We start from the raw sequence: 218,666 nt of genomic DNA, 5'->3' as shown, positions 1-218,666 counted from the left end.
CACACCTTTTTCTAATGTACCACTTGACCCCTCCCTTCTCACTCTTTGTATTTCCAGAAATAGCAGATTTTGAATCATTCAATAGTAGAAAAAGAGGCATATTTCCATTACTTGACAATGTGGGATAGGTGCAATTTATTCCATTGTCACTAAGGTAGAAAAAGCAATCCCATAGGTACCATAACCTCTTTTAGGTACCACAAGGTGTCTTTTTACACAGCTCATTTGAATACAGATGTTCGGAGAGGGGTTTTCTATTTTAAAAATAACCATATCAAAATAAATGTGCCTTATTTTTTTATAAGTCTTGTTAAATATTTTGGTGTCCATATGACTGAGAAAGGGGGAGAGGGCGGGGGTGGGGAGGAGGTGGGTACTTTCTATGACACGTAAAGTGTTATCGGTTTTGCCTGACAATGCTGGCCACATTCTGATCTGTTTCATTAAATTTGTGGTGATGTTATTCTAAACATTTTGACTATTTGAATGTACTGAGATGTCAGAAAACAAAACAAGGAAGAAAAAGTACTGTTCATTAAAATCCGCTGCTGCCAAGAAGATGGCAGCTTGAAGCAAGGATTTTGTGACATGCAAAATCCATACACTGTTTCCATTTCACAGGAGGTAACTCTATGAAAGAATGCTTTAAAAGGGACCCTGTTTTGAAATCCACTTATAGGTAGCTCATCCTGATTTCTTTTATTAAAGAACATGTGTGTTGAGTGAATTCCAAACTTTTATACGTGCTAACCTCAAAGCGAAGTTCCAAGCCTATGTGCCATTACAGTACTTTTGATAAAATTTATTTGGGATCATGATTAACATGACATTAACACTGAAGCAACATTAGAAACATTTAGAATATTCAGTTTTAGGATAGAAAGGATTCACTGAGTATGTACACTTTTGAAAATTCTCTTTGTGTTACCTAATAAATTTAGTATTCTCTGACTTTAAACTTCCTTTTACCTCCTGCCATTCCAGCATCTTTATAGAGAAGTTGAAACCTAATTTCTGTTTCACCAGGTAGTCTGATGATCATCCTTTTTTTTTTTTTTTTTTTTTTTTTTTTTTTACCAAGATGCAGCTCCTACAATTATTGCTAAGTTATGTTAAGTTCATAAATTTTTTTCGCCTTTAATAATTAAGGAAACAATACTGGTGTTGATGAAGATATTATAAGGGAGTAATGTCATGCAATAAACATGTACTGTAAGTTTCCTTCCTCATTTTGGGGGATAAACAACTAAAAGAAAAAAAAAAAACAACACTTCCTTTTTGTGGACATCTACAGATGTTAAGATTGCCAGAAGCAAATCCCAGGAATAAGATCAGTATTTTCATTGCATCTTAAATGTAAAACCTTCCTTTGGGAGTTCACTGTGTTCTGTGGTTAAGTGGGTGTGCTTAATCATTGTGGAAATTCTGATCAGTTGAAATAAAAAATCTTGATGCAATAACAGTGGTTTTGCCACTTCTGGTTGTTTGAGATGGATCTGTCCCATGTCAGTCGGGGTCTTAGTGTGTGTTGCCACCGTTCACAGGTAAAGCAGAAATTCTCTTTAAACCAGCAAATTTCTGCTTTTTATTTTTAGAATAAATCATCAGGGAAATGAGGAGAGGATGCTTTTGCTTTGGGTTGTGGTCACGAACTGATTAATTTAGTGTCTCTGGCACACCTAAAAACCATACATTTCAGTTGTGATCTCGGTGGCATATTTGTTTGCTTGGGTTTAATTACATTTGTTACCGCAGATGTTCAGTTGAGCGAGTAGGTCATTCCTGTGATTTTTTTTTTTTTTTTTTGGGTAATTTGAGCTTTTACCTGCAGTGTTTGAGAACTCGGCATTCTTGTTTTCTTCAAATACTGATTAAAATAAAATGCTATAAAATGTGTTGTGAAACATTTTAATTACCTTCCCATGTCTTTGTTGTACTTGTGTCGAAATGTTTTCACATTCCTTTGGAAGAAAATCTTTGCTTTCATTTTGATTATGTTGCTTATCTTGGAATCAAATAGGTTTTGATATTTTTCTCTTGGAAGGTTTTATATCTTTTTGGGAATATGTAATATAAGATCTCTAATAAAAGATAAATCTTACCATGTACGTAGTCCTCCAGAGTGCTGCTTAAGTCTTATTTTGTAAACAACAAGAATTAGTACATTTTGAGGGGTAGGGTGGAAGAGTGCGGGTCTGTTCTTTGTTCCTTCAAGAATGAATCACTCCACCTTCTGCCCAGTGCTGGTTGGGAAATACAGTTTTAGAGAGCAAGTGGCAGGCGGGGGTGGTGATGAGTTCGTCTGGGTTTGTGGCCACCTTTGAGTTTGGGGTGTGGGAACCTTCTGGACAGTGGTAGCTGTGGGGCCTTCTGAGCCAATTGGAGGAGCAGGGTCTGGTCAGATTCCGTATATTACAGGACAGTAGTGAGAGGAAGACGACACAGGAAGCCAAGAAGTTTCCCGTGAGCTGATCAGGAGGGCGAGTGGGATCTGGAGGCACCCCGCCGGCCCCACCCAGCGCCCAGGGCGGTGGCTTTCAGAGACGTCCTTCAAAGCCGGGAGGTGGGGCGGCTGAAGGACAAATACGCCGGAGGATCCTGTGGGTTAGCCGGGCAAGTGAGAACGTGCTAACTGGGGAGTTTGGGCTTGTTTTGGGTGATGTAGTACAGAGGCTAGTCAATTTGTAGTATGCATGTGCCAAGCTAAAAACTTGGGAGAGAACTCTCCATAAGCATCTCATTAGCATATAAGGAAAATCGTGTTTGGCTCCATCACATTTGATTATCAACACGTCAAAATAATTTGGCTATCAAGACTTGTAAAGAAACACGTAGTTTCGGTAGGTATCTGCTCGCGGACTCCCGCGAACCTGTGAGCGGCAACCAAGGGAGCGCGAGCGCGACTGGCCGGCTGAACGGGCGGCTGGACGGGGGGTGGCCGAGCGTCAGCAAGGCCCCGGCTGAAGCTGAACGAGGAGATGGATTGTTCCCGGTAAGGAACGGTCCAGGGTCGAAGGAGCTCCAGAGACAGGCAGAGCCAAGCACGAGACGACGTCGTCCAGGATCTGTCTTCATCTCCTGGGTGCCCCGCTGAGAGAGCGCCCTTAATTATTCAGCCAATGTCCTGGCACTGACGTCACTGGCTTCCTCTGGCTCATGTGCTAATGACCGTGGCCCCCTGGCTGAAGCGGAACGAGGAGATCGATTGTTCCCGGTAAGGAACGGTTGAGGGTCGAAGGAGCTCCAGAGACAGGCAGAGCCAAGCACGAGATGACGTCGTCCAGGATCTGTCTTCGTCTCCTGGGTGCCCCGCTGAGAGAGCGCCTTCAATTATTCAGCCAATGTCCTGGCACTGATGTCGCTTCCTCTGGCTCATGTGCTAATGACCGTGGTGAGGGCGGCGTTCGGCTCGCATGAATCCCACAGAATCGCGTGAGCGAGAAATAGTCCTCCCCCCCGCAACGTGCACACCCATAGAAGATGGGGTTCTACAACCAGAGAAAAGGGCTGGGGACCTTGAATACGAGGTGGACAAAATACAGTAGAAACACATCGCGGAGAAAAACCAAATACGCAGATCGGAAGGAAGCAGCTCACCCAGTTTCAGTTCCAGGAAGCTCCGTAGAAGACACAGATTTGAGACAGTTCTTAAAAGATGCATTTGATTCGAACAGAGACAACACGTGCGTTCCTTGGAAAAGACAGAATAAGGAAAGATGGTAACAGGAGGCGTAGAGAACTAGAGATAGTTTCCTCTGCCTGGAGCAGCGCCACCCAGTAAAACTTTCTTTAATAAGGGCAAGTTCGTCATCCATGGGCTGTCCCATAGAGCAGCCACTAGCCACCTGTGGCTTTGAGCATTTGAGATGTAGTAGTGCAACTAAGGAACTGAATGTCTTATTTTAGCTTAATTAAATTTAGCAACATGTAGCCACTGTTTCAGTACCGGTCTGTACATGGTATGCACAGGACAGTAGTAGGAAATACAACTAAATATGTAAGTTAAGGTCACTTGTGCTAGAATCCTGCTACTGAGTGTGGTTCTCAGACCAGAAGCTGTGACATCACCTGGAAACTGGTTAGACAAGCAGAATCCCAGGCCCCACCTCAGACCTCCCGAGTCACAATCTGCACTTTACAAAGATCCCTAGAGGATTCACATGCACACTAAAGCACTGGCCTAGAACATTCCCAGGGAGTAATTTCTCTCTGCTCTTACCGAACTTTTCCAAGTAGCTCTTGACCGTAACTCCTATACCTCACAGTCTCTAGGAAGCATCCCATAATACCTGTCTACTTGTCCCACTGCCACCCAATTCCAAGTCACCTTCGTGCACCTGGGACTCTGCCTTACAAAAGAGTTGTAAGAGGGCTCCTGCCCCTTATGTCTCTTTTTTTTCACACAGAAGCCAGAAAATAAAAGAAAGTAAAATTTGAAAAATATCTTCCCTCTTGAAAACTGTGTGTTTCCCGTTACACCTGGAATAACATACAACCTTTCACCATGGCCAGAAGCCGTGCCTGGCTTGGTCCGTGTCCTTCTCCTTCATCTCAACTCTGAGAAGGGGGCGAGGGTGTTTAAGAAATCCTTTCCCGACCCAAATCAGCTTTATCTCCCACCACGCCCCCTTCTGACTGTTGTCTAGGATCCTTATGGGTCTCTAACATGCCAAGATTATCCCTCTTGGGGGCTTTGTACTTGTTCCTTCTGCTTCAAACTTGCTCTCAAATCCTCCCCTGGCAGGCACCTTATTATTCTGGTTTAATTCAAGCATCATCTTCTCAAGAATCTTCCTTGACCAGCCAATTTAAACCAGTCCCACCTCCACTCCCTCACTGAGTATTTTTATTACACTGCTTCCTTTCTGCTTAAACAGAGTCAAATTTGAAATGATGTAGTTTGCCTTCCCCACCAGAATATAAGCTCTCCTGAAGGCAAGAACCCCAGCATTTATTCAGCACTGCATCCTCACACTTGGAACAGCAGGCGTTCGGAAGATATTTGTTCAATAAATGAATGAAAATATGTGTACCACCAGTAAATGTTGTGAAACAAGAATTATAATTTTCAGAATTACAATTTTTCCAAATCCCTTACATCTTAATCTGCTCATGTTATTTTCCTGCTCAAAAGCCTTCAGGAAGTTCCCATTACCAGAAATTAAAGTATAGAGGTTTCAAACTGCATTCCTAATCTCCCTGAAGTATGTGACCTCCTTATGGAAGATACTGTCGTTGCTTAATGACCAGTCATTGCCCCTCTGCCTTCCATGCTAATAAACCCTGATTTTATTCATAATCAGATACCCAGGAGCTTCAGGATGTGAATTGTTCTTGATCTAAATTAGTCATGAGAATTTTCTTCTCCAGGCTGGATGATGAATTTAGGAATTGGCATGTGACACAATTTTGGCCAATGGGAAGTCAGTTGGGGACTCATGGGGGAGGCCTCCTTCCTCTTCAGAAGGAGGGAGCATCTTACCCTCAGAGCGCAATGTTTAAAGGTAGTATTGGTGTAAGTGTTGATGCTTGGGCTGCCGCAGCCACTTTTGCAACCTTGCAGTGGCAAGCCTGAGGACAAAAGTCAACTAGACGACCAAGTCAAAAATGAGTAGAGCCTGGGTCCCTGATGATATTGAGCAGCTGAATGAACCAACTCCAACCTTCTCGTTATGTGAAATAATGCCACCTTGCTAAATGTTTAAGCCATTTGAGCTTAGTGTTTTGTTAGAAAGAGCTAAAAACACTTAAACTGGTGGTTCTCACCACTGCCCCAGTGCTGTGCTTTCTCCGTTAGGTACTTTCCTGGACGGGGGCGTGTGTACTTGCACAACTAAGACTCGGTCGTAGTAGGTTCCTCAGAACACATCCTCTTACATTGTCCCTGCTGCTCCCACCACCTTGCATATTTTGCTCAATATGTTTAATAAAATTGTGTTTAATTAATTATATCGTGAAGGAATTTTTTTCAAATGTAAGGAAGAAGAAGGTTTTAAAAAAATGATAAGTGAGTTAAGGATGTGTGTACTAGCAACTTGCCCAAAGATTGCAAAGTTCCTTTGGCACAGAGTCAGATTCACTTCAAGTGTGGGATTGGGGCTGGCTCCTGTGTACCGAGATGAACCTTCCAAATGTCAAACAAAATCTGGAAGGCAGAGGAGAAAAGGACCAAGGGGTTGGGGTGGGAACAACGAGTCAATGGGACTAGCTCCTTTGAAGTACGCCAGCTAACGCTTTAAATATTTTAATATTTTTTTCCCAATAAATGTCTATCATTGAAAGATTATAAGTGAATTTCTGAATCTCCGAACAGGCAAAGGAGGGAAATTGGAAGAGTGCTGTTTAAAAGGGCATATTTTAAGGGCTTTGGATGGAGCCTAGTGTTCTTGGTTCCCATGCTCCATATAGCTTCCCAATTTTTTTATTCACAGGCTTAGCCTTGGGGCTCATTTTCTGGTCCCAAATCTGAGTAGCGTTGCTACCAAGCAGGATGTGTCTCTAGGGTCTGGATGTATAAAACTCTTCACTAAACCAAAGGTAGCCTTCGTTGGTTGGCTTTCAAAGCATGATCTGAAGTTTCAGCAAGGTCTTTGTTTTGGTCCAAAACTCCCCTCTGGAGCGAAAGATCAGAGCACTTGCTTTTCTTGAGACAGATTTCCTTGCCACACACAGGACTGAAATCATTCTGGGCTGCCTGTATGGAAGTGAGTTTTCAAGGAAAAAATTTGACTCATTCATTTGTCTTCCTAAATGGATTTTTTAAGTGCAGTTAATAAGATTACTTTGAAGTTAAAATCTATTTTCTTAGGTAAAAACTACAAATTAATCCCATTTAATTTATGGGGCTCCCCTTAATAGAGCCTGAAAGTAATCTGTTTTAGATTTTGCACTGAGCTTTCAATAAACATTAACTGAAGTTGTCATTTGGGCAGGGTACCTGTGCTAGGCTCCGAGGGAAAAGGATTTTAATAATCTTACCCTGTGGTCTAGTAAAGGAGAGAAGAAATCCTGTATGGAGTCAAGAAGCCATACGATCAGAGAGCAAGGGAGTCACCTCAGCGCTGACTGCACGGGTGATGGATATTTGGATACAGGGGAAGGAGAGTTGGCTTCTGCCCCGAGTGATGCAGAGGGACAGCAGGGAGGTGGGAGGCTCTGAGCTGAGCCCGGAAGGATGGACGCATATCACCTACCAGGTGTGGGAGAGGAGGTGGCAAGGCACGAACGGCACCAAAAGTAGTTATCTCAAATCTGGCGGAAGTTTCATGAAGGGAAATCACTGGAAGTTAGACTGGAAGTGTCTTTGCTGAATTTAAAGACCCTCTGTAATGTGTATCTAAGCTTTGGACCCCACCGAAGAGGACGGATATGTGGTAGTGTGCCCATGAAGGTTGATCTGTTGGCACATTGAAGAAAGTGAAAGGAAAGAAACACGTGTGTCATTTTCAGGAAACTTTAATGCAATGTCACATAGTTGCCAAAATTGTGAAGAAAAGGACACCTGTATCTCTGATTTTGTGATACTTTTTTTTTTAAGATTTTATTTATTTATTTGACAGAGAGAGACAGAGCAAGAGAGGGAACACAAGCAGGGGGAGTGGGAGAGGGAGAAGCAGGCTCCCCGCAGAGCAGGGAGCCCGATGCGGGACTCGATCCCAGGACCCTGGGATCATGACCTGAGTTGAAGGCAGTCGCTTAACCAACTGAGCCACCCAGGCGCCCTGATTTTGTGATACTTTTATTGGAGCCATGCGCTGGTGCATTAAGGCAATTATGAAATGGATATTTCTTATATATGAACGTGTTGACTTCAGAGCTCCGTGGCAATGATACGGTGAAGACTTCCAGTGTCGAATCCAAGCTTGGACAGAACAATTTTACAGGGTATTTCATTAGTTTACAGTCAATCTACTTCAGGACTGTCTCTAGGGTTTAATTTGTCAACCATAAATTCAGGAATATTTGTCACCTAGATAAGAGGTTAAAGAATTAATGAGACACATTATTAAATACTTTCAGCTTTAAAAGGGTTTAGTATTTTAAAGTTTAGTAGAACCTTGTCATAATGCAATCTCTGGGGCCTGTGTCATTGAAATGTAATAATGATGAAGTTTTATAATTCAGTAAAAACTACAGCAGGTGAAAGATAGCCCACCTTATCCTGAATCCCACCCTATTTGCATGAGGAGAGATGAGTAAGGTTTCAACAAAGCTGAAGCCCCAGTTCCTGTAGCTTTCACAAGCACTGGAAAGATGGAGCTCTGTGAAGTACAAAATCTCGAATGAGAAGGGAACAGAAGGGGCAGGGTGGCACCAGCAAAAACGACTGGTCTTTGAAACTATGCACCTGGCTTCATTAAAATCTCTAGAAATAAACAGTGAAAGTGAAAGCTGTTCAATATTTTAAAAGAAACTACCTATTTGAGCACCTGGTGTCAGGGAGCCAGGAGGCTGTTGGAGCTCAGAACTTACCAGGGTTCCAAATAGAAGACACACTGTCTATCTGAGGCATACGGAGCCCTGGGAGCTCAGAGTGTGATGTTACCATCTGTGTGATTGTGATGATCAGCTACCCAATAATGTCCATGAAGCAGTGGGGGGCTCATGGCAGTGGGCACGTTTTGGTTTGTCTGGGTCAAGGGAAAAAGAAAGATCACTAAATGTTGATTCCTTTGTTTTTCTTCCTTTTTTGGAAGGTATGGTAAAAAGTAAACTAGTGGTAAAATAATAATAAAAAATAATAATAGGGGTGAATGGGTGAAATAGGTGAAAGAGATTGAGTATACTTATCATGATGAGCACTGAGTAATGTATACAATTGTTGAGTTACTATACTGTATACCTGAAATTAATATAACAGTATGTTAACTGTAGTGAAATTAAAAAAAAATAAAAGGGGCACCTGGGTGGCTCAGTTGGTTAAGTGTCTTCATCTCAGGTCATGATCTTGGGGTTCTGGGATTGAGCCCCATGTTGGGCTCCCTACTCAGCAGGGAGTCTGCTTCTCCCTCTCCCTCTGCCCCCCAATCCCCCCACTCAAGCTCTCTCTCTCTCTCTCAAATAGATAAATAAAGTCTTTAAATAATAATAATACTAATAATAATTGCCAACATTTATTGAGTGTTATGTGCCAGGTGCTATAAACAGATGACCTACTCACATCATTGAAGCCTTACAACCAACCTATACAGCTATACTGATTATTATACCCTTTTTACAGAACAGGAAAGTGAGGGTTAATGAAACTGGACTCCAACCTTAGTCTATATAGGGGCCTGAGAACTACAGTCCACAGGCCAAAGCTAGCCCACTGCCTGTTTTTGTAATTAAAGTATTATTGGAACATAGTGATGCCGTTTGTTTACATATTTTCCATGGCTGCTGTACGGCTACACAGACAGAGTTGAACAGTTGTAACAGAGACCATATGGCCCCCAAAGCTGAAAATATTTACTAATGGTCCTTTAGAGAAAGCATAGAGTCCACTTGGTGTAGAATCCCTAGAGCTGTCACTCCAAGGAGTATTTTAGTTACAAGAGAATGGATGGGGTGCCTGGGTGGCTCAGTCGGTTGAGTGAGAGACTCTTGGTTTTGACTCAGGTCATGATCTCAGGGTCGTGGGATCAAGCCCCACGTTGGGCTCCGCAATCAGTGTGGAGTCTGCTCAAGATTCTCTCGCCTTCTCCCTCGCCCCACTTGTGTGCATGCTCTCTCTCTCTCTCAAATAAATAAATAAGTAAAATATTTTTTTTTAAAAAGAGGGAGAATGGAAAATGTATCAGTAGTGGAAAGAGCACTAGACTGGGAGCCTGTAAAAAGTGGCCATGGGACCTTGGAAAAGTCACTCCACCTCCTAAGAAATCTTTTTTCTGATCTACTAATTAAAGCCACACTGCCAAGTTTCCAAATTAGAAGGTGTCCTAAACACTTCTTTCTGGTTTGCAAAAAGCTATTTTAGCAGAGGGAGAGAGAAAGAGAGAGAGCAAGCTCAAGCAGGGGGAACAGCAGGCAGGGGAGAAGCAGGCTCCCTGCTGAGCAAGGACCCCGAAGCGGGGCTGGATCCCAGGACCCTGGGATCACGACCTGAGCCGAAGGCAGACGCTTAACCGACTGAGCCACCCAGGCGTCCCTTTTATTTTGATAGTTTTACATTTTAAATTTATCTACAGTTTTGAATGAATTTTGCTGTAAGTTGTAAAGCCTGTGTCTGCATTTCACTTAATTCCGTATGGTTTCTAATTAATTGTTTCTATTTCTGGAGAAGTCGGGGACAATTGGACTCCATTTCAGTTCGAATTTCCGAAATGTAATGGATTCAGCTGGACCCCAGGACAGGTGCCTCCGCTGAACTGAGGGCACCGCATCCTGCACTGCCCCCGCCTCCCGCAGGGGGCGCCCGAGTCCCGCTCCGAGACCCTGCGGGGCATGCGCGCTCAGCCCTTCTCCTCGGGGCGCGGACCGGCGTTCCAAAGCCTCCGAACCCACTGTGCTGACGCCCAGGCTTCGGGAGGACGTGGGGCCGCGTCCACGCTGACGGCAGCCGGGCCTCCTCAGGACCCGCTGTGGAGACTCCGGGAGGACGTGGGTCCGCGTCCACGCTGACAGGAGTCCCGCCTCGTCAAGACCCGCTGTGGAGACTCCGGGAGGACGTGGGGCCGCGTCCACGCTGACGGGAGTCCCGCCTCGTCAAGACCCGCTGTGGAGACTCCGGGAGGACGTGGGGCCGCGTCCACGCTGACAGGAGTCTGGCCTCGTCAGGACCCGCTGTGGGGACTTCGGGAGGATGTGGGTCCGCGTCCACACTGACAGGAGTCTGGCCTCGTCAGGACCCGCTGTGGGGACTCCGGGAGGACGTGGGGCCGCATCCACGCTGATAGGAGCCGGGTCTCCTCCGGACCCACTGTGGAGACTTCGGGAGGACGTGGGGCCGCGTCCAAGCTGACAGGAGTCCGGCCTCATCAGGACCTGCTGTGGGGACTTCGGGAGGACGTGGGTTCGCGTCCACGCTGACGGCAGCCGGGTCTCCTCAGGACCCGCTGTGGGGACTCCGGGAGGACGTGGGGCCGCGTCCACGCTGACGGCAGCCGGGCCTCCTCAGGACCCGCTGTGGAGACTCCGGGAGGACGTGGGGCCGCGTCCACGCTGACAGGAGTCCGGCCTCGTCAGGACCCGCTGTGGAGACTCCGGGAGGACGTGGGGCCACGTCCACGCTGATAGGAGCCGGGTCTCCTCCGGACCCGCTGTGGAGACTTCGGGAGGACGTGGGTCCGCGTCCACGCTGACAGGAGTCCGGCCTCCTCAGGACCCGCTGTGGGGACTACGGGAGGACGTGGGGCCGTGTCCACGCTGACGGCAGCCGGGCCTCCTCCGGACCCGCTGTGGAGACTCCGGGAGGACGTGGGGCCGCGTCCACGCTGATGGGAGTCTGGCAGCGTTAGGACCCCGGGGAGGAGAAGGTGAGGAGAAGCCGCCTGAGCGGGGACTGGCGGGGGGGGGGGTGCGAGCTCCCGGGACCCCGCTGGGGAAGGGCGCGCTGTGTAGATGCGGGGCTTTGTGTGCGCTGACGTGGGGTCCCGCGCGGGGCCGGGCGCGGGGCTGGCGGGTCTCCCCTTCCTGAGCTCGGATCCGCTCCGAGGTCCCGGGGTCTGTGTTTATGGGCCACTCGGATTCGGTTCCTGGGGCTGCTCAGACAGTCTGCAGGCAGGGAGGGGACACCCGCCGCGGGGCTCGTGCTCCTTCCCGCGTCCACGCGGTCAGGATCTGGGTGGGGCTCCGGCTCCGTCACGGAGGTTGGCATCTCTGCTTCTCTGGGAGGTGCTGACGTGGGTGTTCGGAAGAGTCACCGACTGCGGCGAGCCTGTCCCAGCGGCACAAACGCTCGGTCTCCGCACTCAGGCCCCCAGCTGTCGTTGGCTCAGCACATTTCCCACCTCACACGGGGCGCTTGGGTGCCTTGGACCCCGAACAGGGACGCCGTCCCGCGGAACCGGCACAGGACCCTAAGTGCGGAGATCATCCGGTGTCCACACTGCAACCCAGCCCGCAGGCCCGCTTCCACGGTCACCACCTGCCCCACTGTCTGAAGCGTCCTTTTCCACTCGCGTCCGGTTTTCTTCCTCTGGAACTGCTCCTGACACGTTGCCTTCTGCGGGTAACCTTGGCGGATGTAAAGAGCAAGCTGGTTGCAATCTGGCCTTTCCTGTCTGGCTTCTGTCCCTGCGGCTGTTTTCAGTGTCCACCCACGCTGTGACCTGCCTCAGTCCCTCATTCATCTTTTCACTGTGACTAAACATAATAATATCGACCACTTACAACATTGCAGGTGCACAGTTCTCTGGCCTCAGCCGAGTTGCGCGGTTGTCCCTCATCCTCCAGCACTCTTTCCTTCTCCGCGAGGGGGACTCTGTGCCTGAGACGCCAGCTCCCCATTGCCCTTCCCCTCAGCCCCTGCAGCCACATTCTACTTCGTGTCTCAGGATACTTCCTGTAAGTGGGATCACACAGTATCTGTCCTCCTGTGACTGGCTGATTTCAGTCAGCGAAACGACTTCCAGGGTCAGTCCGTGTTGTAGCCTGTGTCAGAACTCCCTTCGTTTTTAAGGCCGAATCGAGTTCCACACTGTATATGCCACATTTTGTTTATCCATTCATCCGTCAGTGGGCACTTGGGTTGCTTCCACCTTTTGGCTGTTGTGAAAATTGCTGCTCTGAATACGGGTACTTGTACTTTCAGTTTTGGGGGGCATATAGGCTGCAGTGGAATTCTGCGTTCAATATTTTGAGGAGACACCCTATTTTTTTCTACAAATGAACCATTTTTCTTCATTCCTTCATAGGGCAGAACAAGATTGCCAGTTATGGATCTACCTCATTTTGTTTATCCTTTCCCCATTGATGGACATTTGCATAGTTTCTGGGTTTTGCCTATTGTGAACACTGCTGCTACGAATATTTCTGTACATTTTTGTTTGTATCAGTGTTTTCAATTTTGGGGATATACATCTAGGAGTGTAATTGTTGAACCATATGGTAATTCTACTTTGATCTATTTGAGTAAATGCCAAAATATTTTATACGTAGACTCACCATTTTTTACAAGCAAGGTGTAAGGATTTCAGTTTCTCAACATCCTTTCCAAAATCTGTTATTTTAGTTTTCTTGATTATAGCGATTCTATCGTGTGTAAAAGGACATCTAACTGGTTTAAATCTTCATTTCCATAAAGACTAAGGATGCTTAACATCTATTCATGTGCTATTCACCATTTGTATGATTTCTTTGGAGGAAGGTCTATCCAAGTCCTTTGTCTATTTTAAAAAATGGGTTGTCTTTTTGCTGAGGAGTTGTAAAAGCTCTTTACATATTCTGGGCAACAGACTCTTATTAGATAGATAATGTACAAATATTTTCTTCCATTCTGGGGGCTTTCTTTTCACTTTCCAGATAGTATCTTATGATGTACAGATTTTTATTTTTTTTTACATTTCTTTTTTAAGAGTGAGTGAGAGAGAGTGTGCGAGTGGTCAGGGGCAGAGGGAGAAGGAGAGAGAATCTTAAGCAGGCCCCACACTCAGTGTGGAGCCTGACGTGGGCTCGATCTCATGACCCTGAGATCATGATCTGAGCCAAAATTAAGAGTCAGATGCTTAACCAACTGAGCCACCCAGGCACCCAGAACAGATTTTTAATTTTGAGGATATTATTTTATCTATTTTCTCCTTTCCTTTCTTATGCTTTGGTGTCAGATCTAAAAGCATTGCTAGATCCAAGCTTATGAAGATTTATCCCCATTTATTTCTTCTAGAGTTTATAGTTTTACCTCTCACATTTAAGCCTTTAATTTATTTTGAGTTAATGTTTATATGTGGTGTGAGGTAAGGGTCCAATTTCATCTCTCTGTACATGGATAGTCAATTGTCTAGCACCCTTTGTTGAAAAGACCATTCTCTCCCCCAGTGTAATGTTGCCACCCTTGTCAAAATTCAGTGGACCACAGATGAAGGGGTTTATTTCTGGGCTGTCAGTTAAATCCCACTGATCTGTATGCATATCTTTTTAAAAAAAACTATTTTATTTATTTATTTTAAAAAAATGTTTTAAATTTAAATTCAACTAATTAACGTATAATGTATTATTTGTTTCAGGGTGAATGCTACCTTTATGACAGTATCACAATGTTTTATTTACTGTTGCTTTGTATTAATATTTGAACTTTGGAAGTATGACCTTTCACCTTTGATTTTCTTTTTCAAGATTGTTTTGGCTATTTTGTGGTCCCTTGAAATTCCATATGACTGTTAGGATTAGCTTGTGCGTTTCTTTCCAAAGGCCTTTGTGAATTTCCTCGGGAACACATTGAATTTCCACATTGCATTGTGTACTATTGCCATCTTATCAATAGTATGTCTTTTCATCACCATGGGGTCCTCAGATTTATTTAGGTTTCCCTTTCTTTCAGCAATGTTTTGTAATTTTCAGTGTACAAGCCTTGCACCTTGATTACATCTATTCCTGAGTATTTTGTCAATGTTAATGTTCCCTAAAATGGAATTGTTTTCTTAAATTATTTTTTGGATGATTCATGGCTAATGTATACAAATAAGAGAGATTTTTGTGTGTTGATATTAACTGGCTGTAATCATTTTTTGTTGATTGTTTAGGAAGCTCTCTATATAAGATGATGTCATCTCTGGTCTCTGAATAGACGTAGTTCTACTGTTTTCTTTCACATGTGGATTTCTTGCCTTATCATTCTGGGTAGAACTTCCAGTACGATACTGAGCAATGAGTGAAAGCCAGCATGATGGACTTGTTTGTGATTTCAGAGTAGAGCTGTCAGTCCTCTAAATTGAGCATGATGTTTGATTAGAGTTAGGGTGGGGTTAGGGGTTAGGGTTAGGGTTAAGGGTTCGGGTAGGTGACCCTGTGACCCATGCAGCCCCACAGTCAGCATGTTGGAGCCAGGAACACTCCCCCTGTGCTGAGCTCCTGGGCAAACCCTGCAGGTCCCCTCCCCTGGTTGACCCCCTGAAGGTTCTGTCCCCACCTGCCATGAGTTGGAAGTCCCCACAACCTCCTCTTCAGGTTTGAATAATCTGCTCCAGTGGCTCATGGAACTCAGAGAAACGTGTGTGATTCTTGGGCACAGCCATGAATCTCAGCTTCTTCATGATGGGGGGCAGCCCAGCAGCTGAGTGACCATGCAGGGCTGCCTCTGCTTTTATTTCATTTTTTTATCAGAAAAGCAAGGGCAGTTGCCTCAAAGCGTGGGAGAGGAGGACAAAGGGATGGCAAGTATCCTGAAGCTGTAAAGCAGTCCTGCACCCTCCCCTAGGGGCCGGCACTCAGGGAGGCAGTCATGGGATAAGGGAAAAGCAGGATGTTTGTGCTAGCAAGCACCAGGTGCAGAAAGGGGACCTGAGGGTTACATTCTTTCCTAGCTCCTAACCTGTGTCCTGCCCCTGGGGATCATGGGATCCTGCTCCTACTGGGCCCTTGCGTTCAATAGTCTGAGAACAGGAACGCTGTTGACCTTTCAGCTGCTTCCACAATCACTCCTGAGGGCTTACAATATATTTTCTAAGAATAATTCCACACTTCCTCCGTGAGGTGGACTACCTGGTATGCACAGAGTTGGATATGAAGTTCTGCGACCACGTGAGTATGGAGATCCTGTCCCCCCTCTTCGGCACCCTGCACCCCGGTTTCTACCAGGCAGCCCACAAGGACTTCAGCTACGAGCATTGGCCACAGTCCCAGGCACACATCCCCAGGGACAAGGGCGACTTTTACTACATGAGGACCTTTTTTGGGGGGTCGGTGGTAGAGGTTCACCGACTGACCTTGGCCTGTCACCAGGCAATGGGGGTCAACCTGGCCACTGGGACTGAGGATGTGTGGTACAATGAGAGCCACCTGAACAGGTACTTGCTGGACCATAAGCCCATTAAGGTGCTGTCCCCAGAGGACCCGTGGGACCCTCAGCTGCTGGGCTGTCCCCGAGAGGACCTGTGGGACCCACAGCTGCTGGGCTGCCCCTGGAGGACCTGTGGGATCCACAGCTGCTGGGCTGCGCCCCATCATGAAGAAGCTGAGATTCATGGCTGTGCCCAAGAATCACCAGGACATCAGCAGTGGTTATTACTTGAGGAGTCATTTTGGTGCCCACCGGGTCTTTCACTTGAGTTAACAGATGAGCCCGAAGGAAGGACATCATCAGTTAGGAAGTACAGACGAAGGTCAGAGTGGAGGTGGGCAAAGGCCTCTTTAACTCAGAGAGCGGGGGAGCCCCGAGCTTCTTCTACACACCTTGCCCTGCTCATCGATTCCAGCTGCCTGGCTCTGAGTTCTGTCCTTTTAATGAACTGGTCATCTAGTAAGTAACATGTTTCTCTGAGTTCCATGAGCCACTGGAGCAGATTATTCAAACCTGAAGAGGAGGTTGTGGGGACTTCCAGTCTGTAGCCCATAGCTCGGAAACAGGGGTGACCTCTCTGCGCAGCCACTGGCTGACCACTGAGTTAACAGCACAGGGATTCAGTGGCCACACACAGCAAAGAATACAGACTTGACAAAGTGAGTTCAGAAAAGTCACTAAGCCAACAGTAGCAACTACAACGAGCAGCAGTCATGAAGCCTGGAGTGGGGAAGGTCTGATGCTCAGGATGCTTCCATTATAATATTCATAATCACACCCTGGACTTGTCACTGGGGCCAAGTCCCCCGGCTGGGGGTCCGGTAGCTCCTACATGTTCCACGTGCCTCTCTCTGGCTCCCCCAGCCGTGCACAGTCCTGTGCTGCTTCCCAGCAGAGGTCGGTTTTAACCAAAGCCAGGGAGATGGGATGGGTTTTCCTGACCCCCCACCCCCTGCCCTACAGGGCTGCAAGAGAGGAAAAAGGTTTCCTCAACCCTGTTAAGGTCCCCGGCTGAGTCTGGAAATTGACAAAGACAGATGAACAGGAGAAAAGCAAGCAGAATGTATTGATTGCTTTGGTGGGAGCCTCACAAGACCATGAAGACCAGCAGAGGTGACTGGAGCAGACAGCTCTTCTACCTTTTAGACAAAGAAGCAGTAAGTGTGTGAAGAATCGACAGACGCAGGGGTTTGGACTAGGGCTCGTAAACGGTAAAGAAGTAACTAGGAAGATAAGGGTTAGTTTAACCAGGTGTGTGTGTATAGACCCCGTGGTCCTAAATTCCTTGACTCTGGTGATAAGTACGTCATCCCTGTCGTCCGGGGCGAGAAAGTTCCACATGGCAGTCTTCTGACCTGCTTAAGGGAAAAAGGGCTGATGGCTGGGGGTCAGAGAGACCTTCTTGCTTTGCTCTATGCAAAAGTTCTTTTAGCTTCTGTATTTATTTTGCCAATATGCCATATTCGGGGTAGTGTGTCCTGACCCTCACTGGCCTGGTGCTGTACTCTGTCTCCTAGTATCCAGGACATTGGATGTGCTGCTGTGGAGACCTTCCAGCCCTGGGGTAGCCCCTTGTCCAGGGAGGCACCTGCCTCAAGGGGAGGGTCGCTAAGGGTGGCCGCCCCTCCTCAGGGAGATTGGGTGGGAGAATGCAGATCTTACTTCGAGAAACTGACTTTATTTCCTGAAAAGGTCTACCTGATAGTGGGATCATACGGGAGTTCTTTTTTTAGTATTTTGGGGAAGCTTCATCCTTTTCCCAGCATGGGTGTGCCAACCAAAGTCAATTCCAGATGATTTTTACCTATAAACCAGAGATTTTGCAAGAACCTCTCCAGCAGAGAACATGAGGAAAACAGTTTCAAGACCTTAGACAGGCAGAGATTTCCCAGGATGCAAAATATACTAACCGTAGGAACAAACTGGTGACTTAGAAACTATGAAATGAAGAACTACTTCTCCTTCTTCCATTTCTGGCTAGTGTCCTGGTCTGTGGCTCGATCTCACCTCAGGCAGCTGAAAGGTTGACCTCCCAGGTCAGCTACCACTGAGATGGCTACTGTTTCTAGAAATTCTTCGGGATGTGGCTGGTTTTCCCCACCTGTGCACTGATCAAGTCGGCGACCTTGGACAGTGGAGCCACGGGTCCTCCAGGTATGGTTCCCCCCACCCCCCAATGCCCCAGTAAAGCCATTCCACTGAGGGTTTAGGGGGACCGCAGCTGCCCCTAGGCAAAAACACCAGAGATTCTCACTGTCCCTACCTGGCCTTCAGATGCTCCTCAGTTACTCCTGTGCCTCTGGTGTCTTCCTGGAACCCTGACCTGGCTGTTTTTGGACAGTTTGTCCAGGGGTACCCTCACTTTCTGGGAGGGGGATTTGCTGGAATCCGCAGTGTGTCCTGCAGCCCCACCGGGATCACTTTTTGAAGGCACGTCGCCTGGGCCATCTGAGGACTCAAGACTGTGGGTCTGTGGCTTGGAGGGATTCTGAGCAGCTGGTGGGATTCTGAGCGCTGGTGGGATGGGAGGGCTGCAAGGCCCAGAGGCAGGTCTCCACAAAGCTGTCTGGGGTCCCCGGCATCCTGCCGTTTTTGAATCAAAGCCCTGAGATCTTTAAAATGCCAGCAACGTTACAGCATGGGCCAGAAAAACAAATGTCCCTGTGCACCCAACACCACCTAAACTATTGGCCATTTCTTGTCACTTGAGTTGAGTAGAAAGGATTGGGAGTCAGGGCTTGAGGGGGGTCCTGGGTCAGACTTTGTGTTTGGGGGACAAAGGTCATCTGGACAAGCTTGTGCTGAGGCTGAGGAGGGGGTCTGTGTGGAGACCCCAGCTGCAGGCACTGCTGTCCAATGATGCCCCCTCAGCCCGACCCAGTGCACCTGCTGCTGGGGGAGAGCCTGCCCCCTCCTCTCTGCCTGAGGGCTCTCTCCTGCACGAGGTGTGCCTCCTCCCCTGCCAGTCATTGCCAGCCTGCAGCCTGGGAGGGTGGGAGGGTGGCTACCCCGAGTTCCTGCAGCTGCTGGGGGAGCGCCTGCCCCCTCCTCTCTGCCTGAGGGCTCTCTCTCACACCAGGTGCCTCCTCTCCTGCCAGCCACTGCCAGGCTGCAGCCTGGGAAAGTGGCTATCCCGAGTTCCTCCAGCTGCTGGGGGAGCGCCTGCCCCCTCCTCTCTGCCTGAGGGCTGTATCCTGCACCAGGTGCCTCCTCCCCTGCCAGTCACTGCCAGCCTGCAGCATGGGAGGGTGGATACCCTGAAAACCTCCAGCCCTGTGGACAGAGTCAGTGCAATGTGGTCTCCCAGCAGGTCTGAGCACCAGGCCCGCACATTGCTCACTCTCGTCCTATGGGCTCAATGTGCCACATCCTCCCTCAGGCTCCCTGGGTCCGAGTCCTCCACTGCTCGTGGACCATCCTTGGCCCAGGCTCCACACGCTGGGACTGGGAGCGGGTCGTCTGGACGTTCTGGACTCTCGCTTCTGTTCCCGTGACACGGGCACAGGACGGCCTCACAGACTGCTCAGAGGAGACTCAGCACAGGAAGATGCAGGTCGCTGTAAGGGGAGATGCCAAGTGACCCCAGAGGGAGCGCACAGGCCTTGCAGAAGGCGCTGGGCTCATGGGGCTCAGTGTGGGATGCGGGCGCCCAGCCAAGGGGCATGGGGAATCCTGGTGAGGGCGGCCCTGGCAAGTGGGGGAGGGGGAAGCCACAGAAGGGTCTCAGAAGAGGCAGGAGACAAGGAAGAGGACAGGACAGAGCTTCCCAAGGAGGTCGATGGAAGGATCAAAGGATCACAGAGACCCTTGGGGAAACGCGGAGGCCCTGGAGATGTTGGCTGAAATGCTGTCATTTGGTCAGAAAAATTGTGTCACAACTCCCCAGTTGACACTGGATGATTTACTCTTTGTTCGTTCTAGGAATCAGTGCGTACCTGCCATTAGAACTCACATGGCATGAAGTCTAGGACATACTTACTTTTCATCACTTTTCAGGACGAGATTTTTCTAGAGGAGGTGCTAAACACGGGTCTCTCCATTCTTTTCTTTGTGCGACTGGCCTGTTTTCAGGAGCAGATTCCTAGTGCTCATCACCAGAGCTAGCCGTGAGGACTGCCCCCCATCACCTCCCACAGTGGACGTGACCATGTGGGTTGGGGGGTGCTCACTAATGAAGCCCCAGTGCTCAGTACCCAGCAGGGACACCAGATCCTGTGCTGAATGAGGGAGGATGGGAGTGAGGGAAAGAGAGAGGGAGGGACGATGGGAGAGAAGGAGGGGAGAGAGGGAGAAGGGAAGGGAGGATGGGGGGGAGGCAGGATGGGGTGGAGGAGGGGAGAAAGGCAGGAGGAAAGGGAGGATGGGAGGGGTAGAGGGGAGGGAGGGAGGCAGGGAGGATGGGAGGGAGGCAGAGAGGCAGGGAGGGAGGGAGTGGGGGAGGGAAGGGAGGAGTGGAGGGGAAGGAGAGAGGGGTGAATGAATGAGTGAATAAATGACGTAGGGAGGGAGGGAGTGAAACCACAGAAGCTGGATCTGTACCTCAGGAGCCATTATTTGGGGTGAGGTCCGAGGGCATCACAGCCTGGGTCCTGGATGGTGGCTCAGGGAACGTCCATCTGTCCTCCCAGTGCTGACCTTCCTTCTCCTTGGACCCGGTGTCATCCTGGATCCTCTCCACCTCCTCCTCAAACAATTCTCAATGTTCCCAGGAACAGCGTGGCAGGAGGGAGTCTCAGGAGGGGCTTCCCGTATCCTGTGCCCCGAATGACAATGTGACAGTGGCTACAGGGCATTCTATCATGAGGACTGGGACCATGGATCCCATCCATCTCCTTGGGCATTAGCGTTGTTCCATTCCCTGCTCTCTCCACCACCGCTGTGATGAACACTCCTGAAAGCAGTTCTGTGAAAAACCGAGCCAGAGTTTCCGGGGGTGAGTCCGAGGCCGAGCATGCCAGGTGATGGGTGCACCTGCGGCCTGGGATGGGTGATGCTCACTGTTCTCCCAGACAGGGGTGCCCGTCACCCTTTCCTCCAGGGGACCTGCATTGGACCTCCACTTCCTCACGTTCTCCCCAGACCAGACCCCTGCCAGTCTGAGGGTGATGAGCGCTGCCTCCATAGGGTTTCCTTTGCCGGAATCCTTCCCCGGGAGCTCCACATCTCTGACACATATTCCCTGCATGCCTATCCTCCCCCTTGGACTGGCATGTGTTTGGTCTCCATCCCTGTGGAACCCAGTGACTTGGAGCGTGGTTTGTACCAGAGTCAGGTGAAACCTTTCTCTGGCCTTGCTTTGTGCTGTGTCTTCCAGCTTTCTGCGTTTCCCTGGTTTCTGTGTCGGCCACAGGAGTAACCAGCCGTTTCCTGTCTGGGGTCAGGCTGTGGTGTCCCAGCAGGTACAGGGGTCTCTGCCCCGAGATTGTGCCCATAATTCCTTTTTTTAAAAAAGATTTTATTTATTTGCGAGAGAGAGTGAGAGGGAGAGAGATCACGAGCAGGGGGAGTGGGAGAGGGAGAAGCAGGGTTCCCATGGAGCAGGGAGCCCAATGCGGGGCTCCATCGAGGACCCTGAGATCATGACCTGAGCCGAAGGCAGATGCTTAACGACTGAGCCACCCAGGCGCCCCTGTGCCCATAATTCCTAAAGTGGCCTCTATGATTACATCTGATCTGTAATCAATCGGGGATTTCAATATCGAATAAGGGAAATTTTATGACAAATAAACACAAGAAAACGAGTCCCCTTTGAAAATAGGTGGGCAGACACAAAGGCTCCTATTGCATGATTCCACGTACAGAAACATCCAGAACAAGTAAAAGAATAGGGAGAGAAAGCAGCTTAGGGGTTTCCAGGGTCTGGGCTGGGGGCGAAATGGGCAGGGGGGCTTCTGGTTCGGGGACTCCTTTGAGACATGAGATATTCCGCAGCAATGTTCTGGGGTGTGGTGGCACAGCGTTGGGAATGTACTTATGCTCATCACATGTTCAGTTGAAAACAAGTAATTTTATTTAAAACAAATAATAAACAGTATGCAGAACATGAAAATGAACAATATGAACCAGAACAATATGAACCAGAGAGAAAGAATATAGGGGGAGGGGGTGAAACAATCTGGCGGGGCGTCGGGGTCCGGCGATGGACCTAAGGGTAATTGTACAAGGAGCTCTCCCCGCAGGGCTGTGGGCTCTGGATGTGGCTCTGGGAGCCCTGCGGGAGCAGGAGTAGGGGCAGGGGTTGGGATAGGGGCAGGGCCAGGGGCAGGGGCAAGGGGAGGGATAGGATCAGCAGTCGTGGCAGGTGCAGGATCTAGGGCAGGACCTGGGTAAGGAGCAGGAACAGGAGCTCAGGCAGGGGCAGGGGCAGGGGCAGCAGGTCTGGCAGGGGAAGGGGCAGAAGCAGGAGCAGGAAAAGGAGCAGGAACAGGAGCTCAGGCAGGGGCAGGGGAAGGGGCAGCAGGTCTGGCAGGGGTAGGGTTATGAGCAGGAGCAGGGTCAGGGACAAGAACAGGAGCTCAGGAAGGGTCAGGGGAAGGGGCAGCGGAGTCTGGCAGGGGCAGGGAGAGGAGCAGGAGAAGGAGCAGGAACCGGAGCTCAGGCAGGGGAAGGGGCAGTGGCTCTGGCAGGGGCATGGGAAGGGGTAGGAGGAGGATCAGGAGCTGGGTTGGAGCAGTGGCAGGTGCAGGATCCAGGGCAGGAGCTGGGTCAGGGGCAGGATCCAGGGCAGGAGCTGGGTCAGGGGCAGGAACAGTAGCAGGAGCTGGGTCAGGGGCAGGATCCAGGGCAGGAGCTGGGTCAGGGGCAGGTGCCACTCCGTCCTGGTCCGCGTCAGGCTGTCCGTGGGTGGGTGCCGGGTCACCTGCCGGCTCCTGGTCTCCTCCTGAAGTCGCTGCAGGCACCACCCCTCCGTCCAGAGCTGCCGATGGAGTTGGAACCGGGTCTAGCTCCTCAGGTGGTGGGGCAGCTGTGAGAGGAGAAAAGCTCACCCCGAGCCTGCTCTCCGTGGGCCTTTGCGGAGACAGAACCCAGCCCAGGGCCTCCCAGAAAAGCCGCAGCCAGGAAGGAGCCCTCCCTGGGGTGTCTCCCCGACTGCAGTCCACCCGCTGGATGCTCTGCGCCTAGTCGTTGCTCCAGGCCCCACACCAGCCTCTGGGGGCTCGTCCCTGTGGGGCCAGCACCGACCCATCCCCACACACCACAAACACCCAGCCCCAGCCTTCTCACCCTCGGGCTCGGTCTCCGTGGGCTCCGGCTCCTGGACCACTGTCCGGTGACCAACCACCTGGGACAGTGGTCTGGGGGGTGTTGGAGGTCTTGCCCGGCAATCCCCAGCACTTGTTTTGGGGGATGCCTGTGGGGTCAACCCCTCCGTCAGGGAGGAGGGCATGTCCGCCAGCCGCCTCGGGAGGTCATCCATGGCCTTCTGCAAAGACAGGGACAGGTAGCCGGCTGGAGGCATCACAGCCCTGCCCGGCCATCCTCACTGTCCTCCTGCCCAGTCCCCCTGCTGCTCCCAGATCAGACACAGACCTGCGAGTGCACAGCCCTGCACCCGGGATGCAGTGACCCATCCCTGCAGGGCTATCGGGATAAACCCTGGGTAGAAGGGGCAGCGCCCCCACACCCCATCCCACCCAGCCAGCCTTGACCTTGAACATGACCTGCCCACTGGGAATCTGACCCCTCATCAGTCTGCTCCTGCTCAGGGTGGCCCCACCCCACATGACCCCTCTTTACACACACACACACACACAGACACACACGCACGCACACACACACTCACACAGAGACACGCACAGACACACACACACGGAGGGGGGCCTGGGGCTGCACAGGCAGATCAGAGCGTGTGGGGCTGGGTGGCAGGCTCTGGGCCTCCTGGTGTCACCTTTCTGTCCTTCCGGCCAAATGGCCAGAGGCTGTGGGGAGCCCTGATTCGACATCCCCAGCGGGGGACAGTGTTTGCAGGGCGGGCTTTCTTCAGCCTGCAGCGTCCAGATTTGGGGAAGCAGCACCCAAACATGCTTTTTGTTGGAGGGTCTCCAAAGAAATGAGCTGGGCAGGGGGCTGTCTCTGGAATGTGGGTGCCTGGTTACCGGGGTTCCAAATTCTGTTGGGCTCTGTTGTCAGGGAAGTGAGGTCACCACTGCCTGGGGTCCCCTTACCCAACTTCCTCCTCACACAAGACCCCCGCCCGAGGGCCCCCTCCCGCGGCTGCTCAATGCTCCCCCTCCCCCCATGCACCATCCATACAGTGACTCCCTCACAGCCCCCCCACAGCCTTCCCAAGGCCTCGGTGCAGCCGGTGTACCTGCTGTGAGGACACAGAGCTGGCTTCAGACTGGGCTCCTGTGCGTGCCCAGGGCTGTGACCCTGGACAGACCCTGTGCCTCTCAGGGCCTCCCCAGGCTCCCCATCTGCACAGTGCGGTGTTCTGGCTTCTACTCCTAGGGACGCCATCAGGGGTAGGACCTCTACATTCATTCCGGAACTGCTATCGCAGGAGGCTGGGGCACACTGGGCAATGCAAGGAGGAGCCAGGGGCTGGGCGGGACATGGAGCACAGCTCAGAGGGGCCGGGGTCTGCTCTGGGGTCTGGGCAAAGCCACCCCCTTCTTGCCTGTTCCCAGCCCCTGTGGGAAGGTTACAATGAACGGATTCCGACCTTGTCCCCCGGTGACGCACACTTCCAGGGGCTCCCATTAGGTTTAGGTTCAGGCCCCAGGGCCTTGTCTGCGCCCATGTGCTGGGCAGTCCCCACAGTGGTTCCCAGGCATTCCCGCATCCTGCTCACACATCCCTGTGGAATCCCCTCCCCTCTGGGGTGGATGGCCTGTGTGACCGCACTCTCAGGAAGAGAATGGGGCCAAATGCTGGGATGTCATTTCCAAGCTGATGGAGGAAAGTCTGTGACTTCTGGTTCCCACTGTCGTGTGTTCATTCTCTGTCTCCTTCTCTGTTTCTGTCTCTGTCTCTGTGTCTCTCACAGGAGCAGGATCTGTGGACTCCAGGGGTGATGTGAGAAACCTCAGAAGCCTCCCTTGTCCGTGTTTCCCTCTTCTGTCGCGGTGCTCCATTCCTTCCTAAGGCCTTGTCACCCGGACCAGAGCAGTGAATCTGGAACCTCTTCCAAATGGAGACCAGGAGGCTGCAACAAGGAGGGTCTTGGCCTTGGTCCCCAGACTAGTGGTCAGTGCTATGCCACGTTCTGCGTACCTAGGTCCTCAGCCCCCAAGCCCCAGTCTGTCCCCTGCTCCGAAGGACCTCGAGGGAGTACAAAGCATTTTCCCAGGACTGGGAGCACAGGGGGTCGGGGATGGAGATCCAAGGCCAACAGGCTCTCCCACAAGCCTGTGGGACCGTAGGGACCCTGCATCTCTACAGCCCAAGTGACAGAAGAGTAAGCTGAGGCCTTTGTGCTGGAGCCCCTCTGGACTTGGGGGTGGGTATCTCTTCCTGCTTCCAAGTGCCCAAGCTGGTGATGGACACCCGAACCCAGACCCTGTCCTCTCCCAGTGCCCTGGCAACCCCCCTGGGCCCCTTGGGGACCCCTGACCCTCAGCCTGGCCTGTCTCCCCGCCCCATGCTATGGATCTGGGTCCTTGCCAGGAGTCCTGATGCCCTGCCCCATGGCCCAGCTGTCTGCAACCTGTTTCTTCTTTCCCCCCTGTCACCCACCTCACTCCCAGGGTGTCCTCCCCTTCTGACCCCCAGCTGGGCAGTCAGAGTGGTGTGTGTGGGGGTGTGGGGGTGGGTGTGGGGGTGGGTGTGCAGGTGCATGTGCCTCTACCTGCCTGGGGATGCCAAGGTCATGTCCCCACATGGGACGGGGTGGGTAGCTATTCCTGAGGATCTGAGGGGCTCTCACCCCCAAAGCAAACCTCATGGGAGGGTTGGGACTGGAGAGCAGCTCCTTGGACTCTGCACCCCTCAGTTGTCCTGGGCCAGTCCCTGCCTCTCTTGACCCAGGTTCCCAACTGTCCCTGAGGGTCGGACATGGAAAGGCTTGAACGTGGCTGCTCCTCCAGGGTTAGGTGGGGGACAGGTGCACCAGGCACGCAGGCCTCCCCACCGAGAGGGCCAGCCAGGTGTGTCATGGCCAGGTGTGCACAGACGACCTGCCCACAGCTCCTGGACCATGACCCAGCCCTGCGGCAGATGTGCACGAGACCCACGGCTCCGCACCTGACCGGTCCCCCGCGTTCCCTCACCACCTCGGAGACAAGGGCTCTTCTTCATCCTAGGGCCCGTCATCCTTCGGACAATGAGAGCAGAGGGATCCGTATGTAGAGGAGGCCGGCAGGGCGTCCCACGGAACGTCGTGTGCCCATCTCTGCTTTGTCATCTTGGCTTAGCGGCGGACCCCCACCTAGAAAGAGGCCCACGGGGTAGGCACATTTGTCCGCCCTGTTCCCTGAAATATGGAAAATGTCTAGAAGGGGCTTCCTGTCCATTTGTGGAGTCGATGAAGCCCAGCCAGCACCTTTCAGATGTCTGAGTGGCTCTGGGGCCCCTTTGCCAGCCCCCAGGGATCCCTGCTCTGGCTCCACCCAGGATGGGAGCCCCAGAGGGAATCTGAAACCTCCCCACAGCCAGGAATGCGGGTTTGCTCTGGACACAGGACAGCGAGCCTTGGGGCAGAGAGCTCCTTCACGGTGGAGAGGAACCGCCTCAGCCCCAGGCCACCCTCCCCGTGGGCCGGCCACAGGGTCGGGGAGCGGTCCCAACAGGCCCGACGGCAACCCCCTGTGTGGGGCCTGGCCTCGTGGCACGCAGGGTCCCCAGGGGACACCTGAGGTTCGGAGAGGGGACGTGCCAGGCCCGAGACACACAGCCCGCATGTGAGGGGGAGCCTCCGGGCGGGACGGGGGGCCCTGCTCACCTTGGTGAGCAGCAGGTGTGGGAAGGGCTGGGGAGGCGTTCTTCTGGGAGGTGCTCCGCGAGAGCGGCCACAGGAGAGGGCCTGGCCCGGCTCCACCAGCTTCCTCAGGCTGTCACCACGGACCGCCCACAGCCTCTGGCTCGCCCACAGCCTCTGGCTCGCCCCCAGCGGCAGGGCCCACTCAGGTTCACGGTGGGGCTGATCTGTGGTAAAGGAGGGACAATTCACAACACAGAAACTGGAAAACTATTTCTGTCCGTGTCCTGAAGTGCAACAGAATATCCAAATTGGTTCGGATCATCTTCCACGTATGTGAAGGGTGATTTTGTACCTGGCCAAGGCTGGGGCTGGACCGGGTGTGTGTGTCTGTGTGTGAAGGACCAGGTGTGTGTGTGTGTGTGTGTGTTTGAAGGACTGGGTGTGTGTGTGTGTGTGGTGTGTGTGAAGGGAGCAGCCCAGACCCCTTGGGTTGAGATCATGGCCACGTAAGGGGCACAGCCGTCGTGGCACCCCGGGTCGTCAGTGTCCCGGATGGCGTCGGGGCAGGAGACCCTCGCGGCCCTCCCCGAGCCCGGTCCTGGAGCGCCCTCGTGCCCACACTCCCCCTGAGCCCGCACCAGCCCTTACCGACTGCCTGGTGCACGTGCCCCACGCCGGGGAGCCGTCGAGTGAGGCTCCTGTTGACCAGCTTGTCCCCAATTTCTTCCATGGGGCTCTGCGAAGACAGTGAGCGGCGCCCGGCCCGGAGGCATCACAGCCCTGCCCGGCCGTCCTCACCGTCCTCCTGCCCAGGCCCACTGCTGCCCCCAGATCAGACACAGCCCCGTGCAGGCACAGCCCTGCGCCTGGGGTGCAGTGACATGTATCGATAGGGCTCCGGATCAACCCGGGGAGAAGGAGGCCGCCCCAGCACAGCCCGTCCCTGTGCCTTGTCAGAGGAAACCGGCCTCCCCCAGCAGCGCTGAGCTGCCTCGAGACCTGGCTCTCGTTCTCGGGCTGCCTCGCACTCTGCCAGTGGTGCCGGATCGGGTGGGAGAACTGGTGTGGAGGTGGCTCTGCTCTGGAATTCACCCCGGAGCTGCTTTTGCCTCCGGAGGGGGACCGCGGGTCGGAGCTGGAGGGTCTCTAGTCGGCGGGGCCCTGACCGCTGTGGCCTCAAGATCGGGTCAACCTTCCTCTTGTAAATTTCCACAAAAGGAAGCAGGCAGAATCCTAGAGATGTTCTTCCAGTGGTGACCCCTGTGACGCTCCTGGATCCGAGTGGTGCCAAGGTGGACTGCCTTAGGAGGTTTGCGGGCACTGGCCCGTTTGAGGTTTGGGGAATCCCTGTGAATGCCGTGACCAGTTTTTACCATCTTGATTATGGTCTTCCATAATTTTTTTTTCCAAAAGGATGATACCAAATTACTATTTTTTTATGCATGCTTTTTAAACTTTTTCTCTACTGTATCTTCTGAAAGTACCTTCCCATATATTTCTGTTTTTTTTTTTTTAATTAACATAATACATTATTTGTTTCAGGGGTACAGGTCTGTGATTCACGTATTTCTGTTTTTAAGGAATTAATATTTCTAAATTTTCAGTGACTGAAAACATTTCCATGATATAGATGTACCATTTGACCAGTTCTTTACCTTTGGGCATTCAGGTGTTTTTTTTCCCTTCCTCTTTCTTACTGTCTTCCTGTTACTTCATTCCTTCTTCTTTCTGTCTTCCTGTTATTTACTGGTGATAGAACTTTTGTTTTTGGGTGTCCAGAGTTATTTGTTCGCTGGGCATAGAGTTATTTTATTAAAACCTAGTGTGGACTTTGGGTAGGCTGTTGCTTGTGAGAGTGCCACTTTTTGTGTTCAGGTATGGACTCATATCTTATGTGTATCTGTCTTCCCAGCATGTAGCATTTGCCTGGTACAGTGGGTGCTCACTAAAGAATTATTGTTGAGTTCCAGAAATATAAGGGCCATGGGACAAATATTTAAGTATTTACCACGTATTTAAGGCCCTATATATAGGAATGAACAAGACAAAGATTGTCCTTGCTCTCATAAGCTGAACTACTACTCTCTACAACAAGGTTTATGTTATAAAGATGACAAGCCTCTTAATGTGAGGATCAATTAAAAAACCTTAAAGTTGGGGCACCTGGGTGGCTCAGTCGGTTAAGGGTCTGCCTTCAGCTTAGGTTGTGATCCCAGGGTCCTGGGATCAAGCCCCACATCAGGCTCCCTGCCCCTCCCCCTCCACTCCTGCTCTGTCTCTAGCTTTCTCTCTGTCAAATAAATAAAATCTTTAAAAAAAAAAAAACCTTAAAGTCACACAATGTAGGAGAAGCAGTCTACGTGACCTATAGCGTGGTTACTTTTCATGCATGTGGCTAATTGAGGGTTGACTAGTTGATTTTCCTGTAGATGATATTTCTTATTTAGGATTGTCCGCTAGGGTTACTACAATGGAATGATTTTTTTCAGGTTCATACTTTTTGACCCTTTCAAGTAACTAGAATCAGTTAACTAAAATTTAAAATTTCATACCTGAACATAATATGTTATACTTAGCTATTATAGAGAACTCAACAGATCTTTTAGGATTGGGTTTGGGGGCAATAGGAAATATATCCCAAAATATTTTTGGTTTTTCTCTTGCACATTTTAAAATATGATTAAACAAAGATTGCAACCACGGAGATTTTTTGTTGTAAATTGGTGTTTCAACACTGCCAGCCGTCCACGCTTTTTGTGGTCCCACTTATAAAAGTGGAAAGTGAAGGGTGAGTGGCTGCCCTCTTGGGCAGGCACACAATTAAAAAAAAAAAAATGTGTGTGCCCCAGCAGAGCTATATTAGAGTTTCATATAGCTGCCTTTTTCTTTTTTATTGTAGGGCCAGCTCTCAATGTTGCAAGAAAAAATAGACCATTTGGAGCGTTTGCTAGCTGAGAATAATGAGATCATCTCAAACATTAGAGACTCGGTCATCAATTTGAGTGAGTCTGTGGAGGATGGTCCAAAAAGTTCACAAGGCAATTTCAGCCAAGGTGCTGGCGCACCTCTTCTGCCATCAAAACAGTTGTCCCTTGTAGTGGACCCTGAAGACTGTTCGTTCGCTTTGCAAAGTGGAAGTCGGAATTCAGATGTGCAGGTAATGTATGCATTCGTTAATGATCATTGGGATTTTCTTGCTTTTCTTTCTTTTTTGATCTGGTGTCTGTTTTAACTTAGTAAGTTGCTTAAACTCTGGATTCTAGTTTCTGTTTTTGTAAAGTGACTGGATTAGTCACATGACCATTAAAGTTGTTTTTAGTGATAAAATTCTGTAATTCTTTATTTCCCTAATTATTTTTTTTTATTATTTTATACTTTGTGATTATGGCCTTTTTGTATGCTTTTTAGGTCTTATTTTGTCTAGTAGATGAAGACTTTTAGAGGTTTAAATTTGACCAAAGAGATTTTCTTATCTTCCTATTAAGAGTATAAGAAAAGCCTTATTCTTACTATATATCTTTTATACATTATAGGTTTCACACAGTGTAGGGTTCGATACCTTCTGCTGAATATCTCTTTGTGAGAGAGGGAAGGGAAATATTCTAGAGCTGTGCTGTTCAGTATGAAAGTCACTGTCCACGTGTGGCTCCTGAGCACTTGAAATGTGGCTAGTTTGAATTGAGATGTGTTCTAAGTGTTGAAGACTTACTATGAAAACGAATACAAAATACTTTGTTTCATTTTACATATATGTGGAGATAATATTATGAGTATATTGGATTAATTTAATTAATTAATTAAAAAAATACAGATTTGCCTTGCATTCTGTTTCTCTTGGATAGCGCTTTTCTAGAGGGTGGTGGAGTTGTAAACTAGGGTAAGAAAGGACTTCTGCTTTTCTTAAATTTAAGGTGTGTCAAATGTGCTCTGTTCTGCCAGTTAGCAGAGAGCTGTGTTTAACCTGTACCTTAGACCTGAACTCAAACTTGGTGACGAGTCTGTACTCGTCAATTAATTTAATTTAATTTAATTTAATTTTGTTGGACAAAATGGGTTGGCTCTGGCCTTGCTTTGGAGTAGATGTTTCTACTAACTTCTGGGGACAGAGAATGTGATAGGATCTTGAAGCCCGTGGCTCACAGACCAAGCCAGCAGCTGGAGACAGAGTTGGCCAAGCCTTGTGCCCATAATCTTATCAACTAGTGTGTGGTCAGGTCCCCACACTATCAGGATTCTGTGCTGTGAAGGTATATCTATTTTTGTGAGTCTTGGCTTTGTATAGGTTTTAAATAAGTACCTTTTAAAGGAGAACAACAAAACTCTTTTTGGAGGGGGTTGTTAAATCTGGGCTGGACAGAAACAGCCGTATTGCTGAAGAACCCCAGAAGGCAGGCAGAACGAGGCAGTGGGGTACAGGGCGAGCTGCAGGGCCGGAGAAAAAACCAGAAGGAATAACAGAGACTGTTAACACATCCTCCTTTCCAGCTGGTTCCCTTTATTGACTCATCCTTGGAAGCATTTTATTTTATTTATTAAAGTCATACATTCTGAAGTGAGAGATATGTTGTTGCCTTAAAATACTTTGCATTCACTTTTTACATAATTTGCTCGGTATCTTTAAGTTTTTTTGTAACCCGCTTATATATTTTATAATATATAGTGATTTTTATGTAATTAAAATTTTATATATAATTTTTACATAATTTAAATTTTACCAAAGTCAAATTTTGGTAAAATCAGTTTTGTGTTCTTTGTCACATTTAGTATTATAGAGGATATGAAAAATACCAGCTTTTAGGTTTTTTTTTTTTTCTGCAATATTTTTTCCTTTGTGTCCAAAAAGATTATTACCTCAGACTACTACATTGGAAACATAGAGAGCATTTGAACATTTAAAAATTTCCATTTTTACATGATTATGCCTCATTCACTCAGTTGCAGTTTTAGTTTTAGAATGAAAAAGGTGAACATAACATTTGCTAAATGAAGGAACAGCTGTAGATGCATTTCCATTCAGATACAGATTTTAAAATATATGTGATTAATTGTAAAATAAAGACAACTCAAAGTAAAAAAAATCATCAGTATTGCTTGTGAAAATGCTGAAATATTTGGTCATAATCACATTTCATCAAGAAATTTTTTCTTTGCTGTTTAGTTCCTATCAGTTTCCACTAAAATGTATTAGAAGAAAAGCAGGGCAAGAAGGAATTGAATGAAATTATTTTTCATTAGAAGCAGATGGAGGAGGGGCTTATTTATCAGGATAGTTAAGTAACACAGTAGCATTTTAAGAATTTGAATGGTAATTAAATGTTTTCTGCCTTAAACTGTTCAGTTAATGTCTACAGAAATAGTTTTATCTAGTAAAATACATACACAGTGACTAGCTTTGAGCAAATATTTTCCAACATTAAGTTCAAATTAAAAATGATAATACATGGTTAAATTTACTCTTTTTTCCCCTATATTTTGTCTTTTGTATTTTTAGATGTTGGATGTTTACAGTCTAATTCCTTTTGACAATCCAGATGGTGGAGTTTGGAAACAAGGATTTGACATTAGCTATTTATTTAATGAATGGGACTCTAAGCCCCTTCAAGTCTTTGTGGTGCCTCATTCCCATAATGACCCAGGTAAAATTTACACTTCAAAAAAACTACAGGTTATTAAGCCCCTGTACACACAGAGTATTTTAACGAGAATCTGGTAGAGCTGATTTCTCAAGTTTTTGAGACACTATTTGCTGACTGGTTCCAGCAACGTATTCCTTTTATTTTGAGTTTTTATCAATTTATGTGCCATTCATGGATAGTACTTGTGCGATGTGAAATAGTAATAAACACAAGAAGGTCTTTGTTTTGGGGATGAAAAGTTGAATTCACTTAAGGTGCTGACTGTTCATCGTAGTTACTTCTTGTAAAATAGTGCGTGGGAGAATTATTTTGTGTTCATAAACTGTGCACTAAAAAATGCAGAATTCTCATGGGAACGTTTGAATCTTTAAAATGGAAAAGCAATGTAAAGTGGTTAAGAGCCTTGGTCAGGTGGACATGAGTGTGGAGTCCCAACCCCATGGTGTGAGACAACTTTAGGCAAGTTACAGAATGTGAAAGTAAGTATTTTCGCGGGTAGAATCAGAATAAAGTATCTACTTTATAAGATGAGTTGTAAAAGCGTGATGCATGGCCCCGGTAACTCCTGTCATTATCATTATTGTTATTATTTCATATGACAGCTTTTGTTATTTATTGGGGCTGGAGACCTTTTCCTCCAAGGTAAGGGAGAATTGCTAAAATTACAGTGGGAAATGTGATTCAATGTATAGATTTGTTAGTGTGAGTACACTGGCACAGAGTAAATACTTCATGAATTCTGTTGCAGAATTTTTTGGGGAATGTACTTCAAAAGACTTCCTTTGAGGACTGACTTACACTTCTATTTGTTACTTTTCTCAATTTTTCCATTTCATCATTACTAATCAGAGGCACCATTATTCACCTAGTACTTTGAAGGTTTTTTTCTTTACTCCCAGCATTCATTTATCTCTGACTTATATCCTTTCCCATTGATTTATTGGCATATGTTCCCTTCTGTTTCTAAGACAGTAGAACTTGTTGCTTTAGGTCTGGATGGACACATGATTTGGTGAAGTTGTGTGTGTCTGTGTGTGCGTACACACGTGTGCTGCTTTGGATGTGAAAGGTACTCGGACAGTTTGGATGCTGAAATGTTTGAATTTCCATAAAACTTCAAAATTCAGTATGCACAGAGGTCTGAAATATGTGAAATCAATATTATTTTGGAAATTTGTGATGAGCATATGTCACACCAGCTTCTGACTTGGTTTCTCTGTCTTTGGTCTTAATGTCTTTATCTTTTCTTACAAATACCCATCCATCTTATTAACCTTTCCTCTTAAATGTTTTGCATCTTCTTCCTCCTTAATCTTAGCCTGTCCCTTCAAATCCAAACTCCGATGGCCAGGCATCATGGAAAGACTGCAGGGATCTGGAGCCAGGCAGAATGAGGCAGGCATCCTGGCTTGGCTGTATACTGGCCCCAAGTCCTTTGGGCACATTTGTGTGTCTGTCAAATGCAGATCATATGGTAGATCATCTTAAAGCAGGAGTTAGTTATCAAGTAAATACAAAAGGTGATGAAAATCACACGTAATTAAAATTCCTTTAGCTATTTACTTACTTGTATGCCAGATTAAATAGTACATTTGCATGTAGGGTATGTGTACTGAAAAACAGGTCTTTGTTTATATCTAGACTTAACAGTGAGGTGAGGTGCTCACACTTGATACGTGGGATCTGAGTTTGCCTGTAGAACTACAGATGATTGATTTTCTCTGTAAATCTCATTCACTCTGAAATATTCCCTTATTGAGTGAAATGGTGGCAGAGCCCCTGTAGTATTTAAATTGTTCTCTCCTTTCTTCTCTGCCAGTTCATTTCTTGTCTCTTAATTGGGTGTGTGATGTGATTCCATTGTATCCAGTTTCTTATAGGGTCGTCAATACACTTTGCAGTATGTCTTGCAAGTCCTCATGTGAACCCATTTCTCCAACCTTTTAGATTTTTTAAAGACTTTTATTGTCTCTTCCCCTTTTCTGCCATCCTCAGTTTCCACCAATCTCATTTCTTATAATTCTAGAACACACACGCTTAACTGTAATAATAAAATTTGTGGTTTACCAGGCAGTGTGCCAAATGTTTTATAAACGTTGAGTGCTCAAAACAACCCTAGAAGGTGAGTGTCACTATTCCTGATGAAGGCGTTACCAACTTGTCAGACTTCCAGGGGCAGTAAGTGGCACCACAAGAATTCCTTGTTACTTTACCTGGACCTCCCACCTGAGTACACTCAAGGGACAGAGAACATGTGCCTCCTGTTCAGTCTGTCTCATTGCCTAGCCCAACACGTGGCATATAGTAATCGCTAAATAGAGACGAGGCCTTCCCGACCTGTCTCCATGCCCCTCTGAAGCTTCTTGAACCTTCCATACTTGCACACAGGCAGAGATGTCAACGTTTACAGCACTTCTGCTTTGTCTCCTCACTAGAATGCAAGCTCAGTGAGGGCTCACACTTTGTCTTATAACCAGCAGGTCACTAATGCCCAGAAGAGTCAGCAGCACATGGTACTGACTCATTCGGTTCAATAAAATAGTGAACCAGGGAATGTGATTCTGCAGACTCAGATGAAACATTGGACCTTGACATTCACATTTCTTTAGCTTCCCTCCATCTCTTCTTCCTGTTGTCTTATTTCTGTTCCTTAAAAAAAAAAAATATTTAAAATGTGCTTTGTAATTTTAAATACAAACAGCAGATGATGTGAAGCTCTTCAAGGGCAGGGATAACCTATGCCTTTGAGATTTTGTTTGTTTGCTTTAGGGGTTCCCGCTGTAGTTAATGTGTTTTTCCGTGGGGAGATTTCTCTAATCATTGGTCCTGACTGCTCTAAGTGAATCTGTCTGTTGGCATTTTAGCAACCAGAGTTGAGTCTTTTTGTCTTAGTAAAAGATGTTAATGACCCTTACCCTCAGGCCCTCCTCCACTTGAGGAAGAAATAATAGTCTGACACTGACCTTTTATTTTTTTATTTTTTAAAGATTTTATTTATTTATTTGACAGAGAGAGACAGTGAGAGAGGGAACACAAGCAGGGGAAGTGGGAGAGGGAGAATCAGGCTTCCTGCGGAGCAGGGAGCCCGATGCGGGGCTCGATCCCAGGACCCGGCGGATTATGACCCGAGCCAAAGGCAGATGCTTAATGACTGAGCCACCCAGGCTCCCGCATGGACTTTTTGAAAGCAAAAGCGATAGCGATTTTTGCTACCAGCAAAATAGAGAACAGAACCGCTGGCTTTTCTTGATAATTTTCACCGCTCCTTCACAAAAGTGGAATTTAGGTAAGCTAAATCATTCTGTGAAGAAGTAAATCGTTCAGATCATGAAGAAACCTCTTTTTCAGTGGAAGAAAAGAGATAAGTGTGTGCGCAGACATTCCGAGTCAAAATGTGACTCTGTAATGGGAAATCTTTGTATAATACTCCTAAATGAATGTGCAGTTAGGCGGTTTACTTTCTAAATGAGATTTATAGAGATTTGTTTGCATTTTCTGCAGCAACAGTTTAAAACAAACTTTAGCTTAGTGGTTTGTTTCATCAGAGTTTTGTCTGTTGGGGATAGGAATATTTGAAATAGACTTATGAAAGATTCCTATATTGAGTTCCCTAACTTTAGGAATTCTGTTGCTGTGTTTTTATATATGTAGGTGTTTTTCTTTTTGGATCGAGTTCTGATATCTCACAAGACAGATAAATTTCAAATTATGTTTCGTATTTTAATTCCTAATCATGCCTTCTTCCAGTCTATGAGGACATGTAACAATTGTCATACAGCATTTTGTATGGTTTACATGAGTTAAAACAAAATTGGAAAGGAATTGTTAAGTAAATGCTGATAACTTTGTACTGTTACGCTTTTGAAAAGTTCTGAATCATAGACCATGAAATTAAATGTTAGTTGATTGATACATGTTCATGTTATATTTAATAAGCTGATTAAAACAGCACCTTTGTATCTACAATCTTAATTCTTTCCTTCCCACTACTTAAACTGCCGGAATATTTAATTTTCCTTCAAAAAAGTCACAGTGTGTAGAGAGTAGATAAGGTATACTAAATGGAAAGTTGGACCGCATATTGTTAGTTAAGCAATATGTAAGATGAACATTAGAAAATAATCCCCCATGTGGTATGACTCTGAATCAGAGAGACCTAGGCACAAGAGCCACAGTGGAAAATCATTTTATTTTGTGCATTTGCAGTTGTTTTACAGAGTTTTTATTGATTCAAATGAGTGAGTAGGATTTTTCACTTTTTTTTAAATTAAGGAAACAGAATTTTGCATTTAGCATTATATGATAATTTGAAATGAGTGTATGTACCCTTATTCTTTTTTTTTTTTTTGAAGATTTATTTATTTATTTTAGAGAGAGTGGTATAAGTGGGATGAGGGGAGAGGGAGAGAGAATCCCAGCAGACTCCCTACTGAGCGCAGAGCCAGACTTGGGGCTCAGTCTCACGACCCCGAGATCACAACCTGAGCCAAAATTAAGAGTCACCCTTAATCGTCTGAACCATGTAGGTGCCCCTGTGTGCCCTTTTTCTTAAAAAAAAAAAAAAAAGCGAGAGAGAACAAAAACGTGAGGAAATCGCAGTGTGGCATTATTTTAAAGGTTTTCTGCTCATGTATTGTTCAGCACAATCAGAAGAAAAGAGTTCTGGTCAGCCATAGTTGGGTAACACCCAGTGGGTGAAAGCAGGGGAGACTTGCAAGTCCATCTGCCAAAGGAACCTGCTGAGTGGAAGGAGATGGTCAGGAGAGGGCCATGTGTTTGTGGGCACAGTTTGCGGAGCACTTTGTTCTGTTTAATAATTGAGGGATAAAATGAGTTCTTCGGTTTTGGCCACTGTGATGGGAAATTTGAGTTTCTGGAGCTAAAATGCATGAGGAAGAACTGAGTGAGAACTGGTATTCATTGCCTGTCTTGTATCAGGGGAGTGTTAAGTGTGTGTTGCTTCATGTAATCCATTCTGCAACCCTTAAAACTGGTAAATTAAACCCCATTTACCAGGTGAAGACAGTGAGGCTAGGGTCGGTATACTAATGTCTTCGAGATCCATCAGTTATAAATTGGCACAGGATGGCGAATTAAAGCTCAGATTTGCCTAATTCTGAGATCTCTGTTCTTTCTACTTACCATGCTGCTTCTCAAGATATTTTATTTAGTTCAAGTGATTTGCTTGCTTTATGGGCGTTAACTAATTTGACACATTTATCTGAACCTTGGGTTGTTAATAGAATTGCCAGATTTTTTTTTTTTTAAGATTTTATTTGTGGGCGCCTGGGTGGCTCAGTTGGTTAAGCGACTGCCTTCGGCTCAGGTCATGATCCTGGAGTCCCAGGATCGAGTCCCGCATCGGGCTTCCTGCTCGGCAGGGGGTCTGCTTCTCCCTCCGACCCTCCCCCCTCTCATTTGCTCTCTCTCATTCTCTCTCTCAAATAAATAAATAAAATCTTTATAAAAAAAGATTTTATTTATTTATTTGAGAGAGTGCTCGAGCAGGGGGAGGGGCAGAGGGAGAGAGAGAAAACCCCAAGCCGAATCCCCGCTGAGCGCAGATCCTGACTCAGGGCTTGATCTCTCAGGACCCTGAGATCATGACCTGAGCCAAAACCAAGAGTCCGATGCTTCACCGACTTTTCCATCCAGGAGCCCCTTGAGTTGTCAGATTTAACTTTATAAAGAAAAATGTAAGTTAAGTTTACATTTCCAATAAACGATAATTTTTTTAGTGTGTGTTCCAAATATCATATGGAACACACAGTAAACATTTATTCATTATTTATCTGAAATTCAAATTTAACTTGGCATCCTGTATTTTATCTGGCAATCTTAATTAAGAAAACACTGGCATTAAGAGTTAAATGTTTACACAGCACTTTAGAATTATCGTTTTAAGCGATCTCTCAAATTGGTGTATTGAGGTTCTTTTTCAGGGGGAGAGTGCTGATCGTTGCGGCTCTCACTGGACTGCATTCCTTAGGAGCATATACATCAAGTAGCACCTAGAGATGTGGGTGATCATCAGACATGTCCCCACCCTCCTGTTTTGGTTACTTTTGTCTGTCTGTCCAGTCTGGGTGCTTCAGAGCTCACCGATGTGCCAGTTATACAAATAATTGCTACTGCTTATGAGACTTTACTGTTTCAGGCACTGTTCTCTTCACGTATTAAATCCATTACTGCTCTCAGCCACTTTATGACAAAAGTCCTATTATTACCCTTATGTCACAGATGAGAAAACTGAGGCAGAAGAGAGTCCAAGTAATGTGTTGGTGGCAGGGCTGGGCTTGAACCCAAGCTCTGGACTCGGACTTGTAACCACTATTTAATATTGTTTCTGGAAGGTAATACTTCTGAAACCACAGGCAGAGCTTCTAGGAAGAAGGTCTTCTAAGTGTTTCCGTGTTAGATGCCATCCACTTTAGTATGATTAATCATATAAAACATTTTATGAACTATCTTGCAAAAGTAGACACCTCACCACACTGTTTCCCATCCTTTTTTCCTTCTGGTCTATCCTTATTGAAATGGATGTTCCTGTCCTTAAATACTACTTGAGTACATGAGATGGTGAGTGGTTTTCCTCATTGCTGCATATTTTACAATTAGCAAGTCATTTAGAAGCAGTATTTTCCAGCTTTTAAATGGTTTCTTTTAGAAACTGATAATTTGCCCCACATTTGCCCTGACCGTAAGGCTAAATAGCCTCATATCCTAAGAGTAACTCCTCGAAGGAAGTCACTTTTACTTTTACTTCTAATGGTTTCTTTCATATTATAGACACTTTTCATTTTTTCAGACCACTAAGCCCTGTTTGGGGAAGACGTAGTAGGCCTAAAGTGTCCTACTCAGTGTGAATTGATGCTCATGGATGGAGTCCTTAACAAGGGAGGGAAGTAACTTTAGCCCAGATTTAGAAATTATTGTGGAGGTTGATCTCACAATGGCAGGTGTTAAATATCGAGGTATGCAGGTCTTTTAAAGGGCATTTAGAAAAGCAATATAGTAAGGGGTCACAATTGGATATTATACATACAGCTGCAGGGTGAACAAAACCCCAGCTGTCCTAACGGTAATGCAGATGGCTTCCGTGGTGTGGGATAGAATTTCCAGTGAGGGCATCTTACACGGGTTCAAAAAGTGCTGTATCTCAAACAGCTTCGTGGACATGAAGCTGATATGCTTTGAAAACTATTAGATGACACTGAATCACCTGGGAAAAAGGTGAGGTGATTCTGGAAACCTGAGTTCAGAAGCATTTATAGGATTCAGCAGGCTTCTAGGTTTCCAAAGACTCACAGGTCTTTGGAAAACCTCAGCTTCATCTTTGAGTCTCTCTCTCGTCTCTCGGGAGCTTCAGTAAGTTAGCATCTTCTCTTCATTTTGCCTCCTTGGTGTCATAAACGTTTTCCAGCAGAATTTTTGCAGTGGCCTCATTTCCTGTTTTCTACTTTACCATCTTCGTCTATCCTTTACACTCACAGAACACTCATTTTTGAAAGCACAGATCAAAAGACCTTAACTTCCTTCCTCCTAGATTTTCAGCAAGAACCAAAAACAGTTTAGAAGATTTTCGGTGATCTGACCCCCACTTCTGTTTTTATTGCTCTCTGTACTCCCAGCGTGTAAGCTGCCACGCAGCCATACCCACCTGCCTTCTCCCTGAAACTGACACAGACCTTTGTGGTTTTGTGTGTTTTCCACATGCTCTTCCTTCTGTTTGGGAACTACCACCTTTTTCCTCTATCCAGATGATGGCTATTCTAAGAATCTCTCTTCTGTCCTCCTGGTAGGAATCCACCACTTCTATATTCCCACGGCATTTCGCTCATATTTCCACTGTGGAATCTGTTTTCATTGATTAGCTTTATTGCTTTGCCTTATTAGAGGCTTGGTTTGTGTTTGAATGAATAAACTGGAACAAGACGTTGGTGAAAACTCTTTCACAGTTTATCAGGGCAGGGGGAAACAAGCTTGACTTATAATGGAAATGTTGGAATTAAAATTAATCAGCAGCGGATTTGAGTTATGATAATACCAGTTAAGATGGTGCGTGATACCTTAAGTGTAAGAGTGGCTATTGCAGTCAACTATGGAAGGATTTGACAAGTGATGGAAGAAACCTGTTGATCATATGTTGATAGACAATAACTTCATTACTAAAATAAAGAAGCTTTCTTATTTTATAAACCTTTATATTTGTTTCTTAATTTGAGACTATTATGTTAAAACAGAAGTAACCTGAAGCTTAAGTTATAGTTTTTACATGTTTATTATCTGGATATAATTATTTTTGATTCAAAATTTACTATGCTCTCTTAACATTCAGTACCTATTTAACTTTGAGTAGAATAAATGTAGCCATTAAAAAAATCATTATTGTAGCAGTTAAAATCACAACAGTGTAGCAATGATTTGAGGGGATGTGTGTTTTATTTATTTATTTTTTATTTATTTTTATTTATTTTTTAAAGATTTTATTTATTTGAGAGAGAGAGAATGAGAGAGAGAAAGAGCACAACAGGGGGGAGCGGGAGAGGGAGAAGCAGACTCGCGCTGAGCAGGGAGTCCGATGCGGGACTCGATCCCGGGACTCCAGGATCATGACCTGAGCCGAAGGCAGTCGCTTAACAAACTGAGCCACCCAGGCGCCCCCGAGAGGATGTGTGTTTTAAATTATCTTAGGGCTGACAGAGCTTTTTTAAATATAAAATAGAACCTTAAGAGATAATGACCAAAGATTATTAGGTTAGCATCAGAACAGACAATGAATGCATTAGAGCTAATTGTGTATGTGTGCAATGTCTTTTCCTTTTGGTTTCATTTCCAGTTGGAGTAATAAATTCGTATTTATATTTCATATACCTTTTTTCCCCTATCCTTTTGGCCGTGCATTTCATTCATCTATCACATACTTACTGAATTCTTGATGGTGTAGGCTTCATACTAGGTGCTGGCTTCATGAGAATTCAATGCTTTGAAGTTCGGGTTATAGGTTCTCAAATTTGTAGGAATTGGGGCAGAAATACCTGGAGGTCCTCAGGCCCTTTGTATAAACATTTAAAAGTTATAAATCAAACTGATACATTGCTAAATAAGGATAGGTCTTTTCATCCTGCCTTGAGAAATAGCACCATTATCAGGAAGGCCATGTGTGGGTTGAGATCGATCAGGCTCCAGTTCTCTACTGGAATGTGTTGGTGCATGTGGGAAGAGCCAGCCTATAGTAGCCCAGCCCTGTCTCCCAGAAATGGCCCTGTCCTAAACCAGGCCCTCCTTTGCAGACACCCCAGCACTCTTCCCACACCCCTGCAAACTGCATTCCCCCTGCCCATTGCTCAGGCTAGGGAGGTTACCACCTGCAGGTCGACTTCCCTATAGAAAAACCTATAGAAGGCCCTTGGTGGGCTCTAGAAACTGGCTTGAGGCTGTTTGAACACAGATTTCTGGGCCCTGGTACTCAGAAGGGCAGGTCAGGGCAAGTCAGGGCAGGCTCTGGGTGGGCAGGTTCTTTGCTTTGGGAATTTATTGTGTGAAAAGAATGTGGTCAGAGGACGAATAGGAAGATCCCTCAAGTGACCAGGGCTCAGGAAGGGATCCCCTTGCCCAAGTGCTAAATTGGTGCTGTGTATGCTCTTGAACCAAATAAAACTGAGTGTTCCTTGAGAGGATCAGAGTGCCACAAAGTCTTTAGATTTTGAAGCAAGATCAAGAGTCAAATTTTAAAAAATAGTGTTTTGTCAGTGAACAATTACGAGGTGCTTAATTGTTCACAAGCATTAAAAATAAGCATTGGGTTGTCAACTTTATTAGGCTTTATATTTTAAAACTTAAAATTTTTTATGATAAAATAGTGATAGCAAACTTGGAGTTATGCCTGCTTTAAAGAACTTCTAATTATGTATTCTTTGTTTTAGATCTTTCCCCACTTACTTAAAAATGGTGACTAGCTGTTTTATGGGTTAAAGTGTTGTTAGAGGGGAAAAAGAGTAAATGGAAAGGTATTCTTCGTGCTATTCTAGCCCTGGTTCAATTTCCAAGTGTATTCAAGGGAAAGAAAAAGGCTGTGAATTGACCACTTAAGTAAATCAGTTTGCAACTCAATGTCCTAGGATTATTAAATCCAGAGGTAGGAATATAATTTTATGTCACAAAAAATCATCCCATACAACTTTTCATAAAATACTGTCTTTCTGATTGGTCTTATGTTAATATACAATTGTAGTTTTACAGTAATTGAGGAAAAGAAAGAGCCAATTCAGTGTAAAAGGGAATACTTGATTATTGTATAAGAGCAATAAAAGCTAATTTACTGTTATATTACTCAATATTGAAAGCTGCAAGAGGCTATCTTTTAGTTCATTCTTCATTAATTGTGTTATATTTTAGTGATATTAGTATCTATTATAGATGAGTTTTATGGAAGGCTTTGAAGTTGACATCTCAGCATGTATTTTGGCTCACGTAAATATCTTTGACATATTTTCTGCATGATTGTTGAAGGGCAAATGAAGTGTTGAAGGCAACATGGATTAATCAGTCACTGTGATTTCTTTATGAAAACTCCTATGATAAACTATTCTTTGAAAGGGTCTTAGCTAATAACAAATTATAACTGATGAAAACAAGTAATTGTACTTAAAAAAGAAAAAAAAACCCTGTTACTTATTCAGCTTCATAAAGACAGTTTCTTCTAAATTTGCTTTCTATGCTAGATTACTAGAGTTTTATTATTAAATTAATTTTGGAGTCATTCCATTGTTAACAGCTCTTTTCTTTTATTGAGTTAATAGCCAAATAATTAGGGCTTAGTTTTGACCTTTGTTAAAATTTAGGTAAAACACCTATGTGTGATGTCTTAAAGACAATAATTTGCACAGAGCCATTTCAGGAATTTACATGGTCCTCACTGCACATGTATAATAAGAGCATGATGCAGAAGGAGAGGTCACTTCCAAACATTTGATTTTAGCTCAGTCTTGCAATATGGAGGTAGATACATGTTAAATTAAATATTATAATGGTCCTTGGTAAAATAAATTCTCCCCACAGTGCAATCTTTGTTTTTCGGATGGTAATAACCCTGATTTTTTCTAGGGCTAAATTAGTTTGCTAGGGTTGCCATCCCAAAGTACTACAGACTGGGTGGCTTAAGCAACAGAAATTTATTTCCTTACAGTTATGGAAGCTGCAAGTCCAAAATCAAGGTGTCAGCAGTGTTGGTTTCTTCTGAAGGCCTCTCATCTTGGCTTGCAGATAGCCCCCTGTCTTCGCATGGTCTTCCCTCTGTGTATGTCTGTGTCCTAATTGCTTTTTCTTGTAAGGACATATTGGATTAGGGCCCACCTTCATGACCTTATTATACCTTAATCACCTCTTGAAAGACCCTGTCTCCAGATACAGTTGCATTCTGAGGTATTGAGGTTTAGGATTTCAACATAGGAATTTTGAGGGGACACAATTCAGCCCTTAATAGGGGCATAGAATGAATTCTTTGCAAACCAAAGTTTTGGGTTACCAATATGTTTAAGATGTGGAACAGTTTATTTAAATGTTTTAAATAAATGTGCCCTTTTCAAAATTTAGTTGTTAGAAATATCTTTTATTTCCTCTTTTACCTGTTTTGATTGTAGAGATGGGGAAGGGTCCATTAAAGACTGATGAAGGTGATAATAATAATAGCAACTAACATTTATCAAGTCCTGTGTTATATCCTGGACTCTGGTCTGAGCACTTGATGTTTTTTTTTGTCTTGGATGTTGGCATGGTCAGCATTAGCAGCGAGTTGGAGCATGCTAGGGGTAGGTTGGCTTTTCTTTGCTTGTCCTTGGGAATCCAGATGTGGATCTTGGCTTTGCGGTCTGGGGCAGGAGTCCCAAGTTTGTACCTTTGCCAAGCAAGATGGGATTCTTTGCAAACCACTATTTCATGAGCTATCTTTGAATTTTCTATATAGATAGGCTTTTTATTTAAACATGGAAAAGTTAAACTATCCATGTAGTATTCTTTGGTGACTTTAAAAATAACTTAAAGGTGTCCCAGATCAAGAAAGTCCTCGTAAAGAATATTTTACACTGAATTCCTCTTTGGCTTCTGGCTTCATACCTGTCGCTTTGTACATGCTCACTAAATAACTATGGAATGAATGAATAGATTTTAGTTAAAGCAAAAGGGAGAAATACAGAGTGTCAGTGCCCTTTTCAGAAGCTCATATTTACATTGTCAAAATAGTTGCATTGTCTTCTCTGCCCTAGCACATTTTATTATCTTCCAGCTAATACAGTATATTTCAGATATTAATTATAAACAAAAGAACTAACCAGTTGACCCCTTAATAGTTTAGTCTCCCCACATGTTTGAGGTTTGGAAAAAATAGAGCAGTAGTTTAGCCTGGTTGTATAGAAACTCCTATCTCTCTATAAGATTTCATGGATAAGAGGTTGTTCTTTGGAAGGTCCACGTGGCCAATAGATAGCTGGGTATGATTTTGCCTCAGCAGCTCATCATGTTGCTTTAATGCTCTGCCAGATAGGGCTATGCTTGGACCTATGGGTCTTGTTAAAAATGTTTCTTTATAGGGATGGGGCACCTGGGTGGCTCAGTCAGTTAAGCGTCTGCCTTCAGCTCAGGTCATGATCCCAGGGTCCTGGATTCGAGTCCCGTGTCAGGCTCCCTGTTCAGCGGGGCGTCTGCTTCTCCCTCTGCCTGCCACTCCCCCTGCTTGTGCTCTCTTTCTCTCTCTCTGTCAAATAAATAGAATCTTATAAAAAGATGTTTCTTTAGAGTGAAATTACAAATATCTTTAGATAAAACTTCCAGGATATTTGAGAAAAGTCTGAGAACTAAGTCCTCAGTATCTACAATTTTCTTTTGAAAAAGACTTGACATACATGTATACACTTGTGTTGTTTGATTAGTGTCAATTTGTGCTTCCAAAAAATGGAATAATTTACAGCCTTTGGAAACTAATGCCCGTTCTTGGCAGAATTCTACTTCTCTGTATTCATAATAGTGCTATTAATTACCTTACTGCTTTGCTGCTGACTTTTAGATATAGTTTATACTTTTCTTTTTCTTAATTTAACTTACTAAAATGGGTAGGGAGTTTCAGATGTGGTATGAAGGGATACAGTTTTCATTACATTATGAGTAAGTAGTACTGCCAGCTTGTTAACGCTGTTCAGATTTTTAGAATTAAAGCAAATTCCTTAAATTAGAGATAAATTATAAATAATTGAATTCAATACTATAATTACTAAGCATAAATAAATGCTTTTGGGCCTCAGGTCATTTTTCTCATTTTTTCCCTCATTTCTATCTGAATTTGTGCAGTTTTCAGAGTGTTTTGTCATTAGTGACTTTTTGAGTTTCGTATCCATTGAAATGGAATTTCACCACTTGAAACATTTCTGAAATTTTTAAATGTGTCTTAATATGAATGAAACATCTAAGGGTATCCAAAGGTGATGCAATGGAATGTGACTGAGTTGAAATCAGACATATGAATCAGACCTTTGTTGTATATTTGTGTCTTGATTTAGGTTGGTTGAAGACTTTTGATGACTACTTTAGAGAGATGACTCGGTATATTTTTAATAACATGGTCATCAAGCTGAAAGAAGACTCACGGAGAAAATTTATGTGGTCTGAGATTTCTTACCTTTCAAAGTGGTGGGATACTATAGATAAGCCGAAGAAGGATGCTGTTAAAAGGTTTGTTTTAAAACTGTTTTTTTGTTTGTTTTTTTGTTTTTGCAATTTGGTAATATTAAACATTAATTATACAGTGAAACAAGACTTGGATTTTTAGAAGGTAAAAATTCTTAGCCTTATATCTGAAACTAAAATATTTCTTCACATCCTTTTTTCCCTGATTCTAGTTCATCTCTGAAAAAGTGACTTGAAACTTTTCTGTTGAAGTCCTTATGTTCCAACTTTGTCCCGGAGATTGAATTATTAGGTCAAAGGGGCTTAATATTTTAAATGGTTTTTGAAGCATATAATCAAAGTGACCCTTGGAAAGATTGTTTCAGAGTATTCTTCTATCTTCCATATAGAATTGTACCAATGTCTCTGCCTAGTTGGCCACCAGTATATTTTTTTTCTAAAACTTTGACCAATTCGATGGTTGAAATATTTTAATTTGGATTTTTGATTACTGATAATGTTGCATATTTTCTCAGTGTGGTATGATGAGAGAATCTGTTCCCTATGTGTCCCCCCCTTCTGCTCCCAAGAGTTTAAGGATTATCATAGCATGAATTGCTTTCTTTTATTTATTTAATATCACACATATAGCACTTACTGTTTTAATGCCTGTTCTGAGCACTTCACAAATGATAACTGATAATCCTCGCAGCAGTCCTGTGAAGTAGGTACAATGACCGTCCTCGTTTTACAGATAAAGACACTGGTTGTCCGGGGTCACCCAGCTGGGACGCGCCTCGCTGGCGTGCCATCCGGGGCCGCCTGTCCAGCCCCACAGGCTCTTCCCTCCCATGCTGTGCTCTGCTGCTGCCCTGAGATGTAAATTGTCTGTTTTTTTCCCTACTTATTTGAAGTGCCATCTTCGTTGTATTTAAATATGCATTGATTTCTGGGTTTTCTGACCTCTTTCATGGACTTTTCTGCTTGACTCTGATTGTCGTGGCTTTAAGATCTGTTTCATTAATGGGCAATTTAAATCTCCCTTTGTCTTTCTTTGCTGAAAAATTCTTTTAATGAGTGACCACTTAATTTTCCCAAGGAGCTTTAGAATTAATTTGTTAAATTCTTCCTACCGTATCAAAAAAGAAAAGGATTTTGATGGAAATTGACACAAACTAATTTAAAGATAATTTGGAGGGATTTGGTTTTCCATCATTATCCATCAGACCTTTTTTTTTTTTTTTCTTGATAGGGCACAGCATTCAAAAACTTTGTTAGTGATACACACACACACGCACGCACACACACAGAAGAGATGGGAACCTAATAAAGATGCTGGTAGAGATTTATGTATGTTAGGTGGTTAGAAATAACATAAATGCTACAATAAAAGACCTGAAGTTTATACTTGTAGACGTGGATGTCAGAAAGAGTACAGACTTTGAGTTAGTGCAAAATGGTAGAAAGTGGGTTATCTGAAATCTGACAGGAAGTTTTTTGGCATATGTGGATGATTGTGAACACAGACAGTGAATTGAAGTAACTGGTAGACCTTGGAGGGTGTGTGTGTGTGTGTGTGTGTCTTGTGTATCCCTATGTGGCTGGGTTCAACTGGGTGCAGTTTTCTGCCTTCTTCACTTCTGTTTCTCAGGGACAAAATTTCACTTAAGCAATACAAAATTTGCTCCCTGATATAATCATTCACTTTGGAATAAATTTTTTTGAAACAAGCATTTATAGCAGAAATGACTATACCTATTTTTTTTGCCACTGTTCCCCTGTCAGCTCCCTTTTATTTTTAGGGATTTTATTACTTTTTAAATTTAGTACATAAGGGTCTGTGCCCGATCTTTGCTTACTAGCTCATTCGGTCATGCATTCTGCAACTGCCCCAATGGATATCTCCAATGGGGCAAGAGCGACGAGGTTTGGACACTCGTGAGCTGAGTATTTCTTTTTCTTGATCATAAATTCTAACTCTCACCACTGACAAATAATTATCTTTTCTCCCTTCAATAACTAAAATTACTATAACTACCACTCACTTGTAGTTTGTTTGGATTTGCCTGATCTCTGTGCCCTTTTTACATTAGAGGGAATTCATTTAGAACAGTAGTTCAAATGGTTAGGCCCTGGAATGAGGCTACCTGGGTTCAAATTCTGGCAACTCCCATCTATTGTGTGAACTTTGGGCAAATTATCTAACCTCTCTGTGTCTCATTTTCTTTGTCTAGTGAGGATAATATTGGGACCTATTTTATTTGGTTTTTATGAAGATTGAATGAATACAAATAAATGCTTAGCCCAATGCCTGGCATATTTTAAGTCCTTAATAAATATTAAAAGCTCTTGTTATTTTAGTTTTTGTCACTTTGAATCTTTCTCTTGGACACTCAGTGTAGAACTTTAGTTCCGAAGTCATCCTTTTTTTTTTTCTTTTAATAAAAGAATTTAACTGTAAAATATATGCTTTCTTTCTTAAAAAAGCTTTTTAATGTATTGCTTCAGTGAAGATAACCTTCCCCTCCACTTCCCCGCTCAGACATTTTTAGGATTTTTAAAATTTTATCCATGAAATTCTAAATTTTGACCGTGTATCTAGGTATAACTTATTATTAAACTTTCCATCTGTCAATTCAAACATATCTTCGGCTTATGTGTTCTGCCCTTACTATATACTGTTTTTATTTTCTCTGGGGATTAAATTTTCTAGTTATTGAGTCTCACTTTTCCACATGCATTTTTGATTTCTTTGTTATATTTACTGTGTTTGGGAGATTTTTCTTAAGGGTTTTAAAGATTTTCTTAAAGATTTTTCTTAAGGGTTCTTTTTTTCCCCCACTTCAGATTCAGTTCTTTGAGGGTATGAAACATGTTCTTTTCTGGCTTTGGTTTTAACTGTTTTTGTTTGCTTGTTTGTTTTTTACCCCTCAGTTCTGCATTCTTTATATGGTACCCTGTAAGTCCAAGTATTTTTGTCCTTTTTATTCATCCTTGAACAATAACAGATGTATATACACCTAGAATTTGTCCCAAAACAGAGAGTGTAACTGGCCTCAATTCCTTCCTGTTCTAACTAAATACTTTGTTTCCTTGCTGTGGGTGTTAGTTCATATTGACTGGCCAGCGTCCATTCCCCCTGGTTTCCTTTTGGGAAATGGCCTCTCACACATGTCAGATCCTCCATCTTCCTGCCTCAGGTCAGACAGGCCAGCTATGACCTGAGCTCGGCTAATCAGTGTATTACTGCCCAGCATTCTGAGTCGTTAGAAAGTGAAACGAGGGTGGACAAAAGGAAGCAAGGGAGGCAGACGTAGAGGGAAGGTTGCAGGTCATCCCTCACAGCCCTGGTGCGTTCATAATACTCTTCCTGTCCTGGGACATGGTCCCTGTGATCCCTGTAGCATGTCCTCTCATTTTCTTCCAGCCCTTCGTTAAGCTTGGACTTGTAGTCCTCAGTTTTGTGTGTCCAGGAGAGTCTCCCAGTGCATTTCCTCTCTGGAGTCGGCAGGTGTTGTTGGCAAACAAGAAAGCTAGCTGATCTATTCCCCCTCAGATCCTTTGTTGGAGAGCTGGATTCTGAAAGATTGCATGAGCATCAGGGACCCAGCAGCTGGAGAATATGTCCCTGTCATGAAAAGGAGTGGCCGAGGGGAAGAGAGTAGCTGGGGCTGTGGGAAGATGGGGAGATTTATGAAGTGTTTGTTCTCTGCTGGGTGAAGCTGCGGAGGCCAGGATTAGCTTTCTCCATTCAGCTTTCTCTTTTGTGACGTGTAAGCCAAGTAAGAGCTTTGGCCTGTCTGAAGGTCCTGCTTCACAAGAGTATAGGAGACTAGAGTCCAGCTACCTCCGAAGGAAAGTGGGCTTGCTGCCTGCTGCTTTTCGTAAGGTGAGGCCATGCTTGTTTCCTCCCAGGATGGCTGCATTAGGGAGCTACCCTCTGCAGCACTAAGGACCTTGGGGTTGAGAGGCTTCTCTTTAGGATGAGCTCTCAAAGAGCCCTCAGGTTGAAGTATGGAGATAGTGATTAGTGTCTGTCCCAAGATACAGCTTTGCTTCAGTCCTTGGCCCTCCAAATTAGGGGCTGTTGCCCAAATCTCTCAGAGTCCTTTCTCTTTATGATTTGAGACTCCATGTTGATTTTTCTTGTAGGATGATGGCAAGTTAGTACTTGAATTATTTTAGTTTCATCTATGTAGTATCTGTCAGAACCACCGCCAATTTTATAGCATGAGGATAGTCCCCTTCTCCTTATTCTAGCTGGGTGCATCTCTCTCTCTCTTTTTCTGCTCTGTTGGCCATTTTACTTACGTTGAGCTGTATGAAATTGCCGGTATTTCACCATTTTTGATGTACAAAAATAGCAATTTCATGGGATTCAACCTAAGATTAAGGATAGAAAATGGTAAGATGTGGTAAGGAGTGGGAATACAAATGAGAATCTAATGCTCAATTCATTGTCTTAAACTTCTTTTGACAGATGCTATTTTGGCAGTGGGAAATATTCTGGAATATAGGCCTGATCTTGATGATACCATTTTGCTTGAAGAAAATATTGTTTTTGTTTGTTTGTTCTTTTTGTTTTGTTTTGTTTTAAGATTTTATATTTATTTGAGGGAGAGATAGAGCACAAATGGAGGGGCAGAGGGAGAGGGACAAGCAGACCCCTCTGCTGAGTGGGGAGCCTGACAAGCTCAATCCCAGAACCCTGAGATCATGACCTGAACCAAAGTCAGACGCTTAACTGATTGAGCCACCTAGGAGTCCCAAAGAAAACATTGTTTTTTATAGCAAAGTTAAGGCAAATGAGTTTTGTTTCTGGTCAAGCTTTGGCAGAGTTTTCTCCCTTCTTGGCATCATCATACACTTTTATTCACTTATTACATTTATCTGTGGAATTAGGGTCATAGCATTTTTTCCCCTACTTACTTAAACATAACATTCTTAGTATTTCTTGCCTAAATGTATGTTTTGGGGAAAAATTAATAGATATACAGGTGTGCTTTCAGTATTTAAAATTCTGAGCTTGTACTAAGTGGTGTTAACTGATAGAATTTTTTTGACTGCTAGTATAATGCTTATGCAGTGGCTTATTTTTTCCTTTTTGAAGATGAGTCTATGGATTCTATGTCTGTACCTAAATTTGCAAGCTATCTATTGCAGAACAGAACCTGTTAATTCCAGCAGAGTTCCATGTAAGCTTTTATTGTCCCTGAAGAATACCAATTGATTGTGGGAACTTAACAGAAACATAACTCAAATGATCCCCATAATCTATTCTAGCAGTGACTTGTTTGATTCTCACCCCCTGTGGCAGCAGTCTTCAGCTCCATAAGCTTTTAAAAATGAGAATCTAGTTAACTAAAGGGAGATCCATGCAAACAACATCTAGCCTTTTGTGTGTGTGTGTGTGTGTGTGTGTGTGTGTGTGATTCAAAGTAATTTAATCAATTATAGTCATGGTGCCTACTTGTAACACATATCCAGTGGATTTAAAAGAAACTTCCTCCCATTAAATAATCAACACATTTTCTGTCTAGGCTTGTTTTATTTTTGAAAATGACTAGGATGTTAACATTCTTTTTACTTTTTAGGCTTCATATTTGAATATTCTTCAGCTAAATGCAGTTAAATACTGCATGATGTTTATAATACATCAAAATGTGAATCCTTATTCAGAATCAAGCAGCTGAAACATTAACCTTAGCATTTCTTTTGACTAGCACCCAGCATATTACATACTTATTTTTTTCTCTCTGGGCACTGAGACACTGAAACAGTTTTTACGGTGCATGTGCTCTTGCTGTTGAGACTGGTGTTCAGTGAAGAAGCTTAATGAGTTGTTGGAACCTAGAACAGTTTGTGTTCACCGAAGTCTTGACCAGCTTCTGTGTGGACATTTTGGTATGAAATAAGGCTTCATATGTGTGTGGGGAGGAAAGGTATCATCAGTGAATGGTTATTGAAGTGATGGTTAATGAAAATATTTTATCTTCAACACATTGCTGGGTTTCATTGCTTTGCCAAGAATGCACAATCTTTTTTTTTTTTTTTTTTAAGATTATTTGTTTGAGAGAGAGCGCATGCATAAGAGAGAGAGCACTAGCTGGAAGGGGGAAGGGGCAGAAGGAGAGGGAGAAGCAGGCTCCCCGTTGAGCAGGGAGCCCAATGTGGGACTTGATCCCAGGACCCCAGGATCATGACTGAGCTGAAGGCAGATGTTTAACAGACTGAGCCACTCAGGTGCCCCAAGAATGGAAAATTTCTAATCTGTCATTCTCTTACATCTTTTTTCCTAGGTTTATATTTAAGTGAACCTTGTACCCTATTTTCTTAACTATCTGTTTGCTTATTGAAATCAGAGAAATGGGGGCACCTGGGTGGCTCAGTTCGTTAAGCGGCTGCCTTCGGCTCAGGTCATGATCCTGGGGTCCTGGGATCGAGCCCCACATCCGGCTCCCTGCTCAGTGGAGAGCCTGCTTCTCCCTCTCCCTCTGCCTGCCACTCTGCCTACTTGTGCTCTCTCTCTATCTCTCTGTCAAATAAATAAATAAAATCTTTAAAAAAAAAAAAGAAATCAGAGAAATGGTTGAGATCACTTTCTTAAATAATACAAATCCAAACTTATTGGTGTGCATTTCAGGTTTCACTATAAAAATGTACTTTTAAAGTTCTCATACAGGTTAATTTATTATACATTTTATACAGGTCAAATTTTACGGTGCTTGACCGAAGGCTGCTGTGAAATTTGCAGAGCAATAAGAAGTTACAGTGTGTCTTGTGATGTTCAGAGCAAATTGCAGATTTGGACTGAGTTTAGAGGCTAAAGATACATAGCATTTAATCAAAGGATCCAAAGCAATTCGCCGGTGTCTAAAATAATCTTAGTTCTCATAGTTGAAGCAGCAGCATATGTGTATTTGAAGATGTATTTCACCCCACTTCCTCCACTCCCAGTTTATTTCCAATGAGGCAGCTTTGTGCAGCTGCCACCCCTCAGCCACTCCGGCTGCTGGCTTCTGTCTACCTCACGGATACTGGCACAAGCCACGAGGGGCTTCTCAGCTGCTCCATCCACTGGATGTTGGCGCCGTCCCCCTGAAGGCTTTCTTTGCAGCGTCAACACTGACCACTTCACTGTCCTTGAAATTCTTTCTTTCTTGTCTTCTCTGACCCAGAGCTGTTTGTCTCCTGTTTCTCTTCCTGCCTTGCTGAGCATGCCTTTTTCATCCCCTCAGTTTCCTCCTCTGCTCACTTCCTCCATGTCCCTTTCTCGCCTGTGGGGTCGTACCCCTTGCTTCTCCTCTTCATCCTGCAGGCTCATCCACACTGTTATTTTAATTACTAGGTGTTTGGGCTGCTTCCAGATCTAGAGTGCCAACCTCAACTTCTTTTTTCCCTATTTAATGACAATAGTAACAGCTAACACTTCCTGAGTGCTTAACGTATACCAGGCATGTTGTAAGCACTTACATGTATTTATCCAGTCAGTCCTATAGCTTTCTTAGGAGTTAAGATGAGTTGAGTTTCCTTATGAGGAAACTGAGGCAGGGGTGTAAAGGAACGCACCTAAGATTCTCCAGCTAGTGAATAGGTCATGAAGACCAGAGCCAGGCAGCCTGGCCCCAGAATCAGTGCTGTTAAGTATTGTGTGCTCTGCCTTTTCCATCTGCCATTCAGGCCAAATCCAGTCAGTCCCCTAAGCCTTGTCACTTACTCCTCTTTAGTATTTCTGTGCTCTGGACCCCAGTTCCAGGCCCATTACTCTGTGTTTCCTGCTATTATGAAAACCTCCAGCTGGTCTTCCTGTGTCTAGCTCTGTCTCTTCCAGGTGTCCTCCATTTCTCCCACAGAGTTAGGTTTCTAATGTATCGTTCTGTCCATGTCACTTCTTGACTTTAAAACACTTCAGTGATGCTTCAGTGTCAAAAGGTACAGACCCATCTCTTGTCTGGCACACACTGGCTCTTGCTCTGATTCCTCCCTACTTGTCCATCCTTCTCTCTGATCACTTCCTGCCTCACAGTCTATTCTTAGCCCTGCTGAGCTGCGTGGGTGTCCTCAGACACATGTTATTTCTTGTTTAGGAATTTGCCCATGAGTTGAGCTTAGAATTTTTTTTTTCCTTTTGTGCAATGGATAATCTCAGTCTTATTCATTTTTCAAGACTCAGCTGAAATATTACCTTATTTCTGAAGCCTTCCCTTATTTACTCCATCATTCATTCAACAAATACTGTGCTAGACTCCGGGGATACAGGAGATGAGGAAGACAGACCTGATAGTAGCAAAAGAAACAGTCAACAAAACCAAAAGACAACCAACAGAATGGGAAAAGATATTTGCAAATGACATATCAGATAAAGGGCTAGTATCCAAAATGTATAAAGAACTTATCAAACTCAACACCGAAAGAACAAATGATCCAGTCAAGAAATGGGCAGAAGACATGAACAGACATTTTTCCAAAGAAGATATCCAGATGGCCAACAGACACATGAAAAAATGCTCAACATTGCTTGGCAGCAGGGAAATCCAAATCAAAACCTCAATGAGATACCACCTCACACCAGTCAGAATGGCTAAAATTAACAAGTCAGGAAATGACAGATGTTGGCAGGGATGCGGAGAAAGGGGAACCCTCCTACACTGTTGGTGGGAATGCAAGCTGGTGCAGCCACTCTGGAAAACAGTATGGAGGTTCCTCAGAATGTTGAAAATAGAGCTGCCTTATGACCCAGCAATTGCACTACTGGGTATTTACCCCAAAGATACGAATGTAGGGATCCAAAGGGGTACGTGCACCCCAGTGTTTATAGCAGCAGTGTCCACAATAGCCAAACTGTGGCAAGAGCCAAGACAAGATGTCCATCGACAGATGAATGGATAAAGAAGTGGTGTATATATATACCATGGAATATTATGCAGCCATCAAAAGGAATGAGATCTTGCCATTCGCAATGACGTGGATGGAACTGGAGGGTATTATGCTAAGCGAAATAAGTCAATCAGAGAAAGATAATTATATGATCTCACTGATATGAGGAATTCTTAATCTCAGGAAACAAACTGAGGGTTGCTGGAGTAGTGGGGGGTGGGAGGGATGGAGTGGCTGGGTGATAGACATTGGGGATGTATGTGCTATGGTGAGTGCTGTGAATTGTGTAAGACTGTTGAATCACAGAGCTGTACCTCTAATAAATAATACATTGTGTGTTTAAAAAAAAAAAAAAAAGCAGGAAGGGAAAAATGAAGGGGGGAAACCGTAGGGGGAGATGAACCATGAGAGACTATGGACTCTGAGAAACAAACTGAGGGTTCTAGAGGGGAGGGGGGTGGGGGGATGTGTTAGCCTGGTGATGGGTATTAAAGAGGGCACATACTAAATGGAGCACCGGGTGTTACATGCAAACAATGAATCATGGAACACTACATCAAAAACTAATGATGTAATTTTGGTGATTAACATAACATAATAAAATAAAAAATAAAAATAAATAAAATAATAAAATAAGGGAAAAAAACTTAGTATCACAATAAAGTGTTTGCTTCTATGGAAGCAAGAAGGGTGTCTTGGGAGGCTTCCTGAAGCAGGTGGTATTCAGGCTGAAACCTGAAAGGGGTTATAATTAACCAGTTACGTAGGGGGTGGGGAAGGAATTCCAGGTTATGAGAGCAGAATTGTGATTATGGGCCAGGGATTATTAGCAAGAGCTTGGCATGTTCAAACACCCAGAAGAAGTTTATGAGGCTTCAGCAGTGAGGAGGAAGGTGTGTGTGCTCGGGCTGGTTAATGTCTGGTCATCAAGGAGATGCAGATTATAACTACTACAAGATTCTATCCCAAACCCTTTAGAATAGCTACAATCAAAAAGCCTGACAACACCAAGAGTTGACAAGAATGTGCAGCAACTGGAACTCTCATATTGCTAGTGGGGATATAAAATGGGACAATTGCTTTCTGAAAAGCCACCAAAGTTTTCCAAAGTAACACATACATAATGAGACCTAGGAGCCCCCTGCTAGGAATTTACCTAAGAGAAATAAAAACATGCTCACAAAAAGACTTGTTTAGACATTTTCATGGTGATTTCACACTGGAAACAGTTCAAATGTCCATCAGCAAGATAATAGATGAAAAAAGGCATATTCGTGCAGTGGAATTACTGCTCAGCAGTGAAAAAGAATGAATTACTGAAATACATGGTAAGATGGATGAATCTAATAAACGTGTTAAGCAAAAAAAGCCTGACAGAATAATAAATATTGTGTAATTTTACTTGATGAAGTCTAAGAGTAGCTAAACCTATCTATTATGATAGAAATGAAGTAAGAATGTCTTTCTTTTTTGGAGCAATTGAGGCGGGAGATAATTGGAAAGGGGCATGAAGGAACTCTCTGAGTTAATGGAAATAGTCCATATCTTGTTTTTGGTGGTGATTACAGGGGTATAAACACTTGTCAAGACTGATCAAACCAAACACACGTGTATTGTGTGTTGATATCTCAAAAGTCCTTTAAATACAGTACAGCCATAAACATGATGATAGGTCTGTTTATTAAGATGGAAAGGTGTGCACTGGTATAGTATTAAGTAAAAGAAGTTGGTCAAAAACTGTGCCTACCATAACCCCTTATGCATTTATAGCAAGATAGTGAATAAATTTTTGAATTTTATTCTTTAATCTCATATATATTTTGATTCATTATGAATGAGCATTTTATTAATTTGTTTTGGAAAATGATAGAATGAAGTAATATTCACTATACAGTGAAATATTTAAAGACAATCCTCTTTTTTTGTTTTCTTTTTTCTTTTAAAGATTTTATTTATTTATTTGAGACAGATTTCATTCTTTTTTATGGCTAATATTCCATTATGTATATATATACATATATATATGACGGCTTTATCCATTAGTCAATGGACATTTAGGGTCTTTCCATAATTTGGCTGTTGTTGATAATAGTGCTGTAAACTTTGGGGTACATGTATCCCTTTGAATTAGTATTTTTGTATCCTTTGGGTAAATGCCTAGTGCAGTGCTGGGTTGTAGGGTAGTCCTATTTTTAACTTTTTGAGGATACTCCATACTGTTATGCAAACTGCACCAGTTTGCATAAAGAATATCCTCTTATTAAAACTTAACAGAAATGGGGGTCCTTGGGTGGCTCAGTCAGTTAAGCATCTGCCTTCGCCTCGGGTCATGATCCCAGGGTCCTGGGCCCGTGTCAGGCTTCCTGCTCAGTGGGGAGTCTGCTTCTCCCTCTCCCTCTCCCTCTTCCCCCGCTCATGCTCTCTACCCCCCTTCTCTCTCTCTCGCTCACATCAATAAAATCTTAAAAAAAAAAAAAAAGATTAATTGAGCCATCTAATATTGGAAATATTCTTAAATAACATTTCATGATTATTTTATGCTATAGCTATGTTAGTTTTCAATGTTTAGGAGAAATCGGTATAATATTTATAGTTTAGAAAAAATTTTTCATTTAATTAATGTGTTAATGTAAGTCCCAAGTGTATAAAGGGTACACAGTGAAAGGTAAGAGATGAACCACTCTTGTCTCTTTGCCATCTAGTTCTTCCCACAGAATGCAGCTGCTGTGAACTCTATTATAGATATACAGGAAAACATATGTACATATACCTGTGTGCAAATACATGTTTATTATGCAAATGATAGCATGGCACGCACATTGTGCTGATCTTTTTCTGAATGAGTCTTTTTTTATTGTAAAATATTCATAACGTAAAACTTAGCATCTTACTGATTTTATTTGTACCATTTGATTGCATTAAGTACATTCACATTGCTGTGCAGTCATAACTATCATCTGTCTCTAGAACTTTTTCATGATCTCAAACTGTAACCGTACCTGTTACACAATAACTTGCCACTCACCTTCCCCGTCCTGCCTCTGGCATCACCATTCTACTTTCTGTTTCTGTAAGTTTGACTACTTTAGGTACCTCATATGAATGGAATAATATGTGTCTCGCTTTGATTTCACTTAGCACAAAGTCTTCAGGGTTCATCCATGCTGAAGCAGGTATCAGAATTCCCTTCCTTTTTTAAGGCTGAATAATGATATTTTATTGCATGAATATACCACATTTTACTTATCCATTCATCCATCATTGGACATTTGGGTTGTTTCTATCTTTTGGCTATTGTGAATAATACTGCTGTGAACATAGGTGTTCAAATATCTGTTCAAGTCCCAGCTTTTAATTCTTTTGTGTGTATATCCAGAAGTGGAATTGCTGGATATGTAGTAATTCTATGTTTGAATGTTTGCAGGACCCCTCATGTTTTCCACAGCAACTGTACCCCTTTACATTGCCACCCACAATGTTCAATAGCTCTGCATCCTTGACACCTATTTGCTGTTTTTTTTTAATCTAATTTCCATCCTAATGGATATTGTACCATGCTTTTCAATCTTAATATATCTTGGAGAACCTTTCAGGAAAGAAGAGCCCTTCTTTTTAAAGACAGTATAAAAATCTATTTTTTGACTCTTCCCAGTGGGTGACCATGTAGTTTTATTTCTGGTCTTTTGTGAATGCATGGAATGTATCTTTATATTTAGTGTGTATAATGCTTCTGTTTATTTTTATACTTTATTTTTTGACTTAATTTGAATGAACATGTATAAAAGTGTATATGCATTTTACAATTTGATAGTTACTGCCAGAAATGTGTAACAGTACCTATTTCCATACATCTTTGACCTCATAGTATGTTACACAACTTTTTGATCTTTCCAATATGATAAATAAAAGTGACATCTTGAAGTTTTAATTTGCATTTCCTTATGAGTGAGGCTAAATTTCTTTTCATTTTTGGGAGGCCATCATTTCTGAAATATATGCTGCATATTCTTTGTTCACTTGTCTTTTGAGTTATTGGTATCCTTTTTAATAGGAACCCTGAGTGTTAAATGGTGAGGAAACTAGGTGTGACTCCTGCCCTCACGGAGCTTACAGTCTATGGAGGGAGAAAGACAGTAAACATATAGTGTGTAATTAAGTTTTGTGATAAATGTTATAAAAGGAAAGTTTGGGGCTTTATGACAGATAACTGTATAGGTGGCTGAGCTTTAGACGAGATGTGGTGGCTAGGAAAGGCTCCAGGTGGATCCACAAGAGCCGGTGAGGCAGGTGTTGCGAGGGAAAAGATGCCAGGCAGAGAACACGTGGACAGTGAAATGAAAGGAGTGTGGCTGGAATGAAGTGAGGAAGGAATGATGAGAGAACACATTTGCCATCTGTCCCTCATGTTCTAAATCTTTATATAATTTATTTTAGAAAGAGAGAATGTGTGAGCAGGGGGAGGGGCAGAAGGAGGGGGAGAGAGAGAGAATCTGTAGTAGACTCTGCACTGAGATCAGAGCCTGACCTGGGTCTCGATCTCGCCACCCTGAGATCATGACCTGAGCTGAAACCCAAGTCGGATGCTCAGCCAGCTGTGCCACCCAGGCGCCCCCTCGTGTACTATAGTTTTAAAGACAGGTGTCAACAATATTCAGAAGTATACGATGAATATCCCCAATTAGTATTCTATGAGGGGTCTTAAAACAGGTTTTATTTTTGTTCTCATATATTAGGTACTTCCCATGAAAGGCGTATGAATCAGGCACATGATAAGCAAATGTTTTTAGGCTATTAATTGATTTGTTGGGAGCCTCCATCTTTTGAATTTTCCACGTAACTAAATTTTTATTTAAGAATGAATCCCTGTACATCATCTTATATTATTTCATATTTCCCCAGATGTGTGATTACAAATTCAATTCGTTTTCTCATGTGAAATTAATTTGTGGTTCTTTGAAGCTGGCTAAATGATGCATTTTTTACTACTAAGTTATCTGTAACCATTTCCGCATTAGGGAAAAAAGCTCTCTGAGTCTATCTTTCTATGTGTGACCAAGTTCCAAATGTGTGATGAGTCTACAGAGGGGAAAAAGTGACACTCAGAGAAAATGATTTGCAGCTTCGTGTGGTCAGCAAGGACATTCTTAAGTGTAAATTCTGCATCTTAGGCAAATTGAGCTGTGACAGATATGCTAAGCCTAATTTTGATCGGTTATTTTGTTAAGCTTATTATACCAAATTCCTAGGCAATGAAATAGTAGAAACAGAAATGTGTATTGCTGTTACCAGTGGTTACAAGTCAGCCATTTGAAAAAGTGAAACAGGAGTGTTGTTAATGTTGAAGTTAATGCCTGGTTTCCTATTTTCTGTATGTCTATATTCTTCTCTTTCCCTCCCTTTCCCTGTCTTTTCACTTTTGTTTCTAGATCTCATGTTTATTAGGAAATACGAGGAAAAGTGTACATGCAAAAATTTTGCCAGAAGCCAGTCTCTTGGCAGAAACGATGAATAGATCCGATGGAGTGGGCATGTCTTTTTCGATTTTGTATTCCTCTGGGCCAGAGAAATAGCTCAGTTTTGCTTGTTGAGCACTAAGTGCATGGACATTGGAAGCACCTGTATTCTAAGTGACTTTTTCTGTAGCTGTAGGTACTTCCCATTGCTTGATTTAAAAAAAAAAAAAAAATCAAAGTCTCAAATATACAGTTGCGGTCTGTCTTAATTTTATTTTCATCATGTTGCTAACAGTGGCAATTTATAAATATATAAATAATATATACTTAATATATAATATATATTTAATATATATTTATTTTATATATTATATATAAATAATATATATATAAATAAAAAAGCCACCTTTTTGTAGGCTACCATAGCCTTTCTATTATTGCTTATAAATATTTTTCTAAGTCTTTCCTGAGGTGGTGTTTCTGTAGACTGGCAGTTCTACTTTTTGTACTTGTTACTAAATGATGAAGATCATTGCTGTGTTTCTCAATCATCAGGTTAATGTTTTCCTCGTGTTTCTTTGGACCTTTTTTGTTTTTCTGTCATTCATGAGATACTTAACTGCATATATTCTAGAATACAGGCATATACATGGGAATTTTGTGCCCTTCTCTCTTCTGCAACTGCTGTGTGTGGGTTTCTGGTTTGGTTTGGTTTTGGTTTTGGGGAGTGTTTTTGCCTAACACAGTGAATATTTAATATAAGACCACACCTTCCTGCCTCTAGGAGTCTTCCAGTTTATCATCTGTTTTTCACCATTCTTATGTATAGACTAGGAAAACCAGGCAGTTCAGTGGAATAGGAGTACTCACCAACCTGATTGTTTGGCCAGGTGTCTAGTCATTGTTATATTGCTTCGTACTTCATATCATGTTTTTTTTTTTTTTTTTTCCGTTTGGTTTTTCTTCTGCTTGGTTAGAGAAACTATCCTACGAAAAGCTAAAACCTGTGTCCTTTCTGGCCTGCGACTGTGACATTCATGCCTGTTGTGACCTATTCATATAGTTTTTCTTAAAAACCTATATGAGCATGCTCTTTCAAAGTATCAGTCTTCTGGCTTATATGACATAATAACTTGGCTTTCTTACAAGTTTGTTTTAAATCCCTCTGAGTGAAGCTTTTATAAATAAAACTATATCCCATTCTTTTCCAGTAATGTAATTTGCTATTTTAATCATATAAATATTTAAAAAATTTATTTCTCAGCTTTATATTCTGGCCCACCAATGTGTCCTTTTCTGAGTAAGTCGCAATTACATGGTAGCTTTTTAACTGTAAAAATGCCTTTTACCAAGTGGGAGCGTAGGTTGCACCTCATTACTGTTTTCTAGAATGTTTCAGGCTGTTTGCACAGATTTATTCTTTTTATCTTTCACATTTCTTATTGCCTCTATTTCATTTTATATTTTCCTTCTGCTTGGTCCTTGACTCTCCTTTTGATTGTTTTCTCCTCACCTCCTAGCTTCTCTGTTTCCTCTTTGTTTTAGTCCCTCCAAGCTTAATTTTTCTATCAGCCTCTTTTCTTGAACTTTTCATCTTCGGTTAGCTCCTTTGGGGTGTCTCACCATCCTATCGGACAGCCTTATCCAAATTTATGTTTATGATCCCAAAGTGACCTCCCTTCTCACCTCCACTGTGTGTGTCACACTACGGTGCCGTTAGACACCAGGAATTAACACCCAAGACATACGTGCTTTCGTCCTTTGTTCTATTGCCAGTCATTGCCCAATTCCCATGGATGATTTTTCATGAGACACCTCCTTTCTCTCCTTCCTCTTCCATATTTCCTACCACTTTCATATTTTTTAAAAAGATTTTATTTATTTCTCTGAGAGAGAGAGAGCAAGCAAGCAAGCAGGAGCAATGGGAGAGGGGCAGAGGGAGAAGCAGACTCCCCTATGAGCAGGGAGCCCGACACGGTGCTTGATCCCAGGACCCTGAGGTCATGACCTGAGCCGAAGACGGACACTCATCTGACTGAGCCACCCGGGGGCCCCACCACTTTCATATTCTGGGTCGTACCACCTCACACCCAGATTGTTCAGACCCCTTTCCACCTGGCCCCTTTCTGTCCAGTTTATTTTGCATATGTCTGTGAGCTTCATCTAATCTAAAACTTTCTGTCAATACTGACTTTGAGCCGAGAGTCTCGTTCAGTCATTCATCATTTATCTCACAACTGTCAGAGTGCCCCTTACATGCCACACACACTTCTCAGTGCTGGGTGTGGATAAGTGAGCAAAACAGCAGGTGCTAGGGCGCCTGGGTGGCTCAGTCAGTTGAGCGACTGCCTTCGGCTCAGGTCATGATCCTGGAGTCCGGGATCGAGTCCCACATCGGGCTCCCTGCTCGGCAGGGAGTCTGCTTCTCCCTCTGATCCTCCCCCCTCTCATGCTCTCTCTATCTCATTCTCTCTCTCAAATAAATAAATAAAAAATTTAAAAACAAAAAAACAGCAGGTGCAAGTCCCTGCTCTCTGGGAGCTTACATTCTGCTCTCATGGTGGGTGGGGTTGAGGAGGGAGAGGGAGGAGACATACATGGAAACGGAACAAGGTAATTCTGGTTGGTGATAAATGCTATCGTGTGAGAGTGTGGTAGTATGGTGGGAGAACTGATTTAGGTTGGGTGCTCAGGGAGATTTCTCTGGGCAGGTTTTATTTGGGCTGAGACATGAGGACACCTGGGACCAATCAGTTTGGGAAAAATAGGAGAGAAGAAAATAAGTAGGTAAAAAAGATCGTGGAAAGCATTTTAATGCATGGGAGGCTTTTCCTGCCTTCCCAAAATTGACAAGTCAGTCTTTAAGATAACCATTGCATTCGAATAAGAACTCAATACTGATCACAGACATCTGGGGCATCATGGGGAGGAGGAAGGGATAGACTGTTTACAAATGGACCTGGGGAAATTAGTTAATGTATATAGTAGGTATGATTCTTTGCTCGCTTAGCTGTTTCTTGGAGTCCATTCATGCCTGGGGATAGGGATCATGTAGCAAAATAAAACTGAGATGAGAAATTCCATCATTGGAGTGTTTTTTTTTTTAATTTTAATTTTTAGACTTCTTAATCTGTAATTTCTATTAACTGTTCAGAAGCAGCAAAGACTTTGTTTTGACCAATTTATTTCTGAAATTTTCCAAAAGATCTCTTTACTGGAGTGCTGAGATAAGGAGCCACGTTTCTATATTGATGGCCAGAGTTTAAATCCCAGATCTGTCCTGACGTCTCAGGCTTCCACGTACTGGTCATAAGACTTAAGAGCTGGGTCTGGGCCAAGGCCTCCAGAGTGTGGCTAAATCTGGCAATCACCAGAAAGATAAGAAAGAGAACTGACTGGAAGCAGTTTGACAGTAAGAATAGGATAAAATAGCCTTGGATTTAGTTGTGTTCTTAAAGAAATGTGGGGTTTTTTTTGTTTTGTTTTGTTTTTGGAGATTCCCAGTTTGTATATTGTTAAGTTCTTGATTTGGGCCTCTGAGAATCTAAGGTTTGACTGGACATTTGGGGTTTTTTAGGCACTATAATGAGCCATCATAGTGTCCATGTGAAATTATGTTAGTTGGTGATTCCCATGGCAATACAGGATTAAATTAACATTTAAAAATTTTATACAAGGAATTATTCATTCATTTTTAAAATTTGTGTCCATTATCCACTCTCTCACTGGTTGTATGGTTATGCACATGTTTGAATAAATCAGATGTTGTGTTAATGTAGTGGATTCTGTTATAGGCTTTGTAGGAAAACGTTTATCTTCTATACCTCTGGGCTGCTTTAACAAAATTTGGCTTGGTACTCGGCTGTTCAGGGTAGGTATCCGGTGATGTGTATCCTTATTAAAGCTGCTTTTCTTTCTGGAATTCTACACAATTTCTCAAGCCATCTTACTGCAGACTGACAAGTCTATGGCATTTAAGGTGTTTGCTTAAATTCTTGACCTCTATACTTCCTCAGGTACTTCTTCAAATTTTTAATAGTCTGCGATTTTGTTTTTTTTTTTTGGAGGAAGGGATCTTCTTGTAACAATTCAGTTGTTCCAGGGGTGGGGAATCTAGTTACCTTGTATGGCATTATGGCAAAGGAGTACCCAATGGACAGATAATGGTAATGTTAGAGCTTTTCACTCAGTAATGTAAAATAAACTATATAGACACATTTTAACTGAATCTGGAGCAAAGTGCTTTATGATGTTTTCTGTATTCCCAGAGGCATATGTTATTTACTGGCTTTACCTTTATTATTATTCCTTTTGTGTAGTTTGCATGATTAACTTACCATTGTCAGAAGGACTAAAATGAATATTGATATTCAATATAGGTATATTGAAACAAATATCATGCTTAAAACGACAGCCCTCCAGTAAACATTCAGGACATACTGCAAGTAAAGCACCTTGCTAGGTGCTTTGTAAGATTCAGAAATAAATCAGATGTGTCTCCTGACATCAGGATCTTTGAAGTTGTCTGGGAGATTATAACCTTATGAAAAGGAACTTCCAAAGTGACCTGCAGAGGCTTTGCCTAGGAAGGAAGGGTCACATACACACGCTTCACTAAGGATGTTTTATCACCAGGGCCCCAAAGTTGAAATTTATTCCCTGGTTTAAAAAACTTTTTTAGTAACTCATGTAAGTAATGGTTATACTTGCTTAAGGGCTGTCCCTGATGTTTACGCTATTTTAAATCTTTTATTTGAACTTTTCTTGTATATGTTATTGTAAACTCCTATATTTATTTTCTCTCTAGTTTGCTACAGAATGGTCAGTTTGAAATTGTGACAGGTGGCTGGGTTATGCCTGATGAAGCTGCTCCACATTATTTTGCCTTAATTGACCAACTAATTGAAGGACATCAGTGGCTGGAAAAAAATCTAGGTATGTATTGACGTCTTTTTCCTTCATTTGGACTACTTTGGGCAATTAATTTTGGGGAACATGAGATGAGGCTCTATTTTATTTTTTTAAATAACTGATTTTCCCAGTATTTTTTTTATCCTTCATTAATTTATGATGTTTCCTCCATCATAAGCTAAGTTGCATAAATATAATGTGGTCACTTTTAGTGTCATCTACTTTGTAATCTATTATTTTGTGTACTGTTTTTATTAATTTTTAGAATAATTTTCTTCTAACAGTATCCCATTGGGATTTTAATTTTATATTAGTTAAGACTGTTGGTTAGAAGAGGCAAAAACCTAATTTACTTGCCAAAGAAAAAGAAGAACAAAAGGAAGGTATTAGTTTTGTCATTGAGAATTCAAGAGGTACGGTAGGTTCAGGTAAAGTTGGATTATATTGTTTGGACACTATCTCTTTTGGCTCTGCTTGCTTGCTTGCTTATTTATTTATTTATGAGAGAGATAGAGGGTGGGGGAGGGGCAGAGGGAAAGGGAAAGAGAGAATCTAAAGCAGTCTCCATGCCCAGCATGGAGCCCTACTCGGGGCTTGATCTCACAACCCTGAGATCGTAACCTCAGCTGAAATCAAGAATCGGATGTTCCGTCGACTGAGCCACCCAGGCTCCACTTGGCTCTGCTTATTTTTGCATGGCCTTAGTCTTCTCCTGGTTCTCTTCACATGGTGAGTAAGAGGGCCATAGGCAACTAGGATTCTCATCTTCCCAGTCTAATCAGTAGAAGTTTTTCTTAATGTCTTACCTAATTGTCTCACTTTGGATTAAGTGCATAATTCTGAGCCAGTTTCTGTGGCCAGAGGTGTAGGGGCTGAAATCATCAAGCCCTAGTCAGTTTATTGGAAATGGTCATGCGGGAGAGGGGTTTGTGGAAGGCATGGTCCGCTCTACTGGAACCATGTGAATAGGTCCTCCATGGGAAAGAGGGATCTTGTTACCACAAGACATGGGGAAGAGCACACTGCCCTGATAAAACCAGGTGTTCACTACAACTGGTAAGAACATGGGACTCATTTAAATCTTTGCAGTACCTAGTATTTGCATCCTGCAATGTGGTATGTAATTCTTTTCAAATATTTCATATCTGAGTACAATTTTGTAGCATTTAGGAAATCCAGGTCCCCAGACACCAGCCAAGGGCAAACCTTCCAAGCAAGACCTTTCTAAAGATAGCACTTTCAGACCTCCTGTGTTACCTCTTTTTTGTGTACAGGCGTGATATCTGCAGCTTATTCTAATAACAACAACAATCACACCAATGATATGGCAAAAGAAAAAGTAAAGCAAATATGTTAATAATTGTTAAATCTGGTGGAGGAGTTTATGGGAGTTCTTCATATTTTTCTTAAACTTTTTCTTTTAAGTTTGAATTATTCCAAAATATAAAGAAAGAATGAATGGGGATGGCAGGGATTTTATCTCTAACACAGAAAAAAATTTTAAATAGGAAAAAAATAGAAATGCCAAGAAGTAAGTCCAATAAAAAACATCTATCCTTACCACACAGATACTGTGGAATTGTTTCACTGTGTTTAAACTGTGTAAAAACAATGTAGTTTATGCTAATCACAGATGCTACTGTGATCATGTATTGAGTTCTTTTCCTTCTGGAAGTCCAGAATCTTAATATGTACTGCTAGGCTGAGGATGCCTCCATGACCAGCCCCCAACAAATACCCTGAACGCTGAGTCTCTTCAGGAGCTTCCTTGTTTGATAGCATTTCACTTTTGTCACAGTTGTTTCAGTTGTCACAACATGGAGGGATTGAACCCATCCTTTGTGACTCCATAGGGAAAGGACTGTTAGAAGCTTGTGCTTGGTTTCCCGTGGACACTGTGCCCCCTGTGCCTTTTCCCTTTGTGGATTTTGCATTGTGTCCTTTCACTGTAATAAGTCATAGCTGTGAGTATGACCATATGCCGAGTCCTGTACATTTTCTTAACAGCTCACTAAATGGGGGTGGCAGACTTAGGGACCCCCTACACAGTGCCACTTTTCTTAAATAATTATGTTCTAAACCAGGAATATTTCTTTTATAAACTTCAGTTTGGGGATTTTTTTCTTTATGTTTAGCTTTTATTGACATATAAGTTCTATGCAGTGCAACATGCAAATCTTAACTATAGAGTTCAAGTTTTGGCAAATATATATACCCAGTTAAGCCACTTTTTCATCACCCCCGAAAGTTCCCTCATCCTCCTCAACTCTCCTGCAGCCAACTGCTCTCTGATTTCTATCACTGTAGATTATTTTTGCCTGTTTCAGAACTTCGTATATATGGACTGACTCCTTTGGATCCATCAGTTTTTGCTCAGCATAAATTTTCTTCTTAAAATTGTGTTGTCTCCAATATCATAAAATTTATCCACCTAAAGTATACAACTCAGTAGTTTTTAGTCTGTTCACAGAGTTGTGCAACCGTTGCCACCCTCTATTAGAACATTTTCAACATCCCCAAAAGAAATCTCTTACCCATTAATAGTCACACTCCTTTCTTGACTCCACCCTTCCCTGCCCCAGGCCCATGCCACCACAAATCTACTTTTTTTTTTTTTTAAGATGTATTCATGTATTTTAGAGACAGGAGAGAGTGTGTGGGGGGGGCAGAGGAAGGGCAGAGGGAGAGAGAGAATCCAAGTAAGACTCCCCACTGAGTACAGAGCCTGACATGGGGCTCAATCTCAGGACCCTAAGATCATGACCTGAGCCTAAATAAGAGTTGGACGCTTAACCGACTAATCACCCAGGAGCCCTCTCACCTGCTTTTTGTGTGGATGGATTTGACTCTTCTGGACATTTTACATACACCGAATCATACAATATGGCCTTTGTAACTGGCTTCTTTTACTTGGCACGATGTTTTCAAGTTCATTCATGTAGCATGTATCAGTGCTTCATTCCTTTTTATAGCTGAATAATACTATTTTGTTTGGAAAGACCACAGTTGTTTCTCCTTTTTTCAGTTGCTAGACATTTAGAGTGTTCCCCTTTTTGGCTACTGTGAATAATGCTGCTATACACACTTGTGTAAGGTTTTGTTTGTTTGTTTGTTTTTTGTTTTTTTTCCCCCAGCAAATATATTTTTTTAATTTAAATTCAATTAGCTAACATATAGTGTATTATTAGTTTCAGGGGTAGAATTTAGTGATTCATCACTTGCATATAACACCCAGTGCTCATTACATGAAGTGCCCTCCTTAATGACCACTGTCCAATTACCCCATCCCCCTAGCCCACACTAGCGTAAGTTTTCGTGAGGACATATGTTTTCATTTCTTCTGAGTTTATACCTAGGAATGGAATTGCTGGGTCATATGGTAGCTCTGTGTTTAGCATTTTGAGGAGCTGCCTAATTGTTTTCCATAATGGCTGCACCATTTTACATTCCCCCCCAGCAATGTATGAGATTTCTAATTCCTCTACACGTGCAACATTTGTTATTGTCTTTTTTATTTTAGCCATGCTAGTGTGTATGAAATGGTCCCTCATTGTGGCTTTGACTTGCATTTCCCTAAAGACTAATGATGTTAAACGTTTTTTCATGTGTGTATTGGCTATTTATATATCTTCTTTGGAGAAATGTCTGTTCAAATTATTTGGCTATTTTTACATTTGGGTTCTTTGTCTTTTTATTGTTGACTTGTAAGAGTTCTTTGTATATTCTTGACGCTAGTTTCTTGTCAGACAATGATTTGCCAATACCTTTTTCCATTCTGTGGGTTGTTTTTCAGTTTCATGAAGGTGTCCTCTGATGCACAAAAGCTTTGATTTTGATGAAGTCCATTTTAGTTTTTCTTTTGTCACTTGTGTTTTGATGTCACAGCTAAGAAACCATTGTCTCACCTAAGGTCATAGGATTTACTTTGTGATTTTTACCTAGGAACTTTATGGTTTTTAGCTCTTACATTTAGATAATGGACACATTTGAGAAATGGAATATCTTTTTGTAGCTTTGGCTGCATTTTGTAAATTCATGTTCTGTTTTGTTTTTTAAGCAATTTAGAACAACAGCATGTTGTTTTGGATACTTTATATTTGGTCATGGAATGCTTTTTAAATTGTTCTGTTTTTTGTTAATTTCTGCTTTTGTGACCTCTGTTATGCAAATATGATCATTATAAACCTTTTGAAGTTTGAGTTATTAAGATTATCTTTTGCCCAAAATATCATAAACTTTTTGAAGTTTGAGTTACCAACATTGTCTTTTGCCCAAAATACCTGTTTTTCTAACTGTTCCCTGACTTTTCTTAAGCTTTAATATTAAATGTACTTGGAATAATCCAGTGACTAATTATATTATTCATATTACTTCTGTTCTAATTTTTAAGTCTGTTAGGTTTGTCAAAAATTGAGGGGTGTATTTTATTCTTTTTAATGACCATTTCTTGTCATTTTTCCTAACAATTTTTACTTTATTATGTATTTTGATAATCTTGCTTGATGGCACAAAATCTTTTTCATGATCTTTCCTGGTATTATTGGCAAACATACCCTTTATAAAACTTTGGCGCTTTTTTATGCTGCGCTTTTACCTAAATTTGCCCCTTACCCCTTTTAAAACAGTACTTACCATACCAAGGAAAACCCTAGTGGGATACTGGGGTCCTTTCTAGGTCTCTGCCTAGCTCTCACCTCCTTTCATGTCAGAGTTTTAAAAAATATGGTTTACATTCTTCCTTTTCTGTATCATCACCTCCCAGGGACTCTTAAGTCCACTGCAGCGAGGTTGCTGCTCCTGTGGATCATGTGAGTTTGATAGGGAAAACATCCCTAACGTTGCTAAAATCTGACATCACTGTAGAATTTGATGGTGATTTTTACTCTCACTTGTAAGCTAATTCCGCCCTTGTTATTTGGGACATTGCAATCCTTTATTATTTTATAACTTAATTTTGATATAATTTCAAACTTATAAAAAGCTGCATGACAGCTGGGAAGGGCTCTTTCATATGTCCTGTACTTAGATTCATAACGCATGTTTTTCTGAACTATTTGACAGTAAGTTGGAGGCATCTTCTTTCTTTATCTTCCAATACTTCATTGTGTGTTTTCTAAGAAAATAAGGACATTTTCTTCTTAATCTCAGGAAACAAACTGAGGGTTGCTGGAGTGGTAGGGGGTGGGAGGGATGGGGTGGCTGGGTGATAGACTTTGGGGAGGGTATGTGCTATGGTGAGTGCTGTGAATTGTGTAAGACTGTTGAATCACAGACCTGTACCTCTGAAACAAATAATACATTATATGTCAAAATAAAAGAAGATAGCAGGAAGGGAAAAATGAAGGGGGGGAAATGGAGGGGGAGACGAACCAGGAGAGACTATGGACTCTGAGAAACAAACTGAGGGTTCTAGAGGGGAGGGGGTGGGGGGATGGGTTAGCCTGGTGATGGGTATTAAAGAGGGAACGTATTGAATGGAGCACTGGGTGTTATATGCAAACAATGAATCATGGAACACTACATCAAAAACTGATGATATAATGTATGGCGATTCACATAACAAAATTAAAAAAATTTAAATTAAAAAAAAAGGACATTTTCTTATATAACCAGAAGAAAGTTATCAAATCCAGAATGTTAGCAGTGATATAATACTGTAATCAAATTCATAGGCTATATTCAAATTCTCAATAGCATTTTTTTTTTTTTAATAAAAGGTGCTTTTTTTTTTTCCCTTTAAGTCCAGGATCCAACCATGCTCATGTGTTGCATTTAGTTATCACATCTCTTCAGTCTCCTTTAATCTGGAACAGCTAGCTCCTCAGCCTTTTTTAAAAATTTCTTGACCTTGATATTTTTGAGGAGTGAAGGACTTTGTTGTAGGAAGTCCTTTTATTTGAGTATGTCCATTTCCTCACGATTAGCTTCCGGTTGTTTTTCCTTCCTTCCCTCCCTCCTTCTTTCCCTCCTTCCCGCTTTCCTTCTTTCCCTCCCTTCTTCCCTCCTTCCTAACCTAAACCAATCTACTTTTTTTTTCTTTTTAAAGATTTTATTTATTTGTCAGAGAGATAGAGAGCACAAGCAGGGGGAGTGGCAGGGAGAGGGAGAAGCAGGCTCCCCGCTGAGCAGGGAGCCTGATGTGGGACTCGATCCCAGGATCCTGGGATCATGACCTGAGCTGAAGGCAGTCGCTTAACCGACTGAGCCACCCAGGTGCCCCTAAACCAATCTACTTCTTTTGCTCGAATATCACTGCAGTGATGTTCTGTTGGCCTCAGTGCATCCTGTCAGGAGGCACATGATGTCTCCCTGTTCTAATACTGGTGCTGCTAGCCTTGGATAGTTGCTTAATTTGGGTCTCTTAAGTTTCTTTGCTGTACTGTTACATCTTTCTTCTTTAATTAATAACTTATTTGTGGGTGACACATTGAGATTAGCTAAATATCCTGTTCCTCATCAAACTTGCCTGTTGTACTTTTAGGATCCATTGATGGTTTTCTAATTCTGTCATTCCTTCTATAATTATTAGTTGGCATTCTACTGAAAGGAATATACCTTTCCTTTTTGTTTTCCTTTATTTCCTATTTCTTTTTTTATTTTCTTTTTATTTAGGGCTCATGGATCTCGTGGCTTCTTATTTTATTCAATGGGTTATAACCCAGTACTATCATTGTTTATTTTGATGCCCCAATTGTCACACATTTGGATAGTGGAAGCCCCTACAGGCTATCTCCTGAGTTATTTTAATATGTTCCGATGATTCTTTGACCATTTCTTTACTTTATGCTGTAAGTATATGTTCCAGGCTTATTTTGTATTTTCCCAGCCACCGTCCTGGGATGAGCCATTTCTTTAAGGTTATTTTTAATAGAGCATAGTGTTTAGAAGTCATCATCTAGAAGCTAAGGTGTGCTCATTGGTCCTGAGGTGTTACTGTATCTAGGCCCTCCTGGGGCAGAGCTAGAAAATGGCTGTGGGTGTGGGTGTGTGTTACAAAACTGTAAGTTAGTGCTGATACCTCCTATTTCAAGTCAGGGTTCTAAAGTACATTCTGCTCTCCCACATTTACATATTTGGTAGTTCCTTAACAGTGTGAACCCTGGCTCCCTGGTCTTAATTTGCTCAACCTTAGAATACATGAAAAGTAGTTCCAGAATTGTTAAACCATACCACCACAAAAAACCAAAAATACTAAATTGAGTGTGATTCAGTGAAACAACTGACAGCACAGAAATATGAGCTAAATTGGGTGGCTCAGTCAGTTAAGCATCTGCCTTTGGCCCAGGGTCCTGTGTTCAAGTTCTGCATCAGGCTCCCTGCTCAGCAGGGAGTCTTGCTTCACCCTTTACCCCTCCCCCCTGCTCGTGATCTCTCCCTCTCTCTTTCTCTCAAATAAATAAAATATTTTTAAAAAAGGTTTCTTTACAGTTTTTAGAGGTGAATTACATATGTGAAAAGCAAAAATATGTGGTCAGTTCTTTGAGTTTTGACACATATTCTTGGTCCTCTGAGAGTTCTGACTTTTTCTCCTCAGTCTCCTTTGCTGGCTTCCCAGCTCTGTGTTCATCTTCAAGATTGTTCCACAGAGTTCTTCCCTCCCCTCCATATTCTGATACTCTGTGTTACACCTATTTGCATGATATTCTGTGCAGTCAGGATCAAGATAAACTCATTTTTGTAATCCTAGAACCTCTCATAGTCTAGGTATATGGAAGTGCTAACCAGGTGTTTGAAAAAAATGCACATAGTAATACTACGTCTATAGATTTCTATAGGTTGCATGTACAAGTTTGCTTTTGAGTATCCTGAATAAATAAAAGATCAGATTTGTATAATGCCAGATGACTAGTCTTCTTTCATTAATTCCAGTCTTTACATTTATTATGTTTATTTTTTACATTGTACCCTATGTGAAATTGAGCTATATCTTTAGTCAATGGCTCTTAACAGTTGCTGTTAGTCAGTTGTGGAAAATTCCATTAATCCTTTCTCGGTAGAGAGAAAGTACCAGCATTATATTATATTACAATTTTATTATATTTCACTAAGATTTAACGAAATATGGTGCAGTTATTTTGGTCACTTCTGCTACTGTATAAAAAGACGATTTGAAGCTATTGTGAGGTATGAAAGACAGCCTGAAAATTCCTTCACATTGGGATTGAGGAGTCCAGGTTGAAATAAGTTAGCTTACTTTTCCTTATTACATAGCAAGTTGCTGGGTTATCCACCTCAAAGGAAAACAAGACTGTGAGGTCTTAGAAGGATGGGGGCTAGGTCCTGTTTGTTTCTCTAGCTCCACTAAATGGCAGGAGCTTTCTAGTGTCTATGAGATGGCAGCGTGCTGATTTCAGTGCCAGTTGAGTAACCTCTAGTGCGATTCCTCTGCCTGGGAAGAAGACATGGCAGTGGCAGCATCCTCCCGTCTGGGAGCCCTGCTGGGAACGTATGCTCAAGGGGAATGCTGGGCAGATGCTTTGTCCTCAGACCCAGAATACCATAGAACTCTGATGGCTCTGAATGGATTGTGACTTCTTTTCATTTCATTATCAGTTAAAAAAATAACACTTGTTTTCTTTATCGACAGGAGTGAAACCTCGGTCCGGTTGGTCTATTGATCCTTTTGGACATTCACCAACAATGGCTTATCTCCTCAAACGCGCTAGATTTTCTCACATGCTTATTCAGAGAGTTCATTATGCAGTTAAAAAACATTTTGCATTGCATAAAACGCTGGAATTTTTTTGGAGACAGAATTGGGGTACGTAGGGTGTGATGAAAGTGGAAGATCTCACTTGACCTAGATGTTATTTCATAAGGGTTATGAACTCCTCCTGTTACGGGCTTTATTCAGAGTGTCAGTCTTGAAAATTAGGTTGCTTCAAGATATACGTTCTTACGATTTTTTTCCCAGTGTATTGGTGTTAAGATTCTCTTAAGCAGTGGTGAGGATATTTATCTATAGAACACTGTGGATTCTTTTTTATGCCTAAAGGAAGTAAATAAATGTAAGGAATTAGTCTTTTGCAAATAATGCTTTTACATGCTTCTGTTTTGAAAAGGACTTGTTTTATCACAAAGTTGAACATGTGTGAGAACTTATATCCAGTCCTTTATTTCACATTCAGCCTGTGTTTCCTCCTTCTGTCTTTCCTGTCTCTGCATCTAGTAAGAATTGCCTTTTAAACCATTAATCCTGTCCTCCTGAACAGCCCTCCTATTACCTGTCCTGCTTGTTTTCATGCTGTATTCTGTGGGTGCACAGGTGTTCCCAAGGTCATACTTCTACAGCTCTTTGCTGAGGGGTGGGAAGGAGACAAGATTTAGGCTTCTTGAGAGGTTTTTGCCTTTCCCAACCCCCATTTAATTCAGAATACCTTATTATTTCTTTTTCTTTATTGAGTTCTTTATTCTGGGCCATGCATTGTACTGTATGCTTTATATCTGCTCTCTCACTAGATCTTTATCCTTTATCTTCTCTTCTCTCATTATCCCTCTTAAATGGTGAAGAAATGGATGCTTAGAGCTGTGAAGCCTTTTGCCAAAGTCGTACAGGTAGTAGGTACAGAGGCGAGATCTGAATCCAGCTTTGTGTAGTTCAGAAGCCCAGGCTTTTAAGCCCCTGCCATTCACTGCTTTCCCGGTACTGGGCTTTCAGTAAGATTTCATCCACAAAAAGGGTTCCGTTGCTAAAACAATGTTCAGAAATTACTGCATTGCATCATACTTGTTTTCCTGTGTAAGTTAGATCCCCCCTTAAGTGTTTTCAAAAAATCGTTTGTAAATCTAGACAGTAACTTCCTGATACGTACTGCTGTTTTTTCAATAAGGAAAGAAATTAACTATATAATTTTTTATTCTGGAAATTAAAACCTGTAGGGAAAACGAGAACTTGTAGGGGGTTATATCCTGTATAGTTTGATCAAATGCAAAGAGCATATTAATTAAAAAAAAGGGATTGTTAATTTGAAGAGGCCCTACTTAACAGTATTGCCTACATTCAAATTGCCCATAAATACCAATCAGCAAGAAAGTACTGAGTACTTTTATGTACTTAATACCATGCTTGGAAGAAATACAGAAAACTTCCTTGCCTATCAGGAAATTATAGTCTTAATTTGATGAAAGACAAGACCAACAGCAGCAGATAAACTGAAACGTGTAAATGAGCTGCTAAATAGTATGGCTGAGGCGAAGGGGTGGGGCTGTTGAGTGTCTTTGATCTACTGGAGGAGGGAAGAGGAGTTGTCACCGAGGGCCTCTGTGCGGTTAGCAAGCATTAGTGACCAGATCCGTGATGTCACACTCGAGTGTGATTCAGTGAAGCAACTGACAGCACAAAAATATACAAATTATAAAAGCTTTAAATTTTGGAAAAGAGCTGGTAATTAACTAAATGGAGCACGAGATAGAACTGGAATATGTTAGCACTTACCAGATAGATTTGAACATGTTGCTTCAAAATTATGCTTTGGAACTCATTTGAGCTTCTTTGTGTGTTCTGGTTCTTAATGAAGGAGGTATTTTCATTTTTTAAAACGTGCGTGTTGCTTTTTTGTTTTCGCTGTTGTGTCTGTCTTTGTCATAAAAGCAGCACATAACCCATTGCTGAAAAGTAGAAATCCACACTTTATAAATAAAGAGGGAGAGGTATTTACAGGTCAGGAGCCTAAAAGGTAACCATTTTTAACCCTTGCTCAAGTCCTCCATCACTGGGTGGTAGGCTTCTGACCTCTCAAGGGCAGTGATAACAACACTTGCTGGCATTGGGGATTTAATTAAAGACAGTTCTGCATCAGGAACCAGTGCTCCCTTTCAGTATATTTTTTGTTTGCTTCGTTTTTATTCTTGGGTTTGTTTGTTTGTTTGTTTGTTTGTTTGTTTGTTTTGGTTTTAAGAAGTACTTCCCCTTGTCCTGTGCTGCTTTCTTGGTGAAAAGTCCTGGTGGCTCTTCATTGGTGAACAACGGGGAGACTCTGTGAACTCTTCCGGTTGCCCTTTCTTCTCCTCACAGCGAGAAATAGATAGGAATTTGCCCAGCATTCTCACAAGCCTCCCGACTTCTTCCTTTCCTCCTTTTATTCTCTTCCTCTCTCCTTCTCTCCTTTCCTCTGCGGCTAGTGTCATGGTCTTCCCCAGTGTGTCCCGTTACTGATGTGTGGACAGATGTGGCAAGGAGCTGGCAGCCAGGGATGGACACAGCCCATATTTTTGGATGAGCCAGGGATAACTTTTGCTTCTGTTCGTTTGTATCTTTCCAGGCCAGCACACGCTGGTCCGTGATGGGTCTCTGCTCAGTTTAGATAGAGGAGGTAGAGAGAGACTGAGATGTGAGTCTCTTCCTTCAGGCTGGTGGTCTTTAAATGCCACTGGAGTTTATGTATGAGTAGTAGTTAAGTAGGTTGTAGATTTAGGGTGGAGCTTGCATTATATATGTAGAAAGTACTGGCATTTTGAACAGTTTTGGGAAAACACAATTTATAAATCCAGGTTTGTCTGTTGGCTCTTTATTTTAGATCTGGGATCTGGCACAGATATTTTTTGCCACATGATGCCTTTCTACAGCTATGACATCCCTCGTACGTGTGGACCTGATCCTAAAATATGCTGCCAGTTTGATTTTAAACGGCTTCCCGGAGGCAGATTTGGTTGTCCCTGGGGAGTCCCCCCAGAAACGATACATCTTGGAAATGTCCAAAAGAGGTATGAAAATATGCATTTCATTAAGACAGCATCTTGAGCAAAGCAACAACTCTGCTGCTCTTTGCTAAAGGGTTCAGTAGCCAACATTATCCATGCTCAAGGTACTTATTCAACCAGATCTAAAGCAACTTAAAAATGCAGAGCTTTGACTGTGCCTTTTATGTGTTATAACTTAATGGAAAATGACCAACAGTTGATCAATATACAATGGAGAACCTATAACAGTCTGCTATTACCCTCTCCTTTGCCCTCATTATAAAAGCCTTCTGCTGCTTTTGATTGATCTCACATACTTTAGTTGATAATAAAACTTCTGGTCTCTATTGTATACATTGGTAAGAAAAGCAACCCAACTGCAAAAACAGGTTTATTGAAATGGAACACATAAAGAGTATAATTATCTGTTCTTTTAATACAATTTCAATAATAGTGGATGCTGCCCAGCTCTGATGAATACACTCTTTCGATCATTCTGATATTTTTGACTTACAGACAATTTTTAATTAGGAATATTTATACTTAAAGATAATTACTTAAATAAAAAAGGGATGAATCATTTTTTTTAGGAAGAAAATTATGCTCATGACGGAAGCATCTCATTACCTATACTTGTCATTTGTTTGCTTTTAAAGTTTAATTTCTTCACTTAAAAATTACTGGTGTATAATGCCTTTAAATAAAACATTGTGTTGCAATATAAACCACTCACCTCTGGCAGAAAAATGATACAGACTTTTATTTTATTTTCTTAGATCGATCATGTTATTTATTAAACACATGAGGAGATTTTTGAGAGTGAGGGGGGTAGCTATAAACAGTTAAAGTAGGATGACAGCCATAAATTCTGCAAACCACAACATTCATTAACTGTTTTTAAGACCCTGGAATTTCTGGTTTCTGAAAACCTACTCTGCCTAGGTTCTTGTACATGTTATCCTTAAAAATTTTTCAATAACATGATGGCAACACGAGTGTAGGAATATTTTTAAACTCATCATATTGTGTACACTAATTGTATAACAATAATTATGTGCAATTTTTTTTTGCCATTTGTAAGTTTGATGGTTTTTGGGAACTCCACGCTCGTGTGAATTGCTAAGAAGAAGCCAGGCATCCTGCGTTCCACAGGAGGGTTAAATGGGCAAGGATGAGGCAGGTCGGTAGTTACCAAGCATGGCTGCCCAAATTACCCAGGGAGCTTTCAAAAAATCTCCAGCCCAACAAAATGAGAATAGGGTGCCAACATAACCATGCCCCCAGGTGGTTTCGAAGCACAATGATAAAGCCTTTTAAATAAAGTAAGATCTTTGCACTGTGCACTATCAAGTCTATTTATTTTAAAAATTGCTTCTTTAAAAACTGGAAGGAGAAGGTGAGATTGAGTCTCTGCCTTGAGTCAGTCCTTGTGGCCATAAAATATTTCATTGAGGGTCCCTCACTCTGGCACACACAAAAGTATTTTAACATGGCAGCCTTTAACATAGATCGCTTCCAGCAAAATCTGATTTTTATGGTTATTTTGAAAAACTGTCCCAAGATTAGGGATCAACCTGGTTTCATTTTATTGGTTCCTACAGCAGTGAAGATCAGTGAGGAAGAGTGAATAGCGTGCTTTCTGGGCTTAGGTTAGTTAGGTGGAGGAGAATAATCCAGTGTATTATGTGGCAAAAGGTATAGAGCTAGGCAGCATACGCTCTTCTGTAGCTCAGGGGGTCAGAGATAGGGAATTTCTTTGAAGGTAACCAGATGCTTTAATTGGGGACTCCCAGTGCACCAAAGACCTTGTGAGGCTCCACTTTTTCTTTTCTTGGGTGTTGCTGAGAGTACCTGTTTAAAGTGCATTATTGGAGGGGGAAAGCTATTTTGTGTAATCCTTTTGCTGTGTCCCATCTGACACTACAAAGATTGCCCCCCAGGAACATACCTTGTGCTCAGTCAGTTCCAGTGAATCTGCAAGTGATTTCCAGGCACCTGGGGGCATAGAGATGAAAGAGTCTATTTAATACTTCTGTAGATTTTTTAAAAAACTTCTTATAATTCTTGAAATCTTTACTGGTTACTTCACATCCAGATATCACCGTCCTTTTTACTTTGTGATTAATGGAGAGCAAACACGGGCATTCCAGCTTAGTGGCACGTGATTTTTAATACCCTAAAGAAAATGAAATTTAACTACAATTTACAGGTGATAAAATCGGTACTGTTTAGTTCAGCAGGTTCCTCTACTTCGCAAATAAAGAGGTACCATTCTTTATCACGTTGAGTTTTTGTTCTCATACAACGTATTTTACATATGATGGTGATTTATGTGTCAAATGATACAGGATGTTCTAGGAAATTTTTTTTCTTGGTTCTAGTTAAGTTGACATTTCTAGCCTGGTAGGAGTGAAGAGCAGATTGCTGCTGCACATCTTCAAGTGTGATATCGGTCATTTCATTTGGCATTAGTGTACAATGTATTTAGTGAATATCCACTCTCGACCAGGTAGTGTAGATTGGTCTCCTGAATTCCGTGTTGACACCTTCTGAGCAGGAGCTTGGGAGTTAGGACAGATGCTGAATGGAAGACTCACACTTAATGTTTGTGATTCTTTCCTCTTATGTGTCATATGCATATACACACAAGATATGGTATATCTAGTAGTAAACCTTGGCATTCATTTAAATGATCACTTATCCTTTTCTATGCTGGTTGCCTAGGGGAATCTGATTGGATGCTCAGTCATAGTGTATCTTTCTCATATCTGATTTATATGTTTGGTTTTTTTCTCTTATTTTTCTTTCTATTTGATTAATCTCATTAGACATGTATTTTTTTAATTATAACTAATAATCCAAGGTTATTTTTGGTTAAGTGTGGAATATTAGTAAATTATTAGTAAAAATTAAGTACTCTACTGAACGCTAATCTCAGAAAACTATGTTATGTAAGAACATTATGGTTATATTTTACTCACCAAGTTATTGAATTTTGCTAATAATTTAATATTTGCAAAGCAGTTTCAGAGACTATCAGTATAAAAAGATCATGTGAATTTCTAAATTTAGTTAAATGTTTTTAATTCTATAAAATACTTCATTCCATTATTGATGGTCTTTGAGTTTCTTTCGTAAGTTTTTATATTGTGAATTGGAACTTCTTGATAACCCTAGAAATGAAAATTGGAATACTGGGTAAAAAGCACATTAGTCATTTATCACTGATTTCTTAAGCTTGGCATTACAAACATAGAGAACTACTCTGAGTTCTTCATCCGCTTATTTAATTTCATTTTTATAAGCCATTCCTCTTAAATACTTTGTATTCCTAGACTTCCTCAAATGGTACCCCGGTTCAGCATTCAGCAGTTCAACCCCAAAGGTTTTCTGCAGAATACTAGAATAATATGAAATATAGAAACACATCAGCACATTTAGTATTTAGCTGACCTTTGGACTCATGGGTTAGATCTGAGGAAGGTAGAAATCAAAAAAGCTATTTGATCTCCAAAACTTTATCTGTTGATCAGCCCTGAGAAGGACACTGACAGATATCCAGTTTATTGATGGCAGGTGTTAAGTGAGTTGTTTTTCTTCCGTTTGAAGAGGAAATCAGGTTCTATAATTGGTTTCATTCAAACTATTAATTTTTTTATGTGTAATCAGGCAAGTTTAGATCAAATTAGAGAAAGGCATCTTGAGTCAAAGCCAACTTCAAAGTTTATATAGATAAGAAATCCTTATTGTCTTCTTGGACTAAATTATTTTAAAATACAGGCAATCTGGGATCCAGTGTCTATGGCCGGGCTTCAGGAGGCCATTGATGTTCCCAGTAATTTTATGTCAAAGTTGGTATGTGACTTTATTTCTCTAAGGATAGTCCATTGGAAACCTGTGGGTTTTTCTCTCTGGTAAGAATTTATGAATATATTTTTTAAAAGATTTATTTATCCATTTTAGAGAGAACGAGCAGAGGGGAGGGGCAGAAGGAGAGCGAGAAAGAATCCCAAGCAGACTCTGCGCTGAGCACAGGACCTAATGCGGGGCTTGATTTCATGACTTAGAGACCATGACTGAGCCAAAACCAAAAGCCTGGATGCTCAACCAACTGCGCCACCCAGGCACCCCAAAATTTATGAATATTTTAAGTGGATAATGAAAATTAGTATAGTAGTTTTAAAAAATCTGCCTTATAAATCATACTAACCTAGAATACAGGTAAAATATACAACAATTTCTTTTAACATAATACACTTTTTAATGAGTTGCCCCATTGTCCTTTTCTTAGTACTGTTCTTATTTTCCTTTTTCTTTTGTAGGGCTGAGATGCTTCTAGATCAGTACCGAAAGAAGTCAAAGCTCTTCCGTACTACAGTTGTCCTGGCCCCACTAGGAGATGATTTTCGCTACTGTGAACGCATAGAATGGGATCATCAGTATAAGAATTATCAGCTGCTTTTTGATTATATGAATTCTCATCCTGAGTATAATGTTAAGGTAATTTGAAAATATTTAATTATGATACTGTATTTGAAGTTGAGCCTTCATTATTAAATGAGGCTAAAACACAACAGCCTTAGTTTCTTTGTCCCACATCCCAATATTTCCTAGAATATGTAGTTTGTATGTAAGAGTGTAGTTCTTAAAGAGGAAAATTATCTAGTACTATAGTTGCATTTCTGAAGTTGTCCCTTTCCCCCCATTCCTACAGCATTAAAGAGACTTTACTTTTATGTAGTTGTAAATATGCACCTACTAAGTTGGGATCTTCAGTTTTCAGTGATGTCCTGTTTTTCTACCAGCATCAAAAGTTTGTTTCTCTGACGGCTGCATCCTTGTGATTTTAGTAATGTGACGGGCAATGCAGATGAACGTGTCATGAATTTTGCAAATTAATGTCTTGTGTCCAGAGAATACACTAGCATCTTTCTTAGTTGAGAAGACTTCCAAAATTAATCATTTACCTGTAGTTCTTTCTCTTTTTTTTTTTCCCCTTTTGGAAAATTTTGAATGTACCCTAAAGTTTTGAGAACAACTTAAGTACCCTTCCCCTGACCCCTGCCTCCCCATATCCATAGCTCAGCTACCACATTGATCAACTCGAGGTCACTCTCACTTCAGCTGTGCCTCACTGTCCTCTCTCACCCTCTCCCAGGGATTATTTTGGAGGAAATTGTAGTCATGTAGTTTCATCTGTAACCATTTCATTATGTATCTAAATGATAAGGACTCTGTTTAAAAATACAATCATAATGCCACTATTATATCTAAAAAATTAACAATAATTCAATATTATCATATATCCAGATAGATTCAGATTTTCCTGATCACATACAGGCATTTTTTTTTTTAAGCATATGTTTCATGAGTCAGGATTCAAACAAGAGTCCTATATTAGACCCTATATGAGAAAATTACCCAATGTGTTTATTATATTCACATACTAACCTATGAGACAGTAGAATATTTGTGGAAATACTACAGAAAGGAAGAGATGTTACTGTTTAGGAAATTAGAAAGCTGATGATAGGTCACATTTTATGTAGGGAGAATTCAAGTTTATTAAGTAAATGTAAATAATATTAAATAGTTAAATAAACTTAAATAAAATGCCAGGTGTATTCAAGATACTTACAACTGAATTTCTACCAAATTATGAACTTTAGGTCTATGTTTAAATCATCTCTATAATCTCCTCAAAGATGAAGCTGATACACAAACATTTACTTAGGGGATGGCATATGCAGATGGGTATTTTATCCCTATGTACATCTTCCTAGTGAATGGTTTTGAGATCCATAAAAGGATCTACCACTCATTCTAAAGAATTAAACTACTGATTTTTGTATTTTACCTATTTCCTTCTTTGCCCAGTAGGGCAATTTGTAAAGTCACTTTAAAAAGCATCCAACTCTTGATTTTGGTTCAGGTCATGGTCTCAGGGTCACATACTTAAGATTTCCTTCTTGTATCATTTTAAAAGAAAAAACACTAACCATGATGATAGAAGGGAAAATAAGGTTACTTTTGTAAGATTTGGCAATGATTTGAATGAGCGGGGGGGGGGGGCAGGGGGAGGGGAGAGAGAGACTCTCAAGCAGACTCTGTACTGAGTGCGGAGCCCAATGTGAAGCTCATTCTCATGACCCTGAGATCATGACCTGAACCAAAATCAAGAGTTGGATTTCTTAACCAACTGAGCCATCCAGGCGCCCCACAGTATATTCAATTTTAATACTGTATATTATCTTTAATATCCATTTGATAAATACATCACGATTTGTCCATTGTATTATTGATGGACATTTGGGTTGTTTCCAGTTTTTGTGTATTACAAATAAAGCCATTTTGAATATTTTGTGCATGTTTTTATATACATGTATGTGAATTTATGTGGGTATAAAATGGGATAGAAATTTTTGGTCACTGGGTATGCACATGTTCAACTTCAGTAGATATTGCCAAATGGTATCCCAAAATAGATGCACTAGTCGTTGCATTGTATGACAATTTCAGTTGCTGTACTTCCTTACTCAGATTTTTTGTTAGGATTTTTTTTTCATTTTTATTTTTTTATGATCGATATGATGGTTTTATTTTATATTTCCCTGGTAGTTAATGAATTGAACCTCTTTTCATAAGTTTATTGCCATTTAGGTATCCTCTTTTATGAAGTGACTATTTAAATCTTTTGATGACTTTTCCTTAAATTGGGTTGTCTGTTTATTTTGTACCATTTATAACTCTTTTATATATTTTGGTTTGAGACTTCCTTCAGATAAAAGTTATGCAAATATTGCCTCCCACTATGTGAGCCTGTTTTTTAATTTCTTTCTTAATGCCCTCTTTTGATAAACAGAAATTCTTTGTTTTAATTAAATCTAATATAACAGTATTTTCCTTTCCATGTCATGTTCTGCTTAAGAAATTTTTGTTTATACCCCATAATTATGAAAATATGCTTCCTATGAAGCTGTCCTCCAGAAGCTTTATTGTTTTACCTTCAATATTTAGGTCTGTAATCTGTTTGGAATTGATTTTTTTGTGAATTGTATGAAGACAGGGATCAAGGTGCATTTTTGCCCATATGGGTATCTACCACCATTTATTGAAAAGACCAGTGTGCCCACTTTACTGCAGCATCATCTTTTTCATTAATTTTGAGTGAAACTATTTGTGTGGCTCTTGTATAGACTCTATTCAATTTTGTCTATTTAGTCTCGGACTGTTTTAATTACTATAGTTTTAGAATGGATCTTAATTTCTGATAGCATAAGTCTTCTAATTTTGTTTTCTTTCTCAAGATTGCATTGGTTTTCTTTATAGTTCTGTATAGGTTTAAGATCAATTTTTAAATTTCTACCAAAAAAAGTTGGAATTTTGATTGGCATTGCATTGAACCTATAGATCAATTTGAGTACCGTTAACTTCTTTACAAATATTAGGCCATCCATGAATGTGGTATATTCCATGTATAAAAATACAGTTGACTTTTGCATTCTAACCTTGTACCCAGTAACCTTCATGCATTTCCTTTCTTTCTGGAATTTTTGTCACTCAAGTGTTGGCTGCTTTGATTGTCCTTAGATACCTTCAAACAAAAGCTTTTTTTCTCTCTGTGGTTTATCTAGTATCTGTTCTCTGTAGGATGTTTGAAGTTATTTTGTCCAAGCCAGAAGCTTCAGTTTATTATTTTCTTTTAATGAAAGGAAAAACCCAAGTAAGCAATTGAATTTAGATGGCTAAAAAATTGACATTGTACCAACCAAGCCAGTCAGTTTCCCATTGGTCATCACTTATTTAACAATTTATGTATTTTTCTCATATGTTGCTCTGATAGAGGAGTTTGATTATGTTTAAGATTAAGGTTATGTTAAAGATATAATTTGTTGCCTTTTGAAGTAAAAAAATCTACTTTTTTTTTTTGGTTATTTGGAATACGTACTTTGAGCTACCAAGAGACTATAGAAAAATTCACTCTTAAATAATTTCTTTTGAAACTACTCTAGGATAGATACAGGATTATATATCAGTCCTTTGAGATTGAATTAAATTTGTGAGAATGCTCACCAGGCTACTTAAATGAACTTTGCCTGGGGCAATTGCCAAGAAGGAAATACTTTCATCTTGGCTAATACCAAAAATTAGTTACAATATTCTAAAAGGGTATACTTTGTTGTTAATATGAACTCTGTAGCATGCCACAGTTCCCTAAAATCTGAAACTGAAGGGAATTTTTGTTATCTCATAGAAATCCCTTTTTATATAGATGAGAAAGTGAGTCAGAAATTTAGATTGTTGAATATTTTTTACTTTTATCAGTATACTTCCCTGAGCTTGTCTGTACTATTGGGCCTGAAGTTAATGCTGTATTTCTTTGCATTTGTGACCCTCATGGTTATACACACACACACTTATATTCTGCTTCTTAGAATGTGTTAAGTGAGTAATAAATAACACTTAATTTTTGAGTACTTACTATTTGCTATTAACGTTTTCTTTGAGAGAGAGAGCATGCACTTTGGGGGTGCGGGGGCGTGGGGATGGGCAAAGGGAGAGAGAGAATCTTAAGCAGGCTCCATGCCCAGCACAGAGCCCAATGTGGGGCTCGATCTTATGACCCCGAGATCATGACCTGAGCTGGAACCAAGAGTCAGGTGCTTAACCAACTGGGCCATCCAGGCACCCCTGCTATTAACTTTTTAAAGTGCTTCACTTTAGTTAACTTATTTAATTCTCTGAACATTTTCTGGTAGGTACTATAATTATCCCCATTAGAGATGAGGAAACTGAGGCACAAATATATTAACTTGCCCAAGATACATTGTATTTGGTGAAGCCAAGATAAGACTAGGTAATATTGTTGAAAATTGCTTTTCTGTGATGTAAACATAAGGATTTAGAAATAATTATCTATTTTGCTGTTATAAAATTTATTGTGTCACAGGTACATGATAACTTCTATTTGTCTTACTAATATCATCATGTTTCCAGCTGAAATTTTGCCTTTGCAATAGAAAAATGACAGCTAAAACTTAGACCATTATTTCCCAGTTGTGTTTCTAAGCATTTTACTTAGAACCCTCTTAGCTGTAACACAGACACAGAGACAATATATAAATATGCTCAAAACCACATTGTTAGGTAAATGGTAGAGATGGAATTCAAACCAATGCTATCTGGATCCAGGTTCTGTGCTGTTCTTAACCACTCTTCTAGAGTGCTACTCACTGTTTTTAACTACTTTTTTTTTTTCTTAAGATTTTATTTATTAGACAGAGACACAGCTAGAGAGAGAACACAAGAAGGGGGAGTGGGAGAGGGAGAAGCAGGCTTCCTGCAGAGCAGGGAGCCTGATATGGGGCTCGATCCCAGGACCCTGGGATCCTGACCTGAGCCAAAGGCAGATGCTTAATGACTGAGCCACCCCAGGCACCCCTGTTTTTAACTGCTCTTAATTATTTTTCTGCCACATTGAATCAAAGTAGCTTTTAGTATCTGTGTGTGTGTGTGTGTGTGTGTGTGTATCTGTGTGTGGTAGGAAACAACAAAAATAGCATCTTAATATTCAAAGAAATACATTCCCTGTTAAATTCTCTGTTTATCTCTAAAAACACTGCCTTTTAATATCTGTTTACATGGTGTGGTATAATACTTCTTTTTTCCTTTGATTTATGGAATAGCTTGGGCTCATAAAAATGGATTTATGTTCTGGTAATTTAAATCATTAGTCAAAAGACCTTTTCATTTGAGCAGTCAACCTTGCAGTTCTTGTCACTCTTTGTGTTTTACTTCTATTCAATGTTACCTGCTGGTAGAGAAAGTCCATTTTTTTAATGACCTGCTGTTCTTAAAGTCTCCCTTATGAGAGCTCAAGCAAGGGGGATGGGGAGGCCAGGGGAGTGTATGTGCATATGACATATGAAAATACTTAATGGTTAACCAAACTGTATGTAAATGTTTTATTTTTGCTGCTTCCTCCCATCTTTTATTCATCTCTGAATTATTCTATTCCCTGATCCTTGCACACTTTGAAATTCTGGAGATTGGTAAGGTGTTTTCAGATCCACAGATTTGTATATCTCAGTAGTTCTTCTAACCCCTTAGGGGTGTAAGTTTTATTTTAGTTTAATTTGGGACCTGATGCAAGTGAAAGAGCTACTGTATATTTTTCCCCCTGCTTTTGAGTTTTGTAAAATCTGAGCTAGAATTTCATCTTAACTGGAAAGCGCATCTTAAATATTTACTGTTAACTTTTCCTTTTAGTGCTAGAAGTAATTTTAAGGTAGAGATGAATAAGTGTCACTTTTTTTTTATTAGATACAGTTTGGGACTTTATCAGATTATTTTGATGCACTGGATAAAGAAGATGTAACCATTAGAAAGAATAGCCAATCCATGTTCCCTGTTCTAAGTGGAGATTTTTTCACTTATGCTGACCGAGACGATCATTATTGGAGCGGCTACTTTACATCCAGACCCTTCTACAAACGAATGGATAGGATATTGGAATCCCATCTAAGGTACAAAATTTACGTTTAGAAAGCTACATTAATTATTCACCTTTTTTATGTGATCATAGCACATAGCATAGCATAGAGTTTTGCATAATATACAACATGTATGCACTATTGGGATGTGTAATTGTGAAATTTTAATGCAATCAGAGCTATGTCTCCAGTGCATAATCAGATTATTATATGGGCTTTTGTTCTGAAAAAAGCAGTTTATCTGATTAGACTTTCTCCTGTATCTTATGTTTTATATGTTTCTAATTAATTACTGGTATTGTTTGCACACCGTGATAATATCCAGTGGCATTGTTATGTGTGTCTGCAGGTCAGTAGCCAGACAGACTAAATTGCTGGAAACAAGCAAGGGTCACAAGGAACAAATAGGGCCTCTCTGTGGCTAAAATGTGGGCCTCAAAGTACACAATCTAAAACTAATGTATTTTATATGTGGGAGAACTTCAGAGGCTCCACCTCAGTTCTTATTTATTGAAACGTATTTCTATAGGTGTGATTCTCTGCTTAGAAGAGCAAAACTTGAAAGAGATGAGAACTGATGGCGGCAGAGTGATTGGCTGAAAAAGCATAGTGACAGGGAGAAAGCAGAAAAGTCAGGAGAAAACAAAAACGCTCTAACCAGCGTTGTCCAGTAGAACTTTCAGTCACTGTCCAACAGAACTTTCTGCAGTGGTAGAAATCTTCTGTTTCTGTTTTCTGCACTGTTTAGTATGGCCACTTGCCACATGTAACTGTTGAGCACTTGAAATGTGACCAGTGTGGCTGAGGAAGTGAACTCTTAATTTCCTTTAATTTGAGTTGATTTAAATGTAAATAAATAATCACACGTGGCTAGTAGCTATCTTTGTGGGTCCTGTTGCTTTTTGGTAAGGATGAACCACCCTGGGGGCTCCTGGGGCTCTCTCTATGTCTGTGTAGCGTGGGAGCTTAATTCATTTTCATGATGAGTTCACTTTCAGCTTAGTTCAGATCATGAATTCATGATGATTAATTTTCATGATGAATCTCAGTATTAAAAATAAAAAGTCATGTTATATCTACCTTCTTCTCCGTACTGGTAGAAATAGTACATTTTGGAAAGCCCTTTTATAAAGATCATGAATTTCTCCCAGAGTTGTACTTTGGTATAGTAGTGGTTTTTTTTTTTATTTTTACTGTTTCATGCTGTCAGCATTATTTCAAAAGCCTGATCTTTGCCTTTTTTTTTGGGATATTCACAAATGTGCCAGATGGATACATATTCCTGTATTTGTAATAAAATAGTATTTCTATATTAGAGAGATTGATGCATTCTTGCCCAATAGAATATTAATTCTCTATTATGTTACTCTAAACTACCTATGATAAAAACAGAGAAAGTACTAAGTAATGTAGAGATTCTTTTGGACTACTGCACTTTTTTAAAAGTGTCAACTATTTTTTAGTGACAAAGAGTTACAAATATTGATTCAATTTTAATTTATTGAACATATTTAAAGTGAAGTACTTAGTGTGAGTAATAATATATTTTGAAAATTCTGCTTTAAAATAAAATGACAAAAAACCATATAATAATGACAAATTTCAAAATGTAATCAACTTACTTGAAAATAAGTTTATTGTCTGATTATAGATATTTCATCTTGATGCTCATTTGTAAAACATTTGGATAGGATAGAAGAGTATAAAGAAGAAAATATTTTTTAAACCCCCTTTTTACATTTTGGGATATCTATATGTATAGGTACTCTTTGCAAAGCCAGGAATATGTGCTATGGGTATAGATGAACATATATACACAATTTCTTTAATTCAAACTTAGTGTTTCTCCTGCCATGAATTTTAGAAAGATTAGAATTTAAAGGCAGAGATTATTTAGTATCTTCTAATTATTTCAAAATTTAAAACAATTCTTTTTTTTTTTTTTTGAGTACTTTAAATTTATCCTTTTCCTTATATTGTGATACATTTTCAAGCTGCCTTGGTTTTCTCTCCATCCTTCTTAATATGTTTGGCATAAAGAACCTTCTTAAACTTTTTACTTCATCAAGCCATCGCTCTTTTTTTTTTAAAGATTTTATTTATTTATTTTTAAAGATTTTATTTATTTATTTGACAGAGAGAGACACAGAGAGAGAGGGAACACAGCAGGGGGAGTGGGAGAGGGAGAAGCAGACTCCCCGCGGAGCAGGGAGCCCCATGTGGGGCTCGATCCCAGGATCCTGGGACCATAACCTCAGCTGAGGGCAGACGCTTAACGACTGAGCCACCCAGGCACCCCAAGCCATATCTCTTTTTTAAAGAACTTTTTCGAAACCTGCCTTGAACCATATCCTCTGATGAAAAAAATAAAGCATGAAAATGATAAGTCCCCATATTCTTGCTCAAAAACTACTCGTAAGCCCAAGTGTTTTTTCTTTAAAATAAACGAGAAGCGACAGCATATGTTTTATCACCTTTCAGTTTATATTGTTACTTTCCCTCTAGTTGTTGAATGTTCTCATTCAGCACAGAGACTAGCTGTTGTCACTGAGCTGTCAGGCCATCGCTTTCGGCCTCTCCTTCACTGTTAGTCTCCCACTCATGTGACCATTTCTGCACCGTCTCTCCTTTAGTGTATGTATGTGAGAGTGAATGGCTTTCTGGTGATGAAGTTCCTGGTATGTGTCTGGGCTGATCTTGGAGAGAAGAAAGGGCAGCAACCATTATCCACTTTTTACTGCTGTTTTGAGCTTTTTTTTTTTTTTCCACTATGTTATACATAAGTACACCTATCTCGCTGCCAGTGGGTACTGGCTTCTTTCCAGGACCATCTAGAACAAGCGTCCTTTATATCAATTTAGACATGATGTTCTCTGATGATTGATAATCTAGATATATTAGATGGATACCTAGATGGTTTTATAGGAATGTTTATTATCAATATCTTTTTTATCAATTGTGCTGAAATGTGGATTTTTTTAAAAATGCATTTAAAAATTGTATCAGTACCACATATTTTAAATAGTAAATGTTTGTTTTGAAATAAGAATTAATGACTGTTTTATACGATTAGGGCTGCTGAAATTCTTTACTATTTCACCCTGAAACAAGCTCAGAAATACAAGATAAGTAAATTTCTTTCATCATCCCATTACATGGCACTGACAGAAGCCAGAAGAAATTTGGGACTGTTTCAACATCATGATGCTATCACAGGAACTGCAAAAGATTGGGTGGTTGTGGATTATGGTACCAGGTAATATAATTATTAAAAAGTGATTATAAAACAATTTTTTTTTTAATTTTGGGTCACAGGCTTATATCTTTGATGAAATTGTTAATGTACATCAGACCATATCAATAATGACATCCCTTATAAGCATTGCTATAGAAAAACAACATCAATATTCAAAGCATTTTTCAAGAATTGTATTGAGAATGTACTAGCTGTCCTAACTTTTTATTGCAGTGCATTTCTGCAAATGGAGTAGTAAAACATTATTATAAAGCTGATTCTGTTTTCTCCCAAGTATAATGTGGTAATTGGGGTTACCTTGTTGACCAGGGATTTGGTATCAAATAAATCATAGCTATAATCCAAGGAGATAAAGAGCCATACTTGATTGTATAGCAGTTTAATTTCATCCTACTTCATATCCAGTTGTTCTCAGCCTAGAGTTTAGCCAGGAAGTAGAAGAACCTAGAAACTTTGACATATATAGATGATATAAGGAATTGGGATGAGAAGGGTTGGCTTGGGTATTGATATCAAAACCATCTTCAACTCTTAGAAGGTCTGTGAGATGAGTGAGGGAGGGGAAGCTCAGTTATTTTCACATTGCAGGATTGGAAACAGTGAGTACAGGCTTTAGCTCAGAACAGCAGGAGACTTTGTAAATAGTGCTTCCCAATAATCAAAAGGCTTACCTTTTGTGATAGTGAGATTTCCATCATCATGCCCTAGTTTGGGTAACCATTCATTAGGATCATTGTAGAGGAGATTCCTATGTTGGGGAAGGAGTTTTGACTATTATTTCATTATGGCTTAGTTATTATTTCTTCCAGATTTTTTTCCTATCAAAAATGGTGTACTTCAATAATATTTTAAAATTGTTAAAGTGTGCTCTGATTTTCTTATAATACAGATTTAAGAAGTGAACCTCTTTTTTTAATAAATGCTCTCTCCCATATGTTAAAAGTGTATACAACATATAAAGTCAACATTACAGATTGATCCACAACTGATATCACTAATCATTATAAGTGTTAATTAAAATTTTAGTTATAGTATTTTGACTGCCTTTCTAGATATTTGAAAAACAAATTCTTGAGGTTTCATTAGTTGACTTGAATCCTTGAAAATATATTCATGGTAGCATCTTGAATATCTTCTCAGTTTTCTTGTGGCAAATGTATTTGGCATCTGTTGAGGTTGAGCTGGGCTTAAAATGGAAAACATTCATTGGCTGATCATGATAATTGGTTTTTCTCCCACAGAAGGCATTTTTTAAAATAAGGTCAGATCCTCCATTTTTTTCCTTTTCACCTGCTCCTGTCTTCTTGGTTTATTGAATTTAAAAGTGAGGCTTATATTCAGAAAAGAGTTCCTAAGAGGAAATGAAGAAGTCACTCTCCTATACTGTCTACCTGCTCTCTCTCTGGCTGCCATATTGAAAGAGACTTGGGTACAGGTCATTGAGTTTTTGCAACTGAACATTTTCTATCTCATAACCTTTCCAGAAGGGCTGTCATTAGTTCCTCCATATGTTTGGTTATGCTTTTAGCTTATAAAAACATCACCATACAAAATTGCATCTTAGAGAAAAAAGACAATAATTCTCAAATTATACTTGACATTTGTAAATTTGCTTTGCGAGCACTTCACACTTCATTGAGAAGTCATACACAATTATCAAGTCATTAGCATAGACATTTTAAGTAGGAAATTTCAAAACACAAGTTAGAGAGTTATAAACAAAGAGGCAGCTAGCATTGGGTGTTCTCTTGTTCTTAGACTGTTGACTGTTTATTCAAATGTTGGCAGAAGTGTCCCTGTGAACAAGTGTATGAGTTAAGGATTGCATTTGGCTGCTAGTAATAACAACTTAAAACTGAATAAATCCTATCCTACTTATTTTTATGCCACGTGGAAGAAGTCTGCAGGTCCCCAGTTCAGGTATAGCAGCTCTACAGTGCCGACAGGGGTCCAGACCCTTCTAGCTTTCTCTTCTGCCATCTAAAGGCGATTCTTACTTAGAGTACTGCTCTCAACAGTAGATTGAATGTTTATATAATTATCACCTGGAGAACAAGAATACATCATGGCTATTTGAAGGTTAATTCTAATCATGGCATGAAAAAATGAATTAGAGGGGGACAGTGTTTGTGATGGATGTTCAGCCTAAAAGTGGATAATGGGGCTATGTGCAAGAGAAGAAATGGTAATGAGATCAGTTACAGAAATATTTAGAATTCTGCCTATTTCTATGTTGTAGTTAAGGTAGGTAGGAGAAAAAAATGAACAAAGGGTAAGTATGAGGGCCCATATGTATAGATCAAACTTCACTGACAAACATGATAGTATCTGCCTGAAACAGTAGTAATGATACCAGAGTAGAAAACTGTGATTTCTAAGTGATGGTCCGGTTCAGTGATAATAAAATACGGGCATGTTAGAAAATTAGAGGCTCTGGGAAATCCCACAATGATGAATTGTTGAAACATTAAAATTTTGCTTTACCCAATGTTTCCCAAACTTATTTACTGTGTTTAGTCTTGTTTTGCTTTAAACAGAATGGCTTTATGCATCCTGAGAAAGCATTTGGGGAATACACTACCAGTTCTTAGTGCTTACCTCGTTAGAAGACTGTGCATGTGCCTTTAGGATACAAACATTGATGTGTGGCATTCCCTCAGTTTAAGCTCCAGTGCACTGTAATACATATAAGGTTTTAGCTGATGGAGAACATGACTTTTTTTTTTTTTAAAGATTTTATTTATTTATTTCACAGAGAAAGAGACAGTGAGAGAGGGAACACAAGCAGGGGGAGTGGGAGAGGGAGAAGCAGGCTTCCCGCTGAGCAGGGAGCCTGATGCGGGGCTCGATCCCAGGACCCTGGGATCATGACCTGAGCCGAAGGCAGACGCTTAACGACTGAGCCACCCAGGCGCCCCTTCTTTTTTTTTTTTTTTTTTTAAAGATTTATTTCACAGAGAGAGAGACAGTGAGAGAGGGAACACAAGCAGGGGGAGTAGAACATGACTTTTATTCTTCAGGTTCTGACAGCCTAATAAAGATTGCCATATAGATAAAAATAAACTTAAATCGAGGGGCTTGTTCCTATAACTGAATTGTAGTCACTCATATTGTCTTTTAGTCTGGTGAAAACACTTGTTATCACCTAGGAAAACATTTGAATAGACTAAGAAACTTAGCTGGATGATGGCCTGAACTCACATGCAGAAGACTTTAACACTATGTATGTATAACACATTTGCATAGTTAATTAACTTACTGATTGTGATCACTTACATCTTTGAAAGTAATCTCAGTGCTCTGTAAAAAGAAGTTATTTTTAATTCTCTTAAACATTTTTTTGTCATTGCATGCCAACAAAAATGTTCTTAACATGTAGGTCCAAAATTGCGTCCTGTATTGGGGAAAATAATATAATCACTCTATAAACATAATAGATTCAATGGCTGATTGAAAGCATGTTTAGCCAAGTTTTTCGACAGATTTCTTCAGTGGCTTTACTTAGGGTTACCTGTTCTATAAAGCTTTAAAGAAACAAGATGGAACTTGAAAAAAAAAAACCTTCAAATTCTTTTCCCACGTGTAGTGCTTCAGCAATAGTTGATACTGTACCAAGATTATATTCCAGAATTGATCCTGAGTAGGTTGATTCATACGCATCTCTTTGGTTCCTCAGACATAAAAGTACAATTGGAATACAATTAACAATTTTAATGACCAAGAAAAGTAACAAGGAGAAAGACAATTTCATTATCCAGACCTGTGAAAACTTTCTCTTTTTTTGAACAAGAACATGAAACTAAAGTCAACAAAATATTTATTTGAAGTTTTCAGGAATTTGAGTTTTTTGAAGTATGTATACTGAACAAATATTCTTGTGAGTGACAGTTAATCTCATGCTTTCTTTTGCTGTTTCAACATTTGTTAAAGAATTTTCTAAAGTAAAGGACCAAATCACTTCTTTGGTAACAAAGCCTTAAAGCTATTGGAGTGATCATGTTGAATATTCTTAGTATTTGGCATGATACTTGTAGAAAGTATCGGTAGTTTGATTAAGCTTACACGTTTCAGGTGTATACAGAAAGTTTTCTATTTTAAATGAATCCTTATTAGTGAAATCTTTTGACTAACTTTTTTTTCCTAAGTACTTAGTTCTGGGCAAAGAAGAGTCCGTTCATTATAGCTTCATTATAGGTTTCACTTTGTGAATACAGGATGATGGTGGTTTGGCCATTATTAAAGAAACTGAAAATATTGTATACTGATGTTTGAATTGCTTCTCAGACCAGTAAAAATTTTTGGTTCACAGACTCTTTCATTCATTAACGAATTTGAAGAAGATAATTGGATATTCTGCACTACTTCTTATTTTGAAGGACAAAAACTCGTACAACTCTTACTCTTTTGATAACCTCCTAGACATGGTTAGTTGCTACCTTTTATATTACCATAAAAATGTGTGATTCTTTTGTTCTTGGTTCAGAAAAGGGGGTGAGAAGCTGAGTGAAAAGAAACCTTGAAAAATAGTGATTTCCTTATACATGATTTGAAAGAATTTGTATCATTTTATATGAAATACCTATGTGTTCTTCTTTCCTGTAAGTGTGTCTGTATTTGATTTATGGTGTATATTTTGTTCTGACGAAATCTAAGCATGAAAACTAATGAACTTCATTATGTGGAACATACAGCTTTGAGAACACTATTAATATGGTACTGTAAGGTAACTAGACGCTGTAATTAGTTATTTTGCTTGGCTTTAATTAGAAGCCCCTGAATTGTCTTCTGGTTTCAGGATGAGCCCATGGAGCGCTGTGAGCAGTGCTCAGATGTGTGTAACAGCAGAGGAGCAGTTGAGGAATTAAAGACTAGCTATTAGCCCCACCTCTGTACCTGATTGCATGGGCCTGAAAAAGTTGCTTAACATCTGTGAGCCCTCATTCATTTATCTGTTAGATGGGATGATTCCTGCCTCGGCTTGTATCGTGGTTAGGATCAGGGGAGCCAATAAAACAGAACATACTCTGAGAGGAAGAATATACTCTTCAGCAGCAAGGAAGAACAGTGGGAAAAAATGGGGGATTGCAAACCTCTTTAGACTTCGATTTGGCAACTCAGATGTTTTAAAACTGTAATATTTTATCATTAGAGTCTATTGTGAGCCATAGGCTTTGAAATTTTACATGTAATTGGAACTTACACATCTGGAATCAGAGATAGTAAGTTCAGTATTTTCATATACTGATGTTTGCAATCAAATTATGGTTACATATTTTCATGTTGAAGTAAAAAATCCAATAAATGGACATACATTGCTTAAGGATATGAAACCTGTGATACAAAGGTAAAATAGTGAAACTTTTTGCAAAATGATCTTTAGAACTTTGATTTACTTGGTTCCTAATTGGACTCTAGTAGTCCGTGTAACACATGCCGTACTGAAGTCTAAAGACACACCCATAAAAATGCACACACACAAGAATTACTTATTTTGAACTTTGATGGACCTTTATGTAGCTAGAAGGAGGACACCATTGTGTCCTTTTTAGGATTTTTGTAAGTACTATTACATAGCTAGTTTTGAAACTTAAGTTTTAAAAGTAAAATAAAAAATTTTTGTTTATTTTTACAGGATTTGAAACAAAACTCACACGGTTCTCTACCACAAAAAACTGTAATAACACTGAGTGCAGAGCCAAGGTAAATACATAATTTCTCATACACTTTGCTACTGTTCTGACTTGACTTTTTTGCTTTTCATGTTTCTTTTCCCTAGCCAGGATATACTTTGAGGCAGTATTTTGTTTAATAAATTTATTAATTTAAAAAAATTTTTTGAAGAAATGGATTTTTCTCCCATGACTGTCATGTTCAATGTTAATAGTTAACACAGTGTTTGATACATTAATTGCTGAATGAACAATTACAACTATTTTTTTACAGATATTTGGTATGGGATCATAAATATGATTTATGATTATGTTTTTTCTTAACCCTTTGTTAACTTATCTTTTCATTGATCCCTGATCCCATTTTTAAAATGAAGGAAGAAACTTAATTATGAAAAGTTCCTACTATAAATTGTTTACTAGATAACTGTCATTGTGCTGGCCAGACTGTCTCATTTTGGCATTGTGGATTTATGTTAAGGCAAATGGGAAGGGTGTTCAGTTGACCTGAAAATGGGGCGATTAATTGGTGGCTGCCTCTGATTTATAAAGAAATGTTTTGTGTTTTTATTGGTAATCATTTAACCAAGTCTTCTGTTTTAAATGACCAAATATCACTAGGTCAGTACCCACTATCCCCAGATACACACTATATTCTTATATAATATAACTTTTTGCTATCTAAATTGAGAAATTTAGTATGTACAAATTGCAGGATAAAAAAATAATTGTAAAGGATAATTCATGATTTTAGGTATTCTTTATTAGAATTATTTTAAAATAAATGGAATCAAAGTATTACAGAAAATTTACAATTGCTAATAAAATTGACATTTTGGTTACTCAGAAAATAAAGCCTTAGTTTGCTAAATCTCTTCAGGAGGTAGAGACTTAAAAATGTATACAGCTCATACCTTAGAACAAGAAGACAGGTATTTTTTAGTGACACTAAAGTATCACTAAAGTAATGGTAAAGAAATCCTACATTTCTTTCTTTTGGCCAGAAAAAGAAGGGATTAACTGGAAAAGACAGTTTAAGTCTCAACTTTGAAGTCCTGTTGCAGGCTTAACAGCTTTCAGGTTGCCAAGTCATAAGAGAGTAATGATACTCCCATTACAAAATGTTTTCTTTGTCTTAAAATATGTAATATTTTGATGTAGTTGAGGTTGTGTGGCTGTTCCTTAAATATTTTGCCCCTAATAAACTCTGGTATTAGGCATAATCCCCCTTTTTCTATTTTGGTAGGGGAAGATCTTTGTTTCTGCTGACTGTAAGAATGCCTTATGCTTGCTATAAATAATTTATGCCCCTTCCCCACCCCATTAGTCTTCCTCTGGGTGAATGGTAGGGTGGGTGGGATGGAGCCCTAATGGGTTACAAACCCTATGGCTTTTCTTCTTCCTCTATTGTCCTTGCTTTAGCCAGGAGTAAGTGGTATTTTAGCTCTACTTATGCTGGAGGAAGAAAGGAGATCCAGGTGTATTAACTAAGAAGAAATATATTTTGAGCTTTAATATTGAGGAGTTTTAATTATACATCAACGTAAATAGCATTTTTGGGACTATTAGTAAAATGATTGCTTTCTGATATTTCCTTTTAAACAGTTTGTATTTAAATAGTGTTCTTCATCTTAATATTACTCCTTCACAGTTCTTTTCTACCAAATGTCAGTGCTACTACTGTTTCTGTAGTTAGGTGAATTGGGAGTACTTAAGATTGTCAAGTTCTTATTTGTATCTTTATTATCTGTTTTGTACTTGAGGACCTCATGAATAGAACTACTTATACTTCTGGTTTTAAAATCTATATTTTACTTGTTAGCCACAAATAATCTGAGCTGATCTCTCAACAAAATCAGAGAAGAATGGAGGAATGACAGTGGCCTTTAAAATGGAAGAATTTCATAGTTTTATTTAGCAGATACTGAAAGTGATATCATTGCACTTCTCAGTCTTGAAGTTGAAAGTTTCAGGAGTATGGTCATGAGTCTTTCTCATGTTCTTCATGAGTCCCTATATAATGATCTAAGGCTTAGCATTATTTTGGCGATAAGAATAATTCTTATTTGAGCAACAATTTATTAATCTAAATAAAACATGCATTCTCAGTGAGAGAGACATCCTCCTTAGGGGGGTAAAAATTGGTTCTTGGGGAGTTTGAAAAAAAGTATTTTTTTAAATATATAAAGCATAAAAATAGTACTCAATAGTACAATAACAGATATACTTTTAAGTGTATTAAAATTGTATGGGGGGATGATTAACAAAAAATGTCTAAAGAGTCTTTAAGGAGTTATGTGAAAAGTCTGAGAAATACTGATCTAACTCACACAATTTCATAGCTATTTTTTTTTAAGTTTTTATTTATTTGACAGAGAGAGACACAGCAAGACAGGGAACACAAGCAGAGAGAGTGGGAGAGGGAGAAGCAGGCCTCCCGCTGAGCAGGGAGCCCGATGTGGGGCTCGATCCCAGGACCCTGGGATCACGACCCAAGCCAAAGGCGGACACTTAATGACTGAGCCAGCCAGGCGCCCCTAACTCACACAATTTCAATAATACATGTAAATGAATTTGATCATGCTGTTTGGCAACATTAGTTATAGCTATAACCTAACATAAGTTAGTTTGGGAGTCTTTAAAAAGGAGTGGCTAATCTGCTCATGGGGATGTGGTACATATCTGTGAGCCTGATTGAGTTCACAAGGTTGGGTAAGCTCTATAGTATATGCATTCATAGTCTTTATGTGGAAAGAAGGTATAATTGAGAGTTAAAAGTTAGGGCACCCTGAACAAGTCATAAATTTTCTAGCCTTAAATAATCCTTTAATGTACCGAGGTGTTTCTTTTCCTCCAAGGCCCAATTGTAAAAAAAAAAAAACTGTAGTACAAAGATTTACAGGATTAGGGACGTGGAGGACCTAGAGGATGGAAGGTAAACTCCTAGGACAGGCAGGGATTTCAGTCTTCTTTCAGTGTTTAGTACTTGAGGCAGGATGGAAGCAAATATCACCGCAGCCCAGGACGCCAAATCATGTGTTTTGACAACGTGTGAAGGAACTTTTTTTTTTAAATGTGGATAATTTGAAATGCCACGGAGTATACAACTAAAATCTGAAACTTCTGTAAATCTGAAAATTTAATTTTTCAAGTAGAAAACTTTTAGTTTGAGAGCAATTTATTCAAACCCATTACAAATTTACCATTAAGTGCTTTTAATGTTTAACAAGGCGTTTATTGGTAAGGGATTTTGGGCCAGAAAAAAGAAGGGATTAACTTCAAATGAAACCACCAACCATGTGGAGACACAAAAGAAGTCCTTGTTTTGGGGGCTTGGGTGACTTTAGAGTATCAAACAGATATTAAAAGTACTCAGTTCCAGAAAAGGCACTCAGTACCTCCATTGTCATGTGCTTGTTGTAATGGTTCTTCCTGGATGGCTGCCCAGCACCTCTAATTTAATTTCCTCTTGTTTTCTCCATGTGTGCTTTCTTTTTGGATCCTAATCTTTATTAATAGCATCATTCTCTTTTTGGTTGTCTAGGTGCTGAAAAATAGTCTTTATATGGAAAGCAGGTACAATTAAGAGTTAAGAGTTAGGACACCCTGAACAAGTCATAAATTTTCTAGCCTCTAGAACCCACTTTGACTTCTACCTTTTCTTGTTCTTTTAAGTTTCATCAGCTGGAAAGTGTTTTGGATTTTCCCCTCTGCTCACCTCTGACATTCTTCGTCTCCTGTCTTCCTATTACTTTCTGGTTTTAAGGCCTCTATTATGATTTTTTTTTTAAATGTTTTACTTGAACTACTGCAATGACTTCCTGCTCTTCTGTCTTCAGTTTCTCTCTGCCCCTAATTTATTGCATGTAGTTGTCACAGGAATCTACCCATAGCGGAACGCAAGAAAGACACCTGGGTGGAAGCAGCAAGGCTTCTAGGACCTAGCCTCAGAACTCCTAGAAGGTCCTTTCCACTACATTCTTAGTGAAGCAAGTCACTAGCGTCAGCCAAGATTCAGGGGGAGGGAATTATTCTCCATTACTTGAAGGGAATGATGGCAGTCATCTTTGGAGACGGTCTACCACAGTTTATCCACTGGCCACTACAATTCACATACAATTCACCATGTGCACAATATTCCACCTCCTCCCATGATGCCAAAGTGCCATCCCATTATGGTACTGGCCTCAAATTTTCATCTAAATCAGATCCAAAATGACTCAATCATGTAACTGGGAATTGATGTTTTCTTATTTCTCTCAGTATAATAATTATTTGAAGTTAATTCTGCTAGACTGTAAACTCCTTGACAGTAGGAACTATTTCTTTTATTTATTTCTCCCACCATACCTGTGGAATTGCAGTCAACATAGTAAGAATTGAATAAAGACTTGTTGAAATACAATTAATTACTGATTGAAGAGACTATTAAACTTCAGACACCAGATATGCGTAGACATTCTATGTGAAGATGTGGTATCCTGGTATATCTTCTCTCCAAATAGTTCTTTCATCTAGTATTTGGAGTTTGGATGCCAGAGGGCTTCTGAATACACTAAATAATACTACAAGCAAAAATAAATAACAACTCAAAGCTTTGAATTTGCTCAACATTTGGACAACTGTTCATTGGAGATTATAGAGTTTCATACCATGGGACCTGAAAAATTTTAGGTTGCCTCTCAGCATCATTGCATTCTTACAGAATTACCTTTGTTGAGATTGCTTTCTTGAAGGCTCTTTAGAATGGGTGGGTTCAAACGATACTCCCAAATATCTAAATGAGTTGACTTGATCAGATGACTTTTTTTCTTTTTTAGATTTTATTTAAATTGAAGTTAGTTAACATACAGTTTATTATTAGTTTCAGAGGTAGTATTTAGTGATTGATCAGTTGCCTATAACACCCAATGCTCATTACATCAAGTGCCCTCTTTAATGCCCATCACACAGTTACCCCATCCCCCCCACATCCCCTCCAGCAACCCTCAGTTTGTTCCCGGTAGTTAAGCATCTCTTGTGACTTGCCTCCTTCTCTGTTTTTATCTTATTTTATTTTTCCTTCCCTTCCCCTATGTTCATCAGTTTTGTTTCTTAAATTCTAGATATTAGTAAAATCATGTCATTTGTCTTTCTCTGACTAACTTATTTCACTTAGCATAATACACTCTAGTTCCATCCACATTGTTGCAAATGGCAAGATTTCATTCTTTTTGATGGCTGAATAATATTCCACTGTGTGTATGTATGTATATATACATACACATCTTCTTTATTCATTCATCAGTGAGTGGACATTGGGGCTCTTTCCGTGTTTTGGGTACTGTGGACATTGCTGATCAGATCAGTTTTTACACACAAGACTTTCTGTTGTTGCTGACTTAGAGTATTTGCCTGATTCTGCATTTTGTGTTTTTAATGTTGTTATCACAAACCATTCTTCTCACAGTAATTATCTATTAGTGTAATGGAATTCAAGACTTTAAATCATTTTTTCATCTGTTACCATATCATCAGTGTATTTTTAGACCAAATCACACTGTATCTAATCTTCCTACCAGTTGTTTAAACGTAAGTTTTAAATGAAGTAACCAAATTCACAGCCGCACAGTTATTGTTTGGAGTGGAATTTCTAGGGAAATAGAATTCTCACCATTCAGATTCTGGCAGTGTTATTTATTATAATATAGACCTGGTAGAGTCATTTATAGCTCAAGAACTGAGCTGAGATTCCACTACTTGAACGAAAGTGGTTCTAATCTGAGCACGTGGCGTCTCCTGAGAGAGCTGTGAACGTCACGATGCACCTTACTTTGTACCTGGTGGTTTTTCTTGGGGGAGATGGAACAGTGTTAGCAGTGATAACTGTGATGAGTAGTGTAAGAACTGTGCTTTATTGCTCATGGATCGTAACAGTGTGAGCTCAAATCTTGTCATGCACTAGAAAACTAGTACAGAAATGTCTTCACATTAGTTAGCAGAAAAACAAATGTACAAAGTCACAGAGATTGAGGATTTCTGTCCTTGATAATGAAGGGCTGCCTTTTAACATTATCCCAAGGGAATTTAAAGTAATAATAGAATACATGATCTGACTAGGATTTGACACTCTGGATCCTCTGCAGGTTCTGTTATTATGAGAGACTTTAGAACTTTTCTTTTAATGGGGCAATTGTTAACTGAGAGTACTGGAGACTCTTAAAAATAAAAAACTGAGTTCTAGTCTAGTAGAGGTCTGTCTGGGTATTAATAGCATAGTCTATTTAAGAGTTAATTCTCATTACTGGTTTTGAAGGCATTCCTAAACTCTCCTCTGAGATGCTTTTTTGTTTAAGTATTTCTTGCTTGTGAAAGGTGTTTGTGTGTTTTCATCTATGTTGCATCTGAGTTACATTTTATTCATTTTGACTTGTTTCAAGATATAGATTGACCGGTTCTCCAATTATCCAGAAACACATTTCAGCCTGTGTGTAATGTGGGATATTTTTAGAAAGGATGTCTCACCCAAAAGACTTGAGTAGAATATAGTACATTACTTTAAGTAACCAAAAACTTCCTAGGGAGTTGGAGATACTTTCAACATGATATATTAGTTAATTTTATGTTATAACTAGTTTTAGAGCAATCATGTCTGGATCACAACATCAAATAATCTTATCTGGTGTTTGCCATTCTAAATCAGTCATTCGCAGGCTTGTCTTTTGCCTGACTTTTTTCAAGGAGATATAAAGGTCTCTGGGGGAGAGAATAGAAAAGGCCCTACCTTTCCCACAACAGTCTTCCTACCCTTAACATTTCTATTTATTTTATGATATCAGAAATGATGAGTATTAATTCCAGAAATACTGTTTCAGCCTTACGTTGACTTAGATGAATAACACCTATTCTATGAAAAAACAAAAAAGTTGACACTTTGTTTTATGTGATGGCAGACTAGGGACTCTGAGACTGACTCTCTCAATTTCCTATTAAAACTCATGCAAACAAAGATGATGATCAACAATCAGAGGAACACCAAATCTTGGTTTGACAGTCAGCCTATTGCCACAATTTAAGATATCCACAAACTATAAAGTTGATCAACTGGACTGGAAAATACAATTACTCACTGACCAGTGGTAAACAGTTAGAAATAATAGCTACATTGCAGGTCTCTAGAAGCAGGTGTGGAGATTGATTCCTTTTCCTTTTTATAATGTCTACCCCCAAAGCTTTGAAATTTGTGTACCTACCACCTAGAACAGAGAACTAATGTTTTAATACAGGGACAGGGCTACTTTTTGAGGCTGTTAAGGAGATAAAGTAACTATTCTTTTCATTCTCTCTTCCTAAGATTTCTGTTAACCAATCTCCATTTAATTGGCCAACTAGATCAACTGATTCACTCCATTCCTTTTCTGTGCCCATGATAGCCTGACCTTGTCCCTAACAGGCCACTAGCTAGGGAAACTGGTACAATTCTCTCCCTCTGGTCTTTCCGTTGAATTGTATGATTATCATGAAACAATTATTTATTCCCAGATCAGTTGTTCTTGTTATTTTTCTTACACAATTTGATTAATTTTTATTGAACTGGTGAATTATACAAAAGATTGTTTTTTTTTTTTAAATGAAGTTGGGTTCTTTAGAAATTTTCAACAAATGTGAGTCACTGGTGAGATGCCTAAAAAAAATTGGGAAGAAGTCATAAAGATGTAGAAGCAGTCTGTACTCATATGGCTTAATATTTTTTCAAGTGGTGAAATTCTTGGTCTGCTTTAGAAAAACCTAATCTGGAAACCATACATGATTAATCACATGCATGGTTATGCAGAAAATATGACACAGGACTCCAGTTAGTGGTCCCATAGTTAAACCAGAAGCTTTGCTCTTAATATCAATAGATTAGGAAATGTTATATATATAAGTATATATAAAACATATATGAAAACATGAATTATTAAGTCATATGTGTGTAACTTAAAATTGTACTACTTAAACTTTAACTTTCAAGTCAACTTTATCTCTTTCAGTTAATAGGTCTATTGCCAGCCTTAATCACACTTAAAAGAGGGCTTCCATTGTGTCTGTATTTCACAACCAATTTGGAGACTGAATCTGACAGAAATAAAATAGGCAGGTGCAGCCACTCTGGAAAACAGTATGGAGGTTCTTCAAAAAGTTGAAAATAGAGCTGCCGTACGACCCAGCAATTGCACTACTGGGTATTTACCCCAAAGATACAAATGAGGTGGTCCGAAGGGGTACGTGCACCCGGATGTTTATAGCAGCAGTGTCCACAATAACCAAACTATGGAAGGAGCCAAGATGTCCATCAATAGATGAATGGTTAAAGAAGAAACGGTATATATGTGTGTGTGTGTGTGTGTGTGTGTACACACACATATACACACATACACACACAATGGAATATTATGCAGCCATCAAAAAAAATCTTGCCATTTGCAACGATGTGGATGGAACCAGAGGGTATTATGCTAAGCGAAATAAGTCAATCAGAGAAAGACATGTATCATATGATCTCACTGATATGAGGAATTCTTAATCTCAGGAAACAAACTGAGGTTTGCTGGAGTGGTGGGGGGTCGGAGGGATGGGGAGCTGGGTGATAGACATTGTGGAGGGTATGTGCTATGGTGAGCGCTGTGAATTGTGTAAGGCTGTTGAATCACAGACCTGTACCTCTGGAACAAATAATACATTATATGTTAAAAAGAGAGAGAGAGAGAAAAGATAGAAGGAAGGGAAAAATGAAGGGGGAGGGGGGAACCGGAGGGGGAGATGAACCATGAGAGACTATGGACTCTAAGAAACAAACTGAGGGTTCTAGAGGGGAGGGGGGTGGGAGAATGGGTTAGCCTGGTGATGGGTATTAAAGAGGGCACGTACTGAATGGAGCACTGGGTGTTAATACGCAAATAATGAATCGTGGAATGCTACATCAAAAACTAATGATGTAATGTATGGTGATTAACATTACATAATGAAATAAAAAAAAAAAGAAATAAAATAGGCAGAAACAAGTGGGGAACTGATGGTAGAGCACTGACCTAGGGAAGTATCCGTTCAAGGAAATTACTATTGACAGTGGCATGGGCCAGAAGGATACCCATGATAGTCTTTGCTGAAGAAAGAATCCCTCCATTTGTTCACCAGAGTTGGCATAAAACAATGAATATACAGGCATAGCCACCTTGGATGGTAGCCCTTTGGACCTTTGCAATCAGGCTGGCTCTATGCATGTGGACTTACATTCCTTATTATATATTTTATATATTATATAACTTACTCTTCTCCATCACTGCATTTTTCTTCCCCTCCTTTAGGCATTATTAACAAACTGGTTATTTAATTTATTTATTTCTTGCTGTCTGTCTCCCTTGCTAAAATATTAGCTCCATGATGGCAGGGAACTACCTTGCTTTTGAATCCCCTGGCAAATCCCTTGCTTTTGAATCCCTTGCCAAATACTCGTCAAATAAACTAACTCTAGGTAAGAGAGGGGCTTTAATGCCAAAATAAAGACCAAGAGTACCTTTAGCATACACAGGGTCTGGATATCTGCTTCTGTGAGGGTAAGTAAAGGGAAAGTTATCCTAGCAAACCTTTGCAAAGGCTCTACAGAACGACAGAAAGTAGCGCTACATGAAGACTCAGAAGAACAATTTACCTTTTAAAATGATTTATTACAGAGACCAGGAAAACATTGCAAAAAAACCTCTTTGGAGTTCTCAAAAAATTTGAGTCATGATCTCTAAGAAATCTGAAACGGGAAACAAAGAGCCGAGATGAAAAACTGGTGAGATGATACGGGGAAGGGACAAAAGGGAAGGTTATTGGTGGGGGCGCGATGAGTGAGCATCTTTACAAGTGATACTGAAGACTGAGGCTGACATTGTGAAAGAGTGTCCAGTGACACGAAAGAAAAAAACCCATGAGATGCTTTGCAAGAATGCAGAGAAAAGGAAGAGGAGTGGAAACAACAGGAGAGAAGATGATTGGTATGCAGGATAAGATTTAAACAAAAGACAGTGATTTTCTTCAGGAGAAAAAAATGGAGCAGAGACAATGATCAAAGACAGAACTGATGAAAAGTTTTCTGAGCTGAGAAGGTCTGACTTTATAGATAAAAGGGTTAAGTTCTGGGTAATACAAATGAAAAGAGGGTCACTCCTGTTATGTCTTGGTAACTTAGTCCAATTAAAAGGAAAGGGACATATTGTAGAAGTACCCAAGCAGAAAGATATATACTGTGTAATATGGAACAAAAGCTAAACAGACTTAGGTTTCTTCTCTGTAATGAGAAGACTATAGAGTTTTTAAATCATTTTATACTCACAGTTATCTTTCATATGTGAAAGCAACAAAAAAAGACATTTTCAAATATGAAAACACAAAATGAACCATGGGTACTCTTCTTTTTGAATATTTTCTTGATAAAGTCAACTCAGCTGACTAATATTTGAATCAAAAGTAAGAAGGCCTTGAAAATAATGAGACATCGTGAAATGCAGATCATGACTGGAAATTTGGTTACCGGAACTGAAGCTAGGTATGTACTGTAGAAAAAGCTACAGGAATATAGATCTGTGACTTCAGATTATGTTAACATCTAAAAGAGGTGGAGAGTCAAGAGCATATAAGAGATCTTAAATAAGTAATTGTTTTGCCTCAGGAAGATTTAAAAGATAAAAGCTCCTGGTGAGAGTGATATTTCCTACTCAGTTGCCTTCATTTATTGTCCATGTACTGGTGACTCACCACATCCATATCTCTTCTGAGAAAAGTTTGCCAAGTTCTGCCCACAGGCCAGATAGGTAGCTCCATCGGGATGGTCCACCTGTACCTCCATTTCAGTGCGTATAAAACTGAACTCCTGGGGCGCCTGGGTGCCTCAGTCATTAAGCATCTGCCTTGGGCTCAGGTGATGATCCCAAGGTCCTGGGATCAAGCCCCACATTGGGCTCCCTGCTCAGCAGGAAGCCTGCTTCTCCCTCTCCCTCTGCTTGTGTGTGTGTGTGTGTGTGCTCTCTCTCTGTCAAATAAATAAAATCTTTTTTTAAAAATTTTTTTTAAATTAAAAATAAAACCGGATTCCTACTCTCTACTCAAATATTTTGTGGTCCTGAGCTCCTTAATAAAATTTCAGCATCATCATCCAGTTACCTGGGCCTCAATTTTTGAGTGATCATGTATTCCAGTTTTTCATTAGTGTCCCCTTCAGTCCCTGCTCATCTCTGTCTCTTTCACTTTCTCCTTGTACCCAAACAAATACCAGGTCTCTTCATTCTACTTCCTAAACGTATCACAGTTTTGTCCGCTTCTCCTTAACTTCAGTACCAGTGCCCTCCTTTAGGTTGCTACTGTCTCTCCCCTGAGTGATGGCGACACTCCTGTAACAGGTGTCCGTCCCTCCCTCATACATTTGTTGGAGGAATTAAATAAGGTTACATATATGAATTTTATAGTGTAGAATCTGGTACTTAGTAGGCATTTAACGGATACTAGCCATGATGTTTCAGCTGCTCAAAACTCTTCTTTTGTCCACTGCCCTAAGGCTAAACTTACAGACTCTTCAACTTGAATTATGTGTCTACATTTTGGTTTCTCTAGCATCATCTTTCACATTACCCCAGCCTGCACTCTGTGTTTCAGCCCTTCAACTATCAATTCTCTTAACATACCATGTTCTCTTACTTCTAGACCTTTGCTGCCTGGAAACAAAACAAAACCCCCCTACCAGCACATCCCCAGGCGCGCACGCACCCACACACACACACTCTCTTTGCCTGATTGACCCCTGGTTATCGTTTAGGACTCAGCGTAAGTGTTACATTCTCTGGAAACTTTTTCCAGTATACTTGAGTCATATTAGGTGTCGTTCTTGTATGCTCCCATGGGACTGTGTGTCTAACCACTGTTGTCCCACATAGCACATGTATAATATTCCTATGAAGATGCTTGCTATAAACCCCGTGAAGGCATAGGTTGGGTCTTATTCATCATTCTTACATGACACCTAGCAGTCTGTCTAGAAAGTAACCCAGTAATACATGCCAGGAGCATTCAAACTAGGCATTGCACTGGAAAAAATCGATCCTGTGTAGAGATGAAGAGAACTGTGGGCAAAACCTTTCTCTCAGCTTTATCATCTGAAAAAATACTTTAAAAGACTTAAATGTTCAATAATAACCATCGAGGAATTGGTCAAATAAACTATGTTCATAAAATTCTATATAAAGAAGATGCCTGTGCTAGCATGTATTTTGTAATAAAGAGCATAGGATTGGTAAATTCTGAGGCTTAGCTTAAGTTTTTATGAAATCTGCCTTTCACATTCCATGGAGAAAATAAAGAAGACTCGCCTGAATTAAAGAAGTTATGAATGGTTGAATGAAATAAGAAGTACTTGGTATACAAGAGTTGTTTGCTGATTGATCATTAAAAATTGTGGTAGAGAAGGTGACAATTATGAGAAGTTACGTGTAGTAATTGATAGGCAGTTAAGGACAGATTTAAAACTAAGCATCCCTCTGAGGAAAAGTATGTTTGTAGTGATCAATCTTTATGGGAAAATTTTTGCTTTAGGAGAATCATCTTGCATTCAGTATTACCTTCTTTTAAGATCAATAGGAGTTTTGGGTACTTCAGTATAATTTGTTGTGGGTATAGTGTTTCGCTTCAGATTGCATTCAACTGCATGTAACAAAAAGCGTGCTACATTGGCTTCCCAAGAAACCAAGTTTCAAAGTAGTAGGTAGTCCGGGCCTTGTGATGTGTTCCATGAGGTCATGAAAGGACCAGGCCCCTTTTACCTCTCAGCTCTGCATTAGCCTGTGGTGGTTCTCATGGTTTCAAGATTGTGCCTGGTTCTCCAGACATTGCATTGTGTTCCAGCCAGGAAGGGGTAGGAGGAGCAAAGGATGAAAGTTATGCCACTTGAGTCTGCTGACTTTTATTAAATTGAGGATACAATAATTTTCTGGGAAGCTCCACTTGCTGAATTCTAATTATATTTCATTGGCCAGAACTGTGTCACGTAGCCACAAGCATGGAGAATCAAGGGCTTTTTTTTTTTTTAAAGCTACGATTACTGTCTTCCTAAGTAAAATTGAGTTTCTGTCAGGAAAGGAGAATATGGGAATGGCTATTGGGTAGGCAACTAGCATTATCTACTCATTAGGTTCATTAACTAGACGACTCAGGCCAGCTACCATATTTTCTGATCATGGACTACTCTTCCCTGCCCTCTTCCTCTCAGACTGGAGTTGTATTCTGCACACTGTGGAAACAGGTCTGTGCTGAATAAATCAGTCCTGGATGCTAGAAGCTTCTTAAAATCCTGTTCTCAAGACTCTCCTACCAGTTAGGTAGTAAAATCATATCTAACACAATTATTAAAGAAACAGATTTTCCATTTATTCTAAAACCAAAACATAATTAGATATTGTAAAATTAAGAATTGGGATAGAGATAAAGTAAAAGCATATATGTCCTGTTGGGATTTGGGGTATTCATATATAAAGAAAATATTCTTAAATGTTTACTGTTTCTTAGTGACCTATTTAGGGTCATGTTAAAAGATACTTATTCCTTGGTTCAGATAGTCAGCCATTCAGTGACAGATTTATTTTGTGTTCCTGCCTTTGTCGCACTGTGCTGGGATATGTTCATGTTCTCCTTCCCCTTTCATTTCTTGTGTTTTTTTGTTTTTTTGTTTTTTGTTTTTTTTCTTTTTCTTTCTTGTTCAGAACCACAGATAGGGTGTCTTCTATAAGAAGTCTATGCCTTGGACTGCTTGTATAGCCTACCTTTAAATAAAATCCTCAATCCTTTACCTGAAATCTTTTGTGAATTCAGAATTTTTATTTTCTAGGAACATAATATGCATATATGGCATATTATTACATAAATATTTCAGTCTGGGACAGGGCTCATTAAATAATTTAAAATTTCTGAATATTAAGATCAAGTGGAATAAATAATTTTATGTGGCTTCATGTCAGTTCAGTTTAGGTTTTGCCACCAAATGAGTTTTGAAAAAACCTGATTTTCAGAATTTTTCAGATTTTGCAGATAGAGACTGTAGAGCTATATAATAAAGGTTTGGCAGAATTATGAAATAATTAGTTTAAAGTAATTAGCAAATTCCCTAATAAAGGCACAGTACAGGAGAAAGCACCATCACTCTTCTGACTTGCATTGGATTGTTACTAGCATCATGCTTAAGTGCCTCAACTTTTCCTCTTTGTCCAGCTTCGCATCCCTTCCAAAAATTGAAAAATGTCTGTCTTTCAAGAAATTTTTGCAAGTCAAGTGGTGCTGACTTTTCACCCTCTGTACCACATTCCCGAAGCACAGAGGTATTTAAGTGCTAACTTTTCTTCTTTATAAGAGTCCTTTCCTTGATTCTGCTTGTCTACTAGTGTTCTAGCCTCTTGAATATTCATTAGGCTTCCTCGTTATCAGAATTAAAAAAGAAATTCTTATTCCTTTCTTGCACCTCCTGAAAAAATATTTTTATGGTTTTGTGTTAGGCAGTTTAAAGTTTATGATAGGCAGCTTTAAATAATATAACTATATTTATTATATATACATTTTTACTGTCACTTAGAAGTTTGAAGAAAATATTTATCAGTAGGCTACCATCATTCTCACATACTGATTTCTGAAAGATTTACAACGTGGTCAGAGTTTGTCTCCTTAGTGCTTTCAGGGCATGATATCTTAAATCATTCTTTTCATCAATTTTATGTGAACTTGAAAAGAATCTTCCTTCCCAGGCCCTTATAATTAGTCTACTGTGATTTTGTTCCTAGGTACAAAATTATTTTAGATTTTATTAGCTTTAGATTTTATCTGTGGAAGTGGCTGAACAGACTGCATTTAAAATGATAGTTTTAAGTTTTATTTCTTGAAAAGCAATGGCAAAGTAGTTATGTGTTCAGTGAACACCTGCTAAATTGCCTGGTTAGTCTGTGTTTTAATTGCCTTTTTATTGTTTATACTTTAAATCAAACTTTCTTAACTAGCTGCGTGGTTCTAGTTTGTTGTCAGATTATTATACAGTGAATTAAGTTTATACAAGGTGTTTTAGTTGTGTGGTTTGTCTAATGAAATCAAAGCGATTTTGTTTGTTGCTTCCAACATCTTGCAATTACCTCATCAAGGATCATAATTGGGAGAGTGCAGAAGATGGAGAGGAAAAATGTGTGCCCTCTGTGTGTTGGATTATGATGAGATATTTTGTTACACTGTGAAGGCAGAGTTAGCATGGGGACTACCAACTGTAATCTGGGAAGGATTATAATCATTTCCAGTTATGATATTTGGAAATGCATAACTTGGTAGAACTTAAGAAAAACTTGGGAAAGGAGATGAGATAGTGGCAAAGAAAAGCTGACGTTAGTTTTGCTGTATCTGCCAGATAATGCAAATCTTGAATGATCCTCTTCTGTTATTGCTGTAATGCCAGAGGTTTTCCCCCCGTTAGTTGGAACTGTGTAATGCACCATGAAAGAGAGAAAGTAAATATCTGGACTACGAGTCATTTTTAAAAGTGATTTGTATTAGGGTTGGGCAGGGGGGAAGTGATGATTAAATGAGAGTCCTTAGCTGTTCTGTTTTGTTTTGTTTTCTGGTTTCTTGCACACTCAGTCCTCTGTTCTCTCTCTTCTTTCCTCCCCGTGTCCATCATGTCTTCTGAAATTGCTGAGACAGAGCTAATTAACTCAAAGCAGTTCACAGCATAGACTGAAGTGATATGGCGTATTTCAAAGTCTTCTGTTCTTCTGAACCAGATTTTTTTTCCTTCTAAATGCAGATTAATAAAGCGTGCACTACAAGAGGAACAAGGAAAAGGATTTTAGTGAAGGTATCCCGATCCTGAAAAAGTCAGGAAGGGCTTCAAGCCCATCTTGGACTTCAGAACACTTCACAACTTTGTGGTAAAAGAAAAATTTTAAATAGAGCCTTTGGACTTATTTATTTCATCCTTATTTGGAGAGCAGCATTATTTTATTATTTTATTTTATTTTAGGCAAGAATATTGTATGTGAAATTAGGCTACTTTTCAAAGTAAAACATACCTGGGTTTTAGGGGTTTTTTGTAGGTGCTTAAAATATACTCAAAGTATTATAGGTAGTTGGATGGCTTGTGTGTTTTTCTTCGAATCGTGTTCTTTATCCCTTGTGACATTGTGTTTGCCTTCACTGTAAGTGATGTTTTCTCTAGTGTTTTGTATCTTCTTCAGTTGGTTCATTGGATTGTAGAGTAGAATGTCTTTCCCAGGACCAATACTGTGTCTAAAAGTGTTTTGAAAACAGAAAGTGGTTTGTGTTTTGTTGTTTTCATCATTTTACCTCTTATATGATGGCTCACTTGCATGGAGAGACATAGCACCAATATAAAGTTTTTTTTTTCTTTTTTTCTTTTCACCTGAAAAACCTTACACAGGATAGATTTCTGTTGTTGACAAAGATCTACAAAGGGAATACAAACATATTTGTCGTGTCTGTCTTTAGTAACAAAACAACTTTATTTTACTGCATTAACTTTTAAGGTCTTTTTATTCATGAAAATCAGCCTGTTTATGTACATGTTCCTCCAAAGTTACAGCATTATAGTTATTGGAGAAATGAAATTTTCTCCCAGTAGATGAAAATTACATTTTGATTGAACATCATTCCTTATGCAGTCACCCATAAATATAATGCCTTCTGCTGTCTTTTCAGAAAATGGCTACAGATGTGATTTCTGAATTGACAAGAAAATAGAACATCTTAATGTTTTAGGTAAAGCAGATGGTATTTTTGTTTAAGGCAAAACTCTCTCATAGTGAAAGCAACTTAATTGGTGACAAGACTCTTAGGGTCAGCCAAATTATGTACAGCTTTTGTATCTGTTTCTTATTATTGCTTTAGTACCAAAGGTCTTAGAATAGTTGGAAAGGAGTATTTATCCTTCTTATTGCTGTTTTCTCTTATGCCCTTAAAATAGATGTAAGGTTTTTCAGGCCTGTTTTATTTATAAAAGTTGTAAAATTGCATGTTGATTCTACTTTGGTTATATTTTGGCTTTTAGAAGTGCTTTCCCCATTCCTGAAATATGTAGTTGTACTTTTGACAGTTAACGCCTTATAATATTGAGTTGTAGCTATAACGAGTATTTGCAGCAATAAATTCTGATAACATTTATATACTATTTCGTTTCCATACCATTGAGCTTTGGGCAGCTTTCATGGTCAGGTGCCTAAAAAGAGCACCGTATTGTGAAAGGAGCTCTGGACTGAGAGTCAGGGGCTCATTCTAGTCCCACCTCTGGCACTAACTAGCGTCATTTTTTTGAAACCTAATTCCATTTGCTACACGTGCTGGGAGAGAGGGATCCGAAGTAGGTGATAACTAGAGTTGCATCTAGCTAACAGTGGTTCTCTCGTCTGTTAACACATAAATCGTATATAAAGCATTCATTTGGATAAACACTACGAAAGGAAGTTTTTACGTAGAAAACTCAGCTGTGGAAATTAAGCCAGCTTGTCCAATAACTGGGACATAGGAAACTATTTTCCAGAATAACACCACAATTGCAAAATGGAGACTTACTATAGCAATTCCTTTCCTACCACCACTTATAAAGAGTTAGAACTTACTGAAAGAACAGCTTGTGTTGTCATTACAGCAGCTCAGGAAGGTAGCCTCGATTTCATCTCAGAGAAACTCCCTTAAACCGCAGTCCTGCCATTGGAGGTGATTAGAAGGTTTCCGAGTGAAGGCTCTTTATGGGGTGAATACAGAGCACTCTGATGAAGCAGCAGACCGAGAGCCTTGGGGACATGGGGACTCTGAGTGCTGCGGACGGCCCATCTACTTCTAGCGCACACACTGGAGGGAAATAGGACCACCCTCCTTACCTGCAAGGTTCGGTTCCTTGGAGCCTGACTGCTTGAATTTAAATCCTGGCTCTCTCACTTAAGTGGCTCTGTGTCCGTGAGCAGGTTACTGAACCACTCTACACATCTGTAGATAGGTATGATTCAGGATGTCACAAGTTAGTTGTGAAACTGAGCGGAGTTAATTCAAGTGAAGTACCTCCTGAATGCTAGGCAGTGTTCCAAAGGCAAATTAAGTGCAGCTGCTGGTGTAGTCGGTACTGTTGTTATTACCATTTTGGCTGAAAAACTCTATACCACCTGCTGAGTCAAATTTACTCTGAGTTAAAAATAGCAAAATTATTTCTTTATGGTAAAGTGCTATTTATGAATTACTGCGTTGTCTATTAATATTATAAACAAGCATAATTCTCTACTCAAAGTAATATTTTCTAACAGACAGCTTTCTAGAATACTTACTTAACAATCACATACTTTTCATCTAAACCAAGAACTTGGATTAGAAATATTTTGTGGATTCCTTGGATTTGAGATAGAAGGTATTCTCAGAAATTAAATACTTAGTTGACAATAGCAATTTTAGGTCCCGCTACCATACTGTTTCATGAAGGGCAGCTTCACATTTGCTTTTGAATCTTGTCCTTGCAGAAATGGCTGTTCATAGAATGATAGATTCGTAATATTTTTGTCCCATAAATTTTAAGAAATATATTTCCTATAGTTAACTATAGGAAAAAAAATGCTGAAATAATGTGTTAGGAAGATCAGGTAACATTTATCCCCTACTTGTATTCAAATATAATCCTAATTTTCATTGTAGAGAAAAAGAGTGTTCTGTTCCTTACTGTTCAATTTTTTGCCTCTTAGATGAGACCGTATTTGCTACTTAATCAACTGGAAGCTTTCCGAAAACATCATTTTTTATTTTTCCCCTTACAAATATAAATTCCATTGTCTGGTAATTAAAGAGAAGCAAGACTGTTATTATACAGTTTCTGGAGAAACTTTAATGGGGAAACAGTTAAATATTTGCCTACTTAAGAAGGCCTCTTTTATAAAAATAGAAAGGTTTTTAAACTGGGAGGCCTTGGAAAGTATATGAAAAATCTTGTGCATGTGTGCATGTCTCCAGGGAATGCAGTCTGTGTGAGGTAGTCAAAGATTAGAAAATAAACATAATTTTAAAAGGCTAGGAATAACCACCTTAGTCACTGTAAGGGACTGTCAATCATTTGTTTTTCACAAAGTACAGGTTCAGGGTTTTCGTTGTTTTCTTCGTAGTGTTTGCTGTGAGCACCTGTGCTGAGACAGTGGGGTTGGGCACATCAGGCCTGGTGGTCTGTGGATGAGGAAGTGGGAAGGCATCCTCCCTGGGAGGGACGGTCAGACAGCTGGATACACTTTATTTCAGTCTTTGCCTGGGCCCAGGTCCAAGGACCCCAAGTTTTTCTCATTGATCTTTGCCCCTCTCCACCCAGCCCTCAAGATTTTCTTGTATGCATTTGGTGGTAAAAAGTCTTTGTGCTACAAAACCACAGCTTAGCCCTCATTTTCAAGAGGAATAGTATAACCTGATGTGTTAGTCTCCTCCTGCTGCTGTAATAAATTAGCACAAAGTTAGTCTCTTAAAAAAAAGCACACATTTATTGTTTTACAATGTTGGCGATCAGAAGTCCTAAGTCAGCTTCACAGGCCTAACAGGTTGGCAGGGCTGGTTCCTTCTGGAGGCTCTGAAGGGAGAGTCTGTTTCTTTGCCTTCTTCATCTTCTAGAGGCCACCTGCATTCCCTGGCCTGGGGCCCCTTCCCACATATTCCAACCTCTTGCTTCTGTTGTCATGTGGCCTTCTTCTCAGTTGGACCTTCCTATATCTCTCTTATAAGGATCCCTGTGATTATATTGGACTCAACTGGATAATCTAGGAAATCTCACCATCCCAAGATCTTTAATTTAATTGCATCTGCAAAGTCTTTTGCCATATAAGTTACTCATAGGCTCTGGGGATTAGGATGTGGACATCTTGGGGGAGGGGGGAATGGTAAAGTATTCTGTCTGCCATACCTTGAAACCTGATTTTTGTATTTCCAATGGATAAGTAGCTCCTGAATTTGGGATAATTAATTAAAAAGCATCAGGATAAATCTGTGTGATGTTCCTCAGGCACCTCAAATTCAAGAAGTCTAAACCTGAATTTATCACCTTCATCTTAAAACTTCCTCCCACTACCCATCCTTAGGTGTTCGATCCTGGTTATTGGCACTCCTATCATGTCTATCCCCCCCTAACTGGAAACCAGGAGCTGTAGATTTTTTTTTTCTTCTCGTTTTACTCGGCCTTCTCCAAGGAATCCAAAAAATCCTACTGATAAGATATCCTGCCTGTTTCTCAGATTTGTCCCTCTTTTTGTATTTCTATCACTCCTGTAACTTCGGTCTTCACCTTTCCTGCCTGGGTTATTATAGCTACTTGGTTGGTCTTCTGCTTTTAATCCTGACTCCTTAAATTCTTCCTCCACCTAGCAACAGGAAATATCTATTCAAAATGAATCTGACCATGTTAAACCTTCCAGTCACTCCCTGTAACTTATATAATAGGGTCTGTGCTCCTTATAATGATTTAAAGACACCCATTCCTCACTATGACTTGAGATTTAGCTCCCTTTCTAGCTCATATATTGGCGCTTTAGAGGTTCACTTTACTGTGTAGATTTTAGTGGTATTGGATGGCTTGTATGTCCTGAAAATAACATCCTTTTTCTTGTATCTGTGCTTTTATTCTGATAGTCAAACTACCTAGAGCATATTTCCCTATTTTCCTTTACCTGGCTATCCCTCCCTGCCCTACTTTTTAAAAAGTTGCTTGTTTTTGTTGTTGTCATCATATTTTCTGATTACTTTAAAAATATGTACTTTTTGTAGAAGAGGGTTTTACATCCAGAAGTATTAAAAAGTAGTTGCAGAATATTCACTCATAATACCAGAATCTAGAGGAAGTACCCTGTTAATAGTTTAACTTCTCTTCTGCTGAATGTACTCTGTTGTTAAATATATCTGCAGAATTCTTAGTTTCAAATATTTCTCCTTAGAGAATTTCATTCTGTTTAATTTTAATGTGTTAAGTTTCTGTGGTGAAACTGTTCATCCTTTCACCTACTTACGGAAAGTCTTATCAGTTAAACTCCAGTATCTGGAGCATGTGTAGTTCTCATTCTTTTGTCTTTTTCTCCTTGGTGTTTAATCATGAGGCTCTGTCTTCTGGGATGTCTCGAAATTTTGTATTAAGTGGTAGACATTGTGTATGAAATTTATGTAGTCTCCAGAAAATATTTTCTTCTGGAAAGCATTCAGTCTTCCTCTAATCAAGCGCTGTGCTAAACTGAGGCTAATTCATGTCTTGTTCATCTAGCTCTCCAAGTTTTCAGCTAATAGTCTTGTATATTCTGTGGGCCCTACTCCCTGGTAGGTTCTGAAATGTCGTGAGGGGGCATGTGTGTGGCTCAGTTGGTTGAGTGTCTGACTCTTGGTTTCGGCTCAGGTCATGATCTCAGGGATGGAGTGCCACGTTGGCCTCTGCCCTCAGAGGGGAGTCTGCTTGAGATTCTCTCTCCCTCTCCTTCTGCCCCTCCCCCCCCACTCTCTCTCTCTCTCTTTCAAATAAGTAAATCAATCTTTACATAAAATATCATGAGATGTCTCTGCTCTACCTTTCATCAGCTTTCTGTTGAGGGTTTAAGCTTCCCTTTCTGTAGAGCAGTCCAGTATTTGCCATGTGTACTGATGAGAAAGCTACATGTATACTTGAAGCGTCCTGAGTCCTCACCAAATGCTTTTCAGCCACTCTGCTCCCACAGTGACCCTCCTCTAGGCTTTGCATGGAACTCAGCCATTCTCAGGCTGAGAATTGGCATGCCTCAGGGTAAAATGGCTAGAGAAGAAAGCTCACATCTCTGAAGTTCTTTGCACCCCTTGGCAGTGTTCTCTGTTGCCTGCAGATGATTACCGCATCTCTCTGGGTTTTCTAGTTGGCCGGTAGAAGTGGAGCTCTTGCCTGTCAGCTCCTCCGTCTCTCCGAGAGCCGTGTCTCCTAGAAGCTGAATCAGCCCTGATTTTTCAACTTCAGTCTGACAGTTGAAAAAGGTTCACTTTCTTCTTGTATCTGTGCTTTTATTCTGATAGTCAAACTACCTAGAGCATATTTCTATTGATTTCTAAGAGCACTTTACAAATTTCCCAAATTTGATTTTCTTTTCTTTTTGGATTCTTTAACCTTATTTTTAAGGTAGAAAATGCTTAAGCTTTTGTTATCAATTCTGCTAGCCTTTCACTTCGCTATTTTTGTACCGTTACGGTTAGAGAGACCCTTTGTGCCACAGAGGACATATTTATCTTTTTCTACTAATCTTGTATCATTTTTAATGTTTCTACATTTTTTTAATCTAGAATCAATGTTGGCATATTGTTTTAATGTGTCTGTTTAACCATTTGTCTTGCCTATTATTATAGATATAGAATTGTTTTTTGCTCTTTCTCCCAACAAAAGGATTTCAGTGAGATTTTGATTAGCATTGCGTAGGATTCATGAATTAATTTTGGGATAGTTGGGGTTTTTCGGCAGTCTTTTATTTTTCTCTCCTAGGCAAGTATGTCTCTCCGTTTATTCATTTTTATGTCTCCCAATAAAGTTTTGTCATTTATGCAGTCATTTTGTGTAAAATTAATTTCCTATTTTGAATACTCTCCTGATTCTTAATCATCCTGCCACCTTTTTGTGTGCATCACAAGATGCTCTGTGCGTACCTTTGTCTTATTACCTACCCTATTGTATTGAACTTAACAGTTTCCGTCTCTCTCTTCTAGATTATAGGTGCTTCCATGACAGGGACTATGTAATCACATTCATAAGTTTGTAACTATACAAAACAGGAGGTATCCTTCTCTCTGTCCTTTTATTCTTTTTAAATTATTCATACACCACGTGGTTACTTTGTACATGTATGTATTATATGCACCTGTGTGTTTATTTCCCCCCTCCCATGTTATCTGAACTCTTGTTTCAAGGAATCTTTGTTATCACATACATAGTTTAGTTAATTTCTGTCATTTAGATTTTTATATGCCTTACACAGAAAAGCATTTAAGGCAGCTCAGTGACCTGGGTGAATTAAAACATTCACTCCACCATCCAGTGTGATTCATGTACCAGAGTCCCTGGTCAGGACGCCAGGAGGATTTTGTGAGGAGAAGGAGAGATTTAATTGCTCTTGGGATTCTACTTTGTGTCAGGCCTGAGGTATGTGATTTTCCAAACATTTTATCATTTAACTCCAATAAGAGTCTTATCTCCTGATTTTATAGATGAGGATATTAAGGCTTAGAGAAATGAAATACCTTGCCCAAAGCCTCTCAAATTCTAAGGCCCGTTGTGGGGTTTTCAGCTTGAATTCGTTCGATTCCAGAACCCAGGAATCACAGAACTCTGTGATTTTTGAGACCTGTCATATGTCAAAATGGCTTTTTGTTTTTAATATCTTGATTCTTTTCCCCTTAGTGACTAACATTGTAAGCATTATGTTTTAAATAGAGAAAACTAGGTGGACTATATCAGAAAGACTTCAAGTCTAGAAATTGAAATTTTTATAAACATATAAATCTGTATATTTCCACATTCAGAAAATTCTCTAAGTTTACTACTTTTCTTTAGATTAGGCTCCACTGATGAGGCTACTTAGGGAAGATGTATATATTCTTATTTGAAATGAATTTTTTTTACTATGCTGTCATTGATTAAGAATCAGACACACTGAGCTCTAGTCTGCTTTATTCTTAACTTTCTCTGTGATCTCGGATCTGTCATTTCTCCTGTCTTTGAAAAGGGGTTAATTATATAGCTTGTCGACCTTAAAAGCATTTTTTTGTGGAATTAAAATTATCAAAATGAAAATGATCTGATAAAATTATAAAACCCCATACCAGTAGGCATATTTATGAATGATACATTCTCCTAGTGGGATTTTTGTGCATTACTCATTTATCAACTATTTGTTGAACGTTATTCCGTGTCAGGTACTACACTAGGCACATGAAGTTACTAAACTGCACTTAAAGGGGACTTGCAGATACTTCTCATTTTTATCTCCCTTACACAGTCTTAAATATATGTAATGCTTTTTAAATGTTTTCCTTGAATAGTGTTTTGCTTACCTCATGTCGTGAGGTCATAAGATGAGCTCCTTAGTATATTTTGCAAGATTTTTTCTGTTCCAGTGTTCCGGTTTATAAATTTTCTTTTACAAATATAATATATTGAAATGCAAATAGCTTTCTGTGAATCCCAAAGAAAGAGGCTCCATGAGGATCTTTGGCATCAGTGAGAAAAGAAAATTCTCCACATATGAATTTGGAACTAAGGAAATTTCTATAGGAAAGCCCAGTTGTCAAAAAGGTACTTAATGAGCTTGACCTGTGAATAAAATGATTAAGAAGATGGCCAAGGGGGTAAGGTCAAGTTCAAAGCCTTATTATGGCACTTTTTTGCTGGGTGAGTCTTACCTGCATACCTAACCTCAGTTTCCTACCTGTTCAGTGGGAAAGATGAAAGGCTGTACCTTATAAGTTGCCTGTACAGGCCCAAGGGCTGGGCTGCACAGACAGGAAGCATGCTAAGTGATAACTCCAACGTCACTCTGACCATGAGGCATACTCCTTCCACTCTGCCCTTCATCCAGTCCTAGAAGGAGGTCCATGTGCTCCTAGACTCTTGTTCAGAGTTGGCACGAATTAGATTTGCCTTAAAGAGAGAGTGCCACAGTCATCTTTTTTAACATGGCATGAATCATTTCTACAAAAGGGATGAAGGAATTCTAAATATACTCATCCTCGATAGAGTCTTCAAGGACAGAACCACATTTACGATGGAATTCTAGTTCTTCCATAAAATGATTCCCAATTTGACATAAAGCATGTAGATGTCCTTTCATTTTTCTCTCAGAGTAGATCATAGTCTGTCACCTAATTTGATGGGCAGGTAGCATATGAATGCTTTGCCTCTGTGAGGTGAGGGTTGTTCCTTGTACACAGAGAATTGAGATCATTGCTGTAACCCCAGGTTAAGGGGGCTAGTGTCGTATGAGAACGAGAAGGCTGGATGTGACCTGGTGATAGATGACAGGAGGAAGCTAATGTAAATGTGGGGAAAATCAAGGGGGAAAAAGTTCGGAGTTTCCTTTACAGTTACTTACAAGGTAAAATAGAAATTAACTGTCCCCATTTTTAGGATATAAGTATTACTCTCCTCTTCTTTAGTGTGAATCAGATATTATTAATTTTCAGTAACTGAGTTTGATATTTAGGATATTGAAACCTGTTGGTTTCATTCACAGCTGATGGGTTTAAATGGACTCCTATTTAGGGATGTTGGCAGTATAACAAATATTTGACTACCAAACATAATAAAAATGAACATTTAGTTAATTTTTGATTGTGTACTTATTTCCAAAGGAAAATATTTCATATGTGATTCTCCTTTCTCTGTACTCTACTTAAAATGTATGTAGATGAGAGTTGTGTGTATGTCAGGTAAATTTATGCTGTTGTGCGCTTGAAGAACATGGTGTGAATCTCTAATTATGTTAAAAAAATGATTTTCTTAGTGCAGCATTATACTCATTATATACTCTACACATTCCATTTTTGAACAGATTCCTGGCATGATAATTATATAATCATTCAGTACAGTAGAAACATCATTATGGTCACATACTAATTAGCTACTAAAATGAAACAAAACAGAACCTAGTTCACAGCTTATTATAAAAAGTGATTTAATATTATATAAAACTAAATGTATGGTTAAAATTATTATTTGCTTTAAATGTGAATCTTTTTCCCCTATGGGACACGGGAAGGAATCTGTGTTCTGGATGCTTATTACCTAATTTATTGGTTGGGCACATGTTACATTTTATTATCAGAGCCCTTATGACTAGACCTGTGTAGTAGAGCATCCAACAAACCTGCCAGTAGGAATTCTAGGCTCAGTACCTGGATGTGCCTCAGGGCTTCTGCAGAATCAGGATACTGGCCCGAGTCTTCAGACCATATTATCTCTAAGCCTCTGGGAACATGGGGTTAAGCAGTAAATCACTCATTTCTGGGATGCTGGCTTAAACATCTTTGGTGCTGAGGATAGGTGATCCTCAACTGTTTTTCTTCTCCACGTTGCACATTAGGAATATAGTATTGTCTTGCTGGTAACAATGAATCCTGACAGTTGTGATTATCCAGGTGTGTTTGTGATGGGACAAGTCAGGTGACACGTAAGCTCTGGTAGAGGGCAGTAGGAGGGCACCAATAGGTTGGCAGATCCTTCAGGTAAGTCTGTTAGCATTGCCCTCACTATTCTTTAGAATTGCTTCTGTGGATAAAATAGGGTTTTACCCAGTATGTCAAGACTTCAGTGTCCTTTGTAAATACGTTTTTGACTACACAGCTTCAGCCACTCTTCTCTCGCACATCTATGAAATCTCGGTGAACATAAGTGGTGTAAGCTAGGTTGTGTGATCCTGATGCATACTATAAGCCATTAGGAATTAGAGACATTTTTATTGCTGTGTTGTCGCTTTTGGTATCTCAGAATACTATTTCTATCATAAGAGCTTCTCCCGATAAACCCTTTATAAGTCAAACATTTTATAGATTTTATGCTACATGCTCGCTCTTTTCTTTTGTGTTTTCCTGTTGTCCTTCACTTTAGTTTTGACCACTGCAAGTATTAGTTTTACTTCTTATGCGATTTGCAATGCAATTGAAATACACAGAACACACGTGGAATAAAAGAGCACGACTACGCTTTCTAATGCACTAAATACACAATACTAGCTGGTGTCTGCCATCCTTGATGTAGCTGCTATGGGTCAGGGGGAGATGGGGTTGCTATTTGACTATTCAGTTCTGTGGTCCTGCAGTTACAAAATTGTATAGGAAACCAAAATATTTCAATCAAGAAAATATTCACTAATGAATCAGTGAGTTATATTATTCAAACATCCTCTTTGAAATATCTTTTGATTTATTTGAAGATAATCTGATTCAAATTGATCATAAAGTAAAATCATAAATCTTTCAAAGACTCTGTTTCATGAAGTCTGTGATATGATGGTCTAGAACATTTCTGCTCACAGGCAAAGCCATGAAACAGTGAGGATCTCCAACTAAGAATTCTTTGAATATCAAAGAAATTAAGAAGAGGACTTTAGGAAAAATGATGAAGTCCTTGAATATTTTTTACAAATGTAGTTATGTTTAAAACCATCCTATAAAAATTAAATGTGTGAAGGTGTCATAATGTGCTAATATAAAATATTGTTGGAAAAAGTCTGCCAGAAACTCCAGTTCATTCATTTTTTTGCTCATTCTAAGAATTGCATGTAGTTTTAAATAATTGTCTAAACTTATTTTAATAGTGTGTGTTGTCCTTTTTCTAGCTAGGCCCAGTCAAATCTTTTTTAGCACTATTTGTATAAAATTTTAACACCCTTTTTAAGTGGAGCTACTTGAAATGATCTTTTTTCCAGAACCAACTCTCTTGGGGAATAAGGACCCCATGTATATAAAATAAATGTGTGATTCTGCATGGATAGCCATACATTTTTGTTGTCTTTTAGTGGTCTAAAATGAATGTCAGGATTTTAATTGAAATTAATTGTGGCTAAAGTACAAATAGGCAATGTATGTGTTTTCTTACTCAGCGAGCTTAGGCAGGGATCAGGAGATTAGTTGGATCAAGCTGATTATTTTAGAAAGGCTAATAAAACCATGTGTTATATAGGTCATTTTCTGGGCCATGGAAATAACTTTATTATAGTTCTATTAATGTCTTCCATTTGTATAACATTTTATTCTTAGAAAGTGAATCATTATTTCGTTACCCTTTGTAGTGTGTGTTATTTGTGATGAAATTGCGTGTTCTCCAAAAATTTTACCAGAATGTGTTCATTATAAGTCCTCTCCGTGTGTTGACTCTATGTCTACAAGCTGAGTCTTTACACATAGTGTAAAAGAAGTAGAAATACTGTTTTAAGACCCGAGTAGTGAAGCAGCTGTTTTTGCAGGTATCTTGTGGTCTGTAATCCTTCAGAACAAGACCGAATCTCAGTGGTCTCAGTCTATGTGAGTTCCCCCACAGCACAAGTGTCTTCTGCTTCCGGAAAGCCTGTGGAAATTCAGATGAGTGCAGTTTGGAATACAGCAACTACTATTTCACAGACAGCCTATGAGGTACGTTTTCGCCATAGAACTTAAAGAGGCACCATTAAAAAAGCATAGCCAGTATGTAGTTTATATATGTATCCATGCTCCCTTTGAGTCATCACATTGGTGTATGTGAAGTGGTTAAAGTTGTGGATACCAGGGGATTTAACTGACCAGTTAAATGACACTAAAGGAAAAGAGATCCTGTGTTTCCTAGAATACTAATATCTTCTTTAGTGTGTATATCACATGTTATTATTAGTATGTTATTAGCATGTATATTGTATATCTTTGTAAGTATTGGAACTTTTTCCTGAAGTAATGAAGTCATCATTACCTAAAAATTTTTGAAATTCTTTGTTTAACTCAATTCAGTAACAATTATGCACACTGAAGTTGAGATAAATAACACCTTTTCTAAATAACTTAGGTCCTTTCAGCGTTTCATTGCAAAGGTGACGTGACACACCATAAAAGAAGGACTTCCTAAAATAGAGGAAGGTGCTTTTTACCTGAGATACAACTGTGGAAAGCCTGGCCTGAAGTAATAGACATTTTTGGAGAAAATTTCTTAAAGTAATATTAAACTGGACCCCTGCATCACTAGAAAAGTTGAATTCTTGGAGTCTCGAGTGCAAATTAAACTGTACTTCTGAAGACGCAGCCAAAAGCTAGGAACTCTAAATGAGAATTACTTTGCTTGTTAAAAGCCATTGCTGGCTGCTTTCATAAATTCATAATCCTTTAGTTAGAAAGGAGAAGATAATAGAAGTTTTGGTCAGATGTTACAGGAAACAGCCTATCTAGAAAAGGGAGGAATAGCTCCTAGAAGGCAGAGGTCATGACTTACAGTGTGTGTGCATCCTCTGTGCTTTGTGCATTGTCTGCTGGACCCCAGGCATTCGATGGCCACTGTTAGCCTGCCTAATATTTATAGTATTACATTTACCACTTTTATTTTTAATGTACTTGAAACCATAGTATAAAAAGGGTCCTGATAATTAGGAAAAATCGTTGTTCACCTAAAGCTCCTACCTTCATGAAGCATTTTCTCCTCTGAGCATCCATTAAGAGCACCATAGGACAATTGAGGTTGCTCGTATAATTTCATATATTGAATGAAAGCATTCATGCCTTTGATAGTCCTACCAACCTGAAGTTATTAGATTCCCTGGATAAATGGAAATGTGGATACTCTACCCATAAATTCTCAAAACATCTTTAGAGTATTAAATTCTTTTTAAAATACGGTAGTTTTTTTGTTGTTGTTCTTACTAGATGTATAAATCCTTTTCTTTCAGTAGATTGCATTTCTCTTTAAAAAAATTCTCTCCTCTGTCTTTTAAAGATCTCCTTTCTAGTGCAGATGCCACCACTCGGACTGAAAGTGTATAGAATTTTGTAATCAGCAAGTTCAGACCCACATTTAGCTGAGTATGTGCTGCATAATGGTAACGTAAAAGATAAAGGAATTTTCAACATGAAGAATGTAAAAAGTACTGAAGAAGATATAACTCTAGAGAACTCCTTTGTTAAACTTCGGTTTGATCAGTCTGGGCTTTTGGAGATATGTTCTGAATAGTTTCCAAATTCATGGAAGGCTTATCACTTTTATTATAATATGTGCAGATTATGTATGCAGAGGGGGGAAAGTCGATGCAAATACTCTGGGAGAAAGGATGGATGAGCTATATGTATCTGATATATGTGGTCCACTGTGACCACTTGCTCCTAACAAGGGTGGTCTGTGGGTGGTGCTGCTCCGTGAACTGTTACTGGTCCACAAGATAAGTATAGAAGCTGTAATGGTTGAGAAAAATGTTTGTGGAAACTCTGAAAGCACAATGACACAATAAATTTATGCCTACTGAATCTAATAATAAAAAATTTGAGTGTATATTTGGTATATCACTTTAAATTTAATTTTTCTAGTAATTCACTCTTATTGTACTTCACAAAAATATTGGTCCATGCATACTGGAAATAAAAAAATAAACCTGCTTCTTCAGTACAGAAAGTTTGAGAAGCACTGGTCCACATCTCTTAATTTGTGTATCTCTTTCTTCCTTAATGAAGTGTGTTCTTTTTGTTTCTATTGTGAAAGTTTTAAATTCTAAGTATTAGCTATAAAAGTATACTTTTAAATATAAGATTTTGGGTGTTCATCCAAGAATCGTGAACATTAGAGGCTGAATGTTAGCATTTTTCTGTCTGTCTTGAGGTTTTTTGGTGTTTTTTTTTTAATCAACATATACATGGAACCCGATGCAACATCATTAAAATCTTAATATAGTAAGTTGCTTTTAAACATTGTTTTTATCCTTAGGAAATGATAAGTAAAGAAGACAGTAAACATCATGAAGTAAAAGTGCAATTTTCATGGTATGGAACCACCAGTAAAAAGGACAAAAGTGGTGCCTACCTCTTCTTACCTGATGGGGAAGCCAAGGTAAGTGCCAATGAACTGAGCTGTGAATAAGCATTTATTGAAAGAGTAATGAAGAAAAAAATAAGTTCATCTCATTATTTTGTCATCTGTTAGGTATAGATGAGTTGGTTCCACTATTATATTTCCTTATTGACACTTGGCAATCGGTAGTCGTGAGTGTTAGGTAAACAAATAATTTTTCAGGGTTGGAATTCATTAAGGTGCTACAATGAACAGTTGCTCTCCATGGAAAGAAGCCAGATTTGTTGGAGGGTTCAGGTGCTGTTGTGGTGTTCTGTGTGGCACAGCACATATACAGAGACAAATTATCTAGCCATAGGAGAAAAATAAATTGTCCAGTGGGCCATTTTTCTCCTTAACTTTCAGCACTTTAAAAAACAAAAAAAATTTCCCTCCCCTTGACTGTAAAGGTGTAATAATATATACAAATTTTGGCACATTTTTGAAAATGCAGAAAACTGAAGAAAACAATAAAATTTACCAACTATTCCAAAGGCCATGCAAACCACTGCCAACATTTTGATGTATTTTTTATTGTCTTACTATGCATATCCCTTTCTCCCCCATTTTCACTGTTGTGACAGTGCTCACAATCAAATGGTATATTCTTCGAAAACACATTTTTAATATATACTGTTGTGATTAAAGGTCTGAGGGTCCAATGTCTAACATGGTGACTGTAGTTGATAACACCGTATTATATGATATGCTGAGAGAGTAGAACTTAAATGTTTTCACACACACAAAAATGTATATATATGTAAAAAAAAAAAAAAGAATTTCCTATTGTTGCATATGTAGATTTTCTCCCAATACTTCACTACTGTAACATTGTGATAAGCTTTCTTTGTAGCATTCTTTTTATTTTATTTCCTGAGAATAACTTTCTAGAAGAGTTATTTTGTGTCAGTGGATGAGGCCTTTAAGACTTGATACAGGGGCGCCTGGGTGGCTCAGATGGTTAAGCGACTGCCTTCAGCTCAGGTCATGATCCTGGAGTCCCGGGATCGAGTCCCGCATCAGGCTCCCTGCTCGGCGGGGAGTCTGCTTCTCCCTCTGACCCTCCTCCCTCTCCTGCTCTCTGTCTCTCATTCTCTCTCTCTCAAATAAATAAATAAAATCTTTAAAAAAAAAAGACTTGATACATACTGGGGCGCCTGGGTGGCTCAGTTGTTTAGCATCTGCCTTCGGCTCAGGTCCTGGTCCCAGGGTCCTGGGATGGAGCCCCGCATCAGGCTCCCTGCTCTGCGGGGAGCCTGCTTCTCCCTCTCCCACTCCCCCTGCTTGTGTTCCCTCTCTAGCTGTGTTTCTCTCTGTCAAATAAATAAAACCTTTAAAAAAAAAAAAAGACTTGATACATACTATTTCTCTGTCCTCTAAAGTGACTGCATAAATATTCGCTCCCACCAGCATTTTTGAGAGTAGCTCTCTAATATACCACTCCAAGCACTGAGAATCAGTCATATCAAAAGCTTTACCTATAATAATGGGTGAAAAATATTTTACTGTTAAGTTTTTGTGATTATTAGGGAAGCTAAACTTCATACATTTATTTCTCTCTCCTATATCTTTTGTGAGTTTCATATATAAGTTCTTTGACCATTTTTCTACTGGTATGACTTACGGATCTATAAGCATTCTTTATATATGGTAAAAATTAATCCTTTTTCCTATATACTGCAAAATGTTCCATCAGTGTGTCATTTAATTTAATTATCTTATGCTGTTATAGTATTTTTTTTTAATTTTTGTGTAGTCAGTTCTGTATTTTTTTCTTTAGAACATCTTCCTTTGCTATTCTACTTATATAGGTTTTCTCTACTTCAAGATAAGTTAAATATTCTCCATATTTTGTTGCCTAGAAACCTGTCTCCTGCAGAAGTTACTGTTGTTCTTCAATTTCGAAAAACCTGTTAACCGAAATCAAATAATAGATTTTATTTTATTTTATTTTTTTAAAGATTTTATTTATTTATTTGACAGAGAGAGACACAGAGAGAGAAGGAACACAAGCAGCAGGGGTGGGAGAGGGAGAAGCAGGCTTCTCGCTGAGCAGGGAGCCCGATGCGGGGCTCAATCCCAGCACCCCGGGACCATGACCTGAGCTGAAGGCAGACGCTTAACGACTGAGCCACCCAGGCGCCCCAAATAATAGATTTTAAAGAATAGCATTGACCGTTCTAAGGAGTCTAGTTTTTTGTTGTTTCGATTTTTTTTTAAATCAGTGAGGAATTAAAGGTAAACTACAGCTCATAGTAGCCGTTCTAGGAAGGGTAGTGGATCCTAAGTATAAGCTGTATCAGTTTGTTCTCACTTGGACAAGAATTTGGTTGTTTTTTTTTTTTTTTTTTTTAAGATTTTTATTTATTTATTTGAGAGAGAGAGTCAGAGAGAGGGCACAAGCAAGGGGAGCAGCAGAGGGAGACGGAGAAGCAGGCTCCCTGCTCAGCAGGGAGACCGACGTGGGTCTTGATTCCAGGAACCTGGGATCATAACCCCAGCCAAAGGCAGACGCTTAACCGACTGAGTCACCCAGGCACCCCAGGAATTTGGTTTTGATTGACTGTTCTTATACCAAAGAAAACATGAAAAATAACAATACTTCTGGAATATTATGCATGGACAATTGTGACTAATTTATTTAAAATTCTTCTATCTTTAAATAGCTCTAATATTAAATTAAAAAAACAAGAGAATTATCATATATTTACAAAGAGAAAATAAAAGACTATCAGGGAGGCAGGTGGGTGCATCAGAAACAGGTAGGAGCCCAGAAATCCCCATGCCAGCTTTCATCTTCTTCCCTTACTTTTTAGCTATATGGTAAAATTAGGTCCAAGAACTTTGTAAACTCTTAATGCATTATATTAATTTCAGAATATTTTTTCTAGAACCAGAGAGGTACATTTGGAAGAAAATTTCACAGTTCTGAAAATCTGATGCTACTTAAGTAGTTCACAATGCAAGCCTAGCTTGTCATGCCATTGTTGAGCTTCTGCAGCCTGTAATGCTTAAGAAAATATAATTCCTTCAAAAAAAAAAGAGAAAATATAATTCTTCATAAATGCTTTCAATGTGTTCCTATGTCACAGAAGTATGTTCTGTTCCTGATTTTTCTTGACAACTAGATTCGAAATGACGAAACCTTAAACCAGTGGTTGCCATAGTTTTTTCAAGTTTGTAAATTTGCTTTATATTCAGCTAGTTCTTTCTAGTAAAAGGGCAGTGTGTTTTATAGACTAGTAAACCTAACTGTGATTAAGCAATTCTCTGAATCCTGCTTTCTGTTTGCTTAGATGACTCCCTGTGGTCATCCTTGCCACCTGCCCGACCCCTGAACATTAGGGGGCCACGGTTATAATAAACATTTGCCTTGGAAAATGTCACTGCTGTAGAATGAATGGTATTTCTAATAAATAGCACATGGACAATATAGAAGGGTTTTAATTAGAAATTTTTATAGCTGGGAGGGAATGTTTGTAGATCACCTAGGCCAGTCAAGTTGTAAACATTTTTATTTTCTATTTTCAGCACTTTTTGTCTAATGAAAAACCTTATACTCCATTTTTATAGCATGCACCTGTTCTGATACCTTGTAAGGTTTTGTTTTCACTTGAGATTGCAAATATCAGGTGGTATGTATTTGCCATTTGGGAAATGATAATAAACATCCCTTGGAAAAGTTAAAAGCTGAAATGTTTTTCTTAAAAATGTCATTTCCTCCTCAGCCTTATGTTTACACAACACTGCCCTTTGTCAGAGTGCAACGTGGAAGGTTTTACTCAGACGTGACTTGCTTTTTGGAACATGTTACCCATAGGGTCCGACTGTACAACATCCAAGGTAAGAAAACAAAGCAATAGCTGCGAAACATGTACTCTGGTTCTGGAATTCTTTGTGTGTCGTTTTTAATAAACTAGCAATTGGTTTTTTGTGTGGTTTTTTTTTTTTTGTTATGTTATGTTAATCACCATACATTACATCACTAGTTTTAGATGAAGTGTTCCATGATTCGTTGTTTGTGCATAACACCCAGTGCTCCATGCAGTACGTGCCCTCTTTAATACCCATCACCAGGCTCACTCATCCCCCCACCCCCTCCCCTCTAGAACCCTCAGTTTGTTTCTCAGAGTCCATCGCCTCTCATGGAGCAATTGGTTTTTGAACATGGTATTTATGGTGGTCTTTCTTAAACTTGTCATTATACTCACTGTGTGGTTTAAAAATATACTTAGCCTTTTGATAATCAGAAATGGTAAAACATTTAACTCTACATATGTATGTTCTTTCCCTATATATATCTCCTCTTACGTCTCATAATATTTGTCTTGGTCATGAGTTCATTAATTGGAATCTTTATTTCTAAGATCTAAAAACAGTGGGTTTTTTTGTTGTTGTTTTAATTTTACAAAATGGGAATTCTGTCAATTACGGCTTTCAGTTAGTAGATCATTGACCGTCTCTGACATGCACACACACCCCCCACGTATGGCCTGCCTTAAATATGGAATGTATTACAATAGCAGGTGTTACTGGAATTTAACTTTCTTTTAAGAAAAACGTTCGTTACTAGTTCTTTCTGTTTACAAGTCTTTACCTGGGAGAGTATAAAATCGGGCGATTGTTTATTGCTTTTAGGATGGGACTGATGAGCAGCATCTTTATCAACCAAGTGACAGTAAATAGGCTTTTAATCCTCTTAGGGACTTAACCATGGGCAGTGGTTCTTGTCCTTCCTTAGGATTTGGATGGAGCCGTGGCTCCCAGACACCCTCAGAGTTGCACATTTATGTTGGTTCATGTTGAATTCACTTTTTTTAGAATGGAGTACTTTTCCAACCACAAATTTAATCCTAGTAACCAGACCACTTAACCATGGTATCAACTCTCTTAGAAAAGGACCTCATAAAAATGCCACTTTAGATTCTTCTTTGCTGTTAGCTAGGCTGAAAAAGTTAGAAAAGGAAATAGTGTTTCCTTGAATCTTTATACCAGTAGATAATAAAGCGTTTGAAAACTAATGATAAAATATATGGGCAGGCGCTGTTTGCTTTTTGGGTTTTGTGGGGAAGCAAAGGGTACTGTGTTCAGGGAATGTTCACTTTGCTACCTACAAGAAAGTCTGAAATAATCTTTTATTGAGTTTTATTGAGTTTTCTAAAATCTCTGGTAAGCCAGAAACAATATTTTTGACCATCCTTTTCTACTCTTGCATAAGCCATTGTTCAACATCTCTGAGAGCTCTAAAATTATACCTTCAGCTACGGCCAGAGGTTTCATTTTATGGGTAGAAAGTAGCATCCCCATCACACAGGAGATGTGCTTATCTGCTTTTAGATTTGCTTAAAAAACTGTTGCTTGTAATGGAATGTTTCTTCCTTGAGTACAGCATGGCCCCCACTTTGGCCCAGCCTGTGACATCAAGCATGGTTTACTGTTGTTTTTCCTTAGGTCTACTTAGGAGGTAGGCTGTGTGACAGAGTTAATGCTGAAGCAGCTCGCCAGAGAATTCCTACTTCTCAGTCAAGTCCGTTTGCTTAATTGCTTTTCTTTTTGTTTAAATGAGTCTGTCACCATCATTGCAGCCTCAGAGTTTTCGCAGGTTGTCCAGGGGATCTGGAGCTCATCACAGAGGATGGTTTCCGTAAATTAGAGGGCCCTCTTCTGCTGCTGTGACTATAAGCTTAGTTTGCCGTCATAGCCCAGTGGTTGATTTGGAAATTAATAGGCTCTGACTTGCCTGTGTACTCAACCCAACAAACATGCATTTACCAGGCCCTAAAAGCTTTTCTTTTCTCCTCTTTCCTTCTCCCCAGCTAAGCAGTCCAAAATGTCCAATGGCTGACTAGTAGCCCCTTTGCAGAACCAGGAACCACCAAGATTTAACTGCCTCCCAGCCCTCCAAGGTGACAATGCCAGTGGATTGGTCAGTTAAGAAAGAGAAGTTGTTCTCAACTGGACGCTTAGAGTATTAGCATAACAAAAATAATAATAATAAAATAAGAATACAGACCTCGAATTGCCTCTGGATGTCACAATGGGTGGAATAAACAGGGTGAAGCATTTGGATGAGATTTCTGTAGCTTGAAAGCAGAAAGCTTCAGAAGTTGGTGGGAAACGACAGATAAATAAGTTAGGTATAACGTGAAGTTAACTTAGAGTGCTTCTCCAGATGGGTTTTACTGTTCTTGGCCTGGATTGAACCTGAAACCAGCGTGTATAACCATTCGAAGTGACATAGCGATCTTTATTTTTGCTCTCTCAAGCCCAGAGTGTTTATATTTTTTGTTTTTTTCCAACATGAAAGCGATCGGTGGGAGATGGAGATACCAGTTCACCTGAAAGGCTTTCATTCAAACTATACATCCTTCTATGTTTGTATCTGAGCCCCTCTCAACAAATCTCCCTCTTGGAAAAAATAAGCCCCGTTGTGGAGAGAGAGCCTCTTCTCAGTCGCCTTCCTGACCTCCCTCCATCTGTCGTTTTCTTTCACATACCGGTGCATGAAGGCTCAGGTTGTCTGGATCCTGGCTCATTGGGGTTTTAATTAAATCACTGGTCGAAACCTAAGGAAGAGATGTGAGGTCTTCAGGGTGTTTGGATGTCGACGAGTTCAAAGTGCCTGAATGGGGTCTGGTTATGCTGCACCAAAGCAGCCATACTGTGAAATACTTGAAAGCTCTTCGGTGTTTTAAACTTCGGCCTCATGTAAACCAGGTATCTGGGCGATTGATCAAAATCCATGGACAGGATGTAGCTTTTCGTCTTAGGTGTAGAGAAAACATCAGCCAACTTCCATGCTTTTGTCGAGTGGCTTGTGTTTAATATTTCTTGAAAGAACGTAAATACCTACTTTCAAATTTAACTTTCTAAATTGTCTTTGGATGTATGCTAATTGTGCCCCCTTTAAATAAACTGACCAGATGCAGTTATTCGGATGAGTATTAATGAATAGAGCCTGTTTGTTGTTAGTACCAAATTTATGAGCCAGAAAAAAATGGGGCTTGGGGGAGAGAAACTATTAATATTTTATGATTAGGTACTATAATGGTATTAGGTTACTAAACCATTAATTATACAAAAGATTTTATTACCTCTCAGCAACAAGGATAAAGAAACAGAAAGAGTTGATATTATGGAATATCTGTCTTTATTGAGAGTCTATATTAAATGTTTCAAATTCAGTTTACTTGAAATATTCTTTTAAAAAAACTAAAGTAATACAAACCTGATAAAGTATCCTTAAATTCCTCAGTCTCTATTTTAGTTACTCTTTGACCGTTTTCTCCCCCAAAGTAACCTTTGGCTCCAATTAAGCTTTGAGAGAAAACAAAAGCAAGAACAGAAATCAAACAGCACTTCTCAGATTATAAAAACTGTGTGGTCATCATTGATTTTGCAACAAACTGAGTTGGGAGGCGTAGGTTCAACCAACTTTGTTTTTTTGTTTTTTGTTTTTTTCTTGGTGTTTTATATTTAAGTTTTAGTGTCTATTTGTGTTCTCTCCAGATTCTGAAAATGGTCAGAGGTGCAGTTTAGAGTCCTCTCTTAACATCATTTAAGCTATTAAAAAACACTCTTGTGTTTCTTTTCATTATTGTTCAAACATTACATTCAAAACGTTTCTAGAAATATTAAATTAGAGGAAATCTTGTGCTCACTAGCTTTAAAAGCTCTACAAGATCAGAGGGATTTGAAAGAGTTCTAATGCAACACAATGTATCGCCTTCTATCAGGTTAAATAAGAAATCCATTTTGTAGCACCCATAATTTAATGAAATGCCCTTTTGGAACTATTTTTTTTTTAATTTTTCAAAGATTATATTTAGTTTGTAGAAAATAACATTTTTCTGGAGGAAAAGATGGGAGAAATGAGGATTAATTTTTCTTGCACTATAATCATCTTTCATTAAATTGAAGCTTTTCATGTCACTAAGGCTACTTTAGCTTTTTTTTGTTAATCTTGATTTGGAAGATAGAATGTGATACAGGCAGAAGCCCCTGTATCCCCTTACGTTATATTTGTTTCATCACAACAAGTGCATACCTTGCAGTGACATCATGATCAGTAAGTGACATTTGCTAGCTGTGGCTTCATTTGTCTTTGGAGTTGTAATTATTAGACTTTGGTGCCCTAGTTTTTTGACATCAACAGCTACTTTGAAGAATGAGGTTGCTATGGGTTACCAGTGTGTCCTGTACATTTTCACTAGCACAAGGTTCAGGTTCCAGATCGGTTAAAATATATACCTTCAAGCTTCCCCCCGCCTCTCCGCCCCAGGACTACGTTCTCCTAGGCGGGTGTTTGTGAATGAATGAGTATGTGTGTAAACCATGTTTCAACCCTTAAGAGAAATATCTAAATGCAATACTTTTGCCTATTTTCCACCAACATACTATGAAAGTACTATATGTAATGGATCTTGCTAAAAGAAAGCAAGTAGCCTGGAGGTAAAATGTAATGAACTGCCATCAAAAAGTATGGAAGAAAAGACTTTCCTTTGGCTGCAATGACTGAGTAATTTCCTTGCATGGGCACATTTAGCATTCAAAAAGAGGTCGCTTAGTTTTTCTCTGTTTTGAATATGTAATGTGATTGGATTCATAACATGACCCTTGACTTTTAGAAAGTCAAAATGAACTCCATCTAGTTAAACACATAAGAGAATCACACTGGGAATTAGAGGTCTGAATCCTCAGTTGTGCCTTGAAGCCAACCAGTGACCTTGAGTTTGTCCTTAGATTTCTTACGGACTCAGTTTCTTAAACTGTAGAAAGACTAGATAGATGGCCAATTAGGTATAACCATTAAAGAGTCTTCACAAAACTTAGTATTACATAAAGTCTCTGTTGTGCTTAACTCCTTGCTCCTAAATTCATCTTCTAAGGATGGTTGAATCTGGGCCTTCCATCCCTGGAGTCCTCCTCCTTGTAAACAAGGTCTCAGAGCTTCACTGAAGTTGTTTTTATTTCCATGAAAAGATTCATGAGGATATTAAAATGGTTTGCAATCAATCTCTCATTTTTTTCCCAGGACTGCATTCCATATTTAGTTTAAGAGTAAAAAGCATTAAGTAAGTTATGGCTAGGCAGACTTAGGTAATTCAGACATTTTTGGAATACCATAATATGCAATTGACTGCTAAGGATTTTTCTTTCCTGTTAATTGGAACTTTTAAAAATTGAAATAAGTAGCTATGTGTTGAATCTGATTATTCCCTACAGGCATGAAAGAGGAGGTTATTTTAAGGGACTATAAGCACATTCTGGCTACACAAATTGAGAACTCAGAGGTTATCTTGGGGGCTCGTTGACAGCAGCTGCTGTGTTGAAAGCATAGCTTCTTAGCAGGGAAGCATCCTCCCCCACAAATAAGTGTTGCACTAAACTCAGATGAAGGGCAGGGGGATGGGAAATATAGGGGGAGTATGGTGGTTAAGAGCTCAGACTCCAGAGTCCACGTACCTGCATGTCATCTCCAGCTCCTATCCCAGCTCTGCCGCTTACTAGCTAGCTGCTTGACCTTGCGCAAGTTATTACCTCTCTGTCCTTGGTTTTGTCATACTGAAAAAGGTGACAATAATAGAATCCACCTCACAGAAATGTTGGAAGATTAACTGAGTTAGTATACATAAAGCCTGGCACATATTATGTGTTGTGTCTCCTTAAGAGGTTGTGTAGGCTTTGGGCACCTGGGTGGCTCCGTCGGTTAGGCGTCTGACTCTTGATCTCAGCTCAGGTCTTGATCTTAGGGGTTGTGAGTTCAAGCCCCACATTGGGCTCCGTGCTGGGTGTGGAGTCTACTTAAAAAAAAAAAAAAAGAGGATGTGGGCCAGATGAATTAGACATAAGTGTTACAAAAGAGAGTAGCCATTGAGGGTTGGGGGTGTTGGGGAAGATTTGATAAAGGAAGTGAGCTGTTGAGATGCTATGTCTTAGAGAAATGTCATTTATATAGGCAGAAAGGAGGGAAAGAACATTACAAAGCGTGAAGTGGGGTTTTTTTTAATCAGACTCCTTTGTTCCTATTAGAATTTGAAAAACTATTACATATATTTAAGTTGGCATCTAGTTTTTATACATTTAAAGAATTGCAGATGTTTTTTTCTGGAATATAATAAATATTGACATTTTAAAATAAGCATATCCAGTGAGTAGCAATTTGATTTCCAAATCATGCATTTTTAAAAAGGCCTGAATAAGATCTTTAACAGTCAAATTTCACATCCTTATTTTCTCCTTGAACTCGTATTTCCATTCTACTTCCACAGAATTTTATCTTAATGTAATATTTTTATGCTTGAGAGTCTTGTTATTCATCAACCTTTCATTACTCTTATGAAATATATATGTATGTGTATATTAAGTTTAAAAATTCTATCATCCTAAAAGTAAGTATTAAATTTTTTCTGGATTGAGTTATAAAGATTATTAGTAGTATACAGTTGATCAAAACAGTCCCTGTATAGGGGCACCTGGGTGGCTCAGTCATTAAGCGTCTGCCTCCTGTATATTGCCATTTTGGTCATTTATTTCATGAACTTATAGGAAACTTTTTGCTCAGTGGATGAATCGTTTCTACCCTTTGTATCCCCATATGTTCATGTATCCATTGGTGAATGTTACTTATTGCTAGAATGAGATAGGTTTCAGCATCGATTTTCTTCTTAATTTTTGTTTTTATAAAGGTAAGGCCAAAAAATGATGTTACCATAAATAGGTGGGAATGGAAGGAGTTCTATTATAAGAATGTCATTCAGTCCCTTGAACTCCTTATGAGTTATGGTCCATAAATCACAGAATTGTCTATTGTCAAACTTGAGTTTCAATCAATTATTTTTAATGATCTACTGCCTGACAAATTGATTAGATACACCTTCAGTTTTGTTGAAGGCAAACAATAGAAAATCACATGTTTTGGAAAATATTTGTTACCCAGCCTTTAAAGTTCAACCAAACACCAGTATTGCAAATTGTCTCTGTTCAGCGTCCACTGGAGTTAGGATGAATGAGTGGTATGCTACTGATTCTTTTTTGTTAATTCAAGAGAAGGAACGGTAAAAGTGTGATTAAAAAAAAAAAAAGAAAAAAACAAGGAAGAACTGCTTGCCTCCATAGCAAGATCAACTTGAGAAGTAAGAGTACACAGAATCCAGGCTTCCTGCATTAAGCTACCTTGGAAAGGAGCATGTTTGGGAGAGCGGGAAGTAGGCAAGTTCAGAGTGACTGTCAGTGTGGAGAGTATGCGAACAGACCATTATGAGTATTCTAGCATTCTTCCCTCGCTTGTCCTGGACCAGCCCCAGCTTGGATCGTTGGGAAGGGAACAGGAAAGCTCTACAGTGTTGTGAACTGTTTTATTCACTCCCCGTGGAAGTGCTTTCGTTAGATCTTGTCTGTTTTGGATTTAAAAAAATGTTACTGATGTAGATGTTGTATTCCCTCCAAGAGAGAGCTTCCAAAAAACCTATTGTTTCTTTTTTTTTTTTTTTTAAGATTCTATTCATTTATTCATGAGAGATAGAGAGAGAGAGGCAGAGGCAGAGGGAGAAGCAGGCTCCCAAGGAGCAGGGAGCCTGATGCGGGACTCGATCCCAGGACCCTGGGATCATGACCTGAGCCGAAGGCAGACGCTTAACGACTGAGCCACCCAGGTGTCCCAAACCTATTGTTTCTTAAAATCAATGCTTAATAGGACCAAAAAAAAAAAAGACAGCTTTCAGTGTTATTGTGTGTTTTTTTCTATTACTAGGTCTTCAAGTATATTGTAGTTAATTGGTGTCATCTTTAACCAAAAATTGCAATCCATGGAATCAAAATGCTCTACTTTTCCTATTATGCATTTACTTTTGTGTCATTTTAAGAATTACTGAAATGAAAAGCCTAAAATATGTAGACTAGTGCCTTGCTCATGATAAGTTGATCAATAAGTCGTAGTAGTTATTTATCAAGTGCTTTAGAAATGAAACGAAGTGGTGCATCATCATTTTCTTAAATTCAAGACTTGGAATGAAATTTACTCAAATTTATATTCATGAAAGCAGATGTTAAAATTTTCACTTGTGGAGAAATAGTCAATATGAACATTTACAGACCTGGAAATCAGCAAGTACCTCAGAGGATAAATTAGATCTTACAATGGATAGGCAAGTTGAATAAGTCAACATGGACAAAAAGGTCATCTAGTTATGGGAGTTATTACCATTTTTATTCTTGGTACTTTCAGATATGAGTACAGTTTTTAAAAATGATAATATTTGCTTTTTTAGAAACATCATCTCCATATTGTCCTACTAAATTTATCATTGTTGCGAGAATTGTCATTTATGTGTTGAGTGAAGCAGTGTGTATTAGTTAATAACCCTAAGCGTCAACTCCTGGTTAAGTTGGGTAAGTTCGGGGGCACCTGGGTGGCTCAGTTGTTAAGCGTCTGCCTTCGGCTCAGGTCATGGTCCCGGGGTCCTGGGATCGAGCCCCGTATCGTGCTCCCTGCTCAGCGGGAAGCCTGCTTCTCCCTCTCCCACTCTGCCTGCTTGCGTTCCTTCCCTTGCTGTGTCTTTCTCTGTCAAATAAATAAAATCTAAAAAAAATAGAATAAAAAAGATAATAATTTTTATGTATACAAATAATATATATGTATACTCTTTTGACAAAAGTGTCACACATTATAGTATATGTATGTAATGTAAAATCCCTCTAGAATCTGTGCGTGGTCCCTATCCACTACTCAAGAGAGGTAATCAGATACCTGTGTGCACCCTCGGATCACTTGCATTCTCTCTCTCTATCTCCTCTCTCTCTCTCACACACACCTCTCTTGCGTGCATATCTGCAGAAAGGTATAGTATTGTGTTTGGTTTTAGCAAAAAGTTCATCACACTGTACAAATGCTCCATTCACCTCTTGCATCAGATATCTTCCTTTGCCGGGGCAGAGAGCTACCTCATTCATTTGCTACAGAGCAGTCCAAAACGTGGATGTGCTGGTTTTATTATTCATTTTTCTGTTGGTGGGCATCTAGCCTGTTTCCCCATGTTTCTACCCTTGGCACCAGTGCACAGTGAACATGCTTGTGCTTGTGATTAGTGTTCATCTTAGGTAAATACGTGAGATCACAGTGTCTTTAATTAGTATATATTACTTTATTGGCTTCTAAAGTGACCGTGACATTTTTAAAGAAAAGATTTTGGATTGTTTTGAAGAAGTTTTGTATTCTGGCAAGCCTGTCCCATAATTATTTTTTATTATTTTTATTTTATTTTACTGATAATGTATTTGTCTCCTTTAGGTAGCACTTGCAGCATATCATCCCAGATCAGTACCCTCTCTCTTTCTTAAAAAATAACCTGGAGGTCTCCTTTCTACTTAGAGTCACTGCAAAGCTTCTCCAATCCATGGTCCCAAAGTAACTTTAACATTCTCTAGTGGTCAATTTGCCAGTGAGACATGATGGCCAAGAGGCTTAGTGCTGGTTCTGTCAGCCTTGTGATCTGGGGCAAGGTATGTTCTCCTAGGCTTAGGGTCAGGATTGAATGAGTTACTGTATGTAAAGCATATGGCGGGGCATATGGTACATAGCGAGGACTCAGTAATTGTTGGCTGATTCTTCCATGTAGCTGCTGCCCATTACTCAGCAAACACTATCTGCCTATTATGTGCTGGGAGCATAAAGATAAATAAGACATGGTCCCAGTGCTTGAGGAGCTTACATTCTAACATGCATGTGTTTGCTCAAAATCTAAGTACTTATTCCCTTCTTTCTATTTAAACTCTGTCCATGGCCTAGTTTGCCTTCCTCCCATGTCAGCTGACATCTGCATCATGAAGGACAGCCTCTCACATCTTAACTCATTCTCTTTAATGGTGATTCAGCACCTACTACATCCCCAAATTATTGTTAAAAACTGGAATGCAGAGATGGTGTGTAAGACAATCTGTAAGGAGCTAACAGGCTCCAGGGAGGAGAAAAAAAAAAAAAAAAACAAAACTTCAGAGTTCTGCAAGACTCTTTCCGCTTCTCTATGATGGCTTTCCACCTGTGGACTTGCTCTGTTTTTACCTTGCATTGCCTCTGTTAATAAAGATAAATAATCTCCTTTCTCTCTTTCTGGGGACAGAGGGTGAGGTGTTAGCAGCAAGGGAGTTCTTAATTCTCTGTCTTTATCAATGACATAACTCTTTGGACTACGCTTGTTAGGTAGGAGCTGTTTTCTTTCCCAGGACTGAAGAAAAACCAGAGGGGCTTAGAAATTCCTGGCCATCCATGCCCAGGTGGAACCAATTTGGTAAAAGAACCTTTTGCTGCAAAGATTCTGCAGGTCACTGAGACCGATCGGTTCATACCCATGCTTCCCAGGGAGTTCTCCCCTCAATCCCATGAGCTTCTTTGGGAATGGCACACTTTAGGGAATTCTTGACCTAGAGTAGGAAAAGGTAGCAGTCCTTTATCCCCCTCACATAGATTCTTCTTTAAAAAGTAATAAATTACCTTTGATGACTCAGGGATACCTCCTTGCTTTGATTACCATTACAAGATTTATTTGGTTTGTTCATAATAAGTGTATTAGGTTTGATCTTACTTTAAAAGCCTGCCCTGGCACAGATGTCTTGCTGAACTGTGAATGGACATCGAGGCTCCTTTTAAAGGAGACTTAAGCATTTGTTGCCACAACCGGATCTGAGCATAATACTGAGCTCAAGAAAGATCATTTTCTCAACAGAAATAATTTATTATTGCCAGAGGTAATGTGAAATTATTTATTTTTTCTTGAAGCATGTTTTTTGTAAATGTTTTCCAGAGATACGTGACTTGAAATTAATGACACTCTCCTTTGTAAAGACTTTATTTCATTTCATGTACTCTATTGACCCCCTGGGAGAATATCCAGTCTAGAGAGGAGAAAACGGACATGGTGCCAAACAGCCACGAATGCCTCCAGTAGATGAGGTGTTCGCCTGAATGCTTCATGGGGGACTTCATCCCTATGCTGTATTTTTTGTTTTTTGGCATCTTTGGTTCATTTGTGGAAGCTTGTCTGTTAGAATTCCATATACATTTCATTGGCTTTGAAAGATATTGGGGTTGACATAAACCTACTGAAAGGAAAGTTTGCATCGAAAGTAATACATTTCCTAGTCAAAGAAAACACCATTGTTCTGGCATCAGTGGATGTGATTTTTGTTTTCTTTTAACTTCCCAGTAGTAGTGAAGCTATTTGGGTCAGTTATCTGGTAATTGTCAGAAGGAAAGTTATATGTATATTTTACTGGTTAGTGGTTCAGACTGGCCATAACGTGGGAGGGAAAAGAAAAGGACCTTCTTCCCCCACACATGAGGTCATACTGCTCATCACAGCTTTATGAACATAGTAAGAAACTGAAGTCATCTCTGACTGAGGTTGTCGAGTTGGAGGCGTAACATCTCCCAGAAAAGAACTTCTGTGAGAATTCTGAAAAATCTGTTGATGGAGGCTTCTGCCCATTTAGTATTGTCAGCATATTACTATTGATGTCTTACAATTTCCGGTGTACTTCTCACATAAACCTATAGTGCCTCAGCTAGCTGCATTTTCATTATTTTCCACCAGTCCCACCGATTCAAACTTCCTTCCTTTAACTGTTTGCTTTCATCTTCTCTAAGCCCTGGGGATTCTTCTTGGCTTCCAGAAAAAGTCCTCCTTACTCCCTTCTCCCACTCCCCATTTCTCTTTACATAGCCTTCTTTGTCTAAAGAGTGTCCTGGTGATCGGCACGCTGTGACAGAGTGTGTGTGAGGCCTGGTGGGTAACGACTGACAACTGCAGGTACGTGTCCAGGGCTCTTAGAACCTTAAAAACCTTCTGCCGTATGAAATAGGATAGGGCCAGTCTTTCTTCTTTTGATTGCTTGCTTTCCTGATTGCTCTTTTGTAGAAGATCCAGTATCTCTTCTACATACTCAGTCTGTATTAGGAGTGTTGGATTTCTCCATAACTCCCCTCCCCGTCTCGGAAATAGACCCAAGGCTTCACTCAGGACCAGAAGATATAGTTAGGGTGGCATGACAGATAGAAATTAGTGAAAAGTTTAGGCTTATCCAAAAAAATAAATGTTTGAGACATCTGGGACTTCTTCAAGCTGTCCTCTGCTTTATATAGCAAAGGACAAAACGAATCACTCCATAACAAGGGGTCTTAAGAGATACCAAACTCAATTAAAATTGATTTAACTTGGGGCACCTGGGTGGCTCAGTCGGTTAAGCGGCTGCCTTCCGCTCAGGTCATGATCCCAGGGTCCTGGGATCGAGCCCCGCATCGGACTCCCTGCTCGGCGGGAAGCCTGCTTCTCCCTCTCCCACTCCCCCTGCTTGTGTTCCCTCTCTCGCTGTCTCTCTCTGTCAAATAAATAAATAAAATCTTAAAAAAAAATTGATTTAACTTCTGGGGAGCTGTCCAGATTATACTCCACAAATACTAATATGATAATATCCATTTTAGCCATAAAGCATCTCATTGGATCTCGTGTCTCTTTTCCTAGATTATAGATCATGGGCAGTAATAGACTGTCTCTCGAACCAACAGAGTGTAGATCTCACTGCTTCAGATTTCCAGCACGGAAGGCGAGCCGTGAAGAAGTAGGCTCACATGGCTCTGTTGGAGAATGGCCGTACACGTGACAGGCGGCCTGGCCTGGAGTGGGGCTAACCTTTTCTCATTTAAAGTTCTCTTTTCCCTCCAGAACTCATTGGAGAATCATTTGCATGTTATATTTCATCTGCGTTTATCTCATCCCAAGCTCTTCATCCTTCTGTTGAGTTACATGTTCTCCGGAGTAAATGTTTTCTACTGTCTGACAGTGTAAAAAAAAAAAGAAAGAAAGAAAAGAAAGAAAAAGGTGAATGGTGGCACAGTTAGCATGAAAAATGGTGAAGATAGGAATAGAAAACGGGAAAATGTATGTCACTCTGGAAGTTCTGTACAGTATAAGAAAAGTGGAGCAATCAATTTCTATTAACATATATATTCTTTTAAATTTACGAATAGACAGACAGTCTGTGGAAGTGTCCAATATCGTGGACATCTGAAAAGAACATAACCGTGAGATTGCAATGAGAATTTCTTCTAGCATAAACAGTCAAAACAAATTTTATACTGACCTGAATGGATATCAGGTAATTTTCCCTTAAAATGTCTAAGTAATAGCTGTGTTAGTGTGTAACTTTTATATATGGTAGTGGGCCAGTTAATTTTGGATCCTTTGAAAAATATGCTTAAGTTTACAAATTATTTCTAAAGGAAAACTGAATTTTAACAGGTACTTATAGGTTCTATATTCAACCAGATGTCCAAAGTTAGAACAGATATTTGAGAGATTGGTTTGTAGAGCATCTGATTTACGGAGGTAGTTTTTTCAAAGGCAGATTTGGTGACCATTTGCATGTTAAATGCCTTGACACCAAAATATATCTGAATTTGTTTAATAGAAAGGAAACATAATTAGGGATTGGTGGAGTATGTATTTTTCCCCTCATAAAGAAATGGTATGTGTGGAGGGCGCCTGGGTGGCTCAGTTGGTTAAGCGACTGCCTTCGGCTCAGGTCATGATCCTGGAGTCCCGGGATCAAGTCCCGCATCGGGCTCCCTGCTTGGCAGGGAGTCTGCTTCTCCCTCTGACCCTCCTCCCTCTCATGCTCTCCGTCTCTCATTCTCTCTCTCTCTCAAATAAATAAATAAAATCTTAAAAAAAAAAAAAAGAAATGGTATGTGTGTATTTAATTTATTACATATATACTTTTAAATGTATAATGTAATAATGGGCTCTTTTAAATTTCAGGAAAGCTCTTTCCCTCTTTTTATCAATAATGTATGTGTATTTACCTTTATGCACACACTTGTGTACATATACATAGACAAAGAAATACAAGCACATATATAGAAATGTGGGCAGGGATGTATTTAATCAAAATGTTCACAAAATAGTTTGAAATAGTAATGAGAAAATTGACTCAATTTTTTTCAGATTGTTAGCTCTCTAATTTAATAGGGCTCTTTTGATTGTTACATAAATTTCTATATTCAGAGTATATGTGTGTGACAACATAGCTTTGAAATACTACCACTAAAAACATTAGCATGTTTTTGAGACATTAGCATTTTAGAAATTTCTGGCTATGAATAGAAATAATTTCACAACAAATGCTTTTACTTTGTCTGATTTTCAACTGGGATGAGTGGAAGGGGTTGTGATAATTTTTTCTTCTACAATTTCCTGCAAAGGTTAAATTTAAACCTTTTCCAAAGCATAAAAATTGCATTATACACTTTGAATTTACATGTTAATTCTACCACAGCTGTTTGGTTTTCAAATGAAGCCCTGACTTTATGGTGATTCATTTTCCTTGTGTACAAAAGAAACTCTTTTCTTAAAATCTTACAAAAGCAATTATTTGTATGTGTGGGTGTATACATGAATGAAAAAAACTTAGTAAAAGTGAATAAACATGTGAATTTTCTTTTCAAGGATCGAGCATTTGAATAAATGGGAAAATATTATTTCTAAACTTCTACATTTCTAAATTTATGACCTAAATATTTCTGCTTCTAAAATAGGCCATTTTTTAAGCCTTGGAAAGAGTAGTCCTTGAGCAAAACTAGAAATCTAGACCAACAGGTAGGGAGTGAGGGTGGCAGCCCTATAGTCATGACAGTGTGAATGTCCTTTTCAGTGAGTATACAAGTTAATTTGATTGGGAAGATCCAGATTGGAAAGGAGAAATGGAAAATTCTTTGAAACTCTCTCTTCTTTTTTCTTTCTTTTTTTTTTTTTTTAACATTTTGCAGTTGTTTCTTCAGGTTCATAATTTCCTGGGCCTGTGATACAAATTACCACAAAATGGGTGGCTTAGAACAACAAAATTTATTCTGTCATGGTTCTGGACACCAGAAGTCCCAAATCAAGATGTCTTCAGGGCCACACTCCCTCCAGAGGCTCTAGAGAAATACTCTTCCTTGCCTGTTGGGGCTTCTGATGGGCTTGTAGACCCATCACTCCACTATCTGCCTCTGCTGTCCCAGAGTCCCTGTCGTATTCTCCTTGTGTTGCCATGTGTGTCCTTTCGTGTCCAGGTTTCCCGCTTAGAAGGACACCAGCCCTTGGATTAGAGCCCACCCTAATCCACTATACCTTATGTCTGTAGAGATCCTATTTCAGAACAAAATCACATTCACAGGTTATGGATGACCATGAATTTGGGGGACACTATTCAGTACAACCAGTAAGTTAAAGGATGCACTACAGGGTTGTTGTAAAGATTAAAGATCATATTTGTGAATGCCCGTACTTTGTCTCGTTATAATGGGCACTCAATACTATTACATTAACTTTGTACTCCTTTTCTTCTTGAGTGTCATGTCAGACTTGCATGAGCTGAACAGGAGAGATGTCATTTTTATGTGGTGTGAATAAGATACCTCATAACAAAGTCTCTGTTTGATGTTTCCTCCTGAGGTTTGAGGGACTCTCCTCAGCCCCAACCAGCTTAGTGAATTTTCGGTCAAAAAATAAAATAATGTATTTCATGCATTCACATACCAGACCAAGAAAAGTTAAAATATGGAACTACCTACATTGACACTAAACAGGAAGAATAAGCACTGAAGAGTTTTTAAATATAAATATTAATTTGATTATTTTAATGTAATATGTTAGAGGATTTGATAAGGGGATCTGTGGTATTTATTAAAACTGATTCAAGAATTATAAGAGAGATTTTTTGAAAGGGGATAGAGAGCTATTATGCTTAGCATTCATTACAAAAGCAGTATGTTAGATTTAGATGAGAAATGAATACTTGATACCTTTATAATTTGTTTTATGCAAATATTGGAAAGCTAGAAGACTTTTGTTAAGGATTTTTATTCTGAATTTAAATAGGAATGCCTATTTTAAGAACCTGGATAAGTTCTACCTTTCTCACCTAAAAGTTTTCTAAGATCCTCCTTATTTTTTTTTTTCATATTGTTTGAAAGAATGTTTTAATTCCTAAATTAGCTCTTCCTTTGAACAAGAAAGGAAGCTATACCTTTTTCTTTTTGGAAGAAACGTCATCTGTAGTCAGTACTAATTTTTTAAAGTACATCTGTAAATATCCCTTGATTTCTTTTTTTTAAAGTGAACTGTTTGGTCTTATAGATTCAGCCCAGAATGACGATGAGCAAATTGCCTCTTCAAGCAAATGTCTATCCGATGACCACAATGGCCTATATACAGAACACCAAGCATCGCTTGACATTACTCTCAGCTCAGTCTTTAGGGGTTTCAAGTTTGAAAAGTGGTGCGTGTTGTTTGGATTCTTTTTTGCTCTTACAAGTTTCAGTTCCAAATGTATAATTTTTCTGTTGGTCATATTATTAATTATCATCTTCAGACACCAGCTATTAGTTAATTTTGGTTTTGTGAGAATAACATAAAATAATGTATTTCTTCAATCTTCTGATGAAGAATGAGGGACCTAAAGCTCCATGAAACCATGGCTTCTTAAAGATAATTTTTCTCTCCTGATAGCTCATTGTTTGCACAAGCCTCTGTTGTTGTCATAATGGAATGGCTGTGGAAACTCTCCCAGAAGCCAAAGAGGAGAGGGAGCTGGGGTAAAAGTTAGAAATTCCCAGAGTTGCCTAAGTTCGCAAAGGCGGGACGTAACAGTTCAAACCTAGGTCCTTCTCTGAATCGTATCGTTCTAGGGCACTTCTACCCGAAAGAAGAAAGGGAGTTGCAATGATACAGCTAGGCAGATAAAGAGGTGACAGACACAACTTTAAGGATTCCAAAAGATAGAACAAGATGGAAAGAGAAAATAAATCGTAAGCACAGATTAATTTTTATAAAACCTTCTATGGAGAGGCGTATGTCCTTTATAATATATATTTTTTCATTATCATTTATATGTAGTCAAAGTGCTCTTCTTTCTTACATATTAAGAGTTGCTAAGACAAATGTCTTAAGGAGCCAGGCAGATAATAAAGGTGTGCAGGTACCTGACGTACCCTTTGCCCCAAACCCACTTTTTTTAATTGGGCATATACATACATTCCATATGTCCACCCACACAAAAAAGCATACTACTCATCTTCTTTTGTGGCTTTCATTACACAGACTCATGAGATGATGCCATAAAGATATTAACGCTGTTAGAAAAATAATAATGGCCTCACATCAGGGATGCAGCAGGGAGTGGTGGGGCTTCGGCAAACTGGGGCACACCATTCCCAGTGAACGGTGGGGCAGCCGCTGCTCAGCGCCAGGTTGTTGTCACCATGGGGAAAGGGGCCCAGGGTTGCCAAATTTTTCTGCTTCTGAAGAGCCCAGGAGTCTGGAGTTTTTTATGTTTTTATTTTTATTTTTTTGGAGATTTTATTCATTTATTTGACAGAGAAAGAGAGAGACAGCGAGAGAGGGAACATAAGCAGGGGGAGTGGGAGAGGGAGAAGCAGGCTTCCCAGGGAGCAGGGAGCACAATATGGGGCTCGATCCCGGGACCCCGGGACCATGACCTGAGCTGAAGGCAGCCGCTTAATGACTGAGCCACCCAGGCACTCCATATGTTTTGATTTAAAAAAAAAAATAAGTCAACTATTTATAGATTGGACAACTTCACATAAAATTCCTAAATGTGGTTTAGGGACAGAGGAGCTTTATTTCTCAGCTTGCCTTTGTCAAGGGAAGTGACATAACTGTCTACTCCATGATTGCTCCAGTCCTAATGTCTAGTTCCCTATTTAAGGACCCAGCTTTGAGAATTTAAGGCAACGTTTAAAAATGGGGGGCTCAAGAGTCACACCTGGCCCAGGTGCCCCTGCTACAGACAGCCAAGCACCCTAGCATTTCAGTACCTACAAACAGAAGAACAATTTGAGTACAGCCCAGGAGATTTACTGAGTGTCACATATTATGAGGGCTAACATTTGGAGGCAGGGAGAAGAGAGAAACTGCCAAGAGATTGATGTACTCATTTGGGTGTGACATGATCAAGCTCTAGATGGCCAATTCGTCCCAGTGCCTGAGGAGCACATTCTAGACAGTTGTGTTCTAAAATAAATATGGAGGTAGTAACAACGAAAATTCTGACCATCACTGGCAGTTTTATGTACTGGGTACCTAAATTGAGAAGAAAGAACTAAACAGAGTTGGATTGACTGTGTGAAAATAATAGTTATTAAAATATTTTATGTATTGCTCTTTTATGCCAAAAGATCATTTAGTACTGTAACAAATGTGAATGAGTGGATGGATGAATATGCATATATTTTTATGTATGACTAGGGTTTTTTTTAGTGTAAATATATGACTGTGGCTCTGGGTGGTTTTTTGCTTTGTTTTGGATAGGGTTTTTTGGTTTGTAGTCTCATAGCCTAATTCTTAGCTTACAACTTAACCTAGAGGAGGTGTGGAATTACTGCACAGCCAATGAAGGAACCAAATATGACCTCTTCTTGAACTAGAGGAGAGAGGATAGTTGATGCCACTAACTTAATACCAGGGAGGGAAGGGGGTACGTGCTGGGTGTCTCCAAATCCTGGGGTTTCTTCAGAGAATCACCAGATACCAAGTAACCAAAACGCTTAGTCTTTAAATCCTTTTTAGATTCTACACATCTGTATTTGCCTTGTTACTCCAGGTGTGATGTATGTTTCCTAATGAACCTCGTAAATGTTTTTAAATTCCAGGTGCTACCACTAAAAATTTTAGAGGACATAATTTACTCTTCAGATTAATTCTTTTTAAATTTCACTTAAGTTTTGATCTGTCTCATTTTTAAATTTCTTACCAAATTTTACCAGACATTTATGAAGAAGAACGGAAATAAAGTCCTGTTTTTTGCATTTATCCTAGCTGTTTTGAGAAAGCCCTTGGTACTTTGGGCTATATGGATCTGTCTCCTTGGCTTAAATCAGGACCGTGCCTAAACTTATGTGATTGTCACTGGATGTTTGTATTAAATAACTCTGGCCAGTTTGTTTGTTTGTTTGTTAGGTCAGATTGAAGTTATCATGGATCGAAGACTCATGCAAGATGATAATCGCGGCCTTGAGCAAGGTGTCCATGATAACAAGGTTACAGCTAATTTATTTCGACTACTACTGGAAAAAAGAAGTGTGAATACGGTAGGAAAAAAATAATAACTCATACGTTCTGATGTTGTTTGTTCTTTGCCACCCAAAACTTGAAATTATGACTGTCCACTTTTTTTATGATTTTCAGTTCCCAGGATTGAGATATCTTTATAATAGGTGTAGCCTATATTGACAAAAAAGAGAACTTCAGTTACACATATGTCAGATTTGCATTTAGGTCATCTTATTTTTTATTTTTCCTTATTATGTAGATGTAAAATGTTAAAGAATCAGTTTGGGTGAGATTTTCTGAGATTATTTTGAAAGAAAATAAGAGTCGAATTTAAGAATAGAACTTAATCACATACTTAGATTAAGTTTGATTAGTAAAATTTATGGGAAACCTTAGTGTGCTTATTCTAGTCTTAGACTCCTCAATTGAAAATGGATTTACTTGTCTATCTTCTTGCTCAGTTTTCATTTCTCAAGACAAAACCTCAGCATTCCATTAAAAAAATCTGGCTAAAGCTCAGTTGGATGTAAACCAACATGACAATACGCCTCTTCAAGGCTACACAAAAGTCATCATCACAGTCCTCCGTGCTTTACTGATTTCCCACCTCAGATGATCTGTACACAGCCCTTTTTTTTCTCACTCTGCTCTCCTTCTTTCTTCACTGATCCATTTCAGATCTTTTCTACTCTTTTTAGCTGGTGGCCTCACCATCGACTTCACATCTGACAGGGCTCTCTGTTCTAGGTATCAACCATCTCCTCCCACCCTTTCCTTCTTCCCTCATGTTGCAATAGAGACATTTTTACCTTCCTTTCCTCCCAGGCCAGTACCTCCACTTGTCCTTGCAACGTACCCCAGCACCCTCCTCAGCATCATCATCCACCTTCCCTCTCTCTGCCCTTCATAGCTGACATTTCCCTAGGAAAGAAACCCTTTCTGCAGGCTTTTAGACACTCTTCATTTTCTCCTATTAAAAATAAAAACCAAGGGCGCCTGGGTGGCTCAGATGGTTAAGCGTCTGCCTTCGGCTCGAGTCATGATCCCAGGGTCCTGGGATCGAGTCCCACATCAGGCTCCCGGCTCAGCGGGGAGCCTACTTCTCCCTCTGACCCTCTCCCCTCTCATGCTGTTTCTCGCTCGCTCGCTCTCTAAAAAATAAATAAAATCTTTAGTAAATAAATAAATACATACATACATACATACATACATACATACCAAAAACAACCTCCACACAGACTCATGTCCATTTGCCCTGCTCTCCCGTCCTGTCTTCCACACCCAGTTGAGCCGCTTTGGAAGATGGGTTTATTTCATTGCTTCCGTGTCACACTCAACTCATTTCAGATTTGCTTTAGCTTCCCCCACCACACACACACCCTTGCCAGTGTCACGAGATCCACCATCTTACTTCACCTTGCAGCAGCATTCGACACTGACCATGTCACTTCTTAGAAGACAGTCTAGCCAGGGCTTCCGTGGTGCCATGCTCATCTGGTTTTCCTCCTAGCTCTCAAGTGGTTCTTTATCTCTCTGAGGGTTATTAAGCCATTAAATGTCAGAGTCCTCAAGGGTTGGCCCCACGCCTTCTCCTTTTCTCGTCTTATATGTTCTCCCTCTGCAATCTCTCCTACTCCTGTGGCTTTGGTGACCACCTCTACGCAGATGAAACCCACACATATATTTCACCTCTTACCTGCAGACCCATCTACCTAGCTGCTATTCAGACCCGACATATCCATGATCACTCTCATGATCTCTCTTCCCTTCCCCCCAGACCTGCTCTTTTCTAGTGTTTGCTCTCTCGGGGACTAGTACCACCTTCCATCCAGTGCCACATACACAGCAGTCATCTCTCATTGATACTTCTCCTTTGCCTGCCCCTTTCTTAAAACAATGATCACCAGTGTTGACTATCTTATTGCCTAAATATTTCAAATCTATAAACTCGCTTATTTTGACCACCATTATCTAAACAAACATCATGTGTTTCCTGAATCATTCTGCTCTTCTTTTCCTGCCATATTTGTTTCCAAATCAAGTAAGCAAAGTGATTCATTTTTTCAAAATTCAATCTGACCTCACTGCTCCCTTCTTAACCCTCAGGTGTCTTCTCATTGCTCTCCTAATAAAAGCCAAAATCCTTCCATGGCCTGAAGAGCCCCTCATGATCTGGGCCCTGCCTGTCCCCCAGCTTCATCCAGCATGACTCGTGTTATTTCTGCTCTAGGCCCACTAGTTTTCTTTCAGTCCCAAGTGCTCCCTACGCACCTGGGGCCCACAGCACCTTTGCATTTGTGGTTTCATTCTGTGCCCAGGGAACTCTTCATAATAGTTCAGGCCAAAGCTGCCTTGGTCAACTGCTTTTTCTTGACCAGGCCAGATCACCATCCTCAGTGCCTCCTCAGAATTGCGCATCTGTCCTCCGTGCATAGATGTGATTATATTTGATCATTGTCTCTCTCCTCTTTTGGACCATAACTTCATGAGAGTGGGGGCCATGTTCCTCTGCTTCTAGAATTGTTCCTGGTAGAGGAAGCACCCGATATGTGTTGCATGAATGAATGCACAAATGCATAAATGAGTGAGCTGTAATAGCGCATGGTGCCACCGCATTTATCCCAGCCCCTGCTTACTGCCTTGTCATACTCGGCATGTTCTCTTCCCCTGCTCCATTCCAGGGACTTGTCTGCTTCATTTTTATGTACCCCACAGGGCTCCTTGCCTATGGTAGCTATTCTATAAATAAAACACTGGTTGATTGAATGAAATGGCAACAGCTCATTAAAGCCAATAATTCTTTCAGTATCTAGAATCTTTTAGGAAAAAAGGTTTTAATATCCATTTTTAGATGTCAAGATTTAAACCAGTTCTTGGGACTCATGGTTTAAATCAATTACTGACAAGATAGCTTAATTTGAGGACTAAAACTGCACAGGAAAATCATTGTCTGAGTGCTGGCAGCTACTGTCTTTTTCTCCTCCCGAAAATGTCTCTGGCTTTTATGATTTTTTTTTCTCTCTATATAGACACTAATTTGCAAAGCTTCTGTTAACTATGGCAATAAGCATTTTCATGTCAGATCTATAAAGCTTTCACTTAGAAGTGAAATAATTTGTTTATTCCCATTCAAAACTCCTTGGATAGTAATTGATTGAAATTTGATCCAGTGTTTGTATAATCCTATGTTGGTTAAATTTTTCTTTTTGCTCAACTATAGATTCTTGGACTTAAATCAATAGTTTCTTTTAAATAAAAAATGAACTAGAGAAGAGAAAATACATTTTAATTTCTAGTGCAATTGATTAAAAAGGCATTTGATTAAGGAATGTTCCATCTCCTATAACTTAAACTTTACAGAAAGTGTTTTTATTTTCAACTCAGACTCTCATGTTTAAGATGTCGATGGTAGGAACCATGGTGAGGAGACAGTCTCTGTACAGGAAGGCATTTTAGTAGAAAGTCTTCAGCCTGCCAGAGCCTCTGGGAGGAGTTATCTGGGTGACTAAGTGGAACCGAATCCTGTTCGTGAGTGTTCTGCAGAGAGGCAGTGAGAACAAGGACTGGAATGATAATTGCTGTGAGATGTGCAGATGCCCAGTGGGTTACTGTAGCTATGTGAGGTGGACTATCATCCATGTGTAATGACCAACGGAAGCGGAAAGTGGGAATTGTCTCTTTGGCATTGACCCTTTAGGTTTTGTTTCTTTGACACTTACTCCCTATCCCTTCCTGCTGAAGACTGCTATAGGTAGAGGGCATTGAACCAGGAATTAGAAGTGCTGGGAAGTGTTCAGGTATTACAGTTGTGTCATTTTACCTGTGGATACCAGTTCTTTACATGTCAGGAAAAGGAGCTAGGAGAGATCAGATGAAAAGCTCAAATGCTGACAGGACTCAGAAAAGTGATGGCATGAGGGAGGTTGGTCAGGTTTAAGGGCAAACGCGTAAGTGAGGTGACCCCAGGTCTGTGATGAGTGAGGACACATCCCACCAAGGAGCTACAACTCAGCTGCACTTGAGGGAATATGGGGGCCCAGGGTGACTTGGGTTTCCAGTGTTTTGGGTTTTAAAAAAAAAAAGTTACCTGTTTTAGGGAGTTTTTTTGTTGTTGTTGACAATTTCACTGTGAAATCTCCTGGATTTTTTTTCTTTTTTGAGAGTTGGCCAAAAAACAGACAACTTTTTAATACCATGCAGACCTATCAAAACCTATCTGTAGGCAGATTTAGCTCACAGATCACCAGGCTTCCCCTCTGCACTAAATGAGATATATTTCTAAATCTTATGATTCATTAATTTTCATCAATTATTTCTTCTGTCTCTTTTTACCACATCCTTTCTCCTACTGTATTTTTCTCTCCTTTATTTATATTACATTTACTTGTTGATAGATTAAGTTTAAAAAAACATTTATCAAGTTCTCACCATGTATCAGGTCATACTGAATAAGCCAAAGTGACTCAAAATATCATCTCTTATTGTCTTAGATAATTTATTTAGCAAGTTTTGCTGTAGATGGATGGAAACCTTTGATGTTTAGGGATCAGATAACTTAAATGGGCTTCATGAAGGACACCATAGAGCCTAGCAGGAAGTTCTGATTTATAAAATAAGGGCTGGAACCCAATGGAGATCTCAACTTCTTGTGGTTTGGATCAGAATGTGCTATAAACTCTTTATAATTTCATACAGAATGCAAGGAGAAAGCTAGATCTGAACAGCTTGAAGCCTTCCAACCCACAAGGAACCAAATAATGTTTAGAGTAGTATATTAGTACTGCAAGGCTGGAGAATTCATTTACAGCTTAAAATTTCCTATAGCAAACATGTGTTATAAGCTTTGGGTTTATCATAAAGGTTACAGTTAAAAGATTACCTTTCCAGGAGATTAATCAAAAGGTGATAATTCACCAGCTAAATATCTTGTCGAGCCCCTCGTTGCTATAAACATGTTAAGAAAGTGCATGAATCATGGAACCTTCTGTGAGATTTTGTCCCACCCTGCCTGGCTAGCTTCCAGCAGCGTTATTTGTTCGTGGTGCTTTTATAGCTCTGAACCACAAATCTTCCCTAAACTTCTCTCCCTTATCCTACTTAGGACAGTAAATGGCACAGTTCTTGAATTCTCGAAGCACTTACAGTCATGATATTGTTTCCTTTGACGAGACTTAGCATTAACATGTTTCTGAGTCTGAATCATTTTCTTAATCCAAAAGTAGTTAAAGGATGAGACTCAGACATTTGATTGCAAAGGCAGCGGTTTCTTCTACAAGGTTGGGAGGATGTCTGGGGTGATGGTTCCCAGCACGTGTCCACAGAGCTGTGTCAGACTGACCGAGATTTGAGATTCACTCTGGGGGCTGTTAAGCTTTGGCTTCCTAGGGCTCACCCCTGGAAATTCTGATTAAGTATATTTGGGTTAGGGTTCGGGGATCTATGTTTAAAGCTCCCCAAGCCATTTTTATGTATGGTAGGTTGCAGGGGGCACTGAGAGTCAAGGGAACTGGTGTGGTTGGGAGGAAGAGTATATATGCACATTACTGTTTGAAAGGTATACATAATCCATCAAGAAGTATCCCACCTATTCACTGAAGTGTCCAGGGATTCCTCCAAGAGCATAGAACAAAGCCAGAGAGCATTCTCTGAATGTTACTTGACCTAGAATGGACTTAATGCCTTCTGATTCTGATACGGCAGGTGTCTTCTTTTCTGTTGGGATCTTTTATCTTTTATTATTGAAAAGTGATTTTGTCAGCAATCCTGACCTAGATTATGAAGTCCTTTGATCTTGGAGTACATTTAAAGTTTCCAGTTGAAACTGTTCCCTCAGTATTCAACAACATGCATTAAATTTCAGTATTGTTGGTGAATATTATTATATATGCTTTTTTAATCTTTCTTTTAAAAAAAGAGTGTGGGATGGGTGCATATTTTATTTACAAGTCATTTAGACCTTGTGTCAGTATCTCAGTATGCACTGTCCCTCTACTGCCTTTAATTTTTTTTCTTTCTCCATAGTCTGAATTGTAATGACATCTACAGTTCGCTGCTGGCAAGATGCTTGTCACTCTTTGCTCAATACCCTCTGTTCAGTGCTAATCTGACATTCTGAATTTTAAGCCCCGTATCTCCTATAAATCCTATCTTTTCGGCCAGATAAGTAGCCAAGCCTTTTATTTGAGCCCTGTATTGCAGAAAGGATGCAAAATCAGAGGATATCAGTGAAATGGACAGTTTAAAAATAAGATACAAAATTAAATTTGTTCCACATGTCACTGTTGATCAAAAAACCTTTCTACATAAATTATTTTCTCTTCTCAGTGTTTTTCTCTGTGTGCTCTTATACCTTAGGCATTATTGGTTAAGATTCTACTTAGTCATCGATTTAGTTAATTGAGTGTGTCATCTACCATATGCCTATTGCCAGCCCTGGCAGACTTGTTTAATGTTTGAACATGCAGAACCACTTGTCTTTAAGTATATACCATAGCAATGACTAAAGTACTTTTAAATTCTACTGAATAATTGTGTACTAGGTAAATATGTACTAACTATTATATAACATAATTTAACAGTTTCAGTTCAGTGGTAGTGATTTACCAAATTTAACAGATGATAGAGGTATACTCCTTGTGTTATTTTAAAAACCTTATTTATTTTGAGAGTTTTTCCCCAAAAAATCCTGTCATTGGGTAACATGTATGGAGCATAGCTTCAGATCACAAGATGTTATGGTCTAGTTGAGTGTATAAATGAAACCATGAGTATATGGTGGGTAAAACCTGAGGGAGAAGAGATCACATTTGATGATGTGCAAGATGTGTGAATATCCCAGCCCATCTATTTAAGAATTTTGTGGTAGGTTGAGAAAGAGTTTCCGTAAAATGTTATGCCTTGTCCTAAAATGTTTTTTGGAAAATGTTATCAGGATTTTTAGTACTAAAGCAATGGAAAAAAGATCTTTCTAAACATGAGTTAGGTGGACACTGTTCATTTTCTTGTATTGCTTACAAATGGACTTGGTAATCTCTGTGTTGGCTAAGACTGTTATTTACAAAATATAAAATTAAAATATTTGTTTTTGTTTATATTTCTTTTCTATTTAAACCCTGTCAGGTAATTCCATTAATATTGTGAAAACTGCATATATATATAACACTTAAGCATTTCTGTTTTTTCTTGATAGGAAGAAGAAAAGAAGTCAGTCAGTTATCCTTCTCTCGTTAGCCACATAACTTCCTCTTTCCTGAATCATCCTGTCTTTACAATGACAGAAAAGATCCCCGTGCCCACCCTTCAGCTGCTAGGTGAATTCTCTCCGTTACTGTCATCTTTGCCTTGTGACATTCATCTCGTTAATCTGAGGACAATACAGTCAAAGGTATATCCCAAAATGTATCTATAAAGAATTACTTTTTTGTGATGTATTTGATATAAGGGGATGAGAAGCAGAAAGAACTGCAGCTGACCCTTGAACAGCATGAGCTGGAATTGCACTGGTCCACTTACACAGATTGTTTCCCATAAACACACTACAGGACTGAAAATGTATTTTCTCTTCCTTATGATTTTCTTAACATCATCTTTTCTCTAGCTTCTTTTATTATAAGAATAAAGTGTAACATACATATAACATACAAAATGTGTGCTGATCACCTGTCCATGTTATCAGTAAGGCTTCCAACCAAGAGTAGGCTATTAGTCGTTATGTTTTGGGAGAGTCAGAGTCATGCGGATTTTTGACTCGGGGGAGGGGGATCATCGCCCCTAACCCCCTGCACAGCTCAAGGGTCAACTGTACTGTGGGTTTTACTGCGCCTCAAGGAGCCGTTAAGAGGACTTGGCCTTTAGGCAAAATCATTCTACCTTTCATTTGACTGTTGCTGTGTAGTTTAGAGCATATCCCACTACTAATTTATGTTATTCCCGGAAAAGTTCTATGTGGTGAGAAGGTCAGGGTATATTATCTTTGTACAGATAAGTAGGCAAAAACTGGCCCTGGGGTCACATTATAGTAGGTGGGAGAACAGGCCGTAAGATCAGCTCTTCTGGCATTTTCCATTCATTTCTCCTTGTTAGCCAGTGTTTCTTGAGGAGTTAGAGAATTAAGAAGCATAGCATTTAATTATTTCTGTATCAGAGGCCTTGTACATTCATATCTTTCTCTTGAAAATCACTGCAACTCAGATGTTTGCATTGAGAAACCCAACTATTTAGAGACATCCAAAGATATACTAGAGGAAGAGAGGGGAAGGTTTTATTAGATTTGGAATTTTAATTCAGTTAGACTGCTTTTGTTTACATGTATGCCTACTTTTAAAGTCAGAGATTGCATTTGAAAAGAATAAAAATTAGACATTTGACATCATTTTTATCTTTTGTAGAGCTGTTTTGTGATATTGTGAATTGACATATGTGTAGCTACAAATAGTCTTAAGTGCTTAGGGATTCTGCAGGGAATGTAATAAATGGTCTGAGTATGAAAAGAAGAGAATGCTCATGTTTGAAGACCACATAAGAAGAAAAAAATGTTTCGTTTAAGCACAAAGAACTAAAGCAAACCAAGTAAAGTAAGGATAAATGCCTGCAAATTTGGACATATAGGGCTTTTAAAACTGTATGACCAAGAGAAGGAACTTAGGCCTATGTAGGAATATCCATGAGGCTTATGATAATGAATACAGGTGAACACAGGAGGCCTGCGTATATCTGCATGTGTCAAAAGCCTTGTTTGATCATGCGAACGAACCAGGATTTATTTCATGCCTACTACGTGCCAGTTATAGCTAAAGGCACTAGGGATACTGTCATGAGCAAACCAGACAATCACCCCTGCGTTTCTGAAGCATGGATTCTGGTGGGAGGAGAAAAATAAGAAAAAATAAGAGAAACATATAATGTGTTAGATGGTGATAAGTGTTAGGGAAAATAGGGAAGGATGGTTCTGGAAGATGATGCGAGTTTGCATAGTGTGGTTGGAAGAGGACCTTGCAGAAAGGGTGTTAATGGAGTAAAAATCTGAAGGAGGTTAGAGAGTAAGTGACTCATGCAGATTTCTGGGGGTAGAGTGGTCCAGGAAGAGTTACAAGCAAGTAGAAAGGCCTACACGTGGGTGCCGTGGTGAGAATAGAAGCTCCATGTGAGCTGGTCTTTTCTTTGATTCCTTGCTGCATCCTGTTGCCTAGAAGAATGGTTGCACATAGAAGGGGCTCAGCAACAATTTGCTGATTGAGCGAATCTCATGAGCTCTTTTTCTAGGATTCTGCTAGTCTTTTGTGGGTCAACTTTTTGACTCATGGAAAGAACACACCAGCGATGGATAGCCTCCCTGAGCTTTTCCTCTCATTAATTCATAAGCCAAAGGGAATGAGGGGATGTGGGGTGGTGGTACTAAAGACTCTGAGCCTCAGGTTGCCACCTCTGGGCATGATGGTAGAGGACATTAGCAACCTAAGGATCTGAAGGCTTCTGGGGCACATGGCGGCCACTGTTCCTTAGCCTCGTTTCTAGATGACTCTTTCCCATGATTGTTTTCTGGAAGCAGATCCAGTTGTCTGGAGTCAATGAATGTTGCTATTCAGTTGGTTCACACTCTGAAGAATTCGGCTCCGTGTGGTCTGGTCTCCACTCACTATGTCCGCTTGGCTTCCCCTTGTTCCTCTCACCCTTCAACAGGTGGCCCACCTCCACTCCCTGATGGCTGGCCGAGTGCCGACTCAGCTGCCCGTTATAAAATGGGGCTGATATCAGATCTGCCTGCTGCGGGTCTGTTGTGAGCAACACATAAACTAATGCTTGTGAAAGCCCTTTGGAAACAGAAGTGCTTTATAAACATACGTTGTCCTGATGGTGCTTATGGTACTTGCCGGCTCAGGTGCAAACTAGGGTTTTAGCAGAGGAAATAGAAAGCAATTTAACAATTTGACCAGGAAGAATAAAGGCTGAAATATTATGTGTAACCATAACTAGCACACTGGCACATGATCAGAAGTCGGTATTATTGGGGGCTGTTTTACTTTATCCTATCAATCAGTGCCGGTTCCTGTGTTAGTCTTTGACTCTTAGCACATATTTCTAACAGTAGGTTAAAAGCTCACCGGTAATCCAAGGGGATTGATTTGTCCATTCAAAATCACTTCTTTAAAGAATTGCATTCTGTCCCTTAACCTCTGATAATGGGAAAATAATCATTGAAAGAAGCTGACGTAGGTATTGAATCAAAGAAAGCTCGGTACTTAAAAAGGTGTCAAGTGTAATTTCATGGTTACACTAAAAGAAGACAAAAATCACTTGGAAGAAATCCAGAAACCAGACCTCAGCATTTTGGATTGTATCCCTATTTCTGTGTGCTGGCAGCTCCAAACATATAATAATGAATTGTTCCTCTGGAGGTTGCAAAGCATTTTTCCCATTGAAGTAGTGTGAACATAGATCTTAGCTTCCAAGCCAGACCAGGGTCTCCACTGGCCTGTATGTAAGTAAGCATTTTCCTAACTACCACCTCCCACAAGAAACATGTCTGAGAACCACCTTCACACGATGGAGGCATGTCTTTGTTTCTGCCGCACCTCCTCGTCGGCAGCGGGATGGAGGAGGCCCCTGCTTGCCCAGCTCCCGGGTCACCGTCTGATGGTTCCTCAAGTTCTAAACGTCACATGGGCAGCCTGACTCCTCAGGGAGAAAGGGGTTATGGACTCGAGCAACAGTGAGAGAGGCAAGGTAGGGTTGGAGGTGTTGCTAACCCACCAAGGTGCTGCAGCATTTCCAGCTACCAGTCCTCAGAGTCCTATGTGTCCAGATCACACCAGGGAGATTTTGAAATAGAGAAGACTTACAAATTTCCCCATCTCTGAGATTCTGATTCCCTAGGTCTGGGGTGGGGCAACTTAGGAATCAGTAATTTTCAAAAACTCTCATGATTCTAGAAATTACTGTTATCTCCATTGACTAAATTGGGAAAGTAAAAGTTAGAAATTAAATGACTAAGATAAAATTACACAGTGGTACTGGCAGAATTAGGGCCCACATGCAGGTTTTCTGAATCTGGGTGCTGTACAGGGCCTCAGAGGGTGGCGTTTGACTTCTTAAGAGTTACTAAATCTGTTCCTCAGAGTGCAGTTTTTCAGGAATTATTCTGTATTGGTAGATGAGTTTATGGTTTTATATAAGCATATGTTGCTCTTATTTTATATGTTTTTGGAAAAAACTGATTGCATGTCATCTAGTTGCAGTCAGAGGACGATGGGAGCAGGCATCTCTTAAACCCTGCCTCGCAGCACCGCCGGGTGTGCCAGTGAAGTCCCGTCTAGCAGTGAACTGTCAGCCTTCTCCTCCTGGAGGCTCGGCCCCCCTCTCTTCTCTTTACCATCTCCTTTTCTTGTACTGTCAGAAGCTTGAGATATTAAAAAGAAGATTCTGTAAAGGCTTGAAAGCTGGGGAACAGGAGCACCAGTGAAGTGGTCGGGAACAGGAAAACCATGCCATCCTCAGGAAAGGGTATTGATTAGGGGGGAAGGGAGTCTTGGTAGAGAGGATGCTGGGAGAATCTCACAGGGGCATGGATCATCGGTCGGGGTTCTGTAGGCTGGAGAGATAGCTTCAGCCTGGAATGCAGACATTCCAGGGACCAGAAGGAATTTGATTAAGCCATTTAATTAAAGGCTTCATGGAGCCATGCTGCCTTGATGTTTTGCACAATGATACGTTGTTCAACCTTTTTCTTTCCCCCAGATTATTTCCACCTCTTTTATGTTCAGATGTATTTTTATTTAATTCATTTATAGATATGTATCTTTATATCTGTATCTACTTCTCTCTCTGTGTAATACATTTAGCTCTATCTCTGACATTTTATTCTGATTTCTGCTTAACCATTTCTTGCAAATAGTTAAATATTATAATTTCAACATCACCACTTACTGAATAAGATTTTCTCTCTCCACTTGTTTACACACCCCCTTTTCTTATAAGAGGCAGTTTAAGGTTTTTACTTCATTTTGCCTTTCTTAGAAGAATTGATCGGTGCTTTATTAATCTCCCTGGCTTCTGGAAAGGTGAAAATTGTGGAGAAAATTTCCTCGTTGTACAGCCCTTCACCTTCTCTGTTCTTTCTGTCATCTTATCTTGTTGATCGAAACAAGATAACTGTTATTGGACATTTTAATGAATGCCCTGGAAAATGAATTCCTACTGGTTACTTCCTGTCTCAGGACTTAAAATGCAATGTGCAGTTTTCCCACCTTTCCAGTTGCCAGAATACAGGGAAAGATGGATGTCAGTCGGCATTTTCAAGGAATCTGGGCAGGTTGGAGAAATTTCTCCACCAGCTGTTTAGCCATGCCTTAATTTGTATGGACCTTAGACATTCTTTGAGGAGGATAGAGACACATTTCTCTTAGGGAATCTAGTCGAAGTTATGGCTTCTCTCTTCCACAGAAAAAAAGGGTGCACACATAACGTTGACTACAGTTTCCAGGAGTGTGCTTATCTGTGAAGCTCACCTTATTAATGAGCAAGTCAGATTTCTTTTGGTGTGAGACGGAACGGCCACAGCTCTCTCTTCTGGGTTCTCACCCATGTCGATGGAGGGACACTTGCCTGCTACTCTGCTTATGAGACACTGCCGTGTGCATATATGATTTTCAGAATGGCTTTAAATCCCATTTAAAATGGGGCGGGTGGGTGGAAATGACAGTGTCCATGCCTTCCTTTCTCAACTAATGTATGTTCTGATAAGTCATGGTTTTAGGCTGCTGGAACCTTGGATTAAATACTCCCTTTTTCTAAGCTCAGATCAGAGAGTGAGCTCCTTCGGGTTATAGCCTTTTCTTCTGTTACATTAAAAGTGATCTTTCTCTTTCCCCTCCTAGCGGGTGTCCTTGAGCGCCAGTCCATAGCTAGCGCGAAGGCAGGGGGGCGAAGCTGGTAGAGCACTTTGGAGTCCCGCTGCCTTTGTTTGAGCACATCACCTGTGCTTACCGGCCAGTTTGCTTAGCACACAGCCCCTCATTCTCCCATTTGCCTCATTCGCAACGTGGCCATGATAACAGGACACACCTCAGAGGTGTCCTAGGGATCAAATGAGTTAATGTTTACAGAGCACTTAGAACAGTATCTGGCACGTACTAAGCACTGAGTGCGTGATGAATGAAGGTTGTCAACAGTGAGCGGTCAGTCATGAGCAGTGGTGATTGTTGCTAAAAATGAAATAAAATGTAGGCACTTTTTTTTTTTTATAAATTGGAGGTTGAATTTTATTCCCAAAGTAAATCTCGGTGTCACCTTGACTTGTATTCCGTATATATTTTTTGAAAAGTTAATAAGATACCTAAAATTGTGTGCCGGGCATTATGCTGAGTGTTTTCTTTATAAAGAGAGCCTTATTTAGCTCTCCCAGCAGTACTGTGAAGGTAGGCAATATTGTGCCCCCCTGTTACAGAAGAGGAAACTAGCTGACCTAAAGATGGTAGGTAGCTTTCCCAGGTCATGCAGCCAGTAAATGGTGTGCTGAGAGGCGCACCCCAGCATGTTGACTCCAGATCCCCGCCCAGAACCTTCTACTCCTCTTGTATGGAAACAAAGGGGAGTGAGAGTGCTGAAAATGTTAGGGAATACTCTGCCTGTTTTTCTCTTGACCACTCAGTTATGATGGGACACCCTCAGAAGGATCCACCATCTGTGGGAAAGGTCATGAAGGACTAATGTAGGGTCGGTCAGTGATCATTGCTAGTTGACTATGAGAAGGCATGCTTCATGATTGCGATGCTCATGTGCACTTAAATATAATAATACAAACTTGTATACCACCTCCACTGTTTCAAAGGCTGTTATGAGATAATTGAGTTCTTCCGTGAGAAGTATTCTGTACAGGGTCCCACACACGGCAAGTGCTCAAAAAGTGTTAGCTGCGATTACTGTTACTGTCATTGTGGTTGGGACTTGATCCTCAGAGGGGCGCTTCACGAGTCTCCCGAGTTTTCTGAGTTCTGAGAGGTTAAATGACGTATCTGCAGACACAGGACTGGTTCGTGTGTTTTGCCCCCAGTCCAGCTTCTTCTAGCCTTGATGGCGTCGTTCTGCCAGCCGCACCATCTTCCGCCCCCCACCCCCCACCCCACTGCCAGAGAAACCTCCCGGGCCCTGCTTAGCCTCAGAGCCACAGGTTGCTTTATCCCCTGGAAGTAAGTTCTGCGGTGGATTCTCCAAGTGACTTCGGAACACCCAGGCCTTCCCGAGGGGATTCAGTCTCAAATGTGATCTGAGCTGTATACAGAGACACTTGATTTGAAGTTCACCTAGCATAGTGCTTGGTGCAATTTCAAACTTGGTCAATTTTCTTCCCTCCCCCCTCCCCCCTTTTTTTTCTGAGGTCCGGATAGTACTCATACATTAATGAGTATAAAAACAGGTCTTTCAGAGTCTGTTTACTCTCCTCGAGTGAACAGCATCTTTTTTGTGAAGGTATCTGTTTTCTTGCATGCATATTCAAGTTAAATTCACAGTTTCCCTACTTTGAAAAACAGTTTTCTTGGAAATAAAATGACGAGACAGACTTTGAAACTGAAAAACTGCTGCTTTGCCTCAGGTATTTTTGCTTGAAAACTGATACTTTCATGAATATTTAATTTTTAAAAACTTGGACAAGATGATTGCTATTTCAGTTGGTGTTCTGGTCCTTACGAAAGTGATGCAGTTTTGGTTTTTAGAGAAAGTGTAACATTTTTCCATCAGTGAAAATTACTCTTTATGACTTCAATTTCTACTTTTGCATTGTTTAAATCTCTTGTAAAACTAATGGCAAAATTCCAAAGATGCTTCCTTTTGCTTTTTTTTTTATTATCACCTCCAGTCTGGTAAAGGCCTCACACATTCATTATTTCAAGAGCAGATGTGTTGCAGGAATTTTCACAAAGCCTGCTGTCTGGTGGTTTTGTAAGGATGGTTTAGTGAGTTAAAATGGCTAAATGCTTCAGGTTATAATGATAAGTGCTTTTAAAAGAGCCTCATCAATAGACCATGTAAATAGTGAATCTGAATTGGGACTTAGTCATGATTTTGTTATGTTATGATTTTGATGCATAATTGTTGACATACAGTTTGGAGGGTCTCTGATTCCTCAGCTACAGAGTTATAATGTCACTAAAGAAAATTTGTGAATAAAAAATTAAGTGAGCTATTGGGAAAATAATCACCAGTACTTATCTGATAGATTACAATGACAGAAAGAATAATGGCTAAAATGTACCAAGGGCTTCCTCTGCTGCAGACACTGGGCTGAGTCTCTGTTACACAATTGAATTTCATCTCCATTTTATGCTACAGGAGAAACCAGGTTTTGCTAAAAGCATCTAGGAAATTGCAGAGCTAGGATCTAGATGTCGAGCTGCCTGACTCCCAGCCCAGGTTCTGATCCATTTTCTGTAGCTTCTACACCAACACATTCTGTCCTATAAGCTAAGCCACCATACCTCGTATTTTCAACGTCTTACTAGACGCCATGACTCCATGAAGAGGGGAAACCTGCATTAGGTCCATTTTATAGGCAAAGAAACTGATGCTTAGGTGATCAGTAACTATTCCAAGCCTATACACTTAGCACACGAGAGACTTGTCCTTGTCCTTCTGGAGACCTTATGTATGTCATAAATGAAGGATTTTTTTTTTTTTTTTTTTTTTTTTTTACTGTGCTCTTTTCGTGCTCTTTTGGGACTGTGTGAAACACCTTGAAATTTTATTTTTTTATTTTTTTTTTAAGATTTTATTTATTTATTTGAGAGAGAGAGAAGGAGAGACAGAGAGCACAGGAGGGAAGAGGGCAGAGGGGGAAGCAGACCCCCCGCTGAGCAGGGAGCCTGATGCGGGACTCGATCCCGGGACTCCAGGATCATGACCTGAGCCGAAGGCAGTCGCTTAACCAACTGAGCCACCCAGGCGCCCCACCTTGAAATTTTATTAGAAAACATTGTCATATGATTTAAACTTGCTATGTTTATCATGTTGGTCCTGTGATGACTCAGAATTCCTTAAATGACTTTTTCCTCTCCCTTCAAACAAAATCTTAGCAGTACCACTGCAGAATACCAGTGTGAAATATCATAAAGCAGGTTATTCCAGCGAAGAATCCGAGGTGAGGCCAGCTTTAAATTGTTGAGGCACATTAATGTCAAATCAGTGGTGAGAATGCTGACAGCTCCTCCTCAGAAAAGATGTCTCTGTGGCACATTTAAAAATCATATCCCCCAGTGAAGATGATTAAGAACTTGGACATATTCGTATCTGTGGCCACAGAGGAGAAAAAGGGATCATTTTCATCACAGGTCAGTGCTGAGCACACTGAACTCCTTTGAATAGCTGTCCCTTTCTTAATTCGTCCAAGGATTCTTAATTTATTTTGCTTATTATCAGAAGCGTCTCCCCCCTTGAGGAAACATAAAATTTATTAAGAGAATTGTAACTTAAAATATTCAGAGCACTCCTGGCATCTTTACTTAAATGGATGCAAGAAATTTTACTGCAAGAAAGTATATATTGATCCCTGTAGCTTACTTGTCATGTTTAGTATTTTTCTCTTTGCACAAGAAGAATAGCTTCTGTAATGTGAATTTAAATGATACATCAAGCTAATAAATGTGGTTGGCCTAGCAAGTGATAAGCATAACTAACTCAATTTAAATGTCTTTTATATAAAAATAATGAACCAGTGCATTAAAGATTAAAAATGTTAATGCAATTAGCAAAAATTAGCATTCAATAAAGAAGTGTGTTTCAGTTTTGAGATGGATGATACATCATTCAATGACCAGATAAGGACTAAATTCAGGTACACTTTATTCAGCTGGCGTGTATGTTAAAAACCAAATAAATAAAAATTAAATGCTTTATTTGCCCCTTTGCAACGACGTGGGTGGAACTAGAGGGTATTATGCTAAGCGAAATAAGTCAGTCAGAGAAAGACAATTATCATATATAATCTCACTCGTATGTGGAATTTAAGAAACAAAACAGGATCAGAGGGGAAGGGAGGAAAAAGTAAAACAAAACAAAACCAGAGAGGGAGACAAACCATAAGAGACTCTTAATCATAGGGAACAAACTGAGGGTTGCTGGAGGGGGGGGGTTACAGGAATGGGGTAACTGGGTGATAGACATTTAGGAGGGCACGTGATGTAATGAGCACTGGGTATTATATAAGACTGATGAATCACTGACCTCTACCTAGACATGAAACCAGTAATACATTATATGTTAAGTAATTGAATTTAAATTAAAAAAAAAAGTAAATGCTTTATTTGAAGAAACTTTGATAAAACAGTATGTGGCATATAGACAAAAGGACACGCAGGTCCTTGGGGACTGTGCCAGAAACCAGGGCATGAGGTGACTTAAAACATATTGTCACCTGCCTCCTTGTGGGGGAGGTAGAGGGGATGTAGCAGGTGTGACAGTGAACGTGGGACTGGAGGGGAAATGAATTTTCCTGGTTTCACTGCTAAATAAAGTGAGCATTTTTGGTTTGGGGACGCTGACTTTAAAACAGTGGAGTATACAGTGGTGTCGCTATTTGCCTTAATGTCGCTGTGGCGTCTTGTTACTCTATGCTCATCTGCAGGTGGATGGCAAGCATTCCGATGAGGCAGCCTTGATCCTCCACAGGAAGGGGTTTGACTGCCGCTTCTCGAGCAGAGACACGGGGCTGCTTTGTTCCACAACCCAGGGAAAGGTGAGCTGAAAAGTGGTTTTTGCTTGTTGATTTCATGTGCTTTGAAATCCTTGCTTTCTGCTAATCATTCTGACAATAAGATAATGTTTCATTGCCTCTTCGTGGACTCATTCCCCTCAGCTGCTGTAATTTAGCTCAAGTCTCTCCATCTTAAGAAAGCACTTTCTCAACCTTTGATCTCTTCTCCTTGTCAGCATCAAAATGCACGTCTGGAACATGGGCACGTGTAGGGGCAACATTCTCCTCCATTCCTAGGCCTTCCGTTGCCAGCCGACAAAACATCCTCTCCCCACCCCCCATCCCCCAATATTCCCTCCTCTCTCACACATGCTCATGTAGGATCTAGGTCCATGAAGTCTCAGAGGGGCAAAAGCAGGTTTTATAATAACTAAAGGTGGGGTGGGGTGGGGTAGGGAAGTGGTGACACTGGCCAGTCGGGGAGTTTCACCACGGCCCCGAAGCAACCTTACTTAGCTCCAGTCAGTTGTTGTCCCAGGGGAAATGAGGGTCTAGATCTCCTGATCAAGACAGATTTGCATAGGAGTCCTCACTGTGCCAGCCAAACAGGTCTTCAGGCTGACCTGCCGGCTGCCCAGTTTTTCTGTCTCCTTTGAGCTGGTCTTTCTGATAGTTCCCTCAGGCTCTCCTTGGAAGGAAATGAACCTCCAGCCTTCTGCCTCTGGCTCTGAGCAGGTTGTGCTCAGAGAAGACAGCTGGATGGCACACAGGCAGGTCTGCCCCACGGGGCAGCTCAGCTGACCCAGCTCTTCTCCAAAACCTCACAGATAACCTGTAGATCAGACTTAAGAGATTCATTTCCAACCCTACCAACTAGAATGTGAATAGGGTCTGAAAAGGAGAGAAAAGACAATATGGTAGGGGGTCAAAATCCACTTAGGCAGATAAGCTTCTTCATTTCTCGTATCATGCCCTCCGTGGAATTGGTGCGAAGAAAGCACTGATGGTTTGGGGTTTGTTTTTCATGATATTTATGCTTTACCTTATTACTGATGATGTGAGTGTACTTGGTTGTAAGCATTTGTATATAGACATTAAGGCGTCAAGTTTTAAGGGGATTATATGGTCCAGAGAGACATGGGATGAGGGTAGTACTTTCTCAGCAACCCCCCAACCCTGAAAATGGGACTCACTGACATGAGGAGCCTGTGTCCTTTCTCTCAGCTCTTTGGGAACAAGAAGAACGACAACTGTTAGGTGTAAATGTTGGGTGTAAGAGGATACGGATGTTTATAAAGCTTGCTGGCTCATAGATGTGTTTTCTTTTATTGAAAAAGTGGCCCCTGCACGTGATAAGTTCTCAAGAAATTCAGAAGAAGAATGTAGAGTGAGCTGTCCTCTCCTGGTTACACTTCTCCTAGGTGTCCCTCCCAGGGTGGTCTGTGTGTCCAGGCACACATAGCTGTATCTAATCTCCTTCCTCTTCCTCTTTTTATCATTAAAAGGAAACTTCAAATACACTGTTTTACTCTCCTACTATTTTCCACTGAATAAATATATAGATGTGCTACTAATCTTTCTTCAAAGTTGACCTAACTGTGCAATTTTTTTTTATCATTTATTTTCTAGATTTTGGTACAGAAGCTTTTTAGCATGTTTACTGTCGCAAGTCTCATACCTTCATCATTATCCTTGATGCATTCACCTCCAGACGCCCGAAATATAAGTGAGATCAACTTGAGTCCCATGGAAATCAGCACATTCCGAATCCAGTTGAGATGAACCTGGCTTTCAAATTTGGATTGGGAAGCATTGTCTTTTATACACTTCTTGGTTTGACGTGCAATAAGGAAGCACATTATTTTAGCTTCTGGCTACTGTGAGGACATGAATTCTGTGATTGTTATTATAATTATTATTATTATTTTTTTTTACTAGTACAGAAAGAAAAAAAAAAGCCATGCTATAGCCAGTTTTTCTTTAAGTTCCATCCATGAATCACCACCATCAGTATGAATCGATGCAACAATGAAGGAAGAAATGTCTAAAACAACCTCTCCACAGATTGTATCTCAGGTTAAATGCTAACTAACTATATCTGTGTTGGGAGTTGTGAAGAGATTGTTATAAGTATTCATGTTGCTGATCCTTCATTAGTTTTACAAAAATACCCATTTTTACCAAAATGGAATAAAAAGCTGAAGGGTAATAGCTAATGGCCAAAATGGTTGCAATCGTTCATACGCATTCGAAAAATTTTGTGTATTGAAATATGTGGAAAAGTGCAATCCATCAACCCTTATGATATCTGTACATCATTGATCTTCACACCTTTTTCTAATGTACCACTTGACCCCTCCCTTCTCACTCTTTGTATTTCCAGAAATAGCAGATTTTGAATCATTCAATAGTAGAAAAAGAGGCATATTTTCATTACTTGACAATGTGGGATAGGTGCAATTTATTCCATTGTCACTAAGATAGAAAAAGCAATCCCATAGGTACCATCACCTCTTTTAGGTACCACAAGGTGTCTTTTTACACAGCTCATTTGAATACAGATGTTCGGAGAGGGGTTTTCCATTTTAAAAATAACCATATCAAAATAAATGTGCCTTATTTTTTTATAAGTCTTGTTAAATCTTTTGGTGTCCATATGACTGAGGAAGGGGGAGAGGGCGGGGGTGGGGAGGAGGTGGGTACTTTCTATGACACGTAAAGTGTTATCGGTTTTGCCTGACAATGCTGGCCACATTCTGATCTGTTTCATTAAATTTGTGGTGATGTTATTCTAAACATTTTGACTATTTGAATGTACTGAGATGTCAGAAAACAAAACAAGGAAGAAAAAGTACTGTTCATTAAAATCCGCTGCTGCCAAGAAGATGGCAGCTTGAAGCAAGGATTTTGTGACATGCAAAATCCATACACTGTTTCCATTTCACAGGAGGTAACTCTATGAAAGAATGCTTTAAAAGGGACCCTGTTTTGAAATCCACTTATAGGTAGCTCATCCTGATTTCTTTTATTAAAGAACATGTGTGTTGAGTGAATTCCAAACTTTTGTACGTGCTAACCTCAAAGTGAAGTTCCAAGCCTATGTGCCATTACAGTACTTTTGATAAAATTTATTTGGGATCATGATTAACATGACATTAACACTGAAGCAACACTAGAAACATTTAGAATATTCAGTTTTAGGATAGAAAGGATTCACTGAGTATGTACACTTTTGAAAATTCTCTTTGTGTTACCTAATAAATTTAGTATTCTCTGACTTTAAACTTCCTTTTACCTCCTGCCATTCCAGCATCTTTATAGAGAAGTTGAAACCTAATTTCTGTTTCACCAGGTAGTCTGATGATCATCCTTTTTTTTTTTTTTTTTTTTACCAAGATGCAGCTCCTACAATTATTGCTAAGTTATGTTAAGTTCATAAATTTTGTTCGCCTTTAATAATTAAGGAAACAATACTGGTGTTGATGAAGATATTATAAGGGAGTAATTTCATGCAATAAACATGTACTGTAAGTTTCCTTCCTCATTTTGGGGGATAAACAACTAAAAGAAAAAAAAAATAAACACTTCCTTTTTGTGGACATCTACAGATGTTAAGATTGCCAGAAGCAAATCCCAGGAATAAGATCAGTATTTTCATTGCATCTTAAATGTAAAACCTTCCTTTGGGAGTTCACTGTGTTCTGTGGTTAAGTGGGTGTGCTTAATCATTGTGGAAATTCTGATCAGTTGAAATAAAAAATCTTGATGCAATAACAGTGGTTTTGCCACTTCTGGTTGTTTGAGATGGATCTGTCCCATGTCAGTCGGGGTCTTAGTGTGTGTTGCCACCGTTCACAGGTAAAGCAGGAATTCTCTTTAAACCAGCAAATTTCTGCTTTTTATTTTTAGAATAAATCATCAGGGAAATGAGGAGAGGATGCTTTTGCTTTGGGTTGTGGTCACGAACTGATTAATTTCGTGTCTCTGGCACACCTAAAAACCATACATTTCAGTTGTGATCTCGGTGGCATATTTGTTTGCTTGGGTTTTATTACATTTGTTACTGCAGATGTTCAGTTGAGCGAGTAGGTCATTCCTGTGATTTTTTTTTTTTTTTTTTGGTAATTTGAGCTTTTACCTGCAGTGTTTGAGAACTCGGCATTCTTGTTTTCTTCAAATACTGATTAAAATAAAATGCTATAAAATGTGTTGTGAAACATTTTAATTACCTTCCCATGTCTTTGTTGTACTTGTGTCGAAATGTTTTCACATTCCTTTGGAAGAAAATCTTTGCTTTCATTTTGATTATGTTGCTTATCTTGGAATCAGATAGGTTTTGATATTTTTCTCTTGGAAGATTTTATATCTTTTTGGGAATATGTAATATAAGATCTCTAATAAAAGATAAATCTTACCATGTACGTAGTCCTCCAGAGTGCTGCTTAAGTCTTATTTTGTAAACAACAAGAATTAGTACATTTTGAGGGGTAGGGTGGAAGAGTGAGGGTCTGTTCTTTGTTCCTTCAAGAATGAATCACTCCACCTTCTGCCCAGTGCTAGCTGGGAAATACAGTTTTAGAGAGCAAGTGGCAGGCGGGGGTGGTGATGAGTTCGTCTGGGTTTGTGGCCACCTTTGAGTTTGGGGTGTGGGAACCTTCCGGACAGTGTGGTACCTGTGGGGCCTTCTGAGCCAATTGGAGGAGCAGGGTCTGGTCAGATTCCGTATATTACAGGACAGTAGTGAGAGGAAGACGACACAGGAAGCCAAGAAGTTTCCCGTGAGCTGATCAGGAGGGAGAAGGGATCTGGAGGCACCCCGCCAGTCCCACCCAGCGCCCAGGGCGGTGGCTTTCAGAGACTTCCTTCAAAGGCGGGAGGTGGGGCGGCTGAAGGACAAATACGCCGCAGGATCCTGTGGCTTAGCCGGGCAAGTGAGAACGTGCTAACTGGGGAGTTTGGGCTTGTTTGGGGTGATGTAGTACAGAGGCTAGTCAATTTGTAGTATGCATGTGCCAAGCTAAAAACTTGGGAGAGAACTCTCCATAAGCATCTCATTAGCATATAAGGAAAATTGTGTTTGGCTCCGTCACATTTGATTATCAACACGTCAAAATAATTTGACTATCAAGACTTGTAAAGAAACACGTAGTTTCGGTAGGTATCTGCTCGCGGACTCCTGCGAACCCGTGAGCGGCAACCAAGGGAGCGCGAGCGCGACTGGCCGGCTGAACGGACGGCCGGACGGGGGGTGGCCGAGCGTCAGCAAGGCCCCGGCTGAAGCGGAACGAGGAGATGGATTGTTCCCGGTAAGGAACGGTTGAGGGTCGAAGGAGCTCCAGAGACAGGCAGAGCCAAGCACGAGATGACGTCGTCCAGGATCTGTCTTCGTCTCCTGGGTGCCCCGCTGAGAGAGCGCCCTTAATTATTCAGCCAATGTCCTGGCACTGACGTCACTGGCTTCCTCTGGCTCATGTGCTAATGACCGTGGCCCCCCGGCTGAAGCGGAACGAGGAGATGGATTGTTCCCGGTAAGGAACGGTGGAGGGCGGAAGGAGCTCCAGAGACAGGCAGAGCCAAGCACGAGATGACGTCGTCCAGGATCTGTCCTCATCTCCTGGGTGCGCCGCTGAGAGAGCGCCTTCAATTATTCAGCCAATGTCCTGGCACTGACGTCGCTTCCTCTGGCTCATGTGCTAATGACCGTGGTGAGGGCAGCGTTCGGCTTGCATGAATCCTGCGGAATCGCGTGAGCGAGAAATTGCCCCGCCCCCCAACGTGCACACCCATAGAAGGTGGGGTTCTACAACCAGAGAAAAGGGCTGGGGACCTTGAATACGAGGTGGACAAAATACAGTAGAAACACATCGCGGAGAAAAACCAAATACGCAGATCGGAAGGAAGCAGCTCACCCAGTTTCAGTTCCAGGAAAGCTCCGTAGAAGACACAGATTTGAGACAGTTCTTAAAAGATGCATTTGATTCGAACAGAGACAACACGTGCGTTCCTTGGAAAAGACAGAATAAGGAAAGATGGTAACAGGAGGCGTAGAGAACTAGAAATAGTTTCCTCTGCCTGGAGAAGCGCCACCCAGTAAAACTTTCTTTAATAAGGGCAAGTTCGTCATCCATGGGCTGTCCCATAGAGCAGCCACTAGCCACCTGTGGCTTTGAGCATTTGAGATGTAGTAGTGCAACTAAGGAACTGAATGTCTTATTTTAGCTTAATTAAATTTAGCAACATGTAGCCACTGTTTCAGTACCGGTCTGTACATGGTATGCACAGGACAGTAGTAGGAAATACAACTAAATATGTAAGTTAAGGTCACTTGTGCTAGAATCCTGCTACTGAGTGTGGTTCTCAGACCAGAAGCTGTGACATCAGCTGGAAACTGGTTAGACAAGCAGAATCCCAGGCCCCACCTCAGACCTCCCGAGTCACAATCTGCACTTTACAAAGATCCCTAAAGGATTCACATGCACACTAAATCACTGGCCTAGAACATTCCCAGGGAGTAATTTCTCTCTGCTCTTACCGAACTTTTCCAAGTAGCTCTTGACTGTAACTCCTATACCTCACAGTCTCTAGGAAGCATCCCACAATACCTGTCTGCTTGTCCCACTGCCACCCAATTCCAAGTCACCTTCGTGCACCTGGGACTCTGCCTTACAAAAGAGTTGTAAGAGGGCTCCTGCCCCTTATGTCTCTTTTTTTCCACACAGAAGCCAGAAAATAAAAGAAAGTAAAATTTGAAAAATATCTTCCCTCTTGAAAACTGTGTGTTTCCCGTTACACCTGGAATAACATACAACCTTTCACCATGGCCAGAAGCCGTGCCTGGCTTGGTCCGTGTCCTTCTCCTTCATCTCAACTCTGAGAAGGGGGCGAGGGTGTTTAAGAAATCCTTTCCCGACCCAAGTCAGCTTTATCTCCCACCACGCCCCCTTCTGACTGTTGTCTAGGATCCTTATGGGTCTCTAACATGCCAAGATTATCCCTCTTGGGGGCTTTGTACTTGTTCCTTCTGCTTCAAACTTGCTCTCAAATCCTCCCCTGGCAGGCACCTTATTATTCTGGTTTAATTCAAGCATCATCTTCTCAAGAATCTTCCTTGACCAGCCAATTTAAACCAGTCCCACCTCCACTCCCTCACTGAGTATTTTTATTACACTGCTTCCTTTCTGCTTAAACAGAGTCAAATTTGAAATGATGTAGTTTGCCTTCCCCACCAGAATATAAGCTCTCCTGAAGGCAAGAACCCCAGCATTTATTCAGCATTGCATCCTCACACTTGGAACAGCAGGCGTTCGGAAGATATTTGTTCAATAAATGAATGAAAATATGTGTACCACCAGTAAATGTTGTGAAACAAGAATTATAATTTTCAGAATTACAATTTTTCCAAATCCCTTACATCTTAATCTGCTCATGTTATTTTCCTGCTCAAAAGCCTTCAGGAAGTGCCCATTACCAGAAATTAAAGTATAGAGGTTTCAAACTGCATTCCTAATCTCCCTGAAGTATGTGACCTCCTTATGGAAGATACTGTCATTGCTTAATGACCAGTCATTGCCCCTCTGCCTTCCATGCTAATAAACCCTGATTTTATTCATAATCAGATACCCAGGAGCTTCCGGATGTGAATTGTTCTTGATCTAAATTAGTCATGAGAATTTTCTTCTCCAGGCTGGATGATGAATTTAGGAATTGGCATGTGACACAATTTTGGCCAATGGGAAGTCAGTTGGGGACTCCTGGGGGAGGCCTCCTTCCTCTTCAGAAGGAGGGAGCATCTTACCCTCAGATCGCAATGTTTAAAGGTAGTATTGGTGTAAGTGTTGATGCTTGGGCTGCTGCAGCCACTTTTGCAACCTTGCGGTGGCAAGCCTGAGGACAAAAGTCAACTAGACGACCAAGTCAAAAATGAGTAGAGCCTGGGTCCCTGATGATATTGAGCAGCTGAATGAACCAACTCCAACCTTCTCGTGATGTGAAATAATGCCACCTTGCTAAATGTTTAAGCCATTTGAGCTTAGTGTTTTGTTAGAAAGAGCTAAAAACACTTAAACTGGTGGTTCTCACCACTGCCCCAGTGCTGTGCTTTCCCCGTTAGGTACTTTCCTGGACGGGGGCGTGTGTACTTGCACAACTAAGACTCGGTCATAGTAGGTTCCTCAGAACACATCCTCTTACGTTGTCCCTGCTGCTCCCACCACCTTGCATATTTTGCTCAATATGTTTAATAAAATTGTGTTTAATTAATTATATCGTGAAGGAATTTTTTTCAAATGTAAGGAAGAAGAAGGTTTTTAAAAAATGATAAGTGAGTTAAGGATGTGTGTACTAGCAACTTGCCCAAAGATTGCAAAGTTCCTTTGGCACAGAGTCAGATTCACTTCAAGTGTGGGATTGGGGCTGGCTCCTGTGTACCGAGATGAACCTTCCAAATGTCAAACAAAATCTGGAAGGCAGAGGAGAAAAGGACCAAGGGGTTGGGGTGGGAACAACGAGTCAATGGGACTAGCTCCTTTGAAGTACGCCAGCTAACGCTTTAAATATTTTAATATTTTTTCCCAATAAATGTCTATCATTGAAAGATTATAAGTGAATTTCTGAATCTCCGAACAGGCAAAGGAGGGAAATTGGAAGAGTGCTGTTTAAAAGGGCATATTTTAAGGGCTTTGGATGGAGCCTAGTGTTCTTGGCTCCCATGCTCCATATAGCTTCCCAATTTTTTTATTCACAGGCTTAGCCTTGGGGCTCATTTTCTAGTCCCAAATCTGAGTAGCGTTGCTACCAAGCAAGATGTGTCTCTAGGGTCTGGATGTATAAAACTCTTCACTAAACCAAAGGTAGCCTTCGTTGGTTGGCTTTCAAAGCATGATCTGAAGTTTCAGCAAGGTCTTTGTTTTGGTCCAAAACTCCCCTCTGGAGCAAAAGATCAGAGCACTTGCTTTTCTTGAGACAGATTTCCTTGCCACACGCAGGACTGAAATCATTCTGGGCTGCCTGTATGGAAGTGAGTTTTCAAGAAAAACAATTTGACTCATTCATTTGTCTTCCTAAATGGATTTTTTAAGTGCAGTTAATAAGATTACTTTGAAGTTAAAATCTATTTTCTTAGGTAAAAACTACAAATTAATCCCATTTAATTTATGGGGCTCCCCTTAATAGAGCCTGAAGGTAATCTGTTTTAGATTTTGCACTGAGCTTTCAATAAACATTAACTGAAGTTGTCATTTGGGCAGGGTACCTGTGCTAGGCTCCGAGGGAAAAGGATTTTAATAATCTTACCCTGTGGTCTAGTAAAGGAGAGAAGAAGTCCTGTATGGAGTCAAGAAGCCATACGATCAGAGAGCAAGGGAGTCACCTCAGCGCTGACTGCACGGGTGATGGATATTTGGATACAGGGGAAGGAGAGTTGGCTTCTGCCCCGAGTGATGCAGAGGGACAGCAGGGAGGTGGGAGGCTCTGAGCTGAGCCCGGAAGGATGGACGCATATCACCTACCAGGTGTGGGAGAGGAGGTGGCAAGGCACGAACGGCACCAAAAGTAGTTATCTCAAATCTGGCGGAAGTTTCATGAAGGGAAATCACTGGAAGTTAGACTGGAAGTGTCTTTGCTGAATTTAAAGACCCTCTGTAATGTGTATCTAAGCTTTGGACCCCACCGAAGAGGACGGATATGTGGTAGTGTGCCCATGAAGGTTGATCTGTAGGCACATTGAAGAAAGTGAAAGGAAAGAAACACGTGTGTCATTTTCAGGAAACTTTAATGCAATGTCACATAGTTGCCAAAATTGTGAAGAAAAGGACACCTGTATCTCTGATTTTGTGATACTTTTTTTTTTAAGATTTTATTTATTTATTTGACAGAGAGAGACAGAGCAAGAGAGGGAACACAAGCAGGGGGAGTGGGAGAGGGAGAAGCAGGCTCCGCGCAGAGCAGGGAGCCCAATGCGGGACTCGATCCCAGGACCCTGGGATCATGACCTGAGTTGAAGGCAGTCGCTTAACCAACTGAGCCACCCAGGCGCCCTGATTTTGTGATACTTTTATTGGAGCCATGCGCTGGTGCATTAAGGCAATTATGAAATGGATATTTCTTATATATGAACGTGTTGACTTCAGAGCTCCGTGGCAATGATACGGTGAAGACTTCCAGTGTCGAATCCAAGCTTGGACAGAACAATTTTACAGGGTATTTCAGTAGTTTACAGTCAATCTACTTCAGGACTGTCTCTAGGGTTTAATTTGTCAACCATAAATTCAGGAATATTTGTCACCTAGATAAGAGGTTAAAGAATTAATGAGACACATTATTAAATACTTTCAGCTTTAAAAGGGTTTAGTATTTTAAAGTTTAGTAGAACCTTGTCATAATGCAATCTCTGGGGCCTGTGTCATTGAAATGTAATAATGATGAAGTTTTATAATTCAGTAAAAACTACAGCAGGTGAAAGATAGCCCACCTTATCCTGAATCCCATCCTATTTGCATGAGGAGAGATGAGTAAGGTTTCAACAAAGCTGAAGCCCCAGTTCCTGTAGCTTTCACAAGCACTGGAAAGATGGAGCTCTGTGAAGTACAAAATCTCGAATGAGAAGGGAACAGAAGGGGCAGGGTGGCACCAGCAAAAACGACTGGTCTTTGAAACTATGCACCTGGCTTCATTAAAATCTCTAGAAATAAACAGTGAAAGTGAAAGCTGTTCAATATTTTAAAAGAAACTACCTATTTGAGCACCTGGTGTCAGGGAGCCAGGAGGCTGTTGGAGCTCAGAACTTACCAGGGTTCCAAATAGAAGACACACTGTCTATCTGAGGCATACGGAGCCCTGGGAGCTCAGAGTGTGATGTTACCATCTGTGTGATTGTGATGATCAGCTACCCGATAATGTCCGTGAAGCAGTGAGGGGCTCATGGCAGTGGGCACATTTTGGTTTGTCTGGGGCAAGGGAAAAAGAAAGATCACTAAATGTTGATTCCTTTGTTTCTCTTCCTTTTTTTGGAAGGTATGGTAAAAAGTAAACTAGTGGTAAAATAATAATAAAAAATAATAATAGGGGTGAATGGGTGAAATAGGTGAAAGACATTGAGTATACTTATCATGATGAGCACTGAGTAATGTATACAATTGTTGAGTTACTATACTGTATACCTGAAATTAATATAACAGTATGTTAACTGTAGTGAAATTAAAAAAAAAATAAAAGGGGCACCTGGGTGGCTCAGTTGGTTAAGTGTCTTCATCTCAGGTCATGATCTTGGGGTTCTGGGATTGAGCCCCATGTTGGACTCCCTACTCAGCAGGGAGTCTGCTTCTCCCTCTCCCTATGCCCCCCAATCCCCCCACTCAAGCTCTCTCTCTCTCTCTCAAATAGATAAATAAAGTCTTTAAATAATAATAATACTAATAATAATTGCCAACATTTATTGAGTGTTATGTGCCAGGTGCTATAAACAGATGACCTACTCACATCATTGAAGCCTTACAACCAACCTATACAGCTATACTGATTATTATACCCTTTTTACAGAACAGGAAAGTGAGGGTTAATGAAACTGGACTCCAACCTTAGTCTACATAGGGGCCTGAGAACTACAGTCCACAGGCCAAAGCTAGCCCACTGCCTGTTTTTGTAATTAAAGTATTATTGGAACATAGTGATGCCGTTTGTTGACATATTGTCCATGGCTGCTGTACGGCTACACAGACAGAGTTGAACAGTTGTAACAGAGACCATATGGCCCCCAAAGCTGAAAATATTTACTAATGGTCCTTTAGAGAAAGCATAGAGTCCACTTGGTGTAGAATCCCTAGAGCTGTCACTCCAGGGAGTATTTTAGTTACAAGAGAATGGATGGGGTGCCTGGGTGGCTCAGTCGGTTGAGTGAGAGACTCTTGGTTTTGACTCAGGTCATGATCTCAGGGTCGTGGGATCAAGCCCCACGTTGGGCTCCGCAATCAGTGTGGAGTCTGCTCAAGATTCTCTCGCCTTCTCCCTCGCCCCACTTGTGTGCATGCTCTCTCTATCTCTCAAATAAATAAATAAGTAAAATATTTTTTTTTAAAAAAGAGGGAGAATGGAAAATGTATCAGTAGTGGAAAGAGCACTAGACTGGGAGCCTGTAAAAAGTGGCCATGGGACCTTGGAAAAGTCACTCCACCTCCTAAGAAATCTTTTTTCTGATCTACTAATTAAAGCCACACTGCCAAGTTTCCAAATTAGAAGGTGTCCTAAACACTTCTTTCTGGTTTGCAAAAAGCTATTTTAGCAGAGGGAGAGAGAAAGAGAGAGAGCAAGCACAAGCAGGGGGAACAGCAGGCAGGGGAGAAGCAGGCTCCCTGCTGAGCAAGGACCCCCGAAGCGGGGCTGGATCCCAGGACCCTGGGATCACGACCTGAGCCGAAGGCAGACGCTTAACCGACTGAGCCACCCAGGCGTCCCCTTTATTTTGATAGTTTTACATTTTAAATTTATCTACAGTTTTGAATGAATTTTGCTGTAAGTTGTAAAGCCTGTGTCTGCATTTCACTTAATTCCGTATGGTTTCTAATTAATTGTTTCTATTTCTGGAGAAGTCGGGGACAATTGGACTCCATTTCAGTTCGAATTTCCAAAATATAATGGATTCAGCTGGACCCCAGGACAGGTGCCTCCGCTGAACTGCGGGCACCGCATCCTGCACTGCCCCCGCCTCCCGCAGGGGGCGCCCGAGTCCCGCTCCGAGACCCTGCGGGGCATGCGCGCTCAGCCCTTCTCCTCGGGTCGCGGACCGGCGTTCCAAAGCCTCAGAACCCACTGTGCTGACGCCCAGGCTTCGGGAGGACGTGGGGCCGCGTCCACGCTGACGGCAGCCGGGCCTCCTCAGGACCCGCTGTGGAGACTCCGGGAGGACGTGGGGCCGCGTCCACGCTGACGGCAGCCGGGCCTTCTCCGGACCCGCTGTGGAGACATTGGGAGGACGTGGGTCCGCGTCCACACTGACAGGAGTCCGGCCTCGTCAGGACCCACTGTGGAGACTCCGGGAGGACGTGTGGCCGCGTCCACGCTGACAGGAGTCCGGCCTCATCAGGACCTGCTGTGGGGACTTCGGGAGGACGTGGGGCCGCGTCCACGCTGACGGGAGCCGGGCCTCCTCAGGACCCGCTGTGGAGACTCCGGGAGGACGTGGGGCCGCGTCCACGCTGACGGCAGCTGGGTCTCCTCCGGACCCGCTGTGGAGACTTCGGGAGGACGTGGGGCCGCTTCCACACTGACAGGAGTCCGGCCTCGTCAGGACCCGCTGTGGAGACTTCGGGAGGATGTGGGGCCGCGTCCACGCTGACGGCAGCCGGGCCTCCTCAGGACCCGCCGTGGAGACTCCGGGAGGACGTGGGGCCGCGTCCACGCTGACGGCAGCTGGGTCTCCTCCGGACCCGCTGTGGAGACTCCGGGAGGACGTGGGTCCGCGTCCACGCTGACAGGAGTCCGGCCTCGTCAGGACCCGCTGTGGAGACTCCGGGAGGACGTGGGTCCGCGTCCACGCTGACAGGAGTCCGGCCGCGTCAGGACCCCCCGGGAGTAGAAGGTGAGGAGAAGCTGCCTGAGCGGGGACTGCGGGGGGGGGGGGCGCGGGGTGCGAGCTGCCGGGACCCCGCTGGGGAAGGGCGCGCTGTGTAGATGCGGGGCTTTGTGTGCGCTGACGTGGGGTCCCGCGCGGGGCCGGGCGCGGGGCTGGCGGGTCTCCCCTTCCTGAGCTCGGATCCGCTCCGAGGTCCCGGGGTCTGTGTTTCTGGGCCACTCGGATTCGGTTCCTGGGGCTGCTCAGTCTGCAGGCAGGGAGGGGACACCCGCCGCGGGGCTCATGCTCCCCGGGCCTCGGCCCTGCGGGCTCCTTCCCGCGTCCACGCGGTCAGGATCTGGGTAGGGCTCCGGCTCCGTCACGGAGGTTGGCGTCTCTGCTTCTCTGGGAGGTGCTGACGTGGGTGTTCGGAAGAGTCACCGACTGCGGCGAGCCTGTCCCAGCGGCACAAACGCTCGGTCTCCGCACTCAGGCCCCCAGCTGTCGTTGGCTCAGCACATTCACCACCTCACACGGGGCGCTTGGGTGCGTTGGACCCCAAACAGGGACGCCGTCCCGCGGAACCGGCACAGGACCCTAAGTGCGGAGATCATCCGGTGTCCACACTGCAACCCAGCCCGCAGGCCCGCTTCCACGGTCACCACCTGCCCCACTGTCTGAAGCGTCCTTTTCCCCTCGCGTCCGGTTTTCTTCCTCTGGAACTGCTCCCGACACGTTGCCTTATGCGGGTAACCTTGGCGGATGTAAAGAGCAAGCTGGTTGCAATCTGGCCTTTCCTGTCTGGCTTCTGTCCCTGCGGCTGTTTTCAGTGTCCACCCACGCTGTGACCTGCCTCAGTCCCTCATTCATCTTTTCACTGCGACTAAACACAATAGTATCGACCACTTACAACATTGCAGGTGCACAGTTCTCTGGCCTCAGCCGAGTTCCCGCGGTTGTCCCTCATCCTCCAGCACTCTTTCCTTCTCCGGGAGGGGGACTCTGTGCCTGAGACACCAGCTCCCCATTGCCCTTCCCCTCGGCCCCTGCAGCCACATTCTACTTCATGTCTCAGGATACTTCCTGTAAGTGGGATCACACAATATCTGTCCTCCTGTGACTGGCTGATTTCACTCAGCGAAGCGACTTCCAGGGCCAATCCGTGTTGTAGCCTGTGTCAGAACTCCCTTCGTTTTTGAGGCCGAATCGAGTTCCACACTGTATATGCCACATTTTGTTTATCCATTCATCCGTCAGTGGGCACTTGGGTTGCTTCCACCTTTTGGCTGTTGTGAAAATTGCTGCTCTGAATAAGGGTACTTGTACTTTCAGTTTTGGGGGGCATATAGGCTGCAGTGGAATTCTGCGTTCAATATTTTGAGGAGCCACCCTATTTTTTTCTACAAATGAACCATTTTTCTTCATTCCTTCATAGGGCAGAACAAGATTGCCAGTTATGGATCTACCTCATTTTGTTTATCCTTTCCCCATTGATGGACATTTGCATAGTTTCTGGGTTTTGCCTATTGTGAACACTGCTGCTACGAATATTTCTGTACATTTTTGTTTGTATCAGTGTTTTCAATTTTGGGGGTATACACCTAGGAGTGTAATTGTTGAACCATATGGTAATTCTACTTTGACCTATTTGAGTAAATGCCAAAATATTTTATACGTAGACTCACCATTTTTCACAAGCAAGGTGTAAGGGTTTCAGTTTCTCAACATCCTTTCCAAAATCTGTTATTTTAGTTTTCTTGATTAGAGCGATTCTATCGTGTGTAAAAGGACATCTAACTGGTTTAAATCTTCATTTGCATAAAGACTAAGGATGCTTAACATCTATTCATGTGCTGTTCACCATTTGTATGATTTCTTTGGAGGAAGGTCTATCCAAGTCTTTTGTCTATTTTAAAAAATGGGTCGTCTTTTTGCTGAGGAGTTGTAAAAGCTCTTTACATACTCTGGGCAACAGACTCTTATTAGATAAATAATGTACAAATATTTTCTTCCATTCTGGGGGCTTTCTTTTCACTTTCCAGATAGTATCTTATGATGTACAGATTTTTATTTTTTTTTACATTTCTTTTTTAAGAGTGAGTGAGAGAGAGTGTGCAAGTGGTCAGGGGCAGAGGGAGAAGGAGAGAGAATCTTAAGCAGGCCCCATACTCAGTGTGGAGCCTGACATGGTCTTGATCTCATGACCTTGAGATCATGATCTGAGCCAAAATTAAGAGTCGGACGCTTAACCAACTGAGCCACCCAGGCACCCAGAACAGATTTTTAATTTTGAGGATATTATTTTATCTATTTTTTCCTTTCCTTTCTTATGCTTTGGTGTCAGATCTAAAAGCATTGCTAGATCCAAGCTTATGAAGATTTATCCCCATTTATTTCTTCTAGAGTTTATAGTTTTACCTCTTACATTTAAGCCTTTAATTTATTTTGAGTTAATGTTTATATGTGGTGTGAGGTAAGGGTCCAGTTTCATCTCTCTGTACATGGATAGTCAATTGTCTAGCACCCTTTGTTGAAAAGACCATTCTCTCCCCCAGTGTAATGTTGCCACCCTTGTCAAAATTCAGTGGAGCATAGATGAAGGGGTTTATTTCTGGGCTGTCAGTGAAATCCCACTGATCTGTATGCATATCTTTTTAAAAAAACTATTTTATTTATTTATTTTAAAAAACGTTTTAAATTTAAATTCAACTAATTAACGTATAATGTATTATTTGTTTCAGGGTGAATGCTACCTTTATGACAGTATCACAATGTTTTATTTACTGTTGCTTTTTATTAATATTTGAACTTTGGAAGTATGACCTTTCACCTTTGATTTTGTTTTTCAAGATTGTTTTGTCTATTTTGTGGTCCCTTGAAATTCCATATGACTGTTAGGATTAGCTTGTGCATTTCTTTCCAAAGGCCTTTGTGAATTTCCTCGGGAACACATTGAATTTCCACATTGCATTGTGTACTATTGCCATCTTATCAATAGTATGTCTTTTCATCACCATGGGGTCCTCAGATTTATTTAGGTTTCCCTTTCTTTCAGCAATGTTTTGTAATTTTCAGTGTACAAGCCTTGCAACTTGATTACATCTATTCCTGAGTATTTTGTCAATGTTAATGTTCCCTAAAATGGAATTGTTTTCTTAAATTATTTTTTGGATGATTCATGGCTAATGTATACAAATAAGAGAGATTTTTGTGTGTTGATATTAACTGGCTGTAATCATTTTTTGTTGATTGTTTAGGAAGCTCTCTATATAAGATGATGTCATCTCTGGTCTCTGAATAGACGTAGTTCTACTGTTTTCTTTCACATGTGGATTTCTTGCCTTATCATTCTGGGTAGAACTTCCAGTACGATACTGAGCAATGAGTGAAAGCCAGCATGATGGACTTGTTTGTGATTTCAGAGTAGAGCTGTCAGTCCTCTAAATTGAGCATGATGTTTGATTAGAGTTAGGGTTGGGTTAGGGGATAGGGTTAGGGTTAAGGGTTCGGGTAGTTGACCCTGTGACCCATGCAGCCCCACAGTCAGCATGTTGGAGCCAGGAACACTCCCCCTGTGCTGAGCTCGGGGGCAAACCCTGCGGGTCCCCTCCCCTGGCTGACCCCCTGAAGGTTCTGTCCCCACCTGCCATGAGTTGGAAGTCCCCACAACCTCCTCTTCAGGTTTGAATAATCTGCTCCAGTGGCTCATGGAACTCAGAGAAACATGTGTGATTCTTGGGCACAGCCATGAATCTCAGCTTCTTCATGATGGGGGGCAGCCCAGCAGCTGAGTGACCATGCAGGGCTGCCTCAGCTTTTATTTCATTTTTTTATCAGAAAAGCAAGGGCAGTTGCCTCAAAGCGTGGGAAAGGAGGACAAAGGGATGGCAAGTATCCTGAAGCAGTAAAGCAGTCCTGTACCCTCCCCTAGGGGCAGGCACGCAGGGAGGCAGTCATGGGATAAGGGAAAAGCAAGATGTTTGTGCTCGCAAGCACCAGGTGCAGAAAGGGGAACTGAGGGTTACATTCTTTCCTAGCTCCTAACCTGTGCCCTGCCCCTGGGGATCATGGGATCCTGCTCCTACTGGGCCCTTGCGTTCAATAGTCTGAGAACAGGAACGCTGTTGACCTTTCAGCTGCTTCCACAATCACTCCTGAGGGCTTACAATATATTTTCTTAGAATAATTCCACACTTCCTCCGTGAGGTGGACTACCTGGTATGCACAGAGGTGGATATGAAGTTCTGCGACCACGTGAGTATGGAGATCCTGTCCCCCCTCTTTGGCACCCTGCACCCCGGGTTCTACCAGGCAGCCCACAAGGACTTCAGCTACGAGCATTGGCCACAGTCCCAGGCACACATCCCCAGGGACAAGGGCGACTTTTCCTACATGAGGACCTTTTTTGGGGGGTCGGTGGTAGAGGTTCACCAACTGACCTTGGCCTGTCACCAGGCAATGGGGGTCAACCTGGCCACTGGGATTGAGGCTGTGTGGCACAATGAGAGCCACCTGAACAGGTACTTGCTGGACCATAAGCCCATTAAAGTGCTGTCCCCAGAGGACCCTTGGGACCCTCAGCTGCTGGGCTGTCCCCGAGAGGACCTGTGGGACCCACAGCTGCTGGGCTGCCCCTGGAGGACCTGTGGGATCCACAGCTGCTGGGCTGCGCCCCATCATGAAGAAGCTGAGATTCATGGCTGTGCCCAAGAATCACCAGGACATCAGCAGTGGTTATTACTTGAGGAGTCATTTTGGTGCCCACCGGGTCTTTCACTTGAGTTAACAGATGAGCCCGAAGGAAGGACGTCATCAGTTAGGAAGTACAGACGAAGGTCAGAGTGGAGTTGGGCAAAGGCCTCTTTAACTCAGAGAGCGGGGGAGCCCCGAGCTTCTTCTACACACCTTGCCCTGCTCATCGATTCCAGCTGCCTGGCTCTGAGTTCTGTCCTTTTAATGAACTGGTCATCTAGTAAGTAACATGTTTCTCTGAGTTCCATGAGCCACTGGAGCAGATTATTCAAACCTGAAGAGGAGGTTGTGGGGACTTCCAGTCTGTAGCCCATAGCTCGGAAACAGGGGTGACCTCTCTGCCCAGCCACTGGCTGACCACTGAGTTAACAGCACAGGGATTCAGTGGCCACACACAGCAAAGAATACAGACTTGACAAAGTGAGTTCAGAAAAGTCACTAAGCCAACAGTAGCAACTACAACGAGCAGCAATCATGAAGCCTGGAGTGGGGAAGGTCTGATGTTCAGTATGCTTCCATTATAATATTCATAATCACACCCTGGACTTGTCACTGGGGCCAAGTCCCCCGGCTGGGGGTCAGGGAGCTCCTACATGTTCCACGTGCCTCTCTCTGGCTCCCCCACCCGTGCACAGTCCTATGCTGCTTCCCAGCAGAGGTCGGTTTTAACCAAAGCCAGGAAGATGGGATGGGTTTTCCTGACTCCCCACCCCCTGCCCCACAGGGCTGCAAGAGAGGAAAAAGGTTTCCTCAACCCTGTTAAGGTCCCCGGCTGAGTCTGGAAATTGACACAGACAGATGAACAGGAGAAAAGCAAGCAGAATGTATTGATTGCATGGTCACAAGACCATGAAGACCAGCAGAGGTGACTGGAGCAGACAGCTCTTCTACCTTTTAGACAAAGAAGCAGTAAGTGTGTGAAGAATTGACAGACGCAGGGGTTTGGACTAGGGCTCGTAAACGGTAAAGAAGTAACTAGGAAGATAAGGGTTAGTTTAACCAGGTGTGTGTGTATAGACCCCGTGGTCCTAAATTCCTTGACTCTGGTGATAAGCACGTCATCTCTGTGGTCCGGGGCGAGAAAGTTCCACATGGCAGTCTTCTGACCTGCTTAAGGGAAAAAGGGCTGATGGCTGGGGGTCAGAGAGACCTTCTTGCTTTGCTCTATGCAAAAGTTCTTTTAGCTTCTGTATTTATTTTGCCAAGGTTCCGTATTTGGGGTCGTGTGTCCTGACCCTCACTGGCCTGGTGCTGTACTCTGTCTCCTAGTATCCAGGACATTGGATGTGCTGCTGTGGAGACCTTCCAGCCCTGGGGTAGCCCCTTGTCCAGGGAGGCATCTGCCTCAAGGGGAGGGTCGCTAAGGGTGGCCGCCCCTCCTCAGGGAGATTGGGTGGGAGAATGCAGATCTTACTTCGAGAAACTGACTTTATTTCCTGAAAAGGTCTACCTGATAGTGGTATCATACGGGAGTTCTATTTTTAGTATTTTGGGGAAGCTTCATCCTTTTCCCAGCATGGGTGTGCCAACCAAAGTCAATTCCAGATGATTTTTACCTATAAACCAGAGATTTTGGAAGAACCTCTCCAGTAGAGAACATCAGGAGAACAGTTTCAAGACCTTAGACAGGCAGAGATTTCCCAGGATGCAAAATATACTAACCGTAGGAACAAACCGGTGACTGAGAAACTATGAAATGAAGAACTCGTTCTCCTTCTTCCATTTCTGGCTAGTGTGCTGGTCTGTGGCTCGATCTCACCTCAGGCAGCTGAAAGGTTGACCTCCCAGGTCAGCTACCACTGAGATGGCTACTGTTTCTAGAAATTCTTCGGGGTGTGGCCGGTTTTCCCCACCTGTGCACTGATCAAGTCGGCGACCTCGGACAGTGGAGCCACGGGTCCTCCAGTCATGGTTCCCCCCCAATGCCCCAGTAAAGCCATTCCACTGAGGGTTTAGGGGGACCGGAGCTGCCCCTAGGCAAAAACACCAGAGATTCTCACTGTCCCTACCTGGCCTACAGATGCTCCTCAGTTACTCCTGTGCCTCTGGTGTCTTCCTGGAACCCTGACCTGGCTGTTTTTGGACAGTTTGTCCAGTGGGACCCTCACTTTCTGGTAGGGGGATTTGCTGGAATCCGGAGTGTGTCCTGCAGCCCCACCAGGATCACCTTTTGAAGGCACGTCGCCTGGGCCATCTGAGGACTCAAGACTGTGGGTCTGTGGCTTGGAGGGTTTCTGAGCAGCGGGTGGGATTCTGAGCGCTGGTGGGATGGGAGGGCTGCAAGGCCCAGAGGCAGGTCTCCAGAAAGCTGTCTGGGGTCCCCGGCATCCTGCCGTTTTTGAATCAAAGCCCTGAGATCTTTAAAATGCCAGCAACGTTACAGCATGGGCCAGAAAAGCAAATGTCCCTGTGCACCCAACACCACCTAAACTATTGGCCATTTCTTTCACTTGAGTTGAGTAGAAAGGATTGGGAGTCAGGGCTTGAGGGGGGTCCTGGATCAGACTTTGTGTTTGGGGGACAAAGGTCATCCGGACAAGCTTGTGCTGAGGCTGAGGAGGGGGTCTGTGTGGAGACACCAGCTGCAGGCACTGCTGTCCCCTGATGCCCCCTCAGCCTGCCCAAGTGCACCTGATGCTGGGGGAGAGCCTGCCCCCTCTTCTCTGCCTGAGGGCTCTGTCCTGCACCAGGTGCGCCTCCTCTCCTGCCAGCCACTGCCAGCCTGCAGTCTGGGAGGGTGGCTACCCCGAGTTCCTGTAGCTGCTGGGGGAGCGCCTGCCCCCTCCTCTCTGCCTGAGGGCTGTCTCCTGCACCAGGTGCCTCCTCCCCTGCCAGTCACTGCCAGCCTGCAGCATGGGAGGGTGGATACCCTGAAAACCTCCAGCCCTGTGGACAGAGTCAGTGCAATGTGGTCTCCCAGCAGGTCTGAGCACCAGGCCCCCACATTGCTCACTCTCGTCCTATGGGCTCAATGTGCCACATCCTCCCTCAGGCTCCCTGGGTCCGAGTCCTCCTCTGCTCGTGGACCATCCTTGGCCCAGGCTCCACACCCTGGGACTGGGAGCGGGTCATCTGGACGTTCTGGACTCTCGCTTCTGTTCCCGTGACACGGGCACAGGCCGGCCTCACAGACTGCTCAGAGGAGACTCAGCACAGGACGATGCAGGTCGCTGTAAGGGGAGATGCCAAGTGACCCCAGAGGGAGCGCACAGGCCTTGCAGAAGGCACTGGGCTCATGGGGCTCAGTGTGGGATGCGGGCGCCCAGCCAAGGGGCATGGGGAATCCTGGTGAGGGCGGCCCTGGCAAGTGGGGGAGGGGGAAGCCACAGAAGGGTCTCAGAAGAGGCAGGAGACAAGGAAGAGGACAGGACAGAGCTTCCCAAGGAGGTCGATGGAAGGATCAAAGGATCACAGAGACCCTTGGGGAAACTCGGAGGCCCTGGAGATGTTGGCTGAAATGCTGTCATTTGGTCAGAAAAATTGTGTCACAACTCCCCAGTTGACACTGGATGATTTACTCTTTGTTTGTTCTAGGAATCAGTGCGTACCTGCCATTAGAACTCACATGGCATGAAGTCTAGGACATACTTACTTTTCATCACTTTTCAGGACGAGATTTTTCTAGAGGAGGTGCTAAACACGGGTCTCTCCATTCTTTTCTTTGTGCGACTGGCCTGTTTCCAGGAGCAGATTCCTAGTGCTCATCGCCAGAGCTAGCCGTGAGGACTGCCCCCCATCACCTCCCACAGTGGACGTGACCATATGGGTTGGGGGGTGCTCACTGATGAAGCCCCAGTGCTCAGTACCCAGCAGGGACCCCAGATCCTGTGCTGAATGAGGGAGGATGGGAGTGAGGGAAAGAGAGAGGGAAGGACGATGGGAGAGAAGGAGGGGAGAGAGGGAGAAGGGAAGGGAGGATGGGAGGGAGGCAGGATGGGGAGAGGGAGGGGAGAGAGGCAGGAGGAAAGGGAGGATGGGAGGGGTAGAGGGGAGGGAGGGAGGCAGGGAGGATGAGAGGGAGGCAGAGAGGCAGGGAGGGAGGGAGTGGGGGAGGGAAGGGAGGAGTGGAGGGGAAGGAGAGAGAGGGGCGAATGAACGAGTGAATAAATGACGTAGGGAGGGTCGGAGTGAAACCACAGAAGCTGGATCTGTACCTCAGGAGCCATTATTTGGGGTGAGGTCCGAGGGCACCACAGCCTGGGTCCTGGATGGTGGCTCAGGGCACGTCCATCTGTCCTCCCAGTGCTGACCTTCCTTCTCCTTGGACCCGGTGTCATCCTGGATCCTCTCCACCTCCTCCTCAAACAATTCTCAATGTTCCCAGGAACAGGGTGGCAGGATGGAGTCTCAGGAGGGGCTTCCCGGATCCTGTGCCCCGAAGGACAATGTGACAGTGGCTACAGGACATTCTATCATGAGGACTGGGACCATGGATCCCATCCATCTCCTTGGGTATTAACGTTGTTCCATTCCCTGCTCTCTCCACCACCGCTGTGATGAACACTCCTGAAAGCAGATCTGTGAAAAACCGAGCCAGATTTTCCGGGGGTGAGTCCGAGGCCGAGCATGCCAGGTGATGGGTGCACCTGCAGCCTGGGATGGGTGATGCTCACTGTTCTCCCAGACAGGGGTGCCCATCACCCTTTCCTCCAGGGGACCTGCATTGGACCTCTGCTTCCTCACGTTCTCCCCAGACCAGACACCTGCCAGTCTGAGGGTGACCACCGCTGCCTCCATAGGGTTTCCTTTGCCGGAATCCTTCCCCGGGAGCTCCACATCTCTGACACATATTCCCTGCGTGCCTATCCTCCCCCTTGGACTGGCATGTGTTTGGTCTCCATCCCTGTGGAACCCAGTGACTTGGAGCGTAGTTTGGACCAGAGTCAGGTGAAACCTTTCTCTGGCCTTGTTTTGTGGTGTGTCTTCCAGCTTTCTGCATTTCCCTGGTTTCTGTGTGGGCCACAGGAGTAACCAGCCGTTTCCTGTCTGGGGTCAGGCTGTGGTGTCCCAGCAGGTACAGGGGTCTCTGCCCCGAGATTGTGCTCATAATTCCTTTTAAAAAAAAAAAAAAAATTTATTTATTTGACAGAGAGAGACACAGCGAGAGAGGGAACACAAGCAAGGGGAGTGGGAGACGGAGAAGCAGGCTTCCCACGGAGCAGGGAGCCCGAGCGGGGCTCGATCCCAGGACCCTGGGAGCATGACCTGAGTCGAAGGCAGACGCTTAACGACTAAGCCACCCAGGCGCCCCTGTGCCCATAATTCCTAAAGTGGCCTCTCTGATTACATCTGATCTGTAATCAATCGGGGATTTCAATATCGAATAAGGGAAATTTTATGACAAATAAACAGAAGAAAACGAGTCCCCTTTGAAAATAGGTGGGCAGACACAAAGGCTCCTATTGCATGATTCCACGTACAGAAACATCCAGAACAAGTAAAAGAATAGGGAGAGAAAGCAGCTTAGGGGTTTCCAGGGTCTGGGCCGGGGGAGAAATGGGCAGGGAGGCTTCTGGTTCTGGGACTCCTTTGAGACATGAGATATTCCGCAGCAATCTTCTGTGGTGTGGTGGGACAGCGTTGGGAATGAACTTATGCTCATCACATGTTCAGTTGAAAACAAGTAATTTTATTTAAAACAAATAATAAACAGTATACAGACCATGAAAAGATAAAATAACAATATGAACCAGAGAGAAAGAATGTAGGGGGAGGGGATGAAACAATCTGGAGGGGCGTCGGGGTCCGGCGATGGACCTAAGGGTAATTGTACAAGGAGCTCTCCCCGCAGGGCTGTGGACTCTGGATGTGGCTCTGGGAGCCCTGCGGGAGCAGGAGTACGGGCAGGGGTTGGGATAGGGGCAGGGCCAGGGGCAGGGCCAGGTGTAAGAGCAGGGCCAGGGGCAGGGGCAAGGGGAGGGATAGGATCAGCAGTCGTGGCAGGTGCAGGATCTAGGGCAGGACCTGGGTAAGGAGCAGCAACAGGAGCTCCGGCAGGCGCAGGGGCAGGGGCAGCGGCAGAAGGAGCAGGAACAGGAGCTCAGGCAGGGGCAGGGGCAGGGGCAGCAGGTCTGGCAGGGGAAGGGGCAGGAGCAGGAGCAGGAAAAGGATCAGGAACAGGAGCTCAGGCAGGGGCAGGGGAAGGCGCAGAAGCAGGAGCAGGATCAGGAGCTCAGGCAGGGGCAGGGGAACGGGCAGTGGGTCTGGCAGGGGAAGGGGCAGAAATGGGAACAGGAAAAGGAGCAGGAACAGGAGCTCAGGCAGGGGCAGGGGCAGCAGGTCTGGCAGGGGCAGGGGCAGAAGCAGGAGCAGGAAAAGGAGCAGGAACAGGAACTCAGGCAGGGGCAGGGGCAGACACAGGAGCAGGAAAAGGAGCAGGAACAGGAACTCAGGCAGGGGCAGGGGAAGGGGCAGCATGTCTGGCAGGTGTAGGGTTATGGGTAGGAGCAGGGTCAGGGACAAGAACAGGAGCCCAGGAAGGGGCAGGGGAAGGGGCAGCGAGTCTGGCAGGGGCAGGGACAGGAGCAGGAGAAGGAGCAGGAACAGGAGCTCAGGCAGGGGCAGGGGAAGGAGTAGGAGGAGGGGCAGGAGCTGGGTTGGAGCAGTGGCAGGTGCAGGATCCACGGCAGGAGCTGGGTCAGGGGCAGGAACAGTAGCAGGAGCTGGGTCAGGGGCAGGTGCCAGTTCTTCCTGGTCCGCGTCAGGCTGTCCGTGGGTGGGTGCCGGGTCACCTGCCGGCTCCTGGTCTCCTCCTGCAGTCGCTGCAGGCACCACCCCTCCGTCCAGAGCTGCCGATGGAGTTGGAACCGGCTCTAGCTCCTCAGGTGGTGGGGCAGCAGTGAGAGGAGAAAAGCTCACCCCGAGCCTGCTCTCCGTGGGCCTTTGCGGAGACAGAACCCAGCCCAGGGCCTCCCAGAGAAGCCGCAGCCAGGAAGGAGCCCTCCCCGGGGCGTCTCCCCGACCGCAGTCCACCCGCTGGGCGCTCTGAGCCCAGTCGTTGCTCCAGGCCCCACACCAGCCTCTGGGGGCTCGTCCCTGTGGGGCCAGCACCGACCCATCCCCACACACCACAAACACCCAGCCCCAGCCTTCTCACCCTCGGGCTCGGTCTCCGTGGGCTCCGGCTCCTGGACCACTGTCCGGTGACAAACCACCTGGGACAGTGGTCTGGGGGGTGTTGGAGGTCTTGCCCGGCAATCCCCAGCACTTGTTTTTGGGGATGCCTGTGGGGTCAACCCCTCTGTCAGGGAGGAGGGCATGTCCGCCAGCCGCCTCGGGAGGTCATCCGTGGCCTTCTGCAAAGACAGGGACGGGTAGCCGGCTGGAGGCATCACAGCCCTGCCCGGCCATCCTCACTGTCCTCCTGCCCAGTCCCCCTGCTGCTCCCAGATCAGACACAGACCTGTGAGTGCACAGCCCTGCACCCGGGATGCAGTGACCCATCCCTGCAGGGCTATCCGGATAAACCCTGGGTAGAAGGGGCAGCGCCCCCACACCCCATCCCACACGGCCAGCCTTGAACTTGAACATGACCTGCCCACTGGGAAACTGACCCCTCATCAGCCTGCTCCTGCTCAGGGTGGCCCCACCCTGCATGACCCCTCTTTACACACACAGACACGCACACACACGCACACTCACACACAGAAAAGCACACACACACACACACACGGAGGGGAGGGGACCTGGGGCTGCACAGGTCAGATCAGAGCGTGTGGGGCTGGGTGGCCGGCTCTGGGCCTCCTGGTGTCACCTTTCGGGCCTTCCGGCCAAACGGCCAGAAGCGGTGGGGAGCCCTGATCGGACATCCCCAGCGGGAGCCAGCGTTTGCAGGGCGGGCTTTCTTCAGCCTGCAGCATCCAGACTTAGGGAGGCAACAAGCCCACATGTTCATGGTTGGATGATCTCCAACGAAATGAGCTGGGCAGGGGGCTGTCTCTGGAATGTGGGTGCCTGGTTACCTGGGTTCCAAATTCTGTTGGACTCTGTTGTCAGGGAAGTGAGGTCACCAGTGCCTGGGGTCCCCTTACCCAACTTCCTCCTCACACAAGACCCCCGCCCCCGAGGGCCCCCTCCCCCGGCTGTTCAATGCTCCCCCTCCCCCCATGCCCCATCCATACAGTGACTCCCTCACAGCCCCCCCACAGCCTTCCCAAGGCCTGGGTGCAGCTGGTGTCCCCGCTGTGAGGACACAGAGCTGGCTTCAGACTGGGCTCCTGTGCGTGCCCAGGGCTGTGACCCTGGACAGACCCTGTGCCTCTCAGGGCCTCCCCAGGCTCCCCATCTGCACAGCGGGGTGTTCTGGCTTCTACTCCTAGGGACGCTATCAGGGGTAGGACCTCTACATACATTCCGGACCTGCTATCACAGGAGGCTGGGGCACACTTGGCAATGCAAGGATGAGCCCGGGTTGGGCGGGACATGGAGCACAGCTCAGAGGGGCCTGGGTCTGCTCTGGGGTCTGGGCAAAGCCACCCCCTTCTTGCCTGTTCCCAGCCCCTGTGGGAAGGTTGCAATGAACGGATTCTGACCTTGTCCTCTCACAACACAGACTTCCAGGGGCTTCGATTAGGGTTAGGCTCAGGTCCCAGGGACTCATCTGTGCCCATGTGCTGAGCAGTCCCCACAGTGGCTCCCAGCATCCCTGAATCCTGGTCACAGATCCCTATGGAATCCCCTCCCCTCCAGGGAGGATGGCCTCTCAGGAAGAGAATGGCGACAAATGCTGGGATGTCATTTTCAAGCTGATGGAGGAAAGTCTGTGACTTCTTCTGGTTCCCTCTGTCGTGTGTTCATTCTCTGTCTCCTTCTCTGTTTCTGTCTCTGTCTCTGTGTCTCTCACAGGAGCAGGATCTGTGGACTCCAGGGGTGATGTGAGAAACCTCAGAAGTCTCTCTTATCCGTGTTTCCCTCTTCTGTCCCGGGGCTCCGTTCCTTCCTAAGGCCTTGTCACCGGGACCAGAGCAGTGAATCTGGAACCGCTTCCAAATGGAGACCCGGAGGCTGCAACAAGGAGGGTCTTGGCCTTGGTCCCCAGACTAGTGGTCAGTGCTCTGCCATGTTCTGCGTACCCAGGTCCTCAGCCCCCCAAGCCCCCAGTCTGTCCCCTGCTCCGAAGGACCTCGAGGGAGTACAAAGCATTTTCCCAGGACTGGGAGCACAGGGGGTCGGGGATGGAGATCCAAGGCCAACAGGCTCTCCCACAAGCCTGTGGGACCCTAGGGACACTGCATCTCTACAGCCCAAGTGACAGAAGAGTAAGCTGAGGCCTTTGTGCTGTAGCCCCTCTGGACATGGGGGTGGGTATCTCTTCCTGCTTCCAAGTGCCCAGGCTGGTGATGGACACCGGAACCCAGACCCTGTCCTCTTCCAGTGCCCTGGCATCCCCCCTAGGCCCCTTGGGGACCCCTGACCCTCAGCCTGTCCTGTCTCCCCTCCCCATGCTATGGATCTGGGTCCTTGCCAGGAGTCCTGATGCCCTGCCCCACGGCCCAGCTGTCTGCAACCTGTTTCTTCTTTCCCCCCTGTCACCCACCTCGCTCCCAGGGTGTCCTCCCCTTCTGACCCCCAGCTGGGCAGTCCGAGTGGTGTGTGTGTGGGTGTGGGTGTGGGTGTGGGTGTGGGTGTGCAGGTGCACGTGCCTCTAAGTACCTGGGGATGCCAAAGTCATGTCCCCACATGGGACGGGGTGGGTAGCTCTTCCCGAGGATCTGAGGGGCTCTCACCCCCAAAGCAAACCTCATGGGAGGGTTGGGACTGGCCTAGGACTGAAGAGCAGCTCCTTGGACTCTGCACCCCTCAGTTGTCCTGGGCCAGTCCCTGCCTCTCTTGACCCAGGTTCCCAAATGTCCCTGAGGGTCGGACATGGAAAGGCTTGAACGTGGCTGCTCCTCCAGGGGTAGGTGGGGGACAGGTGCACCAGGCACGCAGGCCTCCCCAACGAGAGGGCCAGCCAGGTGTGTCATGGCCAGGTGTGCACAGACGACCTGCCCACAGCTCCTGTACCATGACACAGCCCTGCGGCAGATGTGCATGAGACCCATGGCTCCGCACCTGACCGGTCCCCCGCGTTCCCTCAGCACCTCCGAGACAAGGGCTCTTCTTCGTCCTAGGGCCCGTCATCCTTCGGACAATGAGAGCAGAGGGATCCGTATGTAGAGGAGGCCGGCAGGGCGTCCCACGGAACGTCGTGTGCCCATCTCTGCTTTGTCGACTAGGCTTAGCGGCGGACCCCCACCTAGAAAGAGGCCCGCGGGGCAGGGACATTTGTCTGCCCTGTTCCCTGAATTATGGAAAATGTCTAGAAGGGGCTTCCTGTCCATGTGTGGAGTCGATGAAGCCCAGCCAGCACCTTTCAGATGTCTGAGTGGCTCTGGGGCCCCTCTGCCAGCCCCCAGGGATCCCTGCTCTGGCTCTACCCAGGAAGGGAGCCCCAGATGGAATCTGAAACCTCCTCACAGCCAGGAATGCGGCTGTGCCCGGGACACAGGACACCGAGGCTTGGGGCAGAGAGCTCCTTCACGGTGAAGAGGAACTGCCTCAGCCCCAGGCGACCCTGCCCGTGGGCCGGCCACAGGGTCGGGGAGCGGTCCCAACAGGCCCGACGGCACCCCGTGTGTGGGGCCTGGCCTCGTGGCACGCAGGGTCCCCAGGAGACACCTGAGGTTCGGAGAGGGGACGTGCCAGGCCCGAGACACACAGCCCGCAGGTGAGGGGGAGCCCCCGGGCGGGACGGGGGGCCCTGCTCTCCTTGGTGAGCAGCAGGTGTGGGAAGGGCTGGGGAGGCGTTCCTCTGGGAGGTGCTCCGGGAGAGGGGCCACAGGAGAGGGCCTGGCCCGGCTCCACCAGCTTCCTCAGGCTGTCTGCACAGACCGCCCACAGCCTCTGGCTCGCCTCCAGCGGCAGGGCCCTCTCAGGTTCACGGTGGGGCTGATCTGTGGATAAAGGAGGGACAATTCACAACACAGAAACTGCAAAACTATTTCTGTCCGTGTCCTGAAGTGGAACAGAATATCCAAATTGGTTCGGATCATCTTCCACGTATGTGAAGGGTGATTTTGTACGTGGCCAAGGCTGGGGCTGGACCGGGTGTGTGTGTCTGTGTGTGAAGGACCCGGTGTGTGTGTGTGTGTGTGTGTGTGTGTTTGAAGGACTGGGTGTGTGTCTGTGTTTGGCGTGTGTGTTTGTGTGTGTGGGTCTGTGATGGGAGCAGCCCAGAGCCCTTGGGTTGAGATCATGGCCACGTAAGGGGCACAGCCGTCGTGGCACCCGGGTCATCAGTGTCCTGGATGGCGACGGGGCAGGAGACCCTCCCGGCCCTCCCAGAGCCTGGTCCTGGAGCGCCCTCGTCCCCACACTCCCCCTGAGCCCGCACAAGCCCTTACCGACTGCTTGGTGCACGTGCCCCACGCCGGGGAGCCGTCGAGTGAGGCTCCTGTTGACCAGCTTGTCCCCAATTTCTTCCATGGGGCTCTCCGAAGACAGTGAGTGGCGCCTGGCCCGGAGGCATCACAGCCCTGCCCGGCCGTCCTCACCGTCCTCGTACCCAGGCCCACTGCTGCCCCCAGATCAGACACAGCCCCGTGCGGGCACAGCCCTGCGCCCGGGGTGCAGTGACATGTATCGACAGGGCTCCAGATCAAACCTGGGGAGAAGGAAGCCGCCCCAGCACACCCCGTCCCACCCAGCCAGCCTTGACCCGGGGTGTCAACATGATCCACCCACCAGGCATCTCGCCCCTCATCACCCTGCTCCTGCTCAGGGTGGGCTACCCTGCCCGAGACCTCTGCACACACACACACACACACACACACACAGGGGGCGCTGGGCTGCACAGTCGGATCACAGCGGTGTCTGGCTGGCCTAGCTGGCTCTGGGCTTCCCTGTGTTCCCTTTGGGCCCCTCCAGGCAAAAGGCCAGAGGTGTCAGGGGTGGGACCTGACCCCAGGTCTGCAGTGTAGGCAACGGCTCTCACTGTCAGCTTTGCTGAGACCACATCCTGGGGACATTGGGATACAGCAGGATTGCAGCATCTCTAGCCAAGTGAACTGAGTAGGAAGGGGGCTGGCTCTAGATTTTGGGTGCCTGTGACAGCCCTTGGGCATCTTGGGGACGCCCTGGCCATCAGCCTGGCATGTCTCCCCCGAGCCCCATGCTACGGCCCCGGGCATGTTCCCAGGAGACAATGCCCACAGCCCACGGCCCAGCTGCCTCCAACCTCCTCCTTCTTTCCCCCTTGTCCCCTCCAGGGTCCACGCCCCCTTGGACGCGCCTGAGGAGTTTGTGCATGTGTGTGTGTGTGTGAGTTAGTTTGTGTGCGCGCGCGCTCGCACAGGCAAGAGCCTTGTGCGTACGTGTGCCCGCGCGAGGATGACCAGAGGAAAGGGCCCCACATGGGAGTGTGGGCAGGGGTCCCCCAGATCTTAGGGGCCTTCGTTCCCAAAGGAAACCCCCTGCGAGGTGAAGCTTGGCCTCAGAAGCTGGATCCCTCCCTGTTCCTCTAGCCTCTGCTCAGCTGGTGGGTCCCAGGCAAGTCCCTGCATCTCCTGCCCTCAGTTTGCCGACTGTCCCATGAGGGCTTGGAGGAGGAACGTCCTTAGCGTTGCTCGGCGTGGCCGGTCGACTCCCACCTTTTGGGTGGACGTGGCGCAGGTGCACTCTTGGTGGGCGGGGCCCTCCCACCAACGGTGGGTCGGAGGCAGGTGGATCCTGCGCAGGCGCACACGGCCCAGCAGACGGCGCCTGCGCGGGTCCCCACCTGCCAGCAGGCCTGCACAAACCCGAGGGGCTGGCTGTGGCCTTGGTCCTCCGTGTCCCGATCTCCACTGCCTGCTCAGTGACCCTCACGTCCTCTTAGGCCGGGGGCCAGACCCAGTCCCGCCAGGCAGGACCGCTGGACTGAGTGGACATGGAGACCTGGGGACTAGAGAGAAATGAAATATACCCCCGCTGCCATCCTGGCCCCAACCTTCCACTTCAGTGTTCGTCTCAGTGCATGGCGGGGGTTCAGGGGAGGGTGATGGGGACACATGTGGCAGGGAGGAGGTCAGGCCGCCTTTTCCTCCTCTACATCACCTCCCCCTGTCTTCCTCGCAGCAGCCCCTTTCCCCAAAATCCGGCACTCAAACACCTTCATCTCCCTGCTTTCAACCCCAACCCATCTTCCTGAGGTGAGAGTCACTGACCCCATCTCTAAAGTAGAAAACTGAAGTCCCAGGAGTTCCCACAGGAGCTTGCCAGTCACAGGGCTGTGAGATGGCACTGCTGTGGGTTTGAACCCAGCTCAATCTGACCCAAAGCCTGAGCTTACAGAGGAGCCGGAGGAAGGAGCCTTTGAGCCCAGGCTTGGAGGTGAGGCCATCCTGGATGGGGGTCATAGGGAGGGACGGCAGGGGTTCTGAGGGGCAAATTCCAGCCGGGCTCCCTGGGGGACGAAGGCTCTACACAGGCTGGAGTGGGCTGAGGGGTGCACACTGGGGAGTATGTCTAGACCAGATCACACAGGGCTCTCTGGATATTGGGCAAGGAGTCAGGGGACACTGCGTGTTGGGGGGTTCACGGGACACAATCCAGGCAGTCTTACCAGAGCCACAGCATCGTAGATTTAGAAGGAGCTTGGTGGGCATGTTATTGTCCCCATCCAAGCATGGATCACCAAGCAAGCACCAGCCAGAGGTGAGGAGGCTGCCGCAGTTTCCTCCTGTGTAGAGTGGGGGCCGTGGTGGTCGTCTGCGTCCTTCCAGTCCTGGGCATGCTGCCTGGAAGTTCCAGAGGTGGCTTCTTGTCAGAGTAGCTAGCTGTTCCAGTGAGGTCAGTACTCAGAGACGTCTGAGTCAGGAGACTAAAGGGACGCCCCACGTGCCCAGTTCAGCAGGATGCTCTTGGACATGGTGCCGATCTTCATGTCCAGGCTGATGGTGTTGAGGCAGCAGCGCCCACCTGCTGCATGGAGAGCGGCAGCGAGGAGCCGTGGTTGCAGACCCCGAGACACGGCGCTCGTGTGAGTCCGAGGCTGCCACAGATGTGATGGAGGCTGAGGAGGGGGAGGTGCTGACAGAGGCTAAGATGATGCCTGAGGTCTCCTGCTACGACTGGGAGGTCAACTCCGGAACTTGAGGAACGGCAAGGCCAGTAGAAACACCAGACTGTGTAAGGCAACCGCGGTCAGCATCTAGCCCAGAAGCTGCTAGAGACTGAGTCTTCTTGGCCCCTTGTGGCTGTGGAGTGGGGACCCAGGCTCCAGGAAGGGATGTCTCTCAGGGAGAAAGGGTGGGACAGTCACCTCCTTTTCCTGGCCATCCGGGATCCTGGGACAAAACCCACACTAATGTCGTGCACATCTCCATCGGGCTGGAGGAGCATGCAGAGCGGGTAGGCGATGTCCCTGCTGCGCAGGTAGGGGCTGCATCTGAGCTGGTCCCAGGACTGGGAGTGAGCGCTCCTTTTGGTCTTGGGTGTTGTGTTGGGGGTGCGGAGGCAGAATTGAAGGGCTGATTTTGCATTGATCCGACACCCTGGGTGAATGGGTGCTCTGGGGTGTCCATGGGCACAGGTGGCTGTGACCCACACATGGGAAGGTGTGAAGGAAGCACACAGAAGACAGTGCCCTGAGCTATGCAGGTTTTCTGCTCATGGGCAGTGCTCCTTGGCAAAATTCAGCTAGTCTGCTTGTTCCTAGAGCACAGAAGGCCCCTAAGGTTGTGAGTGGTTCATTGCAAGTCAGGTCAGTCTGTTGCTAGGCATCATGCCTGGCAGGAGGAGAGCTTCAGCCTGAAATGACGGTCTGGGGGTGACCTGGAATGCCAGGTGAGGTAGAAATTGCCCAGGTAGCCTGATCCACTCCAGTCTGTATTGCTTCTCTACCCAACAACCCAGACCTAGACAAAGGCCCTCTGGCTGCCTGGCATCTGGAACGGTTAGAATGTTCCTCTGGTTCAGTCGAAGGAGAAGATCAAAGTTAGTAGAGCAAAGAATCTATGAAGATTAGGGCAGAGATACATGGAAGAGAAGAGCACGTGAGAAAAATCAGTGAAAACAACAGTTCTTTCTTTTGCAGATTTACCAAAATTGACAAAGAGACAAAAATGGAACCACTTTATACCAACCAATTGGCTCCCTGAGATGAAGCAGATCATTCTGAGAAGCCCACAAACTACCAAAGTGACTCCAGAAGAAATGGAAACCATGAGCTGACCTCTAATAAGTAAATAGACTGAAGCAGTCATGAGAACTTCCCAAGAATGAAAAGTGCAGAACCTGATGCTTTCCCTGGTGATTTGTCCCACACGTTTAAAGAAGACAGAATACCAATCCTTCTGAAAGTCTGAAAAAAGTACAAGAGGAGCGAACACTTCCCACGTCACCCTAGAATGCCAGCATTGTCCCGATTCCAAAGACTGACAAAGACCTTACAAGAAAAGACAGTTGCAGGCCAAAATCCATTATGAAGAGCGAGGCAAATATCCTCAACAGAATTCTAGCAGACAGAATCTAGCAGCACATTGACAGGACTCTACATCATGACCAAGTTTGATTTACACCGGGAATGCAAAGGCTGTTCAACGTAGCTAATCAGTGTCCTAGACCACCTCCAGAAGAAACATGATCATGTCAAATGTTGTAGGATAAGCTTTGACAAAATCCAAACCTTTTCATAACAAGGGTTCTCAATAAAATAGAAATAGAAGGTTAAATTGTGATAAAGGAGAGGTGCCTGGGTGGCTCAGTGGGTTGAGTGTCCGACTCTTGGTTTGGGCTCAGGTCATGATCTCAAGAGACTTCAGATTGAGCTCCAGGGAGGGTTCTGCACTCAATCGGGAGTCTGCTTGGAGATTCTCTCCCTCTGCCCCTCCCCACTCCTGGGTTTGCATGCTCTCAAATAAATAAATAAATAAATAATTCTTTAAAAATTATGATAAAGGATATTTATGTAAAATAACTAAAATGTATATCATTCTCTGTGGTGAAAGACTGAGTGTTTTCTCCTTAAAATCCCTAAAAAGTCAAGGATGCCCATGTCCACCACTTCATTTCCTTATTGTCATGAAAATTTGGTCAGAGAAATTATACAAGATTAGTTACTAAAAGCTCACAAATGGAAAGGAAGAAGAAAAAGTTTATTTATATATGACATGATCTTCTATGCAAATAATCCTAAGAATTTGAAAAACTGTACGAGATTATAATATTTCCCGAAAGGTATGAGCAGAGAAGACCAACACGTATGGATCAATGGGATAGTGCTGAGAATCAAGGAATAAATACATGTACAGTCAGTTGTTTTCGAACACGGAGACCAAGATCAGTCAATGAGGCAAAAACAATGTCTCCAACAAACGGTGTTGAGAAACCGGATATCCACCTACGAAGGAGTGAAGTCAGAGCATTCCCTTCCACCCTATAAAAAATGAACTCCACATGGATCCAAGAATGAACTTTAAGAGCGAAAATTCTTAACACTCAGAAGAAATTAAGAGCACCTAGGGGCAGATCTTCCTTCCCTTGGATTTGGCAATATGGTGTCTCTTGTATGGCACCCGAAGCCCAAGCAACAACAGAGAAAACAGAGACACTGGACTTCAACCTCGCTAAAAATTTTGTGAAGGAAAGGGTAATCTCAAGAGGATGTAAAGAAACCCAAAGAATGGTAGGAAATATTTGCAAATCTCATACGAGTCTTGCATCCAGAATGTGTCCAAACTCCTCCAACTTAAGAACCTAAACAACCCCACTGAAAATAATAGACATTTCTCCAAAGAAGATAGTCAGACGACCCAGTGAGCACATGGGGCGATTTTCTTCATGAGATCGTAGGAAATGCAAGCCAACACCACAGTCACACGCCTTCCCCCACCCAGGAAGAGGGGCTCTAGTGAATAAGCAGAAATAACAAGTGTCGGAGAGGATGTGGGGAAACAGTACCCTCCTCCATTGCTGGGGGAGATGTAATATGGCGGAGCCACTGTGGCAAAGGGTGTGGCACGTCGTCCACACGTTGAGCATACTGTTCTCATTTGGCCGAACTCCACTCATTCTCTAAACAGAAGAATGGAATACAGGCCCTCTAACAACAGCCTGCACGTAAGTCTTCGTAGCAGCACTCTGGACAATAACCGAAAGATGAAAACAACCCACAGGTGCACCCACACTTGAATGGACAAACACAACGTGGTCTGTTCATACAATGGGATTCATTCAGCCACGCCAGGAAAGAGGTAGTGATACACGCTATCACGTGGGTGAACTTTGAAAACATCCTTCTCAGTGGAAGAAACTAGACCCCAAATACCACATACGGTATGATCCCACGTGTATGAAAAATTCGTCCCAGGTAAATGACAGGTGCCAGATCAGTGGTTGCCTGGGAGCAGGGGGATGGGGAATGGCCAGTGACTGCCTGCTCAGAGGGTGCGGGGTTTCTCTCCAGGGCATTAAATGTTCTGGGACTAGATAGGGTGATGGTACCAGCACGGGAAATGGAGTTGATAACAGTGGTTTGCACACTTTGAAATGTTTAAAAAGATAAAGTTTATTTTATCTTAAGCTACAAATATACCTGGAGACAGGAAAAGAAACCAAAGCCAAAAGAGAAGAAAAGGAATGCATTCGCTGGTGAGGACAGGCCGACTCTGGTGCTGGAACTGGCCCTGGTTGGAGCTCATCAGCTGCTCCGGGAGGTGGGGCCGGAGCTGGCTGTAGCTGGTGCTGGATTGGGTCTTGCTCCCACTGGCCCTAGCTCTGCAGGGGGAGCCAGCGCTGGCTCCAGGTCGGAGGTGCCGCCGGAGCTGACTGTGGAGCCGGTCCAGCTCGGAGTCTTGCCTTGGCTCTAGCTCTGCAGTCGGCGATGGAGCCGTAGGTCCAGGGGCTTCCTCCCACTGGGGCGCACGTGGCTCCAGCTCCCGAGCTCCTGGCGAAGGCCCCGCAGCAGGACATGGAAATGCCTCGAGCTCTGCAGCGGGCTTTGTGTCTGTAGCTGCTTCGGCAGCCGCGTCGACTCTGCAGCGGGGACCGGCCCTGGGGCAGCGGCCAGTTCTCCGTCTCGAGATGGTGCCAAAGCAGCAGGAGGAGAGAAGATCACCACCCTGCCAGGGGGATCACCCTGTGCTGATCCCCACAGCCAGTCCCTGTGCCTTGTCAGAGGAAACAGGCCTCCCTCAGCAGCGCTGAGCTGCCTCGAGACCTAGCTCTCGTTCTCGGGCTGCCTCGCACTCTCCCAGTGCTGCCGGATCGGGTGGGAGAACTGGTGTGGAGGTGGCTCTGCTCTGGAATTCACCCCGGAGCCGCTTTTGTCTCCGGAGGGGGACCGCGGGTCGGAGCTGGAGGGGCTCTAGTGTGCGAGCCCCTGGCCCAGGCTCTCGAGCTGCTTCCACGGCTGGCTCGAGTCAGTGCCGGGGCAGGTTCTGGTGCGTCAGATGGTTCAAGATCTTAGCTGCCCCACGCTCGTGCAAGGTCTCGTGCTCGAGGTGCTCTAGCTCTGTATCGCCCACTTGCTGACCTTGGGTGAGATGCTGACCCACCGGTTAGGCTGGGAGCTCCGAGGGCAGGGAGGATGTGTGGGCGTCCCCTTGCATTCCAGCGAACAGACACAGGTGTGGGTGATGCCCGCGTGGAAGAAAGCGTGAACACAAGAGTCTGTGGCCCAGACCTCTCATCTGTAACAACATCCGCCGCATCACAGTGCTGCTGGGGGAATCCCACCGACTCACTAAACTTTGAAGTGCTACCACCTCCCAGGCACTGTTCTGGGGGTTTGGGACCCACCGGTGAGGAAGCACGGTCCCTGCTTGCGTGGGGCTGGCCGGAGCAGAAGTCAAACGAGGACTTCAGGTCCCCGGCAAGTGTCTCTGATCAGCTGGGGGCAGCTGCCGGGAGCAGCGGGTCAGGCCCTTGTCCCCGTCTGGCAGCTCTGGACCGACCCGCGTGGGGCGCGTGGTGAAGGGGATGCAGGATCCTTGGTCAGAATCCCCCCGTAGCCATTACCCCCATGTAGCCGGTCCCGTCACCGTCCCGAGTTTTGTCATCCATGAAGTGGGCAGGGGAGGAAAGCCGTTCGTGGGTTCAAGAGCCCTATCCAAGTGTGGAACCGGGTCTGGATCATCTCTGGAGGGGGATTCAGCTCTAGCACCTGCCCCAGAGCTCGAGCCAGGTCCTCCACCGATGCGTTCCGCAGCTCCCGAGACTGGGGCAGCTGCAGCTTCGGGTCTCGCGCCAGCTCTGGGATCAGAGCCCGGTTTGGAGCTTGAGCAGCTCCAGCACCAGCTAGAGAACTCGACAGCCAAGGGCCAGCACCTTCACCGTCACACACTCGCCATCATGCACGAGGTCAGGAGAGGGGCTGGGGGCGGGAGGGTCCCTGCTGGGCAGGTCCCCCCGGGTACCTTGGTCACTCCACTCAGAGCTCCCCCTCCCCACCCCTCCCACAGGTCACAGCCCCAGGGATCCCCACCCCTGCTTCCCAAACAAGGCTCAAGGTGGACAAGCAGACCTGGGATGTTGGAAATTGAGGCTTGTACCCTCAACACTGGATACGTGTTGACCCAGAAACTCCACTTTATGGATTCTGTTGCAAAGAGAGGTTGATGGAAACGGTGTTCCCTTCGACACAGTGGGAGTGAGCTGCCCACGCTAGGTGATGGGTGCACCTGTGGCCTGGGATGGGTGCTGCTCACTGTTCTCCCAGACAGGAGTGCCCGTCACCCTTCTCTCCCGGGGACCTCCGTTTCCTCACGTTCTCGCCAGGTCTACTGGTCCCCAGACCAGACACCTGCCAGTTTGAGGGTGACCAGTGCTGCCTCCATAGGGTTTCCATTGCCAGAGTCCTTCCCCGGGAGCTCCTGCATCTCTGACTGCCCCCATGCCTGTCCCCCTACCCTTGGACTTGCAAGCATTTCGTCTCTGTGCCTGTGGAACCCAGTGACTTGGAGCATGGTTTGGACCAGAGGCATGGGAAACCTTTCTGTGGCCTTGGGTTGTGAGCAATGCTTTGGCCCTTTGGGGTGTGTCTTCCAGCTTTCTGCATTTCCCTGGTTTCTCTGTGGGTCACAGGAGGAACCAGCCCTTTCCTGTCTGGGGTCAGGCTGAGGTGTCCCAGCAGGAACAGGGGTCTCCGCCCCGAGATTGTGTCCATATTTACCAAAGGGGGCTCTATGGTTACATCTCATCTGTAATCCATCGGGGATTTCAACATCCAATAAGGGAAATTCTATGTCAAGTCAACCCAGAAAAGAAGAAGTCCCCTTTGAAAATAGGGGGGCAGACACAAAGACCCATACTGTGTGATTCCACGTACAGGAAACCTCCAGAACAGGTAAAGGAACAGAGAGAGGAAGCAGCTTAGGGGTTTCCAGGGAGGTCTTCTGGTTCGGGGACTCCTTTGGGGAAGCAGATATTCCACAGCCATGTTCTGTGGTGTGGTGGCCCAGGGTTGGGAATGTACTTGATGCTCGGGATTTGTTCAACTGAAAAAATGAACTTTATTTAAAAAAAATAAAAAACAGCATATAGGACATGGAAAGAGAATAGAACAGTTAATACGAACCAGAGAGAAAGAACATAGGGGGAGGGGATGAAACAATTTGGCGGGGCATCGGGGTCGGGTGATGGAGCTAAGGGTAATGGTACAAGGAGCTCTCCCTGTGAGGATGTGGGCTCTGGATGTGGTTCTGGGAGCCCTGCAGGTGGAGGAGGAGGGGCAGGGCCAGATGCAAGAGCAGGGCCAGACAGAAGCGCAGGGCCAGGGGCAGGATCCACGGTAAGAGCTGGGTCAGGGGCAAGTAGAGGAGCATAGGCAGGGCCAGGGGAAGGATCAGCAGCCCTGGAAAGCAGAGGAAGGGGCATCGGCTCTGGCAGGGGCAGGGGCAGGAACAGGGACACCGGCACCGGAAGGGGCATTGGCTCTGGCAGGGGCAGGAACAGGGACACAGGCAGGGGAAGAGGCATCAGCTCTGGCAGGGGCAGGGGCAGGAACAGGGACACTGGCAGGGGAAGGGGCATCGGCTCTGGCAGGGGCAGGGGCAGGAACAGGGACACTGGCAGGGGAAGGGGCATCGGCTCTGGTAGGGGCAGGGGCAGGAACTGGGACGCAGGCAGGGGAAGGGGCATCGGATCTGGCAGGGGCAGGAACAAGGACACTGGCAGGGGAAGGGGCATCGGCTCTGGCAGGGGCAGGGGCAGGAACAAGGACGCAGGCAGGGGAAGGGGCATCGGCTCTGGCGGGGGCCGGAACAGGGACACAGGCAGAGGAAGGGACAGGTGCAGGGGCGGGGGGTGGGCCAGGGGCAGGAATGGGCGCACACGCAGGGACAGGGAAACGGGTAGGGAAAGGGGAAGGAGCTGGGTCATAGGTAAGGATAGGACCACAGGGAGGGGCTGGGGAAGGGACAGTTGCAGGGCAGAAGCCAAGTCAAGGGCAAGAACAGGTATACAGGCAGGGGCAGGAGAAGGGGCAGAATCCAGGGCAGGAGCTGTGTCCGGGGCAAGAACAGGAACACAGGTAGGGGAAGGGGCAGGTGCAGGGGCAGGAGGTGGGTCAGGGACAGGAACAGGACCACAGGCAGGGCCAGGGGCAGAACCCGGGTCAGGGGCAAGAATAGGAGCACAGGCAGGGGCAAGGGAAGGGGAAGGATCCAGGGCAGGAGCTGGATCAGGGTCAGGATCCGGATCAGGGGCAAGAAGAGGAGCAAAGGGAAGGGAAGGGGCTGGTGCAGGGTCAGGAGCTTGGTCAGGGGCAAGAACAGGTGCACAGGCAGGTGCTGGGGAAGGGGCAGGTGCAGGGGCAGGAGGTGGGTCAGGAGAAGGGACATTGGCTCTAGCAGGGGCAGGGGCAGGGGCAGGGGCAGGAGTTTGGGCAGGGGCCGGAACAGGAGCACAAGCCGGGGGAGGGGAGGGGGCAGGTGCAAGGAGAGGGACAGGGTCTGTCGCATTGGCACGGACAGGAAGCGGGGCAGTATCTGGGTCAGGGGCAAGAACCGGGGCACTGGCAGGGGTAGGGATGGGTCAGGATCCAGGGCAGGAGCTGGCTCGGGGGCAGGAGCAGGGCCACAGTTCGGGGCAGGCGCAGGGGCGGTGGCTCTGGCAGGCACAGGGGCAGGCACAGGGGCAGGCTCTCCGGAGGCAGGTTGTCCAGCAGGCCATTCCTGGCCCCCGTCAGTCTGTCCGTGGGCGGTTGCTGGTCACCTGCCGGAACCTGGTCTCCTGCTGAAGTCGCAGCCACCACCCCTCCGTCCAGAGCTGCCGATGGAGTTGGAACCAGCTCTAGCTCCTCAGGTCGTGGAGCAGCTGTGAGAGGAGAAAATCTCAGCCCGAGCCTGCTCTCCGTGGAGACAGAACCCAGCCCAGGGCCTCCCAGAGAAGCCGCAGCCAGGAAGGAGCCATCCCCGGGCCGTCTCCCCGACCGCAGTCCACCCACTGGGTGCTCTGAGCCCAGTCGTTGCTCCAGGCCCCACACCAGGCTCTGGGGGCTCCTTCCTGTGGGGCCAGCCCCCACCCTTCCGCACACACCCACGGGCACCCAGCCCCGGGCTTCTCAGGCTCAGGCTCGGCCTCCGTGGGCTCCGGCTCCTGGAGCACAATGCAGTCAATGACCACCAGGGACAGTGGTCTGGGTGGTGTCAGAGGCTTCTCCCCGCAATCCGCAGCACCTGCTCCAGGGGAGTCCTGTGGGGTCACGCTTCGGATCCCGGACATGGAGTGGGTGTCCGCCAGCCTCGTGCCGATCTCATCGGAGGTCTGCAAAGACAGGGACGGGTAGCCAGCCTGGAGGCATCCCAGTGCTGCCCGGCCAACCTCCCTGTCTCCTGCCCAGTGGCCCTGCTGCTCCCAGATCAGACACACACCTGTGGGTGCACAGCCCTGCACGCGGGACAATGACCCATCCCTGCAGGGTGATCGAGAGAAACCCTGGGCAGAAGCTCACAACCCCCCCACACCCCGTCCCACCCAGCCAGCCTGGACCTTGAACATGACCTGCCCACGGGTTATCTGACCCCTCATCAGCCTGCTCTTGAATGGCGTTGGCCCAACCCACATGACCCCTCTTCACACACACACACACACACACACACACACACACACACACACACGGAGGGGAGGGGACCTGGGGCTGCACAGGTGGATTAGACCCTGTGGGGCTGGGTAACCGGCTCTGGGCCTCCTGGTATCACCTTTCGGGCCTTCCGGCCAAACGGCCAGAGGCGGTGGGGAGCCCTGATCGGACATCCCCAGCGGGGGCCAGCGTTTGCAGGGCGGGCTTTCTTCAGCCTGCAGCATCCAGAAGTAGGGAGGCAACAAGCCCGCATGTTCATGGTTGGATGATCTCCAAAGAAATGAGCTGAGCAGCGGGCTGTCTCTGGAATGTGGGTTCCTGGTTACCTGAGTTCCAAATTCTGTTGGACTCTGTTGTCAGTGAAGTGAGGTCACCAGTGCCTGGGGTCCCCTTACCCAACTTCCTCCTCACACAAGACCCCCGCCCCCGAGGGCCCCCTCCCCCGGCTGCTCAATGCTCCCCCTCCCCCCATGCCCCATCCATACAGTGATTCCCTCACAGCCCCCCCACAGCCTTCCCAAGGCCTGGGTGCAGCCGGTGTCCCCACTGTGAGGACACAGAGCTGGCTTCAGACTGGGCTCCTGTGCGTGCCCAGGGCTGTGACGCTGGAAAGACCCTGTGCCTCTCAGGGCCTCCCCAGTCTCCCCATGTGCACAGTGGGGTGTTCTGGCTTCTACTCCTAGGACGCCATCAGGGGTAGGACCTCTACATACATTCCGGACCTGCTATCACAGGAGGCTGCGGCACACTTGGCAATGCAAGGATGAGCCAGGGGCTGGGCGGGACATGGAGCACAGCTCAGAGGGGCCTGGGTCAGCTCTGGGGTCTGGGCAAAGCCACCCCATTCTTGCCTGTTCCCAGCCCCTGTGAGAAGGTTACAATGAACGGATTCCGACCTTGTCCCCTGGTGACACACACTTCCAGGGGCTCCCATTAGGTTTAGGCTCAGGCCCCGGGGCCTCGTCTGCGGCCATGTGCTGGGCAGTCCCCACAGTGGTTCCCGGGCATTCCCGCATTCTGCTCACACTTCCCTGTGGAATCCCCTCCCCTCCGGCGTGGATGGCCTGTGTGACCGTGCTCTCAGGAAGAGAATGGGGCCAAATGCTGGGATGTCATTTCCAAGCTGATGGAGGAAAGTCTGTGACTTCTGGTTCCCACTGTCGTGTGTTCATTCTCTGTCTCCTTCTCTGTTTCTGTCTCTGTCTCTGTGTCTCTCACAGGAGCAGGACCTGTGGACACCAGGGGTGATGTGAGAAACCTCATAAGCCTCCCTTGTCCGTGTTTCCCTCTTCTGTCCCGGGGCTCCATTCCTACCTAAGGCCTTGTCACCCGGACAGAGCAGAGAAACTGAAACCTCTTCCAAATGGACACCCGGAGGCTGCAACAAGGAGGGTCTTGGCCATGGTCCCCAGACTAGTGGTCAGTGCTCTGCCACGTTCTACGTACCCAGGTCCTCAGCCCCCCAAGCCCCCAGTCTGTCCCCTGTTCCGAAGGACCTCGAGGGAGTACAAAGCATTTTCCCAGCACTGGGAGCACAGGGGGTCGGGGATGGAGATCCAAGGTCAACAGACTCTCCCACAAGCCTGTGGGACCCTAGGGACACTGCATCTCTACAGCTCAAGTGAAAGAAGAGTAAGCTGAGGCCTTTGGCTGGAGCCCCTCTGGACTTGGGGGTGGGTATCTCTTCCTGCTTCCAAGTGCCCAGGCTGGTGATGGACACCGGAACCCAGACCCTGTCCTCTCCCAGTGCCCTCGCAACCCCCCTGGGCCCCTTGGGCACCCCTGACCGTCAGCCTGGCCTGTCTCCCCTCCCCATGCTATGGATCTGGATCCTTGCCAGGAGTCCTGATGCCCTGCCCCATGGCCCAGCTGTCTGCAACCTGTTTCTTCTTTCCCCCCTGTCACCCACCTCGCTCCCAGGGTGTCCTCCGCTTTTGACACCCAGCTGGGCAGTCCGAGTGGTGTGTGTGTGGGTATGGGTGTGTGTGTGGCGGTGGGTGTGCAGGTGCACGTGCCTCTATGTGCCTGGGGATGCCAAGGTCATGTCCCCACATCGGACGTTGTGGGTAGCTCTTCCCGAGCATCTGAGGAGCTCTCACCCCCAAAGCAAACCTCATGGGAGGGTTGGGACTGGCCTAGGTCTGAAGAGCACCTCCTTGGACTCTGCACCCCTCAGTTGTCCTGGGTCAGTCCCTGCCTCTCTTGACCCAGGGACCCAACTGTCCCTGAGGGTCGGACATGGAAAGGCTTGAACATGGCTGCTCCTCCAGGGGTAGGTGGGGGACAGGTGCACCAGGCACGCAGGCCTCCCCACCGAGAGGGCCAGCCAGGTGTGTCATGGCCAGGTGGGCACCGACGACCTGCCCACAGCTCCTGTACCATGACCCAGGCCTGCGGCAGATGTGCACGAGACCCATGGCTCTGCACCTGACCGGTCCCCCGCGTTCCCTCACCACCTCGGAGACAAGGGCTCTTCTTTGGACAGTGAGAGCAGAGGGATCCGTATGTAGAGGAGGCCGGCAGGGCGTCCCACGGAACGTCGTGTGCCCATCTCTGCTTTGTCGTCTAGGCTTAGCGGCGGACCCCACCTAGAAAGAGGCCCGCGGGGCAGGGACATTTGTCTGCCCTGTTCCCTGAATTATGGAAAATGTCTAGAAGGGGCTTCCTGTCCATGTGTGGAGTCAATGAAGCCAAGCCAGCACCTTTCAGATGTCTGAGTGGCTCTGGGGCCCCTCTGCCAGCCCCCAGGGATCCCTGCTCTGGCTCCACCCAGGATGGGAGCCCCAGATGGAATCTGAAACCTCCTCACAGCCAGGAATGCGGCTTTGCCCGGGACACAGGACACCGAGGCTTGGGGCAGAGAGCTCCTTCACGGTGAAGAGGAACTGCCTCAGCCCCAGGCGACCCTCCCCGTGGGCCGGCCCCAGGTTCGTGGAGCGGTCCCAATAGGCCCGACGGCAATCCCGTGTGTGGGGCCTGGCCTCGTGGCACACAGGGTCCCCAGGCGTCACCTGAGGTTCGGAGAGGGGACGTGCCAGGCCCGAGACACACAGCCCGCAGGTGAGGGTGAGCCTCCGGGCGGGACAGGGGGCCCTGCTCACCTTGGTGAGCAGCAGGTGTGGGAAGGGCTGGGGAGGCGTTCCTCTGGGAGGTGCTCCGGGAGAGGGGCCACAGGAGAGGGCCTGGCCCGGCTCCACCAGCTTCCTCAGGCTGTCAGCACGGACCGCCCACAGCCTCTGGCTCGCCCCCAGCGGCAGGGCCCACTCAGGTTCACGGTGGGGCTGATCTGTGGATAAAGGAGGGACAATTCACAACACAGAAACTGCAAAACTATTTCTGTCCGTGTCCTGAAGTGCAACAGAATATCCAAATTGGTTCGGATCATCTTCCACGTATGTGAAGGGTGATTTTGTACGTGGCCAAGGCTGGGGCTGGACCGGGTGTATGTGTCTGTGTGTGAAGGACCAGGTGTGTGTGTGTGTGTGTGTGTGCTTGAAGGACTGGGTGTGTGTGTGTTTGGCGTGTGTGTCTGTTTGTGTGTGTCTGTGAAGGGAGCAGCCCTGACCCCTTGGGTTGAGATCATGGCCACGTAAGGGGCACAGCCGTCGTGGCACCCCGGGACGTCAGTGTCCCGGATGGCGTCGGGACAGGAGACCCTCCCGGCCCTCCCCGAGCCTGGTCCTGGAGCGCCCTCGTGCCCACACTCCCCCTGAGCCCGCACCAGCCCTTACCGACTGCCTGGTGCACGTGCCCCCGTTGGGGAGCCGTCAAGTGAGGCTCCTGTTGACCAGCTTGTCCCCAATTACTTCCATGGGGCTCTGCGAAGACAGTGAGCGGCGCCCGGCCCAGAGGCATCACAGCCCTGCCCGGCCGTCCTCTCCGTCCTCCTGCCCAGGCCCACTGCTGCCCCCAGATCAGACACAGCCCCGTGCGGGCACAGCCCTGCGCCCGGGGTACAGTGACATGTATTGACAGGGCTCCGGATCAAACCTGGGGAGAAGAAGGCCGCCCCAGCACACCCCGTCCCACCCAGCCAGCCTTGACCCGGGGTGTCAACATGATCCACCCACCAGGCATCTGGCCCCTCATCACCCTGCTCCCGCTCAGGGTGGGCTACCCTGCCCGAGACCTCTGCACACACACACAAATACACACAGAGGGGCGCTGGGCTGCACGTTCGGATCACAGCGGTGTCTGGCTGGCCTGGCTGGCTCTGGGCCTCCCTGTGTTCCCTTTGGGCCCCTCCAGGCAAATGGCCAGTGGTGTCAGGGGTGGGACCTGACCCCACGTCTGCAGTGTAGGCAACGGCTCTCACTGTCGGCTTTGCTGAGACCACATCCTGGGGACATTGGGATACAGCAGGATTGCAGCATCTCCAGCCAAGTGAACTGAGTAGGAAGGGGGCTGTCTCTAGAATGTGGGTGTCTGTGACAGCCCTTGGGCATCTTGGGGACGCCCTGGCCATCAGCCTGGCATGTCTCCGCCGAGGCCCATGCTACGAACCCGGGCATGTTCCCAGGAGACAATGCCCACAGCCCACGGCCCAGCTGCCTCCAACCTCCTCCTTCTTTCCCCCTTGTTCCCTCCAGGGTCCACGCCCCCTTGGACGCCCCTGGGGAGTTTGTGTGTGTGTGTGTGTGAGTGTGTGTGAGTGCGCACGCGCGCGCGCAGGCAGAGAGCCTTGTGCGTACGTGTGCCCGTGCGAGGATGACCAGAGGAAAGGGCCCCCATGGGAGTGTGGGCAGGGGTCCCCCAGATCTTAGGGGCCTTCGTTCCCAATGGAAACGCCCTGCGAGGTGAAGCTTGGCCTCAGAAGCTGGAACCCTCCCTGTTCCTCTAGCCTCTGCTCAGCTGGTGGGTCCCAGGCCAGTCCCTGCCTCTCCTGTCCTCAGTTTGCCGACTGCCCCATGATGGCTTGGAGGAGGAACTTCTTTAGCGTGTCTCGGCGTGGCCGGTCGGCTCCCACCTATTGGGTGGACGTGGCGCAGGTGCACTCTGGGTGGGCGGGGCCCTCCCACCAATGGTGGGTCGGAGGCAGGTGGATCCTGCGCAGGCGCACACGGCCCAGCAGTCGGCGCCTGCGCGTGACCCCACCTGCCAGCAGGCCTGCACAACCCCGAGGGGCTGGCTGTGGCCTTGGTCCTCCGTGTCCCGAACTCCACTGCCTGCTTAGTGACCCTCACGTCCTCTTAGGCCGGGGGCCAGACCCAGTCCGCCAGGCAGGGCCGCTGGACTGAGTGGACATGGAGACCTGGGGACTAGAGAGAAATAAAATATACCCCCGCTGCCGTCCTGGCCCCCACGATCCACTTCAGTGTTCGTCTCAGTGCATGGCGGGGGTTCAGGGGAGGGTGATGGGGACACGTTTGGCAGGGAGGAGGTCAGGCCGCCTTTTCCTCCTCTACATCCCCTCCCCCTGTCTTCCTGGCAGCAGCCCCTTTCCAGAAAATCCGGCACTCAAACACCTTCATCTCCCTGCTTTCAACCCCAACCCATCCTCCTGAGGTGGGAGTCACTGACCCCATCTCCAAAGTAGAAAACGGAGGTCCCAGGAGTTCCCACAGGAGCTTGCCAGTCACAGGGCTGTGACATGGCCCTGCTGTGGGTTTGAACCCAGCTCAATCTGACCCAAAGCCTGAGCTTACAGAGGAGCCGGAGGAAGGAGCCTTTGAGCCCAGGCTTGGAGGTGAGGCCATCCTGGATGGGGGTCATAGGGAGGGACGGCAGGGGTTCTGAGGGGCAAATTCCTGCCGGGCTCCCTGGGGGCGAAGGCCCTACAGAGGCTGGAGTGGGCTGAGGGTTGCACACTGGGGAGCATGTCTAGACAAAATCATGCAGGGCTCTCTGGATATTGGGCAAGGAGTCAGGGGACACTGCGGGTTGGGGGGTTCACGGGACACAATCCGGGCAGTCTTACCAGAGCCACAGCATCAAAGATTTAGAAGGAGCTTGGTGGGAATGTTATTGTCCCCACCCAAGCATGGATCACCACGCAAGCACCAGCCGGGGGTGAGGAGGCTGCCGCAGTTTCCTCCTGTGTAGAGTGGGGACCGTGGTGGTCGTCTGCGTCCTTCCAGTCCTGGGCATGCTGCCTGGACGGTCCAGAGGTGGCTTCTTGTCAGAGTAGCTAGCTGTTCCAATGAGGTCAGTACTCAGAGACGTCTGAGTCAGGAGACCAACGGGACGCCCCACGTGCCCAGTTCAGCAGGATGCTCTTGGTCATGGTGCCGATCTTCATGTCCAGGCTGATGGGGTTGAGGCAGCAGCGCCCACCTGCTGCATGGAGAGCGGCAGCGAGGAGCCGTGGTTGCAGACCCCGAGACACGGCGCTCGTGGGAGTCCGAGGCTGCCACAGATGTGATGGAGGCTGAGGAGGGGGAGGTGCTGACAGAGGCTGAGATGATGCCTGAGGTCTCCAGCGACGACTGGGAGGTCAACTCCGGAACTTGAGGAACAGGAAGGCCAGCAGAAACACCAGACTGTGTAAGGCAACCGCGGTCAGCATCTACCCCAGAAGCCGCTAGAGAGTGAGTCTTCTTGGCCCCTTGTGGCTGTGGAGTGGGGACTCAGGCTCCAGGAAGTGATGTCTCTCAGGGAGAAAGGGTGGGACAGTCACCTCCTTTTCCTGGCCATCAGGGATCCTGGGACAATACCCACACTAATGTCGTGCACATCTCCATCGGGCTGGAGGAGCATGCAGAGCGGGTAGGCGATGTCCCTGCTGCGCAGGTAGGGGCTGCATCTGAGCTGGTCCCAGGACTTGGAGTGAGCGCTCCTTTTGGTCTTGGGTGTTGTGTTGGGGGTTTGGTGGCAGAATTGAAGGGCTGACTTGGCACTGATCCGACACCCTGGGTGAATGGGTGCTCTAGGGTGTCCATGGGCACAGGTGGCTGTGACCCACACACGGGAAGGTGTGAAGGAAGCACACAGAAGACAGTGCCCTGAGCTATGCAGGTTTTCTGCTCATGGGCAGTGCTCCTTGGTAAAATTCAGCTAGTCTGCTTGTTCCTAGAGCACAGAAGGCCCCTCAGTTCGTGAGTGGTTCATGGGAAGTCAGGTCAGTCTGTTGCTGGGCATCATGCCTGGCAGGAGGAGAGCTTCAGCCTGAAATGACGGTCTGGGGGTAACCTGGAATGCCAGGTGAGGTAGAAATTGCCCAGGTAGCCTGATCCACTCCAGTCTGTATTGCTTCTCTACCCAACAACCCAGACCTAGACAAAGGCCCTCTGGCTGCCTGGCATCTGGAACGGTTAGAATGTTCCCCTGGTTCAGTCGAAGGAGAAGATCAAAGTTAGTAGAGCAAAGGAATCTATGAAGATTAGGGCAGAGATACATGGTAGAGAAGAGCACGTGAGTAAAATCAGTGAAAACAACAGTTCTTTCTTTTGCAGATTTACCAAAATGGACAAAGAGACAAAAATGGAACAACTTTATACCAACCAATTGGCTCCCTGAGATGAAGCAGATCATTCTGAGAAGCACACAAACTACCAAAGTGACTCCAGAAGAAATGGAAACCCTGAGCAGACCTCTAATAAGTAAATAGACTGAAGCAGTCATGAGAACTTCCCAAGAATGGAAAGTCCAGAACCTGATGCTTTCCCTGGTGATTTGTCCCACACGTTTAAAGAAGACAGAATACCAATCCTTCTGAAAGTCTGAAAAAAGTACAAGAGGAGGGAACACTTCCCACGTCACCCTAGAATGCCAGCATTGTCCCGATTCCAAAGACTGACAAAGACCTTACAAGAAAAGACAGTTGCAGGCCAAAATCCATTATGAAGAGCGAGGCAAAAATCCTCAACAGAATTCTAGCAGACAGAATCTAGCAGCACATTGACAGGACTCTACATCATGACCAAGTGTGATTTACACCGGGAATGCAAAGGCTGTTCAACGTAGCTAATCAGTGTCCTAGACCACATCCAGAAGAAACATGATCATGTCAATTGTTGTAGGATAAGCTTTGACAAAATCCAAACCTTTTCATAACAAGTGTTCTCAATAAAATAGAAATAGAAGGTTAAATTGTGATAAAGGAGAGGTGCCTGGGTGGCTCAGTGGGTTGAGTGTCTGACTCTTGGTTTGGGCTCAGGTCATAATCTCAAGAGTCTTCAGATTGAGCTCCAGGGAGGGTTCTGCACTCAATCGGGAGTCTGCTTGGAGATTCTCTCCCTCTGCCCCTCCCCACTCTTGGGCTTGCATGCTCTCAAATAAATAAATAAATAAATAAATAAATAATTCTTTAAAAATTATGATAAAGGATATTTATGAAATATAACTCACATGTATATCATTCTCTGTGGTGAAAGACTGAGGGTTTTCTCCTTAAAATCCCCAAAAAGTCAAGGATGCCCATGTCCACCACTTCATTTCCATAATGTCATGGAAGTTTGGTCAGAGAAATTATCCAAGATTAGTTACTAAAAGCTCACAAATGGAAAGGAAGAAGAAAAAGTTTATTTATATATGACATGATCTTCTATGCAAATAATCCTAAGAATTTGAAAAACTCTGTACGAGATTATAGTATTTCCCGAAAGGTATGAGCAGAGAAGACCAACACATATGGATCAATGGGATAGTGCTGAGAATCAAGGAATACATACATGTACAGTCAGTTGTTTTCGAACACGGAGACCAAGATCAGTCAATGAGGCAAAAACAGTGTCTCCAGCAAACGGTGTTGAGAAACCGGATATCCACCTACGAAGTAGTGAAGTCAGAGCATTCCCTTCCACCCTATAAAAAATGAACTCTACATGGATCCAAGAATGAACTTTAAGAGCGAAAATTCTTAACCCTCAGAAGGAAACTAAGAGCACCTAGGGGCAGATCTTCCTTCCCTTGGATTTGGCAATATGCTGTCTCTTGTATGGCACCCGAAGCCCAAGCAACAACAGAGAAAACAGAGACACTGGACTTCAACGTTGCTAAAAACTTTTGTGAAGGAAAGGGTAATCTCAAGAGGATGTAAAGAAACCCAAAGAATGGTAGGAAATATTTGCAAATCTCATACGAGTCTTGCATCGAGAATGTGTACAAAACTCCTCCAACTTAAGAACCTAAACAACCCCACTGAAAATAATAGACATTTCTCCAAAGAAGATAGTCAGACGACCCAGTGAGCACATGGGGCGATTTTCTTCATGAGATCGTAGGAAATGCAAGCCAACACCACAGTCACACGCCTTCCCCCACCCAGGAAGAGGGGCTCTAGTGAATAAGCAGAAATAACAAGTGTCGGAGAGGATCTGGGGAAACAGAACCCTCCTCCATTGCTGGGGGAGATGTAATGTGGCGGAGCCACTGTGGCAAAGGGTGTGGCACGTCGTCCACACGTTGAGCATACTGTTCTCATTTGGCCGAACTCCACTCATTCTCTAAACAGAAGAATGGAATACAGGCCCTCTAACAAGAGCCTGCACGTAAGTCTTCGTAGCAGCACTCTGGACAATAACCGAAAGATGAAAACAACCCACAGGTGCACCCACACTTGAATGGACAAACACAACTGGTCTGTTCATACAATGGGATTCGTTCAGCCACGCCAGG

At 43.1% G+C, this 218,666-nt stretch overlaps 1 pseudogene across 1 annotated transcript; it reads left to right on the top strand.

Moving 5' to 3' along the window:
• The first annotated feature begins 25,232 nt into the window (after nucleotides 1-25,232).
• Nucleotides 25,233-169,816, top strand: LOC135363090 (alpha-mannosidase 2-like; annotated as a pseudogene). The gene is made up of 23 exons (XR_010408806.1): nucleotides 25,233-25,316; nucleotides 29,677-29,934; nucleotides 32,269-32,413; nucleotides 45,964-46,135; nucleotides 65,207-65,334; nucleotides 73,898-74,071; nucleotides 76,827-77,013; nucleotides 81,312-81,489; nucleotides 87,313-87,515; nucleotides 90,556-90,738; nucleotides 95,048-95,162; nucleotides 96,371-96,438; nucleotides 124,406-124,571; nucleotides 125,893-126,109; nucleotides 126,869-126,993; nucleotides 130,722-130,855; nucleotides 132,579-132,637; nucleotides 144,014-144,141; nucleotides 147,162-147,303; nucleotides 150,003-150,133; nucleotides 157,285-157,479; nucleotides 167,707-167,817; nucleotides 169,405-169,816. The product of XR_010408806.1 is annotated as an alpha-mannosidase 2-like (transcript).
• Nucleotides 169,817-218,666: the final 48,850 nt, after the last annotated feature.

The sequence above is a fragment of the Mirounga angustirostris genome, unplaced genomic scaffold (genome assembly GCF_029215605.1).
Source record: "Mirounga angustirostris isolate CCGP_5_RB_7025 unplaced genomic scaffold, mMirAng1.0.hap1 SCAF_18, whole genome shotgun sequence".
Lineage (NCBI taxonomy): Eukaryota > Metazoa > Chordata > Mammalia > Carnivora > Phocidae > Mirounga > Mirounga angustirostris.
The sequence above is the reverse complement of the archived record's forward strand: the minus strand, read 5'-3'. Positions and strand labels throughout refer to the sequence as shown.